This window comes from Oncorhynchus keta, chromosome 2 (assembly GCF_023373465.1).
Source record: "Oncorhynchus keta strain PuntledgeMale-10-30-2019 chromosome 2, Oket_V2, whole genome shotgun sequence".
NCBI classification, from domain to species: domain Eukaryota; kingdom Metazoa; phylum Chordata; class Actinopteri; order Salmoniformes; family Salmonidae; genus Oncorhynchus; species Oncorhynchus keta.
The window spans coordinates 14,187,047-14,432,904 of NC_068422.1; the positions used below are offsets into that span (position 1 = coordinate 14,187,047).

Here is a 245,858-nt window from a genome sequence, read left to right on the forward strand (position 1 = left end):
GAATATATAAACGGTATGAACTATAGATTAGGCCTATCCCATGAATATATAAACGGTATGAACTATAGTTTAGGCCTATCCCATGAACTGTGTCCGCAAGTGTTGACTCGTGTATTATAGCACGTGATTTACATCATTATATCTATGTATGTATGCACTATATGTGGTGATGCTGTGCTGTTGAGTTTGAGATGCAACAAGACAACTTTACGAAAAGGGACACAAAATAATAATAATTATACATAATATTGTTGTAATAAAGACTAAGCATGGTAAAGAACCCACACAACTACATTCCATCTGTATTATGATCTGCCCTGGCCCATGCAGGCATAGGCCTACCTTTCATCTGACTCCCTCCCTCCCTCCACCCAACCAAACCCTCCAGCAGGTCAATAAATCTCTATTACTACATTGGCATCTTAAAATAACCTAGCACATTCTGGCTTTACACAAAAACATATTTACAGAGATAAAAAAAATAACAGCAATTGAGCATATAACTTTGAAATCCAACCTCTTCATTTCTCCCATGCACCTTCTCACATCTTCAGAGTAATAAGGCTTGTTGACTTATCATAATAACCAAGACCAATACTCAAAAATATTCTTGCAAAGCCTCCACCTCTTAATGATAAGGTCCTTTATTACATTGTCCACCATCATTTGAAGGGATATTATTAGCTCTCTGCTGTTGACTAATGTAAATAGAATACTGTGAGCACATACACAAAGAGGAGTGAAACCTCAATGTAAATGTGTCAATAATGTTAATAGGAAGTGTTGTAGAACCAAAATGTCCTTGTTTAACACTTGGTTAAAATCTACTCAGAATTATTCCTAAACAGCGAAGACGTTAAGAGAAAATGGGTGCCAGTCCATCTCTCTAAGTCTCCTACCATCCCCTTCCTCCTCTGACTTGCGGTCAGTCCTTGGCTTGCTGAAACCAAGAGTACGAAAAACAAACAGTAAGACAATAAGACATTGACATATACAGACTATATGCAACCCCACCTCTATAAGCAACTCTGATTCAAACACTTTCACATTCATTCACTTCTTTACTATTCACCCCCCCATTCCTGAACAATGTTGTTCCACATCTCTTCCTACCTCTCTCTGCATATCTTCCATTTCCCCCAAATTCCTCTTGACAGATCTTCTTGCCGACTACTTGACCCTCTGTAATATTCCCAGATATTATTATTATAAACACACACCTTAGCTCGAAATGTAGCTGTCATAAATTGGACATTCAACGTGAGACAAACGGTTTCGACTGTGTGTGTTTTCAACCAACACATTTGCCCATACAACACCATCTCAGCAATGAAAACAGCTAGAATAATCAGAATTTGTCCATTTTGTACTGACATCTTTTTTTGGGCATTGAGCTTCTGACAGACGTGTATGGTCCCACGGATCACATAGCCAGCATAATGAGAGTGAACCAGGACTCATTCACCAGCCGAGGCAAAGGTCTCACAAGCCTGGGAAGCAAGGCTAGGCCAAGAGAGTGTCTTTCACTTCTCAATCCTTCCTCTTTTCATATTTTCTCCCAGTTAACTACAGTCATATTGGACAGGCGTTCCCGTCTCACATCCATTGCAACTTCCTCTCCTTTTATTCTCCTCTGTCTTCATTCTTTAATCCGTCTTCATTCTTTAATCCGTCTTCATTCTTTAATCCGTCTTCATTGTCGTTGACCCACTCATGTTTTTTCATCCAACAGGATTGAGTAGGTATTTCATACCTTGCTACCATGGCTGCAAAAAAAATAGTAATATATTTACACATTTGCAACAAATTTCACTAAATTAAGCATAAGCATACTTAGGGGCAAATCCAAACTTCAGAGCTGTGTATGTGACTCACTAACATGAGTAGTGGGCCTGTCTGGAAAAGACAGTAGACTAGAGCACAGCGCTTCCAATGCCAAGTGTTGTGGGTTCGATTCCTGCTGGGACCACCCAGACATAAAGTGTATGCATGAATGACTAAGTTGCTTTGTATAAAAGCGTCTGCTCAATGGCATATATTATTATTATTATAATACTGTATAAAATAATTATATATATTATTATACTGTATATTGCGATTATATACATTATTATTACACACACAAATAGACGAATTGGCTAACAACGTCACGAAAATTATGTGAGCGCATTAACGGGGCCGGAAGCCGTGCTTTGTTGTGATTCTGAGCAGTCAGATGGCAGCTTCTTGTCATTGTTGCTAGCTATGTGGCAAATAATAGGTGACTTGTTTCAGATTGTTTTGAGGTGTTTTGACTGAATTCATATATGCTGATATCGTTCAAATTTGCTAGCTAGCTAGCTAGCTAGCTAGCTAACCAACAACCGTAACAATGTATTTGTTATTTGAGAGACAACAAGTGCTCATTATGCAAATTAGTTTGTTTTCAATAAACGTTGGAGATTAAATATAGTTGACATGTCTCCAATCTAAGACAACCCCGCCTGTTTTGCCCCATAGTTGCGCTCAAGTCGGTTTTGTTGCTAAACAACCAACCCAATTATGCATTGATGGTACAGGTTACAGTTGGTCCATAGTTGATTGAGTGTTGTCTGGCGGGTCCTTACCTGCCAGTGTCCAGAGGGCATGAGGAGCAGCTCACTTCCCCAGGTGTTCAAATGGCACACTGACCTGATGAAGAGGAGAGGGGGTTAACAGACGGCATAGGGTTAGTATAAGGTGCAGTGCATTCAACAGACATACTATACATTCACATACACAGGCAGACAAACTTCAATCACTTTTAGGAAGGGAAGCAGTGGGGTTCAGGGGAGCAGAGCGAGAGAGAGCTATACAATGGTAGGTAGCTGACCTGTGATGTGGCGATGCGTGATTGGCCCATCTGTGCGGTGAGATCAGAGGAGGAGATGTTAGCGGGGGCGCCGCGGTGGAGCCTCATGGCCACCTTCCTCTCTCGCTCCGCACGGGACACAGCCTGCGGGGACTGGTTCCCTACACACAAACACACACACACACACACACTTGGTGAAATGGAATCTAGTGCTGGGCTGGAACAAAAGCTTGCACATCGTGGACTTTCCTCATAGTTTCCTCAGTTTCCTCAGCTGAGTCCAAACACAACAAATTGTTTAAGAGACCAATGGGGAACTAGAGGGTTACAAACTGGAGTCATGAATTCAGTAAGTGGTTTAGTTTACACACCCTCCCCTCCCTCGTGTTTACACAGTCATTTCATGTCTACTTTATGAAGTAAAAAACCTTCCACACTCGTAGTATTCCTAAGTAATTGGGGCATAGACCTGTAGGAGACTCAGTAGTAGAAAAAGAGAAGGTCCAGACTCTTAGAATTAAAGTACAAATGAAAATAATGTTTTAGTCCAAATGGAATAACATTTTTCTTTGTAATTTCGCCTTCATTCTAAGAATGCAGACCTTTTTCGACTACTGTCTGCCTCATGACTCACCTGACTGTGACTCCTCTGGAGGCAGGGTTACTGTCTGCCTCATGACTCACCTGACTGTGACTCCTCTGGAGGCAGGGTTACTGTCTGCCTCATGACTCACCTGACTGTGACTCCTCTGGAGGCAGGGTTACTGTCTGCCTCATGACTCACCTGACTGTGACTCCTCTGGAGGCAGGGTTACTGTCTGCCTCATGACTCACCTGACTGTGACTCCTCTGGAGGCAGGGTTACTGTCTGCCTCATGACTCACCTGACTGTGACTCCTCTGGAGGCAGGGTTACTGTCGGCCTCATGACTCACCTGACTGTGACTCCTCTGGAGGCAGGGTTACTGTCGGCCTCATGACTCACCTGACTGTGACTCCTCTGGAGGCAGGGTTACTGTCGGCCTCATGACTCACCTGACTGTGGGACTCCTCTGGAAGCAGGGTTAGAAAATGCCTGCATGACTCATGACTGTGATCCTGTCTGCCCCCAGGGGTTACTGTCTGCCTCATGACTCACCTGGGTGTCCCTAGGTCCCTGCCCCGATGACTCATCCGCCTCTCTCCTCTGGAGGCAGGGCTACCCCATGCCTCATGACTGTCCTGCTGGCCCCCTGAGGCAGAAAGATGAACATGCAAGTTAGGAAAGGTGGCAGGGATTCAAAATGAATCATGTTTATAATCAACTGTGTTAATGTAATATAGAACTCATGTGTAATTGCATTTAAAATGAGTGGAAATTGAATGAAAAATAAGGACAAAATAGATAAATGGTTAATAAATGATTAATAGACATGCAATAATTGTTCATAGGGATGCAGTCAGTTCTACACTGAAATAGGTGCCGGTACTCATTTTGGGTGCTGGAACTGTTTATATTTAGGTGCAGGAGCTCCACAATACTTTTATTTAATATTCTAGAAGAGGAACAGGAGCTCAAGCAGTAGAACATTTGAGGTGCCGGTACTCCGCTCCAGTGAGCTCCTGCCCAAGTCACGCACTGGATACAGTACTCACCTGACATGTTCCTCAAAGCAGGGTAGGAAAATGCCCTGTCTGTGGAACAAGTTTCTGAACAGCTGTCTGAGGTACGAGTAGTCTGGCTTGTCATCGAACCGCAGAGAACGACAGAAGTTCAGGTAGGTGGAGAACTCAGCTGTGGATAGAGTGGGCCACAGAGGGTCACCAAAGACTTGGGTCAAATACACATTAGCTGTGTTCAAATACCCATACTAACATACTGTATACTACATACTATTAGTTCATTTTAGTATACTGTAAACGACCGGTATGTTTTCAGTTGAGTGTAATAGCGCTTCGCCTGTCTACCGGAAGTTGATGCTGTTGCGATGCAACCTCTTGCTAGCTTGTTAGCATAACAAATGACTAGCTAGACATCAAGTGTGTTTGTAAATTCAATCTGGAGTGCCAGAGTGCGCTCTTTTTTGAAAACTTTTACTGACACCGGCCACATTCAACGGTGTTGAGCGTTAGGATATTCATCAGTTATTCTGCACCCAGCCTCTGGCAGTCAGACGAGAGTGCTCTGAAATCGGAATAGATAGCTTAGCGAACTAAGCTTAACTATGAATGACGTGAATAATCAAGTCAATAAACATTGGGTAGTTATATAGCATAAAGTCAATATACTGGCAAGTTCAATGTACTAGTAGCCAACTACAGTAGGTAGCTAACATACCTGGTACATACTGCTGTAATGATATGCTATGTAGTTCGTTAGGATAGCGTAGCTAACAAATTGTTAGTCAACATAACATGTAATGTAACTTATTTGAAAATTCATTACATTGCTCAAAATGTTTATAATTAGTTAAATCAACAAAGTTGTATCTGCTCTCGTCGCACGTCGGCTAAATATTTTCTGCCATTTCTTTCAAATCTGAAATATTTTTGAAGCCATACTATGACCAATATGCGTACTATATACTCCATTTACGTCACAAACATGGGAATTCAAACACAGCTATTGATTTAGCTTGGTGTTAAAAGACTCCTTGAAGTGAGTTAACTAACACACTCATAGTTAGTGTTGTAAACCCAGGATAAAGAAACCCTATGTGTCAGAGATGAGACTCCAGCTACTCACAGGGGTATCCCTTGCAGAGCACCTCGATGGGGGTGGACATCTTTTTCTCACTGATGCGTTCGTACTTCTGTCTCTTGGTGGCGGCCTTGAGGCCCTGCCAGGGCAGAGAGCCCAGGTTGAAGTACATCAGGACATAACCCAGAGACTCCAGGTCATCACGACGAGACTGTTCTGCAGAGGGAGAGAGGAGACGCCATACTGATCTTATTTCAAACAAAACCATATGAATGCCTGTAGAGGAGAATAAAAGAGAGAGGAGTGGAGAGAGCACGGGAGAATAGAGGAGTGGACAGGAGAATAGAGGAGCGGAGAGAGGACGGGAGAATAGAGGAGCGGAGAGAGGACGGGAGAATAGAGGAGTGGACAGGAGAATAGAGGAAAGGAGAGAGGACGGGAGAATAGAGGAAAGGACGGGAGAATAGAGGAGCGGAGAGAGGACGGGAGAATAGAGGAGTGGACGGGAGAATAGAGGAAAGGAGAGAGGACGGGAGAATAGAGGAGTGGACAGGAGAATAGAGGAGCGGACAGGAGAATAGAGGAGCGGAGAGAGGACGGGAGAATAGAGAGAGGAAGAGAGAGGAGGACGGGAGAATAGAGGAGTGGACAGGAGAATAGAGGAGCGGAGAATAGAGGAGCGGACGGGAGAATAGAGGAAAGGAGAGAGGACGGGAGAATAGAGGAGCGGACAGGAGAATAGAGGAGTGGAGAGAGCACGGGAGAATAGAGGAGTGGACAGGAGAATAGAGGAGCGGAGAGAGGACGGGAGAATAGAGGAGCGGAGAGAGGACGGGAGAATAGAGGAGTGGACAGGAGAATAGAGGAAAGGAGAGAGGACGGGAGAATAGAGGAAAGGACGGGAGAATAGAGGAGCGGAGAGAGGACGGGAGAATAGAGGAGTGGACAGGAGAATAGAGGAAAGGAGAGAGGACGGGAGAATAGAGGAAAGGACGGGAGAATAGAGGAGCGGAGAGAGGACGGGAGAATAGAGGAGTGGACGGGAGAATAGAGGAAAGGAGAGAGGACGGGAGAATAGAGGAGAGGACAGGAGAATAGAGGAGCGGAGAGAGGACGGGAGAATAGAGGAGCGGAGAGAGGACGGGAGAATAGAGGAGCGGACAGAGGACGGGAGAATAGAGGAGCGGACGGGAGAATAGAGGAGCGGACGGGAGAATAGAGGAGCGGACGGGAGAATAGAGGAAAGGGAGGGGAGAATAGAGGATGGAGAGGACGGGAGAATAGAGGAGTGGACAGGAGAATAGAGGAGCGGAGAGAGGACGGGAGAATAGAGGAGCGGAGAGAGGACGGGAGAATAGAGGAGTGGACAGGAGAATAGAGGAAAGGAGAGAGGACGGGAGAATAGAGGAAAGGACGGGAGAATAGAGGAGCGGAGAGAGGACGGAGAATAGAGGAGTGGACGGGAGAATAGAGGACAGGACGGGAGAATAGAGGAGTGGACAGAGAGGGAGAATAGAGGAGTGGAGAGAGGACAGGAGAATAGAGGAGCGGAGAGAGGACGAGGAGAATAGAGGAGCGGAGAGAGGACGGGAGAATAGAGGAGCGGAGAGAGGACGGGAGAATAGAGGAGCGGACGGGAGAATAGAGGAGAGGACGGGAGAATAGAGGAAAGGACGGGAGAATAGAGGAAAGGAGAGAGGACGGGAGAATAGAGGAGCGGACAGGAGAATAGAGGGAGGAGAGAGGACGGGAGAATAGAGGATTGGACAGGAGAATAGAGGAGCGGAGAGAGAATAGGGAGAACAGAGGAGAGGAGCGGGAGAGGATAGAGAATAGAGCGGAGAGAGGACGGGGAGAATAGAGGAGGACGGGAGAATAGAGGAAAGGAGAGAGGACGGGAGAATAGAGGAAAGGACAGGAGAATAGAGGAAAGGAGAGAGGACGGGAGAATAGAGGAAAGGACGGGAGAATAGAGGAGCGGAGAGAGGACGGGAGAATAGAGGAGTGGACGGGAGAATAGAGGAGCGGAGAGAGGACGGGAGAATAGAGGAGTGGACGGGAGAATAGAGGAGCGGAGAGAGGACGGGAGAATAGAGGAGTGGACTGGAGAATAGAGGAAAGGAGAGAGGACGGGAGAATAGAGGAAAGGACGGGAGAATAGAGAAGCGGAGAGAGGACGGGAGAATAGAGGAAAGGACGGGAGAATAGAGGAGCGGAGAGAGGACGGGAGAATAGAGGAGTGGACGGGAGAATAGAGGAGCGGAGAGAGGACGGGAGAATAGAGGAAAGGACGGGAGAATAGAGGAGCGGAGAGAGGACGGGAGAATAGAGGAGTGGACGGGAGAATAGAGGAGCGGACGGGAGAATAGAGGAGCGGACGGGAGAATAGAGGAAAGGAGAGGGGACGGGAGAATAGAGGAGTGGACTGGAGAATAGAGGAGCGGAGAGAGGACGGGAGAATAGAGGAGCGGAGAGAGGACGGGAGAATAGAGGAGCGGAGAGAGGACGGGAGAATAGAGGAGCGGAGAGAGGACGGGAGAATAGAGGAGCGGACAGAGGACGGGAGAATAGAGGAGCGGACGGGAGAATAGAGGAGCGGACGGGAGAATAGAGGAAAGGAGAGAGGACGGGAGAATAGAGGAGCTGAAAGAGGACGGGAAAATAGAGGAGCTGAAAGAGGACGGGAAAATAGAGGAGCTGAGAGAGGACGGGAAAATAGAGGTAAGGAGAGGACGGGAGAATAGAAGAGTGGAGAGAGGACAGGAGAATAGAGGAGCGGACGGGAGAATAGAGGAGCGGACGGGAGAATAGAGGAGCGGACGGGAGAATAGAGGAGCGGACGGGAGAATAGAGGAGCGGAGAGAGGACGGGAGAATAGAGGAGCGGAGAGAGGACGGGAGAATAGAGGAGCGGAGAGAGGACGGGAGAATAGAGGAGCGGAGAGGACGGGAGAATAGAGGAGCGGAGAGAGGACGGGAGAATAGAGGAGCGGAGAGAGGACGGGAGAATAGAGGAGCGGAGAGAGGACGGGAGAATAGAGGAGCGGAGAGAGGACGGGAGAATAGAAGAGCGGAGAGAGGACGGGAAAATAGAGGAGCGGAGAGAGGACGGGAGAATAGAGGAGTGGACAGGAGAATAGAGGAAAGGAGAGGGGACGGGAGAATAGAGGAGAGGACGGGAGAATAGAGGAAAGGAGAGAGGACGGGAGAATAGAAGAGTGGAGAGAGGACGGGAAAATAGAGGACTGGACAGGAGAATAGAGGAGTGGAGAGAGGACGGGAAAATAGAGGAGTGGACAGGAGAATAGAGGAGTGGAGAGAGGACGGGAGAATAGAGGAGTGGACGGGAGAATAGAGGAGTGGACGGGAGAATAGAGGAGCGGACGGGAGAATAGAGGAGCGGACGGGAGAATAGAGGAGCGGAGAGAGGACGGGAGAATAGAGGAGCGGAGAGAGGACGGGAGAATAGAGGAGCGGACGGGAGAATAGAGGAGCGGACGGGAGAATAGAGGAGCGGACGGGAGAATAGAGGAGCGGACGGGAGAATAGAGGAGCGGAGAGAGGACGGGAGAATAGAGGAGCGGAGAGAGGACGGAGAATAGAGGATGACGGGAGAATAGAGGGAGCGGACGGGGAGAATAGAGGAGAGGACGGAGAATAGAGGAGCGGAGAGAGGACGGGAGAATAGAGGAGCGGAGAGAGGACTGGAGAATAGAGGAGCGGAGAGAGGACTGGAGAATAGAGGAGCGGAGAGAGGACGGGAGAATAGAGGAGTGGACAGGAGAATAGAGGAAAGGAGAGGGGACGGGAGAATAGAGGAAAGGAGAGAGGACGGGAGAATAGAAGAGTGGAGAGAGGACTGGAAAATAGAGGAGTGGACAGGAGAATAGAGGAAAGGAGAGAGGACGGGAGAATAGAGGAAAGGACGGGAGAATAGAGGAGCGGAGAGAGGACGGGAGAATAGAGGAGTGGACGGGAGAATAGAGGAGCGGAGAGGACGGGAGAATAGAGGAGCGGAGAGAGGACGGGAGAATAGAGGAGTGGACAGGAGAATAGAGGAAAGGAGAGAGGACGGGAGAATAGAGGAAAGGACGGGAGAATAGAGGAAAGGACGGGAGAATAGAGGAGCGGAGAGAGGACGGGAGAATAGAGGAGCGGACGGGAGAATAGAGGAGCGGACGGGAGAATAGAGGAGCGGACGGGAGAATAGAGGAGTGGACAGGAGAATAGAGGAGCGGAGAGAGGACGGGAGAATAGAGGAGCGGAGAGAGGACGGGAGAATAGAGGAGCGGACGGGAGAATAGAGGAGCGGACGGGAGAATAGAGGAGCGGACGGGAGAATAGAGGAGCGGACGGGAGAATAGAGGAGCGGACGGGAGAATAGAGGAAAGGAGAGAGGACGGGAGAATAGAGGAGCGGACAGGAGAATAGAGGAAAGGAGAGAGGACGGGAGAATAGAGGAGCGGACAGGAGAATAGAGGAGTGGAGAGAGCACGGGAGAATAGAGGAGCGGACAGGAGAATAGAGGAGCGGAGAGAGGACGGGAGAATAGAGGAGCGGAGAGAGGACGGGAGAATAGAGGAGTGGACAGGAGAATAGAGGAAAGGAGAGAGGACGGGAGAATAGAGGAAAGGACGGGAGAATAGAGGAGCGGAGAGAGGACGGGAGAATAGAGGAAAGGACGGGAGAATAGAGGAGCGGAGAGAGGACGGGAGAATAGAGGAGTGGACGGGAGAATAGAGGAGCGGAGAGAGGACGGGAGAATAGAGGAGTGGACGGGAGAATAGAGGAGAGGAGAGGGGACGGGAGAATAGAGGAGTGGACGGGAGAATAGAGGAGCGGACGGGAGAATAGAGGAGCGGACGGGAGAATAGAGGAGCGGACGGGAGAATAGAGGAAAGGAGAGAGGACGGGAGAATAGAGGAGTGGACAGGAGAATAGAGGAGCGGAGAGAGGACGGGAGAATAGAGGAGCGGAGAGAGGACGGGAGAATAGAGGAGCGGAGAGAGGACGGGAGAATAGAGGAGCGGAGAGAGGACGGGAGAATAGAGGAGCGGACGGGAGAATAGAGGACGGAGGAGAATAGAGGAAAGGAGAGAGGACGGGAGAATAGAGGAGCGGACAGGAGAATAGAGGAGCGGAGAGAGGACGGGAGAATAGAGGAGCGGACGGGAGAATAGAGGAGCGGACGGGAGAATAGAGGAGCGGACGGGAGAATAGAGGAAAGGAGAGAGGACGGGAGAATAGAGGAGCGGACAGGAGAATAGAGGAAAGGAGAGAGGACGGGAGAATAGAGGAGCGGACGGGAAAATAGAGGAGCTGAGAGAGGACGGGAAAATAGAGGAGCTGAGAGAGGACGGGAAAATAGAGGAGCGGAGAGAGGACAGGAGAATAGAGGAAAGGAGAGGACGGGAGAATAGAAGAGTGGAGAGAGGACAGGAGAATAGAGGAGCGGACGGGAGTATAGAGGAGCGGACGGGAGAATAGAGGAGCGGACGGGAGAATAGAGGAGCGGAGGGGAGAATAGAGGAGCGGACGGGAGAATAGAGGAGGACGGGAGAATAGAGGAGCGGAGAGAGGACTGGGAGAATAGAGGAGCGGACAGAGAATAGAGATCGAGAACAGAGATATAGAGAGAGGACAGGAGAATAGAGGATCGGACAGGAGAATAGAGGAGCGGAGGAGAGGACGGGAGAATAGAGGAGAATAGAGAGGACGGGAGAATAGAGGAGCGGAGAGAGGACGGGAGAATAGAGGAGCGGAGAGAGGACGGGAGAATAGAGGAGCGGAGAGAGGACGGGAGAATAGAGGAGCGGAGAGAGGACTGGAGAATAGAGGAGCGGAGAAAGGACGGGAGAATAGAGGAGTGGACAGGAGAATAGAGGAAAGGAGAGGGGACGGGAGAATAGAGGAAAGGAGAGAGGACGGGAGAATAGAAGAGTGGAGAGAGGACTGGAAAATAGAGGAGTGGACAGGAGAATAGAGGAAAGGAGAGAGGACGGGAGAATAGAGGAAAGGACGGGAGAATAGAGGAGCGGAGAGAGGACGGGAGAATAGAGGAGTGGACGGGAGAATAGAGGAGCGGAGAGGACGGGAGAATAGAGGAGCAGAGAGAGGACGGGAGAATAGAGGAGTGGACAGGAGAATAGAGGAAAGGAGAGAGGACGGGAGAATAGAGGAAAGGACGGGAGAATAGAGGAGCGGAGAGAGGACGGGAGAATAGAGGAGCGGACGGGAGAATAGAGGAGCGGACGGGAGAATAGAGGAGCGGACGGGAGAATAGAGGAGAGGACAGGAGAATAGAGGAGCGGAGAGAGGACGGGAGAATAGAGGAGCGGACGGGAGAATAGAGGAGCGGACGGGAGAATAGAGGAGCGGACGGGAGAATAGAGGAGCGGACGGGAGAATAGAGGAGCGGACGGAGAATAGAGGAGCGGACGGGAGAATAGAGGGAAGGAGAGAGGACGGGAGAATAGAGGAGCGGACAGGAGAATAGAGGAGTGGAGAGAGCACGGGAGAATAGAGGAGTGGACAGGAGAATAGAGGAGCGGAGAGAGGACGGGAGAATAGAGGAGCGGAGAGAGGACGGGAGAATAGAGGAGTGGACAGGAGAATAGAGGAAAGGAGAGAGGACGGGAGAATAGAGGAAAGGACGGGAGAATAGAGGAGCGGAGAGAGGACGGGAGAATAGAGGAAAGGACGGGAGAATAGAGGAGCGGAGAGAGGACGGGAGAATAGAGGAAAGGACGGGAGAATAGAGGAGCGGAGAGAGGACGGGAGAATAGAGGAGTGGACGGGAGAATAGAGGAGCGGAGAGAGGACGGGAGAATAGAGGAAAGGACGGGAGAATAGAGGAGCGGAGAGAGGACGGGAGAATAGAGGAGTGGACGGGAGAATAGAGGAGCGGACGGGAGAATAGAGGAGCGAGGACGGGAGAATAGAGGAGCGGACGGGAGAAGAGAGGATAGAGAGAGGACGGGAGAATAGAGGAGTGGACAGGAGAATAGAGGAGCGGAGAGAGGACGGGAGAATAGAGGAGCGGAGAGAGGACGGGAGAATAGAGGAGCGGAGAGAGGACGGGAGAATAGAGGAGCGGAGAGAGGACGGGAGAATAGAGGAGCGGAGAGAGGACGGGAGAATAGAGGAGCGGACGGGAGAATAGAGGAGCGGACGGGAGAATAGAGGAGGAGAGAGGACGGGAGAATAGAGGAGCGGACAGGAGAATAGAGGAGCGGAGAGAGGACGGGAGAATAGAGGAGCGGACGGGAGAATAGAGGAGCGGACGGGAGAATAGAGGAGCGGACGGGAGAATAGAGGAAAGGAGAGAGGACGGGAGAATAGAGGAGCGGACAGGAGAATAGAGGAAAGGAGAGAGGACGGGAGAATAGAGGAGCGGACGGGAGAATAGAGGAGCGGAGAGAGGACGGGAAAATAGAGGAGCGGACGGGAGAATAGAGGAGCGGACGGGAAAATAGAGGAGCTGAGAGAGGACGGGAAAATAGAGGAGCTGAGAGAGGACGGGAAAATAGAGGAGCGGAGAGAGGACAGGAGAATAGAGGAAAGGAGAGGACGGGAGAATAGAAGAGTGGAGAGAGGACAGGAGAATAGAGGAGCGGACGGGAGAATAGAGGAGCGGACGGGAGAATAGAGGAGCGGACGGGAGAATAGAGGAGCGGAGAGAGGACGGGAGAATAGAGGAGCGGAGAGAGGACGGGAGAATAGAGGATTTTAGAGAGGACGGGAGAATAGAGGAGCGGAGAGAGGACGGGAGAATAGAGGAGCGGACGGGAGAATAGAGGAGCGGAGAGAGGACGGGAGAATAGAGGGAGAGAGGACGGGAGAATAGAGGAGCGGAGAGAGGACGGGAGAATAGAGGAGCGGAGAGAGGACGGGAGAATAGAAGAGCGGAGAGAGGACGGGAAAATAGAGGAGCGGAGAGAGGACGGGAGAATAGAGGAGTGGACAGGAGAATAGAGGAAAGGAGAGGGGACGGGAGAATAGAGGAGAGGACGGGAGAATAGAGGAAAGGAGAGAGGACGGGAGAATAGAAGAGTGCAGAGAGGACGGGAAAATAGAGGAGTGGACAGGAGAATAGAGGAGTGGAGAGAGGACGGGAAAATAGAGGAGTGGACAGGAGAATAGAGGAGTGGAGAGAATAGAGGAGTGGACGGGAGAATAGAGGAGCGGACGGGAGAATAGAGGAGCGGACGGGAGAATAGAGGAAAGGAGAGAGGACGGGAGAATAGAAGAGTGGAGAGAGGACTGGAAAATAGAGGAGTGGACAGGAGAATAGACGAGTGGAGAGAGGACGAGAGAATAGAGGAGCGGACGGGAGAATAGAGGAGCGGAGAGAGGACGGGAGAATAGAGAAGCGGACGGGAGAATAGAGGAGCGGACGGGAGAATAGAGGAGCGGACGGGAGAATAGAGGAGCGGACGGGAGAATAGAGGAGCGGACGGGAGAATAGAGGAGCGGAGAGAGGACGGGAGAATAGAGGAGTGGACGGGAGAATAGAGGAGCGGAGAGAGGACGGGAGAATAGAGGAGCGGAGAGAGGACGGGAGAATAGAGAGGACGGGAGAATAGAGGAGGACGGGAGAATAGAGAGGAGGACGGGAGAATAGAGGAGATGGACGGAGAATAGAGGAGGACGGGAGAATAGAGGAGCGGACGGAGAATAGAGAGGACGGGAGAATAGAGGAGCGGACGGGAGAATAGAGGACGGACGGGAGAATAGAGGAGCGGACGGGAGAATAGAGGAGCTGGACGGGAGAATAGAGGAGCGGACGGGAGAATAGAGGAGCGGACGGGAGAATAGAGGAGCGGAGAGAGGATGGGAAAATAGAGGAGCGGAGAGAGGACTGGAGAATAGAGGAGCGGAGAGAGGACGGGAGAATAGAGGAGTGGACAGGAGAATAGAGGAAAGGAGAGGGGACGGGAGAATAGAGGAAAGGAGAGAGGACGGGAGAATAGAAGAGTGGAGAGAGGACTGGAAAATAGAGGAGTGGACAGGAGAATAGACGAGTGGAGAGAGGACGGGAGAATAGAGGAGCGGACGGGAGAATAGAGGAGCGGACGGGAGAATAGAGGAGCGGACGGGAGAATAGAGGAGCGGACGGGAGAATAGAGGAGCGGACGGGAGAATAGAGGAGCGGAGAGAGGACGGGAGAATAGAGGAGTGGACGGGAGAATAGAGGAGCGGAGAGAGGACGGGAGAATAGAGGAGCGGAGAGAGGACGGGAGAATAGAGAAGCGGACGGGAGAATAGAGGAGCGGACGGGAGAATAGAGGAGCGGACGGGAGAATAGAGGAGCGGACGGGAGAATAGAGGAGCGGACGGGAGAATAGAGGAGCGGACGGGAGAATAGAGGAGCGGACGGGAGAATAGAGGAGCGGACGGGAGAATAGAGGAGCGGACGGGAGAATAGAGGAGCGGACGGGAGAATAGAGGAGCGGACGGGAGAATAGAGGAGCGGACGGGAGAATAGAGGAGCGGACGGGAGAATAGAGGAGCGGACGGGAGAATAGAGGAGCGGACGGGAGAATAGAGGAGCGGAGAGAGGATGGGAAAATAGAGGAGACGGACCCACTGGTTGCCCTCTAGGTTACAGAGAGCTGGTAGTCCCATCCACCAAACTACCAGGTGTGAAACAGGGAAGGGACTCAGGGGGTATGCTAATTTGGTATAGAGCAGACCTAACTCACTCCATTAAATTAATCAAAACAGGAACATTCTACATTTGGCTAGAAATTCAAAAGGAAATTATCCTAACAGAGAAAAATGTCCTCCTGTGTGCTACCTATATCCCCCCACTAGAATCCCCATATTTTAATGAAGACAGCTTCTCCATCCTGGAGGGCGAAATCAATCATTTCCAGGCCCAGGGACATGTACTAGTCTGTGGCGACCTAAATGCCAGAACCGGACAAGAACCTGACACCCTCAGCACACAGGGGGACAAACATCTGCCTGGAGGTGACAGCATCCCTCCCACATATGCCCCCTAGGCACAACTATGACAACATAACCAACAAAAACGGGTCACAACTCCTGCAGCTCTGTCGCACGCTGGGTATGTACATAGTCAACGGTAGGCTTCGAGGGGACTCCTATGGTAGATACACCTATAGCTCATCTCTTGGCAGTAGTACTGTAGACTACTTTATCACTGACCTCAACCCAGAATCTCTCAGAGCGTTCACAGTCAGTCCACTAACACCCCTATCAGACCACAGCAAAATCACAGTCTACTTAAACAGAGCAATACTCAACCACGAGGCATCAAAGCCAAAGGAACTGAGTAACATTAAGAAATGCTATAGGTGGAAGGAATGCAGTTTGGAAACCTACCAAAAAAAAACAATTAGGCAACAACAAATTCAATCCCTTTTAGACAATTTCCTGGGTAAAACGTTCCACTGTAATAGTGAAGGTGTAAACTTGGCAGTAGAAAATCTTAACAGTATATTTGACCTCTCAGCTTCCCTATCAAATCTAAAAATCTCAAATAGAAAACCGAAGAAAATTAACAATAATGACAAATGGTTTGATGAGGAATGCAAAATCTAAGAAAGAAATTGAGAAACCTGTCCAACCAAAAACATAGAGACCCGGAAAACCTGAGTCTACGCCTTCACTATGGTGAATCACTAAAACAATACAGAAACACACTACGGAAAAGAAGGAACAGCATGTCAGAAATCAGCTCAATGCAATTGAAGAATCCATAGACTCTAACCACTTCTGGGAAAATTGGAAAACACTAAACAAACAACAACACGAAGAATTATCTATCCAAAATGGAGATGTCTGGGTAAACCACTTCTCCAATCTTTTGGTTCTATAACAAAGAACAAAGAGCAAAAACATATACATGATCAACTACAGATCTTAGAATCAACTATTAAAGACTACCAGAACCCACTGGATTCTCCAATTACATTGAATGAGTTACAGGACAAAATAAAACCCTCCAACCCAAAAAGGCCTGTGGTGTCGATGGTATCCTCAATGAAATGATCAAATATACAGACAACAAATTCCAACTGGCTATACTAAAACTCTTTAACATCATACTTAGCTCTGGCATCTTCCCCAATATTTGGAACCAAGGACTGATCACCCCAATCCACAAAAGTGGAGACAAATTTGACCCCAATAACTACCGTGGAATATGTGTCAACAGTAACCTTGGGAAAATCCTCTGCATTATTATTAACAGCAGACTCGTACATTTCCTCAATGAAAACAATGTACTGAGCAAATGTCAAATTGGCTTTTTACCAAATTACCGTACAACAGACCATGTATTCACCCTGCACACCTTAATTGACAACCAAACAAACCAAAACAAAGGCAAAGTCTTCTCATGCTTTGTTGATTTCAAAAAGCCTTCGACTCAATTTGGCATGAGGGTCTGCTATACAAACTGATGGAAAGTGGTGTTGGGGGTAAAACATATGACATTATAAAATCCATGTACACAAACAACAAGTGTGCGGTTAAAATTGGCAAAAACACACACATTTCTTCACACAGGGTCGTGGGGTTAGACAGGGATGCAATAAGCCCCACCCTCTTCAACATATATATCAACGAACTGGCGCGGGCACTAGAAAAGTCTGCAGCACCCGGCCTCCCCTGCTAGAATCCGAAGTCAAATGTCTGCTGTTTGCTGATGATCTGGTGCTTCTGTCACCAACCAAGGAGGGCCTACAGCAGCACCTAGATCTTATGCACAGATTCTGTCAGACCTGGGCCCTGACAGTAAATCTCAGTAAGACCAAAATAATGGTGTTCCAAAAAAGGTCGAGTCACCAGGACCACAAATACAAATTCCATCTCGACACTGTTGCCCTAGAGCACACAAAAAACTATACATACCTTGGCCTAAACATCAGCGCCACAGGTAACTTCCACAAAGGTGTGAACGATCTGAGAGACAAGGCAAGAAGGGCATTCTATGCCATCAAAAGAAACATAAATTTCAACATACCAATTAGGATTTGGCTAAAAATACTTGAATCAGTCATAGAGCCCATTGCCCTTTATGGTTGTGAGGTCTGGGGTCCGCTCACCAACCAAGACTTCACAAAATGGGACAAACACCAAATTGAGACTCTGCACGCAGAATTCTGCAAAAATATCCTCCGTGTACAACGTAAAACACCAAATAATGCATGCAGAGCAGAATTAGGCCGATACCCACTAATTATCAAAATCCAGAAAGAGCCATTAAATTCTACAACCACCTAAAAGGAAGCGATTCACAAACCTTCCATAACAAAGCCATCACAAACAGAGAGATGAACCTGGAGAAGAGTCCCCTAAGCAAACTGGTCCTGGGGCTCTGTTCACAAACACAAACACACCCTACAGAGCCCCAGGACAACAGCACAATTAGACCCAACCAAATCATGAGAAAACAAAAAGATAATTACTTAACACATTGGAAAGAATTAACGAAAAAACAGAGCAAACTAGAATGCTATTTGGCCCTACACAGAGAGACAGCGGCAGAATACCTGACCACTGTGACTGACCCAAAATTAAGGAAAGCTTTGACTATGTACAGACTCAGTGAGCATAGCCTTGCTATTGAGAAAGGCCGCCGTAGGCAGACATGGCTCTCAAGAGAAGACAGATGTGCTCACTGCCCACAAAATGAGGTGGAAACTGAGCTGCACTTCCTAACCTCCTGCCCAATGTATGACCATATTAGAGAGACATATTTCCCAGATCACACAGATCCACAAAGAATTCGAAAACATATCCAATTTTGAAAAACTCCCATACCTACTGGGTGAAATTCCACAGTGTGCCATCACAGCAGCAAGATTTGTGACCTGTTGCCACGAGAAAAGGGCAACCAGTGAAGAACAAACACCATTGTAAATACAACCCATATTTATGCTTATTTATTTTATCTTGTGTCCTTTAATTATTTGTACATTGTGTATGTATGTATATGTGTATATATATATATATATATATATATATAGCGGATATATTGTATGTGTATGTGTATATATATATATATATATATATATATATATATATATATATATAATATGACATTTGTAATGTCTTTACTGTTTTGAAACTGTTGTATGTGTAATGTTTACTGTTAATTTTTGTTGTTTTTCACTTTATATATTCACTTTGTATGTTGTCTACCTCACTTGCTTTGGCAATGTTAACACATGTTTCCCATGCCAATAAAGCCCTTGAATTGAATTGAATTGAGAGGACGGGAGAATAGAGGAGTGGACAGGAGAATAGAGGAAAGGAGAGGGGACGGGAGAATAGAGGAAAGGAGAGAGGACGGGAGAATAGAAGAGTGGAGAGAGGACTGGAAAATAGAGGAGTGGACAGGAGAATAGACGAGTGGAGAGAGGACGGGAGAATAGAGGAGCGGACGGGAGAATAGAGGAGCGGACGGGAGAATAGAGGAGCGGACGGGAGAATAGAGGAGCGGACGGGAGAATAGAGGAGCGGACGGGAGAATAGAGGAGCGGACGGGAGAATAGAGGAGCGGACGGGAGAATAGAGGAGCGGACGGGAGAATAGAGGAGCGGAGAGAGGACGGGAGAATAGAGGAGCGGAGAGAGGACGGGAGAGAGGACGGGAGAATAGAGGAGCGGAGAGAGGACGGGAGAATAGAGGAGCGGAGAGAGGACGGGAGAATAGAGGAGCGGAGAGAGGACGGGAGAATAGAGGAGTGGAGAGAGGACGGGAGAATAGAGGAGCGGACGGGAGAATAGAGGAGCGGAGAGAGGACGGGAGAATAGAGGAGCGGAGAGAGGACGGGAGAATAGAGGAGCGGAGAGAGGACGGGAGAATAGAGGAGTGGAGAGAGGACGGGAGAATAGAGGAGTGGAGAGAGGACGGGAGAATAGAGGAGCGGACGGGAGAATAGAGGAGCGGAGAGAGGACGGGAGAATAGAGGAGTGGAGAGAGGACGGGAGAATAGAGGAGCGGACAGGAGAATAGAGGAGCGGACGGGAGAATAGAGGAGCGGAGAGAGGACGGGAGAATAGAGGAGTGGAGAGAGGACGGGAGAATAGAGGAGCGGACAGGAGAATAGAGGAGCGGACAGGAGAATAGAGGATCGGACAGGAGAATAGAGGATCGGACAGGAGAATAGAGGATCGGACGGGAGAATAGAGGATCGGACGGGAGAATAGAGGATCGGACGGGAGAATAGAGGATCGGACGCGAGAATAGAGGATCGGACGCGAGAATAGAGCAGCGGAGAGAGGACGGGAGAATAGAGCAGCGGAGAGAGGACGGGAGAATAGAGGAGCGGAGAGAGGACGGGAGAATAGAGGAGCGGACAGAGGACGGGAGAATAGAGGAGTGGAGAGAGGATGGGAGAATAGAGGAGCGGACAGGAGAATAGAGGATCGGACAGGAGAATAGAGGAGCGGACAGGAGAATAGAGGAGTGGACAGGAGAATAGAGGAGTGGACAGGAGAATAGAGGAAAGGAGAGAGGACGGGAGAATAGAGGAGTGGACGGGAGAATAGAGGAAAGGAGAGAGGACGGCAGAATAGAGGAAAGGAGAGGGGACGGGAGAATATAGGAGCGGAGAGAGGACGGGAGAATAGAGGAGCGGACGGGAGAATAGAGGAGTGGAGAGAGGACGGGAGAATAGAGGAGCGGACAGGAGAATAGAGGAGCGGACGGGAGAATAGAGGAGCGGAGAGAGGACGGGAGAATAGAGGAGCGGACGGGAGAATAGAGGAGTGGACGGGAGAATAGAGGAGAGGACGGGAGAATAGAGGAGCGGAGAGAGGACGGGAGAATAGAGGAAAGGAGAGAGGACGGAGAATAGAGGATGGAGAGAGGACGGGAGAATAGAGGAGCGGAGAGAGGACGGGAGAATAGAGGAGCGGAGAGAGGAGGAGAATAGAGGAGCGGAGAGAGGGGGAGAATAGAGGAGCGGGAGAGAGGACGGGAGAATAGAGGAGCGGAGAGAGGACGGGAGAATAGAGGAGCGGAGAGAGGACGGGAGAATAGAGGAGCGGAGAGACAGGACGGGAGAATAGAGGTGGACGGGAGAATAGAGGAGCGGAGAGAGGATAGGAGAATAGAGGAGTGGACGGGAGAATAGAGGAGGAGAGAGGACAGGAGAATAGAGGAGTGGACAGGAGAATAGAGGAGTGGACAGGAGAATAGAGGAGTGGACAGGAGAATAGAGGAGTGGACAGGAGAATAGAGGAGTGGACAGGAGAATAGAGGAGTGGACAGGAGAATAGAGGAGTGGACAGGAGAATAGAGGAAAGGAGAGAGGACGGGAGAATAGAGGAGTGGACAGGAAAATAGAGGAAAGGAGAGGGGACGGGAGAATAGAGGAGTGGACAGGAGAATAGAGGAAAGGAGAGAGGACGGGAGAATAGAGGAGTGGACGGGAGAATAGAGGAGTGGACGGGAGAATAGAGGAAAGGAGAGGGGACGGGAGAATAGAGAATAGAGGAGTGGACAGGAGAATAGAGGACGGGAGAATATAGGAGCGGAGAGAGGACGGGAGAATAGAGGAGCGGAGAGAGGACGGGAGAATAGAGGAGTGGACAGGAGAATAGAGGAAAGGAGAGAGGACGGGAGAATAGAGGAGTGGACAGGAAAATAGAGGAAAGGAGAGGGGACGGGAGAATAGAGGAAAGGAGAGAGGACGGGAGAATAGAGGAGTGGACGGGAGAATAGAGGAGTGGACGGGAGAATAGAGGAGTGGACGGGAGAATAGAGGACGGGAGAATAGAGGAGCGGAGAGAGGACGGGAGAATAGAGGAGTGGACAGGAGAATAGAGGAGTGGAGAGAGGACGGGAGAATAGAGGAGTGGACAGGAGAATAGAGGAGTGGAGAGAGGACGGGAGAATAGAGGAGTGGACAGGAAAATAGAGGAAAGGAGAGGGGACGGGAGAATAGAGGAGAGGACGGGAGAATAGAGGAGTGGACGGGAGAATAGAGGAAAGGAGACAGAGGACGGGAGAATAGAGGAGAGAGGACGGGAGAATAGAGGATGGACAGGAGAATAGTGGAGAGAGGACAGGAGAATAGAGGAGGACAGGAAAATAGAGGGAGAGGGACAGGAGAATAGAGGAAAGGAGAGAGGACGGAGAGAATAGAGGAGCGGACGGGAGAATAGAGGATGGACGGGAGAATAGGAGCGGAGAGAGGACGGGAGAATAGAGGAGTGGACGGGAGAATAGAGGAGGAGAGAGGACGGGAGAGGATGGAGAATAGAGGACAGGAGAATAGAGGAGGACGGAGAATAGAGGAGTGGAGAGAGGACGGGAGAATAGAGGAGTGGACGGGAGAATAGAGGAGTGGAGAGAGGACGGGAGAATAGAGGAGTGGACGGGAGAATAGAGGAGTGGAGAGACGGGACGGAGAATAGAGGAGTGGACGGGAGAATAGAGGAGTGGAGAGAGGACGGGAGAATAGAGGATCGGACGGGAGAATAGAGGAGTGGAGAGAGGATGGGAGAATAGAGGATCGTGGACGGGAGAATAGAGGAGCGGAGAGAGGAGGACGGGAGAATAGAGGAGTGGAGAGGACGGGAGAGAGGAGGACGGGAGAATAGAGGAGATGGACGGGAGAATAGAGGACGGAGAATAGAGGAGTGGACGGGAGAATAGAGGAGAGGACGGGAGAATAGAGGAGTGGACGGGAGAATAGAGGAGTGGATGGGAGAATAGAGGAGTGGACGGGAGAATAGAGGGACGGAGAATAGAGAGAGAGGACGGGAGAATAGAATAGACGGAGAATAGAGGAGTGGACGGGAGAATAGAGGAGTGGACGGGAGAATAGAGATGGACGGGAGAATAGAGAGTGGACGGGAGAATAGAGGAGTGGACGGGAGAATAGAGGAGTGGACGGGAGAGAGAGGACGGGAGAATAGAGGAGTGGACGGAGAATAGAGGGAGGACGGGAGAATAGAGGAGGACGGGAGAATAGAGGATGGAGAGAGAGGACGGGAGAATAGAGGAGTGGAGAGAGGACGGGAGAATAGAGGGAGAATAGGGAGAGATAGAGGAGAATAGAGGAGGACGGGAGAATAGAGGAGCGGAGAGAGGACGGGAGAATATTTTTGGACGGGAGAATAGAGGATTGGAGAATAGAGGAGAATAGGAGAGAGGACGGGAGAATAGAGGAGGAGAGAGGACGGGAGAATAGAGGAGCGGAGAGAGGACGGGAGAATAGAGGAGCGGGAGAGGATGGGAGAATAGAGGAGGAGAGAGGACGGGAGAATAGAGGAGTGGAGAGAGGACGGGAGAATAGAGGGAGAGGACGGGAGAATAGAGGAAAGGAGAGAGGACGGGAGAATAGAGGAGTGGAGAGAGGACGGGAGAATAGAGGAGTGGACGGGAGAATAGAGGAGTGGAGAGAGGACGGGAGAATAGAGGAGTGGAGAGAGGACGGGAGAATAGAGGAATGGACAGGAAAATAGAGGAAAGGAGAGGGGACGGGAGAATAGAGGAAAGGAGAGAGGACGGGAGAATAGAGGAGTGGACGGGAGAATAGAGGAAAGGAGAGGGGACGGGAGAATAGAGAATAGAGGAGTGGACAGGAGAATAGAGGAGCGGAGAGAGGACGGGAGAATAGAGGAGTGGACAGGAGAATAGAGGAAAGGAGAGAGGACGGGAGAATAGAGGAGCGGAGAGGACGGGAGAATAGAGGAGCGGAGAGAGGACGGGAGAATAGAGGAGCGAGAGGACGGGAGAATAGAGGAGGAGAGAGGACGGGAGAATAGAGGAGCGGAGAGAGGACGGGAGAATAGAGGAGCGGAGAGAGGACGGGAGAATAGAGGAGCGGAGAGAGGACGGGAGAATAGAGGAGTGGACGGGAGAATAGAGGAGTGGACAGGAGAATAGAGGAGTGGACAGGAGAATAGAGGAGTGGACAGGAGAATAGAGGAGTGGACAGGAGAATAGAGGAGTGGACAGGAGAATAGAGGAAAGGAGAGAGGACGGGAGAATAGAGGAGTGGACAGGAGAATAGAGGAGTGGACAGGAGAATAGAGGAGTGGACAGGAGAATAGAGGAGTGGACAGGAGAATAGAGGAGTGGACAGGACAATAGAGGAGTGGACAGGAGAATAGAGGAGTGGACAGGAGAATAGAGGAGCGGACGGGAGAATAGAGGAGCGGAGAGAGGACGGGAGAATAGAGGAGTGGACAGGAGAATAGAGGAGTGGACAGGAGAATAGAGGAAAGGAGAGAGGACGGGAGAATAGAGGAGTGGACAGGAGAATAGAGGAGTGGACAGGAGAATAGAGGAGTGGACAGGAGAATAGAGGAGTGGACAGGAGAATAGAGGAGTGGACAGGAGAATAGAGGAGCGGACAGGAGAATAGAGGAGCGGACAGGAGAATAGAGGAGCGGACGGGAGAATAGAGGAGCGGAGAGAGGACGGGAGAATAGAGGAGCGGACAGGAGAATAGAGGAGACAGGAGAATAGAGAGGACGGGAGAATAGAGGAGCGGACAGGAGAATAGAGGACGACAGGAGAATAGAGGAACGGAGAGAATAGAGGACGGGAGAATAGAGGATCGGACGGGGAGAATAGAGGAGGGAGGAGAATAGAGGATCGGACGAGGAGAATAGAGGATCGGAGGAGGAGAATAGAGGGACGGGAGAATAGAGGATCGGACGGGAGAATAGAGGATCGGACGGGAGAATAGAGGAGCGGACGGGAGAATAGAGGAGCGGACGGGAGAATAGAGGAGCGGAGAGAGGACGGGAGAATAGAGCAGCGGAGAGAGGACGGGAGAATAGAGGAGCGGAGAGAGGACGGGAGAATAGAGGAGCGGAGAGAGGACGGGAGAATAGAGGAGCGGAGAGAGGACGGGAGAATAGAGGAGCGGAGAGAGGACGGGAGAATAGAGGAGCGGAGAGAGGACGGGAGAATAGAGGAGCGGAGAGAGGACGGGAGAATAGAGGAGTGGAGAGAGGACGGGAGAATAGAGGAGTGGACAGGAGAATAGAGGAGGACAGGAGAATAGAGGAAAGGAGAGAGGATGGGAGAATAGAGGAGGACAGGAGAATAGAGGACGGGAGAATAGAGGAGTGGACAGGAGAATAGAGGAAAGGAGAGAGGACGGGAGAATAGAGGAGTGGACAGGAGAATAGAGGAGTGGAGAGAGGACGGGAGAATAGAGGAGTGGACGGGAGAATAGAGGAGCGGAGAGAGGACGGGAGAATAGAGGAGTGGAGAGAGGACGGGAGAATAGAGGAGTGGAGAGAGGACGGGAGAAGAGAGGAGTGGAGAGAGGACGGGAGAATAGAGGAGTGGAGAGAGGACGGGAGAATAGAGGAGGAGAGAGGACGGGAGAATAGAGGATGGAGAGAGGACGGGAGAATAGAGGAGCGGAGAGAGGACGGGAGAATAGAGGAGCGGAGAGAGGACGGGAGAATAGAGGAGCGGAGAGAGGACGGGAGAATAGAGGAGCGGAGAGAGGACGGGAGAATAGAGGAGTGGAGAGAGGACGGGAGAATAGAGGAGTGGACAGGAGAATAGAGGAAAGGAGAGAGGACGGGAGAATAGAGGAGTGGACAGGAAAATAGAGGAAAGGAGAGGGGACGGGAGAATAGAGAATAGAGGAGTGGACAGGAGAATAGAGAATAGAGGAGTGGACAGGAGAATAGAGGAGCGGAGAGAGGACGGGAGAATAGAGGAGCGGAGAGAGGACGGGAGAATAGAGGAGCGGAGAGAGGACGGGAGAATAGAGGAGCGGAGAGAGGACGGGAGAATAGAGGAGTGGAGAGAGGACGGGAGAATAGAGGAGTGGACGGGAGAATAGAGGAGTGGACAGGAGAATAGAGGAAAGGAGAGAGGATGGGAGAATAGAGGAGTGGACAGGAGAATAGAGGAGTGGACAGGAGAATAGAGGAGTGGACAGGAGAATAGAGGAGTGGACAGGAGAATAGAGGAAAGGAGAGAGGACGGGAGAATAGAGGAGTGGACAGGAAAATAGAGGAAAGGAGAGGGGACGGGAGAATAGAGGAGTGGACGGGAGAATAGAGGAAAGGAGAGGGACGGAGGAGAATAGAGAGTGGACAGGAGAATAGAGAGGAGAATATAGGACGGGAGAGGACGGAGAATAGAGGAGTGGCGGAGAGAGGACGGGAGAATAGAGGAGTGGACAGGAGGAGAAGGAGAGAGGACGGGAGAATAGAGGAGTGGACGGAGAATAGAGGATGGACGGGAGAATAGAGGAGGAGAGGACGGGAGAATAGAGAATAGATCGGACAGGGAGAATAGAGGCGTGGACAGGAGAATAGAGGACGGGAGAATAGAGGAGAGAGGGACGGGAGAATAGAGGAGGAGAGGACGGGAGAATAGAGGAGCGGAGAGAGGACGGGAGAATAGAGGAGCGGAGAGGAGAATAGAGGAAAGGAGAGAGGACGGAAGAATAGAGGAGTGGACGGGAGAATAGAAGAGCGGAGAGAGGACGGGAGAATAGAGGAGTGGACGGGAGAATAGAGGAGCGGAGAGAGGACGGGAGAATAGAGGAGTGGACGGGAGAATAGAGGAGTGGAGAGAGGACGGGAGAATAGAGGAGTGGACGGGGAGAATAGAGGAGTGGAGAGAGGACGGGAGAATAGAGGAGTGGACGGGAGAATAGAGGAGTGGAGAGAGGACGGGAGAATAGAGGAGTGGACGGGAGAATAGAGAGTGGAGAGAAGACGGGAGAATAGAGGAGTGGACGGGAGAATAGAGGAGTGGAGAGAGGACGGGAGAATAGAGGAGAGGACGGGAGAATAGAGGAGAGGAGAGAGGACGGGAGAATAGAGGAGTGGACGGGAGAATAGAGGAGTGGAGGGAGAATAGAGGAGAGGAGAGAGGACGGGAGAATAGAGGAGTGGAGGAGGAGAATAGAGGAGTGGACGGGAGAATAGAGGAGGAGAGAGGATGGGAGAATAGAGGAGTGGACGGGAGAATAGAGGAGGGAGAGAGGACGGGAGAATAGAGGAGTGGACGGGAGAATAGAGGAGTGGAGAGAGGACGGGAGAATAGAGGAGGGAGAGAGGACGGAGAATAGAGGAGTGGAGAGAGGACGGGAGAATAGAGGAGTGGACAGGAGAATAGAGGAAAGTGGAGAGAGGACGGGAGAATAGAGGAGGAGAGGACGGGAGAATAGAGGAGTGGACGGGAGAATAGAGGAAAGGAGAGGGGACGGGAGAATAGAGAATAGAGGAGTGGACAGGAGAATAGAGGAGCGGAGAGGACGGGAGAATAGAGGAGTGGACAGGAGAATAGAGGAGCGGAGAGAGGACGGGAGAATAGAGGAGGAGAGACGGGAGAATAGAGGAGCGGAGAGAGGACGGGAGAATAGAGGGAGAGAGGACGGAGAATAGTGGAGAGAGGACGGGAGAATAGAGGAGGAGAGGACGGAGAATAGAGGAGTGGAGAGAGGACGGGAGAATAGAGGAGTGAGGACGGGAGAATAGAGGAGCGGACGGGAGAATAGAGGAGTGGACGGGAGAATAGAGGAGTGGACAGGAGAATAGAGGAGTGGACAGGAGAATAGAGGAGTGGACAGGAGAATAGAGGAGTGGACAGGAGAATAGAGGAAAGGAGAGAGGACGGGAGAATAGAGGAGTGGACAGGAGAATAGAGGAGTGGACAGGAGAATAGAGGAGTGGACAGGAGAATAGAGGAGTGGACAGGAGAATAGAGGAGTGGACAGGAGAATAGAGGAGTGGACAGGAGAATAGAGGAGTGGACAGGAGAATAGAGGAGTGGACAGGAGAATAGAGGAGTGGACAGGAGAATAGAGGAGTGGACAGGAGAATAGAGGAAAGGAGAGGGGACGGGAGAATAGAGGAAAGGAGAGAGGACGGGAGAATAGAGGAGTGGACAGGAAAATAGAGGAAAGAGAGAGAGGACGGGAGAATAGAGGAAAGGAGGAGGACGGGAGAATAGAGGAGTGGACGGAGAATAGAGGAGGGACAGAGAATAGAGGAGTGAACAGGAGAATAGAGGAAAGGAGAGGGGACGGGAGAATAGAGAATATAGGAGTGGACAGGAGAATAGAGGACGGGAGAATATAGGAGCGGAGAGAGGACGGGAGAATAGAGGAGCGGAGAGAGGACGGGAGAATAGAGGAAAGGAGAGAGGACAGAAGAATAGAGGAGTGGACGGGAGAATAGAAGAGCGGAGAGAGGACGGGAAAATAGAGGAGCGGAGAGAGGACGGGAAAATAGAGGAGTGGACAGGAGAATAGAGGAAAGGAGAGGGGACGGGAGAATAGAGGAGTGGACGGGAGAATAGAGGAGGGGACGGGAGAATAGAGGAGGGACGGGGAGAATAGAGGAGGGGACGGGAGAATAGAGGAGGGGACGGGAGAATAGAGGAGGGGACGGGAGAATAGAGGAGTGGAGAGAGGACGGGAGAATAGAGGAGTGGACGGGAGAATATTGGAGTGGAGAGAGGACGCGAGAATAGAGGAGTGGACGGGAGAATAGAGGAGTGGAGAGAGGACGGGAGAATAGAGGAGTGGAGAGAGGACGGGAGAATAGAGGATGGAGAGAGGACGGGAGAATAGAGAGGACGGGAGAGAGGAGGGAGAAGGAGAGGAGAATAGAGGAGGACGGGAGAATAGAGGAGTGGAGAGAGGACGGAGAATAGAGGAGTGGACGGGAGAATAGAGAGTGGAGAGAGGACGGGAGAATAGAGGAGGGACGGGAGAATAGAGGAGTGGAGAGAGGACGGGAGAATAGAGGAGTGGACGGGAGAATAGAGGAGCGGAGAGAGGACGGGAGAATAGAGGAGCGGACAGAGGACGGGAGAATAGAGGAGCGGACGGGAGAATAGAGGAGCGGACGGGAGAATAGAGGAGTGGACAGGAGAATAGAGGAGTGGACAGGAGAATAGAGGAGTGGACAGGAGAATAGAGGAAAGGAGAGAGGACGGGAGAATAGAGGAGTGGACAGGAGAATAGAGGAGTGGACAGGAGAATAGAGGAGTGGACAGGAGAATAGAGGAGTGGACAGGAGAATAGAGGAGTGGACAGGAGAATAGAGGAGTGGACAGGAGAATAGAGGAGTGGACAGGAGAATAGAGGAGTGGACAGGAGAATAGAGGAGTGGACAGGAGAATAGAGGAGTGGACAGGAGAATAGAGGAAAGGAGAGGGGACGGGAGAATAGAGGAAAGGAGAGAGGACGGGAGAATAGAGGAGTGGACAGGAAAATAGAGGAAAGGAGAGGGGACGGGAGAATAGAGGAAAGGAGAGAGGACGGGAGAATAGAGGAGTGGACGGGAGAATAGAGGAAAGGAGAGAGGACGGAAGAATAGAGGAGTGAACAGGAGAATAGAGGAAAGGAGAGGGGACGGGAGAATAGAGAATATAGGAGTGGACAGGAGAATAGAGGACGGGAGAATATAGGAGCGGAGAGAGGACGGGAGAATAGAGGAGCGGAGAGAGGACGGGAGAATAGAGGAAAGGAGAGAGGACAGAAGAATAGAGGAGTGGACGGGAGAATAGAAGAGCGGAGAGAGGACGGGAAAATAGAGGAGCGGAGAGAGGACGGGAAAATAGAGGAGTGGACAGGAGAATAGAGGAAAGGAGAGGGGACGGGAGAATAGAGGAGTGGACGGGAGAGAGGAGGGGGGGAGAATAGAGGAGAGGACGGGAGAATAGAGGAGGACGGGAGAATAGAGGAGGGACGGAGAATAGAGGAGGGACGGAGAATAGAGGAGGGACGGGAGAATAGAGGAGTGGAGAGAGGACGGAGAATAGAGGAGTGGACGGGAGAATATTGGAGGAGAGAGGACGGGAGAATAGAGGAGTGGACGGGAGAATAGAGGAGTGGAGAGAGGACGGGAGAATAGAGGAGTGGACGGGAGAATAGAGGAGTGGAGAGAGGACGGGAGAATAGAGGAGTGGACGGGAGAATAGAGGAGTGGAGAGAGGACGGGAGAATAGAGGAGTGGACGGGAGAATAGAGGAGTGGAGAGAGGACGGGAGAATAGAGGAGTGGACGGGAGAATAGAGGAGTGGAGAGAGGACGGGAGAATAGAGGAGTGGACGGGAGAATAGAGGAGTGGAGAGAGGACGGGAGAATAGAGGAGTGGAGAGAGGACGGGAGAATAGAGGAGTGGAGAGGAGAATAGAGGAAAGGAGAGAGGAGTGAAGAGAGGACAGCAGAATAGAAGAGAGGATAGGAGACTAGAAGAGAAAGGATAATAGAGGAGAGAGGAGAGGACAGGAGAATAGAAGAGAGGACAGGAGAATAGAAGAGAGGACAGGAGAATAGAAGAGAAGGGATAAGAGGAGAGAGGAGAGGACAGGAGAATAGAAGAGGACAGGAGAATAGAAGAGGACATGAGAATAGAAGAGGACAGGAGAATAGAAGAGGACAGGAGAATAGAAGAGAAAGGATAAGAGGAGAGAGGAGAGGACAGGAGAATAGAAGAGAAAGGACAGGAGAATAGAAGAGAGGATAGGAGAATAGAAGAGAGGATAGGAGAATAGAAGAGAGGATAGGAGAATAGAAGAGAGAGGAGAGGACAGGAGAATCGAGGACAGGAGAAAAAGGACAGCAGAAGAGGAGAGAGGAGAGGACAGGAGAATAGAAGAGAGGACAGGAGAATAGAAGAGAGGACAGGAGAATAGAAGAGAGGACAGAAGAATAGGAGAATAGAAGAGAAAGGATAATAGAGAAGAGAGGAGAGGACAGGAGAATCGAGGAGGAAGAGGAGAGGACGTGAGAATAGAGGATAAAGGAAAAGAGAAAAGAAGAGGAGAGTGAGGGAGGAAGGAGGAAGAGAGAGGAGAGAGAAGGGGCAATACTGGTGAGAGTCCTACTACAGTAGTTCTGAGAATCCAGCCATGACTACACACAGCCTATAAAGGGCCAAATACACATGCACAAACACACAATATTGCAAGTAGTACTGAACCTATCCCCAGGTGTGTGTTGATGGATGCGTAGCGCGCGGTGCCGGTCAGGTTCTTGTTCTCGCGGTAGGGGATGTGCTGATGTGTGCGGGCGTCGCGGTACTTCTTGGCCAGGCCAAAGTCGATGATGTACACCAGGTTGCCCTTCTTGCCCAGGCCCATCAGGAAGTTGTCAGGCTTCACATCTCTGTGGATGAAATTCTTAGAGTGGATGTACTCAATCCGGCTGATCTGGAGAAGAGAGGAGGGGAGAAAGTGGGGAAGGGTAGGAGAGAGGGAATGTTGACTATCATCAGTTCCAGTTCTTGATTAAATCCACTAACGTTATACACCGAGTGTCTTTCCATGACAGACTGACCAGGTGAATCCAGGTGAAAGCTATGATCCCTTATTGATGTCACCTGTTAAATCCACTTCAAATCAGTGTAGATGAAGGGGAGGAGTCAGGTTAGAGAAGGATTTTAAGCCTTCTTTTAAGATTCAGGTGCTTTTGAATGGGGTATGGTAGTAGGTACCAGGTGCACCGGTTTGAGAGGGTCAAGAGCGGCAATGTGGCTAGGTTTTAGATGCTAAACAGTTTCCCGTGTGTATCAAGAAGGGTCAACAACCCAAAGAACATCCAGACAACTTGCCACAACCGTTGGAAGCCATTGCATCAACATGTAGAGGCTGTTCTGAGGGCAAAAGGGGATGCAACTTAATATTAGGAATGTGTACCTAATGTTTTGTACACTCAGTGTATATAATCAAGGGCTATCCTTTGAAAATGCCATCACAATAAATCTTACAGATTAACCTATAAACCATATGATATGATAAAAAGGTGGAGGAGATGGAGGAAAATGCCTTTCCTGAACTAACACTCATACTTGGCTTTTCCCCTCTAACCTTGTTGATAACTACTTAATTGAGAAATAATGTACTTTCTGTGACGTGCTTGTCCCACCTGGCTATCCTACTAACTGTAAGTGGCTATGGATAAGAGCGTCTGCTAAATGACTAAAATGTAAATGTGATGATGAGGAAGAGGAGTTGTGTTGTACCATCTGGTCAGCCAGCAGCAGGACAGTCTTGAGGCTGAACTTGCGGGAGCAGAAGTTGAACAGGTCCTCCAGACTGGGGCCTAGCAGCTCCATCACCATCACGTTGTAATCTCCCTCTGCTCCACACCACTTTATGGACGGGATGCCCACTGTAGGGAATGGAAGGGAGAGTGTGATTTGTAAGGATACCCACTGTAGGGAATGGAAGGGAGAGTGTGATTTGTAAGGATACCCACTGTAGGGAATGGAAGGGAGAGTGTGATTTGTAAGGATGCCCACTGTAGGGAAAGGAAGGGAGAGAGCGATTTCTAAGGATGCCCACTGTAGGGAAAGGAAGGGAGAGAGCGATTTCTAAGGATGCCCACTGTAGAGAAAGGAAGGAGAGAGTGATTTCTAAGGATGCCCACTGTAGGGAAAGGAAGGGAGAGAGTGATTTCTAAGGATGCCCACTGTAGAGAAAGGAAGGAGAGAGGGATTTCTAAGGATGCCCACTGTAGGGAATGGAAGGGAGAGAGTGATTTCTAAGGATGCCCACTGTAGGGAAAGGAAGGAGAGAGTGATTTATAAGGATGCCCACTGTAGAGAAAAGAAGGAGAGAGCGATTTATAAGGATGCCCACTGTAGGGAAAGGAAGGGAGAGAGCGATTTCTAAGGATGCCCACTGTAGGGAAAGGAAGGGAGAGAGCGATTTCTAAGGATTCCCACTGTAGGGAAAGGAAGGGAGAGAGCGATTTCTAAGGATGCCCACTGTAGGGAAAGGAAGGGAGAGAGCGATTTCTAAGGATTCCCACTGTAGGGAAAGGAAGGGAGAGAGCGATTTCTAAGGATGCCCACTGTAGGGAAAGGAAGGGAGAGAGCGATTTCTAAGGATGCCCACTGTAGGGAAAGGAAGGGAGAGAGCGATTTCTAAGGATGCCCACTGTAGGGAAAGGAAGGGAGAGAGCGATTTCTAAGGATGCCCACTGTAGAGAAAGGAAGGAGAGAGTGATTTCTAAGGATGCCCACTGTAGGGAAAGGAAGGGAGAGAGTGATTTCTAAGGATGCCCACTGTAGAGAAAGGAAGGAGAGAGGGATTTCTAAGGATGCCCACTGTAGGGAAAGGAAGGGAGAGAGTGATTTCTAAGGATGCCCACTGTAGAGAATGGAAGGGAGAGAGTGATTTCTAAGGATGCCCTCTGTAGGGAAAGGAAGGAGAGAGTGATGTCTAAGGATGCCCACCGTAGGGAAAGGAATGAGAGAGTGATTTATAAGGATACCCACTGTAGGGAAAGGAAGGAGAGAGTGATTTCTAAGGATGCCCACTGTAGGGAAAGGAAGGAGAGAGTGATTTATAAGGATGTCCACTGTAGGGAAAGGAAGGAGAGAGTGATTTATAAGGATGCCCACTGTAGGGAAAGGAAGGGAGAGAGTGATTTCTAAGGATGCCCACTGTAGGGAAAGGAAGGGAGAGAGTGATTTATAAGGATGTCCACTGTAGGGAAAGGAAGGAGAGAGTGATTTATAAGGATGCCCACTGTAGGGAAAGGAAGGGAGAGAGTGATTTATAAGGATGCCCACTGTAGGGAAAGGAAGGGAGAGAGTGATTTATAAGGATGCCCACTGTAGGGAAAGGAAGGAGAGAGTGATTTCTAAGGATGCCCACTGTAGGGAAAGGAAGGGAGAGAGTGATTTATAAGGATGCCCACTGTGGGGAAAGGAAGGGAGAGAGTGATTTCTAAGGATGCCCACTGTAGGGAAAGGAAGGAGAGAGTGATTTATAAGGATGCCCACTGTAGGGAAAGGAATGAGAGAGTGATTTATAAGGATGCCCACTGTAGGGAAAGGAAGGGAGAGAGTGATTTATAAGGATGCCCACTGTAGGGAAAGGAAGGGAGAGAGTGATTTATAAGGATGCCCACTGTAGGGAAAGGTAGGAGAGAGTGATTTCTAAGGATGCCCACTGTAGGGAAAGGAAGGGAGAGAGTGATTTCTAAGGATGCCCACTGTAGGGAAAGGAAGGAGAGAGTGATTTATAAGGATGCCCACTGTAGGGAAAGGTAGGAGAGAGTGATTTCTAAGGATGCCCACTGTAGGGAAAGGAAGGGAGAGAGTGATTTCTAAGGATGCCCACTGTAGGGAAAGGAAGGAGAGAGTGATTTCTAAGGATGCCCACTGTAGGGAAAGGAAGAGAGAGTGATTTATAAGGATGCCCACTGTAGGGAAAGGAAGGAGAGAGTGATTTATAAGGATGCCCACTGTAGGGAATGAAGGTGAGAGAGTGATTTCTAAGGATGCCCACTGTAGGGAAAGGAAGGAGAGAGTGATTTATAAGGATGCCCACTGTAGGGAAAGGAAGGAGAGAGTGATTTCTAAGGATTCCCACTGTGGGGAAAGGAAGGGAGAGAGTGATTTCTAAGGATGCCCACTGTGGGGAAAGGAAGGGAGAGAGTGATTTCTAAGGATGCCCACTGTAGGGAAAGGAAGGAGAGAGTGATTTATAAGGATGCCCACTGTAGGGAAAGGAAGGAGAGAGTGATTTCTAAGGATGCCCACTGTAGGGAAAGGAAGGGAGAGAGAGTGATTTCTAAGGATGCCCACTGTAGGGAAAGGAAGGAGAGAGTGATTTATAAGGATGCCCACTGTAGGGAAAGGAAGGAGAGAGTGATTTATAAGGATGCCCACTGTAGGGAAAGGAAGGAGAGAGTGATTTATAAGGATGCCCACTGTAGGGAATGAAGGTGAGAGAGTGATTTATAAGGATGCCCACTGTAGGGAAAGGAAGGAGAGAGTGATTTATAAGGATGCCCACTGTAGGGAAAGGTAGGAGAGAGTGATTTATAAGGATGCCCACTGTAGGGAAAGGAAGGAGAGAGTGATTTATAAGGATGCCCACTGTAGGGAAAGGAAGGAGAGAGTGATTTATAAGGATGCCCACTGTAGGGAATGAAGGTGAGAGAGTGATTTATAAGGATGCCCACTGTAGGGAAAGGAAGGAGAGAGTGATTTCTAAGGATGCCCACTGTAGGGAAAGGAAGGAGAGAGTGATTTATAAGGATGCCCACTGTAGGGAAAGGAAGGAGAGAGTGATTTCTAAGGATTCCCACTGTGGGGAAAGGAAGGGAGAGAGTGATTTCTAAGGATGCCCACTGTGGGGAAAGGAAGGGAGAGAGTGATTTCTAAGGATGCCCACTGTAGGGAAAGGAAGGGAGAGAGAGTGATTTCTAAGGATGCCCACTGTAGGGAAAGGAAGGGAGAGAGAGTGATTTCTAAGGATGCCCACTGTAGGGAAAGGAAGGAGAGAGTGATTTATAAGGATGCCCACTGTAGGGAAAGGAAGGAGAGAGTGATTTATAAGGATGCCCACTGTAGGGAAAGGAAGGAGAGAGTGATTTATAAGGATGCCCACTGTAGGGAATGAAGGTGAGAGAGTGATTTATAAGGATGCCCACTGTAGGGAAAGGAAGGAGAGAGTGATTTATAAGGATGCCCACTGTAGGGAAAGGTAGGAGAGAGTGATTTATAAGGATGCCCACTGTAGGGAAAGGAAGGGAGAGAGTGATTTATAAGGATGCCCACTGTAGGGAATGAAGGTGAGAGAGTGATTTCTAAGGATGCCCACTGTAGGGAAAGGAAGGAGAGAGTGATTTCTAAGGATGCCCACTGTAGGGAAAGGAAGGGAGAGAGTGATTTATAAGGATGCCCACTGTGGGGAAAGGAAGGGAGAGAGTGATTTCTAAGGATGCCCACTGTAGGGAAAGGAAGGAGAGAGTGATTTATAAGGATGCCCACTGTAGGGAAAGGAAGGGAGAGAGAGTGATTTCTAAGGATGCCCACTGTAGGGAAAGGAAGGAGAGAGTGATTTATAAGGATGCCCACTGTAGGGAAAGGAAGGAGAGAGTGATTTATAAGGATGCCCACTGTAGGGAAAGGAAGGAGAGAGTGATTTATAAGGATGCCCACTGTAGGGAATGAAGGTGAGAGAGTGATTTATAAGGATGCCCACTGTAGGGAAAGGAAGGAGAGAGTGATTTATAAGGATGCCCACTGTAGGGAAAGGTAGGAGAGAGTGATTTATAAGGATGCCCACTGTAGGGAAAGGAAGGGAGAGAGTGATTTATAAGGATGCCCACTGTAGGGAATGAAGGTGAGAGAGTGATTTATAAGGATGCCCACTGTAGGGAAAGGTAGGAGAGAGTGATTTCTAAGGATGCCCACTGTAGGGAAAGGAAGGGAGAGAGTGATTTCTAAGGATGCCCACTGTAGGGAAAGGAAGGGAGAGAGTGATTTCTAAGGATGCCCACTGTAGGGAAAGGAAGGAGAGAGTGATTTATAAGGATGCCCACTGTAGGGAAAGGAAGGAGAGAGTGATTTATAAGGATGCCCACTGTAGGGAATGAAGGGAGAGAGTGATTTCTAAGGATGCCCACTGTAGGGAAAGGAAGGAGAGAGTGATTTATAAGGATGCCCACTGTAGGGAAAGGAAGGAGAGAGTGATTTCTAAGGATTCCCACTGTGGGGAAAGGAAGGGAGAGAGTGATTTCTAAGGATGCCCACTGTGGGGAAAGGAAGGGAGAGAGTGATTTCTAAGGATGCCCACTGTAGGGAAAGGAAGGAGAGAGTGATTTATAAGGATGCCCACTGTAGGGAAAGGAAGGAGAGAGTGATTTATAAGGATGCCCACTGTAGGGAAAGGAAGGGAGAGAGAGTGATTTCTAAGGATGCCCACTGTAGGGAAAGGAAGGAGAGAGTGATTTATAAGGATGCCCACTGTAGGGAAAGGAAGGAGAGAGTGATTTATAAGGATGCCCACTGTAGGGAATGAAGGTGAGAGAGTGATTTATAAGGATGCCCACTGTAGGGAAAGGAAGGAGAGAGTGATTTATAAGGATGCCCACTGTAGGGAAAGGAAGGAGAGAGTGATTTATAAGGATGCCCACTGTAGGGAAAGGTAGGAGAGAGTGATTTATAAGGATGCCCACTGTAGGGAAAGGAAGGAGAGAGTGATTTATAAGGATGCCCACTGTAGGGAAAGGAAGGAGAGAGTGATTTATAAGGATGCCCACTGTAGGGAATGAAGGTGAGAGAGTGATTTATAAGGATGCCCACTGTAGGGAAAGGAAGGAGAGAGTGATTTCTAAGGATGCCCACTGTAGGGAAAGGAAGGAGAGAGTGATTTATAAGGATGCCCACTGTAGGGAAAGGAAGGAGAGAGTGATTTATAAGGATTCCCACTGTGGGGAAAGGAAGGGAGAGAGTGATTTCTAAGGATGCCCACTGTGGGGAAAGGAAGGGAGAGAGTGATTTCTAAGGATGCCCACTGTAGGGAAAGGAAGGAGAGAGTGATTTATAAGGATGCCCACTGTAGGGAAAGGAAGGGAGAGAGTGATTTCTAAGGATGCCCACTGTAGGGAAAGGAAGGAGAGAGTGATTTATAAGGATGCCCACTGTAGGGAAAGGAAGGAGAGAGTGATTTATAAGGATGCCCACTGTAGGGAAAGGAAGGAGAGAGTGATTTATAAGGATGCCCACTGTAGGGAATGAAGGTGAGAGAGTGATTTATAAGGATGCCCACTGTAGGGAAAGGAAGGAGAGAGTGATTTATAAGGATGCCCACTGGAGGGAAAGGTAGGAGAGAGTGATTTATAAGGATGCCCACTTGTAGGGAAGGGAAGGAGAGAGTGATTTATAAGGATGCCCACTGTAGGGAATGAAGGTGAGAGAGTGATTTCTAAGGATGCCCACTGTAGGGAAAGGAAGGAGAGAGTGATTTCTAAGGATGCCCACTGTAGGGAAAGGAAGGAGAGAGTGATTTATAAGGATGCCCACTGTGGGGAAAGGAAGGAGAGAGTGATTTCTAAGGATGCCCACTGTAGGGAAAGGAAGGAGAGAGTGATTTATAAGGATGCCCACTGTAGGGGGAAAGGAAGGGAGAGAGTGATTTATAAGGATGCCCACTGTAGGGAAAGGAAGGGAGAGAGTGATTTATAAGGATGCCCACTGTAGGGAAAGGAAGGGAGAGAGTGATTTATAAGGATGCCCACTGTAGGGAAAGGTAGGAGAGAGTGATTTCTAAGGATGCCCACTGTAGGGAAAGGAAGGGAGAGAGTGATTTCTAAGGATGCCCACTGTAGGGAAAGGAAGGAGAGAGTGATTTATAAGGATGCCCACTGTAGGGAAAGGTAGGAGAGAGTGATTTCTAAGGATGCCCACTGTAGGGAAAGGAAGGAGAGAGTGATTTCTAAGGATGCCCACTGTAGGGAAAGGAAGGGAGAGAGTGATTTCTAAGGATGCCCACTGTAGGGAAAGGAAGGAGAGAGTGATTTATAAGGATGCCCACTGTAGGGAAAGGAAGGAGAGAGTGATTTATAAGGATGCCCACTGTAGGGAATGAAGGTGAGAGAGTGATTTCTAAGGATGCCCACTGTAGGGAAAGGAAGGAGAGAGTGATTTATAAGGATGCCCACTGTAGGGAAAGGAAGGAGAGAGTGATTTATAAGGATTCCCACTGTGGGGAAAGGAAGGGAGAGAGTGATTTCTAAGGATGCCCACTGTGGGGAAAGGAAGGGAGAGAGTGATTTCTAAGGATGCCCACTGTAGGGAAAGGAAGGAGAGAGTGATTTATAAGGATGCCCACTGTAGGGAAAGGAAGGAGAGAGTGATTTATAAGGATGCCCACTGTAGGGAAAGGAAGGAGAGAGTGATTTATAAGGATGCCCACTGTAGGGAAAGGAAGGAGAGAGTGATTTATAAGGATGCCCACTGTAGGGAATGAAGGTGAGAGAGTGATTTATAAGGATGCCCACTGTAGGGAAAGGAAGGAGAGAGTGATTTATAAGGATGCCCACTGTAGGGAAAGGAAGGAGAGAGTGATTTATAAGGATGCCCACTGTAGGGAAAGGAAGGAGAGAGTGATTTATAAGGATGCCCACTGTAGGGAAAGGAAGGAGAGAGTGATTTATAAGGATGCCCACTGTAGGGAATGAAGGTGAGAGAGTGATTTATAAGGATGCCCACTGTAGGGAAAGGAAGGAGAGAGTGATTTCTAAGGATGCCCACTGTAGGGAAAGGAAGGAGAGAGTGATTTATAAGGATGCCCACTGTAGGGAAAGGAAGGAGAGAGTGATTTATAAGGATGCCCACTGTAGGGAAAGGTAGGAGAGAGTGATTTATAAGGATGCCCACTGTAGGGAAAGGAAGGAGAGAGTGATTTATAAGGATGCCCACTGTAGGGAAAGGAAGGAGAGAGTGATTTCTAAGGATGCCCACTGTAGGGAAAGGAAGGAGAGAGTGATTTATAAGGATGCCCACTGTAGGGAAAGGAAGGAGAGAGTGATTTATAAGGATGCCCACTGTAGGGAAAGGTAGGAGAGAGTGATTTATAAGGATGCCCACTGTAGGGAAAGGAAGGAGAGAGTGATTTCTAAGGATGCCCACTGTAGGGAAAGGAAGGAGAGAGTGATTTCTAAGGATGCCCACTGTAGGGAAAGGAAGGAGAGAGTGATTTATAAGGATGCCCACTGTAGGGAAAGGAAGGAGAGAGTGATTTATAAGGATGCCCACTGTAGGGAATGAAGGTGAGAGAGTGATTTATAAGGATGCCCACTGTAGGGAAAGGAAGGAGAGAGTGATTTATAAGGATGCCCACTGTAGGGAAAGGTAGGAGAGAGTGATTTATAAGGATGCCCACTGTAGGGAAAGGAAGGGAGAGAGTGATTTATAAGGATGCCCACTGTAGGGAATGAAGGTGAGAGAGTGATTTCTAAGGATGCCCACTGTAGGGAAAGGAAGGGAGAGAGTGATTTATAAGGATGCCCACTGTAGGGAATGAAGGTGAGAGAGTGATTTATAAGGATGCCCACTGTAGGGAATGAAGGTGAGAGAGTGATTTCTAAGGATGCCCACTGTAGGGAAAGGAAGGAGAGAGTGATTTATAAGGATGCTCACTGTAGGGAAAGGAAGGAGAGAGTGATTTATAAGGATGCCCACTGTAGGGAAAGGAAGGGAGAGAGTGATTTACGGTGCAGTCGGGAAGTATTCAGACCACTTGACTTTTTCCACATTTTGTTACGTTACAGCCCTGTTCTAAAATTAATTTAATTGTTTACCCCCCTCAATCTACACACAATACCACATAATGGCAATTAATCATCTTAAAAAGATGAGGCCTGTAATTTTCATCATAGGTACACTTCAACTATGACAGACAGAATGAGAAAAAAAATATCCAGAAAATCACATTGTAGGATTTTTTATGAATTTATTTGAAAATATGGTGGAAAATAAGTATTTGGTCACCTACATACAAGCAAGATTTCTGGCTCTCACAGACCTGTAACTTCTTCTTTAAGAGGCTCCTCTGTCCTCCACTCATTACCTGTATTAATGGAACCTGTTTGAACTTATCAGTTTAAAGACACCTGTCCACAACCTCAAACAGTCACACTCCAAACTCCACTATGGCCAAGACCAAAGAGCTGTCAAAGGACACCAGAAACAAAAGTGTAGACCTGCACCAGGCTGGGAAGACCGAATCTGCAATAGGTAAGCAGCTTGGTTTGAAGAAATCAACTGTGGGAAATGGAAGACATACAAGACCACTGATAATCTCCCTCGATCTGGGGCTCCACGCAAGATCTCACCCCGTGGGGTCAAAATGATCACAAGAACAGTGAGCAAAAATCTCAGAAGCACACGGGGGGACCTAGTGAATGACCTGCAGAGAGCTGGGACCACAGTAACAAAGCTTACCGTCAGTAACACACTACGCCGCCAGGGACTCAAATCCTGCAGTGCCATGCTTAAGCCAGTACATGTCCAGGCCCGTCTGAAGTTTGCTAGAGAGCATTTGGATGATCCAGAGGACGATTGGGAGAATGTCATATGGTCAGATGAAACCAAAATATAACTTTTTGGTAAAAACTCAACTCATCGTGTTTGGAGGACAAAGAATGCTGAGTTGCATCCAAAGAACACCATACCTACTGTGAAGCATGGGGGTGGAAACATCATGCTTTGGGGCTGTTTTTCTGCAAAGGGACCAGGAAGACTGATCCGTGTAAAGGAAAGAATGAATGGGGCCATGTATCGTGAGATTTTGAGTGAAAACCTCCTTCCATCTTCAAGGGCATTGAAGATGAAACGTGGCTGGGTCTTTCAGCATGACAATGATCCCAAACACACCGCCCGGGCAACAAAGGAGTGGCTTCGTAAGAAGCATTTCAAGGTCCTGGAGTGGCCTAGCCAGTCTCCAGATCTCAACCCCATAGAACATCTTTGGAGGGAGTTGAAAGTCTGTGTTGCCCAGCAACAGCCCCAAAACATCACTGCTCTAGAGGAGATCTGCATGGAGGAATGTGCCAAAATACCAGCAACAGTGTGTGAAAACCTTGTGAAGACTTACAGAAAACGTTTGACCTCTGTCATTGCCAACAACGGGTATATAACAAAGTATTGAGAAACTTTTGTTATTGACCAAATACTTATTTTCCACCATAATTTGCAAATAAATTCATAAAAAATCCTACAATGTGATTTTCTGGATTTTTCCCCCCTCATTTTGTCTGTCATAGTTGAAGTGTACCTATGATGAAAATGACAGGCCTCTCATCTTTTTAAGTGGGAGAACTTGCACTGACTAAATGGTGGCTGACTAAATACTTTTTTGCCCCACTGTATTTGACCCTTCTGCAAAACATGACTTAGTACTTGGTGGCAAAACCCTTGTTGGCAATCAGAGGTCAGACGCTTCTTGTAGTTGGCCACCAGGTTTACACACATCTCAGGAGGGATTTTGTCCCACTCCTCTTTGCAGATCTTCACCAAGTCATTAAAGTTCCGAGGCTGACGATTGGCAACTTGAACCTTCAGCTACCGCCACAGATTTTCTATGGATTAAGGTCTGAAGACTGGCTAGGCCACTCCAGGACCTTAATGTGCTTCTTCTTGAGCCACTCCGTTGTTGCCTTGGCCGTGTGTTTTGGATCATTGTCACTGTCATGACGTTGGCCTGGGGGTAGGTTTATGACAGTCATAAATACCTCTTCCCCCCTTTTTCCACTCTCTACCCTACTGAGGTTACATTCGCAAAACCCTTGGTTAACAGAGAATCTGGGAACATCAGAAGGTGGGGGGAAATGAACTATATTCTGGCAATCCGATCAATTGAACATATGCGGTGGTACTTAATGAATATGATGTCAGTTCAGTTGCCATCTGAGACATTCTTATCAATGATAAGATGACAAACTCTACAGTGGGAAGTCTACACAAAGTTATCGGATTCACATGGAATTGTTGTTCAATTTAAATGTTTGAATATGAAATTATTCATGATGGGATGAAATGTGATTTTAGCTTCTAAAATGTGAGATTTGGGTTTTCATAAGATAGGGCTCTGCTCAATCAGTGGCCCGCCCCTGTGAAGGGACATGGGCTATAAAACTTTTCAAACACGCCCTCCTCTCCCTTCCTATATAAGCCCTTGACGACAATATAACCTGTTCCGAGGATGACCATCCTATGTCAGAATGGTTCAGATAACAACTACAGAACGAAGCCAACATCAGCGTGAGCTTTGGTTGCGAATGGTATGAACTTTGAACTCTTATTCACTACAGAAGTGATACCTCCTAGCCGTTGAGTTAGCAACAGCAGATGCAAACGAGGGTTAGGAAGGAACAGACAGAGTATCCCGTCTATCACCCAAAGACGTTACTACAACGTATCCAATTGACAACCAGAGACATTCTTCAAAGGACTCTGTTGGGCAACATGGCCTTCCATCTACCACCAACCTACTGAAGCGCAGCTCAGAGTAAATATTTATTGCATTTTCCTTTTCCAAATGGGCGGTCATTTAGAATGCATAAGATACTGTATTTACGATAGCACAGCTTCTCCCTGTGTCCCTCAGTCTTCCCGCTCTTTCACTCAAACCCAGCCCATTTCCTTTGTGTACAAGCTGTCATATCTGTTCCGCCCGCTAGGGACGTTTTCCTTTGACGTAATTTGTAATCAAGTTATGATTTAATTCTGTGTAATTCTGTGTGATTAGTTAAGTATTTAGTAAATAAATAATTAAACCCAATTTTGTATTGCTGGTTCAACTTGTTAGCCAAGGTTCGTGCAGATAACCAAGAATTTACAACTTTCAGATGAGACGGAATTAAGATGACGATTAATATTGACTGCTATTGATGTAAAATATTACTAGGTCTTTAAGAGTTTATTCGGAAGATAACAGCTCTATAAATATTATTTTGTGGTGCCCGACTCTCTAGTTAATTACATTTACATGATTAGCTCAATTAGGTAATATTAATTACGGAGAAATGATTTTATAGAATAGCATGTCATATCACTTAATCCGGCATAGCCAAAGACACGACATCATGCTGGAATACACATCCACGACCCATTTTCAATGTGCTGGAAGGAGGTTCTCACCGAAGATTTGACGGTACATGGCCCCGTCCATTGTCCCTTTGATGCGGTGAAGTTGTCCTGTCCCGTTAGCAGAAAAACACCCCCAAAGCATAATGTTTCCACCTCCATGTTTGACGGTGGGTATAGTGATATTGGGGTCATAGGCAGCATTCCTCCTCCTCCAAACATGGCGAGTTGAGGCCAAAGAGCTCCATTTTGGTATCATCTGACCACAACACTTTCACCCAGTTGTCCTTTGAATCATTCAGATGTTCATTGGCAAACTTCAGAAGGGCATGTATATGTGCTTTCTTGAGCAGGGGGACCTTGCGGGCGCTGCAGGATTTCAGTCCTTCACGGCGTAGTGTGTTACCAATTGTTTTCTTGGTAACTATGGTCCCAGCTGCCTAGAGATCATTGACAAGATCCTCCCATGTAGTTCTGGGCTGATTCCTCACCGTTCTCATGATCATTGCAACTCCATGAGGTGAGATCTTGCAAGGGGCCCCAGGCCGAGGGCGATAGACAGTTCTTTTGTGTTTCTTCCATTTGAGAATAATCGCACCAACTGTTGTCACCTTCTCACCAAGCTGCTTAGATATGGTCTTGTAGCCCATTCCAGCCTTGTGTAGGTCTACAATCTTGTCCCTGACATCCTTAGACAGCTCTTTGGTCTTGGCCATGGTGGAGAGTTTGGAATCTAATTGATTGATTGCTTCTGTGGACAGGTATCTTTTATACAGGTAACAAACAGAGATTAGGAGCACTCCCTTTAAGAGTGTGCTCCTAATCTCAGCTCGTTACCTGTATAAAAGACACCTGAGAGCCAGAAATCTTTCTGATTGAGAGGGGGTCATATACTTACTCATTAAGCTTCAAATCAATTTATAACATTTTTGACATGCGTTCTCCTGGATTTTTGTTGTTGTTATTCTGTCTCTCACTGTTCAAATAAACCTACCATTAAAATTATAGACTGATCATTTCTTTGTCAGTTGGCAAACATACAAAATCAGCAGGGGATCAAATACTTTTTTCCCCTCACTGTAGGTTGGAGTCATTAAAACTCGTTTTTCAACCACTCCACAAATGTCTTGTTAACAGATTATAGTTTTGGCAAGTCGGTTAGGACACCTACCTACTAAGTCATTTTTCCAACAATTGTTTAGACAGATTATTTCACTGTATCACAAGTTTACATACACTAAGTTCACTGTGCCTTTAAACAGCTTGTAAACTTCCAGAAAATTATGTCATGGCTTTAGAAGCTTCTGATAGGCTAATTGACATCATTTGAGTCAATTGGAGGTGTACCTGTGGATGTATTTCAAGGACTGCCTTCAAACTCAGTGCCTCTTTGCTTGACATCATGGGAAAATCAAAAGAAATCAGCCAAGACCTCAGAAATACAATTGTAGACCTCCACAAGTCTGGTTCATCCTTGGGAGCAATGTCCAAATGCCTGAAGGTGCCACGTTCATCTGTACAAACAATAATATGCAAGTATAAACACCATGAGACCACGCAGGAAGGAGATGCGTTCTGTCTCCTAGAGATGAATGTACTTTGGTGCAAAAAGTGCAAATCAATCCCAGAACAACAGCAAAGGGTGCAGGCCAGGCAGCAGGCTGTTAGCCAGCCTGCCAGCATAGTGGAGTCTGCCACTAGCACAGTCAGTGTAGTCAGCTCAGCTATCACCATTGAGACCATGTCTGTGCCTCGACCTAGGTTGGGCAAAACTAAACATGGCGGTGTTCGCCTTAGCAATCTCACTAGGATAAAAACCACCTCCATTCCTGTCATTATTGAAAGAGATCATGGTACCTCACATCTCAAAATAGGGCTACTTAATGTTAGATCCCTTACTTCAAAGGCAATTATAGTCTATGAACTAATCACTGATCATAATCTTGATGTGACTGGCCTGACTGAAACATGGCTTAAGCCTGATAAATTTACTGTGTTAAATGAGGCCTCACCTCCTGGCTACACTAGTGACCATATCCCCCGTGCATCCCGCAAAGGCGGAGGTGTTGCTAACATTTACGATAACAAATTTCAATTTACAAAAAAAAAAAAAGATGTTTTCGTCTTTTGAGCTTCTAGTCATGAAATCTATGCAGCCTACTCAATCACTTTTTATAGCTACTGTTTACATGCCTCCTGGGCCATATACAGCGTTCCTCACTGAGTTCCCTGAATTCCTATCGGACCTTGTAGTCATAGCAGATAATATTCTAATCTTTGGTGACTTTAATATTCACATGGAAAAGTCCACAGACCCACTCCAAAAGGCTTTCGGAGCCATCATCGACTCAGTGGGTTTTGTCCAACATGTCTCTGGACCCACTCACTGTCACAGTCATACGCTGGACCTAGTTTTGTCCCATGGAATAAATGTTGTGGATCTTAATGTTTTTCCTCATAATCCTGGACTATCGGACCACCATTTTATTCAGTTTGCAATTGCAACAAATAATCTGCTCAGACCCCAACCAAGGAACATCAAAAGTCGTGCTATAAATTCACAGACAACACAAAGATTCCTTGATGTCCTTCCAGATTCCCTCTGTCTACCCAAGGACGCCAGAGGACAAAAATCAGTTAACCGCCTAACTGAGGAACTCAATTTAACCTTGCGCAATACCCTAGATGCAGTTGCACCCCTAAAAACTAAAAACATTTCTCATAAGAAACTAGCTCCCTGGTACACAGAAAATACCCGAGCTCTGAAGCAAGCTTCCAGAAAATTGGAACGGAAATGGCGCCACACCAAACTGGAAGTCTTCCGACTAGCTTGGAAAGACAGTACCGTGCAGTACCGAAGAGCCCTTACTGCTGCTCGATCATCCTATTTTTCTAACTTAATTGAGGAAAATAAGAACAATCCAAAATTTATTTTTTATACTGTCGCAAAGCTAACTAAAAAGCAGCATTCCCCAAGAGAGGATGACTTTCACTTTAGCAGTGATAAATTCATGAACTTCTTTGAGGAAAAGATTATGATTATTAGAAAGCAAATTACGGACTCCTCTTTAAATCTGCGTATTCCTTCAAAGTTCAGCTGTCCTGAGTCTGCACAACTCTGCCAGGACCTAGGATCAAGAGAGACGCTCAAGTGTTTTAGAACTATATCTCTTGACACAATGATGAAAATAATCATGGCCTCTAAACCTTCAAGCTGCATACTGGACCCTATTCCAACTAAACTACTGAAAGAGCTGCTTCCTGTGCTTGGCCCTCCTATGTTGAACATAATAAACGGCTCTCTATCCACAGGATGTGTACCAAACTCACTAAAAGTGGCAGTAATAAAGCCTCTCTTGAAAAAGCCAAGCCTTGAACCAGAAAATATAAAAAACTATCGGCCTATATCGAATCTTCCATTCCTCTCAACATTTTTTGAAAAGGCTGTTGCGCAGCAACTCACTGCCTTCCTGAAGACAAACAATGTATACGAAATGCTTCAGTCTGGTTTTAGACCCCATCATAGCACTGAGACGGCACTTGTGAAGGTGGTAAATTACCTTTTAATGGCATCGGACCGAGGCTCTGCATCTGTCCTCATGCTCCTAGACCTTAGTGCTGCTTTTGATACCATCGATCACCACATTCTTTTGGAGAGATTGGAAACCCAAATTGGTCTACACGGACAAGTTCTGGCCTGGTTTAGATCTTATCTGTCGGAAAGATATCGGTTTGTCCTCTGACAAATCAACTGTAAATGTCGGTGTTCCTCAAGGTTCCGTTTTAGGACCACTATTGTTTTCACTATATATTTTACCTCTTGGGGATGTTATTCGAAAACATAATGTTAACTTTCACTGGTATGCGGATGACACACAGCTGTACATTTCAATGAAACATGGTGAAGCCCCAAAATTGCCCTTGCTTGAAGCATGTGTTTCAGACATAAGGAAGTGGATGGCTGCAAACTTTCTACTTTTAAACTCGGAAAAAACAGAGATGCTTGTTCTAGGTCCCAAGAAAAAAAAAGAGATCTTCTGTTGAATCTGACAATTCATCTTAATGGTTGTACAGCCGTCTCAAATAAAATTGTGAAGGACCTCGGCGTTACTCTGGACCCTGATCTCTCCTTTGAAGAACATATCAAGACCATTTCAAGGACAGCTTTTTTCCATCTACGTAACATTGCAAAAATCAGAAACTTTCTGTCCAAAAGTTATGCAGAAAAATTAATCCATGCTTTTGTCACTTGTAGGTTAGTCTACTGCAATGCTCTACTTTCCGGCTACCCAGATAAAGCACTAAATAAACTTCAGTTAGTGCTAAATACGGCTGCTAGAATCCTGACTAGAAGCAAAAAATTTGATCATATTACTCCAGTGCTAGCCTCTCTACACTGGCTTCCTGTCAAAGCAAGGGCTGATTTCAAGGTTTTACTGCTAACCTACAAAGCATTACATGGGCTTGCTCCTACCTATCTCTCTGATTTGGTCCTGCCGTACATACCTACACGTACGCTATGGTCACAAGACGCAGGCCTCCTAATTGTCCCTAAATTTTCTAAGCAAACAGCTGGAGGCAGGGCTTTCCCCTATAGAGCGCCATTTTTATGGAACGGTCTGTCTACCCATGTCAGAGACGCAAACTCAGTCTCAACCTTTAAGTCTTTACTGAAGACTCATCTCTTCAGTGGGTCATATGATTGAGTGTAGTCTGGCCCAGGAGTTGGAAGGTGAACGTAAAGGCTCTGTAGCAACGAACCGCCCTTGCTGTCTCTGCCTGGCCGGTTCCCCTCTTTCCACTGGGATTCTCTGCCTCTAACCCTATTACAGGGGCTGAGTCACTGGCTACTGGGGCTCTCTCATGCCGTCCCTGGAAGGGGTGCGTCACCTGAGTGGGTGATTCACTGATGTGGTCATCCTGTCTGGGTTGGCGCCCCCCCTTGGGTTGCGCCATGGCGGAGATCTTTGTGGGCTATACTCAGCCTTGTCTCAGGATGGTAAGTTGGTGGTTGAAGATATCCTTCTAGTGGTGTGGGGGCTGTGCTTTGGCAAAGTGGGTGGGGTTATATCCTTCCTGTTTGGCCCTGTCCGGGGGTGTCCTCGGATGGGGCCACAGTGTCTCCTGACCCCTCCTGTCTCAGCCTCCAGTATTTATGCTGCAGTAGTTTATGTGTCGGGGGGCTAGGGTCAGTTTGTTATATCTGGAGAAATTCTCCTGTCCTATTCGGTGTCCCGTGTGAATCTAAGTGTGTGTTCTCTAATTCTTTCCTTCTCTCTTTCTTTCTCTCTCTCGGAGGACCTGAGCCCTAGGACCATGCCCCAGGACTACCTGACATGATGACTCCTTGCTGTCCCCAGTCCACCTGACCGTGCTGCTGCTCCAGTTTCAACTGTTCTGCCTTATTATTATTCGACCATGCTGGTCATTTATGAACATTTGAACATCTTGGTCATGTTCTGTTATAATCTCCACCCGGCACAGCCAGAAGAGGACTGGCCACCCCACATAGCCTGGTTCCTCTCTAGGTTTCTTCCTAGGTTTTGGCCTTTCTAGGGAGTTTTTCCTAGCCACCGTGCTTCTACACCTGCATTGCTTGCAGTTTGGGGTTTTAGGCTGGGTTTCTGTACAGCACTTTGAGATATCAGCTGATGTACGAAGGGCTATATAAATACATTTGATTTGATTTGAAGATGCTGGTGGAAACAGATACAAAAGGATCTATTATCCACAGTAAAACGAGTCCTATATCGACATAACCTGAAAGGCAGCTCGGCAAGGAAGAAGCCACTGCTCCAAAATCGCCATAAAAAAGCCAGACTAGGGTTTGCAACTGCACATGGGGACAAAGATCGTACTTTTTGGAGAAATGTCCTCTGGTTTGATGAAACAAAAATAAAACTGTTTGGCCATAATGAGCATTGTTATGTTTGGAGGAAAAAGGGGGAGGCTTGCAAGCTGAAGAACACCATCCCAACCGTGAAGCCATGGGTGGTAGCATCGTGTTGTGGGGGTGCTTTCCTGCAGGAGGGACGGGTGCACTTCACAAAATAGATGGCATCACGAGGAGGAAAATTATGTGGATATATTGAAGCAACATCTCAAGATATCAGTCAGGAAGTTAAAGCTTGGTCGCAAATGGGTCTTCCAAATGGATAATGACCCCAAGCATACTTCCAAAGTTGTGGCAAAATGGCTTAAGGACAACCAAGTCAAGGTATTGGAGTGGCCATCACAAAGCCCTGACCTCAATCCTATAGAAAATGTGTGGGCATAACTGAAAAAGCGTGTGCGTGCAAGGAGGCCTACAAACCTGACTCAGTTACACCAGCTCTGTCAGGAGGAATGGGCCAAAATTCCCCCAATTTATTGTGGGAAGCTTTGGGAAGGCTACCCAACATGTTTGATGCAAGTTAAACAATTTAAAGGCAAAGCTACCAAATACTAATTGAGTGTATTTAAACTTCTGACCCACTTGGAATGTGATTAAAGAAATAAAAGCTGAAATAAAATCACTCTACTATTATTCTGACATTTCACATTCTTAAAATAAAGTGGTGATTCTAACTGAATTTTTACTAGGATTAAATGTCAGGAATTGTGAAAAACTGAGTTTAAATGCATTTGGCTAAGGTGTATGTAAACTTCTGACCTCGACTAAGTATTTTAGACCTTTTACTCAGTACTTTGTTGAAGCACCTTTGGCAGCGATTACATATTTTTTGAGGGTATGACACTACAAGCTTGGCACAACTGTATTTGGGGAGTTTCTACTATTCTGCTCTGTAGATCCTTTCAAGCTCCGTCAGATTGGATGGGGGGGGGCGTCGCTGCACAACTATTTTCAGGTCTCTCCAGAGTTTATCGATTGGATTCAAGTCCGGGATCTGGCTGGGCCACACAGGGACATTCAGAGACTTGTCAGGAAGCCACTCCTGCGTTTTCTTGGCTATGTGCTTAGGGTCATTGTCCTATTGGAAGGTGAACCTTCGCCCCAGTCTGAGGTCTTGAGCACTCTGGAGCAGGTTTTCATCAAGGATCTCTCTGTACTTTGCTCCGTTCATCTTTCCCTCGACCCTGACTAGTCTCCCAGTCCCTGCCGCTGAAAAACATCCCCACAGCATGATGCTGCCACCACCATACTTCTCTGTAGGGATGGTGCCAGGTTTCCACCCGACATGATGCTTGGCATTCAGGCCAAAGAGTTCAATCTTGGTTTCATCAGACCAGATAATCTTTTTTCTCATGGTCTGAAAGTCCTTTAGATGCCTTTTGGCAAACTTCAAGCAGGCTGTCATGTGCCTTTTACTGAGGTGTGGCTTCCGTCTGCCCACGCTACCATAAAGGCCTGATTGGTGGAGTGCTGCAGAGATGGTTGTCCTTCTGGAAGGTGCTACCATCTCCACAGAGGAATTATGGAGCTCTGTCAGAGTGACAATTGAGTTCTTGGTCACCTCCCTGACCAAGACCCTTCTCTCCCGATTGCTCAGTTTGGCCGGGCAGCCAGCTCTAGGAAGAGTCTTGGTGGTTCCAAACTTCTTACATTTAAAAATGATGGAGGCCACCGTGTTCTTGGGGACCTTCAATGCTGCAGAAATGTTTTGGTATCCTTCCCCAGATCTGATTGTTTTCTTTCCTGACATGCATTGTCAACTGTGGGACTTATGTAGACAGGTGTGTGCTTTTCCAAATCATGTCCAATCAATTGAATTTACCACAGGTGGACTCCAATCAGGTTGTAGAAACATCTCAAGGATGATCAATGGAAATAGAATGCGCCTGAGCTCAATTTCGAGTCTCATAGCAAAGGGTCTGAATATTTATGCAAACAAGGTATTTCTGTTTTTTTATTTAAAATAAATTAGCAACAATTCCTAAAAACCTGTTTTCGCTTTGTCATTGTGAGGTATTATGTGTAGATTGATGATGGAAAACATGTATTTAATACATTTTAGAACAGGGCTGTAACATAACAAAATTAGGAAAAAGTCAAGGGGTCTGAATACTTCCCAAATGCACTGTATAAGCTAATGTAACTGACCGTGGTTTGATCCCAGGTCCTACGTGTCACAAAATGGAGTTAGCCCTCTAAGCTAAAGCCTAGGCATTAGCTTGAAAAACCAACACAAGTCTTCAGGTTAGGGTTTCCCCAACACAGTCACCCCCCACCCCTGACCACACCCTCTTGTCCAAATCGTCTCTCACCTCCTCCCTGCATCATCTTGTAGAACTTGCTCTCGATGTGGAGTTGTGGGTGTTTGGTCTTCACACATTCCAGCTTAATGGCCACCTCCTCACCCGTGGCAATGTTAACACCTGACAGAGACACAGAAAGTGACACATACCATGACCACCTTTTTGATGATGCAATCACCATGGCCTACTCTGACACAATATTTATTTTTATGCCCAAATTTTATGTGTTCAATGATGAAATGTGTTGGGACATAATTTAACGTTTGTATGGAAGGCAGTCCATCGTGGAGTATGTTAATTAAGAAGTTTGTGAGAAAAGTCGTGTTAGAGCTCCATTCAAATGAAGGTCTTACCCAGGTAAATGTCTCCAAAAGAGCCACTTCCTATCTTCCTGCCGAGGCGGTACTTGTTTCCCACTCTCAGCTCCATGGTTCCTGCTTGTCTTCACAATTCACTGAGGGGGCAGACATACAGGAGGACACACAAACTGTCATCAATCAAACTGTAGATCGATATAGCAGAAGGAAAATGTGACGCAGCCCAGGTCCACCACAATCTCAAAGGGCTCCAACTCAAATAAGATGTTACAAAAGGGAGAATTGGTTACAAAATGAGAGCTGGGACATGAGAAGGCCCAAAATGAAGACAGAGTCAGGCATGGAAAAAGGAGAAAACATTATTTAAGCCAAGATAGTGGGAGTGAAAAAAAAAGTGTGGTTAAAATGTTGATTTAAAAAAAGTTTCTTTCTTCTCTGAAGAAAGTTGGGTGATTTACCTATGGATTTGAAGGATCATGAGTTGGGAGAGGGCAAATTCAGGAGAAAACTCAGTGTGAATGTGACTTCATTAATTCAGCACTATGAACAAGCCATCTCACCTTAAAGGAAACCAGTATATACACAAACAACTAGCATAGCCTAATAATCTCAGAGTCCCCAAAGAAACTAAGTGAAATACATTTTCTTCCATCACAATACAGGGAGAAGTTTACTATGGAAAATGGCTGTGGTGGTGTTTAAATGCATACATAGCGAAGGCACACTGAGCGAAGGCACACTGACCTCAGTGCACTCAAGATGCCCCGCTGGTGTCTTATTTGTAAAGGTTGTGATTTGTCACAGATGAACACTAAACAGATCAATAGATTAACTAATAGTTCCATTGTATTCTATTATACTATTCCACAGTCATACATAATGGTGGTGGATGAGATAAATCCTAACATCGATAGAAGATGAAGCAAGGTAATGATAGATGACACAAACGTTGGATTTGAATTTGAGCCGATAGCAGGAAAATAATCCTGCAGCATGAGTAAATGTGAATTATCATATGTATTATAATTAACGGACATGTTCGTAGGGGTTTGTCTATTTTTCGTAAAGGGAAATCAATTCTGAAATGTCAAACTTCAGAAGCCTTTTTAAACCTTAAATATACTATACATTTTGAATTTCCTGCAACAGTGTGATCAAATTAAGATCCTACATCTGTAGAATCTACATGCAATCCCTTATAATCTTACCATGATAATTTTACATTGTAAAACCAACTTAATTTAAGGTCAAACTCTTGTTCATGAATGCACAAGTCAGTCAACGATAAGTAGCCTAGCCTACAAGCCTATTACAAAATGTAGCCTTATTGTTGTTGCAAGGTTGAAGCGCTGCTCCGTAGCAAGATGCCAGAGGCAACAACGTAATTTACTGCAGATCTAACAGAGTAAACCAGACCTGGGAAGCTAGATGAAACATATCCAAAAAGACTAATTCATATAATTCGGGCTACATTAGCATTCAGGTTGTTTGTCAAAATTTGCACTAAGCCGCACCCTTGGCTTGGGAAAACCTCGGTCGAGAAAAACTATTAACCTACCTTCTGATTCTGACTCGCCTGTTTAGGTCCCTGTACAAACCCCAATCAGAATTCCCCGATTTAGCAGAGGACCCGTGCCATTCCTCCCCTCCTCACCCGTTTGATCACGCTCTTCAGGGACTGCTGCCTTCCTTCCACCGAGGTGCTGATCAGGACGTTATCATTCAAACAGCACCATGGACAGAGAAAGACGACTGCGGAGCTTTACAAATCATTCCTCACCTTCCTGACCCAGATGTCAACGTCCAGCGTTATAGTCTGCACTGCGAATTACAGATATTTTGGTGTAAACTCAGAAATCCAGCTATCCCCCTCTCGCTCGCCTGTTATTACACCATTGACAATATCAATGATGTCATTCAGCACAAATCACAAGAAAATGCCCGGATTGCCTTAAAGACACCGCGCATCACGCAGCTGTCACCTGCACATTTGAGTAATTTAGCAGACGCTCTTAACTTACAGGATCAATTTGTGAAGGGCACATCGACAAATGTGTCACCTGGTTGGCTCGGGATTCAAACCAGGTAACTTTGTGTTACTGGCCCAACTGCCGCCCTGTTGTTCCACTGTTGTGAATGTCGTGAGCTTGTGCACGGTCCAAGGCTGCTCATTCTACTGAAAGCGTTCTAGTTCGTCTGTGCATGGTGTTCTCATTTAATTCTTTATTTAATTATGCAAGCCAATAGACTGCTCATGGTAAAGGTTTACTTGATGTTCAGTCTAGGACAATAGTGCTGGTGTGTTGTGGTTCAAACCAATGACAACCAGACTTTAATACAACCTTTTATTGTCTTGTTCTTGTTTGCTTAAATTAAAATGTCCTCCTTTGTAAAAATCCAAAAAGAAACTAAAATAACCTGAACAGGAGTGATAAAGCCCGCCTTAATTTAAATTGATACACAAAACATTTTACAATTAGTAACTTTAACGTGTTTGCAAAACACTGCTCCAGCTCTGCTTGGTTTGGTAGGTTTTGGCATCTTAACATGGATGCCTTCAGTTGGTTGCTTCTTTTTTTTTAAAGAAAAAAAAAAAGCTTATTGCAATTCAGACCCCCCACAAAATGCTGCTAAAACCACAACTTAAGAGAAATATGCATTAGTGCCTATGTTGTTGAACTTCGAGCCACACACACACACACACACACACACACCTGATGTAAGCAGTCACACACACACATTTGTCTCCCTGAAAGGGAAAAGCATTTTAGACACACACACTTTTTCTATCACACATCACCAGCACACAATCACGCACTTGTTAATCATGTTCTCATCGTCAAAAGGAATTCACCACGGCAACGACACACACAGGGCGCATTCCTATGCTTAGACGTTGCTGATGCCTGACAGTTCTTACTCAAAATACCTATCCAGGCATAGTATCAGCTAACCACTTCATGTTATAAGAATTTGTCAGTCGATGACGTGGCAGGCAAACATTGGTTGTTGCGTCACCTCATCTTAGCTGTGAAACGCACCCACATACTCCTCCCATCATCCCGTCACTCCTCTCATGCACAGTTCCACAGGCAGGCAGGAGGGCACCTTGTACAGCTAGTAACAAGTGATCAGTCATCATCAGCATGGCATTATAAGAACCAACTTGATTGAGTAAGAAAACATAACGAGGTCAGCATTTTGAAGTAAAAACTAAAAAGAGAGAAAGGACATCTTGGATTTTTCCACAATTTAACCAACATACAACAAGATACATTAGACATCATAGCAGTGACATAGCAGTGTGTAACTGGTGAGAAAGAGAGTCAGAAAGGGTTGGGCCAGGTAGGTAGGGACTGTAGGCCCGGTGCTGTGAAAACAAGTCATCCTGTAGGTTTGTGTAGTAGAGGGGTGTTGTAATAAGGTGTTACACAATCACATAGGAACAGCTCCATGTGTTGTCATGTTGTTGGTTTCTCTACAGGGCCTGAATGATAGGATCTCAGGATACTCAGTGAGTTCTGGTTAATGGGTGAAGAGTCGTCATCCAGATGAGTGAGTAACGGATTCCACCTTGGTCTGTTCTAGTCTTGCTGTTGAAGTCTTCATTTAAGGGAAAAATATGTATGTTGAGTAGTGTTGACATGTCACGGTCTATTAATGACACAATGTGTGAGAGTTAACATCAGAGGATCTGCATGTTTGTGACTAGTGTCATTTCATCTATGTGTGTTTAAGTATGTATATGTGTGTGAGAAAATATGTAATTGTATGTTTATTCGGTGTGTACACACACAGTATAAATACATTTATACTGTCTTCACGTGTAGTTTCATGTATTAGGTGTGGTCATTCAGATGGAATCAGCCCCTCCTCCTAGCAGGTCTCCAGGCAGCAGAGCAGCAGGACTCCCCATCTGGTGTGGATCCTCTATGGCAGGGGACCCCCACATACTACTGCTGGGGTACCCACCACCCCCCATCCCTCCCCACAAACCCTGTCTGCTGAGCTCCACACCCCCAGCCACCCCAGCACCGTTGCTGCTCCACTGGGCAAACATGCTCAGGCCGGGCCCCTGGGCAGGGGTAGTATCCAGGCAGCCTCCTGTACTGTCCAAACTCTGCCAGCCAGAGCTGACGGGCCCTGAGCTGCCGCCTCCTCCAGGGGCAGAGCTCTCTCCTCCTCCTCTGGTTCTGTCTCGTTCCCTCTCTCCACTGCTATTGGCCCCCACTGCACCGGTCCCTGTGGGCCCCCCCTGGCTTCCGCTGGCCCCTCCCGCCTGGGAATGTGCAAAATAGCGAGCAACCTCTTCCTCGCTCACAAACTTGGCCAAGATGGTGGTATTGCCCAGGACACACCTGGAAAGAGAGAGGAGGGTGTAAGGAGTGATTTAATGTTGTTTTGTGTTCACTGGCTGTTATCTATTAGTCGTAACATTCTATTATAGTAACCCCCTCATTAAGTCTATGCAGGTTTTTCCCATTTCCTATGAAATCACTGTATTCCTAGCCAACCAGACAGTCTGCATGGAATGTCTTTGATTTTCAGTCTATGGTTGGTCCATCTATTGAACCAGTGTTTTCTTTCCACCAGCACAGGAGTAGCCAGCCAGAAGGCCAGCAAGAAAGCTAATCTGAAAACAAGACTCCCTAAATTCTATCAGCATATCGATTGTGCTACCAGGGCTGGTAAAACCCTGGATCATTGTTATTCTAACTTCCGCGACGCATATAAGGCCCTCCACCCTACTTTCGGGAAAGCTGACCACGACTCAATTTTGTTGCTTCCAGTCTATAGACAGAAAGTAAAACAGGAAGCTCCCGCTCTCAGGTCTGTTCAACGCTGGTCGACCAATCTGATTCCACGCTTCAAGATTGCTTCGATCGCAATCGCAACCATACTGCCCTAACCCATCTGGACAAGAGGAATACCTATGTGAGAATGCTGTTCATCGACTACAGCTCGGCATTTAATACCATATTACCCTCCAAACTCGCCATCAAGCTAGAGACCCTGGGTCTCGACCCCGCCCTGTGCAACTGGGTACTGGACTTCCTGACGGGCCGCCCCCAGGTGGTGAGGGTAGGTAACATCTCCACCCCGCTGATCCTCAACACTGGGTCCCCACAAGGGTGCTTTCTGAGCCCTCTCCTGTACTCCATGTTCACCCACGACTGCGTGGCCATGCACGCCTCCAACTCAAATCATCAAGTTTGCGGACGACACTACAGTGGTATGCTTGATTACCAAGAACGACGAGACGGCCTACAGGGAGGAGGTGAGGGTCCGTGGAGTGTGGTGTCAGGAAAATAACCTCACACTCAACGTCAACAAAACAAAGATGATCGTGAACTTCAGGAAACAGCAGAGGGAGCACCCCCCTATCCACATCGACGGGACCGTAGTGGAGAGGGTAGTAAGTTTGAAGTTCCTCGGCGTACACATCACGGACAAACTGAATTGGTCCACCCACAAAGACAGCGTGGTGAAGGTGCAGCAGCGCCTCTTCAACCTCAGGAGGCTGAAGAAATTCAGCTTGTCACGCAAAGCACTCAAACTTTTACAGATGCAATCGAGAGCATCCTGTCGGGCTGTACCACCGCCTGGTACGGCAACTGCTCCACCCACAACCGTAAGGCTCTCCAGAGGGTAGTGAGGTCTGCACAACACATCACCGGGGGCAAACTACCTGCCCTCCAGGACACCTACACCACCCGATGTCACAGGAAGGCCATAAAGATCATGTCGTGGAAGGATCAGAATTTGTTGGTAACATTTGTAAGATGTTTAATATTCATCAAATGTGTGTAAGTTACTTCTCATCAGAATGGTATTTTTGATAATACTGTGGCGAGGTTGCAGTTCTGTTCTATGTCAAAACTAAGTTGCATGGGCCAGAGAGAGGGGAGAGGTCAAAGTGTCATCATGTGTAAACATATCTTTTACTCCCTACCTTTTTCCCAGTGGGAAAAGGAGGGTTGCAGTGTCTGGAATCATTCTATGCTCCCTCTAATGTTGCTTTTATCTTAACCTATAGCCTCACCCTCCTCTCCGTGAGTTTGTCCAGGAGGTTGTATTTTGAGTTGGTTGTATCTAAATGACAATTTGATATATGCCTGTTGATATGGAGGATTTGGTTTATGGTTCTGGGGTTTGGGAAAGGAGACAAAGCTGAACGATGAATTATGTCTATGCTGTCTGACTATGTGTGTCTTTGCTATTAAAGGAACTGAGTTGCATTGTAAGGGGGCTCTCAGAGAATTCACTGGGAGACACTGAATTTATCTGAGAGTCACAGGATTGTGATAGAGCTCATATAATTAAAGACTTTTATAACTAACTCTGACGTACGTGTGTGTGTGTGTGTGTGTGTGTGTGTGTGTGTGTGTGTGTGTGTGTGTTTTGCTCCCATGATTTGGTAAATAGAGGAAATTTCCACGACAATCATCAAGGACAACAACCACCCGAGCCACTGCCTGTTCACCCCGCTATCATACAGTACAGGTGCATTATAGCAGGGAGAGCGGCATCTCAAGGCCATCAGACTGTTAAACAGCCACCACTAACATTGAGTGGCTGCTGCCAACATACTGACTCAATATAATGTTTACATACCCTACATTACTCATCTCATATGTATATACTGTACTCTATACCATCTACTGCATCTTGCCTATGCCGCTCTGTACCATCACTCATTCATATATCTTTATGTACATATTCTTCATCCCTTTACACTTGTGTGTATAAGGTAGCTATTGTGAAATTGTTAGGTTGGTTATTGCTGCATTGTCGGAACTAGAAGCACAAGCATTTAGCTACACTCGCATTAACATCTGCTAACCATGTGTATGTGACAAATAAAATTAGATTTTAATTGAATAAGTAGCTGGCCAGGCTCCCTCTGTCTGTGGGGTGGGCTAGGTGTTATTGCCGAACAAGCTCTATTTTAGTGGCCTCTGGTACATTCTCATGCTAGATTGCGTTTCCAACCAGCAACTATCAGGACATAATGCTGGTCACATTTGTTTTCATACTTTTAGAGGTTTCGATTCATCAGCTGTTGTACAATATGGTAAAGTTAATTCTCATCAGAATGCGTTTGTATAATACTGTGGCGGGATTGCAGTATCTGTTCCATGTCAAGACTAAGTTACTTGGGCCGGAGAGAGGTCAAGCGTGTATCTCTTGGTTCCACAATGTCTGTGTGCCAGTCAATGTGTCTCTGATCTTGTCAAGATAGGATGGATTTGATATATGACTGTTGATATGGAGGATTTGTTTAGGGTTCTGAGTTTGAGAAAAGCATTGCTTGCTGTTTGGGGTTTTAGGCTGGGGCTATATAAATTGATTTGATTTGATAGAGGACTGAAGGTCTTCCAAATATTTAAAGTCTGTAAATAGTACATTTAATAGTAATAGTGTACATAGTAATTTTGTAAATGTATATCTTTTTTTTCCATATTTTTTAATCAATAATTATCAATTTTTTCCCCTCCATTTTTTTTGGGGGGTGTTGAATACCATTTTGGTATTTTGTACATAGTTATTTGTTTCAAAATGTATACCGTCACCAATTTGGCCACTTGGGTACATTTGGGCTACTTGTGAGGGACACCTGGGTGACTTCATGATAAATGTCATGTAGCACACTCATTTTGGAAGTTACCATTCTGAAACTTTGCACAACTACTGTTGCCCTTATATTTTTCACTGAAATTGTCCACATCATCCTATCTGAATGTTTGTTATATCTTGTTCATTTTAAAGATGATACAAAAATAAAAACGTATGTTTTTTTATATCTAAACCAGATCTATTGTGTTATATTCTCCTACATTCAATTCACATTTCCACAAACTTCAGTGTTTTCTGTCAAATGGTACCACGAATATGCATATCCTTGGTTCTGTGCCTGAGCTACAGGCTGTTAGATTTGGGTATGTCTTCAGGCGGAAATTGCACAAAGTAGGGGGGAGCTGTAAGAGGCATCACTGCCTGCCAAACTCTCCCCGAGCCCGGACGATGCTGAGCCAATTGTGCACCATCCCATGGGTCTCCTGGTCGCGGCCGGCTGCGACAGAGGCTGGACTCGAACCAGGATCTCTAGTGACACAGCTAGCAACTGAAGCAGTGTAAGAGGCATTTTCTAATACAGGTATGACTGAAAAATGAAGCAAGTGTTAATCGTGGGCTTTCCTATACAGAAAGCAGCAGTCAACACTGATTAAATCAGTAGGCCTATGCTAATATCTTTGAAAATACCATCTAAGTATCATTAGCTTTTAAAACAATTAAATCAGTTCTCCTTTATCATATTTTGGACCAGTGAGGCTCTTTCTAGTCTACAAATGGTGAGGAGGATTCACCATCCTCATTGAATTGTTTTAATAATATATTTGCGGATAATAAAAAAATAAAAATAGGTATGCAAATTAAGGGGGCCAAATGAACAGCTCTCTTAACGATGCTCTTACCTACTGGCAAGTCACTCACTTTAACGTCACTGTCTGGCAAGTCCTGACAAACACGATCTTTACTTTTCCGAACAAGATACCATGGACGTATACTGTGCAATCGGAAAGTATTCAGACCCCTTGACTTTATCCACATTTTGTAACGTTAGCCTTACTTAATTTTTCCTCTTCAATCTACACACAACACCCCCATAGATTCAAGATGGCGTAGCAGTCGGACGTAGTGTCGTGTCCCTTGTGTATATATATCGTTTATTTATTTTTTAAACATATTTTTCTTTGCGTATCTTTTAAAACATTTTGCTAAACCTCAACTTCTAAATACTCTCCTGCAACCCGCCTCACCTAATGTAGCTATTTTTTTCTAAAGTATTTATATCTACTTTGGATCCGGAACCCCTCAACTGAAGCGAGCCAGCTATCAGTCAGCAAGCCATTGCTAGCGGTCGTCAGCTAACCGGTCATCAGCTAACCTTTAGCTCGGAAAGCTCTCACCAGTTCGAACAACGCGACTCTAACCAGAGCATAACGGACCTATATTTTGTATCCCCGGATTCCCACCGGATTCCCACCGCAAACGGAACATTTTCAGCTGGATTCTTCACAACTAGCTATCTAGCTAACCGCAACCCCGGATGATTACTCCTGGCTAGCGTTTCCACCCACTTAGCTTGAAGCTAGCCCAGCCAGAGCTCCTGTGCTACCACCGAAGCATACTCCTGGGCTACAATATCCGGACCCACGACCGGTCTATCGATGTCACCGCATGAAGAGGAATAAACAGACTCACCCCATCGCGACGTCCCCCAAAGGCTAACTTTCTAGCCCTTGCCATCTGCTTGCTTGCCAATTCGGCCTGCTAACTGCTAGCTTGTTTAGCCCCGGTCCGCTAACTGCTACCTTGTTTAGCCCTGGCCTACTAACTGTTAGCTTGTTAGCACAGGCCTGCTAACTGTCTGAATCGCCGCGTCCCAAACACTCACTGGACCCATATTTACTTTCTATCTCTTTTTGATTTTTAATTTGTTTATACCTTCCGGTAATCTGCCTCACCCAATGTGATACGGAATCGCTATTATTTTAAATTTTCAGAACACACTCAAGAACCTCCAGAAGCTAACCAGCTAACTAGCTACAAGCAATTTAGTCATTGTTAGCCACTGCTAGCGGCTTTTACCTTTTGCACAGCCAGACAGTTTTTTTTTTATACCTGGATAACACTCGCCAGTCCAGCTTCCCTGCCCCATCCACCGTTGCCCCCCTGGACAATGATCACTTGGCTACATAGCTGATGCATGCTGGACTGTCCTTTAATCACGGTACTCCATTCTGCTTGTTTATGATTTATCTGTCGGCCCCAGCCGCACTCAGGCTCTGTGTGTAGTTAACCCGACCCTCCCTGCCTAGTCAACGCCATTTTACCTGCTGTTGTTGTGCTAGCTGATTAGCTGTTGTCTCACCTACTGTTTTAGCTACTGTTTTAGCTAGCTCTCCCAATTCAACACCTGTGATTACTGTATGCCTCGCTGTATGTCTCTCTCAAATGTCAATATGCCTTGTATACTGTTGTTCAGGTTAGTTATCATTGTTTTAGTTTACAATGGAGCCCCTAGTTCCACTCTTCATACCCCTGATACCTCCTTTGTCCCACCTCCCACACATGCGGTGACCTCACCCATTACAACCTTTCTCATCATCACCCAGTGCCTGGGCTTACCTCCGCTGTACCCGCACCCCACCATACCCGTCTGCGCATTATGCCCTGAATATATTCTACCATGCCCAGAAATCTGGTCCTTTTATTCTCTGTCCCCAACGCTCTTAGCGACCAGTTTTGATAGCCTTTAGCCGCACCCTCATACTACTCCTCCTCCTCTGTTCCGCGGGTGATGTGGAGGTAAACCCAGGCCCTGCATGTCCCCAGGCACCCTCATTTGTTGACTTCTGTGATCGAAAAAGCCTTGGTTTCATGCATGTCAACATCAGAAGCCTCCTCCCTAAGTCTGTTTTACTCACTGCTTTAGCACACTCTGCTAACCCTGATGTCCTTGCCGTGTCTGAATCCTGGCTCAGGAAGGCCACCAAAAATTCTGAGATTTCCATACCCAACTATAACATCTTCGGTCAAGATAGAACTGCCAAGGGGGGAGGAGTTGCAGTCTACTGCAGAGATAGCCTGCAAAGTAATGTCATACTTTACAGGTCCATACCCAAACAGTTCTAACTACTAATTTTGAAAATTACTCTCTCCAGAAATAAGTCTCTCACTGTTGCCGCCTGCTACCGACCCCCCTCTGCACCCAGCTGTGCCCTGGACACCATTTGTGAATTGATCTCCCCCCATCTAGCTTCAGAGTTTGTTCTGTTAGGTGACCTAAACTGGGATATGCTTAACACCCCGGCAGTCCTACAATCTAAGCTAGATGCCCTCAATCTCACACAAAGCATCAAGGAACCCACCAGGTACAACGCTAAATCTGTAAACAAGGGCACCCTCAGACGTCATCCTGACCAACTGGCCCTCCAAATACACCTCCGCTGTCTTCAACCAGGATCTCAGCGATCACTGCCTCATTGCCTGTATCCGCTACGGAGCCGCAGTCAAACGACCACCGCTCATCACGGTCAAACGCTCCCTAAAACACTTCTGTGAGCAGGCCTTTCTAATCGACCTGGCCCGGGTATCCTGGAAGGACATTGACCTCATCCCGTCAGTTGAGGATGCCTGGTCATTCTTTAAAAGTAACTTCCTCACCATTTTAGATAAGCATGCTCCATTCAAAAAATGCAGAACTAAGAACAGATATAGCCCTTGGTTCACTCCAGACCTGAATGCCCCCTGGCTACTCCAACCTCGGCCAACAGCTCCCCCCCCCCCGCAGCTACTCGCCCAAGCCTCTCCAGGTTCTCCTTTACCCAAATCCAGATAGCAGATGTTCTGAAAGAGCTGCAAAACCTGGACCCGTACAAATCAGCTGGGCTTGACAATCTGGACCCTCTATTTCTGAAACTATCCGCCGCTATTGTCGCAACCCCTATTACCAGCCTGTTCAACCTCTCTTTTATATCGTCTGAGATCCCCAAGGATTGGAAAGCTGCCGCAGTCATCCCCCTCTTCAAAGGGGAGACACCCTGGACCCAAACTGTAACAGACCTATATCCATCCTGCCCTGCCTATCTAAGGTCTTCGAAAGCCAAGTCAACAAACAGGTCACTGACCATCTCAAATCCCACCGTACCTTCTCCGCTGTGCAATCTGGTTTCCGAGCCGGTCACGGGTGCACCTCAGCCACGCTCAAGGTACTAAACGATATCATAACCGCCATCGATAAAAGACGGTACTGTGCAGCCGTCTTCATCGACCTTGCCAAGGCTTTCGACTCGGTCAATCACGATAGCAACACCCATCCGTAGCACGCGCTCCAGCAGGTGTATCTCACTGATCATCCCTAAAGCCAACACCTCATTTGGCCGCCTTTCGTTCCAGTTCTCTGCTGCCTGTGACAGGAACGAATTGCAAAAATCGCTGAAGTTGGAGACTTTTATCTCCCTCACCAACTTCAAACATCTGCTATCTGAGTAGCTAGCCGATCGCTGCAGCTGTACATAGTCTATCGGTAAATAGCCCACCCATTTTTACCTACCTCATCCCCATACTGTTTTTATTTATTTACTTTTCTGCTCTTTTGCGCACCAATATCTCTACCTGTACATGACCATCTGATCATTTATCACTCCAGTGTTAATCTGCAAAAATTGTATTATTCGCCTTCCTCATGCCTTTTGCACACAATGTATATAGACTTTTTTCTATTTTTTGTTATTGACTTGTTAATTGTTTACTCCATGTGTAACTCTGTGTTGTCTGTTCACACTGCTATGCTTCATCTTGGCCAGGTCGCAGTTGCAAATGAGAACTTGTTCTCAACTAGCCTACCTGGTTAAATAAAAGGTGAAATAAAATCAAATTAAAAAATGACAAAGCGAAAACACTTTTTTAGAAATACCTTATTTACATAAGTACTGACACTTTGCTATGAGAATTGAAATTGAGCTCAGGTGCATCCTGTTTCCATTGATCATTGTTAAGATGTTTCTACAACTTTGAGTCCACCTGTGATAAATTCCATTGATTAGACATGATTTGGAAAGGTACACACCGGTCTACATAAGGCCCCACAGTTGACAGTGCATGTCAGAGCAAAAACCAAGCCATCAGGTCGAAGGAATTGACCTGAAAATAGCTGCGCAGCGACGCTTCCCATCTAACCTAACAGAGCTTGAGGATCTGCAGAGAATGGGATAAACTCCCGAAATACAGGTGTGCCAAGCTTATTGCATCATACCCAAGACGACTACAGGCTATAATCGCTGGCAAAGGTGCTTCAACAAAGTTCTAAGTAAAGGGTCTGAATACTTTTGTAAATGTGTTTTCCATTTTATATAAAAATTCCAACAAAATTCTTTGTTTCATCATTATGTATAGATTGAGGGGGGAAAACTATTGAATCAATTTTATAATAAGGGTATTTACCTTTATTTAACTAGGCAAGTCAGTTCAGTCAACAAATTCTTATTTTCAATGACGGCCTAGGAACAGTGGGTTTAACTGCCTGTTCAGGGGCAGAACGACCTTGTCAGCTCGGGGATTTGAACTTGCAACCTTTCGGTTACTAGTCCAACACTCTAACCACTAGGCTACTCTGCCGCCCCGTAACAAAATGTGGAAAAATCAAGGGGTCTTAATACTTTCCGAATACACTGTATGAAAGACTTTATTCGGTCAATTTGACACCTTTTATAAACTAGTCAAGCTTGCTGTTTGTAAATAAAAGCACAGTAAATAGCCTAGGCACCACCAATCCGTGGCAGGGCCTGTTGGCCAAAAATCTAATGGCCCGAACATCATTTCTGGGTCATGCAGGGCCTATAGCAGCGCTTCCAAAACTCGGTCCTCGGGACCCCAAGTTTTGGTGTTTGACCTAGCACTACACAGCTGATTCAAATAATCATCCAGCTTTGACCAATAAAGATAGCTGTGTAGTGCTAGGTCACAAACCAAAACGTGCACACCCCTTGGGGTGCAGAGGGCAGAGTTTGGGGAAACGCTCACCTATGGTTTGGCATACTTTATATTAATAGGCTACATTTGGTTATGATGTGTATTAAAGCTGTGTAATATAATTAAGCAAGTCATTACTATAATTCTTCAGGACTAATGTATTCATTCATTGTATTAATTTATTTTTGTTCCTAAAATATGTCACTTAGAGAAGATTAGAAAATGGGATGTTGGGTTGTAGTTTGAAATACTTGCTAGACCAGAAGTTAATGGTTACATATATGAGGAATGTATATGATGGGGTCAATTAAGGGTGGATATGAGCCATGGGCTTTGAGAGTTACAAAGTAAGGGAAAAGGCAATCATATGGTTGCGGTCACTGATAAAGTTGGATAGCTATGGATTAGTGAGGAATGTGGACTCAGGTCAGGTCGGATGAAGGGAGAAGGAACAGTTTATTACACACATCACTTAGCCTGCCTAGCAACAAAGATGTAATGTTTTGAGAAAAGGAGGAGATTTCGTCTAAAGTTGGGTATAAATACTTGTGCTGATGGGAACATTTCAGCTGTTTGACCCATTGGGCGAATAAACTTGATTTGCACTTTTCCTAGATGTCCGTTAGGTACTAAATAAACAGAGTAAAAACGAACACCCTTTAAGACCAATGTTCCAAAAGAGATAGACATGGTGACAGTAGGCTAGCCAAGAATGCTTGCTAGCTGTTTATTTGTAGCATTCTTTTTGCAGACTATCAACAGTAGCCAGCATATTGCTAGTATGTTCACTACTGAATGGTAACTTTTGTAAATCACTTTCCCTAAAATAAATCAACTCTGAGTAGATTGATGGGTGTTTCTTTTAGCTCTGGACAGCTGTGACTAACGGAAGTGTGGTGATGCTTGAATGAACGGCCAATCATATTGATCAACTACAAATAGCATGACATTTACGAGTGTAGCATTCAATGGTAGACTGTGAAAGAACAGGTAAATATTTTACAAGAACGCAAAAATGAGCTAAAATGTTACTGGCCACTGAAGAGATCCACTAGCGGGTGAGAGCAGACTTTTTCTAACTAGAAAAACTGAAAAGTAGCCTAGTTAATTTAAGTGGAAAAAGTATCTGTCTGAAAAGGAGTCTGTAATCGTCTGTAAAGCCGGCAGTAAAACACAGTGGAACTGCTGCCTGTTCATCTACAGAACTACACCATGATTGACAGGCTAAGAGGAGCTTACATGTGTAGTGCACTCTGGGCCTTCGCAGCTTCCTGTGGGGTGCTGTAGCGAATCAGAGCGCTGCCCTGGGTCAGGCCAAGGTGAAAGGTCAGCAGGGGGCCATGCTGCATACAGATGGTACGGAGGGTGGAGCCGTCGATCTGCAGGAGTGGACACCATGGAGGGACTGGGGTTAGGGATGACTTGTGCGGTAGAGGTGATATGTGCAAGAGAAGTGATGCTGTATGTGTGCACATGCGTGTGTGTTGTCCCGAGGAATGGTGTGTGTAGTCTTTATGAGGGATGATGTGTGTGTACCTGTGGAGTGAGATTGCAGAGCACCAGCCAGCAGCTTCCTCTGGAGGTCCCCCCATCACTCCAAACAGAGCCTATTAGCACCAAACCACACACAGGGATCAGTTCCACATAGTAGACAACCCCTACCTCTGTACCTGCGGCAGCCAGTTCTGGACCAATGAATGAGAAATAAGCCCTACTGTACTTATAAAATATAAGTGGGCTCTGAGGCCTAACCACCTAGCTATGCAATTTTTATGGGGCTCTGTCCCAAATGGCACCCTATTCCCTTTATAGTGCACTACTATTGACCAGGGCCAATAGGTAATAGGGTGCCATTAGAGATGTGGAATCAGAGCAAGGCAACAGACATCTGGGTACATTTAATACTTCACCAGGTAGCAGCAGGACAGACCAGGGTGGAAAGACTCAAACACCCTGTTATGACATTACCAGGTCCATATCTGGTTTCCTGGCTCCCGCTCGAGCTGCCCCAGCCACGGGCCTGCCACGGGCCACGGGACGGCGAGGCCTGCTTCTGATTGGTGAGTCCCGGGGGTGGGCGTGGCAGCTGCTGGGACTGTTGGTTGCGATTGGTCTTCCACATCTTGTTGTGTCCAATGGGCTCAGGGGGCCAGCTGGTCTTGTACTCCGTGTACTTTGCTACAGGCAACAGGGAATTAACTAGTCAGACCTGGGTCTGACTAAATTTCAGGATAAACTCAGGCAGTTGAAACTTGACAACATTTGAGTGTAAATAAAAGGAAAAGCAGAGTGTATATTTCGAACTAGAGGTCAAACGATTAATAGGGCCGATTTCAAGTTTTCATAACAATCGGAAATCGCTATTTTTGGGCGCCGATTTCCGATTATTAAAAAATTATATATATTTTTTATTTATTTTTTATGCTTTTTATTTAACTAGGCAAGTCAGTTAAGAACATATTCTTATTTTCTATGACTGCCTAGGAACAGTGGGTTAACGGCCTTGTTCAGGGGCAGAACGACAGATTTTCACCTTGTCAGCTCAGGGGTTCCAATCTTGCAACCGCATAGTTAACTAGTCCAACGCTCTAACCATGGCACTCCATGAGTAGCCTGCCTGTTACGCGAATGTAGTAGAAGCCAAGGTAAATTGCTAGCTAGCATTAAACTTATCTTATAAAAAACAATCAATCCTAATCACCAGTTATAACTACTGATCCAGTTTAGCAGGCAATATTAACCAGGTGAAATTGTGTCATTTCTCTTGCGTTCATTGCACGCAGAGTCAGGGAATATGCAACAGTTTGGGTTGACTGGCTCATTGCGAACTAATTTGCCAGAATTTTACGTAATAATGACATACATTGAAGGTTGTGCAATGTAAAAAAAAAAAAAAATATTTAGACTTAGGGGTGCCATCCGTTAGATAATACCGAACGGTTCCGTATTTCTCTGAAATAATAAACATTTGGTCATATTAATGACCAAAGGCAAGTATTTCTGTGTGTTATTATGTTATAATTAAGTCTGATTTGATAGAGCAGTCTGACTAGCAGCAGGCCCGTAATCATTAATTCAAACAGCACTTTTGTGCGTTTTGCCAGCAGCTCTTCGCAAGAACAGCTCTGTTTATGACTTCAAGCCTATCAGCCTAATGGCTGGTGTAACCAATGTGAAATGGCTAGCTAGGTAGCTGGGTGTGCACTAATACTGTTTCAAATGTCACTCGCTTTTAGATTTGGAGTAGTTATTCCCCTTGCGCTGTCTATGTGTTCCTGGTTTGAGCCCAGGTAGGGGCAAGGAGGGGGACAGAAGCTATACTGTTACACAATACTATAGTATTGGCAATACTATAGTGCCTTCAAGAACATCCAATAGTCAAAGGTCTATGAAATACAAATGGTATAGAGAGAAATAGTCCTATAAATACTATATTAACTACAACCTAAAACCTCTTACCTTGGAATATGGAAGTCTCGTGTTAAAAGGAACCACCAACTTTTATATGTTCTCATGTTTTGAGCAAGGAACTGAAACGTTAGCTTTTTTACAAGGCACATATTTTATATGGCACACTTTTTACATGGCACATATTACTTTCTTCTCCAACACTTTGTTTTTGCATTATTTAAACCAAATTGAACATGTTTCATTATTTATTTGAGGCTAAATTGATTTTATTGATGTTTTATATTAAGTTAATTCAGTATTGTTGTAATTGTCCTTTTACAACAAAAAACAAACCAAAAAAAGTCAGATTAATCGGTATCGGCTTTTTTGGTGCTCCAATAATCGGTATCGGCGTTGAAAAATCATAATCAGTCGACCTCTATTTCGAACCACAGGAGAATGTTTAGGGTGTGTTTGTAAATTCACTGGAGTGCCAGAGTGCACTCTGAGCAATCATAAATTCAGAGCGTTTCGCTCTCGGGAGCGTTCAGAGTGCACACACTGGACGGTCTGGGTGAGGAGTAGGGTTGAGCCGAGTGTTCTGACCTCACAACGGCAGTCAAGTAGCCAAGCTAACTGGCTAACTTGCTATCTACAGTGGGGCAAAAAAGTATTTTGTCAGCCATCAATTGTGCAAGTTCTCCCACTTAAAAAGATGAGGCTTGTGATTTTCATCGTAGGTACACTTCAACTATGACAGACAAAATGAGAAGAGAAAATACAGAAAATCACATTGTAGGATTTTTTATGAAATTATTTGCAAATTATGGTGGAAAATAAGTATTTGGTCAATAACAAAAGTTTCTCAATACTTTGATATATACCCTTTGTTGGTAATGACAGAGGTCAAACGTTTTCTGTAAGTCTTCACAAGGTTTTCACACACTGTTGCTGGTATTTTGGCCCATTCCTCCATGCAGATCTCCTCTAGAGCAGTGATGTTTTGGGGCTGTTGCTGGGCAACACGGACTTTCAACTCCCTCCAAAGATTTTCTATGGGGTTGAGATCTGGAGACTGGCTAGGCCACTCCAGGACCTTGAAATGCTTCTTACGAAGCCACTCCTTCGTTGCCCGGGCGGTGTGTTTGGGATCATTGTCATGCTGAAAGACCCAGCCACGTTTCATCTTCATTGCCCTTGCTGATGGAAGGAGGTTTTCACTCAAAATCTCACGATACATGGCCCCATTCATTCTTTCCTTTACACGGATCAGTCGTCCTGGTCCCATTGCAGAAAAACAGCCCCAAAGAATGATGTTTTCCACCCCCATGCTTCACAGTATGTATGGTGTTCTTTGGATGCAACTCAGCATTCTTTGTCCTCCAAACACGACGAGTTGAGTTTTTACCAAAAAGTTCAATTTTGGTTTCATCTGACCATATGACATTCTCTCAATCTTCCTCTGGATCATCCAAATGCTCTCTAGCAAACTTCAGACCGGCCTGGATGTGTACTGGCTTAAGCAGGGGACCAGTCTGGCACTGCAGGATTTGAGTCCCTGGCGGAGTAGTGTGTTACTAATGGTAGGCTTTGTTATTTTTGGTCCCAGCTCTCTTGGTCCCAGCTCTCTGCAGGTCATTCACCCCGTGTGGTTCTGGGATTTTTGCTCACCGTTCTTGTGATCATTTTGACCCCACGGGGTGAGATCTTGTGTGGAGCCCCAGATCGAGGGAGATTATCAGTGGTCTTGTATGACTTCCATTTCCTAATAATTACTCCCACAGTTGATTTCTTCAAACCAAGCTGCTTACCTATTGCAGATTCAGTCTTCCCAGCCTGGTGCAGGTCTACAATTTTGTTTCTGGTGTCCTTTGACAGCTCTTTGGTCTTGGCCATAGCGGAGTTTGGAGTGTGACTGTTTGAGGTTGTGGACAGGCGTGTTTTATACTGATAACAAGTTCAAACAGGTGCCATTAATACAAGTAACGAGTGGGGGACAGAGGAGCCTCTTAAAGAAGTTACAGGTCTGTGAGAGCCAGAAATCTTGCTTGTTTGTAGGTGACCAAATACTTATTTTCCACCATAATTTGCAAATATATTAATTAAAAATCCTACAATGTGATTTTCTGGATTTTCTTTTCTCATTTTGTCTGTCATAGTTGAAGTGTACCTATGATGAAAATGACAGGCCTCTCATCTTCTTAAGTGGGAGAACTTGCACAATTGGTGGCTGACTAAATACTTTTTTGCCCCACTGTACTTCCAGAGAAAAACGAGGGAACAGATTGCTGACCTTTTTTACTTGCCCGAGCAGAGCTGGTTAGGTTGTTTTCATGTTATCCAGAGCGCTGGTGACTAACGGTGCTGCTGGAAACAATTTAATTACGAGTTTTTGCCGACGTTTACTGACACATTCAACGGGTGTTGCGTGTTTGTAAATTAATTAGTTATCCTGCGCTCTGGCATACTCAGAAGAGAATGCCCTGAAATCAGAGTAGATAGTCAGAGTGAATTTGCGGACGCACCTTAAGTGAACTTGATAGCGCTTTTGGTGAAAGGAACCTTAGGACTTCATAGCACATCCATAAAGCATACATAGCACATTCATACTGTTACTGCGTTTTCAGTCTGTTACCTGAGTTGTGTGCGTTGTTGAGGGGGCTGTCTGAGGCACTGTAGGGCCAGGCACCAGGTGAAGGCAGCAAGGTGTTCAGGGAGGGGTTGGCTTCTAAAACACAAACACAACAAGCTTAACTCATGGGGGCCACGGTGGCTCGTGGGTCTGCGTACCCACATCCATACCCCCCACCTTGTGAGAAAAACATTTTAGCGGCCCCCCGCGTGACAGCGAAGATTAACATAAGATCTTATGTCATGCAATTCTGCAAATTTTTCCACAAGGCATAGAAACAATTTAGCAGTTTTAAAGAAAAATTGTAAGTTGGACTAAGTTCCAAAAAAAATTTAATGTGAAATTGGTCCACGGACCACCAGTTGTCCATCCCTGATATAGTAAGAGAGAGTATATTATTAACACAACTTAATGTTTAACTGGTGCATGCATTGATGGATATGATTTCAGTGGTATACTAGTTTCTTTGACTGTGAGGACGAGGGCTGATGACAGCATACTTATGTAATATGTCAGGTCAGCTGTTCTCTTATCAACAGGTGCTCGGAAAGTGGATTTAGTCATAGATACAGTCGCAACTCTGCTTGAGTCTCGGTAGGTACCTGTGTTGTCTCTTAGCAACTGGTGCTCGGTGTCATTGAGGCTGGATGGCCCAGGGATTCCCATCATACTCCCTGGGGTCATGTAGGGGTCAGACTCGGGGTCGATGCTCTGGATCCCCTTCCAGGGCACGCCGGGCTGGAACTCTGACAAACAGAAATTCTTGATTTTTATTTTGAAAACAAACAGATGAAGCCACCTCACCGACTTAACCCTGGTCCCAGAGTGCTACAGGGTGTTTGTTGCAGGCTTTTGTTCCAGCCCAACACTGGCTGATTCAGGGGATTTGGTCAAATCAGGTGTGTTAGTGGTTGGATAGATCAAAATCCTGCAGATTCAGTTGGTATTTAGAATGGCCACGCACCAGGAGGCCAGCTGGACGTGCCCTGGGGCTTGGAGCCCATCTTGTTCCCAGGAGTACGGTGCCAGTTGTCCCTCTGGAGGGGCATGCCTAGCCCCTCCCCTCCCATCATGTCATACTGGGAGTATGGAGAGCCCCCCCTTCTCATAGGGGTGGACATAGGACCTGAGAGGAAGAGGGGGATTGAAAGAGGGAGAAGAGAAGACAATAAAAGAGCGATACAGAGGAGAGAGAGAGAGATGAAGAAAGACGACAAATAAAGCCAGATGAAAAAGCAGAAGATGGGTCAACAATCAACATATACATGCTGGCATTTAGATTTTAGTAATTTAGCTGACGCTCTTGTCCAGAACGACTGACATGAGCAATTGGAGCTAAGTGCCTTGCTCAAGGGCACATCAGCATATTTTCGGCTTGGGGATTCAAACCAGCGACCTTTCGGTTACTGGCACAACGCTCTTAACCACTAGTCGACCTGCTGCCCAATGTCATACTATAATTCATTCCGTAAACTCACTACAGTGTTAAGACTCTTACCGTTTTTGTTGAGGCTCTCAGGAGGGGAGGGGGCAGGAGAGTGACCCTCCATCATCCATTTGAAGCGGGACTGCTGCCCCCCCATGTCCTTCATCCCCCCTGGGCCTCCCATCACCGAGCCCCCCATGTCCAGACCAGACAGGTTCACTCCTCCACCATAGCCTGAGAGGGAGGGGGACAGGTAGGGGTTAGCACTGATGGCAGGGGGCCTGTATGATTCAATTACATGCAGAGAATCCGTCAGTATGCAATGAAAATCCTCAAGACGGTTTACACTGACAGTAAACATTTGGTTGGACGGTGTGTACTATGTGTATCCTGTACATACGACAAATAAAACTAACATTGTTAGTGGTTTGTATTGAAAATAAGATGTATAACACAGTTGTCAAAATGAGTTGGACGATCTCTCGGGTAAAATGGAAAATCAAGCATTTTTGAAAAATAAATAATAATCTATCCTTTACGTCCATTCATGTCATTATTTACAGCGCTCACCAGAGTAGCCCTGTGTTTTCTGGTGCAGGTCCACAGAGCCACCCATGCCTGGATGGGGCAGGGAGTCAGTCATAGGCAGTTTGGGGCCTCCTCCTCCCAGGTCAGAGGGTGATAGTTTGGAGCCCCCTCCGACACCCTGCTGCTGCCTCTGCTGCTGGAGAACAGCCACGATCCTGGCCAGCTGAGGAGAGAGAGATGAGGGATGGGTGAAATTGGGAACCCTGTGAGCAGACATGGCAACATGGGTGCAACACCAGCCTATGACTATTCATGTGAAAAGTCATACAAATCAGAATTCAACGTTTGTGTTCAAAACATATAGTATTTCCTCATGTACAGAGATTCACCTGATTCATAGCGGGCACGTTTCGTTTAAGGTTGAAATAACTAGGGTTATGTCGTTTCCAGTTGAAATAACTAGGGTTATGTCGTTTCCAGTTGAAATAACTAGGGTTTCGTTCAATGTTCATTAAACATTTGAGGCACTAATCAAATTTGAGGTTCTTGTGAGCGGAAACTTGAACAGTGTGAGAATTTCATGCAACTTCCGGTGCGCATTCACAGTGAACACTGAGGCTGTACCATTACAGTTTGACAGTAGCCAATTTGAGCATTAAATATAGGCCTACCAACAAAACCAATGGAGCAAATCCCATAACAATTTCACATCGAATTAGCTTTTGAATTATATGATCTGGCCTATATGTGGTGTTCAATGCATGAGACTTACATTATGAAGGCTTGACATTAATTTATGATTTTTTTACTTGGCCTTTAACACCATGGACCAAATAGGTGACTGTAAATTGCATTGTATGAATGCAAGAAACCCCTTTATAAAATAAAATGTATTATTATTACCATACAGAGAATTAGATAATGTAGGCTACCCCTCTGCCTATTGGCTTATTCATGCCGGTCTCAAAATACAATACTGCCCCCTTTGATTAAGACAAGCTTTTTACCTTAAGACTGGCTTTTCAAAGAAATGTAGCCTACATGTTTTGTGCTCTTGTAGGAAGCAGTAACTCCCCATTGCTGACCTATACTTCTGTATAACTGGGATAATAACTCCCTAACCTGCAAAGAACTGATCTGAAAAGTGCCTTCACTCGCAGCTGATTAAAAGACCGCTTGTGGGCCACCCCTGCCAATAGAATTCTACGCCGTTGCGTTCTGGCTCTGCCTACCACAAAATCACAGACTCAATCTTGCTAAGTTAGATGCGTTTTGGTTTGTTGCATTGAAAAGGGACTGATATAATGTTGATTAGATCACAGAACAGCCACGCACGCTCGCTGCTTAGAGGGAACATTGGTTGTGTTGTTTCCAGTGCAATAGTATTAGTAGCAGCTGTAACAGTAATAGCAGTTTGACCTGTTGGGGGTCGGCCTGCTGGCGTAGGTTCTGGGGGAACTTTCTCTGATTCTGTAGGAGCTGTTGTAGCTGCTGTGGTGAGGTGAGCTGCTGGGGGTTCTGCTGCTGCTGGAGGAGGAGCTGGCAGGCCTGGGGGAGAGGGAGAGACCACTGTAAACACCTGACAGTGCAGTGTTTCTGCTGCGGCGCTGCTCCACGGCAACCTCATTGGTGCCACACCCCCAAAAGTATGGAACATGAACAAATATTTCTGGCGAAGTGCACATTTAAGACACTAGAAGTGTCCACATTTACTTTTTCTCTGCAAACAAAACGAGCAGAAAAATCTGACAACCTCATAGTATAATAGTTAATCTGTTTACCTAGTAGGCTTCTTGTCGTGTTCTATGGGAGAGAAATATTCCCTGAGGCGCATTCTCAAGTTACGAGTGCCATATGGGAGGGAAACATGCATTCTGACTACCTCAAAATAATTTTGGGGAGTGACTTTAATTGTGCTGACAGGTGAAATGTTTTGTTGAGCAAGAGTAGTGGTAACCAGGGAAAGTTTTAGGGGGAGAAAATGGTGACATGAAGTGGTCACTGTGAGAAGTACAGGCATGTTACCCCGAGTTTCCTTAACAGGAAGGCCCACATATTTACTGTGTTTATCCAAGTTTTTTGGGACATAAAATACATCAATAGGATGCTAACTAGATAAAAGATGACATGTGGTATCTAGCTAATGATTAGCCCAATAGGCAACCCCATTCTTCAGCCTATTTATAGCCAGCCACAATGCTGAATAAATTGGGCTGCAGGTAATATGCTTATTGCTAATGGCATACCTGATAATATGGACACTGTATATGGTCTAATATGTTAAAATAATTTTAACAAATAATTGTACCAATATGTTATTGGGCTCAGTTCTGGAGGCGGAAATAATTTTAAATGGTATCAGCATAATTTTATTTTCATTCATTTTGGAGTAGAATATTATTTTAAAAAGTCCCCACAACTAAGCTTCTCAGTCCTTCAACATAAAATGTATTTGGGGAGGGACCCCCAAAACAATCCCCCCACTGCTATTTCTGTCTCCAGAGGAAACATTGAGTGGCTAGAAGAAGAAGGGGTATGAACAGAGGTAGATGTCTGATAGAGCTGTAAGGTCTCTAATTTGTCAAACAAATTGGTACTTTTACTGACTTGTCATAGAACTATATAGGTATATAAAAACATTGGACGTGTCAGCCAACAAGGCTTTAATTAGAATAAATCTAAGGTTAGTTTTGGTGTTCCTCAAGGCTATGTTCTCTGGCCACTACGGTTTTCATTCTAGAGTTGTATAGGAGTACAGCTACTCACCAGCTGGAACTGAATATGGGGGGGGTAGATGCCGCTCAACATGGCGATGTGCTGGGGGGACAGCTGAGGGGGGAACACACCCCCTCCTACACCCGCCACCCCACTAACACCCCCGACTGCACCCACGCCGCCACTGGGAGGTGCCACCTGCTTCAGCATGGAACCTGGCACCTGGAACATCGGTGTTACCATGGGAACGTGGAACATAAATACAAAGCACCTTCTGTCTAGCACATTCCCTCTAATAAACAGAAAATCAGTGGTGCACTACTCATTGATTTGGTGAGGTTTTCTTCCTCCATCGAGTGAGTTCACCTAATCACTCACATTAGGTAATGATCCAGAGCAGGCTGGCAAAATAAAATCACATCCTTGGAAACAACATGTTGCACATAAAGTTCTGACAAAAGCCAACGGACCAAAAAATCTATTGTTCCTGAGCAGAGGTTGGGGCATATAGTAGACTGATTTGCACAAGGGATATTGATCAGCAAGTAGTGAAAAAAGCAGTGAAAAGATTAACATTAAAACAGCTGATTACTTTTACAGTCTGATCAAATACAACAACAAAATCAACAATGGTACCTGAGGCGACAGGTACTGATGAGGCACTTGCGCTCGTATCCCAGCGGACGTGTTGATGGGTGGCACACCGGGCTGGTGTCTGGACTGGGGCATCCCACCACCGCAGCCGCCAAACATGTTATGACCACCCTGACAGGGGAACAGAGAGGGAGAGGGTTACAAACATGGCTGACTCTTAGACATTAAGACAGGGGAGATGAAGTAGGAAATTATGGTATGGCTTCAGGAAAATTCTCTATGTCCTTGGGGCAGAGCCCGGACTTGAACCTGATCTAACATCTCTGGAGAGACGTGAAAATAGTTGTGCAGCAAGCTGCCACGCTGGTAGTGTCATACCCAAGAAGACCAGGCTGTAATCACTGCAAAAGATGCTTCAACAAAGTACTGATTAAAAGGGTCTGAATACTTTTCACAATTACATTGTTTTAAAAAATATATATAAATTAGCAAAAATGTAAAAATAATAAATAAAAGTTTTTGTTTTGTCATTTTGGGGTATTGTGTGTAGAATGATGAGGATAAAAATAAAAATAAACTTTAGAATAAGGCTATAACGTAACAAAAAAACATTTGTTTTGACAAAACCCATCCTTAGAATTGAAAATGCGATGGAAACCCATTTAACACAACTTGTACTTTATTCAGTACATGGGAATTTAACTGCAAAAGTTATTTTATGTGCACTGTCATCATGCACAGTCTTTAATACACAACAAGTCAGTTTGATGGAAACGTTTCTGGTGGGAAAATGTGTGTTTTGTTTTTATACAGATTTGAGAATATTTGCATGAAAACCTGTCACCAATCGGTTGGAAACCTAGCTATTGACACAAAATTACATTAAGATACTTTGTACTTTGTCCATTTTATTTTTTATAAATGGTATGTACTCAGAATTTTGACGAATACAATTTATGAGGGATGTACAGTACTCAAGATTTGGCTAAACAGAACCTGTTTCGGGGACCAGGTTAGCAGTGAAGCAATGAGCTGATGGAGACAGAGGGACACAGCCTTACTTGTCTAGGGGGGATAGTGTGGCTGTAGAGAGGGGAGGGTTTGTAGACAGTGGGTGGAGAGTACTCCTCCCCAAGGCACCCATCCTGATTGGTGAACGGCAAGGGCTGCTGATCGCAGTGACAGCCAATCGAAGTAGTTGCCCAATTTGGGGGAAGAAGTAGGGAAGACAGGAAGAAGGATACCAAATGATGGGGCAGGAAGAAGGATACCAAAAGAAGACGGGAAAGAAAGAAATACAGAGAAGAAAATGTTAACGGGACAAGAGGGACTTGGAGAAGTCAGTCAGAGGTTTGCACCCCTTTATAGTGCACTACTTTTGGCCAACGCTTATAGGGCTCGGATCAAAACTAATGTACTATACAGGGAATAGGGTGAAATTTGGGACGTATCCAGAGAGGTTTGTGATGTGTCTGAGGTACCAACCTTGTCATAACAAGGCCCAGGGTCGCCAGGCCCAATCTCTTTGGAACCAGGTGAACGGTAGACCATGCCTCCTCCTCCCACTCCTCTCTGCCCTCCTTTACGCATCTCTCCATTGTAGTCATTCAGGCCCATCCCTCGCTTCTCTCCCTCCATTTTCTTATCCTGAGAAGGACCAGGGGCCAGGTCCAGAGGTCGCCCACTAGGATCATCACCCTACAAACACAGCACATATCTTCACTACCACCATCAACCCCAACATAGCTATCACGTGGCATCAGGGGGCGTAAAATTAACACCTGTCAAATGAGGGTGAATTGAGGTATTGGAGAGTAAAAATGTATATTTCACAAGCCACGTAGGCGGGTGGTAGATTGCTTTGATCACAAGGTCGGTTGTTTTTCAATGTTAGTTTGAGTCTGCTGCTTCAACTGATCGCGGAGAGATGCTGTCTACTACTAGTCAGATCCAAAATCCCACACAGACACACTTGAGACTCCAGTGACACCATTACCAAGGTAACCTCTCGCCCTTTAACTCATCTGATATTTTGATTGAAAGACTCACGTCACAAACATTGTAATGAAATTGAGCAATGTATCACATTACTTCTTACTAATACATTTTTTATAAATATTAGGCATAGTCAGTTTGTTTTCTCCATAAAAATGTAAAAGGGGGGGGGGGGGGCTAGCCGTCACCCTCCGACCCTACAGGTCCCAGACGTGCTCAACGGGATTGAGATCTAGGATCTTCGCTGGCCATGGTAGGCTTGATTACCAACAACGAGACTGCATTCAGGGAGGTGGTGAGGGCCCGCAGAGTATGGTGTCAGTAAAATAACCTCACACTCAACAAAACAAAGGAAATGATCGTGAACTTCAGGAAACAGCAGAGGGAGCACCCCCCTATCCACATCGACGGGACCGTAGTGGAGAGGGTAGTAAGTTTGAAGTTCCTCTGCGTACACATCACGGACAAACTGGTCCACCCACACAGACAGCGTGGTGAAGAAGGCGCAGTAGCAACCTCAGGAAGCTGAAGAAATTCGGCTGGTCACCAAAAGCACTCAAACTTTTACAGATGCACAATCGAGAGCATCCTATCGGGCTGCATCACCGCCTGGTACGGCAACTGCTCCGCCCACAACCGTAAGGCTCTCCAAAGGGTAGTGAGGTCTGCACAATGCATCACCGGGGGCAAACTACCTGCCCTCCAGGACACGTTCACCATCCGATGCCACAGGAAGGCCATAAAGATCATCAAGGACAACAACCACCAGAGCCACTGCCTGTTCACCCCGCTATCATACAGAAGGCGAAGTCAGTACAGGTGCAACAAAGCAGGGACCGAGAGACTGAAAAACAGCTTCTATCTCGAGGCCATTAGACTGTTAAAAAAACAGCCACTACTAACATTGAGTGGCTGCTGCCAACATACTGACTCAACTCCAGCCACTTTAATAATTAAAAATGGATGAAAAATGTATCATTAGCCACTTTAAACAATGCCACTTTTATATATGTTTACATACCCTACATTACTCATCTCATATGTATATACTGTACTCGATAACATCTACTGCATCTTGCCTATGCCGTTCTGTGCCATCACTCATTCATATATTTTTATGTACATATTCTTCATTCCTTTACACTTGTGTGTGTGTGTGTAAGGTAGTTGTTGTGAAATGGTTAGGTTAGATTACTCGTTGGTTATTACTGCATTGTCAGAACTAGAAGCAGAAGCATTTCGCTACACTCGCAGTAACATCTGCTAACCATGTGTATGTGACAAATAAAGTTTGGTATGGCTGGTGGCATTGTCATGCTGGAGGGTCATGTCAGGATGAGCCTGCAGGAAGGGTACCACATGAGGAGGATGTCTTCCCTGTAACACACAGCGTTGAGATTGCCTGCAATGACAACAAGCTCAGTCCGATGATGCTGTGACACACCGCCCCAGACGACAGACCCTCCCTATTGATCCCGCTCCAGAGTACAGGCCTCGGTGTAACGCTCATTCCTTCAACAATAAATGTGAATCCAACCATCACCCCTGGTGAGACAAAACCACAGCTCGTCAGTGAAGAGCACTTGCCCATAGGCGATGTTGCTGGCGAGGACCTGCCTTTACAACAGGTCTACAAGCACACACACAGTCCAGCCACTCATCCTATTGCGGACAGTCTGAGCACTGATGGAGATTGTGCGTTCCTGGTGTAATGTTAGGATGTACCGATCCTCAGGCAGTTGTTGCCGTCCTGTACCTGTCCCGCAGGTGTGATGTTAGGATGTACCGATCCTGTGCAGGTGTTGTTACAAGTGGTCTGCCACTGCAAGGATGATCAGCTGTCTGTCCCGTCTCCCTGTAGCGTTATCTTAGGCATCTCACAGTACGGCAATTTATTGCCCCGGCCACATCTACAGTCCTCCTTGCAGCATGCCTAAGGCACGTTCACACAGATGAGCAGGGGCCCTGGGCATCTTTCTTTTGGTGTTTTCAGAGTCAGTAGCAAGGCCTCTTTAGTGTCCTAAGTTTTCATGACTGTGAAATTAAATGTCTTAATAACCTTTTAGGGATAGGGGGCAGCATTTTCACTTTTGATGAATTGCGTGCCCATAGTGAACTGCCTCCTACTCTGTTCCAGATGCTAATATATGCATATTATTATTACTATTGGATAGAAAACACTGAAGTTTCTAAAACTGTTTGAATTATGTCTGTGAGTATAACAGAACTCATAGGGCAGGCAAACTTCCAAACAGGAAGTGGAAATTCTGGGGCTGGTGTATTTTCAACTTGTCGCCTATTCACATCCAAATAAGATATGGATCTGTTTGCACTTCCTACGCCTTCCACTGGATGTCAACAGTCAGCAGAACGAAGCCTCTAGTGTGATGTGAGACCGGATGGCAGCTATTTGAGTCACTGGTCTGGCAGAATGCCAGTTCCTGGTTACGTGCCGTATTCATTAGATCGCCTTGCGTTCCATTACTCTGTAGACAAAAACGAATGCTCCGGTTGGAACGTTATTGGATATATGTGATAACATCCTGAAGATTGATTCTCTACTTAGTTTGAGGGGTTAATTGAACAAGCATGGGAAACAGTGTTTAAACCCTTTATAATGAAGATCTCTTTTTAAGAACTATCTTTGAAAGACAGGATCGTGTCTTTTTTTTGCTTAGTATATTTCGCCATCTACCTGCAGGGTTTATGGACCAAAAAGTACATTTTAGGCCCTGCTTGGCATGACATCGTCATTGTAATAGCTACAACAAAACATCTCCCACTATGTCCAATATCTCAAAACACAACCTATGCTGCCCATGGACCCTAAACCTTGTATTTGCTTTGAAACTTACCAGGAGCCCCATGTTGGAGAACTGTTTATTCATGGGGTTCATCCAGGAGTCTCCTCCTCCACTCTTCAGTGGAGCCTGAGACAAAAACATACAGATATAACATTTATGGCAGTAGTTTGTTCTGGCACAAACATCGTCTTCAAACCAAAAGACCTCATCAAAAATCCAACTCCTATCAAGTATTTGAATGAGGCAACAACCAAACAAACCTCCCCCCATTGTGAATGCTTTTCTACCTTGTTGGGCTTCTTGCCCCCGTGACCTTGGCCCCAGCCCCCACTGTTGTAGGAAGAGCTGCTACCCTGGGATCCAGCGCTGCTCCACACCCCTCCACCTCCCTCCTCCTCTTCCTCCCAGCTGGAGTGACGAGAGGCCGTCACAGAGCCCTGGTCGCCCTCACCCCAGCTTCCTTCTTGCATAGACTTTGAACCTGCTAGGGATATAACAATGAGTAGCATTATTACACCATAAGAACATAATGCCATATTAACAAAATGCTGTGTTATTATGACAATGCAAATCTTTGACTGTCTGGATATTTTGGGAGACAAAACCATGTCACTCTGCAAGGGTGACTCGTCACACAGCTATGCTTATGATATACAGAGCACTTGGAAAGTATTCAGACCTTCCCCTTTTCCACATTTTGTTACAGTCTTAATCAAACTTTGTCACGAGCCGAATACAATAAGTGTAGACCTTACAGTGAAATGCTTACTTACAAGCTCTTAACTCTTCTTGAACTGCACTGCCGGTTAAGAAAATTTACCAAATAAACTAAAGTTTTAAAAAATTATAAAAAGTAAACAAAAACATACAGAGTCAGTGTGCGGGGGTATGTATGTAGGGAAGAAGTGACTACGCATAGATAATAACAGTCAGAAGCAGCAGTGTACAAAACAAATGGAAGGGGGAGGGGTCAATAATAGTCCAGTGGCCATTTGATTAATTGTTCAGCAGTCTTATGGCTTGGGGTAGAAGATGTTAAGGAGCCTTTTGGTCCTAGACTTGTCCTTCTGGTACCACTTGTTGTGCAATAGCAGAGAAAACAGCCTATGACTTGGGTAATTGAATTATGGGCTTTCCTCTGACACGCCTATTATTTAGATCCTGGATGGCAGGAAGCTTGGCCCCAGTGATGTACTGGCCCGTACACACTACCCTCTGTAGCGCTTCACATTCCAGGCAACCGGTCAGGATGCTCTCGATGGTGCAGCTGTAGAATCATTTGAGGATCTGGGGACCCATGCCAAATCGTTTCAGTCTCCTGAAGGGGAAAAGGTGTTGTCGTGCCCTCTTCACGACTGTCTTGGTGTGTTTGGACTAGAGGTCGATTAATTATAGCAGATTTTAAGTTCTCATAACAGGTAATCGGCCTTTTTGGATGCCGATTATGGCTGATTACATGGCAATCCACGAGGAGACTTGGTGGCAGACTGAACACCTGTTATACGAGTGCAGTGTCAAAAGGATCTTGTGGCTGTAAGGAGACAAGTTGCTAGCTAGCATTAAACTCATATTATACACACAAAAAAATCTTCACATAATCACATGTTAACCTAGTAATATCAACCATGTGTAGTTAACTAGCTTGTTCTGTGTTGCATATAATCAATGTGGTGCCTGTTAAATATATAATCGAATCACAGCCTACTTCAAATTCGCCAAACGGGTTATTTAACAAAAGCACATTTCAAAAAGAGTACAATCGTTGCAATAATGTACACAAGTATATATTTTTAAACCTGCATATGTAGTTAAAATAAATTCATGTTAGCAGGCAATATTAACTGGGGAAATTGTGTCACTTCTCTTGCGTTCAGTGCAAGCAGAAACAGGGTATAAGCAACAGTTTGGGCCGCATGGCTCGTTGCGAACTGTTGAAAGTCCATTTCTTCCTAACAAAGACCGTAATTAACTTTCCAGAATTTTACATAATTATGACATAACATTTAAGGTTGGGTAATGTAACAGTAATATTTAGACTTAGGGTTGCCACCCATTCGATGGAACGTTTCCGGATTTCACTGAAAAACGTTTTGTTTTCGAAATGATAGTTTCCGGATTTGACCATATTGTGTTAATTATATTATAATTAAGTCTATAGTTTGATATTTGTTAGAGCAGTCTGAGCGGTGTTAGGCAGCAGCAGGCTCGTAAGCGTTCTTTCAAACAGCAGCTCTTAGCAATGCTTGATGCACAGCTCTGTTTATGACTTCAAGGTATATGAAATACAAATGGTATAGAGAGAAAGTCCTATAATTCCTACAACCTAAAACTTCTTAAGTGGGAGTATTGAAGACATGTTAAAAAGGAACCACCAGCTTTCACATGTTCTCATGTTCTGAGCAAGGAACTTAAACGTTAGCTTTTTTACATGGCACATCTTGCCCTTGACTTTTCTCCAACACTGTTTATGCATTATTTAATGCAATGTTTCATAATTATTCATTATTTTATATTAAGTAAAAACAATTTTAAAAAAATAAAAAGTGTTGATTGTTCATTCAGTGTTGTTGTAATGGTCATTTATCACACACACACACACACACACACACACACACACACACACACACACACACACACACACACACACACACGGGCCCCAGTGTTGAGGATCAGAGTGGCTGACGTGTGGTTGCCTACCCTTACCACCTGGGGAGGCCCATCAGGAAGTCAAGGATCCAGTTGCAGAGGGAGGTGTTAAGTCCCAGGGCCCTTAGCTAAGTGATGAGCTTTGTGGGCACTATGGTGTTGAACGCTGAGCTGTAGTCAATAAACAGCATTCTCATAGGTGTTCCTTTTGTCCAGGTGGGAAAGGGCAGTATAGAGTACAATTGATATTGCATCACTGTGGATCTGTTGGGGCGGTATGCGAATAGGGTCTAGGGTATCCGGGAGGATGCTGTTGATGTGAGCTATGATCAGCCTTTTATGCTTCCTACGTGAGTACAACGGGGCGGTAATCATTTAGGCAGGTTAACTTTGCTTCCTTGGGCACAAGGACTATGGTGGTCTGCTTGAAACATGTTGGTATTACAGACAGTCAGGGAGAGGTTGAAAATGTCAGTGAAGACACTTGCCAGTTGATCCACACATGCTTTGAGTACACGTCCTGGTAATCCACCTGGCCCCGTGGCTTTGTGAATAATCTTGCTCACATCGGCGTACGAGAGAGTTATCACAGTCCTCCGGAATAGTGGGTGCTCTCATGCATGCTTCAGTGTTGCTTAACTCAAAGCAAGCATAAAGGGCATTTAGCTCATCAGGTAGGCTCGCGTCACTGGGCAGCTCGCATCCGGGTTTCCTTTTGTAGTCTAATACCCTCTCACCTTCCCCCCCTACTCACAAGGCAGGCAATACGCTCGACCTCATCTTTACTAGATGCTGTTCTTCCACTAACCTCATTGCAACTCCCCTCCAAGTCTCCGACCACTACCTTGTATCCTTTTCCCTCTCATCCAACACTTCCCACACTGCCCCTACTCGGATGGTATCGCGCCGTCCCAACCTTCGCTCTCTCTCCCCCGCTACTCTCTCCTCTTCAATCCTATCATCTCTTCCCTCTGCTCAAACCTTCTCCAACCCATCTCCTGATTCTGCCTCCTCAACCCTCCTCTCCTCCCTTTCTGCATCCTTTGACTCTCTATGTCCCCTATCCTCCAGGCCGGCTCGGTCCTCCCCTCCCGCTCCGTGGCTCGACGACTCATTGCGAGCTCACAGAACAGGGCTCCGGGCAGCCGAGCGGAAATGGAGGAAAACTCGCCTCCCTGCGGACCTGGCATCCTTTCACTCCCTCCTCTCTACATTTTCCTCCTCTGTCTCTGCTGCTAAAGCCATTTTCTACCACTCTAAATTCCAAGCATCTGCCTCTAACCCTAGGAAGCTCTTTGCCACCTTCTCCTCCCTCCTGAATCCTCCTCCCCCTCCCCCCCCCTCCCTCTCTGCAGATGACTTCGTCAACCATTTTGAAAAGAAGGTCGACGACATCCGATCCTCGTTTGCTAAGTCAAACGACACCGCTGGTTCTGCTCACACTGCCCTACCCTGTGCTCTGACCTCTTTCTCCCCTCTTTCTCCAGATGAAATCTCGCGTCTTGTGACGGCCGGCCGCCCAACAACCTGCCCGCTTGACCCTATCCCCTCCTCTCTTCTCCAGACCATTTCCGGAGACCTTCTCCCTTACCTCACCTCGCTCATCAACTCATCCCTGACCCTTCCGTCTTCAAGAGAGCGAGAGTTGCACCCCTTCTGAAAAAACCTACACTCGATCCCTCCGATGTCAACAACTACAGACCAGTATCCCTTCTTTCTTTTCTCTCCAAAACTCTTGAACGTGCCGTCCTTGGCCAGCTCTCCCGCTATCTCTCTCAGAATGACCTTCTTGATCCAAATCAGTCAGGTTTCAAGACTAGTCATTCAACTGAGACTGCTCTTCTCTGTATCACGGAGGCGCTCCGCACTGCTAAAGCTAACTCTCTGTCCTCTGCTCTCATCCTTCTAGACCTATCGGCTGCCTTCGATACTGTGAACCATCAGATCCTCCTCTCCACCCTCTCAGAGTTGGGCATATCCGGCGCGGCCCACGCTTGGATTACGTCCTACCTGACAGGTCGCTCCTACCAGGTGGCGTGGCGAGAATCTGTCTCCTCACCACGCGCTCTCACCACTGGTGTCCCCCAGGGCTCTGTTCTAGGCCCTCTCCTATTCTCGCTATACACCAAGTCACTTGGCTCTGTCATAACCTCACATGGTCTCTCCTATCATTGCTATGCAGACGACACACAATTAATCTTCTCCTTTCCCCCTTCTGATGACCAGGTGGCGAATCGCATCTCTGCATGTCTGGCAGACATATCAGTGTGGATGACGGATCACCACCTCAAGCTGAACCTCGGCAAGACGGAGCTGCTCTTCCTCCCGGGAAGGACTGCCCGTTCCATGATCTCGCCATCACGGTTGACAACTCCATTGTGTCCTCCTCCCAGAGCGCTAAGAACCTTGGCGTGATCCTGGACAACACCCTGTCGTTCTCAACTAACATCAAGGCGGTGGCCCGTTCCTGTAGGTTCATGCTCTACAACATCCGCAGAGTACGACCCTGCCTCACACAGGAAGCGGCGCAGGTCCTAATCCAGGCACTTGTCATCTCCCGTCTGGATTACTGCAACTCGCTGTTGGCTGGGCTCCCTGCCTGTGCCATTAAACCCCTACAACTCATCCAGAACGCCGCAGCCCGTCTGGTGTTCAACCTTCCCAAGTTCTCTCACGTCACCCCGCTCCTCCGCTCTCTCCACTGGCTTCCAGTTGAAGCTCGCATCCGCTACAAGACCATGGTGCTTGCCTACGGAGCTGTGAGGGGAACGGCACCTCAGTACCTCCAGGCTCTGATCAGGCCCTACACCCAAACAAGGGAACTGCGTTCATCCACCTCTGGCCTGCTCGCCTCCCTACCACTGAGGAAGTACAGTTCCCGCTCAGCCCAGTCAAAACTGTTCGCTGCTCTGGCCCCCCAATGGTGGAACAAACTCCCTCACGACGCCAGGACAGCGGAGTCAATAACCACCTTCCGGAGACACCCGAAACCCCACCTCTTTAAGGAATACCTAGGATAGGATAAAGTAATCCTTCTCACCCCCCTTAAAAGATTTAGATGCACTATTGTAAAGTGGCTGTTCCACTGGATGTCATAAGGTGAATGCACCAATTTGTAAGTCGCTCTGGATAAGAGCGTCTGCTAAATGACTTAAATGTAATGTAAATGTAGTTCAAGCCCTACCACATCCGATGAGCTTCAGAGCCGGTGTAGTAGAATTCAATTTTAATCATGTACATCCTTGAAGGTACTCAAGAACAAAGTGGCTTCCATCATTCTTAAATGGAAGAAGTTTTGAACCACCAAGACTCTTAATAGAGCTGGCCACCCGGCCAAAATGAGCAATCGGTGGAGAAGGACCTTGGTCAGGGAGGTGACCCAGAACCCGATGGTCACTGACAGAGTTAAATAATTCTTCTGGAGATGGGGAAAACATACCAGAAGGACAACGATCTCTTCAGCACTCCACCAATCAAGCCGTTATGGTAGAGTGGACAAATCACACTCCTCAGTAAAAGGCACATGACAGCCCACCTGGAGTTTGCCAAAAGGTACCCAATGGTCTCAGACCATGAGAAACAAGATTCTCTGGTCTGATAAATACCAAGATCATGTCTGGAGGAAACCTGGCACCATCCCTACGGAGAAGCATGGTGGTGGCAGCATCATGCGTGGGGATGTTTTTCAGCGGCAAGGACTGTGAGACTAGTCAGGATTGAGTGAAAAATGAACGAAGCAAAGTACAGAGAGATCCTTGATGAAAACCTGCTCCAGAGTGCTCAGGATCTCAGACTGGGGTGAAGGTTCACCTTCCAACAGGACAACGACCCTAAGCACAAGACAAAGCAGGCGTGGCTTCAGGACAAGTCTCTGAATGTCCTTGAGTGACTGAACATCTCTAGGGAGACCTGAAAATAGCTGTGCAGCGACACTTCCCTTCCAACTGACAGAGAAAGAGAGGATCTGCAGAGAGGAATGGGAGAAATTCCCCAAATACAGGTACACACACACACACACATTTCTAAAAAAATAAATGTTTGCTTTGTCATCATGGGGTATTGTGTGTAGATTGATGTGGGGGAAAAACTCATTTGAACATTTTAGAGTAAGGCTGCAACGTAACAGAATGTGGAAAAAGTTAAAGGGTCAGAATACTTTCCGAATGCACTGTACTAGAGGTCGACCGATTATGATTTTTCAACGCCGATGCCGATTACTGGAGGACCAAAAAAAAAGCCGAAACCGATTACGTCAGCCAATTTTTTTTATATTTATTTGTAACAATGACAATTACAACAATACTGAATGAACACTTATTTTAACTTCAAATAATAAATCAATAAAATCAATTTAGCCTCAAATAATGAAACATGTTCAATTTAGTTTAAATAATACAAAAACAAAGTGTTGGAGAAGAAAGTAAAAGTGCAATATAAGAAAGCTAACGTTCCTTGCTCAGAACATAAGATATGAAAGCTGGTGGTTCCTTTTAACATGAGTCTTCAATAATCTCAGGTACAAAGTTTTAGGTTGTAGTTATTATAGAACTATTTCCCTCTCTAGCATTTGTATTTCTTTAACCTTTGACGATTGGATGTTCTTATAGGTACTTTAGTATTGCCAGTGTAACAGTATAGCTTCCGTCCCTCTCCTCACTCCTCCCTGGGCTCGAACCAGGAACACAACGACAACAGCCACCCTCGAAGCATCGTTACCCATGCAGACCAAGGGTAACAACCACTCCAAGTCTCAGAGCGAGTGACGTTTGAAACGCTATTAGCGCACCCCGCTAACCATTTCACATCGGTTACACCAGCCTCATCTTGGGAGTTGATATGCTTGAGGTCATAAACAGCGCAATGTTTGACGCTGCTGGCAAAACGCACAAAAGTGTTGTTTGAATGAATGCTTAGAGCCTGCTGCTGTCTACCACCGCTCAGTCAGATTATATGCAATGCAGGACACGCTACATAAACTAGTAATATCATCAAACATGTGTACTTAACTATTGATTATGATTGATTGATTGTTTTTTTATAAGATAAGTTTAATGCTAGCTAGCAACTTACCTTGGCTTACTGCATTCGTGTAACAGGCAGTCTCCTTGTGGAGTGCAACGAGGGGTGTTGTAGGGGTGTTAACCCCAGTGTCCTGGCTAAATTCTCAATCTGGCCCTCAAACCATCACGGTCACCTAATAATCCGCAGTTTACAATTGGCTCATTCAGCCCCCCCTCATCTCCCCTGTAACTATTCCCCAGGTCATTGCTGCAAATGAGAACGTGTTCAGTCAACTTACCTGGTAAAATAACAGATAAATAAATTTAAAAATGAGACAGGTGGTTATAGCTTTGGACTAGTTAACTGTAAGGTTGCAAGGATGGATCCCCCGAGCTGACAAGGTGAAAATCTGTCATTCTGCCCCTGAACAGGCAGTTAACCCACTGTTCCTAGGCCGTCATTGAAAATAAGAATGTGTTCTTTACTGACTTGCCTAGTTAAATAAAGATTAAATAAAAGGTGTAAAAAAATAAAAATCGTCATCCAAAAATACAGATTTCCAATTTTTATGAAAACTTGAAATCGGCCCTAATTTAAATCGGCCATTCTAATTAATCGGTCGACCTCTACACTGTACCTATAGTTAGACAATCAGCCATCATATCTTTGAGGATTTACAGGAGTTAGCTCCCTTACCAGATTTGATGGGGTTGGGTGAGGGGTTTCCCCAGCCAGAGGTGGTCTTCCCAGGTTCTTCCCAGCCGGTGGGGGTCTCAGTAGGTTTCCCCCAGGCTGCAGTGCCGTTGTCCACCGGGGGGTCCGAGGGAGAGCCACCGTCCCAGCCGGACGATGGAGCTACACACAGGAAAACGGAATCAATCCATCAGTGAGTGGTTTGTTTGATTTATGTACTCTATAGGTTTATGAAAAATCGTAACGTTCCATTTGTAAAGTGTTAATATTTACGTTATTAATGGTTAGTCATTTGTAAATGCATTATAAAAGATTCATAAATGGGTTATAGTAGTGCTATAGCCAGTTAGTGCTTGCCAAATAGTGAGCCACTATTTACCTCCAGCTATTAACCATTTATAAAAGCACTTACAAATGCGTATAATATAGAACTCTTATGTATCATAATGGAACAGTATTATTATGATACTTTTTTTTGTATTTTACCCCTTTTTCATGATTGCGATCCAATTACGATCTTGTCTCATCGCTGCAACTCCCCCAAGAGGCTCCCCAACATGACGCGACATGAACCACCAAACAGAGTTTCTTAACACCCGCCTGCTTAACCGGGAAGCCAGCTGCACCAATGTGTCGGAGAAAACACAGTTCAACTGACGACTGAAGTCAACCTGCACAAGGAGTGGCTAGAGCGCAAAGAGCTGAGTAAAGCCACCGAGCCAAACCCTCCGCTAACCCGGACAACGGCCAATTGTGCACCACCCTATGGGACTGCCGGTCACAGCCTGGGATCGAACCAGAGTCTGTAGTGAGGCCTCAAGCACTGCGATGCTAAGCCACTCAGGAGGTCCTATGCAACCTTATTTTCAATGGTTGCAGATACACCACTTTTATTCTCTCACTTAGGTGTGATTCATTGTTTCTCTTTCCCAGAAACGGTTGGTTTTCAGATCAATGGTCAACTACAATGATGTCTGGCTCCACGTTTAAAACCCTGATGATTTGTGGTCAATTTAGCTATTTATTCCAGGAATGAAGGCCTCATCTGAATATCTCAAGCCATATTATTGGCGTGTTTGACTGGTTTCTGAGAAATTTCCTACTTTGTGATACAGCATCTGCACGAATCTGCGCTTGAAATAAATACCTGGGACGTGCTCAGAATTTTGTGTTGATACTGACAATGTGACAGGGATTGGGGCGGCAGGGTAGCCTAGTGGTTAGAGCGTTGGACTAGTAACCGGAAGGTTGCGAGTTCAAACCCCCGAGCTGACAAGGTACAAATCTGTCGTTCTGCCCCTGAACAGGCAGTTAACCCACTGTTCCCAGGCCGTTTTTTAAAATTTCATGAAGAATCAGAGAAGTGTGCAAAGGCCAGACAGAAGAGATCACGCAAAATAAACATTTACAAAAATGCAATTTTTCACTTTCGGATACAGAATTTCTGATGGATGACTTAGCTTGCTGCCCAGCTAGCTACATAGCATCTGTCCTACCTAGGAAACATCTAGCTAGCATTAGGTGAAACCTAAAATGGCTTTATAAATATAAAGATTCAGCTAGATGATTTAGCATGAGATAATCTTGGGCATGATATTGTTAACTAGCTAAGTTGTTCACATTTGCTGGCTAGTTAGCTTCACTAGCTAGCAAACGTTAGCAGCCAGCTAGCGAACATCGACATGATAGAAATTCCATGCAATTTGTTTTGCTAGCTTTTTTTAGATTAGCATGTTCATTATCTAACATCAGAACTCAGGTATGTCTAGCTAGGTATCTGGTAAGTGAACGAACTAGCATCCTGTCAGCACACTAGTGGTTCCAATTGTAAGAATCTAGCTAGCTAGTGTATTAGCAAAAATTGTGATAACTAACTAACCTTTAAAATCGGTGGTAGCTAGCGATATGATAACAAGTAATGTTAAACACTATTATTATTAGTAAGCTGTCGATAAGATAACAAGCTAAGCCTTAATGGTATAAATCATGACAATAGTAAAGTTGTGTAGATAGTGTATGCTAAATTGTAATACATTTCTCTTCTCTCCCAAAGATTCCCATAGGGTTTTCTGATTCCAGGATGATAAAATGCTTAACCTCATAGTCCGCCCCATCCCGCATGCGGTCGCGTTACTACAGCCTCAAGCTCATTACCATAACGCAACGTTAGCAATTCTAAAAATTGCAAATGAAATGAAATAAATATGCCTGCTCTCAAGCTTATCCTTTTAACAATCCTGTCGTCTCAGATTTTCAAAATATGCTTTAGAACCAGAGAAAATCAATAATTTGTGTAAGAGTGGTGATAGCTAGCTTAGCATTTAGCGTTAGCATTTAGCACGCAACATATTCACAAAAACCAGCAAAGGGATCAAATAAAATAATTTACCTTTGAAGAACTTCAGATGTTTCAATGAGGAGACTCTCAGTTACATAGCAGATGTCCAGTTTTTCCTGAAAGATTCTTGTGTAGGACACATCGTTCCGTTTGTTACTATGCATTTGGCTACCGAAACTAACCGAAAATTCAGTCACCTACACGTCAAACTTTTTCCGAATTAACTCCATAATATCGACTGAAACATGGAAAACGTTGTTTGAATCAATCCTCAAGGTGTTTTGTCATATATCTCTTCATTGAAATGGCAGTCCTAGAAGCCTTCTTTGTTCTCTGATTCGGATGGAAAAATACTGGTAGCTGACTTTAGCGCACCAATTTCCACGCAGACACCGTGTGGGACACTTGGCAATTGTAGTCTCTTATGGTCAATCTTCCAATGATATGCCTACAAATACGTCACAATGCTGCAGACACCTTGGGGAAACGCTAGAAAGTGTCTGTTCATTCCTGTCGCATTCACAGCCATATAAGGCGATCATGGAAAACGTACCTTCAGAAATCCTGTTCATTTCCTGGTCGCTCAAACATCTTGGTTTTGCCTGAAGCTTTTGTTATAAGGCACTCACAGTGAAAATCTTTGCAGTTCTGGAAACGTAAGAGTGTCTTCTTTCCAAAACTATAAATTCCAAGCATAGTCGAGCATCTTTTCGTGACAAAATATTGCGCTTAAAATGGGCACGTCTTTTTATCCAAAAATGAAATAATGCCCCTAGTGGACTAACAGGTTAACAAGAAACAGATGAAGGACATACAGTTGAAGTCGGAAGTTTACATACACTTAGGTTGGAGTCATTAAAACTTGTTTTTCAACCACTGCACAAATTTCTTGTTAACCTCTTTCAGCTAGGGGGCACTATTTTTATGTTTGGGAAAATAAAGTTCCCAATGTAAACGGCTTATTTCTCAGGCCTATATGCTAGAATATGCATATAATTGTCAGATTAGGATAGAAAAGTCAAAAATGTCAAAATCCGTCAAAATATGGTCTGTGAGTATAACAGAACTGATATTGCAGGCGAAAAACTGAGGAAAATCAAACCAGGAAGTGGCTTCTGTTTTGAAAGCTCCATGTTCCATAGCCTGACTTCGTTCCATTTAAAGGGATATCAACCAGATTCCTTTACCTATCGCTTCCTCAAGGTGTCAGTCTTTAGACAGTTTCAGGCTTTTATTTTGAAAGAATGAGCGAGGAAGATAACATAGCGTCAGGTGTGCGTAACAGAGCTTGGGCAGCCATCGTCTCTCCCTCTCCTACTGAAAAAGACAGTGCCCGTTGATATACAGTGGGGCAAAAAAGTATTTAGTCGGCCACCAATTGTGCAAGTTCTCCCACTTAAAAAGATGAGGCCTGTCATTTTCATCAAAGGTACACTTCAACTATGACAGACAAAAAGAGAAGAAAAAAAATCCAGAAAATCACATTGTAGGATTTTTAATGAATTTATTTGCAAATGATTGGGGGGAAAAAAGTATTTGGTCAATAACAAAAGTTTCTCAATACTTTGTTATATACCCTTTGTTGGCAATGACAGAGGTCAAACGTTTTCTGTAAGTCTTCACAAGGTTTTCACACACTGTTGCTGGTATTTTGGCCCATTCCTCCATGCAGATCTCCTCTAGAGCAGTGATGTTTTGGGGCTGTTGCTGGGCAACACGGACTTTCAACTCCCTCCAAAGATTTTCTATGGGGTTGAGATCTCGAGACTGGCGAGGCCACTCCAGGACCTTGAAATGCTTCTTATGAAGCCACTCCTTCGTTGCCCGGGCGGTGTGTTTGGGATCATTGTCATGCTGAAAGACCCAGCCACGTTTCATCTTCAATGCCATTGCTGATGGAAGGAGGTTTCCACCCCCATGCTTCCCAGTAGGTATGGTGTTCTTTAGATGCAACTCAGCATTCTTTGTCCTCCAAAGACAACCAGTTGAGTTTTTACCAAAAAGTTATATTTTGGTTTGATCTGACCATATGACATTCTCCCAATCTTCCTCTAGATCATCCAAATGCTCTCTAGCAAACTTCAGACAGGCCTGGACATGTATTGGCTTAAGCAGGGGGACACATCTGGCACTGCAGGATTTGAGTCCCTGGAGGCGTAGTGTGTTACTGATGGTAGGCTTTGTTATTTTTGGTCCCAGCTCTCTGCAGGTCATTCACTAGGTCCCCCCCATGTGGTTCTGGGATTTTTTGCTCACCGTTCTTGTGATCATTTTGATCCCACGGGGTGAGATCTTGCGTGGAGCCCCAGATCGAGGGAGATTATCAGTGGTCTTGTATGTCTTCCATTTCCTAATAATTGCTCCCACAGTTGATTTCTTCAAACCAAGCTGCTTACCTATTGCAGATTCAGTCTTCCCAGCCTGGTGCAGGTCTACAATTTTGTTTCTGGTGTCCTTTGACAGCTCTTTGGTCTTGGCCATAGTGGAGTTTGGGGTGTGACTGTTTGAGGTTGTGGACAGGTGCCTTTTATACTGATAACAAGTTCAAACAGGTGCCATTAACACAGGTTCTCGTAAGAGGACAGAGGAGCCTCTTAACAAACTATAGTTTTGACAAGTCGGTTAGGACATCTACTTTGTGCATGACAAGTCATTTTTCCAACAATTGTTTACAGACAGATTATTTCACTTATAATTCACTGTATCACAATTCCAGTGGGTCAGAAGATTACATACACTAAGTTGACTGTGCCTTTAAACAGCTTGGAAAATTCCAGAAAATGATGCCATGGCTTTAGAAGATTCTGATAGGCTAATTGACATCATTGGGTCAATTGGAGGTGTATCTGTGGATGTATTTCAAGGCCTACCTTCAAGGCCTACCTTCAAAGTGCCTCTTTGCTTGACATCACAGGAAAATCAAAAGAAATCAGTCAAGACATCAGAAGAAAAAAATTGTAGACCTCCACAAGTCTGGTTCATCCTTGGGAGAAATTTCCAAATGCCTGAAGGTACCACTTTCATCTGTTCAAACAATAGTACGCAGGTATAAACACCATGGGACCACGTAGCGGTCATACCGCTCAGGAAGGAGACGCATTCTGTCTCCTAGAGATGAACGTACTTTGGTGCAAAAAGTGCAAATCAATCCCAGAACAGCAGCAAAACCCTGTGAAGATGCTGGAGGAAACAGGTACAAAAGGATCTATATCCATAGTAAAATTAGTCCTATATCGACATAACCTGAAAGGCAGCTCAGCAAGGAAGAAGCCACGGCTCCAAAACCGCCATAAAAAAGCCAGACTATAGTTTGCAACTGCACATGGGGACAAAGATCGTACTTTTTGGAGAAATGTCCTCTGGTCTGATGAAACAAAAATAGAACTGTTTGGCCATAATGACCATCGTTATGTTTGGAGGAAAAAGGGGTAGGCTTGCAAGCCGTAGAATTACCATCCCAACCGGGAAGCATGAGGGTGGCAGCATCATGTTGTGGGGGTGCTTTGCTGCAGAAAGGACTGGTGCACTTCACAAAATAGATAGCATCATGAGGAGGAAGATTATGTGGATATATCGAAGCAACATCAAGACATCAGTCAGGAAGTTAAAGCTTGGTCGCAAATGAGTCTTCCAAATGGACAATGACCCCAAGCATACTTCTAAAGTTGTGGCAAAATGGCTTAAGGAAAACTAAGTCAAGATATTTGAGTTGCCATCACAAAGCCCTGACCTCAATCCCATAGAAAATTTGTGGGCACAACTGAAAAAGCGTGTGTGAGCAAGGAGGCCTACAAACCTGACTCAGTTAACCAGCTCTGTCAGGAGGAATGGGCCAAAATTTGCCCAAGTTATTGTGGGAAGCTTGTGGAAGGCTACCCAAAACATTCGACCCAACAATTTAAAGGTAATGCTACCAAATACTAATTGACTGTATGTAAACCTCTGACCCACTGGGAATGTGATTAAAGAAATAAATCACTATTATTCTGACATTTTACATTATTAAAATAAAGTGGTGATCTTAACTGACCGAAGACAGAATATTTACTAGGATTAAATGTCAGGAAATGTGAAAAACTGGGTTTAAATATAGTTGGCTAAGGTGTATATAAACTTCTGACTTCAACTGTAGAAGGGGACCATGAGACCCAATGTATTTTAAATAGTTAATATCTTGTCAATTTCTAAGCTGACTTGTAAAAGTAAAGTGGAGAAAGACCCCACCTGTTTATCTGAATTAGTTAGGCTACCCACTGTATCAATGATAGGCTACATGAGTCACTGCCATCATCTTCCACCCCAATGTATCCTATTAAATTATTTTTTTGTTCTAACTATGTATTGCATGTTTGAGATTATATACTGTTATGTTTCCAACTCACTAATAAATGGCCACAAGGTTTCCACATTTTTTGATGTCAGCGCCTAGGTCGGCGCCTAGTCACAGAAAACCATAGCCATTTTCCAGCCATGGAGAGGGCTCACTAAAGTCAGAAATACCGATTAAACTAATCACTAACCTTTGATGATCTTCATTAGATGGCAATCATAGGACTTCATGTAACACAATACATGTTTGTTTTGTTCGATAAAGTTCATATTTATATCCAAAAATCTCAGTTTACATTGGCGCGTTATGTTCAGAAATGCATGGTCTCAAACAAACATCCGGAGAAAGTGCAGAGAGCCACATCAAATTACAGAAATACTCAAACATTGATCTAAGATACAAGTGTTTAACATACATTTAAAGATAAACTTCTTAATGCAACCGCTGTGTCAGATTTCAAAAAGGATTTACGGCGAAAGCACACAACGCGATTATGTTAGGTCTGCGCTTAGCCACAAAAACCACAGCCATTTTCCAGCCAAGGAGAGGGCTCACAAAAGTCAGAAATAGCATTAAAATTAATCACTCACCTTTGATGATCTTCATCTGGTGGCACTCCCAGGTCTCCAGGTTAGACAAATGTTCATTTTGTTCGATAATGTCCCTCTATGTCCAAAAACCTCAGTTTTGTTGGTGCGTTTAGTTCAGAAATCCAAAGGCAATGCGCACTCTCAACATCAAGACGAAAAGTTTAAAAAGTACAATAAAAGTTAGTAGAAACATGTCAAACGATGTTTAAAATCGATCCTCAGGTTGTTTTTGTCATAAATAATCAATAAAATTTCAACTGGACAAAAGCTTTGTCAATAGAAAAGGAGAAACAAGAAATGCACGCTCCCGATCACACGCAGGACTCATGGCTGGAAATTTCCACTGGGATCATTGAAAGTGCTGTATCTCCCTAATTTTTCAGAGTAAAAGCCTGAAACAATGCCTAAAGACTGGCCACATGTAGAGGAAGCCATAGATATTGTGAACTGGGTCCTTAGTCTTTGTATGGTGGGGATAGGCTTTCAATGGAAAAACAGCCTTTCAAAATAAGACTTGAAAACCTACAAACCTCAGATTTCCCACTTCCTGGTTGGATTTTCCTCAGGTTTTTGCCTGCCATATCAGTTCTGTTATACTCACAGATATTATTTTAACAGTTCTGGAAGCTTTAGATTGTTTTCTACCCAAATCCACTAATTATATGCATATCCTAGCTTCTGGGCCTAAGTAGCAGGCACACTTTTCATCCAAAATTCCGAATCCTGCCCCCTACCCTAGTGAAGTTAGCCAACAACGCAATTAAGAAAAATAACAATAACGAGGCTATATACAGGGGGTACTGGTACCGAGGCAATTTGCAGGGGCACAGGTTAGTCGAGGTAATATGGACATGTATGAAGGGGTAAAGTGACTATGCACAGAGACAGCGAGTAGCAGCAGCTACTTTGCAAATAGCCTGGGTAACCATTTGATTAACTGTTCAGCAGTCTTATGGCTGTTAAAGAGCCTTTTGGACATAGACTTGGCCCTCCCTTAAACTCGCTGTGAGGTAGCAGAGAACACCGCCTGGTATAGGGCCATACGCACTACCCTCTGTAGTGCCTTTCAGTCGGATGACAAACAATAGCCATACCAGGCAGTGATGGTGCAGCTGTAGAACTTTGAGGATCTAAAGACCCATGCCAAATATTTTAAGTCTCCTGAGGGGGAATAGGCGTTGTCGTGCCCTCTTCATGACAGTCTGCGTGTTTGGACCATGATAGTTTGTTGGTGAGTTAGACATCAAGGTAAGTGGCATAAGGTATACTTTTAGCAGTTATGTTAAGATAATTATAAATGTTTATAGGTCTGTCACTTTAAAATAAGGTATACTTTATATGAGATAAGATTCAACACTTTGTTAAACATGTTCAATCAATGAATGGCGGGTATGAAGACCAAAACATTCAAAGTTGTGACAGGATACCACCTCCATTGTTTCACTAAGCAATGGTACTACGGTTACCATTTCACACCAGGGCGTTACCCATACTTGGGACTATCACAGAGAAGTGGTAAGTGTGTTAATATAACATGGTAAACGGTAATATGTTAGGAATGATGACTGTATAACATCCTGGATGTAAATTTGGCTAGGGATCAGGGTTTCAAAGGTGGGTCAAGACACATGATTGACAACCTCTTCTGTTACTGGGACAGAGCAACAACGCATCACACCCAATAGTGGTAAAAAAAAAGCATTGGTCAAATGTGCAACTATTGAAAATAAGGTCTTATAAGTGTTTGTAAGTGCATTTATAAAATTGTTCATAACTTGAGGTAAATATTGGCTCACCATTTGGCAAACACTGAACAGTTATTGCACTATTTTAACCAATGCGATGTGACCGTTTATTAAATGGTTTATAATTAGGGATGTTAACAGTTAACCATTAACTTCTTTGGGGTAGGGGGCAGTATTTTCACATCCGGATGAAAAGTAAACTGCCTGCTACTCAGGCCCAGATGCTAGGATATGCATATCATTAGTCGATTTAGATAGAAAACACTGAAGTTTCTAAAACTGTTTGAACAATGTCTGTGAGTATAACAGAACTCATTTGGCAGGCAAAAACCTGAGAAAAAATCCAACCAGAAAGTGGGAAATCTGAGGTTTGTAGTTTTTCAAGTCTTAGCCTATCCAATATAGTGTCTGTGGGGTCATATTGCACTTCCTAAGGCTTCCACTAGATGTCAACAGTCTTTAGAAACTTGTTTCAGGCTTCTACTGTGAAGTGGGAGAGAATGAGAGCTGATTGAGCCATGGATCTGCCAGAAGGCCATGTGCTCAGTTAGGCGTGTGCCCGTGAGAGTTAGCTCCGTTCCCTTTCATTTCTAAAGACAAAGGAATTCTCCGGTTGAAACATTATTGAAGATTTATGATAAAAACATCCTAAAGATTGATTATATACATCGTTTTACATGTTTATATGAACTGTAATATAACTTTTTTACTTTGTCTGGACCTAGAGCCTGCTCATTTGGATGACTGTCCTAAATGCGAACAAAAGGGAGGTATTTGGACATATATGGACTTTATCGAACAAAACTAACATTTGTGGAACTTGGATTCATGTGAGTGCATTCTGATGAAGATCAATGGTAAGTGAATATTTATAATGCTATTTCTGACTTTTGTTGACTCCATAACATGGCGGGTATCTGTATTGCTTGTTTTGGTCTCTAAGCGCTGTACTCAGATTATTCCATATGGTGTGCTTTTTCCGTAAAGCTTTTTTGAAATCTGACACAGTGGTTGCATTAAGGAGAAGTATATCTTTAATTCCATGCATAACAGTTGTATCTTCAACATTTATGAGTAGTATTTCTGTAAGTTGACGTGGCTCTCTGCACTTTCACCGGATGTTTTAGAGGCAAAACATAACACGCCATTGTAAACAGAGATTTTTGGATAAAAATATGAACTTTATCGAACAAAACATACATGTATTGTGTAACATGAAGTCCTATGAGTGCTGATGAAGATGAAAATCACCAAAGGTTAGTGATTAATTTTATCTCCATTTCTGCTTTTTGTGACTCCTCTCTTTGGCTGGAAAAATGGCTGTGTTTTTTTGTGACTAGGTACTGACCTAACATAATCGCATGGTATGCTTTTGTTGTAAGGCCTTTTTGAAATCGGACACTGTGGTGGGATTAAAATGGTGTATAGGGCAGTGGTTGAGGGCGCTGTACTGCAGCGCCAGCTTTGCCACCAGAGACCCTGGGTTCGCGCCCAGGCTCTGTCGTAACCGGCCGAGACCAGGACGTCCGTGGGGCGACGCTCAATTGGCCTAGCATCGTCTGGGTTAGGGAGGGTTTGGCCGGAAGGGATATCCTTGTCTCATCGCGCACCAGCGACTCCTGTGGCGGGGCGGGCGTAGTGCGCTAACCTTTGTCTATCCCGAGCCCGTATGGGAGTTGTAGCGACGAGACAAGATAGTAGCTACTAAAACAATTGGATACCACGAAATGGGGGAGAAAAAGGGGTAAATTCAAAAAAAAAAAAAAAATTATATATATATATATATATATTTAAAAATGGTGTATAATACATGTATGTTTGAGGAATTTTAATTATGAGATGTGTTTGAATTTGGCACCCTGCACTTTCACTGGATGTTGGTCAGGTGGGACGTCCCACGTACCCTTGAGGTTAATGCTTATCGGATAGGTTAATTTGCATAATTCAATTGCCACCTCTATTTCCATTAGTCATCTTATTTATCACATGCATACAGAGCCTAGTTTGAGGAGCAGCGTAGCCTACCACCTGTCAGACAGCACATAGAGCCTAGTTTGAGGAGCGGTGTAGCCTACCACCTGTCAGACAGCACATAGAGCCTAGTTTGAGGAGCGGTGTAGCCTACCACCTGTCAGACAGCACATAGAGCCTAGTTTGAGGAGCGGTGTAGCCTACCACCTGTCAGACAGTACATAGAGCCTAGTTTGAGGAGCGGTGTAGCCTGCCACCTGTCAGACAGCACATAGAGCCTAGTTTGAGGAGCGGTGTAGCCTACCACCTGTCAGACAGCACATAGAGCCTAGTTTGAGGAGCGGCGTAGCCTACCACCTGTAAGACAGCACATAGAGCCTAGTTTGAGGAGCGGTGTAGCCTACCACCTGTCAGACAGCACATAGAGCCTAGTTTGAGGAGCGGTGTAGCCTACCACCTGTCAGACAGCACATAGAGCCTAGTTTGAGGAGCGGCGTAGCCTACCACCTGTAAGACAGCACATGGAGCCTAGTTTGAGGAGCGGTGTAGCCTACCACCTGTCAGACAGCTTACAGTGCCTAGTTTGAGGAGCGGTGTAGACTACCACCTGTCAGACAGCATACAGTGCCTAGTTTGAGGAGCGGTGTAGACTACCACCTGTCAGACAGCATACAGTGCCTAGTTTGAGGAGGGGTGTAGACTACCACCTGTCAGACAGCATACAGTGCCTAGTTTGAGGAGCGGTGTAGACTACCATCTGTCAGACAGCATACAGTGCCTAGTTTGAGGAGCGGTGTAGACTACCACCTGTCAGACAGCATACAGTGCCTAGTTTGCGGAGCAGCGGAGCCTACCACGTCAGACAGCTTACAGAGCCTAGTTTGAGGAGCAGAATAGCCTATCACCTGTCAGACAGCGCTAGAGCAACTCCTCATTGGGGTACAAACTGCTTTTGTAAGCCCAGTCATTGCACAACAAATAACAAATCTAAATGCAATTATGTGTTAAAAACATTGACGAACACGATTAAAAAGGTAGCCATTTCTATTTCTCAATCTCAACTCTCAATTAAAGCGCCCCTCTCATTTGGCATTTGAGTATATAGGCTATAGTCAACAGTAGTCATGCCACCAGTGCGTCACCCACCGCTTTGCAATGTGAGCTTGAGGCAGTTATTTGAAAGCTGAACATTTTTACTTTACTTCAAATAATGAGGCATGTCTTACCTTGCTTCAAAGTAGCCTTGCAAAAATCCATCCATAGAAACATGGAGGCAATTTTAGAAAGACTTCCTGATGGCATTAACCAGCACTTCTAAACGGTTCTATTGGTTTTCATATCAACTTTATTTCATTGTCCAGAAGTCAAAAGGCACAATCCTTGTCATATTGGCAACACATCCTAGTTGTTGTTACAGATTCCCCATCTTGCTACATTTCTAACACAGATTTTCATGTCTGTCACATATGGAACAGCTTACATTAGGTACGGTGTTTCTAAATTGCGGGAAATTACTTTTTATTAGCAGCTTCATTACAGGAGTTGCATGTTCAATCATAGGCTGTAGCATTTTGCCTGTAAGACAATATGCTTGCTATTGTTGAATGTTCCATTAAGCTCTTAATGAAAAATGTCCGGAAAAGGTGAAGGGAGAGGTTTCACTCACGGCAAAAATCTGTCTAAAACAAGCCAAATGCGTTTCTGTGTCACCTGCCTTCCAGCCTTGGGACAACTACCATTGTCAGGGCGGTGAAATAAACATCTCAACATTATACACATATCGCTTGATAGCATTTTCTGTTGGTCACGCCATTTTACTGTTTGAAGAAAATGTAACCGTTTGTTAACCAGTCCGGTCCATTAGTCGGCAGCAAAATTGACCAAAATTTGAATCCCTATTTCAGATGCATTTACAACTGATTAAATAATGATTCATAACAATTACCACCCCTTTACAAATGGAACCTTATGGTAAAGTGCTACCAAAAAATGTAAAGGAAAATAGATTTAACCTCTTGCTCCTACCTGACACGCAGGCGTCCCATCTAGACATCTGGAAATGCAAATGTGCTACGCTAAATGCTAATAGTACTAGTTAAAACTCAAACGTTCATTAAAATACACATGCAGGGTATTGGATTAAAGCTACACTCGTTGTGAATCCAGGCAACAAGTCAGATTTTTAAAATGCTTTTCGGCGAAAGCATGAGAAGCTACTATCTGATAGCATGTAACACCCCAAAAGACCCAAGGGGACGTAAACAAAATAATTAGCATAGTCGTCGCTACACAAACCGCACAAATAAAATATAAAACATTCATTACCTTTGACCATCTTCTTTGTTGGCACTCCTAGATGTCCCATAATCACTATTGGGTCTTTTTTTTTATTAAATCGGTCCATATATAGCCTAGATATCGATCTATGAAGACTGTGTGATAAACGAAAAAAAATAGCGTCTTGTAACGTCATTTTTTTAAATAAAGAAAGTTGACGATAAACTTTCACAAAACACTTCAAAATACTTTTGTAATGCAACTTTAGGTATTAGTAAACGTTAATAAGCGATCAAATTGATCACGAGGCGAAGTATATTCTTTAGCTGTCCATCTGGAAATAATGTCCGGGTAAATCTCAACCAAAATATCCGGTCGGAGACCGGAAGAAATGCGCTGCCTTGCGTCTGTTTGACCAAGAAACAAATAGTAGGCAAATGACAAGACTCTAGACAACGTGTGGAAGCTGTAGGTATTGCAACCTCGGCCCCATTAAATGTGGTTCACCTTTATCAATGGGTTCAAGTCGCGCATGGATATATTTTTCCATTTTCAGTGATCAGATTTTCCTGCACTTTTCGATGAAACGCACGTTCTGTTATAGTCACAGCCGTGATTTAACCAGTTTTATAAACGTCTGAGTGTTTTCTATCCACACATACTAATCATATGCATATACTATATTCCTGGCATGAGCAGCAGGGCGCTGAAATGTTGCGCGATTTTTAACAGAATGTTCGAAAAAGTAGGGGGTAGGAGTAACAGGTTAAAGGTTTATCAATTATGGATTTAACATCAATCCTTCCTTCCGCTCCGCATGTCTACAAGATAATAGGCTCCATCTCATATTCACACATCAATATGAACAGCTCAGATTCATCATAAAGTATAGCACATTAGCCAACGGCTAGTCTCTTACCCATCCCTGGAGCTTTCCCAGGGTTGATGTCCCTGCCTCCCATCCCAATGGGCTGCCTCCCAGGCCCAGGGTTGATGTCCCTGCCTCCCATCCCAGTTGGCTGCCTTCCAGGCCCAGGGTTGATGTCCCTGCCTCCCATCCCAGTGGGCTGCCTCCCAGGTCCAGGCTGCTGTAGAGCTGGTAGCCCCTGCTGCTGTTGGGTCGGTGGTCCTGCTCCCTGGCCCTGCATTTCCGGCTGATGACCAGCAGGAGAGCCATTCTTCTCCCACAGGTTGACAGTCTTCTTATTAAACTGGCTGGGGTCTCCCCAAGCCGATGTCCCATCGTCAATGTCCATCTTCCGGCTAATGAATTGCGGTGAAGGTTCCTCCCACCCGCTGGACTCTGGTCCTTCCCCTCCCCCAGGGCCACTGGGGATGGGTCCGGCAATCCAGCCCGAACTGCTTTGGTTCTGGTGCTGGGCACCCGGTTGTCTCACCCAGCCCCCTCCTCCTCCTCCCGGTTCCAGCGTTTGTTGCGGTGGGGGCTGCGAATGTTGCTGCGGTGCCATGGCGCCTTTCACAGAAGCCGTCTGGCTGTTTGGCATCGGTGACGGGTGCATCTTCCCACCTCCACCCCAACGCCCCTGGTGGGGTTTGGTGCATCCCATGTCCCCCCACCCCTCCTCCGCCCCCCCCACCCGTACCTCCTGCCCCCCAGGATCTCCTCGGGGCTCCCTCGTCCCAGCTACCCCACGTACCAACTTCTGAGTCTCCCCCACCTTTCCTATCCTCTCCCCATCCTCCACCACTAGATTTAGGTTCTCTCTCCCCCCAGTCTCCCCCACCCCTGTCCCTCTGCCCACCCCACCCTCCATCCCGCCCCATCTCCTTCCATCCTCCTCCTGTCCCCTTCTCCTCCTGGCCGCCTCCCCAGCCACCAACTCCTCCTCCACCTTGGTTACCCTGTTGTCCATTATCTCCCCAACCTCCTCCACCACAACCTCTACTGCGTTCCCTCCCACAACCCCACTCAGACCCTTCGTTCCCCCATCCTTTTCCTTGACTCTCCCCTGGTCCAACCCCACCCCAGCCTCCTGTAGGCTTCCCCTGGCCTGGTCCAAGGCCGCCACCTATACCTGCTCCAGTGGTCATTGACCCAGATTGAGTGACGCCAGGAGGGTTTCTCATGTTGGAGCCTAGGGGAGGTGGCCCTTGGTTGGGCATGGAGTTGCTGCCACTACTGCTGCCGTTGTTACCAACCTCCCAGCCCTCCCCGGAGCCACCATGGGTCCCCAGGGAAGGGTTGGAGTTCAGGTTGGGAGCTGAGCCAGGGAGAGGGGTAGGAGCCATTGGATCAGTAGTTGTAGCAGAGCCAGTGGAGTATTGAGAAGATGGACCCATGGGAGGTGAAGCGTTTTGGGATGAAGCAGACGACCCAGACCCTCCTTTTCCTGGTTCTAGGTCCCAGGCCACGTTCTGTCTGATCTGGGTCTGGCCCCAGCCTGTGTTGGAGAGGACGCGTGGGTCCAGGTCACTGCGGCTGAGCATTGCCTGTAAGGCCACGTCAGGGTTGGGCGGTGGGGGGTGGGAATACCGGTGGTGACCGTACCCGTGGTGCTGATTGCCGCTGCCTCTGGAGTTTCCCCCACCGCTGGATGAATTACCTCCTCTACCACCCTTGCCACCCCCCCACTCCCCTGTGTCCCCCCCTGCCACTCCGTCCCCCTTCTGATTGTCCCAAGCTCTTGTCGTAGTGGTGGATGTTGTCAGAGAGGAAGAGGCGGCAGGGGGGTTGCTGCCCCCACTACTGCTGCTGCTACTGCTGCGGCCTCCGACACCACCAGCCTCCCCTCCTGGATTTCCACCCATCCCACCTGAATTACCTCCCCAGTCTCCAACTGAAGAACCTCGCTCTCCTCCTGCACCCCCTCCCTGAGATACCCCGGGGGTTTGAGTGCTACCCCCACTTCCAGCACCCCAGGATTTCCCTCCATTACCCCCCTGAGCGCTGTACTTCCACCCCGAGCCTCCACCACCCTCAGCAGCTCCCCCTTCCCAACCATCAGTCCTTGAGGCACCCGTTTTGGAGTTAGCAGCAGGGAAAGGCTGGCCTCCCCAAGAGGAGGATGAGGTTTGGGAGGCAGCGAGGTTCTCTCCACCATTGCCTCCTCCCCCACAGTCTGTATCGGCTCCCACCCCTGTCCCCTCGTTTTTTGGTCCTGCTCCAGTCTCCAGTACCGCTCCACCCCAACCCCCATCCGACGTGTGCTCTCTGTCTCTGGATTGCATTTGGTGAAGTTGGTGCTGATGAGCGGATTGATTCACAGCTAGAGGTGGGTTCCCCAGGCCAGACAGAGACCCAGCCAGGCTCTGGAGAAGGGAAGGGGAGGGGCCACCCTCAGAGGAAGCTACCCCAGCCCCATCCTGCTGCACCAGAGCAGGCCAGGCGGAAGGGTTGGCATTTGGGTTGAAGTTGGCACCAGGGATCACCCCACTGCCACCAAGGGATCCATCAGGGCCCATTGGCAGAGGGGAGGCTTTGGAAATGGAGGGCACTGATGCCCCTGGAGGACCCTGTGAGGCAGCAGATCCCCACACCACACTGACGGACAGCATACATTCATTGGGCATTGAGAACGAGGAAGTGGGTGATGGGGGACTGCCAGGATCGCCACCTTTCTGCGAGGCACTGCTGTTCGGCACTCCACCACCGCCCTCACCCGACGAAGCACTACCACTTCCTGTCCCCGAAGCTTCACCTCCTCCTGCTCCATTCCCGTCGCCAACGGCAATGCTAGGCCATTCCTCCAGGTCTGAGCCGTCCACGATGACCTTCTCCCTGCCCTGAGAGGAGGGTAGGCTGCCAGAGCCAACCCCCCACGTGGAATTTGCATAATTGGAAGAAGTAGTAGAAGAAGCAGCGATTGATGAGGAGGATGAGGTGAGGGGCAGTGAGGGTGCAGCTGGACCCACATAGCCTGGACTAGAATCTGGACGGGAAACAACATAAAGGTACATTATTAAAATGGAAGGTTAAATAAACATCTACTGTTGCCCAATTGTATAAGTCTTGGACACAGAACTTTTTTTTTACCAAAACATTATACCAAGAATCAAATAGGAAGGTATAGGATTCACTTTTAAAGTATTTGAACAGAGTCTAAACTTGCATGATGCTTCTTGTCGGGACTCATTCCAGACACCTACCTGAGGCAGCAGCCATGGTTGCATTGGGGCAGTCTCCCCCTCCTCCCCCTGGCCCGGTGCCTCCCCCCAGTAGCATGGAGGACAGCGGCGGCTGGCCCCTCTTCAGTAGCACTTTGTGGTCTTGCTGGCAGCGGAATCGCGGGGGCACTTCGCGGGGCATGTAGCGCTGGGAGGCCTGGGTGCCTGCTGCGGGGGGCTGTCCGTTGGCCACCGCCGGCCGCTTCGCATTGTTCCCACCCTGGGGGGGGGCGACGCCTGCAGCCGCGGTGGCAGGGGAGGGGGACGCCGAGGGGGTGGGTCCAGGGCTGGGGGAAGCAGAGCTGGGGGCGGCAGGAGACTGGGTGGACGAGGGCTTGGTCAATTCTGGCACTGCATGGCGAAGGAGAAGAGAGTTATAGAAGTCATTAAGTTGCATAGAGAAAAAAAATAGTGGTGTGAAATTCAAAGGAAAATGTCCTAACGGATAATAAACCGTGTACAAAACATTAAAAACACCTGCTCTTTACAAGACAGACTGACCAGGCGAATCCAAGTGAAAGCTATGATCCCTTGTCACTTGTTAAATCCACTTCATAAATCAGTGTAAATTAAGGGGAGGAGACAGGTTAAAAGAAGGATTTTTAAGCCTCGAGACAATTGAAAATTGAATTGTGTATGTGTGTCATTCAGTGTGTGAATGGGCAAGACAAAAGATTTAAGTGCCTTTGAAACGGGTATGGTAGTAGGCGTCAGGAGCAACGGTTTATGTCAAGAACAGCAACACTGCTGGGTTTTTCATGCACAACAATTTGTGTGCATCAAGAATGGTCCACCACCCAAAAGGACATCCAGCCAACTTGAGGAAAGCATTGGAGTCAACATGGGCCAGCATCCCTGTGGAACGCTTGACACCTTGTAGAGTTCATGCCCTGATGAATTGAGGCTGTTCAGAGGGCAAAAGAGGGTGCAACTAAATATTTGAAAGCGGTTCTTAATATTTTGTACATTGTACAGCATTGCATGTAGCCATCATCTTCATTTGAAATAAGGGCAGCAGGTAGCCTAGTGGTTAGACTGTTGGGACAGTAATGAAAAGGTTGCTTGTTTGAAACCACGAGGTGAAAAAAAAAAAATCTGCCGTTCTGACCTTGAACAAGGCAGTTAACCGCCACCAACAACAACGGCAGCCCCCCGCACCTCTCTGGGGGGGGGGTTTTGGGTTAAATTCAGAAGACATTTTTGTTGAATGCAATTAAACAATGGGCCAGACCGGGGTTCAAATAAATGCATATTTCAAATAATGTGGCCGAATATAGTGCAGTGAATAAGTATTTCCCCCTTTCTGATTTTCTCTAGTTTGTATATTTTTGATTTTAAATGTTATATCTTCAACCAAAAACCTAATATTAGATAAAGGGAACTGGAGTCTACAAATACCAAAAATTATTTTATTTGTTTATTTATTTAACAAAGTTCCGCAACACCCAATTCCCCTGTGTGAAAAACTAATTGCTAACCATTAATTGGTTGTGCCACCTTTAGCTGAAATTACTGCAACAAAATGCTTTGTGTATTTGTTGATCTGTCTCTCACATCGCTGTGGAGGAATTTTGGCCTACTCTTTCATGCAGAACTGCTTTAACTCAGCGACATTTGAGGGTTTTCAAGCAGATAGCATTGTTGATTTCACCAGTCACATTATGAAGCTTGCTGGTAGTTCCCAGTCACATGCTGCTTGTTTACAAGCACACAACGGCAGGAGACTGGAGCCTTGATTCACTTCACTGTTGTGCAGCACACACCAGGTTATCTAGTTTCAGTATGGAAATTACAACTAAATGTTTGCCAGCTAGATACAGTATCTTATAACTATTAAGTTAACTGTCTAAAATGTGCTAAATGTACTGCAGATGTGCATATGGTTTGCTAATGTAGTGGTTAGCTTTTTGTTAAAATCAAACTTCTCTTGGTAACCGCAGAGAATACCCTCCTGGATAAAGAGCCTTGCTATCTAATATTTGTTTTGGGTGTGCAGCAAACTGGAGTAGCATTTTTTTTGTTACTTGTATAACTTTATGCAATGGGATGTCTGTCCTGCAAATGGTTTGTCAGAGACTGTTTAAAATGTTTGCAATGCGCCCGTTAGCATTTAACTAATATCCTCTATAGGATTTTACAAGTACTTGTTAGCAATGCTAAACTTCAAATAACAGCAAGAGGCCATTGTGTTCATCCCGAGATATTACCAAATATCTCGGGATGGCACAAGGTCGGTATGAAGATATGACCATCTGGATACTGCCCAAGCCTAATTTTAAACTATTTTCTACTTATTTCCCCTCGGGCCATACTGAGCTGGGTTCAAATACATGGGAGTATTTCAACATTTGTATTTGGGGGGGGGACACTTGCCTGTGCAGGTGAGAATTTTTCAAATACAGTACCAGTCAAAAGTTTGGACACCTACTCATTCAAGGATTTCTTGATTTTTGACTAATTTCTACATTGTAGAATAATAGTGAAGACATCAAAACTATGAAATAACACATGAAATGTACTCACTACAAAAATGTGTAAAACAAAACAACAAAAAAACATTTTAGATTCTTCCAAGTAGCCACCCCTTGCACACTCTTGGCATTCTCTCAACCAGCTTCACATGGATTGCCTTTCCAACAGTCTTGAAGGAGTTCCCACATATGCTGAGCAATTGTTGGCTGCTTTTCCTTCACTCTGCGGTCCAACCCATCCCAATTGGGTTGAGGTCAGGTGATTGTGGAGGCCAGGTCATCTGATGCAGCACTCTCATCACGCTGCTTCTTGGTCAAATAGCCCTTACACAGCCTGGAGGTGTGTTTTGGGTTATTGCCCTGATGAAAAACAAATGAGTCCCACTAAGCTCAAACCAGATTGGATGGTGTAACGCTGTAGAATGCTGTGATCCCATGCTGGTTAAGTGTGCCTTGAATTCTAAATAAAACACAGACCGTGTCACCAGCAAAGCACCTCCACACCATCGCACCTCCTCCATGCTTCACGGTGGGAACCACACTTGCAGAGATCATCCGTTCACCTACTCCGCGTCTCACAAAGACGCAGAGTAGGCGGTTGGAACCAAAAATATTTAATTTGGATTCACCAGACCAATGGACAGTTTTCCACCAAAATGTTAATACATACAGCATTTAACATAAAGTGAAGTATTTTTGGGGGGAACTGAAGTCTCATAACACCGTACAGGACGTTTGGCATTTGCCAGAGAACACCAAGATTGGCAAATTCGCTACTGGCGCCCTGCCCTGTGCTCTTCACAGATGAAAGCAGGTTCACACTGAGCACATGTGACAGACGTGACAGAGTCTGGAGACGCCGTGGAGAACATTCTGCTGCCTGCAACATCCTCCAGCATGACCAGTTTGGCGGTGGGTCAGTCATGGTGTGGGGTGGCATTTCTTTGGGGGGCCGCACAGCCCTCCATGTGCTCGCCAGAGGTAGCCTGACTGCCATTAGGTGCTGAGATCCTCAGACCCCTTGTGAGACCATATGCTGCTGTGGTTGGCCCTGGGTTCCTCCTACTGCAAGACATTGCTAGACCTCATGTGGCTGGAGTGTGTCAACAGTTCCTGCAAGTGGAAGGCATTGATGCTATGGACTGGCACGCCCGTTCCCCAGACCTGAATCCAATTGAGCACATCTGGGACATCATGTCTGTCTTGCACCACAGACTGTCCAGGAGTTGGCGGATGCTTTAGTCCAGGTCTGGGAAGAGATCCCTCAGGAGACCATCCGCCACCTCATCAGGAGCATGCCCAGGCGTTGTAGGGAGGTCATACAGGCACGTGGAGGCCACACACACTACTGAGCCTCATTTTGACTTGTTTTAAGAACATTACATCAAAGTTGGATCAGCATGTAGTGTGGTTTTCCACTTTGATTTTGAGTGTGACTCCAAATCCAGACCTCCATGGGTTGATAAATTTGATTTCCATTGATAATTTGTGTGATTTTGTTGTCAGCACATTCAACTATGTAAAGAAAAAAGTATTTAATAAGAATATTTCATTCATTCAGATCTAGGATGTGTTATTTTAGTGTTCCCTTTATTTTTTTGAGCAGTGTAGTAAAGAATAAAGAAATACCCTGGAAAGAGTAGGTGTGTCCAAACTTGACTGGTACATGCCAATACTTTCCAAATGTATTCCAATATTCAACTACTTGTGAGAATGACGGAAGAGGGAAAGAAACTGTTGTTTATCTGCTGGATAGTGTGTCACTGCAATGACAAAGCACAAAACCAACAGCATAAACAAATAGTCTAGGTCACCCAGAACTCAAATCTTTCATAACTGTGTCAGATGCTTGATGAAGTTCTGGGGAGAGATGTACATGTTAGGAAATGTACTTAAGAGATTAGCAAGGTCTCCACCCCTCTGAACGGAAACTGACAGTTTCGGGCCAATCTACCCTCCCCTTGCAAAATTCAAAAGAAGCGAGCACCTGCGAAATCGTGATTTGTCCAAACAACCAGTAATGAAAAATCTGCAAACTGGAACAAATTTCCTCATTAGTAGTCTTATCCCAAAGTTTGTCGACAGATGTTACCATTTATGTTACGTGCATCTGTCTATGAGAACTTATCAACAAACTGAAGGAAGACGACTCAAACACAAAAATTGCTAGCGTTGAGAATGACAAGACCGGCATAAGCTGACAGAAACAGGTGGGACCTTGTGAACATAGCAACCAGGTGAATCTAGCAGAGGATACAAAGATACTGCTCACCTTTGTTTTTTTGCTCTGCAACCTGAAACAAGATAAACATACATCAGTTGCCAAATATGGAAATATTACAATAAACGCAAGAAAACATGAATGTGCATATTCTTATTCATTAATCACAAACAGCACTGTTTGAACAGCACAGGGGTAGGCACGGTTATTTGTGTACTCAAATATCCAAATGGATGATAGTGTTAGATTACTTGGGAGAGTACAATTTATTTGAAAGGCTTTGCCTAAAATTCAATAAAATTATATATGACATTGCTACATAGCCTATAAGGATAGAGCTTTACATTTAAAACGTTATGAGTTTATGAGTGTGGCCCATAAAAATAAAATAAGTCACCAGTAGCCTTCACACGTGTAGCTTGTTGTTACTGTCGGTCAATCAAAACGGCGCTACAGTCAGAGGCTTCATGTGTAGCAAGTGAAGAGGGAGATTTCTAATCAATGCAAAACAAAATTACATTTACGGAATTAAATTGGCTAAATGAGAAGGAGTTTACTACAATGATCAACCAACAGGTAGGCTGTCATATGAATGGAGTTATTGTAGACATTGGACAGAGTGCAGCGAAAGAGCCTCAAATAGCCTTGCCACTGTAGCTTGCTAGCTGGCTAACAGCTGTTTCTTTACAACGATTTTGATGAAGTCAAGACGGGCACTACCGGATGGTACGACAGATTACCTATGAGAGCATCAAGTTGGTCTAACTATCGTGAGTCGATTTGGCTGCCCCCCTCCCCTCTCTCCATGCCACACAGCGGCCCTCGAGTCGCGTAAGCACGTCTCCATTCAAGTAAAAAAATATATACAAAATACAATTTTTAAAAAATCTCCTTAAAACACATGGATTTCCAAAGTAAAGATATCTGGAAAAAAATGACGATATTAATCCAACTTAAATAATTAAAAATGCCCATCCCAACACAGGTGGGCGATGAAAACCAGTAAAATGTGTGGCAGTGGTATTGACTCTTTACTAAGAGTACTGTGGTCTGGACAGAGTGCCAGGCATAACAAGACTAATCGACGATCTAGTCATTAAATTTAATTTGTAGAGACTTGTGTGTATTGCATACAACTTTGAAATACTGAATGTGCCCCAGCTGGCCAGGCCATCACAACTTGGTGAGATCATGTAGCCAATAATCTGGGTCATCAGAGTACTGGTGTGCAAACTTCAGTTCTAAGAAAATGGTAAGACTGCAACAAATTAAACTTGCCATTTTTGTTCTCCACCTTTATTTAAGCATCATTCAGTGGAAAGTTGGATGTTGGCATGGAAACATCTTTACCTTCTGAGAGGCTTCCCTTTTCCTTTTGTCTTCTTTCTTCCTTTTTTTGTCTTCCATTAACTACTGTTCCCTTTCCTGATACTCCTTTCTGGGGGAGAGAAGAAAAACACATGGCTAACCACAAACCAGTGCAACAGTCCTTAGAACAATCAGTGTTCCTTGTGCCGCCACAATTGCTAAATGATTCATGACCTAGGTCTCAGAAGATTACTGGACACGTGCTGTACTGTTCATACAGTAATTATCCACATAATTAACCTGCAGGAAATTCCAGGCTTATCCTCCCCACAAAGCCTTGTTAGCCAATGTAATAAGGAAGGGGTTTTCAGGTCTTGTCATAAGCTTCAAAGGCTAAAGGCCCAGTCCTGTTGAAAAGGCAGGGTCACACTTGCTCTTATTCGTTTGAATAAAATGTGCATCTTTATTTATTTTTTACTCCAGATACAAACAACTTACAAACAATGACTATATCTCCTCTGCCCAGACCAGCATGTTCAAACCCCAATCCCTAGTGCCTGCATGTTCACACCCCTACCCCAGACAAGCATATTCACACCCCCAGTGCCTGCATGCTCACATCCCTACCCCAAACCAGTATGTTCACAACCTTGCCCCAGACCAGCATGTTCACACCCCTATCCCTAGTGCCTGCATGCTCACAACCTTACCCCAGCCCAGCATGCTCACACCCCCCATCCATAGTGCCTGCTCACACCCCTAACCCAGCATGCTCACACTCCCATCCCTTGTGCCTGCATGTTCACACCCCCATCCCGTGTCCACACCCCTACCCCAGACCAGCATGTACACACCCCCATCCCTAGTGCCTGCATACTCACACCCCATACCCTGGCCCAGCATGTTCACAACCTTACCCCAGACAAGCATGCTCACACCCACCAGCATGTTCACACCATCATCCCTAGTGCCTGCATGCTCACAACCTTACCCCAGCCCAGCATGCTCACACCCCCCATCCATAGTGCCTGCTCACACCCCTAACCCAGCATGCTCACACTCCCATCCCTTGTGCCTGCATGTTCACACCCCCATCCCGTGTCCACACCCCTACCCCAGACCAGCGTGTCCACACCTATACCCCAGACCAGCATGTACACACCCCCATCCCTAGTGCCTGCATGCTCACACCCCATACCCTGGCCCAGCATGTTCACAACCTTACCCCAGACAAGCATGCTCACACCCACCAGCATGTTCACACCATCATCCCTAGTGCCTGCATGCTCACAACCCCCATCCCTAGTGCCTGCTCACACCCCTACCCCAGGCCAGCATGTTAACAGCCCCATCCCTAGTACCAGCATGCTCACACCCCTACCCCAGCATGTTAACACCCCCATTCCTAGGGCCTGTATTGTAGTTGGCCACTTGGCCTTAAATTGCACCAATGTGTTTCTCAGTTGCTCATGCTATTTCAACAGTAAGTAATTTAGATTTGTGTGTTAAAGGGGGGGGGGGAATATACAAAAAGATAAATGTTCTTGCTACGCCAATAACTTTGGACTTAGCATTCCCAGAAAACATGGATTATTGAGTCATTATTAGTTTTATACTAAGGACATTACTGCTGTTGTGCTGTAGAATTTGTGAATTTTCTCTTGCATAATACATTTTCTACATTAGTTATGCCCCAACTTTCCACACCATCTTGTGCCAACATCAGTTCTTTAAGTCTTGTTTCCAATAGCTTATATTTTTTTCAAAGAGAAAGACAGTTAGATATGGTTTTGTATTTTGTATTCTTAATCATATGAAAATCCTTTTGTGACTCAAATAGGATTACCTGAAGGTTGCTCTGATGTCCAAAATATTCTCTAAATCCATGTTTTTAAACTTGTGTGTTAATGTTTGCTAGCCTATACCACAGTTTACCAAACCCGGTCTTGGGTGCACCTTTTAGGTTTTGCCCTAACACTACACAGCTGATATAAATCAAATCGAATTTATGTTACATACACATGGTTAGCCGATGTTAATGCGAGTGTACCGAAATGCTTGTGCTTCTAGTTCCGACAATGCCATAATAACCAACGAGTAATCTAACCTAACAATTCCAAAACTACTACCTTATACACACAAGTGTAATGGGATAAAGAATATGTGCATAAAGATATGAATGAGTGATGGTACAGAACGGCATAGGCAAGATGCAGTATATGGTATCGAGTACAGTATATACATATGAGATGAGTAATGTAGGGTATGTAAACAAAGTGGCATAGTTTAAAGTGGCTAGTGATACATGTATTACATAAAGATGCAGTAGATGATAGAGTACAGTATATATCAGCTGTGTGGTGCTAGGGGGGGAACTAAACATGCTCCCAGGGGTGGACCCGGGAAACCCTGGCCTATACCTTAGCCCTGGTGACAGCATTGTAAGGGATCTGAAGTCTGGCTGCATTGACACATCTATTAGAATTCAGGTACTGTTTCTGAAAGGCCAGACATGCTAAATAAGGTTGCTATGTAGCTAAAGGAATCCATAAGCATGCATGTCAACCAAAAACAGTGTTTGCACATCACAAAGACATGACCTGACAGCACACTATTGATAAGAGTTAAGTGGACATAAAGCAAAATGCTTTGCAAATTACCTGTAACGGAAAACGAAACTGATAATGATTAGTGTGCAGCTGTTTGTGGCCCTTCTTTCTCAGTGACATAGCTAAAGCCACGGGCCACAGTTGTCATGATTTCGGAGGCTCTGGTCAGAGGAAGGCTTATGTAACTAGTTAGCTGCAACAGCTATCCTTCACGCGTGTACATATGTCAACCTTTCGTGCATGGGAATAAACGACATAGCTAGTTAACTATACAAGTATGAAGGTGCAACAATATAGCTAGCTAACTTATCGAACATCGCAGCTTGCTAATGCTAAGCCCTGGTGTTGGCCATTCAGCAACCGTGGCTAGCAACAAAAATGCTGCATGTCGATGGTTGTTGGCTATCGTTATGAAGGTATGGCGGGCTAAAAATTGACACATGACACGGACAACGGGCTCAGATGAAAAAAGAAACCGAGTAGCTAGTTAACTATCCGCATAATACTGGTAGATAACGTTAGCTTAGCTTGCTAATGGAAAATGAACCAATATTCACATTTTAGTGCACGCGGGGTCTTGCACCGACCAAGAGAAGTACATAAAATAATACGTAGCTATTTAGTAAGCTATATCGACCAGCTAGCTAGACATATTGTAACGGCTAACGTTAATTGCTAAACTGAGCTAATTACCAAGACAACACCGTATTCATTTTTGAAAATACTAGTATACCAGCATAATTTACTGCAAGATTTACGACCCAGACTCCGGAGTTATCTAACGAGCTACATTGCTTTGATTCCGCTCGCGAATTAAGTAATCTATCCAAAGGCAAGATAACTTCTCTAGATGCTCACTCGAGCAACGACATCCATTCGGTTGCATAGCAAACTAGCTAACGTTGGTCATATTTTAGCACCTTTGTCGACAGACAGCTAACGAACAACTTTAGACATGAACTAAATTATACTCACCTCAGGAATCACATATAAAATATAGCTAGCGTGCTAGCTAAATAAGCTAATATTATTTCCCCTTTCATCTGCGGTGGCTAAAGTGCTTCAGTGAAAAACAACAACCTAAACGAATAACGAAGTATGTGGCTGACAAAGAAAAATACTCGTTGGTGCTTTTGATTTGTAAATACTATGATAACGTAAACCTAGCTAATGTGCAGAATAATTCGTTTTTAAAGCTCTGGAAAGTCGGTTGGTTGACGGTCGGCCATTTTGCTGCTCTGTATGAATCGAATGTTTCGCCCACAAGAGTTCAAACACATATATAAAATGAGCCAGATATTTCACCGGCTGAACAAATGTGAAGCATCCGGTTAGCGTTTCCAAACACTACCAAATTTGATGGTGAGAGGAAGCCCAGTGGCCGGCAGTGGGAGAAGATGAAGCGAAATGGATTTGGGCCGACATTCTGCACATTTCCTCATCAATTAAACATTTGATCTCAATACAGTTTTCTGTTTCCAAAACTACAATCCGTTACGAAAAGATTGGACAAATTTTACTAGATTTAAAAAAAAAATGCGTTCTTTAGGAGTGCAAAGGCGAATTGAGTTATTGCACACGCCTAACGTTGAGTAGAAGTTCCCTAACTCAAATATGCAAATATATGTTAGAACGAGGTTCTTGTTAGCTCGTGCTTGGCTCTGCCCACCTCCTTGCTTGTTCTGCCTACTATGATTAATTTGCTCCTAGTGGAAACGACAGGCTCTCGTCTTTCTTGGGTTAGTTATAAAAAATCTTTGCTTCTATGGTTTCGGCAGCAGCAGCAGCAAGCTCTCTCTTTCTCTCTCTCTCTCTCTGACCGGAGTATAAGGGCTTGTGGTGAGGCCGATTTTTGTCCTTTAAACAACGTTGGAGTTAGTTTCTTTCATATTTTATTACCATTAGACAATACCTACCCTACAGTCAAATAAAAAAAACCTTGCAGTCAAATGAAATACCTATTTTAATAATTTTCATATGGGTTGAAGTATGGACAGTGGACACTGACTGGCAACAACTCACATGTGCTGCTGAGGGCTGTTTCGTTATGACGTCATATTTAAAATTTCGGCCATAAAAATGCAACAAAAGTTTTAAGGTCATGGATTTGGTATTCTAAACGTCTAGATGCCCCCCGCCCTCCCTATTATTTAGAGGCATTGATTGGAGTAAAATGTCCTGAGAGTGGCGCAAGACTTCACTACACATTTCCTGCTTTTCTCTCCTGAATAATTATTTCCCTTGGAGCTCATGTCACCATATCAGGTTGGTAACTGGGCATTTCCTTGTAAAACGCCACATTAGGACTAACATGTGAAGTTCATTGGAGCATAATAACATATTTGTCAAATGAAAGCTAACAGTCTATATTTCTGGGAAAAGTAAAGGCTTTTATTTCTGGTAAAACAGTCGGAAAAGGGGTCTTAGAAAACATCCACGACAAAAAGTCTTAAAATATATTAGAAATACATCATCAAAACACATTAATGTTGAAGTAAAGACCCCTGCCAAATGATATCAACATGTATTTAGTTTTGGATAAATGATTTGCCTTCTGTAAGTTCTGTAAGAAACATTGCCCTGGGCCTTGTAATTCTGCCCCAATATCTTTAAGATATTTTCTAATCTCCCTCATTTTTTTTCACCTTTATTTAACCAGGTAGGCAAGTTGAGAACAAGTTCTCATTTACAACTGCGACCTGGCCAAGATAAAGCAAAGAAGTTCGACACATATAACAACACAGAGTTACACATGGAGTAAAACAAACATACATTCAATAATACAGTAGAAAAATAAATAAGTATATATACAATGTGAGCAAATGAGGTGAGATAAGGGAGTTAAAGGCAAAAAAAAGACCATGGTGGCGAAGTAAATATAATATAGCAAGTAAAACACTGGAATGGTAGATTTGACAGTAGATGCATACTCATGCAAAGTAATACTCATACTCATGAGGAGGGAGGAAAATTAAAGTTAACAGAAGTAACAAGTAAAGGTAGACCTACCAATTAGTTATAGTGCTTTTTCTGATATCAAGTTTGTTTATGAATTATTAAGTGATTGTCAAATCGGTAACGGAATTACCGCAATTGAATTTTCTACAATGGGAAATCATAGTAGTCACAAACCACAATCGGGTCACCTGCTACTGTCCTACCTTCCACTGGCATACTATTGTGTTCAGTTCATAACTGTTTTCTTAATTTTTATGTCATCTGGTGGTCAACGCAAGACTGTGAAAACAGTCTAGACAACCCCTCACTCTCCCCCTCTCTCTCTCTTCTCTCTGTCTGTCTAGTTCAGTCTTAAGGCTTTAAGTTAAGCATCCTCACCCACTGAGCACACTGAGCACACACCGTACACCGGACGTCCATGCATTATTTTTATTTAGTTTTTTTTACCTTTATTTAACCAGGCAAGTCAGTTAAGAACATATTCTTATTTTCACAGTGACGGCCTGGGAACAGTGGGTTAACTGCCTGTTCAGGGGCAGTACAGACAGATTTGTACCTTGTCAGTAGAATTCGGTTTGAAGTTTCGCAACCTTCCGAGTTACAGTCCAACGCTCTAACCACTAGGCTACGTAGAGCCAGCCCATGGATATTGAAAAGTAGTTGACATTTGGTCATTCCGCCCTGGCCTTCTGACCTTGATTTCAATGTCCACAGAGGTCGTTTTTGGCCTGGACCAGCCTTAATTTAAACCTCCACACAGACAGTGGATTTATGGTACCGGTCCTGACCGGCCTTGAGTTCAGTACAGCCCAAACATAGACAGTCCATGAGGGGTTCAGATTTGGTCTGAATATTTCAGTTTGGACAGTACAGCATAGTACTGTGCGGTACAGTAGAGCACAGAATAGTACAGTAACGTAAAGTAAAGGTAGAGTATATTAGTTCAGTTCAGTAGAGTTCAGTACAATACAGTACAGTCGAGTTCAGTACAGTCGAGTTCAGTACATTACAGAGTTAATTTCAGTACAGTACAGTAGAGTTCAGTTCAGTACAAAATAGTTCAGTTAGTTACAGTACAGTAGAGTTCAGTACAGTAGAGTTCAGTAAAGTTCAGTACAGTCGAGTTCAGTACAGTACAGTGGAGTAGAGTACATTAGAGTAGAGTGCAGTAGAGTTCAGTACAGCACAGTACAGTAGAGTTCAATAGAGTTTAGTTCAGTACAGTAGAGTTCAGTAGAATTCAGAACAGCACAGCACAGTAGAGTTCAGTACAGTACAGTAGAGTTCAGTAAAGCACAGTAGAATACAGTAGAGTTCAGTACAGCACAGTACAGTAGAGTTCAGTACTGTACAGTAGAGTTCAGTAGAGTGCAGTAGAGTTCAGTACAGCACAGTAGAGTACAGTACAGTACAGTAGAGTTCAGGAGAGTACAGTAGAGTTCAGTACAGCACAGCGGAGTACAGCAGAGTACAGTAGAGTTCAGCACAGTACAGTAGAGTTCAGTACAGCACAGTACAGTAGAGGACCCTAGAGTTCAATACACTACAGTAGAGTTCAGTACATTACAGTAGAGTTCAGTATAGTTTAGTTCAGTACAGTAGAGTTCAGTACAGCACAGTACAGTATAGTTCAGTACAAAACATTAGAGTTCAGTACAGTAGAGTTCAGTAAAGCACAGTAGAGTACAGTACAGTACAGTAGAGTTCAGTACAGCTCAGTACAGTACAGTACAGTAGAGTTCCGTACAGTCAAGTTCAGTACAGTGGAGTAGAGTTCAGTACAGTACAGTACAGTACAGTAGAGTTCAGTAGAGTTTAGTTCAGTAGAATTCAGTACAGCACAGCACAGTAGAGTTCAGTACAGTACAGTAGAGTTCAGTAAAGCACGGTAGAATAAAGTAGAGTTCAGTACAGCACAGTACAGTAGAGTTCAGTACAGTACAGTAGAGTTCAGTAGAGTGCAGTAGAGATCAGTACAGCACAGTAGAGTACAGTACAGTACAGTAGAGTTCAGTAGAGTGCAGTAGAGTTCAGCGGAGTACAGTAGAGTTCAGTAGAGTTCAGTACAGCACAGTAGAGTACAGTACAGTAGAGTTCAGTAGAGTTCAGTACAGCACAGCGGAGTACAGTAGAGTTCAGCACAGTACAGTGGAGTTCAGTACAGCACAGTACAGGACCCTAGAGTTCAGTACAGTACAGTAGAGTACAGTCCAGTAGAGTTCAGTACAGTACAGTATAGTATAGGTCATTGCTCTACAGTACAGTAGAGTTCAGTACATTACAGTAGAGTTCAGTAGAGTTTAGTTCAGTTCAGTAGAATTCAATACAGCAGAACTTTGTACTGTACAGTAAAGTTCAGTTCAGTACAGTACATTAGAGTTCAGTAAAGCACAGTAGAGTACAGTACAGTATAGTAGAGTTCAGTACAGCACAGTACAGTAGAGTTCAGTACAGTACAGTACATTACAGTAGAGTTCAGTAGAGTTCTGCACAACACATTAGAGAACAGTGCAGTACAGTACAGCACAGTAGAGTACACTGCAGTACAGTAGAGTTCAGTACAGAACAGTAGAGTAGAGTAGAGTTCAGTAGAGTACAGTAGAGTTCAGCACAGAACAGTAGAGTTCAGTACAGCACAGTACAGTAAAGATCAGTAGCGTGCAGCACAGTAGAGTTCAGTACAGTACAGTAGAGTTCAGTACAGTACAGTACATTACAGTAGAGTTCAGTACAGTCGAGTTCAGTACAGTCGAGTTCAGTACAGTACAGTGGAGTAGAGTACAGTAGAGTTCAGTAGAGTACAGTGCAGTACAGCACAGTACAGTAAAGTTTGGTACAGTACAGTTCAGTACAGTACAGTACAGTACAGTTCAGTACAGTACAGTAGAGTTCAGAACTGTAGCGTTCAGTACAGTAGAGTTCCGTACAGTCGAGTTCAGTACAGTACAGTGGAGTAGAGTACAGTGGAGTTCAATAGAGTACAGTGCAGTAGAGTTCAGTACAGTACAGAATAGTAGAGTTCATTACAGAACAGTACAGTAGAGTTTAGTTCAGTACAGTAGACTTCAGTAGACTTCAGTACAGCACAGCATAGTATAGTTCAATACAGTAGAGTTCAGTAAAGCACAGTAGAATACAGTAGATTTCAGTACAGCACAGTACAGTAGAGTTCAGTACAGTACAGTAGAGTTCAGTAGAGTGCAGTATAATTCAGTTCAGCACAGTAGAGTACAGTACAGTACAGTAGAGTTCAGTAGAGTACAGTATACTTCAGTACAGCACAGTACAGTAGAGGACCCTAGAGTTCAGTACATTACAGTAGAGTTCAGTAGAGTTTAGTTCAGTACAGTAGAGTTCAGTAGAATTCAGTACAGCAGCGTTTAGTACTGTACAGTCGAGTTCAGTTCGGCACAGTACAGCAGTGTTCAGTACAATACAGTGGAGTTCAGTACAGTAGAGTTCAGTACAGTAGAGTTCAGTAGACTTCAGTACAGTACAGTACAGTATAGTTCAGTACAAAACATTAGAGTTCAGTACAGTAGAGTTCAGTAAAGCACAGTAGAGTACAGTACAGTAAAGTACAGTACAATACGGTTCAATAGAGCACAGAAGAGTACAGTAAGGTAAAGTAAATAAAAGTAGAGTACAATAGTTCAGTACAGTAGAGTTCAGTACAGCACAGTAGAGTCCAGTACAGCACAGTACAGTAGAGTTCAGTACAGTAGCGTTCAGTACAGTAGACTTCAGTACAGCACAGTACAGTATAGTTCAGTGCAATACATTAGAGTTCAGTACAGTACATTTACATTTACATTACATTTAAGTCATTTAGCAGACGCTCTTATCCAGAGCGACTTACAAATTGGTGCATTCACCTATGACATCCAGTGGAACAGCCACTTTACAATAGTGCATCTAAATCTTTTAGGGGGGGGTGAAAAGGATTACTTATCCTATCCTAGGTATTCCTTAAAGAGGTGGGGTTTCAGGTGTCTCCGGAAGGTGGTGATTGACTCCGCTGTCCTGGCGTCGTGAGGGAGTTTGTTCCACCATTGGGGGGCCAGAGCAGCGAACAGTTTTGACTGGGCTGAGCGGGAACTGTACTTCCTCAGTGGTAGGGAGGCGAGCAGGCCAGAGGTGGATGAACGCAGCGCCCTTGTTTGGGTGTAGGGCCTGATCAGAGCCTGAAGGTACTGAGGTGCCATTCCCCTCACAGCTCCGTAGGCAAGCACCATGGTCTTGTAGCGGATGCGAGCTTCAACTGGAAGCCAGTGGAGAGAGCGGAGGAGCGGGGTAACGTGAGAGAACTTGGGAAGGTTGAACACCAGACGGGCTGCGGCGTTCTGGATGAGTTGTAGGGGTTTAATGGCACAGGCAGGGAGCCCAGCCAACAGCGAGTTGCAGTAATCCAGACGGGAGATGACAAGTGCCTGGATTAGGACCTGCGCCGCTTCCTGTGTGAGGCAGGGTCGTACTCTGCGGATGTTGTAGAGCATGAACCTACAGGAACGGGCCACCGCCTTGATGTTAGTTGAGAACGACAGGGTGTTGTCCAGGATCACGCCAAGGTTCTTAGCGCTCTGGGAGGAGGACACAATGGAGTTGTCAACCGTGATGGCGAGATCATGGAACGGGCAGTCCTTCCCCGGGAGGAAGAGCAGCTCCGTCTTGCCGAGGTTCAGCTTGAGGTGGTGATCCGTCATCCACACTGATATGTCTGCCAGACATGCAGAGATGCGATTCGCCACCTGGTCATCAGAAGGGGGAAAGGAGAAGATTAATTGTGTGTCGTCTGCATAGCAATGATAGGAGAGACCATGTGAGGTTATGACAGAGCCAAGTGACTTGGTGTATAGCGAGAATAGGAGAGGGCCTAGAACAGAGCCCTGGGGGACACCAGTGGTGAGAGTGCGTGGTGAGGAGACAGATTCTCGCCACGTCACCTGGTAGGAGCGACCTGTCAGGTAGGACGCAATCCAAGCGTGGGCCGCGCCGGAGATGCCCAACTCGGAGAGGGTGGAGAGGAGGATCTGATGGTTCACAGTATCGAAGGCAGCCGATAGGTCTAGAAGGATGAGAGCAGAGGAGAGAGAGTTAGCTTTAGCAGTGCGGAGCGCCTCCGTGATGCAGAGAAGAGCAGTCTCAGTTGAATGACTAGTCTTGAAACCTGACTGATTTGGATCAAGAAGGTCATTCTGAGAGAGATAGCGGTAGAGCTGGCCAAGGACGGCACGTTCAAGAGTTTTGGAGAGAAAAGAAAGAAGGGATACTGGTCTGTAGTTGTTGACATCGGAGGGATCGAGTGTAGGTTTTTTCAGAAGGGGTGCAACTCTCGCTCTCTTGAGGACGGAAGGGACGTAGCCAGCGGTCAGGGATGAGTTGATGAGCGAGGTGAGGTAACATTTACATTACATTTAAGTCATTTAGCAGGAGGTAAGGGAGAAGGTCTCCGGAAATGGTCTGGAGAAGAGAGGAGGGGATAGGGTCAAGCGGGCAGGTTGTTGGGTGGCCGGCCGTCACAAGACGCGAGATTTCATCTGGAGAGAGAGGGGAGAAAGAGGTCAGAGCACAGGGTAGGGCAGTGTGAGCAGAACCAGCGGTGTCGTTTGACTTAGCAAACGAGGATTGGATGTCGTCGACCTTCTTTTCAAAATGGTTGACGAAGTCATCTGCAGAGAGGGAGGAGGGGGGGGGGGATTCAGGAGGGAGGAGAAGGTGGCAAAGAGCTTCCTAGGGTTAGCGGCAGATGCTTGGAATTTAGAGTGGTAGAAAGTGGCTTTAGCAGCAGAGACAGAGGAGGAAAATGTAGAGAGGAGGGAGTGAAAGGATGCCAGGTCCGCAGGGAGGCGAGTTTTCCTCCATTTCCGCTCGGCTGCCCGGAGCCCTCTTCTGTGAGCTCGCAATGAGTCGTCGAGCCACGGAGCGGGAGGGGAGGACCGAGCCGGCCTGGAGGATAGGGGACATAGAGAGTCAAAGGATGCAGAAAGGGAGGAGAGGAGGGTTGAGGAGGCAGAATCAGGAGATAGGTTGGAGAAGGTTTGAGCAGAGGGAAGAGATGATAGGATGGAAGAGGAGAGAGTAGCGGGGGAGAGAGAGCGAAGGTTGGGACGGCGCGATACCATCCGAGTAGGGGCAGTGTGGGAAGTGTTGGATGAGAGCGAGAGGGAAAAGGATACAAGGTAGTGGTCGGAGACTTGGAGGGGAGTTGCAATGGGGTTAGTGGAAGAACAGCATCTAGTAAAGATGAGGTTGAGCGTATTGCCTGCCTTGTGAGTAGGGGGGGAAGGTGAGAGGGTGAGGTCAAAAGAGGAGAGGAGTGGAAAGAAGGAGGCAGAGAGGAATGAGTCAAAGGTAGACGTGGGGAGGTTAAAGTCGCCCAGAACTGTGAGAGGTGAGCCGTCCTCAGGAAAGGAGCTTATCAAGGCATCAAGCTCATTGATGAACTCTCCAAGGGAACCTGGAGGGCGATAAATGATAAGGATGTTAAGCTTGAAAGGGCTGGTAACTGTGACAGCATGGAATTCAAAGGAGGCGATAGACAGATGGGTAAGGGGAGAAAGAGAGAATGACCACTTGGGAGAGATGAGGATCCCGGTGCCACCACCCCGCTGACCAGGAGCTCTCGGGGTGTGCGAGAACACGTGGGCGGACGAGGAGAGAGCAGTAGGAGTAGCAGTGTTATCTGTGTACAGTACAGTAGAGTTCCGTACAGTCGAGTTCAGTACAGTTGAGTTCAGTACAGTACAGTGGAGTAGAGTACAGTAGAGTTCAGTACAGTAGAATACAGTAGAGCATATTAGAGTACAGTAGTAGATTGTAAAGTACTGCACTCTACTGTACTAAACTCTACTGTACTATAATGAAGTGTGCTGTACTGTGCTGTACCATATATACATTAGAATAATAGCCCGTTTGTAACATAGTACCCAAACATGCATAGGTGGATATTGCATATTTCTACCTTTGTGTACCTATTCAGGATACATCACCATGAAGAGAATGACATTCATATTTATAAATACAAATGTATGTATAGTAAAGATCAGGGACCCATGCTGCTATTCCTATGATTATGTTACTGGGTGTAAATCCACTTCACTTACTGTAGTTCAATAACTAAAATAGCTTTTTTTTCAAACTCAAGGTTTCATGTCATAGTTGACACTCATTTTTTCTGCAGACATCTTTGAATCTCAGAGCAGATATATAACAGAGTTTTTGGAAAAAATGTACGAATAAAAAAACGGAGGTTTTACTTTTATTCTGTTATGAAACTCGACATCTGCACAGTTCTTCCAGTAAATGTGTTTTTGTAAAATGTTATGTAAAATTTGTAAAAATGTGTCCTTGTGAATAGAGTTTGGTTTGCTAAACTTAGAAATCAATGGCTTTTGAGTCTCAGCATAATTTTTTCCATGGAATTGCCAAACTGCTATAGAGCCCCAGAGTGGAGGTGTCATAATACCCATAAAACCTAGCAGTCAAACAGGGAAATGGTTCTGATAATTTTTTCACCATAAATTTTTCCCATTGGAAAAACACTTAAAATAAGGGCTGTGTTTCTTGTAAGCTTACCTTGGCGTGACGTTTTGATAACCATGTAAATCTCTCTCAGACCAGGTGACTTTTATCAGTATATTCGGCTCTATTTACTCTCAGATTCGAAAATGCTAATTAGCATCAAAGTAGACATCATGCAAAACTACAAATTGCTGCAAGCTCCTGCACATCATCTCTAGCTGACACCTTTGCTAACAGTTATTGTGTCAATTTAAAACTTACACAAAACAGTTCACAGAATTGTCCATTTAAAGAAATGTAGCCAATTTATTCATGAGTACATTTAGCTAACATTAGATAGTTAATCCAGAGATTCTTGCCTTTGCCTTGATTTGGCAGTCTCATCCAGATCATCATGGCATTTGTAGTTCTTTATGATAGCCACATTAGCAGCTAATGGGCGTTAAATTCTTTGGGGGTAAATATAGGCAAATATATTGATAAAAGTCACCTTGTCTGAGAGAGATTTACACAGTTACCAGAATGTCACGCCAGGCTAAGCCTACACAAAACACAGCCCTTATTTTCAGTGTTTCTAAAATGCCCTATGGGAAAAATGAATAGTGGAAAAAAATATTGGAACTATTTCCCCGTTTGACCACTAGGTTTTACGAGTATTACGACTCATACTGTGGTACTCTATTGTGCATCAAGAAGACACAATATGGATTTATCCTTCACTTGCCACCTCAAGGTGGAATCTGGAAAGCAGTTGGGGCGAGTACAGATATGGGAGGCTGCAGTTTTTCGTTATTCCTGGCGTCTCAGAGTTCCTGGAAGAACACGGCTCCGGAACTCTCTGCAGCAGCCCAGTTCCACGAAGAGTGTGCCCAACAGGAAGAGGAAGAGTGTGCCACACAGTGCTCTAGGCCTGAACCTGAAAACTTCCACCCTGGCTCCTCCCTGGGTTGTATCACCACACAGCATTATTTGAAGAATATCGCCCAGGCCATCAACTATGCCTTACCAGCAAACACCTGCTGTTGTCACCGTTAAATGTACCACATTATCTCATATCTGTCTTCCAATCTCCAAATCCCCTTGTTTATCTTCTCTCTCTCTCTCTCTCTCTCTCTCTCTCTCTCTCTCTCTCTCTCTCTCTCTCTCTCTCTCTCTCTCTCTCTCTCTCTCTCTCTCTCTCTCTCTCTCTCTCTGAGAATATGAGTGGTCAGGGCAGCATAGTGGACGGTTAGTTCAGTGAGCTGAGGTAAGAGACCAGAATAGGGGTGTGTCTGGACACCTGCTGGTCAGGGCAGCACAGTGGGCGGTTAGTTCAGTGAGCTGAAGTAAGAGACCAGAATAGGGGTGTGTCTGGACACTTGCTGGTCAGGGCAGCATAGTGGACGGTTAGTTCAGTGAGCTGAAGTAAGAGACCAGAATAGGGGTGTGTCTGGACACCTGCTGGTCAGTGCAGCACAGTGGGCGGTTAGTTCAGTGAGATGAGGTAAGAGACCAGAATAGGGGTGTGTCTGGACACTTGCTGGTCAGGGCAGCACAGTGGGCGGTTAGTTCAGTGAGCTGAGGTAAGAGACCAGAATAGGGGTGTGTCTGGACACTTGCTGGTCAGGGCAGCACAGTGGGTGGTTAGTTCAGTGAGCCGAGGTAAGAGACCAGAAAAGGGGTGTGTCTGGACACCTGCTGGTCAGTGCAGCACAGTGGGCGGTTAGTTCAGTGAGATGAGGTAAGAGACCAGAATAGGGGTGTGTCTGGACACTTGCTGGTCAGGGCAGCACAGTGGGCGGTTAGTTCAGTGAGCCGAGGTAAGAGACCAGACCTGATTAGGGGTGTATCTGGACACTTTTTGATCTGACTTTCTTTTAGTTTTTTCTTATATTTCTCAAAAATTGTTTGCAAACACCTGATAAATCTGCTAAATATATATAAAATACAATTACTGAAAACATGAATCATTTAGTGTGATCAAACAGATTTTTTCTCCATGAATGACAAACTCATAATCATCATGTCATCACATCCTACACCACCTCTTATTATTATTATTATGACCTGTCTGCAGAGGGAGGGGTGAAGTCGATGCTGGAGGAGTTTGACCAGACAGTTGGACTAGATTACCTCAGAGCTATCCACTTAAATGATTCTTAAGGTCTGCCATCTTATTTTTCTGATGCATATCAAAACCAAATACAGCAATATAGTCTTGTCAGAATGACAATACCAATATCATACCTAAACTATCATGGTATTTATTGTGGATATAAATCATGTTGATACTGTATAAAGTGAGTTGTTATTTTAAGTGCTCATCTTGGGTGTGCCTCTGGATGGTTGATTGACAGATAAGCTGGGTTGTCACCTGGACCGCCTTGAGGACATTAGACAGGGTCAGACTGGAATATCAGCATTCCGTGACATTGTGAACGAGCTAACACTGGACAACCTCCCCCTGATCCCGGTGACCTCAGGATGGTGAGAAGAACAGGGAAGAGGGTTCGGGACTGGGGAGGTACAGGGCAGGGTGGCAGGGGTTTTATACCAAGACTTTGGAATGTGGATTGAAAGCACTTGGTGGCGATAAAGAAAAAATATAATCAATTGAGTTTTACCATGCTGCCCTATCATGATTTGTTCATGTTCCACCTTAGTCCACAGCCCAGGATTTGAATATGCTGAGCAGATTGAGCTGCTCTATTCCCTTTGTGAGAAGACCTCCTAGAAGATAAAACACAGCAAAAGCTGAACACAACCCTCATACCACCTCTGATCGACCATTATACAACCTCTGAATAATGGACACATTTTTTTTAATTAATGAGTCCGACACAAAGAATATACTGCTTCTCCGAGACCAGGCCCAAATCCCTGTCATTCGCGTGAAGAAATGATGGAAATACAGGGGGCGGAGATCGGGGGGTGCATTGTGAGAATTTGTCGGCGAGTGGGTAAACCGACCTCTACCATCTGTTCTATTGGCCAACGTGCAATCACTGGAGAATAAACTGGATGATCTCCGTTTGAGACTATCCTACCAACATTACATAAAAAAATGTATATCTTATGTTTCATAGAGTCGTGGCTGAACGTGGACACGGATAATATACAGTTGGCAGGGTATCGTGCATCGGCAGGACAGAACAGCTACGTCTGGTAAGACGAGGCGTGGGTGTTTATTTGTCAATAACAGCTGGTGCGCAATGTCTTGAGGTATTGCTCGTCTGAGGTAGAGTACCTCATGACAAACTGTACATGTTTCAAGCAGACCATTATAGTCCCTGCACCCAAAAAAGCAAAGGTAACCTGCCTAAATGACTACGCCCTGTAGCACTCATATTGGTAGCAATGAAGTGCTTTGAAAGGCTGGTCATGGCTCACATCAACACCATCATCCTGGAAACCCTAGACCCAGTCCAATTTGCATACTGACCCAACAGATCCACAGATGAAACAATATATATATCGCATTCCACACTGCTCTTATGTGAGAATGCTTTTTATTGACTATAGCTCAGCGTTCAACACCATAGTGCCCACAAAGCTAATCACTTAGCTAAGGACCCTGGGACTTAACACCTCATTCTGCGACTGGATCCTGGACTTCCTGACGTGCCACACCCAGGTGGTAAGGGTGGGCTACAACACATCTGCCATGCTAATCATCAACACAAGGGCACCTCAGGGGTGCGTGCTTAGTCCCCTCCTGTACTCCCTGTTCACCCATGACTGCGTGACCAAGCACAACTCCAACACCATCATTAAGTTAGCTGATGACACAACAGTGGTAGGCCTGATCACTGACAATGATGAGACAGCCTATAGGGAGGAGGTCAGAGACCTGGTGGTGTGGTGCCAGAACAGCAACCTCTCCCTCAACTTGAGCAAGACAAAGAAAATGATCGTGGACTACAGGCAAAGGAGGGCCGAATACGCCCCCATTCACATCGATGGGGCTGTAGTGGAGTGGGTTGAGAGTTTCAAGCTCCTTGGTGTCTACATCACCAACAAACTATCATGGTCCAAACACACTAAGACAGTCGTGAAGAGGGCACGACAACACCTTTTCCCCTTCAGCAGACTGAAAAGATTTGGCATGGGTACCCAGATCCTCAAAAGGTTCTACACCAGCACCATCAAAAGCATCCTGACCGGTTGCATCACGACCTAGTATGGAAACTGCTTGGCATCCGACCATAAGGCGCTACAGAGGGTACAGCGTACGGCCCAGTATATCACTGGTATATAATTTGATTTGATTTTGATCTCTGAATAACCATTACACCACCATCTCTGAGATTTCTATTTTGGACCAAAACTTGGAATGATTCAATCTTCTTTGTTCCATTTGTTTTTGTTCATATCGATTTGTTCCAGTATGTCTATTTTCTAAGGGAATTGATTTTGCTTCAGTTGATTAAAATTAGATGATAGAAGTTAACAAATGGTCAGTTGTTCCTTCACCTTTCCAGCAGAGGGTACTATGGACACAGAAATGCAACATTATGACAGTCTAATGGCCATTGAATCGTTCAGTTACTGTAACATGAGTGTTAGCAAAGGAGGAAATACTCATTATTTAGCATAGGAACTATTATATGAGGGACCTTTTTGATCCAGTCATTCTCTAACAGGGCAAAATATTTGTCCATTAATAAATGGGTTGCAATTTTGAACCTGTTATAGGAGCCTATATAGTATCTATTTCTTTCTCTTCCACTCACTACCCTTCCTCTCCATTCTCATCATTCTCAATGTGAAATGGGAGACCCCGGCCAACGGTAGTCCTCTGTCGTCGTCCCCCCCCCCCTCTCCTCCCCCTGGCCAGCTGTTGAATACATACCCACCCTACAGAAGATGAGTAGTCACACCAAATGACACCACACATCCCCCACGAGACAACACTATCACACACCGTACTGGCATAGGAGGTATGTATAGACATACATCTATACATCATGGGAGACATGCCATGCAAATCATTCCTCTCTTATGTACAGTAATCACCTTAATACATTAGATTGGAACACTTTACACTTACAGCCAGTCATGGCTATCTGCTATACTGATACTGTGTTGAGCATTGAGGGAGAGGCAGGATTCATGTCTTTCAACGGGGTGTGAACAGAGACAGGAAGCGGAGGTGCCTGGCCCAGGAATGTCTCTGCCTCTCTTCTGGCCCCGCCCACAGGAAATGCCAGTCCGCTGTGCGTCTGGTTCAACAGGCCGTTTCTGGAGGACCTCAGACAGGCGTCTGGAGTGCATCCCAAATGGCAACTTTTCCCTATATGTATTGACCAGGACCGTTTGGGCTCTGGTCAAAAATAGTGCAATATAAAGTGAATAGAATGCCATTTTGGAGGCAGCCCTGGAGAGCGCCACAGTAGGGCAGGGCAAGGGGTATGACCCAGTGAGGAAGCAGACTAGGCTGGGTTACATTCTTATAGTTTGGGTGTGATTTTCCGGGAGAGAACAGTAGTAACAGACAACCTCATACCAGTATACCAGTTTCCGGGAGAGAACAGTAGTAAGACAGACAACCTCATACCAGTATACCAGTTTCCGGGAGAGAACAGTAGTAAGACAGACAACCTCATACCAGTATACCAGTTTCCGGGAGAGAACAGTAGTAAGACAGACAACCTCATACCAGTATACCAGTTTCCGGGAGAGAACAGTAGTAACACAGACAACCTCATACCAGTATACCAGTTTCCGGGAGAGAACAGTAGTAACACAGACATCCACATACCTGCACCACATGAGGTTGGTGTCACCTTAATTGGTGAGGACTGGCTCGTGGTAATGGCTGGAGTGGAATAAGTGGAATGGTATCAAATACCATTCCATTCTCCCCATTCCAGCCATTATTATGAGCCGTCCTCCCCTCAGCAGCCTCCTCTGATGGTACACATCCTCTTTTGTTGCGACCCCCTGATGGTTTTAAGGTACATAATAAGAGAAGAGAAATAAAATGAAAATAAAACATGTCCAAATGTGAAGTAATTCACAAGACATACTGCATGATGTTATCCTACCTTTAGAAATCATATTCATCCCATTCTTTCTCTGTCTAACTGGAGAGATTTGAGTTGAATGTGTCCTCCCCTACTTGGAAGTTCAAGTTCAGCTCAGTGAGTAGTCCTCCCTGAGAGTATTTCTATAGCAGCCTTAAGCCACCCATTTAATTATAAGACATTGTAAATACTTCCAGATACTCTTGGTCAGACCATGCAATGCCATGGTGGAAGACTTCACCGATACACTAAATAAAAGGATTCTGAATCGTCATTGGAGAAACACTTACAGTGCCTTCAGAAAGTATTCATACCCTTTGACTTATTCCACATTTTGTTGTGATGCAACCTGAATTCAAAATTGATTCAAATGTTTGTTTTTTGCTCACCCACCTACACACAATACCCCATAATGACAAAGTGCATTTTTTGTTGTTGTTGAAATGTTAGCAAATTTATTGAAAATGAAGTACAGAAGTATATAATTTACATAAGTATTCACACCCCTATTCAAATACAAAGAGTTAGAATTACCTTTGTCAGCAATTACAGCTGTCAGTCTTTCAGGGTAATTCTCTAAGTGCTTTGCACACCTGAATTGTACAATATTTGCAGTTTCGATCAGATCAGCTTTAATATTGCAGATAGATTGTGGCTTCCATCAGTGTGATTGTCTGCATCATTTCCAATCCTCCATATTTTTTAAAGATTATTTTCCCCTAACCCTACCATCCCTCCCCTACTTGGAGTAAGCTAATGGACAACAACACTTAGGCTTCGATTTACAGCTTATATATACATTTTACGGACACAGTATTTTACTTTAGTTATCTTTTGTTTGTTTTTAGTCCAATCCTTCAGCTTCCCTCAACCCCTCCCATCTGTCCCTGAACACCATCCAGTTTTGATTTCTATTTGCTATATATCTTTTAACTGTGCTGTTTCACAAAAGTTCTGAACCTTTCTATTCACATAGATTCTACATATTGTAAATTAAAGATAAACATTTTGCTAAGAGTGTTATTATACTATTGATTGATTGACTATGACTTTTTAAATGACCCAGCAGTGCTATTTGCAGAGTTAGCTCCAGGTAAATGTTGCAATTATTCCTCCATTCTACCAGGTACCCCCCCAAAGCCTTAAACACAGGCACCCTCATAGATATCATCCTAACCAACTTCCCCTCTAAATACACCTCTGCTGTCTTCAACCAAGATCTCAGCGATCACTGCCTCATTGCCTGCATCCGTAATGGGTCAGCGGTCAAACGACCTCCACTCATCACTGTAAAACGCTCCCTGAAACACTTCAGCGAGCAGGCCTTTCTAATCGACCTGGCCGGGGTATCCTGGAAGGATATTGATCTCATCCCGTCAGTAGAGGATGCCTGGATATTTTTTTTAAATGCCTTCCTAACCATCTTAAATAAACATGCCCCATTCAAGAAATTTAGAACCAGGAACAGATATAGCCCTTGGTTCTCCCCAGACCTGACTGCCCTTAACCAACACAAAAACATCCTATGGCGTTCTGCATTAGCATCGAACAGCCCCCGTGATATGCAGCTGTTCAGGGAAGCTAGAAACCGTTATACACAGGCAGTTAGAAAAGCCAAGGCTAGCTTTTTCAAGCAGAAATTTGCTTCCTGCAACACTAACTAAAAAAAGTTCTGGGACACTGTAAAGTCCATGGAGAATAAGAACACCTCCTCCCAGCTGCCCACTGCACTGAAGATAGGAAACACTGTCACCACTGATAAATCCACCATAATTTAGAATTTCAATAAGCATTTTTCTACGGCTGGCCATGCTTTCCACCTGGCTACTCCTACCCCGGTCAACAGCACTGCACCCCCAACAGCAACTCGCCCAAGCCTTCCCCATTTCTCCTTCTCCCAAATCCATTCAGCTGATGTTCTGAAAGAGCTGAAAAATCTGGACCCCTACAAATCAGCCGGGCTAGACAATCTGGACCCTTTCTTTCTAAAAGTATCTGCCGAAATTGTTGCCACCCCTATTACTAGCCTGTTCAACCTCTCTTTCGTGTCGTCTGAGATTCCCAAAGATTGGAAAGCAGCTGCGGTCATCCCCCTCTTCAAAGGGGGAGACACTCTTGACCCAAACTGCTACAGACCTATATCAATCCTACCATGCCTTTCTAAGGTCTTCGAAAGCCAAGTCAACAAACAGATTACCGACCATTTCGAATCTCACCATACCTTCTCTGCTATGCAATCTGGTTTCAGAGCTGGTCATGGGTGCACCTCAGCCACACTTAAGGTCCTAAACGATATCTTAACCGCCATCGATAAGAAACATTACTGTGCAGCCGTATTCATTGATCTGGCCAAGGCTTTCGACTCTGTCAACCACCACATCCTCATCGGCAGGCTCGACAGCCTTGGTTTCTCAAATTATTGCCTCGCCTGGTTCACCAACTACTTCTCTGATAGAGTTCAGTGTGTCAAATCAGAGGGTCTGCTGTCCGGACCTCTGGCAGTCTCTATGGGGGTGCCACAGTGTTCAATTCTTGGACCGACTCTCTTCTCTGTATACATCAATGAGGTCGCTCTTGCTGCTGGCGAGTCCCTGATCCACCTCTACGCAGACGACACCATTCTGTATACTTCCGGCCCTTCTTTGGACACTGTGTTAACAACCCTCCAGGCAAGCTTCAATGCCATACAACTCTCCTTCCATGGCCTCCAATTGCTCTTAAATACAAGTAAAACTAAATGCATGCTCTTCAACCGATCGCTACCTGCACCTACCCGCCTGTCCAACATTACTACTCTGGACGGCTCTGACTTAGAATACGTGGACAACTACAAATACTTAGGTGTCTGGTTAGACTGTAAACTCTCCTTCCAGACCCATATCAAACATCTCCAATCCAAAGTTAAATCTAGAATTGGCTTCCTATTTCGCAACAAAGCATCCTTCACTCATGCTGCCAAACATACATTTCCATTTACATTTAAGTCATTTAGCAGACGCTCTTATCCAGAGCGACTTACAAATTGGTGCATTCACCTTATGACATCCAGTGGAACAGCCACTTTACAATAGTGCATCTAAATCTTTTAGGGGGGTGAGAAGGATTACTTATCCTATCCTAGGTATTCCTTAAAGAGGTGGGGTTTCAGGTGTCTCCGGAAGGTGGTGATTGACTCCGCTGTCCTGGCGTCGTGAGGGAGTTTGTTCCACCATTGGGGGGCCAGAGCAGCGAACAGTTTTGACTGGGCTGAGCGGGAACTGTACTTCCTCAGAGGTAGGGAGGCGAGCAGGCCAGAGGTGGATGAACGCAGTGCCCTTGTTTGGGTGTAGGGCCTGATCAGAGCCTGGAGGTACTGAGGTGCCGTTCCCCTCACAGCTCCGTAGGCAAGCACCATGGTCTTGTAGCGGATGCGAGCTTCAACTGGAAGCCAGTGGAGAGAGCGGAGGAGCGGGGTGACGTGAGAGAACTTGGGAAGGTTGAACACCAGACGGGCTGCGGCGTTCTGGATGAGTTGTAGGGGTTTAATGGCACAGGCAGGGAGCCCAGCCAACAGCGAGTTGCAGTAATCCAGACGGGAGATGACAAGTGCCTGGATTAGGACCTGCGCCGCTTCCTGTGTGAGGCAGGGTCGTACTCTGCGGATGTTGTAGAGCATGAACCTACAGGAACGGGCCACCGCCTTGATGTTAGTTGAGAACGACAGGGTGTTGTCCAGGATCACGCCAAGGTTCTTAGCGCTCTGGGAGGAGGACACAATGGAGTTGTCAACCGTGATGGCGAGATCATGGAACGGGCAGTCCTTCCCCGGGAGGAAGAGCAGCTCCGTCTTGCCGAGGTTCAGCTTGAGGTGGTGATCCGTCATCCACACTGATATGTCTGCCAGACATGCAGAGATGCGATTCGCCACCTGGTCATCAGAAGGGGGAAAGGAGAAGATTAATTGTGTGTCGTCTGCATAGCAAGGATAGGAGAGACCATGTGAGGTTATGACAGAGCCAAGTGACTTGGTGTATAGCGAGAATAGGAGAGGGCCTAGAACAGAGCCCTGGGGGACACCAGTGGTGAGAGCGCGTGGTGAGGAGACAGATTCTCGCCATGCCACCTGGTAGGAGCGACCTGTCAGGTAGGACGCAACCAAGCGTGGGCCTCGCCGGAGATGCCCAACTCGGAGAGGGTGGAGAGGAGGATCTGATGGTTCACAGTATCGAAGGCAGCCGATAGGTCTAGAAGGATGAGAGCAGAGGAGAGAGAGTTAGCTTTAGCAGTGCGGAGCGCCTCCGTGATGCAGAGAAGAGCAGTCTCAGTTGAATGACTAGTCTTGAAACCTGACTGATTTGGATCAAGAAGGTCATTCTGAGAGAGATAGCGGTAGAGCTGGCCAAGGACGGCACGTTCAAGAGTTTTGGAGAGAAAAGAAAGAAGGGATACTGGTCTGTAGTTGTTGACATCGGAGGGATCGAGTGTAGGTTTTTTCAGAAGGGGTGCAACTCTCGCTCTCTTGAGGACGGAAGGGACGTAGCCAGCGGTCAGGGATGAGTTGATGAGCGAGGTGAGGTAAGGGAGAAGGTCTCCGGAAATGGTCTGGAGAAGAGAGGAGGGGATAGGGTCAAGCGGGCAGGTTGTTGGGCGGCCGGCCGTCACAAGGCGCGAGATTTCATCTGGAGAGAGAGGGGAGAAAGAGGTCAGAGCACAGGGTAGGGCAGTGTGAGCAGAACCAGCGGTGTCGTTTGACTTAGCAAACGAGGATCGGATGTCGTCGACCTTCTTTTCAAAATGGTTGACGAAGTCATCTGCAGAGAGGGAGGAGGGGGAGGGGGAGGAGGATTCAGGAGGGAGGAGAAGGTGGCAAAGAGCTTCCTAGGGTTAGAGGCAAATGCTTGGAATTTAGAGTGGTAGAAAGTGGCTTTAGCAGCAGAGACAGAGGAGGAAAATGTAGAGAGGGGGAGTGAAAGGATGCCAGGTCCGCAGGGAGGCGAGTTTTCCTCCATTTCCGCTCGGCTGCCCGGAGCCCTGTTCTGTGAGCTCGCAATGAGTCGTCGAGCCACGGAGCGGGGAGGGGAGGACCGAGCCGGCCTGGAGGATAGGGGACATAGAGAGTCAAAGGATGCAGAAAGGGAGGAGAGGAGGGTTGAGGAGGCAGAATCAGGAGATAGGTTGGAGAAGGTTTGAGCAGAGGGAAGAGATGATAGGATGGAAGAGGAGAGAGTAGCGGGGAGAGAGAGCGAAGGTTGGGACGGCGCGATACCATCCGAGTAGGGGCAGTGTGGGAAGTGTTGGATGAGAGCGAGAGGGAAAAGGATACAAGGTAGTGGTCGGAGACTTGGAGGGGAGTTGCAATGGGGTTAGTGGAAGAACAGCATCTAGTAAAGATGAGGTCGAGCGTATTGCCTGCCTTGTGAGTAAGGGGGAAGGTGAGAGGGTGAGGTCAAAAGAGGAGAGGAGTGGAAAGAAGGAGGCAGAGAGGAATGAGTCAAAGGTAGACGTGGGGAGGTTAAAGTCGCCCAGAACTGTGAGAGGTGAGCCGTCCTCAGGAAAGGAGCTTATCAAGGCATCAAGCTCATTGATGAACTCTCCGAGGGAACCTGGAGGGCGATAAATGATAAGGATGTTAAGCTTGAAAGGGCTGGTAACTGTGACAGCATGGAATTCAAAGGAGGCGATAGACAGATGGGTAAGGGGAGAAAGAGAGAATGACCACTTGGGAGAGATGAGGATCCCGGTGCCACCACCCCGCTGACCAGAAGCTCTCGGGGTGTGCGAGAACACGTGGGCGGACGAGGAGAGAGCAGTAGGAGTAGCAGTGTTATCTGTGGTGATCGATGTTTCCGTCAGTGCCAAGAAGTCGAGGGACTGGAGGGAGGCATAGGCTGAGATGAACTCTGCCTTGTTGGCCGCAGATCGGCAGTTCCAGAGGCTACCGGAGACCTGGAACTCCACGTGGGTCGTGCGCGCTGGGACCACCAGATTAGGGTGGCCGCGGCCACGCGGTGTGGAGCGTTTGTATGGTCTGTGCAGAGAGGAGAGAACAGGGATAGACAGACACATAGTTGATAGGCTACAGAAGAGGCTACGCTAATGCAAGGAGATTGGAATGACAAGTGGACTACACGTCTCGAATGTTCAGAAAGTTAAGCTTACGTAGCAAGAATCTTATACCCTTGTAAAACTGACCATCCTACCAATCCTCGACTTTGGCGATGTCATTTACAAAATAGCCTCCAATACCCTACTCAACAAATTGGATGCAGTCCATCACAGTGCAATCCGTTTTGTCACCAAAGCCCCATATACTACCCACCATTGCGACCTGTACGCTCTCGTTGGCTGGCCCTCGCTTCATACTCGTCGCCAAACCCACTGGCTCCATGTCATCTACAAGACCCTGCTAGGTAAAGTCCCCCCTTATCTCAGCTCGCTGGTCACCATAGCATCTCCCACCTGTAGCACACGCTCCAGCAGGTATATCTCTCTAGTCACCCCAAAACCAATTCTTTCTTTGGCCGCCTCTCCTTCCAGTTCTCTGCTGCCAATGACTGGAACGAACTACAAAAATCTCTGAAACTGGAAACACTTATCTCCCTCACTAGCTTTAAGCACCAACTGTCAGAGCATCTTACAGATTACTGCACCTGTACATAGCCCACCTATAATTTAGCCCAAACAACTACCTCTTTCCCAACTGTATTTAATTTATTTATTTATTTTGCTCCTTTGCACCCCATTATTTTATTTCTACTTTGCACATTCTTCCATTGCAAAACTACCATTCCAGTGTTGTACTTGCTATATTGTATTTACTTTGCCACCATGGCCTTTTTTGCCTTTACCTCCCTTCTCACCTAATTTGCTCACATTGTATATAGACTTGTTTATACTGTATTATTGACTGTATGTTTGTTTTACTCCATGTGTAACTCTGTGTCGTTGTATCTGTCGAACTGCTTTGCTTTATCTTGGCCAGGTCGCAATTGTAAATGAGAACTTGTTCTCAACTTGCCTACCTGGTTAAATAAAGGTGAAATAAATAAATAAATAAATAAATTCCTGAACCTGCGACCAAAAACAAGCTACATATGGCGGGCCGGGCTCAGTGCGCGCTAATCAAGGTTGCCAGGTGCACGGTGTTTCCTCAGACACATTGGTGCCGCTGGCTTTCCGGGTTGGATGTGCACTGTGTTAAGAAGCAGTGCGGCTTGGTTGGGTTGTGTATCGGAGGACACATGACTTTCAACCTTCGTCTCTCCCGAGCCCTTACGGGAGTTGTAGCGATGACACAAGATAGTAGCTACTAAAAACAATTGGATACCACGAAATTGGGAAGAGAACGGGGTAAAAAAATAATAAATAAATAAATAAATAATTAAACACACAAAAAAACAACATCTACATCTGAATGCTTTCAACTGAAATGTGTCTTCCGCATTTAACCACACTCCTCTGGACAGTACCAAAACAAATGATCTAATGATTCTGTCTCTTCGCAGAAACTTCTGCAGAGCTGGGAAGGTTGTATCCCCCACATATATAACATTCTATTTGTTGCAGGAATTTTATATAATAATTTAAATAGAAAACTTTTAAGTTTTGAATCCAGTGTTATTTTGAGTGTCAATTCATAGAGCATGTGCCATGGAATCGGTACATTGAAAATCTCTTGCCAACTACTTTGCAATCTATATGGCACAGCTGTCATTTTTTTGGTCCTTAAATTAAATTGGTATAGTTTTATTTTATCACAATTTTCTGAAGCAAATGTAGTTTTTTTTAATGCAGGACTGACAGACAAGTTCCTTACTTTCTTCTCCTTCCATTTTTGCGGTAATGCTGCAGCTAGTTGATTGTAACTTTGTGTGGAGCAGACATTTCCATATATTCCTATTTATGATATAATTTACAAAGATTAAGATTAATATATATATATATATAAATATATATATATATTTTTGTATTTAAAAAAATATATTTATTTATTTATTTCCCAAAATATCGTTTTTTTTAATCAATTAGTATATTTGAGTTTAACCATAATATTTGTTCTTGTCACACCCTGATCTGTTTCACCTGTCCTTGTGCTTGTTTCCAACCCCTCCAGGTGTCGGCCATCTTCCCCACTTATCCTCAGGGTATTTATTCCTGTGTTTCCTGTTTGTCCGTGCCAGTTCGTCTTGTTTGTTCAAGCCTATCAGTGGTTTGTGTCGCAGTGCCTGCCTTTTCCAGTTTCTCGCCCTCCTGGTTTTGACCCTTGCCTGTCCTGACTCCGAGCCCGCCTGCCTGACCACTCTGTCTGAGCCTGCCTGCCGTCCTGTACCTTTGCTCCTACTCTGGATTATCGATCCCCTGCCTGTCTTGACCTGTTGTTTGCCTGCCCTGTTGTTACAATAAACTTTGTTACTTCACACAGTCTGTACTTGGGTCTTACCTTGATACCTGATAATTCTGTCTTTTCTGGGGGCTTGTTTTTAAAAAAGCGATATTTTGGAGATTATTTCTGATGATAGGTTATTGCCCTGCTAAAAGGTGAATTCATCTCCCAGTGTCTGGTGGGAAGCACACTGAACCAGGATTTCTTCTAGGATTTTGTTTAGGTCCAGTCTTGTTTCTTTTTTTATCCTGAAAAAGTTATTGACAATTACATGATGCAGCCACCACTACGCTTGAAAATATGGAGTGTTACTCTGTATTGTGTATTGGATTTGCCCCAAACATAAAACGTTGTATTCAGGACAAAAAGTGAATTGCTTTGCCAATTTTTGTGCTGTATTACTTTAGTGCCTTGTCGCAAACAGGATGAGTTTAAAAAATATATTTTTATTCTGTACAGGCTTCCTTCTTTTCACCCTGTCAATTAGGTTAGTATTGTTGTTGATCCGCCCTCAGTTTTCTCCTGGCACAGCCATTAAACTCTAACTGTTTTAAAGTCACCATTGGCCTCATGGTGAGCAGTTTCCCTCCTCTCTGGCAACTGAGTTAGGAAGGACGCCTGTATCTTTGTAGTGGCTGGGTGTACTGATACACCATCCATAGTGTAATTAATAACTTCACCATGCTCAAAGAGATATTCAATGTCAGCTTTATAAAAATTTTACCCATCTACCAATAGGTGTCCTTCTTTGCCAGGCATTGGAAAACCACTCTGGTCTTTGTGGTTTAATATGTGTTTGAAATTCACTGTTTGACTGAGGGACCTTACAGATAGATAATTGTATGTGTGGGGTACAGAGATGAGGTAGTCATTAAAAAATAATGTGGAACACTTATTGCACACAGAGTGACTCCGTTCAACTTATTATGTGACTTGTTAAGCAAATTTTTACTCCTGAACTTCTTTAGGCTTGCCATAACAAAAGAGTTGAATACTTATTGACAAAAACAAAGAAAATCTCACATATTTCCATGTTGCATTATGGGGTATGGTGTAGGCTATTGTGTGTAGGCCACTAACACACAACAAAATGTTGATAATGTCAAATACATTCTGAAGGCACAGTACCCATGATACTCCTATTAAAATGCAGAGGATTCAGTTATTAGAATATTTCAAACTTACTTAAACATTTACATGGACCACTATTTGTGGTACACGAGGAGCTTTACAATTGTCAATATCGCAACAGCGCCTCTTCAACCTCAAGAGGCTGAAGACATTTGTCTTGGCCCCTAAGACCCTTACAAACTTTTACAGATGCACCATTGAGAGCATCCTATTGGACTGTATCACTGTCTGCCCTCCAGAACACCTACAGCACCCAATGTCACAGGAAGGCCAAAAAGATCATCAAGGACATCGACCACCCGAGTCACGGCCTGTTCAACCTGCTATCATACAGAAGGCGAGGACAGTACAGGTGCGTCAAAGGTTGAACTGAGAGTCTAAAAAACAGCTTCTATCTGTAGGCCATCAGACTGTTAAATAGCCATCACTAGCCAGCCTCCACCCTGTACCCTGCCCTGAACTTAGTCACTGTCACTAGCCGGCTACCACCCGGTTACTCAACCCTGAGTAAGGGCTCCTGCCCTATATACATAGAAACGGAATCACTGGTCACTTTAATAACGGAACACTGGTCACTTTAATAATGTTAACATACTCTTTTACTAATTTCATATGTATATACTGTATTGATGTATATACACTATTCTACCTATGTGTGTGTGTGTTTATGTGAAGGGAGGAGAGCAGGGTAGAGACAGTCTTTAACTGGTCAGTAAAGGCCCTGCATGCGTGGCTCCTCAGTAAGAGACAGGGTTTAGCACTGAGCCAAACTCCATATCCACAGTCTGACTGTCCCCCTGCCAGGGACTCCCAATGGTGATACCACACACACACACACACACACACACACACACACACACACACACACACACACACACACACACACACAACACACACACACACACACACACACACACACACACACACACACACACACACACACACACACACACACTACAACTAAAGTTCCTCAAGGAAAATAGGTAAATGTATAACAGGGTGGAGTCCCTCCTGCAATTTAAAAACTGTGAATTTATTCCAAACTGCCCAAGACATCATATGTCAAACTTAAGATATGGCATTCCTTCCTTTCTTGACTGTGTGTGTGCGTGCATGCTTTCCTCCCATCATGTGTTTTAGAACATTTTTGCTGTTCAGTTGTGAAGTCAGGTGCGGCATATCTGTGTACAGTAACGAGCAGTGCTTTGAGAGTCTGTCTTAGGAGAGTAGATGTGAACTATAAACAGAGCTGTTGAAAGGAACATTGTTAAGTAAGGACTATTAAAACTCGAGATATGCCAGAGAGAGGCTTGAGAGAGAGAGAGAGAGAGAGAGAGAGGCCAGAGAGAGGCTCAAGAGGGGCTCGAAAGAGGCCCGAGAGAGGCTCGAGAGAGAGAGAGGCCCGAAGGAGGCCAGAGAGAGGCCTCCTTCGCTCTGTTTGTGTCCCAAATGTAACCCTATTCCATAGGAAGGGCCCTGATCAAATGTAGTGCACTAAATTGGGAATAGGTTACAATTTAGGATTCAAATTCTCTCTCTGGCTCCAGGGTAAGTAAGGAATGCTACCCAGAGGTGGTGGCTAGGGCTGGGCTGAGAGCCATGCAGAGACAGGCTGTCACAGCACAGCAGTAGGACTACCACAGTCTCCTCTCCAGGCTAGTCCACATCAGGCCCCGTCTCTGTGCCTGTCTGCCTCCCTGGCCTGGCATCATCCCCACAGCACCATCTGTCTCTCTGAGGATACACAGACCATTACAGAGACCAGTACAGGCTAGTGCAGAGACCAGTAGAGACCACAACAGATAATAGCATGGATTAGTTAGAATAGCGAAGACCATCATGGATCTTCAAATAGTAAGTATAGCAGATACATAGACCAGAACGGTCCACTTCAAAGTCCAGACCATGTCTACTGCCACAAACCCACTCTACTATGTCTACTGCCACAAACTCACTCTACTATGTCTACTCCCACAAACCCACTCTACTATGTCTACTGCCACAAACCACTCTACTATGTCTACTGCCACAAACCCACTCTACTATGTCTACTGCCACAAACCCGCTCTACTATGTCTACTGCCACAAACCCACTCTACTATGTCTACTGCCACAAACTCACTCTACTATGTCTACTCCCACAAACCCACTCTACTATGTCTACTGCCACAAACCACTCTACTATGTCTACTGCCACAAACCCACTCTACTATGTCTACTGCCACAAACCCGCTCTACTATGTCTACTGCCACAAACCACTCTACTATGTCTACTGCCACAAACCCACTCTACTATTAATACGCTACTCTTCACCACATGTTGAGTACTAATTACTCTGAGTTAAAAACCAACACACACAGACACCAAAAACAGAACAGGAGAGAGTGTTATCCACATGTTGACTGGCATGTACAAACACACATTTCATGTCAGTATGTTGTATGTCTTTTTCACGCAGGGAGAAGTCAAGAGTGTGTCTGGCGTGTATGACTGTGCGTGCTTTGAGGAATGTCTGTGATCATGACCTCTATCTGGACCACTGACCTGAGAGGCTTTATGTGTCTGCTCTAACCCTAACCTTAACCCTAAAACCTAACCTTAAACCTAACCCTAGCTCCTAACCCTAAATCTAACCCTAGCTCCTAACCCTAAACCTAACCCTAGCTCCTAACCCTAACCCTTAACATATATATCTAACCCTAACTCTAAACCCCCTAGAAATACCATTCGACCATGTGGGGACCAACAAAATGTCCCCAGTTGGTCAAAATGTTTTTGTTTACTATTCTTGTGGGGAATTATGGTCTCCACAAGAATAGTTAAATGCGTCCACACACACACACAGGGCCTCGGACACACACCAAAAATGTCTCAAACTAAATAAACACATACTCTCCCCTGCTCTCTGTTACCACATGGACAGATACAGGCTAAGAGGACAAAACTGGCTTTTGCCATAAGATCCCTGACCACTGCGACCCAGAGGCTCAGCTTAGTCCTGATACCTGACCACTGTGACGGACCCAAACTTAAGGAAAGCTTTGACTCTGTACAGACTCAGTGACCATAGCCTTGCTATTGAGAAAGGCCGCTGTAGGCAGACATGGCTCTCAAGAGAAGACAGGCTATGTGCACACTGCCCACAAAATGAGGTGGAAACTGAGCTGCACTTCCTAACCTCCTGCCAAATGTATGACCATATTAGAGACACATACCCACATAGAATTCGAAAACAAATCACAATTTGATAAACTACCATGTTTATTGAGTGAAATACCACAGTGTGCAATCACAGCAGCAAGATTTGTGACCTGTTGCCACAAGAAAAGGGTGACCAGTGAAGAACAAATACCATTGCAAATACAAACTATATTTATGTCTATTTATTTTCCCTTTTGAACATCATTACAAAACTGTATATATACACATAATATGACAATTGAAATGTATTTATTATTTTGGAACTTTTGTGTGTGTAATGTTTTGTTAGATGTTAGATTTTTTATTGTTTATTATCTATTTCACTTGCTTTGGCAATGTAAACATATGTTTCCCATGCCAATTAAGCCCCTTAAATTGAAATTGAATTGAGCGAGAGATATAGATGTGTGTGTGTGTGTTTCAGTTCATTGTCCTGTTTTAGACTTACATGAGCATAAACCTGGACCTTACAATAGCCCATTGTCTCTGGTTCCTGCCACATTTCCTTTCAGGTCAGAATTCACGGAAATAGGGACACAGTCCAAACAAATACCAATGGCTACACCTCCACCCCTAACTCACTACTGCATTTCTGGAGGAACCCTGTGTCTACAGGGGTTTTGTTCCCCAGAGAAAGCTAATCAACATTGCACCCTGACCTGAAAAAAAGCCATGTGCAATTGTGCCTGTGTGTGGGTACATACAGATAAATGGGCGGATGAGAGTATTAGTCCATGTTGCATGTTTGGTCCTAATCCAAGGTAAGTATTTGAGGAAGGCAAACTGATTCTAGATCTGTGCATACAGTACAGTCACCATCCACCCAGAGAGATTCCACAGCAGATCATTGGACTAAGGGATATAGCCCCCCTCCCCCTTCCCCTCCACCTCCCTTCTACCCTTCTGAAAGCAACATCTGGGACTCATAATAACCAAATCCAACTCTGCTCTCCAACTCCTAACAGAGCTCAAATACCGCGGCTCCATGGCAAAGTGTCTCCGGGTCTATGCTCTGCTCCATTAGATAAATATTTGCTTTCTGGAAAACAAGAGAGGGAGCAAATTACCAGACAAGTTAACTGTTGATGTTCCTGCCGTTCAGAGACCAGAGAAACAGAAAGTGGATATAGAAAAGTTAATTTATGATGTGAATATAAACATATACAGTGCCTTCAGAAAGTATTCATACCCCTTGACTTGTTCCACATTTTGTTGTATTACAGCTTGAATTCAAAATGTATTCAGCAGATGTTTTTGCACCCATCTACACACAATACCCCATAATGACAACGTGTAAACATGTTTAGACATTTTTACAAATTCATTGAAAATGAAATACAGAAATGTATCATTTACATAAGTATTCACACCCCTTTGCTATGACACTCCAAATTGAGCTCAGGTGTGTCCAATTACCTTTGATCATCCATGAGCTGTAACTTTAACTTGATTGGAGTCCCCCTGTAGCCAATTAAATTGTTTGGACATGATTTAGAAATAAACACACCTGTCTATATAAGGTCCCACAGTTGACAGTTTATGTCAGAGCAGAAACTATACCATGAAGTCCAAGGAACTGTCTGTAGATCTCTGAGAGAGAATTGTGATGAGTCATACATCTGGGGAAGGGTATAAATCCATTTCTGGAGTGTTCAAAGTTTCTAAGAGGACAGTGGTCTCTATCAATGGCAAATGGAAAAACATGGTACTACCCAGACTCTGCCTACAGCTGGCCGTCCAACCAAACTGAGGAACCGGGCAAGAAGGACAGGGAGGTGACCAAGAACCCAATGACCACTCTGACAGAACTACAGAGTTCTATGGCTGAGACTGGAGAAGCTCCCAGAAGGACAACAGTCTCTACAGCACTTCGCCAATCTGGGCTTCATGGGAGAATTGCCAGACAGAAGCCACTCCTGAGAAAAGGGCACATGGCAGCACACCTGAATATTGTAAAAAAAAATCACATGAAAGACTCTGAGAGCATTAGGAAAAATATTCTGTGGTCTGATGAAACAACATTTTTAATGTTTAGCCTGAATGAAAAGCGCTATGTTTGAAGAAAACTAGGCACAGCACATCACCGTCTAACACCATCCCTACCATGAAGCATAGTGGTGGCAGCATCATGCTATGGGGATGCTTTTCAGCATCAGGGACTGGGAGACTAGTAAGGATAGAGGGAACAATAAATGGAGCCAAATACAGAGCTTGAGAAAATCTGCAAGGAAGAAGAGTAGAAAATACCCAAATCCAGATGTGCAAAGCTGATACGTGTGCAAAGCTGTAATTGCCGTCAAAGGTGCTTCTACAAAGTATTGAATCAGGGATGTGAATACTTATGGAAATCGGATATTTCTGTATTTCATTTTCATTATGGAGCATTGTGTGTAGTTTGGGGGGAAACATCTATTTAATCAATTTTGAATTCAGGCTGTAACACAACAAAATATGGAATAAGTCAAGGGATATAAATACATGCACATACACACTCACCTTTCCACCTTTCTTCCACTAAGCCCATGGCATCATAGGAAAGGAAAGTGTAGGTCAGGAAACAGACTTCATGAAAACAAGACGTTTGGCATTTTTCATCTGGCCATGACTTCCCTGCGACTGCTATCAGTCCAAAACATATCAAAATTGCATCTGTGTCTACAGCTCCCTTCAGACTTCTCCCTCAGGTGGCTGAAAAACACAGTAGCTGCAGGTACTTTAGGAGTCAAATTAGTATGGGCCTCAACATGGCCATTGGGCCTCAACATAGCAGCTCATTGCAGCTTTAAAAATAGATCCATGATCTCCCACAAATGGCGCATCGAGTTTTAGAAGAAAGGTCTTTGTTTCTGGCCATTTTGAGCCTTCAATCGAACCCACAAATGTTGATGTTCCAGATACTCAACTAGTCTAAAGAAGGCCAGTTTATTTGCTTCTTTAATCAGAACAACAGTTTTCAGCTGTGCTAACATAATTGCAAAATGGTTTTCTAATGATCAATTAGCCTTTTAAAATTATAAACTTGGATTAGCTAACACAACGTGCCATTGGAACACAGGAGTAATGGGCCTCTACGCCTATGTAGATATTCCATAAAAAATCTGACGTCTCCAGCTACAATGGTCATTTACAACATTAACAATGTCTTATCTGTATTTCTGATCAATTTTATGTTATTTTAAAGGATTTTTTTTATTTTATATTTTTTTATATATATATATATATTTTTTAAAGGACAAAAAAATAGCTTTTCTTTCAAAAACAAGGACATTTCTAAGTTACCCCAAACTTCTGAATGATAGTGTAAATTTGTCAGGTATGTGCTTATTTTCCAACCACTTGAAATGATACAGTAAGATAAGCATCCTGCTAGATCCTGAAGTAAATCATGAAATACATTGAGTAACAAATGTGACGAGGAGTTTGGTAAATGAGTTCAACATAGCTGGCTGACCTTCTACTCTGTGTGAAAGTTGTTTCCTGGAAAGACATCCTTGTCTGGGAAATATGAATTATGTTTTACTGCCCCCCTTTCCTTCCTTAACTCTCCCCTTCCCTTCTTCCTCTCCTCACCTTCTCCATTTCTTTCTACCTACAGTATATTCCTTTCTCAACTGATTTCCCCCTCTGCCCATCTCTCTATTCTTCAAGTGTCATATTTTCTTTCTCTTGAAATTATATTTTTTCTTCAGTCACGCTCTCTGAAATCTGATGCAATGACCAACTCTAATTATGTTTGTGTATCTGGAAGAATATCAACACTGTTATTCTGTTCATTTACAATTACACAAAGTCAAGACACGAACCACAAGCAAAGGCTTGGAGCAAATTGACACTTCCAGACACAGATCTCAGGAGACAACAGGAGACAACAGGAGACAACAGTACAAAACACACAGCCAGACACAGATCTCAGGAGACAACAGGAGACAACAGGAGACAACAGTACAAAACACACAGCCAGACACAGATCTCAGGAGACAACAGGAGACAACAGGAGACAACAGTACAAAACACACAGCCAGACACAGATCTCAGGAGACAACAGGAGACAACAGTACAAAACACACAGCCAGACACAGATCTCAGGAGACAACAGGAGACAACAGGAGACAACAGTACAAAACACACAGCCAGACACAGATCTCAGGAGACAACAGGAGACAACAGGAGACAACAGTACAAAACACGTAGCCAGACACAGATCTCAGGAGACAACAGGAGACAACAGGAGACAACAGTACAAAACACACAGCCAGACACAGATCTCAGGAGACAACAGGAGACAACAGGAGACAACAGTACAAAACACACAGCCAGACACAGATCTCAGGAGACAACAGGAGACAACAGGAGACAACAGTACAAAACACACAGCCAGACACAGATCTCAGGAGACAACAGGAGACAACAGGAGACAACAGTACAAAACACACAGCCAGACACAGATCTCAGGAGACAACAGGAGACAACAGGAGACAACAGTACAAAACACACAGCCAGACACAGATCTCAGGAAACAACAGGAGACAACAGGAGACAACAGTACAAAACACACAGCCAGACACAGATGTGTCATCTTACATCCACTTAAAAGTCACAGGGGGGTAATACTATGAAATGAAAACCTGAGCACTGAGAGGCCCCTTTCTCTCTCTTTGGTTCTTAACCTCTATCTCTCTCTCTTTCTCTCTCTCTTGCTCTCTCTCTCTCTCTCTCTCTCGCTCTCTCTCTGTGTTGTTGTTGCCCTGGTTATGGTGTAATTACACCCTCATCGTGCTCAGGAAGCCAATCTGTATCTCTATGTAGGAATGGTGGCCCAGTCTAAACACAGTACTGTGGGATACCGTTTGTGTGTGTGTGTGTGTTTGTGTGTGTGTGGGGGGGGGGGGTCTGCAGCACCCGGCCTCACCCCACTAGAATCTGAAGTCAAATGTCTACTGTTTGCTGATGATCTGGTGCTTCTGTCACCAACCAAGGAGAGCCTACAGCAGCACCTAGATATTCTGCACAGATTCTGCCAGACCTGGGCCCTGACAGTAAATCTCAGTAAGAAAAGGAAGCGATTCCCAAACCTTCCATAACAAAGCCTTCACCTACAGAGAGATGCACCTGGAGAAGAGTTCCCTAAGCAAGCTGGTCCTGGGGCTCTGTTCACAAACACAAACACACCCCACAGAGCCCCAGGACAGCAACACAATTAGACCCAACCAAATCATGAGAAAACAAAAAGATAATTACTTGACACATTGGAAATAATTAACAAAAAAACAGAGCAAATTAGAATGCTATTTGGCCCTAAACAGAGAGTACACAGTGGCAGAATACCTGACAACCGTGACTGACTCAAACTTAAGGAACGCTTTGACTATGTACAGACTCAGTGAGCATTGCCTTGCTTTTGAGAGAAGCCGCTGTAGGTAGACATGGCTCTCAAGAGTAGACAGGCTATGTGCACACTGCCCACAAAATGAGGTGGAAACTGAGCTGCACTTCCTAACCTCCTGCCCAATGTATGACCATATTAGAGACACATATTTCCCTCAGATTAAACAGATCCACAAAGAATTCGAAAACAAACACCATTTTGATAAACTCCCATATCTATTGGGTGAAATCCCACAGTGTGCCATCAAAGCAGCCATATTTGTGACCTGTTGCCACAAGAAAAGGGCAACCAGTGAAGAACAAACAGCATTGTAAATACAACCCATATTTATGCTTATTTATTTTCCCTTGTGTACTTTAACCATTTGTACATTTTTACAACACTGTATATATACATAATATTACATTTGTAATGTCTTTTTTGTTTTGAAACTTCTGTATGTGTAATGTTTACTGTTACTAATTATTGTTTATTTCACTTCTGTATATTATCTACCTCACTTGCTTTGGCAATGTTAACACGTTTCCCATGCCAATAAAGCCCCTTGAATTGAATTGAGAGGAGACAGAGAGAAAGAGATGTAGATAGACACAGAGAGTAGAGAGAGAGGGAGAGAGGAGACAGAGAGAAAGAGATGTAGATAGAGACAGATAGTAGAGAGAGAGGGAGAGAGGAGACAGAGAGAAAGAGATGTAGACAGAAAGAGAGTGTTGGAAGTTAACACAAGTATGAAAAACCACCGACAACACCGGGTGTTACCATCATATACATTCAGATTTACCATGGCTACATTTACACACAAATACTATGATGGGGAAATCTGGATGGAAACTAGTGAGTGAGTGAAAATAGCCGAGCAGGGCTTTGAATAGCTTTCAGTGATTTAAACATCCTGTGTTTTATCTTAGAAGCATGGAACACGGCACGCTGGACTCCAACACACACTGTTTGTTTTCCCTCAAGTTAATTGAGAAGCCAGAGTCCTGAGTGAAAAGTCAGCTTCAGGTCATTAATCAGAACTGAGCTTTCCAAAAAAAACAATTCATGATTAGCTGGCCTGAAGCCTGCCATGTTGTTAAAGTGTGTGTGGCTTTTTTGGACGAATAGCTGGCATGCTTCAGCACAGGGTTGTTTGTTTTGGGATGGAGAGGAGGGGTAGGAAGAGAAAGCCTGTTGCAAAACAAGGAGAAAACGGAGAAGAAAGAAGAAGGAAAGAGAGAGGGCGATAGAGAGGAAGAAGGAGTGGGAGATGGAGAGAGGGAGATGGAGAGACAATAATGGAGAGAGGGAGATGGAGAAACAATAATGGAGAGAGGGAGATGGAGTGGGAGATGGAGAGAGGGAGATGGAGTGGGAGATGGAGAGAGGGAGATGGAGAGAAGGAGATGGAGTGGGAGATGGAGAGAGGGAGATGGAGAAACAATAATGGAGAGAGGGAGATGGAGTGGGAGATGGAGAGAGGGAGATGGAGAAACAATAATGGAGAGAGGGAGATGGAGTGGGAGATGAAGAGAGGGAGATGGAGTGGGAGATGGAGAGAGGGAGATGGAGAGAAGGAGATGGAGTGGGAGATGGAGAGAGGGAGATGGAGAAACAATAATGGAGAGAGGGAGATGGAGTGGGAGATGAAGAGAGGGAGATGGAGAAACAATAATGGAGAGAGGGAGATGGAGTGGGAGATGAAGAGAGGGAGATGGAGAAACAATAATGGAGAGAGGGAGATGGAGTGGGAGATGAAGAGAGGGAGATGGAGTGGGAGATGGAGAGAGGGAGATGGAGAGAAGGAGATGGAGTGGGAGATGGAGAGAGGGAGATGGAGAAACAAAAATGGAGAGAGGGAGATGGAGTGGGAGATGAAGAGAGGGAGATGGAGAAACAATAATGGAGAGAGGGAGATGGAGTGGGAGATGAAGAGAGGGAGATGGAGAAACAATAATGGAGAGAGGGAGATGGAGTGGGAGATGGAGTGGGAGATGGAGAGAGGGAGATGGAGAGAGGGAGATGGAGAAACAATAATGGAGAGAGGGAGATGGAGTGGGAGATGAAGAGAGGGAGATGGAGAAACAATAATGGAGAGAGGGAGATGGAGTGGGAGATGAAGAGAGGGAGATGGAGAAACAATAATGGAGAGAGGGAGATGGAGTGGGAGATGGAGAGAGGGAGATGGAGTGGGAGATGGAGAGAGGGAGATGGAGAGAGGGAGATGGAGTGGGAGATGGAGAGAGGGAGATGGAGAAACAATAATGGAGAGAGGGAGATGGAGTGGGAGATGGAGAGAGGGAGATGGAGTGGGAGATGAAGAGAGGGAGATGGAGAAACAATAATGGAGAGAGGGAGATGGAGTGGGAGATGGAGAGAGGGAGATGGAGTGGGAGATGAAGAGAGGGAGATGGAGAAACAATAATGGAGAGAGGGAGATGGAGTGGGAGATGGAGAGAGGGAGATGGAGTGGGAGATTGAGAGAGTGAGAGGAAGAAGGAGATGGCGAAGGGAGATGGAGAGAGGGAGATGGAGATTTGATATGGCAAGAGGGAGATGGAGAAGGAGGGGTAGATTGAGAGAGGGAGATGGAGAAGGAGATTGAGAGAGGGAGATGGAAAGAGGGAGATGGAGAAGGAGATTGAGAGAGGGAGATGGAGAGAGGGAGATGGAGAGAGGGAGATGGTTAGGGAGAAGGAGAGGGAGATAGGGAGAAAGAGGGTGAGAGGGATATGGAAAGGGAGATGGAGGGAGGGAGATGGAGGGTGGGAGATGGAGAGAGGGAGATGGAGTGAGGAAGATGGAGATAGTGAGATGGAGAGAGTAAGAAGGCGAAAGGGAGATTGAGGGAGGGAGATGGCGAGGGAGATGAAGAGAGGGAGACGGAGAGAGTGAGAGGGAGAAGGAGATGGTGAAGGGAGATGGACATTTGATATGGAGAGAATGAGATGGAGAGGGAGAAGCAGAGGAATATTGAGAGAGAGAGATGGAGATGGAGATTGAGAGATGGAGATTGAGAGAGGGAGATGGAGAGAGGGAGATGGTTAGGGAGAAGGAGAGGGAGATAGGGAGAAGGTGATTGCGAGAAAGAGGGTGAGAGGGATTTGGAAAGGGAGATGGAGGGAGGGAGATAGAAGGTGGGAGATGGAGAAAGGGAGATGGAGATGGAGAGAAGGAGATGGATCATGCGAAGATGAAGAGGGAGATGCCGAGATGGAGATGGAGAGGGAGATGGCAAGAGGGAGATGGAGAAAGGAGATGGAGAGAGGAGATGAAAAGAGAGATGGAGAGATGGAGAGAGGGAGTTGGAGAGAGAGAGATGGAGAGATGGAGATGGGGAGATGGAGATGGAGAGGAAGAAGGAGATGGAGAAGGAGCGAGGGAGATGGAGAGGAAGAAGGAGATGGAGAAGGAGCGAGGGAGATGGAGAGAAGGAGATGCAGAAAGGGAGAAGGAGATGGTGAAGGGAGATGGACATTTGATATAGAGAGAATGAGATGGAGAGTGAGAAGCAGAGGAAGATTGAGAGAGGGAGATGGAGAGAGGGAGATGCTTAGGGAGAAGGAGAGGGAGATAGGGAGAAGGTGATTGCGAGAAAGAGGGTGAGATGGATTTGGAGAGGGAGATGGAGGGAAGGAGATAGAAGGTGGGAGATGGAGAAAAGGAGATGGAGATGGAGAGAGGGGGATGGAGAGAAGTAGATGGGGAGAGGGAGATGCAGAAAGGGAGAAGGAGAGGGAGATGGAGAGGGAGATGCAGAGATGGAGAGGGAGATGGCAAGAGGGAGATGAAAAGAGAGATGGAGAGAGGAATATGGAGAGAGGGAGATGGAGAATGGGAGATGGAGAGAGAACGATGGAGAGAGGGAGATGGAGAGATGGAGAGACGGAGAGACGTGAGGGATATGGAGAGAGCTATATGAAGAGAGGGAGATGGAGAGAGGGAGATTGAGAGGGAGATGGAAAGAGGGAGATGGAGACGGACAGAGGGAGATGGAGAGAGGGAGATGGAGAGAGGACGATGGAGAGAGTGAGATGGCGAAAGGGAGATTAGGGGAGGGAGATGAAGAGGGAGAGGGAGATGGAAATTGATAGACGGAGATGAATAGAGGGAGATGGCTACTTCCGGGTTGGATAGCTACTTCCGGGTTGGAGCGAGCGGTCGCATCGGCACTTCGCTCCGCAGGTAGTATAACTTTCTCATTACATTACATTACATTTCATTATAGTACAACGGTTTGATTTGTCTAATCTTAGCAATTTCTTCTTAGCTAGCTACATAGCCGTCTTTGTATCAAAGATAATTGCATAATTATCATATTTCGTCGTCCTAACGTAGTCTTCACTGCTATTTGCCCAGCAGCTAGCCAGCTAGCCAGCTAGCCAGCTAGCAAACGCCCACCGATTAGCAGCACTGTAGTAACTATTACACTCAACTGAACGACTTGATTAGTGTAGTGTTAGCTAGCTACATAGCTGTCTTTGCTGTCTTCGTATCCAAGATAATTGTGTAGTTTAGAGTGTGTAGTCTCAGAGTGATTATCTTAATTTACCGAGGTTAGCTAGCTAGCTATTTGTCGTCCTTAACGTAGGAGACTCTGCTAGCTAGCCAACAGCTAGCCAACAGCTAGCCGACAGCTAGCCAACAGCTAGCCAACAGCTAGCCGACAGCTAGCCAACGTCTACCGAATAGGACTCAACAACCCGGTCGCATTCACAGGTAGTATCACATTTTCATTTCATTTCATTACAGTACAACGGTTTGATTTGTTTGATCGTAGCTAGCTACACAGCTAGCTACAAAGCCGTCTTTGTATCAAAGATAATTGTGTAGTCTAGAGCGATTTTCTAGGTTAGCTAGCCAGCTATTGTCGTTCTTTTAACGCAACTAACGTAAACAACACTGCTAGCTAGCCAGCTAGCCCCCGAATAGCAGCACTGCAGAAACTATTACACTCAACGGAACGACTTGATTAGTGTAGTGTCAACAACGCAGCCACTGCCAGCTAGCCTACTTCAGCAGTACTGTATCATTTTAATCATTTTAGTCAATAAGATTCTTGCTACGTAAGCTTAACTTTCTGAACATTCGAGACGTGTAGTCCACTTGTCATTCCAATCTCCTTTGCATTAGCGTAGCCTCTTCTATAGCCTGTCAACTATGTGTCTGTCTATCCCTGTTCTCTCCTCTCTGCACAGACCATACAAACGCTCCACACCGCGTGGCCGCGGCCACCCTAATCTGGTGGTCCCAGCGCGCACGACCCACGTGGAGTTCCAGGTCTCCGGTAGCCTCTGGAACTGCCGATCTGCGGCCAACAAGGCAGAGTTCATCTCAGCCTATGCCTCCCTCCAGTCCCTCGACTTCTTGGCACTGGCGGAAACATGGATCACCACAGACAACACTGCTACTCCTACTGCTCTCTCTTCGTCCGCCCACGTGTTCTCGCACACCCCGAGAGCTTCTGGTCAGCGGGGTGGTGGCACCGGGATCCTCATCTCTCCCAAGTGGTCATTCTCTCTTTCTCCCCTTACCCATCTGTCTATCGCCTCCTTTGAATTCCATGCTGTCACAGTTACCAGCCCTTTCAAGCTTAACATCCTTATCATTTATCGCCCTCCAGGTTCCCTCGGAGAGTTCATCAATGAGCTTGATACCTTGATAAGCTCTCCCTTTCCTGAGGACGGCTCACCTCTCACAGTGCTGGGCGACTTTAACCTCCCCACGTCTACCTTTGACTCATTCCTCTCTGCCTCCTTCTTTCCACTCCTCTCCTCTTTTGACCTCACCCTCTCACCTTCCCCCCCTACTCACAAGGCAGGCAATACGCTCGACCTCATCTTTACTAGATGCTGTACTTCCACTAACCTCATTGCAACTCCCCTCCAAGTCTCCGACCTTGTATCCTTTTCCCTCTCGCTCTCATCCAACACCTCCCACACTGCCCCTACTCGGATGGTATCGCGCCGTCCCAACCTTCGCTCTCTCTCCCCCGCTACTCTCTCCTCTTCCAGCCTATCATCTCTTCCCTCTGCTCAAACCTTCTTCAACCTATCTCCTGATTCTGCCTCCTCAACCCTCCTCTCCTCCCTTTCTGCATCCTTTGACTCTCTATGTCCCCTATCCTCCAGGCCGGCTCGGTCCTCCCCTCCCGCTCCGTGGCTCGACGACTCATTGCGAGCTCACAGAACAGGGCTCCGGGCAGCCGAGCGGAAATGGAGGAAAACTCGCCTCCCTGCGGACCTGGCATCCTTTCACTCCCTCCTCTCTACATTTTCCTCCTCTGTCTCTGCTGCTAAAGCCATTTTCTACCACTCTAAATTCCAAGCATCTGCCTCTAACCCTAGGAAGCTCTTTGCCACCTTCTCCTCCCTCCTGAATCCTCCTCCCCCCCCCCCTCCTCCCTCTCTGCAGATGACTTCGTCAACCATTTTGAAAAGAAGGTCGACGACATCCGATCCTCGTTTGCTAAGTCAAACGGCACCGCTGGTTCTGCTCACACTGCCCTACCCTGTGCTCTGACCTCTTTCTCCCCTCTCTCTCCAGATGAAATCTTGCGTCTTGTGACGGCCGGCCGCCCAACAACCTGCCCGCTTGACCCTATCCCCTCCTCTCTTCTCCAGACCATTTCCGGAGACCTTCTCCTTACCTCACCTCGCTCATCAACTCATCCCTGACCGCTGGCTACGTCCCTTCCGTCTTCAAGAGAGCGAGAGTTGCACCCTTCTGAAAAAACCTACACTCGATCCCTCCGATGTCAACAACTACAGACCAGTATCCCTTCTTTCTTTTCTCTCCAAAACTCTTGAACGTGCCGTCCTTGGCCAGCTCTCCCGCTATCTCTCTCTGAATGACCTTCTTGATCCAAATCAGTCAGGTTTCAAGACTAGTCATTCAACTGAGACTGCTCTTCTCTGTATCACGGAGGCGCTCCGCACTGCTAAAGCTAACTCTCTCTCCTCTGCTCTCATCCTTCTAGACCTATCGGCTGCCTTCGATACTGTGAACCATCAGATCCTCCTCTCCACCCTCTCCGAGTTGGGCATCTCCGGCGCGGCCCACGCTTGGATTGCGTCCTACCTGACAGGTCGCTCCTACCAGGTGGCGTGGCGAGAATCTGTCTCCTCACCACGCGCTCTCACCACTGGTGTCCCCAGGGCTCTGTTCTAGGCCCTCTCCTATTCTCGCTATACACCAAGTCACTTGGCTCTGTCATAACCTCACATGGTCTCTCCTATCATTGCTATGCAGATGACACACAATTAATATTCTCCTTTCCCCCTTCTGATGACCAGGTGGCGAATCGCATCTCTGCATGTCTGGCAGACATATCAGTGTGGATGACGGATCACCACCTCAAGCTGAACCTCGGCAAGACGGAGCTGCTCTTCCTCCCGGGGAAGGACTGCCCGTTCCATGATCTCGCCATCACGGTTGACAACTCCATTGTGTCCTCCTCCCAGAGCGCTAAGAACCTTGGCGTGATCCTGGACAACACCCTGTCGTTCTCAACTAACATCAAGGCGGTGGCCCGTTCCTGTAGGTTCATGCTCTACAACATCCGCAGAGTACGACCCTGCCTCACACAGGAAGCGGCGCAGGTCCTAATCCAGGCACTTGTCATCTCCCGTCTGGATTACTGCAACTCGCTGTTGGCTGGGCTCCCTGCCTGTGCCATTAAACCCCTACAACTCATCCAGAACGCCGCAGCCCGTCTGGTGTTCAACCTTCCCAAGTTCTCTCACGTCACCCCGCTCCTCCGCTCTCTCCACTGGCTTCCAGTTGAAGCTCGCATCCGCTACAAGACCATGGTGCTTGCTTACGGAGATGTGAGGGGAACGGCACCTCAGTACCTCCAGGCTCTGATCAGGCGCTACACCCAAACAAGGGCACTGCGTTCATCCACCTCTGGCCTGCTCGCCTCCCTACCACTGAGGAAGTACAGTTCCAGCTCAGCCCAGTCAAAACTGTTCGCTGCTCTGGCCCCCCAATGGTGGAACAAACTCCCTCACGACGCCAGGACAGCGGAGTCAATCACCACCTTCCGGAGACACCTGAAACCCCACCTCTTTAAGGAATACCTCGGATAGGATAAGTAATCCTTCTCACCCCCCTTTAAGATTTAGATGCACTATTGGAAAGTGACTGTTCTACTGGATGTCATAAGGTGAATGCACCAATTTGTAAGTCGCTCTGGATAAGAGTGTCTGCTAAATGACTTAAATGTAAAGGTAAATGGAGAGATGGAGATGGAGAGAGATGGAAAGTGGAAGACAGAGAGGGAGATGAAGAGAAGGAGATGGAGAGAAGTCTATGTTGGTTCTGGTTTGACCCCTTTAACTGTGTTCACTGACCACAACCCACTTATTTTTCTGATGTCCCTGCAAAATCCCAACCAGTGTCTGATGCGTTGGGCTTTGTTCTTGCAACCATTCAAACTTGATATTAGACACATTAGTGGTAAGGATAATATCATTGCTGATGCTCTGTCCCGTGCTCCTTTAACCTAGTTTGTATCTTCTCTCTGCTGACCCCTACGGGCTGTCTGCTCCTCTTTCCTCTTACATTGCTCCCCAGGTACCAGGGCTGTCGAGTTTGAGGGGCGGACAGTCAGTTGGGGGACACGGGGCTACTACTAGGAGCCGGGACTGGTATGCTTTTTTTAAATTGTGGAATTTTATTGTTTTGAATATGTTGGGCCGAAATTTGGATTGAGGGTGGGACCTTCATTTTAAGGAGGGGGGTGTCATGGCCCCTCTGCAGTGCAGGGGCGGTTCCTCTCTCTCTCTGCTCCTCCAGGTATGATCATGTTTGTTCCTTTGTAGTTTTCACTCAGTCATATTCACATACACAGATGCATGCATCCCTGCACTTTACATACACCCTACATTGTGTTACTTTCACACCTCATTCCTTTTTCTTTGTTTAAAGTTAATAGTTTTGGTTTACAATAAAGAACCTTTTTGATTGGCCTATACCTGTTGTTCGTGTCCCCTCATTTTTGCCACAGGCTATGAGCCGGCTTGTGACAATGACCATATTAGAGACACATATTTCCCCCAGATTACACAGATCCACAAAGAATTCAAAAACAAACCAGATTTTGATAATCTCTCATATCTACTGGGTGAAATACCATAGTGTGCCATCACAGCAGCAAGATTTGTGACCTGAAAAGAGTGAGATCGCGATAAGACAAAAGTTGCCTGATGCTATGCCTTCATCCATTCCGTGTTAAACCAGATTGGAAAGTCGAATCGGTTGGCTTGAAATTGCTGATGTAACGGCAGTGAACAATGTCCCAAGATCATAATATCGATAGGGCTTTGACCTAGCCTGGTTGACATGACTCACGCGATCACTGCGCAGTCAGGAGGACTTCGAGTTGGGTGTCAGCCAGACTTGCACTGACCCTACTCTGGGCTGAAATAAATACTTTTTTAAAAGTACCAAGGCATCAAGAGTAGAGCACAACACAGACCATATACAGCCCCGCCATCCTCACATGCCCTGCTCTACTGGAATCTATTTCACAATGGCCGGGCAGACACCTCAGTGAAGGCTTGAGGTAGACATTGTTACTAAGAACAGATCTAGGATCAGCTTATTGTTCTTCAGGACTACTACCACAAACATGTGGAGGTGAAAAGCTAAACTGACCATAGATCAGCACCGAGGGGGTACTATTAAATGGGAAAATGTGTCACCAGCCACATCACTGGTGACACTTTGCTTCTTGGCTAATGTGTTGAAACTTAACTGCTGACGTGCTAAACTTTTTGGTACTGTATCAAAAGTGGACTAAATAAAAAAATAAAAGATTGTTTTTTGAGTGGATGTTCCCTTGCAGTTAGTGATAAGATGAGGAAGGGTGTTGGCTTGGTTTTAACAGTTGTGCGGAGTTGGTGTGTGTGGTGGGTGTGTGTGTGTGTGTGTGTGTCTGTGTGTGGGTGGGTGTGTGTGTTGTTGGGGAAGTGGTAAAACATGAAGAGGGGGTGTCATCATCACTGTAACAGCTTTGCCAGAAGCTGGGAATGTTAACTATTTAGCAGCCAGGACATGAAATGCTTTGAAGACCATCTGAGGACACTTCCTGTTGATAAGGATGTAGTATCCCGTTGAACAGGTCAGCACACACTGTACATAGATTTTTTTCTATTTTTCTTTTATTTTGTGTTATTGACTGTACGTTTGTTTATATGTAACTCTCTGTTGTTGTTTTTGTCGCACTGCTTTGCTTTATCTTGGCCAGGTTGCAGTTGTAAATGAGAACTTGTTCTCAACTGGCCTACTTGGTTAAATAAAGGTGAAATAAATAAAATAAAATAAATAAAACATGGGCTTTGGATGCCTCTGTGGTGCTTTCTAAAGAGATATTGGAAATCAGTTTCATTACTCTGTGCCATGAAAATTGAATGCAGAATTAAAGAAATTAATCATATAATCTATAAATACATTAATCTGTTGATGTTTAAGACGTTACAGACTGAGGATAGAGGCAGGTTTGTGGGCAGAATGGTTTAATTTTACATCAGGCTTGTGACACCTGAGGGTTTTAAACGGTAAGTATAGTCAGGTCAATTGATAACTCGTTTTGGGAGATGTAGCCTGCCCACTACAGCTTCAGGTGTACAGGTGTCTTTCCTATATGGGACATATAAAGATGAATCATACTGTAAACGAACCCTTAAAAACGTTTGCTCATTGGGGCTATATTTTGGAATATGTCTTGCAGTTAGAGAAGCGTGCTCGTTCATACAGTATATTCCCCTTGCATGTTCTCTGCTGCTGATTCGACGATGGCCACGTCAGTTTTTGACTAGCCAGCCCCTTGTTCACGGATACTCTGTTGAAGCTGACTGCACTAGCGGCGTTGTGCAGCTACGAGACCGGCCACAAGAAGACACAGTACTTTATGATACATTCTGAATTATAAATACGGATTTTGTGGGTTATCATAAAAAAACTACTGCCATTTAATCGTGTCCTATCTGTGTCAATGTCTCTTAGCCTACTTGCCCAGGTAAGTTTTTCTTTGCGCTCAACTTTTTGTTTTGCTTATGCAGTTTACCATTTCATTCGGCTATTTGTTTAAGTATGAAGGCTATTCACTAACCTTCTATAAATGTAATCTCTCAAATATCCATAGACTCACTGTGTCAAATGAAAGTAAAGTATGGAGTAAAGTTGTTTTGGTTTGTTTAAATTGTTTAATGTTACCTAACTGTCTATTCACAATCAAGTCATCATATTTTATATCTGGAACTATGTATGCAGTCTATGTATACGGTTCTATGGTCCTGTAGCCTAACTTTAGCCTAACATGCACATATGTTATTGTGGGAAAAGTGTCTTGGGTCTGTCCATACATAATTTGTCATGAAACATAATCTGGCCTGCAGTATATTTTAGGGTTGCTTGTGTTGCAATATAGAACAGGTCTATGCTTAGGTCTTATCAGATCAACAATATTGTCCACAAATTATATGCATTATAAACTGGGTGTTTCAAGCCCTGAATGCTGATTGGCTGAAAGCCCTGGTATATCAGATCATATACCACTGGTATGACAAAACATTTAGTTTTACTGCTCTAATTACGTTGGTAATCAGTTTATAATAGCAATAAGGCACCTCTGTTATTACACTGTTGCATAGGGGGACCCACTAACTGACATATCAACACATTAATGATGCAGCCTCTCCAAATGTCAAGGGTAGCAACACTACTTAAAACAAAGGTCTCATTACTCTGACCTCATTAGGGAGATCACCCAATATAATTGATTGGAGAGCTTGTTAGCTTCACAGCTAACTCATGAAACACTAGATGGAATCAGGCAGATCAATGGAGAGGGTAGGCTCTGTGGTAACATGTCCTTCTGTAGCTCAGTTGGTAGAGCATGGCGCTTGTAACGCCAGGGTAGTGGGTTCGATCCCCGGGACCACCCATACGTAGAATGTATGCACACATGACTGTAAGTCGCTTTGGATAAAAGCGTCTGCTAAATGGCATATATTATTATTATTATATATTGTTACTCAATAGCAATGTGCTCTTGGTGCTTAGCTTGCAACACCAGGCAGGTCTAATTGATCTATTCAGTAGAACTGTTTAAACCATCACATGCCTCTATAGATGTTTGGTTTTCAGTTTTAGCCAGGCGCCGGTTGTGCATATTGGACCCAAAAGACAGAGCAAACACCTCAAATCTGAATCTGATGATGAGGTATTCCTTACAAGTTGGCCATGTCCAATGAGATCCCTTTATTTGAACCCTGGCCAATTGTACCTGTGCCCCACATTCCTCCCATGTGATCCATTTGGCAGAGACAGAACTATAGACAATTATCCACAATCTTTGATTGACGCAACCAGGAAAATGTACATTTAAGAGGTGTGAAGTCCCAATACGGGGTTGGCAAGAGAAAGAAAGGTAAAAGGGGATTAGAGAGAGAGAGAAGGGTAAAGAGTGGGGGTTGGAGAGAGAGAGAAGGGTAAAGAGTGGGGGTTGGAGAGAGAGAGAGAAGGGTAAAGAGGGGGGTTTGGAGAGAGAGAGAAGGGTAAAGAGTGGGGGTTGGAGAGAGAGAGAGAAGGGTAGAGAGTGGGGGTTGGAGAGAGAGAGAAAGGTAAAGAGTGGTGGTTGGAGAGAGAGAGAAGGGTAAAGAGTGGGGGTTGGAGAGAGAGAGAGAAGGGTAAAGAGTGGGGGTTGGAGAGAGAGAAAGAAGGGTAAAGAGTGGGGGTTGGAGAGAGAGAGAGAATGGTAACGAGTGGGGGTTGGAGAGAGAGAGAAAGAAAGGTAAAGAGTGGGGGTTGGAGAGAGAGAGAGAATGGTAACGAGTGGGGGTTGGAGAGAGAGAGAAAGAAAGGTAAAGAGTGGTGGTTGGAGAGAGAGAGAAGGGTAAAGAGTGGGGTTGGAGAGAGAGAAGGGTAAAGAGTGGGGGTTGGAGAGAGAGAAAGGTAAAGAGTGGTGGTTGGAGAGAGAAAGAAGGGTAAAGAGGGGGGGGGGGTTGGAGAGAGAGATAGAAACACGGGTAAAGAGTGGGGGTTGGAGAGAGAGAGAGAGAGAGAGAGAGAGAGAGAGAGAGAGAGAGAGAGAGAGAGAGAAAGAAGGGTAAAGAGGGGGGTTGGAGAGAGAGAGAGAGAGATAGAAAGAAGGGTAAAGAGGGGGGATTGGGGAGAGAGAGAGAGAGAGAAACAAGGGTAAAGAGGGGGGTTGGAGAGAGAGAGAGAGAGAGAGAGAAACAAGGGTAAAGAGGGGGGGTGGAGAGAGAGAAACAAGGGTAAAGAGGGGGTTGAGAGAGAGAGAGAGAAACAAGGGTAAAGAGGGGGTGGGAGAGAGAGAGAGAGAGACAGAGAAAGAAGGGTAAAGAGGGGGGATTGGGGAGAGAGAGAGAAACAAGGGTAAAGAGGGGGTTGAGAGAGAGAGAGAGAAACAAGGGTAAAGAGGTGGGGGTTGGAGAGAGAGAGAGAGAAACAAGGGTAAAGAGGGGGGATTGGAGAGAGAGAGAAACAAGGGTAAAGAGGGGGGTTGGAGAGAGAGAGAGAGAGACAGACAGAGAAAGAAGGGTAAAGAGGGGGGGTTGGAGAGAGAGAGAGAGAAACAAGGATAAAGAGGGGGTTGGAGAGAGAGAGAGAGAGAGAGAGAGAGAGAGAGAGAGAGAGAGAGAGAGAGACAGAGAAAGAAGGGTAAAGAGGGGGGGTTGGAGAGAGAGAGAGAAACAAGGGTAAAGAGGGGGTTGGAGAGAGAGAGAGAGAAACAAGGGTAAAGAGGGGGGGTTGGAGAGAGAGAGAGAGAAAAAAGGGTAAAGAGGGGGTTGAGAGAGAGAGAGAAACAAGGGTAAAGAGGGGGTTGAGAGAGAGAGAGAGAAACAAGGGTAAAGAGGTGGGGGTTGGAGAGAGAGAGAGAGAAACAAGGGTAAAGAGGGGGGGTTGGAGAGAGAGAGAGAAACAAGGGTAAAGAGGGGGGTTTGGGGAGAGAGAGAAAGAAGGGTAAAGAGGGGGGTTGGAGAGAGAGAGAAAGAGAGAGAAGGGTAAAGAGGGGGGGTTGGAGAGAGAGAGAGAGAAGGGTAAAGAGTGGTGGTTGGAGAGAGAGAGAGAAGAGTAAAGAGTGGGGGTTGGAGAGAGAGAGAGAAGGGTAAAGAGTGGGGGTTGGAGAGAGAAACAAGGGTAAAGAGGGAGGGTTGAGAGAGAGAGAGAAACAAGGGTAAAGAGGGGGGGTTGGAGAGAGAAACAAGGGTAAAGAGGGGGGGTTGGAGAGAGAGAGAGAAACAAGGGTAAAGAGGGAGGGTTGGAGAGAGAGAGAGAAGGGTAAAGAGTGGTGGTTGGAGAGAGAGAGAGAAGAGTAAAGAGTGGGGGTTGGAGAGAGAGAGAAGAGTAAAGAGTGGGGGTTGGAGAGAGAGAGAGAGAAGAGTAAAGAGTGGGGGTTGGAGAGAGAGAGAAGGGTAAAGAGTGGTGGTTGGAGAGAGAGAGAAGAGTAAAGAGTGGTGGTTGGAGAGAGAAAGAAGGGTAAAGAGTGGTGGTTGGAGAGAGAGAGAAGAGTAAAGAGTGGGGGTTGGAGAGAGAGAGAGAAGAGTAAAGAGTGGGGGTTGGAGAGAGAAACAAGGGTAAAGAGGGAGGGTTGGAGAGAGAGAGAGAAGGGTAAAGAGTGGTGGTTGGAGAGAGAGAGAGAAGAGTAAAGAGTGGGGGTTGGAGAGAGAGAGAAGAGTAAAGAGTGGGGGTTGGAGAGAGAGAGAGAAGAGTAAAGAGTGGGGGTTGGAGAGAGAGAGAAGGTTAAAGAGTGGTGGTTGGAGAGAGAGAGAAGAGTAAAGAGTGGTGGTTGGAGAGAGAAAGAAGGGTAAAGAGTGGTGGTTGGAGAGAGAGAGAAGAGTAAAGAGTGGGGGTTGGAGAGAGAGAGAGAAGAGTAAAGAGTGGGGGTTGGAGAGAGAGAGAGAGAAGAGTAAAGAGTGGGGGTTGGAGAGAGAGAGAAGGGTAAAGAGTGGTGGTTGGAGAGAGAGAGAAGAGTAAAGAGTGGGGGTTGGAGAGAGAAAGAAGGGTAAAGAGTGGTGGTTGGAGAGAGAGAGAGAAGAGTAAAGAGTGGTGGTTGGAGAGAGAGAGAGAAGAGTAAAGAGTGGGGGTTGGAGAGAGAGAGAAGGGTAAAGAGTGGTGGTTGGAGAGAGAGAGAAGAGTAAAGAGTGGGGGTTGGAGAGAGAAAGAAGGGTAAAGAGTGGGGGTTGGAGAGAGAGAGAAGGGTAAAGAGTGGGGGTTGAGAGAGAGAAGAGTAAAGAGTGGGGGTTGAGAGAGAGAGAAGAGTAAAGAGTGGGGGTTGGAGAGAGAGAGAGAAACAAGGGTAAAGAGGGGGGGTTGGAGAGAGAAACAAGGGTAAAGAGGGGGGTGGAGAGAGAGAGAGAAACAAGGGTAAAGAGGGGGGGTTGGAGAGAGAGAGAAGGGTAAAGAGTGGTGGTTGGAGAGAGAGAGAGAAGAGTAAAGAGTGGGGGTTGGAGAGAGAGAGAAGGGTAAAGAGTGGTGGTTGGAGAGAGAGAGAAGAGTAAAGAGGGGGGGTTGGAGAGAGAGAGAGAAGAGTAAAGAGTGGGGGTTGGAGAGAGAAACAAGGGTAAAGAGTGGGGGTTGGAGAGAGAGAGAGAAGAGTAAAGAGTGGGGGTTGGAGAGAGAGAGAGAAGAGTAAAGAGTGGGGGTTGGAGAGAGAGAGAAGGCTAAAGAGTGGTGGTTGGAGAGAGAGAGAAGGGTAAAGAGTGGGGGTTGGAGAGAGAGAGAGAAGGGTAAAGAGGGGGGTTTGGAGAGAGAGAGAAGGGTAAAGAGTGGGGGTTGGAGAGAGAGAGAGAGAAGGGTAAAGAGTGGGGGTTGGAGAGAGAGAGAAGGGTAAAGAGTGGGGGTTGGAGAGAGAGAGAGAAGGGTAGAGAGTGTGGGTTGGAGAGAGAGAGAAAGGTAAAGAGTGGTGGTTGGAGAGAGAGAGAAGGGTAAAGAGTGGGGGTTGGAGAGAGAGAGAGAAGGGTAAAGAGTGGGGGTTGGAGAGAGAGAGAGAGAAGAGTAAAGAGTGGGGGTTGGAAAGAGAGAGAGAAGAGTAAAGAGTGGGGGTTGGAGAGAGAAACAAGGGTAAAGAGTGGGGGGTGAGAGAGAGAGAAGAGTAAAGAGTGGGGGTTGGAGAGAGAGAGAGAAGAGTAAAGAGTGGGGGTTGAGAGAGAGAGAAGGCTAAAGAGTGGTGGTTGGAGAGAGAGAGAAGAGTAAAGAGTGGGGGTTGGAGAGAGAAAGAAGGGTAAAGAGTGGTGGTTGGAGAGAGAGAGAAGAGTAAAGAGTGGTGGTTGGAGAGAGAGAGAAGAGTAAAGAGTGGGGGTTGGAGAGAGAGAGAAGGGTAAAGAGTGGTGGTTGGAGAGAGAGAGAATAGTAAAGAGTGGTGGTTGGAGAGAGAGAGAAGAGTAAAGAGTGGGGGTTGGAGAGAGAGAGAAGGGTAAAGAGTGGTGGTTGGAGAGAGAGAGAGAAGTGTAAAGAGTGGGGGTTGGAGAGAGAGAGAAGGGTAAAGAGTGGTGGTTGGAGAGAGAGAGAAGAGTAAAGAGTGGGGGTTGGAGAGAGAAAGAAGGGTAAAGAGTGGGGGTTGGAGAGAGAGAGAAGGGTAAAGAGTGGGGGTTGGAGAGAGAGAGAAGAGTAAAGAGTGGGGGTTGGAGAGAGAGAGAAGAGTAAAGAGTGGGGGTTGGAGAGAGAAAGAAGGGTAAAGAGTGGGGGTTGGAGAGAGAGAGAAGAGTAAAGAGTGGGGGTTGGAGAGAGAAAGAAGGGTAAAGAGGGGGGTGGAGAGAGATTAAAAGAAGCTATGGGTGTTTGTTGAAGAAGCAACAATGTTTTCTTAGTTTAGGAGAAGTGTTGCTCTCTTTTCCTTGGATTCAAATAGAGCAACTTCTAAGAGGAATGTAAGGTAATTGGATGTCGCAGGGGGAGTGAAGAAATGCAGTCTTATCTTGTATGTTTGTTCACCTGGTTAAGTTAGTGAGGGAGGGACTTAAAAAAGGGACTGGAGTTTGGCAAGGAGGAGATGGGTCAAATGAACACTGGTTGGGATACCTGACAAGTCATTATTCTGTATAAAATCCTGACTCATTCAATCAATTCAATTAGAGATAACTGAGAGTACAGTATCTCTCCAGCAGGTTCGTGTTTTTTGTTATCTTGTTCTGGGGGAGCCCTAAACCTAACCCTAACCTTAACCCTGACCCGAACCACACTGCTAACCTTAATGGCTAACCTTAAACTTAAATGAAGAGAAAAGCACATTTATGTTTTCATACATTTTTACCATATAGCCAATTTTTTATTTGCCGCTTGCCCATCTAGCAGAAATCGCTCAGTTCTGCCCACAGATTCATGATAATAAACACCGCATCTCTCCAGTCTTTTGATCTAGCTGTGTGTTTTTGCGTGTGTGTTTGTGTGTCTGTGCGTGTATCTCTCCAAACCCTGAGAACTTGATCCAGTACAGTAACACAGCCAGCCAGTCTCAGGCCTGAAGGTGGTTTGGTTCTCCTTGTCTGTCTCTGATGTGATGTGATGGAGAGAGAGAGAGAGAGAGGCCAGAGATGAAGCCGGGCTTCTCTGGTTTACATCTAGGTGCATCCCAAATGGAACCCTATTCACTACAGAGTGCAATCCTTTTGACCACAGGCCTATGGGCCTATGGGCTCTGTTCAAAGGTAGGGACTAGGGTGCCATTTGGCACACCACCATACCATACCATACCTCACATGCCAGGCAGTGAACATCTACCGTGCCTCAGCTTGGCTCACAGGCATGGCAGATACATGGTGGAGGAGGAATGGATGGGTCTGTGGTGTAGCCTAAAGCACAGATGTTCAGGAAACCCCCTGAATACTCCGCTTGTATCATTTTGGCCTTTTTAAAATTTGTTTAGAAATTTTGAGCCAGTTAAATTAACAGAAACTATTGTAGCAGTTACTATTTGGGTAGGGTCAGAAAAACAGACTAGAGTAGAAAAAGGAGTGGAAAATTTGGTGAATACACAAAATTGACCGTACCAGCTGCACTTCAAACACCAGATGATTTATGTTTCACTATATTCTTGTGTGTGCCTTGCCTATGCACCGGGTACCATGACCTACCATATATAACTCCCTGTCTCCCCCTCTCTATCTCTCCCACAGCAGACGACATGTTTTCAGTGAGGCCAAGTTCGCTTCCCAGATCCAGATAACCAGCAGAGATCAGGCCTGGAGGAGAGAACCAGCACAGACCTATAGAGAGGGAGGTCAGAGCCAGGACAGAGCCCAGAAGGAAGGAGGAGAAAGGCCAAAAAGAGGGAGTCTGGACGGTCGGACGAGGGGAAGAAGAGATCCAGGGATTAGGGGCTAATCCAGGCCACAACCAATCCCCAGAGAAGTCCCCCCTTTTTGCTTCTGAAAACACAGACAGCCGCCCGGATTACTACATTAAACGTATTACCTTTTAGAGACTTAACATAACAGGGTTTGGTTTCAGCCCTGCTCAGATGCCTGGATATGCGTACCTCTGAAAACAAATGACCAGAAGGAGAGGAGGAGGAGGACAGGGCAGGGGGGAGATGCTGGGACATATAGGAGATGTATAGGAGACATATAAGAGACATAGGAGATGTATAGGAGACGTATAGGAGACATATAGGAGCGTGCCTTATAGACGGGTGGGGATAAACCTCTGCGCTACAGCTGTGTCTGCAGGAGTCAGACCAAAGGTCAACTAAGTGGCCCTCTATCTCTCTCTTTCCAAGCCCCTTCGAGTCTGGTAAGGACAGACTCGACCCCCACTGAGCGTGGGCAAAAGATCCTCCGACTGAAACAGGATTACAGTAGAGCAGAGCTCCAGGCCCTTCTGTTAGTAAAGTATGATGGGGTCAAGATACCTCTCCTCCTCTTGAAATACATGATTGAAACTGAGGAGTGTCTGCTTCACATTCACACACAGGCTGAGAAGGGCATGATTGCTTTCGCCTCTACGGCTCACAGTCACACAGGAGAGTTAGTAAGAGATGTTGAGGTAGTGGTGTGAACTCTGACTGTATGAAGTCTGGTTATGACTGTCTGGTTAGTGCTCTCTAGAGGTTCAACATCACACCTAATAGAAGTCTGGTGAGTAAACCCCTGGTACTGCTCTCGCTCCTCTGGTCTGTGGTGTGAAGTGTGCTTCCTCCCTCTGCGGCTCCCAGCTGCCCCTCTTAAAACGCCAGCAAGTCGAGACCTAGAGAGAACCTGGGACTGTAGTTAGGAGCAAATTGAAAGTCTGCTTTAACCGTGACGCAATTCCATTCAGAGGTCTGTTCCAAGTCATTAATAAAGCCAGGCTATTGCGCGTGGGAGGGCCTCGGCAGTGGAAAGCACAAAAAAGAACCAGAAGACCTTGTCAGTGTACTCTACACTATCAAAATATTTCGGAAAGCGATATCCATTACTCCACTGGTTAAAGATAACACAGGAAAATGATTTGCCCGTCTCCTGCCAGCGTTGACCCACTGGTGTATTTTGTGCAATTAAAGTCAGATACGTGATTTTCTTTGCTGACTTTTGTCAGTATTTTGTGCACTTTTGGCCCTGCGTTTTTATCTGGTGGAACAAACTTGGCATGTTTATATACAAGGTTTCTGCTGCTGCTGAAATCAGTTTGAAGTGCTGAATGAGGGTCCCTACCCTGCTCTTAAAGACGGATAAAACAAGTATTTCAGTGAAATATGACGTGATATGATTAAGTAGCCCTCACGTTGTAGCAAGACACAGGACGAGAGAGAAACAAAATACCCTGAAACTCCCAGAAAAACCAGGCTGACGTTTAATTTGTTCACGAGAGCAGCGACAGGAGAGTTACTGTGGTCTAAATTTAGAAAGTTCCAGAACAATGGACTTTGGAACCCGGAACTTTGATGTCTAACAGAAGGGCAGGGTCTGTAGAAAAAGCTGATCCAGTTACTCTCTAACTGAATGTTCCAGTTAGTGAAGTGTTCTGCCAGACCCCTACCTGGTTCTATGTCAATACACCAAATTAATCTCTAGCAAAGAAAGTCCCCTCAGAATACCTAGACTGTTGTTATAGCTGAATCTGAGCCTCTCCTAGATGGAGCATCAAATACATTTTTTGTGCTTCATTTTAATAAATGGTTCCAGTGTACAACCGCAGGAGGGATATTTGCAGCTGGTACTGGGCTTCTTCCTGAGCTGATGTTTTATAAACCCAAAGCCCAAAAGAACTGTCGAGCCCAGCGTCTCTGACCACACTCAAACTGGAGGCGGATTCCAGGAACTGAACGGCTTACTTTTCTCCTCCATTTCTCTCCACTTAATCCAGCTGGATATGGATGACAACAAACAGCAGCAAATGGGACTGAAATTGCAAACAGCACATGATAACAAGAGAATACAATAGATTTCTCCATTACTGAGGTTGACCCTACAAAACCTGATGTTGAAATTCTATTCAAAACCTAAACGATCACGATCATTACTTTTGAGACACACAATCCCCCTGGGAGCATTTCTAAAGCAACTCTCCAGTAACAGTTTCTCTAAAGATATTTGAAACTACATTTTCATCCCATTTTTTAGAGGACTTAAAGGGATTTTTGTCATTTTTAGAAGACCGTACCCTTGGCCATCACCATGAACCTGGGGAAGATCCCTGGGCTGAAGAGCCTGGTGGCCGGCTCTCAGGGGAAACGTCGTTTCAAAGGTGACCTCACCCTGGACATGATCAGTCCGCCGCTGGGGGACTTCCAACATACCATGCACGTGGGCCGCGGAGGGGACGTGTTCGGGGACACCTCGTTCCTCAGCAACCATGGGGGGGCCACCAACGGAAACGGGGATGCTGATTCTGTCACAAGCCCTGACAACAAGATTGGGGCGTTCTTCTCTCGGACCCTCCGGCGTGTTCGGAAGACACCAGAGCGTCCCAGGGGAGGATCCAAGGACCTGTCCCCGCCACCCCCTCCCATATCCCCCATTATCAAGAATGCAGTGTCCCTCCCCCGACTGGATGTGGACTCACCAAACGGCTGCCCTGCTAAAAACCTCTTCCCCGCCTCTCCTACCTCCCTGGAGGAGACCACTTATGGTTATGGTGAGTCTTACTGTACACCTACATTCACACACACACCTATGCATATACACACACATTTTTTTTATTTTTTATTTTATTTTATTTTTTTTACCTTTATTTAACCAGGCAAGTCAGTTAAGGACAAATTCTTATTTTCAATGACGGCCTGGGAACAGTGGGTTAACTGCCTGTTCAGGGGCAGAACGACAGATTTGTACCTTGTCAGCTCGGGGGTTTGAACTCGCAACCTTCCAGTTACTAGTCCAACGCTCTAACCACTAGGCTACGCTGCCGCCGTACGTACATATATATGTACATACACATTCACACACACATACACACACAATTCACACTCACAAACACACATTCACACAAACATACACATTCACACACACATTCAGATACATTTGGGGCGGCAGGTAGCTTAGTGGTTAGAGCGTTGGGCCAGTAACTTGCTGGATCGAATCCCCGAGCTGACAAGGTAAAAATCTGTCGTTCTGCCCCTGAACAAGGCAGTTAACCCACTGTTCCCCGGTAGGTATTGTAAATAAGAATTTGTTCGTAACTGACTTGCCAAGTTAAATAAAGGTAAAATAAATATACACACATATTGAGATACACATTCACACACACACTGTATGCACGCATTCACACAATAAGTGAACATGCAACTGTACCTATGGAGGCTTGTAGTAGCTCCTGGACCTAAGGTCTCGGCTTTAGCTCAGCAGGCTAACACAGTCTTGTTGCATGCAAGAGACTTGGATTTGATACATGGTCAGTCATAGAAGCAGTAGCTGCCATTGGACAAACTGTAAAAACAGCTGTCATGATGAATCACCTTGGTTCATACACAACAACCCTCAGCAGCTTGTTGTGTGATGATAAGAGAGAGCCGTGCCAGACTGTGCTGCTATGTGTTTGGTCTGAGGCCCAGCGTGACTGACATTTCAGTTTTTACAATCACTTTGCCACTAATTTCATAACCTTGTGATAATAAAACATTTAAAAACTCTAGACACAAAACAGTCATCACTTGTAACACAGGATGTCCAATGTTCAAAACATTGCATTGTGCATTCCTATCTTTAAAGAAACCTTGCACTTGCAGAACCATTGGTTCAAATAACTCATTTATCATGAAATACTATACTATTTAGATTACCCACACACAAGATACCGATAGTTTCACTGTGCAGTTGTTCGTACAATCATACAATATTGTAGTACAAAATAGGTGATACATGTTTCATTATGGTTCTACACGTAAATACATCACTGTAAAAGGACGAGTAAAGAGAATACTACAGACACAGTGGAATCATTGAACAAAATCTGAAATGTATTGATGAAATACAATAAAATCACAACATAGATTTCTTTGAATCAAAGCAAAAATAATTAGCTACAAAAAAAAAAAACTACAGTAAAACATCACTGCAGTGTTCCTCACCTGGCTTACTGTAAAACATCACTGCAGTGTTCCTCACCTGGCTTACTGTAAAACATCACTGCAGTGTTCCTCACCTGGCTTACTGTAAAACATCACTGCAGTGTTCCTCACCTGGCTTACTGTAAAACATCACTGCAGTGTTCCTCACCTGGCTTACTGAAAAACATCACTGCAGTGTTCCTCACCTGGCTTACTGTAAAACATCACTGCAGTGTTCCTCACCTGGGTTACTGTAAAACATCACTGCAGTGTTCCTCACCTGGCTTACTGTACAACATCACTGCAGTGTTCCTCACCTGGCTTACTGTAAAAAGCTAAACAAAGGATTGATTACTGTACTTCTATATTTCCATCAACTCTGTCTTGTGGATTTGGCCACAGGTTCTCATCCACACTACAATGGATATTTTCATTAGCCAAACATCTTGGGAAGAATCTTCGGGCATGGAGAATCCAGGCCTGACACTGCCGTGATGTCATTGCATGCGTCATCCATGGCCTGGAGAAGGGTGGCTTATTTGTGAGGGCGCCTATCATATACCTTCCACCTCCATGTGGAGAAAAATTCCTTAATCGGGTTAAGGAAAGGAGAGCATGGGGGTAAGTACAGGATGGTAAATTGTGGATGGGCCTGAAACCATGCTTGCACCATTTGAGCATGGTGGAACCTGACATTATCCCACACAATGACATAGGTCACGCCATCAGCTCTACAGACCTGATTTAGCTCATCAAGGAAGGTTACAAGGAGAGCTGCATTATATGATCCAATATATCTTCCGATATAGCCGCACACACATGGTGATGTTGGCCCCACGCTGTCCAGGTACTTGGATGGTTGCCTGCTGGCCAATGAAATTCCGACCTCTCCTTGTCTTGGCCAGGTTGAAGCCTGCCTCATCCAAAAAGAGGAATTTGGGATGCTTTTCATCAGCATCCAGCTCCATCACCCTCTAAAAATACATTTTGGAAAGAGAATTACTGATTTAGATGTAGCATTTGTGGAATTTTTCATAACAGGCATCTTGAAACTGAACATACTCAGTCCTCAGTTGCTTCACTCTGTCTGCATTTCTTTCAAAAGGCACACAGTATAGTTGTTTTAGAGACACCTGGTGCCTTTTCAGCATGTGTGCAATAGTCGGCAAACTTATGGCTTCCACATTGTTGAACAAGTCCTCATTGTCCAAGATGTGCTGCCGAATTTATGTAAGGCGAATATCATTTCTGTCCCGAACCAAATTGAGCACAGCCTGCTCTTGTTGGTCAGTCAGAATTTTGCCTCTGCCTCCCCTATTTGGCCTAGTCTCAATTCAGCAAGGAAAAGTACATTGAGAACACATTTAGTCACATCACCTACTCTGTGGTACACATTGGCATGCAGTATACAGTCATTTGACAATTGAGAGTAGTCTAATGTTTAGTGCATGCTGAAGACTTACCGGTTCTCATTGCGGAAAGTTCTGATGATTGAGGCCCCGGTTGATCTTCTGAGGTTTGGTTGAATCATTGTAGCTGCCTCAGTCATTGTCATGCCATGATTTACGACATGGTCTACAACTGTTGCTCGGATTTCATTGCTGCCGCTGCCTTGTCCTCTACCACATTCCCCCACATCTCTTAAACGAGGCCCACGAACACCTTTCAGAAGGGGTGCTTGTCCTCTACCACATTCCCCCACATCTCTTAAACGAGGCCCACGAACACCTCTCAGAAGGGGTGCTTGTCCTCTACCACATTCCCCCACATCTCTTAAACGAGGCCCACGAACACCTCTCAGAAGGGGTGCTTGTCCTCTACCACATTCCCCCACATCTCTTAAATGAGGCCCACGAACACCTCTCAGAAGGGGTGCTTGTCCTCTACCACATTCCCCCACATCTCTTAAATGAGGCCCACGAACACCTCTCAGAAGGGGTGCTTGTCCCCTGCCATTCCGTTGACCACCACGTCCTCCTCGTCTTCCTCCTCCAACTGCTTGGCCTCTATTGTGACCTGGATCACCTGCCGGCTCCATGTTATCGCTATGTTGTTGAAGGTGGATACCACTCATTTCCCTATATTCTCGTACCACAATGTGAAATCAATCATCAGTAACAAGTTGGCAGTATTGGAAAAGCAATTACTTTATTAGGTACACCTGCATGTTAACGCAAATGGCCTGCTCCTTCGAACAGTGAATCATGTGACTGCCTGCAACTCAATATATAGAGTATATAGAGTAGAGCGCTTTAGTTGATGTTCGACAAAACATTAAAACGGGCAAGCTCCGTAATCTAAGCAACTTTGATCGTGGTATGATTGTTGGTGCCACACATGGTGGTTCCAGCATCTCAGAAACAGCTGCCCTCCTGGGATTTGTACGCACTACAGTCTCTAGAGTTTACAGAGAATGGTGCGATAAACAAAACACATTCAGTGAGCGGCAGTTCTGTGGGAAAAACACTGTGTTAATGAGAGAGGTCAGAGGAGAATGTCCAGACTTATTCAAGCTAACAGAAAGGCCAAAAATGCTCAAATAACAGGCATTTAAAACAGTGGTGTGCAGAAGGGCACCTCTTAACGTACAACACTGTGAATAATTCAGGCTGTTATGGAGGCAAAAGGGGGTCCTACCCAGTACTAGATAGGTGTACCTAATAAAGTGGCCGGTGAGTGTACAGTAATGTCAAATCTGAAAACATGGTCTGGAAAAGTGTTACATGGAACCATCGAAACAGCGTCTGATAAAGAATGATGATGAAATATTACATCCATAGATAATGTAGTCCAATTGGTTCATGTTCCACAGTAATTGGTGTCAGTGGATCTCATTATCCTGAAACTTTCATGATCTGAACATGTATTATTGTTCATCAGTTTCCATAAAACTTTGCATTCAGAGTCATGCAACAGTTGCTTATCATTTTGAGCAGTTGGATCAATTGATAGTTGGATCATTGTAATGAAATTAATAGACAGTCATCCAGATGTAATGTGTGAATTGCATTTTGAAATGGTAATACTTTGATGGTAAGTTGTCATTTTGAACAGGTGATTTTAGTGCAATGAACAAATTATCTTAGCTTTATGTGTATTGTGAGTTTTGTGTCTAGAGTTTAGAAAAAAGGTTCTGAAATTAGTGCCAAAGTGATTGTAAAAAACGGTAATACCCTCATGTCTCACGGTGGCTAGGAAAAACTCCCTAGAAAGGCCAGAACCTAGGAAGAAACCTAGAGAGGAACCAGGCTATGAGGGGTGGTGTTCAAATGTTCATAAATGACCAGCATGGTCAAATAATAATAATCACAGTAGTTGTCGAGTGTGCAACAGGTCAGCACCTCAAGACTAAATGTCAGTTGGCTTTTCATAGCCGATCATTGACAGTATCTCTACCGCTCCTGCTGTCTCTAAAGAGTTGAAAAGCACCGGATAAGCACTACATGATCAAGGGGGGACCTCAGAGAAAATCCCCGGCATGAGCTTCCCAAGGACAGCACGTTCAAATCAAAACAGCATCAACAAAGTTAGCAGCTAGCAGTAAAGCTAGCTAGCACTTCAATCGATCTAAAAGTTCTAAAGTAAGTGCTACATGATCAAGGGATAGTACTGTGTGTAGTATAGTATTCTACAGTATACAAAAAAGTATATAGTAAGCACTACACTACAGGGATACCACAGTATGGGGTATAGGATTCTACAGTATACTATAGAATTCTATTGTAAGTACTATAGTATTCTATACTGCCCTACCAAGCAGAAAGGAAGGACCTGCTCATTTGGTCAAAAATGAGTTAATGTCATTTTGCTACATTAAATACATGCTTAATCACGTGGACAAGTATCCTGCCTCTATTGTGTTTTGGAGATAATGAGGGGTCATTTTTAGCAGTAACTGTACTAGATTACTGTGAAACCAAGGTAAATAAAAGCTATTTTTCTCAGTTCCACGCAATGAGCAGTTACTGCCTTTTTGCTTGGTAGGGCAGTATAGTAAACTGTAGTATTTTTTATGTGGGTATGCAGTCGTTTCTTAACGTACCTTGCATCTAGTTGGTTTCCAGTAGGCCATGCGAGCACTAGTGTGTGACAGGTCATGTGAGTGATCTGGCCTGAGAACAACATGCCTAAGAGGTGATGTCTAACTCAAGAGATAGAGCTTGTGTTTGAAACTGGCAGAAGACTCATCACTCTTTGATGACATAGTTTACACTGCCCTCTGTTGGTGATGGGAGAGCATCTATGGAAGTTCCTTTCTGAATTCTCCACTTACCTTCCCAGCAGAAACTGAGCATAGTCCACTTTACTTCCCAGGAGAGACTAGCATAGTCCACTTTACTTCCCAGGAGAGACTGAGCATAGTCCACTTTACTTCCCAGGAGAGACTGAGCATAGTCCACTTTACTTCCCAGGAGAGACTAGCATAGTCCACTTTACTTCCCAGGAGAGACTGAGCATAGTCCACTTTACTTCCCAGCAGAGACTGAGCATAGTCCACTTTACTTCCCAGGAGAGACTAGCATAGTCCACTTTACTTCCCAGGAGAGACTAGCATAGTCCACTTTACTTCCCAGCAGAAACTGAGCATAGTCCACTTTAGAGAGACTGAGCATAGTCCACTTTACTTCCCAGGACAGACTGAGCATAGTCCACTTTACTTCCCAGGAGAGACTAGCATAGTCCACTTTACTTCCCAGCAGAAACTGAGCATAGTCCACTTTACTTCCCAGGAGAGACTGAGCATAGTCCACTTTACTTCCCAGGAGAGACTGAGCATAGTCCACTTTACTTCCCAGCAGAGACTGAGCATAGTCCACTTTACTTCCCAGCAGAGACTGAGCATAGTCCACTTTACTTCCCAGCAGAGACTAGCATAGTCCACTTTAGAGAGACTGAGCATAGTCCACTTTACTTCCCAGGAGAGACTGAGCATAGTCCACTTTACTTCCCAGCAGAGACTGAGCATAGTCCACTTTACTTCCCAGCAGAGACTGAGCATAGTCCACTTTACTTCCCAGGACAGACTGAGCATAGTCCACTTTACTTCCCAGGAGAGACTGAGCATAGTCCACTTTACTTCCCAGGAGAGACTGAGCATAGTCCACTTTACTTCCCAGCAGAGACTGAGCATAGTCCACTTTACTTCCCAGGACAGACTAGCATAGTCCACTTTACTTCCCAGGACAGACTAGCATAGTCTACTTTACTTCCCAGGACAGACTGAGCATAGTCCACTTTACTTCCCAGGAGAGACTGAGCATAGTCCACTTTACTTCCCAGGACAGACTGAGCATAGTCCACTTTACTTCCCAGCAGAGACTGAGCATAGTCCACTTTACTTCCCAGGACAGACTAGCATAGTCCACTTTACTTCCCAGGACAGACTAGCATAGTCCACTTTACTTCCCAGAACAGACTAGCATAGTCCACTTTACTTCCCAGCAGAGACTGAGCATAGTCCACTTTACTTCCCAGGACAGACTAGCATAGTCCACTTTACTTCCCAGGACAGACTAGCATAGTCCACTTTACTTCCCAGGACAGACTAGCATAGTCCACTTTACTTCCCAGGACAGACTAGCATCGTCCACTTTACTTCCCAGGACAGACTAGCATCGTCCACTTTACTTCTCAGCAGAGACTGAGCATAGTCCACTTTACTTCCCAGGACAGACTAGCATAGTCCACTTTACTTCCCAGGACAGACTAGCATAGTCCACTTTACTTCCCAGGACAGACTAGCATAGTCCACTTTACTTCCCAGGACAGACTAGCATCGTCCACTTTACTTCCCAGGACAGACTAGCATAGTCCACTTTACTTCCCAGGACAGACTAGCATCGTCCACTTTACTTCCCAGGACAGACTAGCATAGTCCACTTTACTTCCCAGGACAGACTAGCATAGTCCACTTTACTTCCCAGGACAGACTAGCATCGTCCACTTTACTTCCCAGCAGAGACTGAGCATAGTCCACTTTACTTCCCAGGAGAGACTGAGCATAGTCCACTTTACTTCCCAGGAGAGACTAGCATAGTCCACTTTACTTCCCAGGACAGACTAGCATAGTCCACTTTACTTCCCAGGACAGACTAGCATAGTCCACTTTACTTCCCAGGACAGACTAGCATAGTCCACTTTACTTCCTCAGACAGACTAGCATAGTCCACTTTACTTCCCAGGACAGACTAGCATAGTCCACTTTACTTCCCAGCAGAGACTGAGCATAGTCCACTTTACTTCCCAGGACAGACTAGCATAGTCCACTTTACTTCCCAGGACAGACTAGCATAGTCCACTTCCCAGGACAGACTAGCATAGTCCACTTTACTTCCCAGGACAGACTAGCATAGTCCACTTTACTTCCCAGGACAGACTAGCATAGTCCACTTTACTTCCCAGGACAGACTAGCATAGTCCACTTTTCTTCCTTGGACAGACTAGCATCGTCCACTTTACTTCCCAGGACAGACTAGCATAGTCCACTTTACTTCCTCGGACAGACTAGCATAGTCCACTTTACTTCCCAGAACAGACTAGCATAGTCCACTTTATTTCCCAGGACAGACTAGCATAGTCCACTTTACTTCCCAGGACAGACTAGCATAGTCCACTTTACTTCCCAGGACAGACAAGCATAGTCCACTTTACTTCCCAGGACAGACTAGCATAGTCCACTTTACTTCCCAGGACAGACTAGCATAGTCCACTTTACTTCCTCAGACAGACTAGATTAGTCCACTTTACTTCCCAGGACAGACTAGCATAGTCCACTTTACTTCCCAGCAGAGACTGAGCATAGTCCACTTTACTTCCCAGGACAGACTAGCATAGTCCACTTTACTTCCCAGGACAGACTAGCATAGTCCACTTCCCAGGACAGACTAGCATAGTCCACTTTACTTCCCAGGACAGACTAGCATAGTCCACTTTACTTCCCAGGACAGACTAGCATAGTCCACTTTACTTCCCAGGACAGACTAGCATAGTCCACTTCCCAGGACAGACTAGCATAGTCCACTTTTCTTCCTCGGACAGACTAGCATCGTCCACTTTACTTCCCAGGACAGACTAGCATAGTCCACTTTACTTCCTCGGACAGACTAGCATAGTCCACTTTACTTCCCAGAACAGACTAGCATAGTCCACTTTACTTCCCAGGACAGACTAGCATAGTCCACTTTACTTCCCAGGACAGACTAGCATAGTCCACTTTACTTCCCAGGACAGACAAGCATAGTCCACTTTACTTCCCAGGACAGACTAGCATAGTCCACTTTACTTCCCAGGACAGACTAGCATAGTCCACTTTACTTCCCAGGACAGACTAGCATAGTCCACTTTACTTCCCAGGACAGACTAGCATAGCTTCTTTGAGATTATTCATGAAGGTAGAACGAGGGTGCCAACTGGAATTTGATTTATTCATCCTGTAAAATAGATTTTTAGATTTTTAAGTTTCTTGTCAATAATCTTTCACAAACCAAAATGTTAGGACTAAACTCCTCGTCTCTCCTCCCCCTCAGGTTTGGAGTCAGGTTTCGCCACTCTGCCCCGCCTCTCCCGTTCAGCAGAGCTTCAGTCGCAACAGGGAGGATCTATTTCCTGTACCCCCAATGTCCACGGCTGCTCGCTCACCGATGTCTCCGCCCTCCTGAAGTCCTCCGCATACTCCACCCTGACTTCTGACCCCGGTCACATGACCCAGTATGAGTCCCTGACCTCCATGGCCTCCTTCACCTTTGACCTGGGGCCCTCCCTCATGAGCGAGGTGTTCGGTTTGATTGACAGCCCTAACGGCCACCTAGAGCCCAGCCATGCCTGGGTGGCAGAAGAGCCAAGCGGCTCTGCATTTGTGTTTGTGACCAATGAAGGCTCGGAGATGGACTCGGAGATGGATGCCACCACTGCCTCATTGGTGGATTCTCTGCTTCGAGAAGACTGTAGCAGCAGGAAGAGTCCATATGGGATGGAGTGGGAAGAGGAGGAAGAGGAGGCGAGGAGAATGGAGATGAATGGAGGTGGGCAGCATCTTAAAGGGGCGGTGCCTGATTTAGTGATGGGCTCCCCGTCTAGACAGAGGCCTGCTATGGAGAGTGAGAGGTTCCAGGGTGCCACTGATGTGCTGGGGGTGCTCTACGGAGTTGGAGGGACCCTGAAGGGGCAGCAGATTATGGATCTGGAGGGAGAGGTGACCATGGGCCAGACCATGAAGAAAACACCTTACATCTGCATTACCCCTGATGAGGAGGAGGAAATCAAAGTCTGAACAGAACCGACAGACTAAATGGACAACAATTATTTTAACCAGTAGTACCTAGTACAGATGGGATTGGGATTATTGCTTAATTCCTTGTAAATACTTTTGTTATAAGAAATTTTTTTTTTCCATCAATGAGGATAACTTTTTGAGCTGAGTCATCCTTGAACCCTTCTTCATCATATTCTAATATTCATTGGAGAAATTTAATTTTATAAGTCGTCAGAAGACGATTTGTTGAAAGATTATGGAGGCTGACAGTTCCCCAAGCGAACATACTGTATGGAAGGAGCTTGAACAGGCTAATAACAGCTTTTAAAAGAGGTCACTGGAACCAGTGTCGAACAAAGAGATGGGGTAGAAAGTGTCAGAGTGTACCAGAGAAAGTGGTCGTTGGACACAGAGGAGTTACCATGGAAACACTAAAGATGTTGCTCAACAGTGTGTAAGTCTGTTAACAGCTGGTTATATATAGTCAGTTTGGACTTCCTGAGCAAAATGCTCAATGTGTGACTTCATAGAACTATTCAATGCAACAGGCAGGACACAAAGATGAAGCAGTAGCCATTTCTAGCCATTCAAACACTACACCAAGAGAGAGATCTTAAGTTTTAGAACATAACGTTAACTACAGGAAAACAATCATATTTTGGCTGGTGCTTACACTTTTTATTGGGCTACAGATACAGTGTGAAGCACAAACCCTGAGAAATGTACTCAGAAGTTAAATAGAATAAGGTAATTTTGTACAATGTTGTAGTATAAGTATAATGTTTGGACAGTACGTTTGTTAATTCACATATTAACATCATACTCCATTTCGAAATGTTTCTCAAATTCATTATGGGTCTAACTCATATTGCTTTTTGAATTGATAGTCACCTGCTTGTCTACTATTCTGTCAACTAATGGTTGAATCCTCTTTTTAAAGCAGTGTCTTCTATCCATATAACTGTGCTGCTGTTGACACCAATGATATTTCTATAATGATAATAATACATGCAATAAAATGTTTTTAATTAGCATTAATACTTTATTTACATGTCTGAAAACATACTGTACTACAAAACAGCTCTAAATAAATCACAACATATCATGCATATACAGAGGCTTCAAAGACTACTCACATCCCTCGTATTCCCTCGTATTCCAGACACAACAATCTCACCCATCTACATCTACACCATAAGGACAAAGTGAAAATATGATTTTAGAAATGTTTGCAAATGTATTGAGAATTAAATACAGAAATATTGAATTTACACCCCTGAGTCAATACTTTGTAGAAGCATCTTTGGCATGTCTGCTTTTTTTTAACCAACTGTATCTACCAATAGGTGTTCTTCTTTGTGAGGCAAAGGAAAACCTCCCTTTGTGGTTGAATCTGTGTTTGAAATGTACAGCTCGACTGAGGGACCTTACAGATAACGTAGTCATTCAAAAATCATGTTAAACACTATTATTGCACACAGTGTGAGTCCATTCAACTTATTATGTGACTTGTTAAGCACTTTTCTACTGCCATAAAAAGGGGCTGAATACTTATTTACTCGAGACATTTCAGCATTTCATTTGTAATTCATTTGTACAAATTTTGAAAAACATAATTTCACTTTGACATTATGGGGTATTGTGTGTAGGCCAGTGACACAAACATCTAAATGGAATCTATTTTAAATTCAAGCTGTAACTCAACAACATGAAAAAAGTCAAGGGGTGTGAAACAAAGCACTTGGACTTGGCTGCAGTAGCCCAATACATCTCTGGCCTTGATACGCAACCAAACAAGGTGACACCAAATGTCAGGTTACAGTCTACATTTGTACCTAAAGCATAAGAAAACTTCTTTACACACGCTTAGATGACACTCTATATCTCTACCTCATCACTGTGCTATAGAGGTCACCTGTTTGCTCACCAGTACTGGGGGCTTGGGTGGTGGGATTTGAGGGGGCCTAATTGCACCCTTTTTGTTCGGGGCCTTCTTCAGGACCGGAGCTAGGGGCTTGGGTGCAGGGTGTGGCTGGGTTTTGGGTGCCTCTGCTGGGGCTGGAGGTGCTGGGGTGCTGGGTCTGGAGTATGTAGCGACCACCTGCTCTTTACCAGGGATGGACCGCTTATGCTGAAAGAAGGAACTCCTCGCTGTGGAAAGAGAGAAAGAGGTAGTTGGGTGTTGAGGATTGATTGAGGATAAGTCTCATTGTGACTATATATGTGCATTATTATATTAGAGTATTTGTCTTTACATCGACCTGAAACTAAACCTGTTGGTTGTGGTAGTGCAACAGTTATTTATGACAACAGTTTCGTCATTAGAAGCCGTTGGTAATTTTGGCCACTGCTGCCATAGAACGTGGCTTCCTGTGTACTAAAGTGGAGCAGTACTTTGCCACTTATGCTGAGCTGGACTGTGACACCACATGAGCTCTATGGATGACTTCAGCGCTGTCAATAAATAGCGTTAGCTCGCTACCACATGAGTTCTGTGTTTTACTATGCACCATTAGCATGTAATGGAATGGCCGTGGAGGGTCACCTACGTTTGTATGATGAGGTGATTGTCAGTATAGCTTTGGGGGAGTCCGGTGGGGCCTCTAAGATGGGTTCTAGTGATTCTGATTCAGGGCTCTGCTTCTGGGTCGGACTGCAGACAGACACCGGTGGTGGGGAAGGAACCAGGGTTGGGCCAGGAGACAGTTTGGGGCTGGGTAGTGGGGATGTGTTGTGAACCAGTGTTGGGCTTGAGATGGGGAACGTGCTCTGGGTCTGGACTGAGGTACGGGTAAGTGGGGTTGAGCTAGGTGGGTCTGAGGCAGAGTTCCCCCAGGTGGTGGTTCTATGAACAAAGGAGCCTGACTTGAAGATGAATAGACCTCCACTGTTCTGTGATCCTGAGCTGAGGAGGAGACGGTTGGTGTTAGATAGCACACTGTTATAATTAAAAAGTGAACAAGTAAACTCTGTTCAAATGCCTATTGACAATGTTTCATTCCTGTTCCGTCTGTGTGTGTGGTACCTGATTGTTTTACAGAGAGAAGGATGAGAAGGGGTAGAGGAAGAGCATAAGGAAGAGGAGGAGGTAGTTCTGGCAAGGTTCTCTTTCCCAGACTCTGAGGGTTCAGGTTCTAACAAGGTCAAATCTGAGACCCCAGGAAGATCAGGAATCTCAAAGTCCACCTCTGGAAAGGAACACAACATAGGTCATGTTGCATAAAAGATCCATAGACCTACCTAGCTTAGCTCAACACAGTAAGATAAACATGAATGGTCATAAGGCATTCAGGCAGCTCGCTCTGGTATCATAGTGGCGAACTTCCACAAATGTCATGCAAACCAACTCATCACTTAAAGGACTCACAGTACTCCTCCCCGGAACATAAGTAAACAGAACATTGAAGGTGGTACTGTACCTTCTGGAAACAGGCTGCTGGAGTATTTTATGAGAGGCTCAACCACCGCCACGACCTGGACAGAGGAGGCAGACGCCATGTCCAACAACGCTGCCTCCCTGAGAGAGAGAGGAAAATAGAGAAAAATAGACACCGGTATAGAATTGGATGGAGGAGAGGAAAATTGAAGTAAGACAAAGAGAGAGGGAGGGAGAAAGAAAAGAGGTTAAAGTCAACTACTAAATAACACAGACCTAATCAGATTAGTAACAACAGCTAGTGAACAACACTTAGACAGGGCTATTATGACAGACAGATAGCTAGACAGTGTGGTTCAGTTTCCTCTCTCTGTCACCGTGTCAGTAGTACCCACCCCTCCATGTGAGGCCACAACAGATTGGGACCCAGTACTATGGCAATGTTACTGGGACTCATCCTGTTAACCGCCTGCTGCTCTGACAGACATGACAGGAACTGTACCAGGTACCTAATAGAGGGGAGGAGGGAGAGAGAGAGAAACAGAGAGAGCGAGACGGAGACAGAGAGAGAGAGGCAGATAGGAAGATATTCACAATCATCACACACCCTGCATCATTCTTGAGTGTTTATAACTTCACACAGGAATCTTTCAAGATCACAGGAGGTTGGTGACACCTTAATTGGGGAGGACGGGCTCATGGTAATCGCTGGAGCCGAATTGAGTAGAATGGTATCAGATACATCAAACACATGGTTTGTTGCAATTCCATTCGCTCCGTTCCATACATTATTATGAGCAATCCTCCCCTCAGCAGCCTCCACTGGTCAAGATCTGAGAGAGCTATGTACCGGAGGTTGTTGTAGTTTTCTGATGGTAACTTCTTCAGCACAATTTTAAACTGCTCAAGTTTGTCTGTCAATTCTTTCTCCCTAAATAATGACGGGGACAGGCAGAGAGACGTTTTATGAGGAGAGAGAAATTATATAAAGACACTATAAACTGTATGCTTCTAAGATGTAGACCAATCAAGGACCTTACCCTGCTGCTTGAAACCAATCATTGTAGAGTTCAAAGGTCATGAGAGGTTCAGGCAGCTCTCTCAGGTAGCTTTTCAAAGCCCCTACATTGAAAAAATAGAAGATGCTGCTTAATGCCTACGTGTTGTTGTACAGTCAAGTAAACACATTTGAAACTTGAAAACCTTGAATAAGAAGTAGTTTCAACAGGGACATTCTCTCTGACCTGCGACTGCGTGAGGGTCAGTGAACTCGCTGTGGTTCATGACTCCTCCATCCAGACTGCTCTTCAGTCTCTTCACTACCGAGGCTGCTGCCGCCAGACGAAACAGACCCTGAGAGAGAGATGGAGGGAGAGAGATAGAGACCAATTTTATCCAGGAGGGCATTATCGTAGACTGGCTAGTTAATTAATTAAATCCCATTCACATGAATACCATGAACTAGATGAATAATTTCAGTCCTCACCTCCTCCCTCATGGCGGTGTGCAGCAGCATGTGAACACACTCCTGGATGGGAACAGCGATCTCCCTGCCGCTGTCATACAGGTGCGTCAGCAGGGGCTCCCCGTATACCTTCCCCCTAGAGTTGTTCTTCTGGGAGTCTATGGTAACACATACTGGTGACACACTGGACAAATACTATGTACAGTAAGTAAGCCTGGGTATTGTAACTGCAAACACACACACACACACACACACACACACACACACACACACACACACACACACACACACACACACACACACACACACACACACACACACACACACACACACACACACACACACACACACACATACATTCATACACATACAAACCTACTCATTCAAGGGATTTTCTTTATCTGACTATTTTCTACATTGTAGAATAATAGTAAAGACATCAAAACTATGAAATAACACACATGGAATCATGTAGTAAACAAAAAAGTGTTAAACAAAGATTCTTCAAAGTAGCCACCCTTTGCCTTGATGACAGCTTTGCACACTCTTGGCATTCTCTCAACCAACTTCATGAAGAATGCTTTTCCAACAGTCTTGAAGAGGTTCCCACAAATGCTGAACACTTGTGGCGGCTTTTCCTTCACTCTGCGGTTCAACCCATCCCAAACCATCTCAATTGGGTTGAGGTCGGGTGATTGTGGAGACCAGGTCATCTGATGCAGCACTCTCCTTCTTGGTCAAATAGTCCTTACACAGCCTGGAAGTGTGTTGGGTCATTGTCCTATTGAAATACAAATGATAGTCCCACTAAGCGCAAACCAGATGGGATGGTGTATCACTGCAGAATGCTGTGGTAGCCATGCTGGTTAAGTGTGCCTTGAATTCTAAATAAATCACTGACAGTGTCACCAGCAAAGCACCCCCACGTCATCACACCTCCCCCTCCATGCTTCATGGATGGTGGGAACCACACATGCAGAGATAATCCGTTCACCTACTCTGCGTCTCACAAAGACACCAAAAATATCATATTTGGACTCATCAGACCAAAGGACAGATTTCCACCGGTCTAATGTCCATTGCTCGTGTTTCTTGGCCCAAGCAAGTCTCTTCTTATTATTGGTGTCCTTTAGTAGTGGTTTCTTTGCAGACATTCCACCATGAAGGCCTGATTCACACAGACTCCTCTGAACAGTTGATTTTGAGATGTGTTTGTTACTTGAACTCTGTGAAGCATTTATTTAGTGGAAATCCCTGGAATGAGTAGTTGTCTCCAAACTTTTCACTGATACTGTACATACATGCATACATACATACATACATACATACATACATACATACACACACACACACACACACACACACACACACACACACACACACACACACACACACACACACACACACACACACACACACACACACACACACACACACACACACACACACACACGCACACACACACTATTCACCTGTTTGATTGTGGCTTTCTTTTAGCTCAGTAATGTTTCGTTCCAGGAAGTCATGGGAATTCTTATGATGTTCTGCTTGTAGTTCCAGCAGCTGAGAGGGCACAAACCAGGCACTTATCAAATTGAATTCCTAATAGCACATGATAATTAACAAAAGTAAAACACAACTTGAAAGAGAGGACAATTAGCGGGCCACACTCACACGAATGAAGTAGTTGGCATAGGCCTCTTCTTTAGTGGCAAAGTGATAGAGATCTGCAGAGTACTGATCCTGTAGAGAATGAATAGCCATACCAACAGTATGTATGTAAGAGGCTAAAACTACCGCAGGAAACAACAAAGTGTCTTAAACAGTAACACGTAATAGGAGTGACCATCCAACACCTTGATACTCTCCAGTTTCCTCCAGGCCTCCTCCACCTCTTCTTTCAGCCCGTCCTGCTTTGCCTGAGGGCCCGTACTGGCCTGGGACCTGAAGGGGCAAAGTCATTCATGATCGGAAGCCAGAAAGAAAATGAGAGGACACAATGGAGATACTGATCAAAGGTAGTTATTATAGATGTATAAAGGAACTATACACTGGTGGGAGGAGCTATAAGAGGATTGGCTCAATGTAATGGTTGGAATGGAATAAATGGAACTGTGTCAACCACTACCTCCACTGGTCTGGAACATATAGGGTCTGTCACCTATCCGGCGACAATAAAACATCTTAAAGTGCTAAATACAATCACACAGAATGTGTGACCCACTTGTTGAGTGCATTGTGCCAGTCCATTGTGAGTTTTGCAAACTGCTTCTTGTTTTTGAGAATCTCTGGAAGGTCTTCCTACAGATGGAAACAGAGTTAGTATTTATATGCTGAACAACTAATCAAAAGGCTACCCAGACTATTTGCATTTTTTTGCACTGCTGCTACTCGCTGTTCATTATCTACACTGTACATAGTCACTTTACCCCTACCTACATGTACAAATTACCTCAACTCAGTACCAGTACCCTCTGTATATAGCCTGGATATTGTTATTTTATTGTTGCTCTTTTATTTTTTAACTTTATTTAGTAAGTATTTTTCTTAAAAACTACATTGTTGGTTAAGAGCTTGTAAGTAAGCATTTCACGGTAAGGTGAAGGTAAGGTAACACCTGTTGTATTCGGCGCACGTGACAAATAACATTTGATTTGATTTGATGTGATACTACATAATCACAAACTTTCATTTTCGTCCAAAAGTGTCTGAAAGCCTCTTGCTCCTGCAGCCCTTACCTCACTGAGCTTATTGAGAGGCTCCAAAACCTCCTTCTCCAGCTTCAGCTCAAATTCAGCCAGTGTTTTGGCCAGATGGTTCTCCATGAAGCAACACATCTCCAACACTTTCCTATCAGAGAGGAAAAAGGCTGATTGATTTATTGACTAATGTTTGACTGATCATTTGGATGATGAATAAATGGTTTGGCTACATAAAGTACCTGATAGAAGAGTCTGCATCAAAGTCTTTAAAGCTCTCAGCCATGCTAACAGAGAGCAGCATGAGAGGGAGTTTTTTCTGGAGAGAGACATAGTTTTGTATTGATAATCATAACAGATGTAAGTCAAGTCAAAGGGAAGGGATGAAAGGTGAAAAAGAGGAGATGTTACCATTCGTCTCTCTGTGTCCAGCCCTAGTTGACTCTGCAGACAGCCAAGCAGCTTCTTGTGAATAACCTGCGCTGCCTTCTTGGCTGGCTCCACCCGCTGCTCCACCTAAGACCAATGAAAATGACAGATATAGAGTGTGTCTTATGTTCACAGTGTGAGCTAGGTCCCAAATGTATTCACCCTTCACGTAGTGAACTGAACGACTGCTATCCCCTTTATAATCTGCCTTAATGCACCACAACCAGATCCTCTATCCTCCTCTATCCCCCTCCTCCTCTATCCTCCTTTATAATCAGCTTCAACACATCATAACCAGATCCTCTATCCCCCTTTATAATCAGCCCCAACTCACCATAACGAGATCCTCTATCCCCCTTTATAATCAGCCTCAACTCACCATAACGAGATCCTCTATCCCCCTTTATAATCAGCCCCAACTCACCATAACGAGATCCTCTATCCCCCTTTATAATCAGCCCCAACTCACCATAACGAGATCCTCTATCCTCCTTTATAATCAGCTTCAACACATCATAACCAGATCCTCTATCCCCCTTTATAATCAGCCCCAACTCACCATAACCAGATCCTCTATCCCCCTTTATAATCAGCCCCAACTCACCATAACGAGATCCTCTATCCCCCTTTATAATCAGCCCCAACTCACCATAACGAGATCCTCTATCCCCCTTTATAATCAGCCCCAACTCACCATAACGAGATCCTCTATCCCCCTTTATAATCAGCCCCAACTCACCATAACGAGATCCTCTATCCCCCTTTATAATCAGCCTCAACTCACCATAACGAGATCCTCTATCCCCCTTTATAATCAGCCTTAACGTATCATAACCAGATCCTCTATCCCCCTTTATAATCAGCCCCAACTCACCATAATGAGATCCTCTATCCCCTTTATAATCAGCCCCAACTCACCATAACGAGATCCTCTATCCCCCTTTATAATCAGCCCCAACTCACCATAACGAGATCCTCTATCCCCCTTTATAATCAGCCTCAACTCACCATAATGAGATCCTCTATCCCCTTTATAATCAGCCCCAACTCACCATAACGAGATCCTCTATCCCCCTTTATAATCAGCCCCAACTCACCATAACGAGATCCTCTATCCCCCTTTATAATCAGCCTCAACTCACCATAACGAGATCCTCTATCCCCCTTTATAATCAGCCTTAACGTATCATAACCAGATCCTCTATCCCCCTATATAATCAGCCTCAACTCACCATAATGAGATCCTCTATCCCCTTTATAATCAGCCTCAACTCACCACAACGAGATCCTCTATCCCCCTTTATAATGAGCCTGAATGTACCATAACCAGATCCTCTATCCCCCTTTATAATCAGATTTAACTCACCATAACCAGATCCTCTGTGAGAAGGTCAGTGGCATCCTGTGATCTGTTGATAAGAATCAAAAAAGGCTTTCAGGACGTTTTTGTTTTGCAGTGTGTTGCAGTATGTGCATTTATTATGGATCCCCATTAGTTCAGCAGCCACTATTCTTGGGGTCCAGCAAAGTGCAGCTCTATGGGAGATTAGTACACATGTAGCTCTTCCACTGTCAGTCAGATGAGATCAACATCCTAAAGTTAGAGTGGAGGCTAATGCTGTGGGCTGCTGTGGTTTAGATAGGAAGCAGGCCAGATAGAGAGGGGGGAGGGGGGTGGAGGAGAAGTTGGCTGATGAGGGATACTGCTCAAGCCACCCCCTGTGGATAGGTCAGGTACCCCCAGGAGTCCTAGTACCCATGGTTGAGAACCACTGCCCTAACCCACTGTTTTAGGTTACTTACAGGTGAAGATGGAGAGACAGAGTGAGTGAGAGAGACAGGCAAAGAGAGAGAGAGATTAATTTGTATTGTTTATTTAACTTTGTTTATTATCTACTTCACTTGCTTTGTCAATGTTAACATGTTTCCCATGCCAATGAAGCCCTTGAATTGAATTGAGAGAGAAAGACTGAGAGAGAGAGAGAGAGAGAGAGAGAGAGAGAGAGAGAGAGAGAGAGAGAGAGAGAGAGAGAGAGAGAGAGAGAGAGAGAGAGAGAGAGAGAGAGAGAGAGAGAGATACAAATATTAGAATCAACGATTAAAGACTAACCCAAAAAGTGTTAGACCAACCCCCAAAAAGGCCTGTGGTGTTGATGGTATACTCAATGAAAGGATAAAATATACAGACAACAAATTTCAAATTGGCTATACTTAAACTCTTTAACATCATCCTTAGCTCTGGCATCTTCCCCAATATTTGGAACCAAGGACTGATCACCCCAATCCACAAAAAAATGAGATACCACGTATTCACCCTACACACCCTAATTGAAAAACAAAAAAACAAAACAAAGGCAAAGCCTTCTCGTGCTTTGTTGATTAAAAAAAGCCTTTGGCTCCATTTGGCATGAGAGTCTGCTATACAAATTGATGGAAAGTGGTGTTGGGGAAAAAACACAAGACATTATAAAGTCCATGTACACAAACAACAAGTGTGCGGTTAAAATTGGCAAAAAACACAAATGTCTTTCCACAGGGCGGGGGGGCAGGGATGCAGCTTAAGCCCCACCCTCTTAAACCTATATATCAACGAATTGGCGAGGGCACTAGAACAGTCTGCAGCACCCGGCCTCACCCTACTAGAATCTGAAGTCAAATGTCTACTGTTTTCTGATGATCTGGTGCTTCTGTCACCAACCAAGGAAGGTCTACAGCAGCACCTAAACCTTCTGCACAGATTCTGCCAAACCTGGGCCCTGACAGTAAATCTCAGTAAGACAAAAATAATGGTGTTCCAAAAAAGGTCCAGTCGCCAGGACCACAGATACAAATTCCATCTAGACCCCATTGCCCTAGAGCAGGGGCTCCCAAACTGGGGTACACGTACCAATGCCGTCGGGGGTACGCCAAATAAAAATGTGATTTGAATTTTGATATATATATATATTTTTTTTAATTCTTCACATTTTTAAACAGTACATTTATATTTTCCAATGGGGCTATACATTTGGGTGAGTTTTTTTCTCACCTGAGTAGCCTCGTTTCACTGCCAAAAATAAAATGAAACCATCTACTGTTCAGAAAAATAACAACACAATGTCAAAATACAGGTAGCCTAGTCAAATTATTAACATCCAATCACATTAACTGTTACTCTGTCGCAGGAAACCTTCCCTCTTGCACAGACCTTTATAAATGAAACATGAGAATTTGAAAAATAAGCCACGGTGTCACGCCCTGGTCTTAGTATTTTGTGTTTTCTTTATTATTTTGGTCAGGCCAGGGTGTGACATGGGTTATTTATGTGGTGTGTTTTGTCTAGGGGTTTGTTGTAGGTTATGGGATTGTGGTTAGTGGGGTTATCTAGAAAAGTCTATGGCTGCCTGGAGTGGTTCTCAATCAGAGGCAGGTGTTTATCGTTGTCTCTGATTGGGAACCATATTTAGGCAGCCATATTCTTTGAGTGTTTTGTGGGTGATTGTTCCTGTCTCTGTTTGCACCAGATAAGGCTGTTTAGGTTTTCACGGCATGGTTCTTGTATTGTTCGTGTTTATCTTTTATTAAAGATTAATTGAAATAACCACGCTGCATTTTGGTCCTCCTCTCCTTCACCGGAAGAACCTTAACACATAGGAGTTTTTTGAGCGAGAATAAAGACTACTTTCGAGCAGTAAGACATATAAAAGCAACAGATACCATTAATTAGAAGGAGCTAGAACTTTCTTATATGGTGAGCTACCGAGTGGCTAGGACAGGCAAGTCCCATACTATTGTGGAAGTCTTCATTCTTCCTGCTGCCGTGGATATGGCTGGGACAATGCTGAGGGAAAAGGACAAACAAATATATACAGACAATGCCTTTCTCAAACAACACTGTTTTACGACGCATTAGTGACATGGCTGGAGATGTTTTGAAACAATTACTGCTTCGCAAACATGCCAGTGAATTATATGCCTTACAGCTGGATGAGTCAACAGACGTGGCAGGCCTGGCACAGCTCCTGGTATATGTCAATTACGTTTATGGGGGGTCAGTTAATGAAGACATCCTCTTCTGCAAACCACTGAAAACCAGGACAACATGGGAGGTTATTTTTAAAGTACTGGACACCTTTGTGACATCAAATGGACTTTGGTGGTCAAGATGTGTTGGTATCTGCACTGATGGCGCAAAAGCCATAACAGGGAGACATAGTGGAGTGGTAACGCTCATGCAAGCAGTTGCTCCCGACGCCACTTGGGTAAATTGCAGCATCCACCGAGAGGCTCTTTCTCCCAAAGGAATAAATGACAGCTTGAAAGACGTTTTGGACATTAGTGAAAATGGGTAACATTGTTAAAGCAAGGCCCTTGAACGCTCGTGTATTTTCTGCATTATGCAATGATATGTGCAGCGACCATGTAACGCTTTCACAACATACAGAAGTGCGTTGGTTATCAAGGGACAAAGTATTGATAGTTTTTTAAAAATTGAGAGACGAGCTTAAAGTTTTCATAACTTGTCTGACCGCTTGCATGATGACGAGTTTCTCACACACTTGGCCTATCTGGGTGATGTTTTTTCTCACCTGAATGATCTGAATCTAGGATTACCGCGAGACTCCGCAACTATATTCAACGTGCGGAACAAAATTGAGGCTATGATTAAGAAGTTAGAGCTCTTCTCTGTCTGCATTAATAAGGACAACACACAGGTCTTTCTATCATTGTATGATTTTTTTGTGTACAAATTAACTCAAGCTTAAGGACAATGTAAAATGTGATATAGCGAAGCACCTGAGTGAGTTGGGTACGCAATTACACAGGTACTTTCCTAAAATGTACAATACAAACAACTGATTCGTTATCCCTTTCATGCCCTGCCTCCAGTCCACTTACCGATATCTGAACAAGAGATTCTCATTGAAATTGCAACAAGCGCTTCTGTGAAAATGGAATTTAATCAGAAGCCACTGCCAGAGTTTCTTGCCTTGACAAATGGTGCTGTTTAAGACACGGATGCCCTTTGCAAACACGCACCTATGTGAGAGTGGATTCTCTGCCCTCACTAGCAGAAAAACTAAATACAGGCACAGACTGTGTGTAAAATGATTTAAGACTGAGACTCTCCAATACAACCCAACATTGCAGAGTTATATACATCCTTTTAAGCACACCCCTCTCATTATGAACAAATAAGGTGGTATATGTAAGATGGCTACATAAAGAGCGAAAGTATTATTTGTGCCCTGGTCCTATAAGAGGTGTTTGTCACTTCCCACGATCCGGGTTGTGACAAAAACTCACCCTCATTCTTATGTTTAATAAATGTCCTGTATAGCGTGTGTGTGGCAGGCTTACAATGATGGCAAAAAACAACATTTGAGAGTGCGCTGACCCTGGTGCTAGAGAGGGTACGCAGTTGGAGGTTGAATGTTTGAAGGGGTACGGAACTATAAAAAGTTTGGGAACCACTGCCCTAGAGCAAACAAAAAACTCCACATACCTCGGCCTAAACATCAGCACCACAGATAACTTCCACAAAGCTGTGAACGAGCTGAGAGACAAGGCAAGAAGGGCCTTCTATGCCATCAAAAGGAACATAAAATTCAACATATCAATTAGGATCTGGCAAAAAAAAAAATGTAATCAGTTACAGAACCCATTTCCCTTTATGGTTGTGAGGAATGGGGTCCGCTCATCAACAAAGAATTCACAAAATGGGACAAACACCAAATTGAGACTGCATGCAGAATTCCGCAAAAATATTCTCAGTGTACAATGTAAAACACCAAATAATGCATGCAGAGTCTCTCTAAGAAAACAAAAACACCATTGTAAATACAACCCATATTTATGTTGACTTATTTTCCCTTTCGTACTTTAACTATTTGCACATCATTATAACACTGTATGTAGACAAAATATGACATTAGAAATGTCTTTATTATTTTGGAACTTTTGTGAGTGTAATGTTTACTGTACATTTTTTTTTGTTTATTTCACTTTTGTTTATTATCTATTTCACTTGCTTTGGCAATGTAAACATATGTTTCCCATGCCAATAAAGCCCCTTAAATTGCAACTGAATTGAGAGAGAGAAAGGAGAAAGAGAGTTGATTTGTGTGCGTTATAATGCTTCAATTATACAGTACAAGTAACAAGTTTGGACACACCTACTCATCCAAGGGTTTTCTTTATTTTTACTATTTTCTACATTGTACAATAATAGTGAAGACATCAAAACTATGAAATAACACATATGGAATCATGTAGTAACCAAAAGATATATTTTACATTTTAGATTCTTCAAAGTAGCCAACCTTGCCTTGATGACAGCTTTGGAATGCTTTTCCAACAGTCTTGAATGAGTTCCCACATATGCTAAGTACTTTTTGGCTGCTTTTCCTTCACTCTGCGGTCCAATTCATCCCAAACCATCTTAATTGGGTTGAAGTTAGGTGATTGTAGAGGTCAGGTCATCTGATGCAGCACTCCATCACTCTCCTTCATGGTCAAATAGCCCTTACACAGCCTGGAGGTGTGTTTTGGGTCATTGTCCAGTTGAAAAACAAATGATAGTCCCACTAAGCTCAAACCAGATGGGATGGCGTATCGCTGCAGAATGCTGTGGTAGCCATGCTGGTTAAGTGTGCCTTGAATTCTAAATAAATCACTGACAGTGTCACTAGCAAAGCTCCCACCACGTCATCACACCTCCTCCCCGCTTCACTGCGGGAACCACACATGCAGAGATCATCCGTTCACCTACTCTGCGTCTCACAAAGACACGGCTATTGGAACCAAAAATCTAAAATTTGGACTCATCAGACCAAAGGACAGATTTCCACCGGTCTAAGGCCCATTACTCGTGTTTCTTGTCCCAAGCAAGTCTTCATCTTATTGGTGTCCTTTAGTCGTGGTTTCTTTGCAGCAATTCGACCATGAAGGCCTGATTCACACAGTGTCCTCTGAACAGTTAATGTTGAAACGTGTCTGTTACATTTATTTGGGCTGCAATTTCTGAGGCTGGTAACTCTAATGAACTTATCCTCTGCAGCAGATGTAACTCTGGGTCTTTTCCTGTGAAGGTCCTCATGAGCGCCAAAAACATCATAGAGCTTGATTATTTTTGTAACTGCACTTGAAGAAACTTTCAAAGTGTGTGCAAAGCTGTCATCAAGGCAAAGTGTAGCTGCGTTGAAGAATCTAAAATACAGTATAAAGCATATTTATTTGTTTAACACTCTTTTGGTTACTACATGATTCCATATGTGTTACTTCATAGTTTTGATGTCTTCCCTATTATTTAAAATAAAGAAAAACCCTTGAATGAGTAGGTGTGTCCAAACTTTTAGCTGGTACTGTATGTCGGGCTTTTCTCAGTTTTAGTTTAGAATTTGTATCATGTTAAGTATTAGCCACTATCGGGAGCCACCATCAGTAATTCCCACATACATTTAGAACTGTCACTTTAGTGTTAGTTTCCTTCCATTTGTAGCCCACATTTTGCATAATTCCATTCCATTCCGTTTACTTTTCTGTCTTCTGTCACGGCCTTGTAAATTGTTCCTGGGGTCGCTAGCATTAGTGGATTGTCACGCCCTAACCATAGAGAGCCCTTGGATTCTCTATAGTGGTTTAGGTCAGGGTGTGACTAGGGGGGTGTTCTAGAATGTATATTTCTATGTTGGTGGTTTTGTATGGTTCCCAAGTAGAGGCAGCTGGTAATCGTCGCCTCTAATTGGGGATCATATTTAGGAATCCCTAACGCTTATTTTGAAGTTTGTGACATGATAATATTAGGCTAACGTTGTGCAATAATTTGGGACATGTAGCCTATTTGAATCATTATGGAACTCAGACTACACATAGCAGTTTAAACCCGGAGCCTGGCACATGGTTCACAATGACTGGACAGTTGAGAAGAAGAATTGATTTAGTTGGCTTCCTGTCATTGATCCTAAAATTCTGAACCCGTTCTCTCCATGTATTCTAGTGAGTCTATTATAAGTATAAGTATAAGTAAAGGTACACCTTATTTAAAGGGATGGCTTAAGATAAATGTACGGAAAACTCTATTGAATGAAAACTCCATGAGAAAATCTGTTGGCCAGCAAGTGGGAGTGTTTTTAGCAATTTTATTGAACTAATTCAGCCCACGCAGGGGACCCACGCCTGCAAAGCCCGTTATGCGCCTGCAGAAGGTACATCTGAATACTAAATACTGAGAAGTGCATAGGAAAGGTGTGCATTTCATAAGTCTGAATTGGGCTCATTGAGAGCAGTGTGATTGATAGCAGTGAAACAGCTGCGGTGTAGCTTTGAACCCCAACTCAGGTCACAGCTAGGTCACATGATTAGCACCTAAACATGTGAATTTGTGTCTTTTGATTGAAATCTATAACAGGAGATATTCCCACCATCTTTGTGAAAGTACCTATGACATCAAGAGCAAGTTCCCTCTTTTGTGTCACTCACTCTCATTTCAACTTTCCTGTTACAACACCAGATGGACACTACATTTTTACTAGAACTTTCTATTTCTACATTCAAGCATTTTCCAACTGTTTTTTATTTTCTTCAACTAAACAAAAGTTCAAAGTTGTCTGCCTGTGTGTGTGTCTTGATAGTTACGGTTACAGTCAGTCAGTCAGTGAGATGAGTGTAGGTAGCTGCTCATCTGAAGTGGCTCTCTACTGGTGCAACCTCCCTGTTAGTTAGCAGGGCTTGTCAATATTCTGAAAACATGTCAGTGGAAAAGAGGCCTGCAAACACACAGCTGGTCTGTGGCAACCTGCTGCAGACACCCTCAGCTCTCAGCCAGGATAGCGTGGGTATCAACAACCCAACGTGGGTGTTCAATGACATATTTCAGATAATCTGCAGCATAATCTACTACATACACATGTAGATTTGGCTTTTGTAAATGTCACATTATTAGGTCAAAGGTCAGCCAGGGGCACAGTTGACTTTTGAGATACATGGGATATCTTGTGGGCGGGGGTGTGCTTTCAAGTTTACACTTTAACCCATTATGTCACAGGCCACATACAAAGTAAAACATGATTTAAACACACTGCACTTGTCATCTCGCCCATTACACTATCTAAAACAACTGTTCATTGTTATTACTGATCTCTCACTCATCCAGACTAAACATTACAGTTATCCACTATTCTCACCTGTCCGTCTGATTCATAACATTGTTCTTCTTACTTTCATACTAAGGATGGCCTGACAATAACAAACTCAGATTTACTTCAGACACCAAAGATGCCCTGTCCTAAGTAGAACTCAGCTGACTCTTCTTAACAAACTCCTCACTCACCAAAAGTTTGTCTAAATGTTTTCCCTTCAACACACAGCTGCTCACAGTGAAAATACGACTAAAACTTAGAACCAGACTAGAGTTTAGATTGTCACAAAACTTGATACATGTAGCATTGGTTACAGAAGTACATTAACTCATGATTGTATTCCCCATTTTATATTGTTAGCTCTATTTTCTGTAATAACTACCCCCCCCAAAAAAAGTCCAAAATGGCACATGAAAGTACTTACTTCCCCACAGATCCTAACTGCTTTAAGAGGTTGAATGATTTCAGCATTGTTGCACAGGAGTCGACCCTCCTCTTACAAACTATCCTTCTGTCTTGAACTCCAGCCAGGACTTCAGTCAGGTATCACCTTGCCAGTGACTGTACTATTTCAATTAGCAAGCACCAATGCAAGTGTTTTTCTTCTGTGTGTGTTGTGAGTGTGCGGCTCTGTCATCCAGCAGTATTCGTTCTTGTTTCGGAAATGTGACTGTCACACAGGTCTGAGAGAAGAGGAAGTTGCTTCAACTGAAGCAACAGCAGGGGGAAGAGTTTTTTTTCTCCAATATCACAATGTGAAACATTATCATGTAATATCTATCTGAGTCATAGATGTATATCCATCTAGATATTGTAATCTGCCTATTTACAGAGCCTTCAGAAAGTATTCACACCGCTTGACTTGTTCCACATTTTGTTGTGTTACAGCCTGAATTTAAAATGGATTACATTTAGATTTTTGTCACTGGCCAACACACAATAACCCAATAACGTCAAAGTGGAATTATGTTTATTTTAGATATTATTTTTTTTTACAAACTAATTTAAAAGGAAAAGCTGAAATGTCTTGAGTCAATAACAATTCAACCCCTTTGTTATGGCAAGACTAAATCAATTCAGGAGTAAACATTTTCTTAACAAGTCACATAATAAGTTGCATGGACTCACACTGTGTGCAATAATAGTGTTTAACATGATTTTTGAATGACTATCTTATCTCTGTACCCCACAAATGTAATTATCTGCAATGTCACCGGCTTCAATAGAAAATGTATCGGCGTTGTTGTCCACACGGTGAGGGTTACTGCCTTTCCAATCAAAAGCCCTGGATTAACACCAAGGTTGGTGCTAAACTAAAAGACAGGGATACCACACACATAGCTATCGTAGACATCCCTGAGGCTACGGCCGAAGACAGGAATAAGTACAAGAAGGACCGCTATGACCTCCACAGAGTCATCCAACGCTCCCTTCCAAGCTCGTCACCAAGCTTAGGATTCTGGGTCTGAACACCTCCCTCTGCAACTGGATCCTGGACTTCCTGACTGGCCAACCCCAGGTGGTGAGGGTAGACAACATCACCTCCACCATGCTGACCCTCAACACAGGGGCCCCACGCTTAGTCCCCTCCTGTACTCCCTGTTCACCCACGACTGCGTGGCCACGCATGACTCCAACACCATCATCAAGTTAGCTGACAGCACGACGGTGGTAGGCCTGATCACCGCTGACGGTGAGTCGGTCTACAGGGAGGTCAATGACCTGGCAGTGTGGTACCAGAACGACAACCTCTCCCTCAACGTCAGTAAGACCAAGGAGCTGATCGTGGATTACAGGAAACGGGGGGTGAGCACACCCCTATCCACATTGACGGGGTCACGGTGGAGCAGGTCGAGAGCTTCAAGTTACTCTGTATCCAAATCACTTAAGACTTAAAATGGTCTAAACACACATGCAGTCATGAAGCAGGGACAACAGCGCCTCTTCCCGTGGCACGGGCCTTAAAATCCTCCAGAAGTTCTACAGCTGTAACATTGAGAGCATTTTGACTGGCTGCATCACTGCCTGGTATGGCATCGACCTCGATCGCATGGCGCTACAAAGAGTGGTCCCGGAAAGCCCAGTACATCTCTGGGGCCGAGCTCCCTGCCATCCAGGACATCTATATTAGGCAGTGTGAAAGGAAGGCCAGGACAATCATGAAAGACTCCAACCACCCAAGCCATAGACTATTCTCTCTGCTTCCGCACGCCAAGCGATACTGGTGCATCAAGTCTGGCACCTACAGGGTCTTAAACAGCTTCTATCCCCATGCCATAAGACTGTTACATAGCTAACAAAATAGCCACACAGACTATCGGAGCTGACCTTGTATCCTCATTGACCTTTTTATTTTTGCCACTATGCATGCACATGTAACAGTATAGTTTTAAACCGTCCCCTCGCCCATACCAGGGCGCGAACCAGGGACCTTCTGCACACATCGATAACAGTCACCCTTGAAGCATCGTTACCCATCGCTCCACAAAAGCCGCGGCCCTTGCAGAGCAAGGGGAACTACTACTTCAAGGTCTCAGAGCAAGTGACGTAACCAATTGAAACGCTATTTAGCGCACACCGCTAACTAAGCTAGCCGTTTCACATCCGTTACCCTTTTGACCTTCCTCCTTTTTCCGCAGCAAGCAGTAATCCGGGTCAACAGCATCAATGAAACAGTATAGTTTTAAACCGTCCCCTCGCCCATACCCGGGCGCGAACCAGGGACCTTCTGCACACATCAACAACAGTCACCCACAAAGCCTCGTTACCCATCGCTCCACAACAGCCGCGGCCCTTGCAGAGCAAGGGGAACTACTACTTCAAGGTCTCAGAGCAAGTGACGTAACCGATTGAAACGCTATTTAGCGCGCACCGCTAACTAAGCTAGCCGTTTCACATCCGTTACACACACTCACAGGGCCGTACACACTCGCACACACTCCATCATCTGCTCACTCGCACATAACATGCACATACATTTATACTGACACGACACACATGCACACCCACTCAAATCAAATCGTGTAGACACACACACCCAATCACATACAAACTGCTGCTACTTTGTTTATCTTATATCCTGATGCCTAGTTCACTTAAACCTATACATACATTTAAAGTCGCACGTTTACACACATTTAGGTTGGAGTCATTAAAACTTTCAACCACTCCACAAATTTCTTGTTAAAAAACTCTAGTTTTGGCAAGTCGGTTAGGACATCTACTTTGTGCATGACACAAGTCATTTTTCCAACAATTGTTTACAGACAGATTATTTCACTTATAATTCACTGTATCACAATTCCAGTGGGTCAGAAGTTTACATACACTAAGTTGACTGTGCCTTTAAACAGCTTGGAAAATTCCAGAAAATGATGTCATGGCTTTAGAAGCTTCTGATCGGCTAATTGACATAATTTGAGTCAATTGGAGGTGTACCTGCGGATATATTTCAAGGCCTACCTTCAAACTCAGTGCCTCTTTGCTTGACATCATGGGAAAATCAAAAGAAATCAGCCAAGACCTCAGAAATAAAATTGTAGATCTCCCCAAGACTGGTTCATCCTTGGGAGCAATTTCCAAACGCCTGAAGGTACCAAGTTCATCTATACAAACAATAGTACGCAAGTATAAACACCATGGGACCACATAGCCGTCATACAGCTCAGGAAGGAGACGCGTTCTGTCTCCTCGAGATGAATGTACTTTGGTGCGAAAACTGCAAATCAATCCCAGTACAACAGCAAAGGACCTTGTGAAGATGCTGGAGGAAACAGGTACAAAAGTATCTATATCCACAGTAAAACGAGTCCTATATCGACATAACCTGAAAGGCCCCTCAGCAAGGAAGAAGCCACTGCTCCATAACCGCCGTAAAAAAGCCAGACTACGGTTTGCAACTGGGGACAAAGACGGGGATAACGATTGTACTTTCTGGAGAATTGTCCTCTGGTCTGATGAAACAAAAATAGAACTGTTTGGCCATAATGACCATTGTTATGTTTGGAGGAAAAAGGGGGAGGCTTGCAAGCCAAAGAACAACAACCTCAACCGTGAAGCACGGGGGTGGCAGCATCATGTTGTGGGAGTGCTTTGCTGCAGGAGGGACTGGTGCACTTCACAAAATAGATGGCATCATGAGGGGGGAAATGATGTGGATATATTGAAGCAACATCTCAAGACATCAGTCAGGAAGTTAAAGCTTGGTCACAAATAGGTCTTCAAAATGGACAATGACACCAAGCATACTTCCAAAGTTATGGCAAAATGGCTTAGGGACAACAAAGTCAAGGTATTGGAGTGGCCATCACAAAACCCAGACCTCAAGCCTATAGAAAGTTTGTGGGCAGAAGTGAAAAAGCGTGTGCGAGCAAGGTCTACAAACCCGACTCAGTTACACCAGCTCTGTCAGGAGGAATGGGCCAAAATTCACCCAACTTATCGTGGGAAGCTTGTGGAAGACTACCCGAAACATATGACCCAAGTTAAACAATTTAAAGGCAATGCAACCAAATACTAATTGAGTGTATGTAAACTTCTGACCCACTGGGAATGTGATGAAAGAAATAAAAGCTGAAATAAATCTTTCTCTCTATTATTCTGACATTTCATTCTTAAAATAAAGTGATGAAACTGACCTAAGACAGGGAATCTTTATTAAGATTAAATGTCAGGAATTGTGAAAAACTGAGTTTAAATGTATTTGGCTAAGATGTATGTAAACTTCTGACTTCAACTGTATCTACCTTCATTACTCAAATAACCTGCACATTGTAAATATGGTTTTGAAACTGACGCTGTATATAGTATGCTTACTTACTTATTGTGTTCTTCATATTTCTTATTATTTCTCGTGTGTTTTTTCTCATAATACATTGTTATTGATTATTACATTTTGGGGTTTTGAATTTGCAAGAATGGCATTTCACAGTACTTGTACATGTGACATTAAAACTTGAAACAAAGACTAGGGAGGTTTTCCAATGCCTCGCAGGGAGAACCTATATGGTAGATAGGTAACATTTTTAAAAGCGGTAATTATTAATTAAGGAAACCGCAATGGATATCACCATGAGGTCAATTAGTGACTTCAAAACTGCAACAGAGTTTAACGGCCGTGATAGGAGAAAACAGAGGATGGATCAACATCATTATAGTTACTACACAATATTAACCCAATTGACAGAGTGAAAAGGAAACCTGTACAGAATAAAGATATTCCAAGGCATGCATCCTAAGGTATTACTGCAAAAAATGTGTAAAAGCAATTCAATTTTTGTCTTGAATACAAACTGTTAATGAGTACCACTCTCCATATTTTCAAGAATAGTTGTGACTGCATCATGTTATGGGTATGCTTGGCTTGTAATCGTAAAGGACCGGGGAGTTTTTCCTGTTTATTTTTTATCTTGAATGGATCTATGCACAGGCAAAATCCTAGAGGAAAACCTGGTTCAGCAAAACTTGCTTTTTACCAGACACTGTGAGATTAATTAACCTTTCAGCAGGACAATAACCTAAAACACAAGGCAAAAATCTATACTGGAGTTGCTAATCAAGAAGACAGAGCTTGAAGGATTTTGAAAAGAATAATGGCCAAATGTTGCACAATCCAAGTGTGGAAAGCTCTTAGATTTACCCAGAATGGCAGCGATTCTAGCAAACTAAGGTGTTTTTACAAAGCATTTACTCAAGTGGTGTGAATACTTATGTGAATGACATATCTGTATTACATTTTCAATACATCTGCAAAAATGTATATAAAAACATGTTTTAACTTTGTCATTATGGTGTATTGTGTGTAGATTCAGGCTATAAGACAACAAAATGCGAAATAAGTCAACGAGTATAAATGCTTTCTGAAGGCTCTGTAACTATATGTTGGTTGAGGTTGCACCATACATACAGTAGTAGATTGTGGTAGTAAAAAGAGACACCTAACATTTTCTTTTTAAAATGCATGACTGAATAGAGGCCTCTTTGTCAACATCAATCCTTCCTGAAAACTTGAGGACATGCATGATACTTACTTTACAGGAGAATATAAATAGGTCTTTCTTTATGGTGATATTATGGGTTAATACTGGGCCATCTGACATGTCCTGGATTCTGTTGTTTACACTTCTGTAAATGGAAGCAGTCTGTCCACAGCACACACCGGATCATGATGTGAGAAGAGGAAACATTATTGACATCTGGTTAGGACTTCTCATATTGAATCTAATAATGATGGTATGTGAGTGGCGATTTAACAGCCATCTATCCTTTTTTTCATAGGCTTATATTATAGTTTGGACACACCACTGGATAAATACAGATTGCATGCAGTTCTAAACATTTCCAGTGTATCTACAATAGCAGTAAAGTTGCATGATGTATGTGCAGATTGTCAGTTATGGTCTTTTCAAATACTGCAGCCTGGTGGCAACAGTGAAATTGCTAGTTATAGGTATGGGGTGATGGGTGAAGTGTTGAAAATGAATGAGCAACAATCTTCAGCCCATATACATACAATAATGTGTTGGACCTGTATGTATTATAGAGACCATCAGTGCTGTCACCCAAATCCACTACAGCAGGGGTGTCAAACTGGTTCCATGGAGGGCCTAATTAAGAGCTAGACAACCAGGTGTGGGGAATTCCTTACTAATTAGTGACCTTAATTCATCAGTCAGTTATAAGGGAGGAGTGAAAACCCGCAGCCACTTGGCTCTCTGTGGAATGAGTTTGACACCTGTGCACTACAGCAGGGTTTGCCAAACTCGGTCCTGGGGCCCCCCCTGGGTGCATGTTTTGGTTTTTGCCCTTGCAGCTGCCCACATCTGATTAAAATAATCAAAGCTTGATGAGCTGATTATTTTTATCAGCTGTGTAGTGCTAGGGCAAAAATTAAAATGTGCAGCCGGGGGGACCAGGACAGTTTGGGAAACCCTGCACGACAGTATTATATTCTTGTGTCATCACTCCTGTTCCACAACACCATAGAAGCCAAGCAGTGGAGTCTGAGTTTTTCACACCGTCTATCAGAGCATTCACATCAGGATTTGAAGCAAAAGCAGATCTTTTGTCTGAATAGCTTTGTGGGGTACAAGGACAAACTTCAAAACAATGGTGTACAGGCCTAAAAACAACCACCGTCAACTGTACATAGGCCTACAACTTCTGTCATATTTGATGTGGTGTAGACCAGCGGTTCCCACCGTAATACAGTAAGTCATAGGTTGGCAACCACAGGTCTAGACCATGGATGTATTGTGTAAGTCCATTCAAATCAAAACCAATTAAAATAGTTATTCATCTATTAATGTATTTATTTCTATACAACAAAATTCAAATAGACGAGTCAACCAATTATCTGACCAATCCTTTCAGTCCTGGAGAGTCCTTTTTATAAACATTAAAACACTTTGTATATACTGTATGTTTTCAAGAGAGAAATTAGTTTTCGCCACAACCTCCATTCAAAGAATATTGCTTTCCTGTTAAAGGCATATCAGGTTCCAACCATTGCACTACAGCATAGCACCGTCATGACTACCAGAGAGACAGACAGTGGGCGAGTTCCTCTGCCCAGGGGTTGCTGATGCCTGCCAGATGTTATAAGGTCTGGATGTTATAGCAATCTGGTGCACGACAGCAATCGATGACGTGGCACGCAACCATTGGCTGATGCATGAAATGTCTGAGCAGGGGAACGCGACCATTGACTTGGTCCTGTGTTAACTGTTAAAGGGAACAAAATAATGGTCCCTTTCAAGAGAAATTAATAGTGACCCATAGTGCTGAGAAAGAGACATCCAGTAGGAGGCTATAGCGATGCTTTTTCAATTTTATTATTGTGAAATATCATTATGCCCCATTTTATACCAATATAACTTTTTTACTAGTTGTTACACTGCCAGGTGGCTTAAAGAGAAATTAGAGCAAGGTGACAGCTCAAATAGCTTAACATGTCTGGGCAGAAAAACCAACACATACAACAGAATAAAATCTCCAGGATAAAATCTCCAGGAAATTAACAGCCTACAAGTAAGTGGCATAAAGGCTGATTGATTCCTTGACGCATGTTTTGTCAGACACTACTGCCTCTGGGACAGCTCTTTCCAACATCTTTCCTTTGTAGCCAAAGGCCTTTGAAATGGTCAGGTTGTGAATGAAGACACAGCCGGTAGAGACAAAGGCCAGAACAAGACAATAAAGAGTACATAGACTTCCTATATAAGATGGATCTGACTAGTGTTCCTCAATCCCAACCACCTCCTCTTGAATCACCTTAAAACAGGTTAGATGAAGGAGAAGGTATACAAACCCCTCATCATCCCAACATTTCCCATTCCTAAGTAAACAGTGTTAAAATGTAAAAATTAAAGAATGATCTCCAGCAGCTTTAGAATAAGAACACAGGGGAGGAGTGAAGACACTAGAACACCTGCCGTTGTAACCTCACATAATTCTGAGAAACTAAAACAGGTGTACCCACCTCCACCCCCCTTCCCGTGTCCTCCAAAAACACCCCGCTCACACCCTTCTCTCATCGGAGATGAAGGGCAGGAGCCGAAGCACATGGTACCCCTGAGCCGACAACCCTCGTATTGGTCCCCTCCCCTCCCTCCCTCCTACAATCTTCTCTCGTCTCTCCAGCCTCCGCAGAACGTTTGCCAGGCCAAGTCCTCGGGAGACTAATGCTTGGACTTGGAGTCTTCAGCCTCTTTTTCTAGGAAATCGTCAGATAAAGACACAGTCGGTTAGGCACTGAATTCAAAAGGAGTAACACTTAAACCAGTCTGTCTGAATTAACACAACAGTTCCTGTATGGCCGTCTCAGATTACCATTGAGAAATACCAATACATAGCGGACTTTACAGCACAAAGTACTAGCACAGTAGATGTGTAATCCCTCACCTTTTTTGAGGCCGTCCCTCTTCTTTTGCGCGTCCTCTCTCTGCTTCTTGATGATGGCCAGCCTGGCGAGGTCAGCCCGTGCCTGGTCCGTCTTCCCCTCCAGGTGCAGCTTCATGTAGCGCTCCTTTGCCTTCTGCTTCTCAATCTCCTCCCTGAGACAGAGCGTAACAAAGTCCTGCTATCAAAAAGTCCAAGGTCTATTAACCTCTTGGTCCTACCTGGCACGCAGGCGTCCCATCTAGAACTCTGGAAATGCAAATGCGCTACGCTAAATGCTAATAGTATTAGTTAAAACTCAAAAGTTCATTAAAATACACATGCAGGGTATTGAATTAAAGCTACACTCGTTGTGAATCCAGGCAACAAGTCAGATTTTTAAAATGCTTTTCGGCGAAAGCATGGGAAGCTATAATCTGATAGCATGTAACACCCCAAGACCCGCAGGGGACGTAAACAAAATAATTAGCATAGTCGTCGCTACACAAACCGCACAAATAAAATATAAAACATTCATTACCTTTGACCATCTTCTTTGTTGACACTCCTAGATGTCCCATAATCACTATTGGGTCTTTTTTCCGATTAAATCGGTCCATATATAGCCTAGATATCGATCTATGAAGACTGTGTGATAAACGGAAAAAAAATAGCGTTTCATAACGTAACGTCATTTTTTTAAATTCAAAAAGTCGACGATAAACTTTCACAAAACACTTCGAAATACTTTTGTAATGCAACTTTAGGTATTAGTACACGTTAATAAGCGATAAAATTAATCAGGAGGCGATGTCAATTCTATAGGTGTCTGTTTCGAAAAAATGTCTTGGAGAGAGCTCGACCAAAACATCCGGTCGGAGACCGGAGGGAATCGATTCCCTTGATTCAGTTAGACCAAGAATCAATTGCGAATCAAATGACAAGACTCTAGACAACGTGTGGAAGCTGTAGGCACTGCAATCTCGGCCTTAATTCGATTCACTTAATTCGATTCACTTTGAACAATTCCTTGAAGTCGCGGATGGATATTTTTTTCCATTTTCAGTGATCAGATATTCCTGCACTTTTCGATGAAACGCACGTTCTGTTATAGTCACAGCCATGATTTAACCAGTTTTATAAACGTCTGAGTGTTTTCTATCCACACATACTAATCATATGCATATACTATATTCCTGGCCTGAGTAGCAGGGCGCTGAAATGTTGCGCGATTTTTAACAGAATGTTCGAAAAAGTAGAGGGTCGACTTAACAGGTTAACAACACCACATTTGCTGTTATCATTTCCATCTGAATGTTAACTGGGCGTGCTGAGTGGAAATTAAATAAATCTTCTTGCCGACACCTACTCCCAAGACCTTCACTAACCCAAACGCTTCCAAGTCAAAACGGGTTATTTCTGAAATTACTACCTTTAGTCATTTTATTTTAGGCATAGGCCTGAGACTTGAAGGACCCCCACCTCTCTCTGCGTGACAGCTCTTTGGGTGCGTTGACATCTAGCTCGGTCACCTTCTTACTTTTCTGCGATATGCGGTTGGGATTCTCAATCTCGATCAATCCCTCCACGCCACTCTTCTTCTTGTTCTGCAATAACAGAGAACGTCAAGACATCGAACGGAGTCAGCATTGGAGCTCTGACTACAGTAGTGTTGGCAGGTAACACTTTCAAAGTGAGTAGGAGAATCTTCACAAGTCTCTCAGTAAAACCCCACATCAACACTTCTAATTCCTTGGCGGGAGGCCTAGAACTCAACATTAAAAAGGAGCGCCCTCACTCACAATGTCCTCCTCTTCACTGCTGCTGTCGTCAGATCCTGATGACTTCTCCTCCTCCTTCTCTACCCCGCCATTCGCCTCCTGTCACACACACACACACCTATTAGATCATGTTAAAGCCATCATGTCCGTGTTTGAAATGCATTTCTCATACCTTGGAGTATATATGTCAATGTTACCATAAAGCAAAGCAGTTCGACACACACAACAACACAGAGTTACACATGGAGTAAAACAAACATACAGTCAATAATACAGTAGAAAAATAAATAAGTCTATATACAATGTGAGCAAATGAGGTGAGATAAGGGAGTTAAAGGCAAAAAAAGGCCATGGTGGCGAAGAAAATACAATATTGCAAGTAAAACACTGGAATGGTAGATTTGCAGTGGAAGAAAGTGCAAAGTAGAGATAGAAATAATGGGGTGCAAAGGTGCAAAATAAATAAATACAGTAGGGGGAGAGGTAGTTGTTTGGGCTAAATTAGAGATGGGCTATGTTCAGGTGCAGTAATATGTGAGCTGCTCTGACAGCTGGTGCTTAAAGCTAGTGAGGGAGATAAGCGTTTCCAGTTTTAGAGATTTTTGTAGTTAGTTCCAGTCATTGGCAGCAGAGAACTGGAAGGAGAGGCGGCCAAAGTAGGAATTGGCTTTGGGGGTGACCTGAGAGATATACCTGCCGGAGCGCGTGCTACAGGTGGGTGCTGCTATGGTGACCAGCGAGCTGAGATAAGGGGGGACTTTACCTAGCAGAGTCTTGTAGATGACATGGAGTCAGTGGGTTTGGCGACGAGTATAAAGCGAGGGCCAGCCAACGAGAGCGTACAAGTCGCAGTGATGTGTATTATATGGTGCTTTGGTGACAAAACAGATGGCACTGTGATAGACTGCATCTAATTTATTGAGTAGGGTGTTGGAGGCTATTTTGTAAATGACATCGTCGATGTCGAGGATCAGGAGGACGGTCAGTTTTACAAGGGTATGTGTCGAATTGATTTGCTTTATCTTGGCCAGGTCACAGTTGCAAATGAGAACTTGTCCTCAACTAGCCAACCTGGTTAAATAAAAAAAAGTGTGGGTATGGCTGTGGGTATACAGACCTGCAAGCCACTGCGGCCTCTCGTGCAGAGTTCAGTTGTTTTGTAGCACCCACCTCCATCAAAGTTACCCATTACTGGTCTAGAGCTTTTGTTACTCATAAAGGTACCAAAACTTGATATCCCCTCAGAGACATGGGTCCTTTACTCACCAGCTCCCTCTGTGCTTTCATCTGTCTGTCGATCTCTTCTGGGTTGCTGAACTGCTTTCCCCGACCCTTGTGACCTTTTTTACCTTAAAACACCAAATGAGAGAGCGCGTGGCATGTTGTAGAGATAACAGAGAACAAGAGATGAGTCAGACATGACGTTTACTCACTGCGGCATAGTTAACTACAGATGTCAGAATCCAATCCATAAAAGTAAAAGTGATGTAACTTCTTTGCTGCCTGGATACATTTGTGGCATAACTCATTAGCCACATATCATTACTATCAGGGGGGACAGTAAATGCTTGCCGAGAAACATGATACTGACATGAACGTAAATGGATGAAATCAATCGGATGCACATGGTGCTAGCCAGATGAACAGTTTAGCTAACATTAGCTAGTGACAGTAGCCTAACAGCTAGCAAGCTAACAACTAACGTTACATAGTTAACGTTAGCCATCTAGCTACAGTAGTCACTATACGCTATCTGGCAAATCAAGTTGCCAGGTGTCAATTTGCTTCTCTATGGCTAGTGGCTAGCAAGCGATGTCAGTTCTCACGAAACGGTGAACCTCAACAAAACATACATTTTGCTAGATCCTTCCAAGTCGCTAGCTAACGCTAGTTAGCTATATTTATTTGAAGGTAATGTTCCGTTGTATGGCTAGCTAACGTTAGCAAAAATAACGGCGTTTGATACTTACCGCCTCTTGGCATATTTGGTACAGGAACTTGAACAACTAACACAGAAAATGTATTTAAAAAAATAAATCACTTCACTGTTTCCAGCAAAACAGTGTTTATTTTCCAAAGAAAAGGCCTTCACAATAAAATACTTGTCTCCTGCTAGACAAATGCACAATACTTTACCCGCTTCAGAGCAACACGAGTGAAAGGCTGTGATGATGCAATATTCAGCCAATCGCTAGACAGGAATTTTGACAGGCTTGTCAACAGACCATTCATATCACCAAAATACATGCAGAGTGGACGGAAAGTAAACACAGCCAATGAAAACACATATCTGTAAGTGCGTTGCTTTAGTAAGCACCGCCCTAATTATTTTATGTGGCGGTCATTTTTGAATTAGAAAATATTGCACCTTACCAGCCAGCCAGAGCCAGGTGTCCAAATCACAAACGACTTAAAACGGTCCACTCACACAGCTGTGAAGGCACGACAGTGCTTCTTCCCCCTCAGGAAGTGAAAAGGTTTGGCATGGGCCCTCAAATCCTCCAAAAGTTATACAGCTGCACCAATGAGAGTACCTTGATTGGCTGCGTCACTGCTTGGTTTGGCAACAGCACTGCCCAAGATCACATGGTGCATGGAGGGTGGTGGGGACAACCCAGTACATCATATATATTATCACTGGGGCCGAACTCCCTGCCATCCAGGACCTCTATATCAGGAGGTGGGAAAGCAAGGCCCAGACAATTGTTAAATTCTCCAGCCATCCGAGCCATAGACTCTGCTTCTGCACAGCAAGCGGTACCGGTGCATCAAATCTGACACCAGGCACTGCATTCTGGTCTCAGAGCACTTCGTATGATACTGTATGTAAATCGGAGACACTCAATTTAGTCATAGACTGTTCTTTCTGCTACTGCACAGCAAGCAGTACTGGAGCGCCAAGTCTAGGTCAAGAAGGATTCTTAACTTCTTCTACCCTCAAGCCATAACTCTTGAACAGTTAATCAAATGGTTAACCGGACTATTTGCATTGTCCCCACTCCAATCTCATTTTTATGCTGCTGCCACTCTCTGTCTATTATCCATGCATAGTCACTTTACCTCTACCTCCACGTACATATTACCTCGACTAACCGGTGCCCCCGCACATTGACTCTGTACCGGAACCCCTTGTAAATAGCCTCGCTACTATTATTTTATTGTTGCTCCTTAATTATTTGTTATATTTCTAATTAAAATATAAATATATTCTTAAAACTGCATTGTTGGTTAAGGGCTTGTAAGTAAGCATTTCACCTGTTGTTCACCTGCTGTATTCTGCACATGAGACAAATAAAATGGTTTTTGATTTTACCTTTATTTAACTAGGCAAGTCAGTAAAGAACAAATTCTTATTTTCAATGACAGCCTAGGAACAGTGGGTTAACTGCCTGTTCAGGGGCAGAACGACAGACAGCCTTGTCAGCTCGGGGGTTTTGAACTTGCAACCTTCCGGATACCAGTCCAATGCTCTAACCACTAGGCTACCCTGCCGCCCCGAGTTAGTATGATATGTTACGTTTCATATGGTATGTATTAATTTGTGGATGTCCTTCACCCATTTCAGATGATTTGTTACTAATTACAATATGCACATTTAAAACATTTTTTACAATATATTTATATATTTTATATATTAATATATTTACAATATAGAATTTGCAAAAATGTATGATATGTTACAAATTCTAGCCAGGTGGCTGGCTGGCTAACGTCAGCCAGGCTTGGGGTTAAGGTTAAGTTTAGTATCGCCCTCCAGGTTCCCTCTGAGAGTTCATCAATGAGCTTGATACCTTGATAAGCTCCTTTCCTGAGGACGGCTCACCTCTCACAGTGCTGGGCGACTTTAACCTCCCCACGTCTACCTTTGACTCATTCCTCTCTGCCTCCTTCTTTCCACTCCTCTCCTCTTTTGACCTCACCCTCTCACCTTCCCCCCCTACTCACAAGGCAGGCAATACGCTCGACCTCATCTTTACTAGATGCTGTTCTTCCACTAACCTCATTGCAACTCCCCTCCAAGTCTCCGACCACTACCTTGTATCCTTTTCCCTCTCGCTCTCATCTAACACCTCCCACACTGCCCCTACTCGGATGGTATCGCGCCGTCCCAACCTTCGCTCTCTCTCCCCGCTACTCTCTCCTCTTCCATCCTATCATCTCTTCCCTCTGCTCAAACCTTCTCCAACCTATCTCCTGATTCTGCCTCCTCAACCCTCCTCTCCTCCCTTTCTGCATCCTTTGACTCTCTATGTCCCCTATCCTCCAGGCCGGCTCGGTCCTCCCCTCCCGCCCGTGGCTCGACGACTCATTGCGAGCTCACAGAACAGGGCTCCGGGCAGCCGAGCGGAAGTGGAGGAAAACTCGCCTCCCTGCGGACCTGGCATCCTTTCACTCCCTCCTCTCTACATTTTCCTCCTCTGTCTCTGCTGCTAAAGCCATTTTCTACCACTCTAAATTCCAAGCATCTGCCTCTAACCCTAGGAAGCTCTTTGCCACCTTCTCCTCCCTCCTGAATCCTCCTCCCCCCCCCCCCTCCTCCCTCTCTGCAGATGACTTCGTCAACCATTTTGAAAAGAAGGTCGACGACATCCGATCCTCGTTTGCTAAGTCAAACGGCACCACTGGTTCTGCTCACACTGCCCTACCCTGTGCTCTGACCTCTTTCTCCCCTCTCTCTCCAGATGAAATCTCGCGTCTTGTGACGGCCGGCCGCCCAACAACCTGCCCGCTTGACCCTATCCCCTCCTCTCTTCTCCAGACCATTTCCGGAGACCTTCTCCCTTACCTCACCTCGCTCATCATCCCTGACCGCTGGCTACGTCCCTTCCGTCTTCAAGAGAGCGAGAGTTGCACCCCTTCTGAAAAAACCTACACTCGATCCCTCCGATGTCAACAACTACAGACCAGTATCCCTTCTTTCTTTTCTCTCCAAAACTCTTGAACGTGCCGTCCTTGGCCAGCTCTCCCGCTATCTCTCTCTGAATGACCTTCTTGATCCAAATCAGTCAGGTTTCAAGACTAGTCATTCAACTGAGACTGCTCTTCTCTGTATCACGGAGGCGCTCCGCACCGCTAAAGCTAACTCTCTCTCCTCTGCTCTCATCCTTCTAGACCTATCGGCTGCCTTCGATACTGTGAACCATCAGATCCTCCTCTCCACCCTCTCCGAGTTGGGCATCTCCGGCGCGGCCCACGCTGGATTGCGTCCTACCTGACAGGTCGCTCCTACCAGGTGGCGTGGCGAGAATCTGTCTCCTCACCACGCACTCTCACCACTGGTGTCCCCCAGGGCTCTGTTCTAGGCCCTCTCCTATTCTCGCTATACACCAAGTCACTTGGCTCTGTCATAACCTCACATGGTCTCTCCTATCATTGCTATGCAGACGACACACAATTAATCTTCTCCTTTCCCCTTCTGATGACCAGGTGGCGAATCTCATCTCTGCATGTCTGGCAGACATATCAGTGTGGATGACGGATCACCACCTCAAGCTGAACCTCGGCAAGACGGAGCTGCTCTTCCTCCCGGGAAGGACTGCCCGTTCCATGATCTCGCCATCACGGTTGACAACTCCATTGTGTCCTCCTCCCAGAGCACTAAGAACCTTGGCGTGATCCTGGACAACACCCTGTCGTTCTCAACTAACATCAAGGCGGTGGCCCGTTCCTGTAGGTTCATGCTCTACAACATCCGCAGAGTACGACCCTGCCTCACACAGGAAGCGGCGCAGGTCCTAATCCAGGCACTTGTCATCTCCCGTCTGGATTACTGCAACTCGCTGTTGGCTGGGCTCCCTGCCTGTGCCATTAAACCCCTACAACTCATCCAGAACGCTGCAGCCCGTCTGGTGTTCAACCTTCCCAAGTTCTCTCACGTCACCCCGCTCCTCCGCTCTCTCCACTGGCTTCCAGTTGAAGCTCGCATCCGCTACAAGACCACGGTGCTTGCCTACGGAGCTGTGAGATGAACGGCACCTCAGTACCTCCAGGCTCTGATCAGGCGCTACACCCAAACAAGGGCACTGCGTTCATCCACCTCTGGCCTGCTCGCCTCCCTACCACTGAGGAAGTACAGTTCCCGCTCAGCCCAGTCAAAACTGTTCGCTGCTCTGGCCCCCCAATGGTGGAACAAACTCCCTCACGACGCCAGGACAGCGGAGTCAATCACCACCTTCCGGAGACACCTGAAACCCCACCTCTTTAAGGAATACCTAGGATAGGATAAGTAATCCTTCCCACCCCCCTTTAAGATTTAGATGCACTATTGTAAAGTGACTGTTCTACTGGATGTCATAAGGTGAATGCACCAATTTGTAAGTCGCTCTGGATAAGAGCGTCTGCTAAATGACTTAAATGTAAATGTAAATGTAAATGTTTAGAGGTTAAAGAATTAAGATTAGGGGAAGGGTTAGCTAAAACGGTTAAGGTTAGGGGAAGGGTTAGTTAAAATGTGAAGTAGTTGAAAAGTAGCTAAAAAAAGTAGAAAGTAGTTGGAAAGTCGTTAATTAGCTAAAATGCTCAAGTTTTATGTGATGTGATTCGAACTCACAACCTTTGGGTTTACCTGAAGTAAGGTTTGTCTTATGTAACCATACCAAATGTAACTTATCGTACTAATTTGAGTGTCCCGTATTTCCATGTACTATGTTACGTCTAGTCTATGAGACCAGGTTGTTCTCCAAAAACAGCTTATATTCACAAGCAATAAGATTGCTAAATAGCTAACAGAATGGCTACACTGACTAAGTTGACCCCCTTGTATTTTATTTTGCACTGTCTCTACGCACACTCACAGGACTCTACACACTCCAACACACACACAAACACTTCATAATTTGTTCACACACATAATATGCAGATACAGTACATTTATACTGACTCTACACACACACACACACACACACACACACACACCTACACTCAATACCCATGTCAAATTATGTTTTAGAAATATTTACACATTTAAACAGTACCGTGCAGCCTTCTTCATCGACCTGGCCAAGGCTTTCGACTCTGTCAATCACCGTATTCTTATCGGCAGACTCAACAGCCTTGGTTTCTCTAATTACTGCCTCGCCTGGTTCACTAACTTCTTCTCAGATAGAGTTCAGTGTGTCAAATTGGAGGGCCCGTTGTCCGGACCTCTGGCAGTCTCTATGGCGGTGCCACAGGGTTAAATTCTCGGGCTGACTCGCTTCTCTGTATACATCATTTTCTCTGTCAATGATCATTTTCATTTTCTCTGTCAATGATGTCGCTCTTGCAGCGGGTGATCTTTGATCCACCTCTACGCAGACGACACCATTCTGTATACATCTGGCCCTTCTTTGAACACTGTGTTAACAAACCTCTAAACAAGCTTCAATGCCATACAACACTCCTTCCGCAACTGCTCTTATTAAATGATAGTTAAACTAAATGTATGCTGTTCAACAGATCGCTACCCACACCACCCGCCCACCCGCCTAGCATCACTACTCTGGACGGTTCTGACTTAGAATATGTGGACAACTATAAATACCTAGGTGTCTAGCTAGACTGTAAGCTCTCCTTCCAGACTCACATTAAGCATCTCCAATCCAAAATCAAATCAAGAATCGGCTTCCTATTTCGCAACAAAGCCTCCTTCACTCATGCTGCCAAACATACCCTCGTAAAACTGACTATCCTGCCGATCCTCGACTTCGGCGATGTCATTTACAAAATAGCCTCCAACACTCTACTCAGCAAATTGGATGCAGTCTACCACAGTGCCATCCATTTTGTCACCAAAACCCCATATACTACCCACCATTGCGACCTGTATGCTCTCGTTGGCTGGTCCTTGCTAAATATTCGTTGCCAAACCCACTGGCTCCAGGTCATCTATAAGTCTTTGCTCGGTAAATCTCCGCCTTATCTCAGCTCACTGGTCACCGTAGCAACACCCAACTGTAGCACGCTCTCCAGCAGGTATATCTCACTGGTCATCCCCAAAGTCAACACCTCCTTTGGCCGCTTTTCCTTCCAGTTCTCTGCTGCCAATGACTGGAATGAATTGCAAAAATCACTGAAGTTGAAGACTTATCCCCCTCACTAACTTCAAGTATTGGCTGACTGAGCAGCTTACCGATCGCTGCAGCTGTACACAGCCCATCTGTAAATAGCCCATCCAACCAACTACCTACCTCATCCCCATATTTATAAAACAAAATTCTGCTCTTTTGCACACCAGTATTTCATGCTTGCACATCCTCATCTGCACATCTATCACTCCAGTGTCAATTGCTAAATTGTAATTACTTTGCCACTGTGGCCTATTTATTTCCTTACCTCCTTACTTCATTTGCACACACTGTATACAGATTTTCTATTGTGTTATTGACTGTACGTTTGTTTATCCCATGTGTAACTCTGTGTTGTTGTTTTTGTCGCACTGCTTTACTTTATCTTGGCCAGGTCGCAGTTGTGAATGAGAACTTGTTCTCAACTGGCCTAAAAATAAAACTATAAAAAATGAAAACTGAAATATCTTGAAACAATAAGTATTCAACCCCTTTTTTTATGGCAAGCCTAAATACATTCAGAAGAAAAAATGTGCTTAACAAGTCACATAAGTTATTGGGCTGACTATGTGTGCAATAATATTGTTTAATATGATTTTTGAATGACTGCCTCATCTCTGTACCCCAGACATACAGTATAATTATCTGTAAGGTCTCTTAGTTGAGCAGTGAATTTCAAACACAAATTCAACAACAAAGACCATGGAGGGTTTCCAATGCCTCGCAAAGAAGGGCCCAATTGTTAGATGGATAAAAATAGAAAGCAGACATAGAATATCCCTTCGAGCATGGTGAAGTTATTAATTCAAATCAAATCAAATCTTATTGGTCATATACAGTTGTGGCCAAAAGTTTTGAGAATGACACAAATATAAATTTTCACGAAGTCTGCTGCCTCAGCTTGTATGATGGCAATTTGCATATACTCCAGAATGTTATGAAGAGTGATCAGATAAATTGCAATTTTATTGCAAAGTCCCTCTTTGCCATGCAAATGAACCGAATCCCCCAAAAACATTTCCACTGCATTTCAGCCCTACCTGCTGACACCATGTCAGTGATTCTCTCGTTAACACAGGTGTGAGTGTTGACGAGGACAAGGCTGGAGATCACTCTGTCATGTTGATTTTTTCCCAGCATGATGGAGCACCTTGACATAAGGCAAAAGTAATAACTAAGTGGTTTGGGGAACAAAACATCGATATTTTGGGTCCATGGCCAGGATACTCCCTAGACCTTAATCCCATTGAGAATTTGTGGCCAATCCTCAAGAGGCGGGTGGACAAACAAAAACACACCAATTCTGACAAACTCCATGCATTGATTATGCAAGAATGGGCTGCCATCAGTCAGGATGTGGCCCAGAAGTTAATTGACAGCATGCCAGGGCGGATTGCAGAGGTCTTGAAAAAAAACGGTCAACACCGCAAATATAGTCTCTTTGCATGAACTTCATGTCACTGTCAATAAAAGCCTTTGACACTTATGAAATGCTTGTAATTATACTTCAGCATTCCATAGTAACATCTGACAAAAATATCTAAAGACAATGAAGCAGCAAACTTTGTGAAAATTAATATTTGTGTCATTATCAAAACTTTTGGCCACGACTGTACACATGGTAAGCAGATGTTATTGCTAGTGTAGCGAAATGCTTATAATTACACTTTGAATAATGTATCAATACACCCAGTCACTACAAAGGTACTGGTTTCCTTCCTAACTCAGTTGCTGGAGAGGAAGGAAACCGCTCAGGAATTTCACCATGAGGCCAATGGTGACTTTAAAACAGTTAGAGTTTAATGGCTGTGATAGGAGAAAACTGAGGATGGATCAACAACATTGTAGTTACTCACAATACTAACCTAAATGACAGAGTGAAAAGAAGGAAGCCTGTACAGAATATATATATATATTCCAAAACATGCAATCTGTTTGCAACAAGGCACTAAAGTAAATCTGCCTGCTGAGTCACTGGCTTACTGGTGCTCTTCCATGCCGTCCCTAGGATGGTGCGTCACTTGAGTGGGTTGAGTTGCTGACGTGGTCTTCCTGTCTGGGTTGGCGCCCCCCCTTGGATTGTGCTGTGGCGAAGATCTTTGTGGGCTATACTCGGCCTTGTCACAGGATGGTAAGTTGGTGTTTGAAGATATCCCTCTAGTGGTGTGGGGGCTGTGCTTTGGCAAAGTGGGTGGGGTTATATCCTTCCTGTTTGGCCCTGTCTGGGGGTATCATCGGATGGGGCCACAGTGTCTCCTGACCCCACCTGTCTTAGCCTCCAGTATTTATGCTGCAGTAGTTTATGTGTTGGGGGGCTAGGGTCAGTTTGTTATATCTGGAGTACTTCTCCTGTCTTATCCGGTGTCCTGTGTGAATTTAAGTATGCTCTCTCGAATTCTCTCTTTATCTCGGAGGACCTGAGCCCTTGGACCATGCCTCAGGACTACCCGGCATGACTCCTTGCTGTCCCCAGTCCACCTGGCCGTGCTGCTGCTCCAGTTTCAACTGTTCTGCCTGCGGCTATGGAATTCTGACCTGTTCACCGGACGTGCTACCTGTCCCAGACATCCTGTTTTCAACTCTCTAGAGACAGCAGGAGCGGTAGAGATACTCTTAATGATCGGCTATGAAAAGGCAACTGACATTTACTCCTGAGGTGCTGACTTGCTGCACCCTCGACAACTACTGTGATTATTATTATTTAACCATTCTGGTCATTTATGAACATTTGAACATCTTGGCCATGTTCTGTTATAATCTCCACCTGGCACAGCCAGAAGAGGACTGGTCACCCCTCATAGCCTGGTTCCTCTCTAGGTTTCTTCCTAGGTTTTGGCCTTTCTAGGGAGTTTTTCCTTGCCACCGTGCTGCATTGCTTGCTGTTTGGGGTTTTAGGCTAGGTTTCTGTACAGCACTTTGAGATATCAGCTGATGTACGAAGGGCTATATAAATACATTTGATTTGATTTGACAGCATTTCTTCTGCGCGCCAGTCCTGTAGGAAGTTCACGGCCCCGTGCGCAGATTGGCAAGAACTAGGGAGTTTTTTTGATAAAAAAATTATCGGACTAGAGCTAAGCACATGCACAATCTTAAGAGGGAAACCTGGTTCTGTCTGCTTTCAAACTGCCACTGGAGACAAATGAACCTTTCAGCAGGAAAATAACCTAAAACACAAGGCCAAATTATACACTGGAGTTGTTTACCAAGACATCATTTAATCTTCCTGAGTGGCCGAGTTACAGTTTTGACTTAAATCTTCTTTGAAATCTAGCAAGACTTGAAAATGACTGTCTAACAATGATCAACAACCAACTTCAAAGAACTAGTAGAATTTAAAAAAAAAGAATAATGTGCAAATTGTACAATCCAGAACTCTTAGCGATTTATCCAGAAATACTCAAAGCTGTAATGGCTGCCAAGGTGCTTCTAACATGTATTGATTCAGGGGTGTGAATACTTATGTAAATTAGATATTTCTGTATTTCATTTTCAATAAATTGGCAAACGTTTCAAAAAAATGTTTTCACTTTGTCATTATGGGGTATTGTGAATTCAGGCTGTAACACAACAAAATGTTGAATAAATCAAAGGGTATAAAAACGTTCTAAAGGCACTGTACCTCTATCACTCCAGTAACCCTGCATATTGTAAATATGGTATTGGAACTGAACCTGGAACTGACACTGTATTTCGCTACTGAACCTGGAACTGACCCTGTATTTCACTACTGACCCTGTATTTCACTACTGACCCTGGAACTGACCCTGTATTTCACTACTGACCCTGTATATAGCTTCTTACTTTCTCATCTTCTTATTTCTATTTAGTGTGTGTGTTTTTTCCTACCGTATGTTTTTTTTTTAGTATTACATTGTTATTGATTCCTGCATTGTTGGGGTTAGAGCTGCAAGAAAGGCATTTCACTGTACTTGTGCATGTGGGGAGGAGTCAGGTTAAAGAAGTATTTTCAAGCCTTGGGACAAATGAGACATGTATTTTGTACGTGTGCCCTTCAGAGGGTGAATGGGCAAAATAACAGATTTAAGTGCCTTTGAACGTGGTATGCGAGTAGGTCCCAGGCGCACCGGTTTGAGTGCGTCAAGAACTGCAACGCTGCTGTGGTTTTCACGGTCAACAGTTTCCCGTGTGTATCAAGAATGGTTGACCACCCAAACGACATCCAGCCAACTTGACACAACTGTGGGAAGCATTGGAGTCAACATAGGCCAGCATCCCTGTGGAACGCTTGACACCTTGTAGAGTCCGTGCCCCGATGAATTGAGGCTATTCCGACTGAAAAAGGGGTGCAACTCAATATTAGGAAGGTGTTCCAAATGTTTTGTCCACTCAGTGAAGATCAACAGCCCCCTGTTCAGGCATCCCCCTTAAGTACAAAAGCTTATTTTCTATTCCATTCTTCTCCTTTCCTACTTTTGAAGGAAACTTTTCTTTCAGCGCTGGTTCGTTCCCTTCTCCCATTTCCTCCTCCTCTCCAGAGGTCTCATGAAAGCCCCACAGTTGAGCAGCAGTCCCCCATGATGAGAAAGCCTTGTCTTCAGCCATTGTGGTCTAGCTGAACCTGACCCAGGGGGGACAGGACAGAGAGGAACACGGAGCATTAGTCATTGGGGGCCTGGAACGAAATCATTGTATACAGACTATGGGAAGTTACATGTTAGAGCTGGATAGAGAGAGGGATTAGTAGTGTGTATTGTGATATGTTGCAAGTACCTGAAAGGTAAAGCTGATTAATGGCAGTGGTGAAGGAAGCTCCCACCATGCCTGGCTGATGCCAGCAAACCTCCGACCTGCATCACGACCTGCTGTCAAACCTGTTGACCGTGATACTGGACACTGGGCCTGGGCAGAAGGCGTTCACAGACAAACAGGCCATGTGTATTTATTAATGAAATGATGCAGAACTGCAAGAGACTCACATTTCTGTTTTGTTTCTCCCATTGAACGTTTTTTTAAAAAAATATATATTTTTTTAACATCTGACAGCTTTGTTTCGTATACGATTCAAGCTCTCAGAGGCCCCTGTATCAACTCTATGATTGACCTCTGACCTGATCCATTGAGCATGGGCAGCATGATGGAGGAGATTCAGACCGTGTCACTGTGGCCCACATCAAAGTCCCTCATCAGCTCCTTGAAGGAGACACTGACAGCTTTTGGGGAGGCCAAAAGGTCAAAAGGTCTATGTGTTTTCCCACACACCGGTGTAGCCTGACCTGCAATGCTTACTCAATGTATGACTGACTGAGCCTTTGGATTATGATTGTCTTTACAGAATTTGTTTACACGGACTTGGCCAGTTTGTGAAAGCTATTGAGCCATAGAATTAAATACCTCTAATGACGTTTGTCTGTGCAGTACAGCTTGCAGTCACATTCAGCATCTGGTGTAACATTAACCATCTAGCAATTACATTTTAATAACAACAATCATCTCACTTGTGACACAAAACCACAGGAAACTGAGAGAGAGGTGGTAATAACCCAAGATATAGTCCTGAAGACATGTTGGATGTGTGACCTCCACATCTAAAATATAGTCCCTGTCACTCCTGGGTTTCTGACAATTCTGAGGTCATGCTGTTACGCTGAATTAATCAGAAAATTCTGAAAGTGTTGTTCATTCTGGTGCCAAAGTTTTTCAAAACAATACTTGTATCAATACCGGCCACTATAACCACCAATACCGGCCACTATAAATCACCAATACTAACCACTATAAATCACCAATACTAACCACTATAAATCACCAATACCAGCCACTACCTCTTGAAAATACCACATCAGACGGTGGCATTAGTATGGGCACTTGCATACTTATACAGACATGTATGCAAACAAACAAAACATAGCTTTCTAAAATGTATATAAAACCTTTTAATAAAGTAGAAAAAATCTGAAATCAAATATTAAAATACACTTAGCTGCCAAAACCAGAAATCATAGTATTCTAAAATAGGTCATCAGTGGCTTACAAAAGTTAATGAATCAAAGAAATGCATTTTTATAAAAGGACAGGACACATTTCAACTATCATAACTTCAGTGATTTTAAATCCGTAGAAATTATAAATATATAATTTATACAGTACATGGGCTCCCGAGTGGTGCAGTGGTCTAATAGGTCGACCACACCACTCGCAACGCGTGCGCAAGCTTTGCAAAATAAATGTAGAAATCTGTTATTCAATTATTGCACCCACACTGCTCGCAAGTGTCTGTGTTGCCAAGGGCTAAAATAGAAGTCCTTTCTATTTCTGACGCAGATTGCACTGCAAATTCTGCCTCTCCCATCTTGTCATTGATTTATAGAAGCAGGTACCCACGTGCCATCTCCTCATTGGTTATACCCACGTGGGTGATTGAAAGACGAACTGTGTTGCCGGTCGGTGTAGTAATACTATGAAAGTTTCGATGCCAATCACCATATACAGTTGGGCAAAAAAGTATTTAGTCAGCCACCAATTGTGCAAGTTCTCCCAGTTAAAAAGATGAGAGAGACCTGTAATTTTCATCATAGGTACACTTCAACTATGACAGAGAAAATTAGAAAAAAAAATCAGAAAATCAAATTGTAGGATTTTTAATGAATTTATTTGCAAATTATGGTGGAAAATAAGTATTTGGTCACCTACAAACAAGCAAGAGTTCTGGCTCTCACAGACCTGTAACTTCTTCTTTAAGAGGCTCCTCTGTCCTCCACTCGTTACCTGTATTAATGGCACCTGTTTGAACTTGTTATCAGTATAAAAGCTATGGCCCCCAATGTTCATAACAGGGGCTCCATACTCAAGACCCAACTCTATTTCCCTCGTAGACCAATCCAACTAGAGTCAACAAATTAAGAGGGGAGATGTAGAAACTTCCTTCACATAAAAGACAACAGAGGCACATTGTGCAGAATGTTTTTGGGCGTGAGAGAGAAATTTCCTCAACTCACCGTGTGCAGATTTAAGACAGAAACAAACTTGCGAGAGTTATTATTTGGACAGAAGGTGTTGCCAAAAAGCAGCATCTTCGTCATCAGATGCGTTATATATTGTGAGACATATATATTGTAGAGGATTAATGTTAGATTGGTAACTTCTTATTTTGCAGCTTTGGAAATAATAGTCAAGTAACGTTAGCTACGTAGCTAGCTAAAGTTAGCATAGCATTGCAAACTAAGATTACCAACAGCAACAATATTACGCCACTATCTTCGTCGTTTATTTAATCATATATTAAAATAGTTAGCTAAATGACTGTACAACGCTTTTATTGGTCTAGCTAATTCGTTATCTTTGGTTAGCAGAGGCTTCCCTTCTCTTTCTAGCCCAGCAAGCGGCTTTTTACAGACATGCAGGTTACTGCGCAAGTGCTACAGATCCATTTTGTCTAAACAGGTAATAATTGAATAATTTACAAATGGAAACACAGCATTTGATTTGGATGATATCAAATCACTTTGCATTTTTATGAATGTTTACTGTAACTACATACCATTTGATTCTTTATAGTTGGACAAAGTCTACATTTCATCCTTGTAATAATGTAAACACTTGATATATGCCCCCGCTGTTTAGTTTGAGTGGGATAAGCCATCAACGTGAACGCATCACCATGGTGAAAGCGTCTCTCTGTTTACCGAATACTGTTTCCCCGTGAAATATTTTTTTCAGTGCCATTACCTGATTGTCACAGATTTATCGTCATATTGACCCTGGATAATGAATGATATAATGGCCAGATCCCGCTCTATTCATAACAAGCCCCAGTGGCCTAATGGATAAGGCACTGGCCTCCTAAGCCAGGGATTGTGGGTTCGAGTCCCATCTGGGGTGAAACATTTTGTCCATTAAATTGTTTATAAATAACAGTGTCAACAACTAAATGCAATTATGGATTACTTCACACAAACATTTCAATATATGTAAATTATTTATCTTGTCTTAACATTTATACTGAACAAAAATATTAAAGCAACATGTTATTTTTTTAATTTTTTTATTTCACCTTTATTTAACCAGGTAGGCTCGTTGAGAACAAGTTCTCATTTACAACTGTGACCTGGCCAAGATAAAGCAAAGCAGTGCGACACAAACAACAACACAGAGTTACACATGGAATAAACAAGCGTACAGTCAATAACACAATAGAAAAAGAAAGAAAGTCTATATATAGTGTGCAAATGGCGTGAGGTGGTAAGGCAATAAATAGGCCATAGTAGCAAGTAATTACAATTTAGCTAAATTAAGACTGGAGTGATAGATGTGCAGATGATGATGTGCAGGTGTTGGGCCCATGTTTCCTGGCCTGAAATGTTTCATACACACAAAAAGCTAATTCCTTTCAAATGTTGTGCAGAAATGTATTTACATCTCTGTTAGTGAGCATTTCTCCTTTGCCAAGATAATCCATCCACCTGACAGGTGTGGAATATCAAGAAGCTGATTAAACAACATGGTCATTACACAGGTGCACCTTGTGCTGGGGACAATAATAGCCACTCTAAAATGTGCAGTTTTGTCACACAACACAATGCAATAGATGTCTCAAGTTTTGAGGGAGCATGCAATTGGCATGCTGACTGCAGGAAAGTCCACCAGAGCTGTTGGCAGAGCATTTAATGTTAATTTATCTCTACCATATCTCTATATCTACCATAAGCCACCTTCAACGTAATTTTACAGAATCCAACCGGCATCACAACCGCAGACCACGTTTAACCATGCCAGCCCAGGACCTCCACATCTGGCTTCTTCCATTGCAGCATCGTCTGAGAACAGCCACCCAGACAGCTGATGAAACTGAGGAGTATTTCTGTCTGTAATAAAGCCCTTTTGTGGGGAAAAACTCATTCTGATTGGCTAGGCCTGGCTCCCCAGTGGGTTGGCCCCAAGTGGGTGGGTCTATACCTCCCTGGCCCACCTATGGCTGCGCCCCTGCCCAGTCATGTGAAATCTATAGATTAGGGCCTGATGAATTTATTTTGTGTGACTCATTTCCTCATATGAACTGTAACTCAGTAAAATCATTGAAATTGTTGCATGTTGCGTTAATATACAGTGCATTCGGAAAGTATTCAGACCCCTTGACTTTTTCCACTTTGTTACCTTACAGCCTTATTCTAAAATGTATTAAATTGTTTTTTCCCCTATCAATCTAAACACAATACCCCATAATGACAAAGCAAAAACAGGTTTAATTTTTTTTGCTAATTCATAAAAAAATTGAAAAAGCATTCTTGGGTATGACACTACAAAGCTATGTACACCTGTATTTGGGCAGTTTCTCCCATTCTTCTCTGCAGATCTTCTCAAGCTTTGTCAGGTTGGATGGGGAGTGTCGCTTCACAGTTATTTTCAGGTCTAGCCAGAGATGTTCGATCGGGTTCAAGTCCAGGCCCTGGCCGGGCCACTCAAGAACATTCAGAGACTTGTCCCGAAGCATTGTCCTGATGGAAGGTGAACCATCGCCCCAGTCTGATGTCCTGGGCACTCTGGAGCAGGTTTTCATCAAGGATCTCTCTGTACTTTGCTTCGTTCATCTTTCCCTCGATCCTGACTAGTCTCCCAGTCCCTTCCTCTGAAAAACATCCCCACAGTATGATGCTGCCACCACCATTCTTCACCGTAGTATTGGTGCCAGGTTTCTTCCAGACGTGACGCTTGGCATTCATGCCAAAGAGTTCAATCTTGGTTTCATCAGACCAGAGAATCTTGTTTCTCATGGTCTGAGAGTCTTTTGGTGCCTTTTAGCAAACTCCAAGTGGGCTGTCATGTGCCTTTTACTGAGGAGTGGCTTACGTCTGGCCAAAAAGGCCTGATTGGTGAAGTGCTGCAGAGATGGTTGTCCTTCTGGAAGGTTCTCCCATCTCCACAGAGGAACTCTAGAGCTCTGTCAGAGTGACCATCGGGTTCTTGGTCACCTCCCTGACCAAGGCCCTTGGTGGTTCCAAACATCTTCCATTTAAGAATGATGGAGGCCACTGTATTCTTGGGGACCTTCAATACTGCAGACATTTTTGGTACCCTCCCCCAGATCTGTGCCTCAACACAATCCTGTCTCGGCGCTCTACAGACAATTCCTTCGAACTCATGTCTTGGTTTTTGCTATGACATGCACTGTCATCTGTCGGACCTTATATAGACAGGTGTGTGCCTTTCCAAATAATTTCCAATCAATTGAATTGACCAAAGGTGGACTCCAATCAAGTTGTAGAAACATCTCAAGGATGATCAACGGAAACAGGATGCACCTGAGCTCAGTCAGTTTTGAGTATCATAGCAAAGGGTCTGAATACTTATGTAAATAAGGTATTTTAAAAATATTTTTGAAAAAAACAATAAGAACCTGTTTTCGCTTTGTCATTATGGGGTATTGTGTGTAGATTTATATTTATTTAATACATTTTAGAATAAGGCTAACGTAACAAAATCTGGAAAATTTCAAGGGGTATGAATACTTCCCGAAGGCACTGTATTTTTCAGTATCGGATTGTAGTTGGAAATGTGTAGCCAAACATCCTAGAAAAGGCAAATTGATGTTTATCATGTAGCCTTTAGCCAATTGAAGAGCGCTTCTTAACGTTCGTCCAATCATATGTCTAGGTTATTATCTGCTTAGGTCCCACATGAATTTAAGTCGATTCCCCCAATTGAACTTAAATTTGACGCTGGAGTGACCAGCAAATGTCATATGTTATTGCCTTTAGAATAGGCACTTTAAACGTATCATTCTATTAACATTAGAACAGATCAATTAAGATATGGCTTTGAGAGGGGAGCAGAGAGAATTCCTTGTTATTTTGTGCGTCTTGGCTGCAGCCCTCGTGCAAACTTACCGTAAGTCTTCATTCAATATTTTTCAATATTCCTCTTTGCCTTTCGATATTAATAAATTAGCAAAATTATGTTAAACGTATGTTTTTCATTCATTGTATCCAAGAAACTGCATAAATGTGCAAGCATAGGTGGATGGGAGCGGTACAACCTCTTGTGAATTGTGGCAAGGTTTGATTGACATGTCATGTCAGACAGGTATAATTCGCACGAGTAGTAGCAGAGAACCACAGAGTGAACATTTTGGATGGTGCGTAGGCTACATTGCCAGACACTTTTTTTTTTCTTGGTGACGCAGATCCCAAAAAATCATACACAATAATATTTACCGCCCTATTTGCTTAATGATATATTTTTATTCTGTATTCCACTCAGTATTTCTATACAGTGTGAAAGTCAGTAAAATGGATTGATAAAATACATTGTAACTATTTGAACATCCACTCCGAGGTAAACATTGCCTGGTAATAGGCCTATTGTATGCAATGCATTAGCTCAATATGTGCTTCTACACATGCATTGCTTGCTGTTTGTGGTTTTAGGCTGGGTTTCTGTACAGCACTTTGAGATATCAGCTGATGTAGGAAGGGCTATATGAATACATTTGATTTGATTTGGATTTGATTTGAATATACCTATTCTTCAATCCATACAATCCATTCAGCTGAATACACAGACAATACACTTTTGCTTAGCTTCTATCCACCACCCATGAGTGTTCTTCTAATATGGTGTGTTATTCATCCCTGTCCCCCTGTGGTAGAGATCCAAGAGGCCACTGTGTACTGGGATGCTGCCCAGAAGAGTGTGATTCTGAATGAGGGGGTGTTGGAGAAAGAAGGGGGTGCCTATGGCTATTACAATGACACTCTCCTCTTGACGGGCTGGGGGGTGCTGGAGATTCGGGCAGGGTACGGGGAGACCCCCGAGAGTGATGAGACCACCTCCTTCTTGGCTGGGTATCTGGAAGGGTTCCTCACCGCAGAGTGAGTGCTTTCACTGCTTTGTTACAAATGACACTGATGTTCGTGTTATCTTTATTTAGCCCTGTTCACGCCTATACATTCATTATAGAAATCCTTCAGGAAATGTTGAAGACATTTTGACCCTGGCTTTCTCTCTCCATCAGGCAAATGTTTAGCCACTATGCCAACATATATCCCCAGATGATTAAAGATGAGAAGATTCTGGACCCCTTGAAAGATTTCATGATGTAAGATTCCCATTTATGCTATAGACAATCTTTTCCGTTCTTTGGACTACCAAATCACTGTCGAAAGCTCTTGAGGACCACCATTCGTGGAATCGCATATTTTCTTTTTTACATCAAATATCATGACAGTCAAATGTAGTCAATTTTAGCAGTCAATGTAACAAATGAAAGCCTATAATAATAATTATAATGACTGAATACCTGAGTCGGTCCACAGTAAACAGGACTACTGGACCAGAGAGCAGGTGAAGTTGAGGAGAAACAGTGACCCCTTGTGGTTACATGCAGGACTGATCCTGTCTCAACTGGATGGGCTACAGGCTGGAGCTGCATACTGGGCCAAGAGCAGGCAGAGAGAGGTGTGTGTGTGTTCTGTGTGTGTGGGAGCGAGAGAAAAGTGTGAGGGACTGAATGTCAGAACTGAAGGGAATTGTGTTTTGACAATAATCTTCTGTGTGCGAGCATCAGATTTTCCTCCAACCTAATGGGATCTGAATAGTCACAACCCCCTAATTGCAAACAAAAATAGTTCCCAATCCTTTATGCAAATCCCAACTGACCCTTTTCTTCCACCTTTCCACGTCCTAGCCTCTGTCTATGTTTGCGCTGCAGTTTCTGAATGAAGTTGGAGACCTGCTGGACCTGATTCCAGCACTGACTCCACGCTTCAACTCCTCCCGAGGCCCTGTGCCAGGAATGGGCCACTGCTCAGCTCTCATAAAGGTCAGGAGTCAAGTGAATTTGGCTAGGTCTGGTTGTTTGTTTAGCTCATGATTGGTGGTGTTTATAGTTTATTTATGGCTGACTTGCATATCATCCTCATTAGTGGAGTTATACAATGCGATTTCCATAATCTACAAAAGATATTCAGCCACTGTTAAAGCATATTGGTTTATAATGATGTAGATTCCTTTTTTATTGAGCTTTCATTTTTCTACAGGAGTGGATTAATACCTTTCTCACGTCCAGTTTTCTCTTCAGTTCATGCATGAGGTAGTGAGGACGGTACACTTTAAGTCTGCGATGTAACACCATGTGTTTGGTGTCTTTATCCTGTTCTCTCTCTAGGTTCTGCCAGGCTTTGAGAACCTGCTGTTAGCCCACTCCAGCTGGTTCAACTACGCTTCCACCATGCGTATCTACAAACACTGGGACTTCAGGCTGGCCGACACACACACCGCCACGGGCAAGATATCCTTCAGCAGCTACCCTGGTAAAGGAACATGAGTGATTGAATTTGATTGATAAAGCAATTTATATAGTGTTTTATCTTGTATTGATCCCTTATTTTACCAGGTGAGTTGACTGGGAACCCCTTCTCATTTACAGCAACGACTCAGGGAATAGTTACAGGGGAGAAGAAGGGGCTAATGAGCCAATTGTAGGCTGGGGATGATTAGGTGGCCATTATGGTATGAGGGACAGATTTGGAATTTAGCCGGGACACCAGGGTCAACACCCCTACTCTCACGATAAGTGCCATGGGATCTTTAGTGACCACAGAGAGTCAGGACACCCATTTAATGTCCCGTCCGAAAGACTGCACACTACACAAGGCAATGTCCCCAATCACTGACCTGGGATATATATATATATATATTTTTTTAGAACAGAGGAAAGAGTGCCTCCTACTGGCCCTCCAACACCACTTCCAGCAGCATCTGGTGTCCCGTCCAGGGACTGGCCCTGCTTAGCTTCAGAGGCATGCCAGCACTGGGATGCAGGGTATTATGCTGCTGGCTGATATTGTGGTATTGGGGAGAACTCTTCTTATTCACTATCCATGTGTAGCACCCATCTACCTAATATGGCTGAAAAAAGCAGCCTGAGACTGTCTTGTACAATACAGACTCCACAAGTCTTGAAAATTGGAAAGTTTAGTAATATACAGTTGCAACGGAAGGATGATTGATGTAAACTCGTAGCCTGGTGGGGTTAAGTGATGTTATTGAAGATTTGCCATTTTCCCTGTCATACATTATCTTAAAGGCCCCATCACCATTAAAACTGAAGTGGGTTAAAAGTGCTATTTTTAGAGTTAAGCAGGGAATGTTATCTCACTCAGTGCAGAAACACACTACATTAAAAGCTACTAAAATACAATCCGGGTGCTAGGATTTGAATCCATCCAGCCCTTCTGTGCACAAGCTTACCACTGTCTCTCGGGACTGAAATCTACTACATTATAATGACATTTTTAATTACCCTGTGGTGCTAGGAATGTTACACCTCACATATGTCCTTACCCTTAGCCCAACTTCTTTTTTCTCTACACTATAGTGCAAGGGATGCTAGGCTATACTACTCCCACATCCCACTCCAAGTCCCCACATGTCCTCACCCCTTCATGTCCCCTCTCCTTTCCTAACAAGCCATGCACTTATCTCCTCTCTCCTCCCAGGCTTCCTGACATCATTGGATGACTTCTACCTGCTGGGCAGTGGGCTGCTGATGACTCAGACCACCAACAGTGTCTTCAACACCTCTCTGTTCACCCTGGTCACCCCCCACAGCCTGCTGGCCTGGCAGAGGGTGCGGCTGGCACACGCCCTGGCACGCACTGGGGAGCAGTGGGCTCACATCTTCTCTAAGTACAACTCCGGTAATGCCTGGAGGACTTTTGTGGGATTGGGTTTTGTGTAATAACCTGTACTTGCATGAATAACCTATGAGCTTGTGTTTAGGTGTGGTGTGAGTATAGACTTTGTGATTTGTCTGCTACTGTACTTGTCAAGGATTGTAGTTTGTGTTGAATTGATTGTTGGTAGTATAGTATGGTAAATGGCGGATTATGTTAAAGGAAAAGGTTTTTTTTTTATTTTACCTTTATTTAACCAGGCAAGTCAGTTAAGAACATATTCTTATTTTCAATGACAGTGGGTTAACTGCCTGTTCAGGGGCAGAATGACAGATTTGTACCTTGTCAGCTCGTACCAGCTTTGTACCTTGTCAGCTCGGGGGTTTGAACTCACAACCTTCCGGTTACTAGTCCAATGCTCTAACCACTAGGCTACGCTGCCGGATACCAAGTAAGTTGTACAACTGAATGCCTTCAACTGAAATGTGTCTTCCGCAGTTAACCCAACCCCTCTGAATCAGGCTGCCTTAATCGACATCCACGTCTTCGGGCGCACAACGGCTATGTGATGTATTGCCGTAGGCCCTGACCACAGACGGTTCCTGACCACAGATGATGGAACCGTACTGTTCTCTAAGGATGTACTGTAGTCTGTCTTTGTTAATAGAGCCACCGCAGTAGGAGATGACATAACTTGTTGCTTAGGAGGAACAGTACAGCTTGTTCTCAATGAGAGGACTGACTGCCCATAGCCTCTGTGTCTCTGGCACCTTCCATAACCAGAAAGTGACACCTGATACATTCCCATTATGATCGTATACATGCAAACTCTGCTCACCAGTTCCTAGTTCAAATACCCTTTTTTCCCCTTCTTTTTGTCTGAGTATCTGCATGCTCCAGTGTAGTGCATGTGTTCACCACAGTCCCAAGACATGACATGCTGCATATCAGGAGTGACTCGTTTCTCCTCATTTCAAGGAGCTGTAATAACCAGTAGATAATCAACACCAAACCAAGTTTAACACAACTACATTTCCCCTCCCCTCCTCAGGAACCTATAACAGCCAGTACATGGTGCTGGATCTGAGCAGGGTGTCGTTGGGGAGGAGTATAAGGGATGGGGCTCTGACTGTGGTAGAGCAGATACCAGGACTGGTGGTACACTCTGACCAGACACAGGCCCTGCGACAGGGTAAGGGACCGTCTCATTTCAGTCTGTTGATATAACGCTAAACTGGTGGATATACATGGGTTATATGCCATCCTAATTGACACTCTAGGATTAATACAATCTTATGGGATGTTATTAATTGATTGGCAAGCTGATATGTTGCAAAATGTATTTTCAAAGCCTGGGGATAATGCATTGTTTGTTTAATGTAATTAAATGGCAGCTGTTATAGCCATGATTATAAAATAAAATAGTTTTATGTGCATATTACTTCAAGTAATAATAATGTATTATAAACCCATGTCAGCTGGGCACCAATATGTGACACTTAAAGGCCCAGTGCAGTCAAAATAGAGGTTCTTCTGTGTTTTATATGTATTTCCACACTGAGGTTGGAATAATACTGTGTAATTGTGAAAATGATGAGAATGCCCTTTTTAGTGTAAGAGACATCACCAGGCAGTATAACTTCTCTGCCAATAACAGCTAGTTTTCCTCTCCCCAATCCGACCACTCCCAGACAGGCGTAGCGAAATTCCTTCTGTGGCTCAGTTGGTAGAGCATGGTGCTTGTAACGCCAGGGTAGTGGGTTCGATTCCCGGGACCACCCATACGTAGAATGTATGCACACATGACTGTAAGTCGCTTTGGATAAAAGTGTCAGCTAAATGGCATATATTATTATTATTATTATTGCTAAGAAACTATTTTTGTTTCTTTTTGACCATTTTCATTGAAAACAATTACAGTAAGGTACTTAATTCTTATCCAGAAATTATTTGATATTGAGATGAAACAGCTGCATTGGTCCTTTAAAAAAATATATCAATCAATGAATCATGTTGGTTGTTTCAGTCTCTCAGCATCTGATATATCCCTACTTCACCATTCCTACATTATTCTTGTCTTTCCTCCTGTTCCCTCCGGCAGGCTACTGGGCGTCCTACAACGTGCCCTTCCATGCAGACATCTACAACCTGAGTGGCTACGGGGTCATGTGGAGGAAGCATGGAGAGGACTTCTCCTATGACCTCTGTCCCAGAGCCAAGATCTTCCGCAGGGATCAGTCCAAGGTTACAGACCTCGCCTCCCTCAAACACATCATGAGATACAACAGTGAGTGCTGCAGCCCCTCTCAAGATGGCGCCGACAGATGGTCACCTCACTTGTCACGCCCTGACCTTAGAGATCCTTTTTATTCTCTATTTTGGTTAGATCAGGGTGTGACTAGGGTGGGTACTCTAGTTTTTGCATTTCTATGTTGGCCTGGTATGGTTCCCAATCAGAGGCAGCTCTATCGTTGTCTCTGATTGGGGATCATATTTAGGCAGCCTTTTCCCACCTGTTGTTTGTGGGATCTTGTTTTTGTATTGTTGCTTTTGAGCTGAACGTTTCATTGGTTACTCTTTCTTGTTTTGTTGCTGGTTATCATTAATAAAAATGATTAACCTACACCACGCTACATCTTGGTCCGAACATCCTTACAATGACGAGCGTTAGAGAAGATCCCACCACCCACGGACTAAGCAGCGTGCCCAGGAGGAGCAGGGATCATGGGCCAGGGAGGAAAGCCGGGAGTGGAGGACATCCTGGGCGTGGGACGAAATCATGGCAGGAAACCGAAGCCTGCCATGGAAGCAGGCAGAGGCAGCGAAGGAACAACAACGACAACACCGGGGTTCGCGACCCCGATGGAAGCCCGAGAGGCAGCCTCAACATTTCTTTTGGGGGGGATGGCACACAGGTTGGTCAGTGGAGCCAAGGTGTGAACCAGAGCCCATCCACATGGGGTGGTCAGCGGATCCGAGGGTTGAACCAGAGCCAGTCTGGGAGAGGAAGGTGAACTTGGAGGGGAGTGAAAGGAGTGAATCAGAGACAGGAGTTGATGGGGAAATTGGAGGAGAGTGTTATGAGAGAGCTGTTGTGTTGGTGCATGAGTCACGACATTCACCCTAAGGAGCGTGTCCTCAGGTTAATGCCACCTGAGTCAGCTCTCCGTACTCGTCCTGAGGAGCGTGCTAGCTGCCTGGTGAAGAATGTGCCGGCCCCACACACCAGGTCTCCAGTACGCCTTCTCAGCCCTGCACGTCCTGTGCCAGCTCTCCGCACTCGCTTTGAGGAGCGTGTTATCGTTCCGGTACAATGTGTGCCGGTTCTACACACCGTGTTTCCAGTGTGCCTCCACAGCCCGGTATGTCCTGTGCCAGCTCCCCGCACTTGCCGTGCGAAGGTTGTTATCTGTCCAGGACACATTGTGCCAGCTTTACGCTCCAGACCTCCAGTGCGCTTCCACAGCCCGATATGTCCTGTGCCAGCTCCAAGCACCAGGCCTCCTGTGCGTCTCCCCAGCCCAGTACGTCCTGTGCCGGCTCCACACTCCAGGCCTCCTGTGCGTCTCCCCAGCCCGGTACGTCCTGTGCCGGCTCCACACTCCAGGCCTCCTGTGCATCTCCCCAGCCCGGTACGTCCTGTGCCAGCTCCACGCACCAGGTCTCCTGCGACGGTCTGCAATCCAGAGCCTCCAGCGTCGGTCGGCAGTCCAGAGCCTCCCGCTTCGGTCGGAAGTCCAGAGCCTCCAGCGACGGTTCCCAGTCCGGAGCCTCCAGCGACGGTTCCCAGTCCGGAGCCTCCAGCGACGGTTCCCAGTCCGGAGCCTCCAGCGACGGTTCCCAGGCCGGAGCCAGTCCGGAGCCTCCAGCGAAGGTTCCCAGTTAGGAGCCTCCAGCAAAGGTTCCTAGTCTGGAGCCTCCTGCGAGGGTTCCTAGTCCGGAGCCTCCTGCGAGGGTTCCCAGTCCGGAGCCTCCTGCGAGGGTTCCCAGTCCGGAGCCTCCTGCGACGATCTACGGTCCGGAGTCCCCAGCGATGATCCACCGTCCGCTTCCTCCAGCGACGATCTGTGGTCCGGTTCCTCCGGCGACTATCCACAGTCCGGAGCCTCCGGCGATGATCCACGGTTCGGTTTCATGGAAGCGGAGGGATCCGTGAGCGGAGCGGTGTCTACGTCCCGAACCGGAGCCGCCACCGAGGCTAGATGCTCACCCGGAACATCCCCCATAGAGTCATGCTTTGCGGCCGGAGTCCACACCTTTGGGAGGGGGTACTGTCACGCCCTGACCTTAGAGATCCTTTTTATTCTCTATTTTGGTTAGATCAGGGTTTGATCTCTGGTTTTTGCATTTCTATGTTGGCCTGGTATGGTTCCTGAATCAGAGGCAGCAGTCTATCGTTGTCTCTGATTGGGGATCATATTTAGGCAGCCTTTTCCCACCTGTTGTTTGCGGGATCTTGTTTTTGTATTGTTGCTTTTGAGCCCTACAAGGCTGAACGTTTCGTTGGTTACTCGTTCTTGTTTTGTTGCTGGTTAACATTAATAAAAATGATGAACCTACCCCACGCTGCATCTTGGCCTAACCATCCTTACAACGGCGAGCGTTACATCGCTTCACATCCTTAGGAAACTATGTAGTAATTAGTTTTTTTAATGTATTATTTCTTACATTTTTATCCCAGAAAATCTTAAGTGTTATTACATACAGCCGGGAAGAACTATTGGATATAATAACGACGTTAACTTACCAACATTACGGTCAGGAATACGACTTTCCCGAGGTGGATCCTTTGTTCAGACCTCCACCCTGGACATTGGTTCTAATCCCAGAGGCCGACCCAAAACAACGTCGTCGCCACAGGAGAGGCAGACGGAGGGGCCTCCTAGTCAGACTTAGAAGGTGAACACACCATCCACCGCTTCTGAGCATACTAGTCGCCAAACTCCAGTCTCTAGACAACATGGTGGATGAAATTAGGGCACGAGTTGCCTTCCAGAGAGACATCAGAGATTGTAACATTCTCTGATTCACAGAAACATGGCTCACTCGGGATATGTTGTCGGAGTCGGTACAGCCACCGGTTTCTTTAAGCGTTGCGCCAACAGAAACAAATATATCTCTGGTAAGAAGAAGGGCGGAGGTGTATGCCTCATGATTAACGACTCATGGCTTAATCATAACAACATACAAGAACTCAAGTCCTTTTGTTCACCTGACCTAGAATTCCTTACAATCAAATGCCCACCCCATTATCTTCCAATAGAATTCTCTAGATTCTCTTAGATTATAGTCATAGTCGTGTATATCCCCCCCAAAGCAGATACCTCGACGGCTCTGAAAGAACTTTACTGAACTCTATGTAAACTGGAAACCATATATCAGGCTCCATTTATTTTAGCTGGGGATTTTAACAAAGCTAATTTGAGAACACGGTTACCTACATTCTACCAGCACATTGATTGTTGCACCCACTCAAGCAAAACATTGGACCGCTGCTACTCTAACTTCCGTGATGCATACAAGGCCCTCCCATGTCCTCTCTTTGGCAAATCTGACCATGACTCCATCTTGTTGCTCCCCTCCTATAGGCAGAAACTAAAATAGGTCGCGCCCATGCTTAGGTCTATCCAACATCGGTCTGACCAATCGAATTCCACTCTTCAAGATTGTTTCAGTCGAGTCGATAGGGATATGTTCCGGGTTGCCTCAGACAATAACATTGACTTATACGCTGACTCGTGAGTGAGTTTATTAGGAAGTGCAATGGAGACGTTGTACCCACTGTGACTATTAAAACCTTCCCTAACCAGAAACCGTGGATTGATTTCAGCATTCACGCAAAACTGAAAGCGCGAACCACCGCATTTAATCATGCCGAGGAGACTGGAAACATGCCTGAATACAAACTGTAGCTATTCCCTCCGCTAGGCAATCAAGCAAGCTAAGCGTCAGTATAGGGACAAAGTAGAGTCACAATTCAACGACTCAAACACGAGACGTATATTACAGAGTCTACAGATAATCACGGATTACAAAAAGAAAACCAGCCCCGTCAGGGATATCGGCGCCTCGCACCCGAACAAATGAAACAACTTTGCGTGCTTTGAGGATAATACAGTGCCACCGACACGGCCCGCTACCAAAGACTGTCGGCTCCCCTTTAACGTGGCCGATGTGAGTAAAACATTTAAACGGGTTAACCCTCGCCAGGCTGCCGGTCCAGACGGCATCCCCGGCCGAGTCCTCAGAGCATGCGCAGACCAGTTGGCTGGTGTGTTTACGGACATATTCAATCAATCCCTATCCTAGTCTGCTGTCCCCACATGCTTCAAGATGGCCACCATTGTTCCTGTTCCCAAGAAAGCTAAGGTAACTGAACCAAATGACTATCGCCCTGTAGCACTCACTTCTGTCATCATGAAGTTCTTTGAGAGACTAGTCAAGGATCATATCACCTCCACCCTACTTGATACCCTAGACCCACTCCAATTTGCTTACCGCCTCAATAGGTCCACAGGAGATCCAATCGCCATCACACTGCATACTGCCCTATCCCATCTGGACAAGAGGAATACATATGTAAGAATGCTGTTCATTGACTAAAGCTCAGCATTCAACACCATAGTACCCTCCAAACTCATCATTAAGCTTGAGAACCTGGGTCTCAACCCTGCCCTGTGCAACTGGGTCCTAGACTTTCTGACGGATCGCCCCCAGGTGGTGAGGGTAGGAAACAACATCTCCACTCCGCTGATCCTCAACACTGGGGCCCCACAAGGGTGCGTTCTCAGCCCTCTCCTGTACTCCCTGTTCACCCATGACTGCGTGGCCATGCACGCCTCCAACTCAATCATCAAGTTTGCAGAAGACACTACAGTGGTAGGCTTGATGACCAACAATGACGAGACAGCCTACAGGGAGGAGGTGATGATCGTGGACTTCAGGATACAGCAGAGGGAGAACCCCCTATTCACATCGACGGGACAGCAGTGGAGGAGGTGGAAAGTTTTTTAAGTTCCTCGGAGTACACATCACGGAGAAACTGAAATGGTCCACCCACACAGACAGCCTGGTGAAGAAGGTGCAACAGCGCCTCTTCAACCTCAGGAGGCTGAAGAAATTTGATTTGTCACCTAAAACCCTCACAAACTTCTACAGATGCACAATCGAGAGCATCCTGTCGGGCTGTATCACTGCCTGGTACGGCAACTGCACCGCCCTCAACCGCAAGGCTCTCCAGAGGATAGTGCGGTCTGCACAACATCACCGGGGGCAAACTACCTGCCCTCCAGGACACCTACAGCACCCGATGTCACAGGAAGGCCAAAAAGATCATCAAGGACAACAACCACCCGAGCCACTGCCTGTTTACCCCGCTATCATCCAGAAGGCAAGGTCAGTACAGGTGCATCAAAGCTGGGGCCGAGAGACTGAAAAACAGCTTCTATTTCAAAACCATCAGGCTGTTAAACAGCCATCACTGACACAGAGAGGCTGCTGCCAACATGCAGACTCAAATCACCGGCCACTTTAATAAATGGATTTAATAATGTTATCACTAGTCACTTTAAAAAATGCCACTTTAATAATGTTTACATATCCTACATTACTCATATGTATGTATATAGGGTATTTTATACCATCTATTGCATCTTGCCTATGTCGTACGGCCATTGCACATCCATATATTCTTATTCCATCCCCTTACATTGTGTGTGTGTGTGTGTGTGTGTAAGGTAGTCCTTGTGAATTTGTTAGATTACTTGTTAGATATTACTGCACTGTCGGACTAGAAGCACCGGCATTTCGCAACACACGCATTAACATCTGTTAACCATGTGTATGTGACCAATAAAATTTGATTTGAGTATGATTTTGTCAGGAATGGGTTGGTAACTGTAGTTCTTTTATAATTAGGCAGATGCAGGCAATGCCAGGCCTGCAGGACCACTGGCCCTGTAGTGTCTAATCTTTTTTGCTACAACCGTAATCGGACTGGAGAGAATCGGGCCTTTCATTCTGGTCTGCTAAAGCTATCCCTATTAATAGAATGAGAATTCAGGTGGAGATTAAATTATTCAACCCCACAAGGAGGATAGATCATCTTGCTGTGTGGGTCTACTAGATTGTCACACCTGCTGTTCCAACCTCTGAACTCAATGCTTTTGAACTGTGTCTCCAGACTACAGGAAAGACCCTTACTCCAAGGGCCATCCCTGTAAAACCATCTGCTGTCGCAACGACCTGAGGCTGAAGAAACCACGTCCAGGAGGCTGCTATGACACCAAGGTCAGGGTTCAATTACCACCATGTCCACGCATTCGCACTCATAAAATAATATCAAAGGGAACATGATGGCACAATTTATACTCCTACGGTACATCACAATACTAAAATAACATTCAAGTAAAACAAAGGGCCATTTTTAATTATCTTCTCTCTCGCGCTCTCTCACTCTCTCTCATTCCCTCTCCTAGGTGACAGACTTCCACCTGGCCCGTCAGTTAGCAGGCGAGGCGGTGAATGGTCCCACCACTCAGGGGGGCCTGCTTCCTTTCTCCTGGAGCCACTTCAACAGCACAGCCCACAAGGGTCTGCCGCAGTCATATAACTTCAGCTTCATCTCCATGAAGCCAACTCTGTCACTATACCAGCCCTGAGTGGGGTCTGGGTTGTGTTCATAAGGGCATGCAACTTGATGAAAATAAGGGTTTCTTTTTGGACAAGTCCAGATAGTCCCTCTCTATTTAATTCAGTTATCTTCCATTTGGTGCTTAATGAAAATGACCCATGGGTCTGAAAGCACAGCGGGGCTAGAGAGTAAAGGAAGAAGTGGCCCCCTAGACACTTACCCAAGGCCTTTTTTTGTTGTTAACGAAATGGTTAGTTGCACTGATTATACTGTATCTTTGTTATGTGATTGTTAGTTTTGTATAATGTGTGTTCATTTTGTGTGGTGTATCTACAGTTAATGACTGAGCAGGCAGAGGTCATTACATGGTTCTATGTTTACAGTGCAATCCAGTACATTGTGTCAGTCGGGGCTGGGGAACATGTAGCCTACGGGCCAATATTGACATTTACACACAATGATACCAGCTCAGACTTCTCATTTTGTGCCAGTTTGGTTCCCTGGTCTTGACTTGAACCAAAAGTGATGACCGGATGCCAATAATCAGGGAATTAGTTGTCTGTACAACATTCTCAGGTTTGTGTGTTTTTTCTGAAGCCACCATATCGATACTCCCCGAAGAAGCAATCCTCAATAGGAATGAATGCAATTCCACAGTATTTCAATGAAATGTTTCAATTACAAAATGACATGTCTTTAGTGGGGATATTAGTACTATCAAAAAATCCACTGAAATGGTTTTATTTAAATGTTAATGTTTAGTTCACATAATATAATTTTAAAGTATACAATAAGGTGTCTGTAATAGAATAAACATGGCAAAAACAATTGTAGACAATAAATGCATTTCTATGGCGTCCAAAATGTGTTTTTACCATAGAGTACTACTATAGTACGAGTCATAATACCCATAAAACCTAGCGTTTTTCCAACATTCATTTTTTCCATAGGGGATTTTAGAAAAACTTCAAATAAGGGCTGTGTTTCATGTAGGCTTATCCTGGTGTGACGTTTTGATAGCCATGTAAATCTCTAGGACGAGGTGACTTTTATCAATATATTCACCTGTATTTACCCCCCAAAAATGAAATGCTTATTAGCTACTAATGTAGCTATCATGAAGAACTACAAATTACATGATGATCTGGACGAGAGTGCCGAATTGAGGCAAAGGTAAGAATATCTGGATTAACTATCTAATGTTAGCTAAATGTACTAATGAATAAATTGGCTACATTTATTTAATTTGACAATTCTGTGAACAGTCTTGTGCAAGTTTTTAATTGACACAATACCTGTTAGCAAAGGTGTCAGCAAGAGATGATGTGCAGGAGCTTGCAGGGATTTGCAATTTTGCATGATGTCTTACTTTGATGCTAATTAGCATTTTCGAATCTGAGAGTAAATAGAGCCAAATATATTGATAAAAGTCACCTTGCTAGAGATTTACATCATTATCAAAACTTCACGCCAGGGTAAGCTTACACGAAACTCATCCCTTGTTTTAAGTGCTTCTAAAATCCCCTATGGGAAAAATGAATGGTGGAAAAACGATTGGAACCATTTCCCTGTTTGACCGATAGGTTTTATGGGTATTATGACACCTCCACTGTGGGGCTCTGTGAAGGAATACAACAATGAAGGTGCCTTGGCTAGTTGGCTTCAAAACAGCGTCCTCTGTTAGTAATCTGTGTGTATATATATACATCGTTGGGCGGAGCTCGAGACGAGGTACACTGTTTCTCAACAAGTGTTGTTGAGAAAGAGAGGAACATTGGCGGCACGCTATTGCATACATTGCTATTTTTCCTAATGGCAACGGAGGAAAAAGGGAAATCGATGCCGCAGGCTGTATCAGCACTCGGCTCGTTGCCGACACCTCAGTGCTACAATAACAACAACAATAATAATAACAACAACAATAACAAGCGAGGCAGCGAGGTAAGCGAGAATACGACCACCTCGAGCGCTACCGAATCAAGTGGACCGGAAACGCACAGCTTCGGGAACGGTTGCGGAGTCAATCCAACAGTGGGAAATAACGGGAAATGGGTCCGTTTGAACGTCGGCGGTACCGTATTCCTCACAACGCGGCATACCCTACTCAAAGAACAGACTTCCTTTCTCTATCGGCTCTGTCAACAAAAGGACTTGCATTCGGACACGGTAAGAAGATAATTGATCGAGCGCTTGTCTTCGCTTTGATCAAGATGACATCCGAATCTGATCAGGCAAGACGAATGAGTGAATGGTACCCCCACCAGATATGGCTCTGGTACTGCAATGACAAGTGGGTCAGGTGGATGTGCAAGTGCTGCCTCATTCAGGCCTGTGTAGCGTGTCTATGCTCGAACACCTGTTACCTAGGGTCAGATTTTCGAGACTAGAGGGGAGGTGGCGTAGTATTTTCAAAAATCTACATGTATACAGTGCCTTCAGAAAGTATTCACACCTCTTTGACTTTTTCCACATTTAGTTATGTTACAGTCTAAATTCATATTGCATTGAATTGAGATTTGTGTCACTGGCCTGTACAGAATACCCCATAATGTCAAAGTGGAATTATGTTTTTAGAAATGTTTACAAATTAATTAAATGAAAAGCTGAAATGTATTTAGTAAAAATGTGCTTAACAAGTCACATAATACATAGCATGGACTCACTTTGTGTGCAATAATAGTGTTCAACATTATTTTTGAATGTTTACCTCATCTCTGTACCCCACACAACAATTATCTGTCGATCCCTCATTCCAGCAGTGATTTTCACACACAGATTCAACCACAAAGACCAAGGAGAATTTCCAATGCCTCGTAATGAAGGGCGCCTATTAATAGATGGGTACCATTGAATATCCCTTTGAGCATGGTGAAGTTGTTTATTACACTTTGGATGGCGTATTAACACACTCAGTCACTACACACATGCAACTGCTCGGGATTTCACCATGAGTTTAATGGTTGATAGGAGAAAACTAGGGGATAGATCAACAATGTAGTTACTCCACAATACTAACCTCAATGACAAAAGAAGGAAACCTGTACAGAATACAAATATTCCAAAACATGCATTCTGTTTGCAGTAAGAAACTAAAGTAAAACTGCAAAAAAAATGCTAAGAATTGAACATGATGTCCTGAATTCAAAGTGTTATGTTTGGGGCAAATCCAACATAACACATCACTGAGTACCACTCTTTTTATTTTCAAGCATAGCGGTGGCTGCATCATGTTATGGGAAGGCTTGTCATCGGCAAGGACTAGGATTTTTTTCATGATAAAAATAATAATAATAGAACTAAGCACAGGCAAAATCCTAGAGGAAAACCTTATTTCAGTATGCTTTCCAACAGACACTGCGAGACAAATTCACCTTTCAGCAGGACAATAACTGATAACACAAGGCCAAATATACACTGGAGTTGCTTACCAAATGACATTGAATATTCCTGAGTGGCATAGCTACGGTTTTGACTTAAGTCGTATTGAACATCTATGGCAAGACTTGAAAATGGATGTCTAGCAATGATCAACAACCAACTTGACAGAGTTTATATTGCAAATATTGTACAATCCAGGTGTGTAAAACTCTCAGAGACTTACCCAGAAAGACTTGACTCTAACATGTATTGACTCGGGTGTGAATACTTATGTAAATGAGATCTATTTTTAATTTTCAATAAATGTGCAAACCTTTCTAAAAATATGTTTTTACTTTGTCATTATGGGGTATTGTGTGTAGATGGGTGAGATTTGTAAAACATTTTTTTAATCCATTTTGAATTCCATCTGTAACACAACAGAATGTGGAATAAGTCAAAACCTATGAATACTTTCTGAAGGCACTGTAGGTTGTCAAAATGTGACTGATATGTTCATGAAATACCGTACATCACTAATGCAGTAGGAGTGTATAATATGATTCATTTCAGAGTGACTGTCTATTCTTTCTGTCTGTTTGTAGCCTATGATTACAGATGGTCTCGTCCCTTGGCCACATGCTTGACCCAGTGTTGTACTGTTAATTGACTGGCTCCTGCACCAGTGGCCACAATGAATAGATGAGGCGCATCGTCTTTGTGTGTGACCTTTTATTTTTCTAACTTGATCACTAATAATCAGATCAATTTGAGTGCTTTTCTTGACCATTGATGGACTGATCAATTATACCCTGCTCTCCTCCACATCTAGATGTAGTTAGTTTATTTCAGACATTAGGCTGGATATGAGTCAAGCAAGACCTGATGAGACATTTGATATGTACCCTAGCCTACCACGCAAAGGCACAATGGATTTATTTTCCCTGGTTGACACAGACATGCTCAGGAAAGTGATATCACATCTTAAGCCTTGTACCTTCCTTCTCAATCCTATCCCCACCACCTTCTTCAAAACAGTGCAAGCTATAGTTAATCACTCCCTGTTCATATGCACTTTCCCCACTGCAGTAATAACTGCTATGGTGAAACCCCTTCTTAAGAAGAGTCATCTAGATTCTTCAGCTATTAGCAATTTTTGGCCTATCTCCAACCTTACATTCTTAAGTAAAATTCTGTGGAAATTGGTTTTCAAACAGCTAAATTATTTTTTTTAAGTGCCAACTATTTTAGAAGAATTCCAATCTGGTTTTTGTGCCTACAACAGCACAGGGAAAGCCTTAGTTAAAATGGTAAATGATCTTAGAGCCAACACAGATGCCAAACAGCTCTCTGTCCTTGTACTCTTGGATTTATGTGCTGCATTTGACACTTTTGGCCACAATGTCCTTCTGGACAAACTGAAGAAGTAGCTTAGCCTCTCTGATCCAGTTCTAAATTGGTTTAAGAGCTATTTAACTGGTCAAGAGTTTTTTTTGTCACCCTTTGTGAACATAACTCAGAGAAAATCTATCATGTGGCGTTACACCAGGTTCCATTTTGGGTCCGGTTAAGTTTATGTATGTTACCCCTCATTTTAGATTCTGACCAAAATAGCTTTTTACCACCTGAGGAACATTGCCAAGATGTTGCCGTTTCTATCTCAGGCTGATACAAAGAGGCCCATCCTTGCTTTTATTACAAGCAGGTTTGACTACTGTAATGCTCTCCTGTCTGGTCTACCCAAGAAAGCCATTGGTCAACTGCAAAATGTACAGAATGCTGCAGCACGGGTACTGACCAAGACCAGACAGAGAGAACACATTACACCGGTTTAAAGGTCTCTGTACTGTAAAACATACAGAATGCTGCAGCACGGGTACTGACCAAGACCAGACAGAGAGCACACATTACACCGGTTTTAAGGTCTCTGCACTGGCTGCCTGTGAGTTTTTTAGAATTCATTTTAAGATTATTCTATTGTTTTTTAAATCAATCCATGATTGTGCACCACAATACATGTCAGACATGCTTTTAAGTCTTGTACCCAGTATGTCCCTCAGGTCCTCTGGAACTGGCCTTTTAACTATCCCAAAGACAAGGACCAAGAGACATGGAGAGGCATTCTTTAGTTATGATGCCCCCAGCCTCTGGAATAGCCTGCCAGAGAACCTAAGGGGGGCCCAAACTGTGATCTTAAAACACACCTTTTTAGCTTTGCTTTTCCTTAGGGTGCTTTTTAGTCTTTCAGTTTCTATTGTTCTACTTTTCTTTTTTTATCCTCTTATGTTTGTTGTATAGTAAATGTTTCTTCTTATTTCTATTTTCTCCTGTGAAGTGCAAGCTATATAAATAAAGCTTGATTTGATTAGTGCACTATTGTCCATAAGTGTCGTTTCTCCTCTCCTTCCTCTCTCACTCTGGTTTCAGTTATTGTTTTCTCCTTAGAATAAGTCAAATGATTGTATGTGTGTCTGTCTGTGTTGAGACAAACAACACCCCTGTTTTCCTAACAGGTATTTCCTGTGGGACCCAGTGAGGCCCCCATAGGGACCTGGAACTAGGCTAGGCAAACTGTGTAGTTCCTTGGGAAAACGCTGGGTAAACCATTAACACACCAGGTGAGGGTTGACTTTTCCGTGACGGCTGTTTAATGGTACGACCGGTGGCGGTGTGGCTGAACAAACAGGACAGGAAATACTGAGAGAGACTAGATCATTTTTAATCTTCACCCTCGCTGTGTGCATGTGCGTTCATGTTTCATTCATAGCAATGGTACTGAGATATTCTGGTGTTGTCATCATACATGACAACATCGGTCTAAGGCACTGCATTTCAGTGCAGGAGGCGTCACTGCAGTCCCTGGTTCG

At 45.1% G+C, this 245,858-nt stretch overlaps 6 protein-coding genes, 1 long non-coding RNA gene, 1 other non-coding gene and 1 pseudogene across 19 annotated transcripts in view; 4 read left to right on the forward strand and 5 right to left on the reverse strand.

Moving 5' to 3' along the window:
* Positions 1-378: 378 nt before the first annotated feature.
* LOC118372409 (casein kinase I-like) lies at positions 379-53,529 on the reverse strand (annotated as a pseudogene).
* Positions 53,530-53,674: 145 nt separating this feature from the next.
* LOC118372322 (trinucleotide repeat-containing gene 6B protein-like) lies at positions 53,675-113,482 on the reverse strand. The gene is given in 23 exon segments (XM_052485116.1): positions 53,675-55,701; positions 66,122-66,261; positions 66,419-66,489; positions 66,851-67,060; positions 70,908-71,000; positions 71,507-71,650; positions 71,869-72,030; positions 72,403-72,564; positions 72,901-73,081; positions 74,278-74,406; positions 75,625-75,795; positions 76,210-76,338; positions 77,229-77,336; positions 77,653-77,865; positions 81,018-81,092; positions 81,254-81,450; positions 89,310-89,468; positions 103,477-104,312; positions 104,347-106,447; positions 106,665-107,033; positions 111,426-111,447; positions 112,725-112,812; positions 113,460-113,482. Coding segments are annotated over 23 exon segments (6,288 nt in total). The 3' UTR covers positions 53,675-55,196.
* A 46,317-nt stretch (positions 113,483-159,799) lies between these two features.
* cdc42ep1a (CDC42 effector protein (Rho GTPase binding) 1a) lies at positions 159,800-181,612 on the forward strand. Of its 2 annotated transcripts, none has more exons than XM_035758164.2 (3): positions 159,800-159,961; positions 167,979-170,916; positions 179,854-181,612. In XM_035758164.2, exons 2-3 carry the CDS (start codon positions 170,457-170,459, stop codon positions 180,594-180,596), a joined length of 1,203 nt encoding a protein of 400 aa, XP_035614057.1. In that variant the 5' UTR covers positions 159,800-159,961; positions 167,979-170,456; the 3' UTR covers positions 180,597-181,612. The 2 variants fall into 2 exon arrangements, with proteins under 2 accessions (XP_035614057.1, XP_035614056.1); XM_035758163.2 differs by lacking the exon at positions 159,800-159,961 and adding an exon at positions 160,675-160,858.
* On the reverse strand, positions 181,598-198,345 carry LOC118372306 (SH3 domain-binding protein 1-like). The gene is made up of 18 exons (XM_052472493.1): positions 198,091-198,345; positions 189,914-189,956; positions 188,530-188,634; positions 188,361-188,437; positions 188,158-188,269; positions 187,644-187,720; positions 187,276-187,363; positions 187,094-187,162; positions 186,892-186,982; positions 185,441-185,577; positions 185,199-185,307; positions 184,995-185,076; positions 184,805-184,885; positions 184,350-184,463; positions 183,998-184,095; positions 183,604-183,766; positions 183,128-183,483; positions 181,598-182,729 (listed from the first exon to the last, which is right to left on the reverse strand). The coding sequence occupies exons 1-18, from the start codon at positions 198,135-198,137 to the stop codon at positions 182,473-182,475; spliced, it is 2,106 nt and encodes a 701-aa protein (XP_052328453.1). The 5' UTR covers positions 198,138-198,345; the 3' UTR covers positions 181,598-182,472.
* A 6,607-nt stretch (positions 198,346-204,952) lies between these two features.
* On the reverse strand, positions 204,953-210,856 carry LOC118372316 (28 kDa heat- and acid-stable phosphoprotein-like). Of its 3 annotated transcripts, none has more exons than XM_035758162.2 (6): positions 210,698-210,856; positions 209,591-209,673; positions 208,346-208,423; positions 208,026-208,150; positions 206,568-206,719; positions 204,953-206,379 (listed from the first exon to the last, which is right to left on the reverse strand). In XM_035758162.2, the coding sequence occupies exons 2-6, from the start codon at positions 209,609-209,611 to the stop codon at positions 206,345-206,347; spliced, it is 411 nt and encodes a 136-aa protein (XP_035614055.1). In that variant the 5' UTR covers positions 209,612-209,673; positions 210,698-210,856; the 3' UTR covers positions 204,953-206,344. The 3 variants fall into 3 exon arrangements, with proteins under 3 accessions (XP_035614055.1, XP_035614052.1, XP_035614054.1); XM_035758159.2 differs by lacking the exon at positions 210,698-210,856 and adding an exon at positions 210,295-210,487; XM_035758161.2 differs by lacking the exon at positions 210,698-210,856 and adding an exon at positions 210,295-210,486 and having other exon boundaries at positions 204,953-206,373.
* A 7,297-nt stretch (positions 210,857-218,153) lies between these two features.
* Positions 218,154-224,006, reverse strand: LOC118372320 (uncharacterized). The gene is made up of 3 exons (XR_004823193.2): positions 223,871-224,006; positions 221,104-221,232; positions 218,154-220,951 (listed from the first exon to the last, which is right to left on the reverse strand). It is a non-coding gene; the product is annotated as an uncharacterized LOC118372320 (long non-coding RNA).
* A 132-nt stretch (positions 224,007-224,138) lies between these two features.
* On the forward strand, positions 224,139-224,211 carry trnar-ccu (transfer RNA arginine (anticodon CCU)). The gene has a single exon. It is a non-coding gene; the product is annotated as a tRNA-Arg (tRNA).
* Positions 224,212-226,989: 2,778 nt separating this feature from the next.
* Positions 226,990-240,481, forward strand: LOC118372319 (phospholipase B-like 1). 2 transcript variants are annotated; one of them, XM_035758165.1, is made up of 11 exons: positions 226,990-227,214; positions 227,975-228,197; positions 228,341-228,424; positions 228,642-228,783; positions 229,013-229,147; positions 229,493-229,637; positions 230,826-231,026; positions 232,054-232,194; positions 233,104-233,289; positions 239,185-239,291; positions 239,480-240,481. In XM_035758165.1, exons 1-11 carry the CDS (start codon positions 227,139-227,141, stop codon positions 239,660-239,662), a joined length of 1,623 nt encoding a protein of 540 aa, XP_035614058.1. In that variant the 5' UTR covers positions 226,990-227,138; the 3' UTR covers positions 239,663-240,481. The 2 variants fall into 2 exon arrangements, with proteins under 2 accessions (XP_035614058.1, XP_035614059.1); XM_035758166.1 differs by lacking the exon at positions 232,054-232,194.
* Positions 240,482-241,162: 681 nt separating this feature from the next.
* The window catches only part of LOC118372315 (BTB/POZ domain-containing protein KCTD5-like), a 35,146-nt gene continuing 30,450 nt past the window's right edge, over positions 241,163-245,858 (forward strand). For 2 of the 8 annotated variants that reach the window (XM_052472594.1, XM_052472607.1), the window contains exon 1: positions 241,172-241,800. In XM_052472594.1, the coding sequence (XP_052328554.1) occupies positions 241,447-241,800 (354 nt within the window). In that variant the 5' untranslated portion in view covers positions 241,172-241,446. Of the gene's footprint in view, positions 241,801-245,858 lie in introns of all 8 variants that reach the window. The other 6 variants (XM_052472588.1, XM_052472590.1, XM_052472598.1 and 3 more) reach the window with 6 other exon arrangements.

What these genes read in the sequence shown, in the direction of transcription:
- cdc42ep1a (XM_035758164.2), top strand. Translation starts at nt 170,457, where the DNA reads ATGAACCTGGGGAAGATCCCTGGGCTGAAGAGCCTGGTGGCCGGCTCT. An exon ending in GGAGACCACTTATGGTTATG is followed by an intron (nt 170,917 to 179,853) that starts GTGAGTCTTACT and finishes CCTCCCCCTCAG; the next exon opens with GTTTGGAGTCAGGTTTCGCC.
- LOC118372306 (XM_052472493.1), bottom strand. Translation starts at nt 198,137, where the DNA reads ATGCTGAAATCATTCAACCTCTTAAAGCAGTTAGGATCTGTGGGGAA. An exon ending in TGGCACAATGCACTCAACAA is followed by an intron (nt 187,364 to 187,643) that starts GTGGGTCACACA and finishes TTGCCCCTTCAG; the next exon opens with GTCCCAGGCCAGTACGGGCC. An exon ending in AGAAAGCCACAATCAAACAG is followed by an intron (nt 185,578 to 186,891) that starts GTGAATAGTGTG and finishes GTGTTACCATAG; the next exon opens with ACTCCCAGAAGAACAACTCT.
- LOC118372319 (XM_035758165.1), top strand. Translation starts at nt 227,139, where the DNA reads ATGGCTTTGAGAGGGGAGCAGAGAGAATTCCTTGTTATTTTGTGCGTC. An exon ending in CCAAGAGCAGGCAGAGAGAG is followed by an intron (nt 228,784 to 229,012) that starts GTGTGTGTGTGT and finishes TCCACGTCCTAG; the next exon opens with CCTCTGTCTATGTTTGCGCT. An exon ending in GACACAGGCCCTGCGACAGG is followed by an intron (nt 232,195 to 233,103) that starts GTAAGGGACCGT and finishes TCCCTCCGGCAG; the next exon opens with GCTACTGGGCGTCCTACAAC.
- LOC118372316 (XM_035758159.2), bottom strand. An exon ending in GCAGTGAAGAGGAGGACATT is followed by an intron (nt 208,151 to 208,345) that starts GTGAGTGAGGGC and finishes CTGTTATTGCAG; the next exon opens with AACAAGAAGAAGAGTGGCGT. An exon ending in GAGGGACGGCCTCAAAAAAG is followed by an intron (nt 206,380 to 206,567) that starts GTGAGGGATTAC and finishes ACGATTTCCTAG; the next exon opens with AAAAAGAGGCTGAAGACTCC.